The sequence below is a fragment of the Myotis myotis genome, unplaced genomic scaffold, assembly GCF_014108235.1.
Source record: "Myotis myotis isolate mMyoMyo1 unplaced genomic scaffold, mMyoMyo1.p scaffold_m19_p_1, whole genome shotgun sequence".
Classification (NCBI taxonomy): Eukaryota; Metazoa; Chordata; class Mammalia; order Chiroptera; family Vespertilionidae; genus Myotis; species Myotis myotis.
This window is the reverse complement of record NW_023416313.1, coordinates 31,989,829-32,278,186: the sequence shown is the minus strand read 5'-3', so window position 1 is coordinate 32,278,186 and position 288,358 is coordinate 31,989,829. Positions and strand designations below refer to the sequence as shown.

The following is a 288,358-nucleotide window of genomic DNA, read 5'->3' as shown; positions in this document are numbered from 1 at the left end:
TGAGGACAGATCGGGGAAAGCCTTGAAGGGTGTTTAAAGGACTTCTATTTCTATTTTAGGTGGGGAACCTCTGGAGAGTTTTGAGCATAGAAGTGCCAGATCTGATTTATGTTTTAAAAGGATCGGTCTGGCTGACCCATGTGTGAAAAGCGAGGGCAAAGCAGAGATTCTGGCTCGAAGGCTTTTGTAATAAGATGAACAAAAGATGGTGATAGATGAGACCAGAGTGCAAGTGGTGAAGATGGTGAGAGGTGGTCAGACTTGGGACAGATTTGATATTTAAAACTCATAAGACCTCCCCAAGTTCTGTTTCTCATTGAAGTGCACAAGGAATATGTTGCTCCCATACTCACAATGAGAAAAATCTGGATAATCTGTAAAATCATAACTTTTCTTAAGCCCATCAGAGACCTGAGGCCTCAAAGCAAACCAAGGACATGGAATTCAAAAAGTGACAAGATTCTCACGAGGTACACAGACGGTTTCACTTTTGGAGAGACGCGGGGAGAAGAGGTGGCTGCCATAGAAGCAAGAAGGAACAAGCTAAATTTCTAGCAAATTCCCAAAGCCCTGCTGTGGGCTGGTGGACCAGTGTGGTCTAACTGGGAGCTGTGGGCAGCAGGGGGCTTGTCATTCTCAACCTCTTCTCCATGGGCCTCTAACAGGTGCTCCTACAGGTTGAGGACCAGGCAGGAGACAAAGCGAGCATCCCTCCGTGGCCGGGTGTGTAGGAAAGGAGTAGATGCCACTGGAAAATGGGTACAACCCCTGCATGCTTCCTGCAACCTTTCTATCATACAAAGCAAAAGTCCCAGGCCACAAAACATCTCCCCTCCTGCTGCCCAATCAGGAGCCTCACACCATGTAACCAACAAGTACTGATAGTCTACTGCAGGGAGAGCAATAGCAGGGTCAGGCAACCTCCAGGTGCCTGCGGGCAGGGACTGCTAAAGTCAGAGGGTGAAACAGGAACACAGATGATATGATTCTAGCACCCAAGGCCTCCCACTAAGTAAAAGGTAAAGACAGTGTTACCACTGGAGGAATGTGAAGCCTGTGGCGCCTTGAAGGAAATGACAGCAACCTTAAAGCCCAAACCCAGCCCAGCTACTGAGTAGACTGACTCAGGTCCCCCTGCTAATAGCCCGAGAGAGGAAAGGCTGTGCCCATTTCTGAGAGTGCATATCATTTACCGCAGTTCCTAACACAATTCAATAAAAAATGATAAGAAAGACACAAAAAATCAAGGGTGAAAAGATCATTGTTCAGAGATAAATCAGTTTAACAGAGATGCTTAACCAGCTCGGAGATGCTTTTAATTATAACTTTGATTAATATGTTGAAGAAATGAGTGGAAACTTCATGAACAGATGGGGAAGTGGGGAGAAACCAAGATGGCGGCATAGGTTAACGCCGGAGATCGCTGCCTCAAACAACCACTTCAGAGATATAACTAAAGGACAGAACGGACATCACCCAGAACCACGGGAAGGCTGGCTGAGTGGAAATTCTACAACTAGGAGGAAAGAGAATATCATACCCAGACTCAGAGGAGGCGCTGTGCTGAAGTGAAATACTCAGGTGCGGAGTGTGCGCGCGGAGCGGGCTGGCGGCGGAGGGCGCGGTTGTTGTTTTCAATCGGGAGGGAGTTTCAGACTCTGAGCTCCAGATCCGGGCGAGTCTCTGGGGACCGAGACTCAAACGGGAGAAACGGGACTGTCTGGCTTCGGTCGGAACTCAAAGGCAGCTTTCTCTCCGAGGTTTGCAGCCATTGCTGGGGCTCTGAGAGGCAGAGCCCCTGGGGAAGGAACTGAGAGTCACCATAACTGCTTGTTCCGCCCGCCCTGTAGATCCCCGGGGACCCGCCCCGCCCCGCCCAAGCCCTGCTCAGAGCCATTTGCTGGATAGCCTCAGGCAAACGCTAGATTAGCACCGCCCTAGAGATCCAGCACAGAAGCCCTCCCACTACAGACACAGCAGACTCTCATAGCCAGTTAGCCTGGAGGTCAAATCACCCCTGGTATTGCCGACATCAATCAAGGCTTAAAGGCAACAAGACTGCGGACAAAGACCACTAGGGGGTGCACCAAAAAAGCATAAAAAATGCGGAGACAAAGAAACAGGACAAAACTGTCAATGGAGGATATTGAGTTCAGAACCACACTTTTAAGGTCTCTTAAGAACTGTCTAGAAGCTGCCGATAAACTTAGTAAGGCCCTCAAAAAGACTGGTGAGACGGCCGATAAATGTAGTGAGATCCTCAAGAAATCTAATGAGGCCAAAACCGGTTTGGCTCAGTGGATAGAGCGTCGGCCTGCGGACTGAGGGGTCCCAGGTTCGATTCCGGTCAAGGGCATGTACCTGGGTTGCGGGCACATCTCCAGTAGGAGATGTGCAGGAGGCGGCTGATCGATGTTTCTCTCCCATCGATGTTTCTAACTCTCTATCTCTCTCCCTTCCTCTCTGTAAAAAAATCAATAAAATATATTTAAAAAAAAAAAAAAAGAAATCTAATGAGACCCTCGATGTTGTGATAAAGAACCAACTAGAAATTAAGCATACACTGACTGAAATAAAGAATATTATACAGACACCCAGCAGCAGACCAGAGGAGCGCAAGAATCAAGTCAAAGATTCGAAATGCGAAGAAGCAAAAAACACCCAACTGGAAAAGCAAAATGAAAAAAGAATCCGAAAATATGAAGATAGTGTAAGGAGCCTCTGGGACAGCTTCAAGCGCACCAACATCAGAATTATAGGGGTGCCAGAGGATGAGAGAGAGCAAGATATTGAAAACCTATTTAAAGAAATAATGACAGAAAACTTCCCCCACCTGGTGAAAGAAATAGACCTACAGGTCCAGGAAGCGCAGAGAACCCCAAACAAAAGGAATCCAAAGAGGACCACACCAAGACACATCATAATTAAAATGCCAAGAGCAAAAGACAAAGAGAGAATCTTAAAAGCAGCAAGAGAAAGAAACCCAGTTACCTACAAGGGAATACCCATACGACTGTCAGCTGATTTCTCAACAGAAACTTTGCAGGCCAGAAGGGAATGGCAAGAAATATTCAAAGTGATGAATACCAAGAACCTACAACCAAGATTACTTTATCCAGCAAAGCTATCATTCAGAACGGAAGGTCAGATAAAGAGCTTCACAGATAAGGAAAAGCTAAAGGAGTTCATCACCACCAAACCAGTATTATATGAAATGCTGAAAGGTATCCTTTAAGAAGAGGAAGAAGAAAAAAAAAAGGTAAAGATACAAATTATGAACAACAAATATGCATCTATCAACAAGTGAATCTAAGAATCAAGTGAATTAATAATCTGGTGATCATAATAGAATCAGGGACATAGAAAGGGAATGGACTGACTATTCTTGGGGGGGAAAGGGGTGTGGGAGATGCGGGAAGAGACTGGACAAAAATCGTGCACCTATGGAAGAGGACAGTGGGTGGGGAGTGAGGTCGGAGGGTGGGGCGGGAACTGGGAGGAGGGGAGTTATGGGGGGAAAAAAAAGAGGAACAAATGTAATAATCTGAACAATAAAGATTTAATTAAAAAAAAAAAAAAAAAAAACTGTCAACCAAAAAAAAAAAAAAAAAAAAGATGGGGAAGTGAACATTCGCAGGCAGGGGTGAGTAGGAATAGGAAGATCCTTTGAACAGTTACAAGTCATGCCTGTGGCCGGTGGCAGGGTGGTATGGGGGGGTACCTTCATGCTGTAATCACGAACAGCCCTCCCTGTAAACTGGAAAATATCAGTTATCTGCTAGAAAGGGAGAGCAAGGGAATGACTGGTGTAGGCAGCCAGCAGCAAGACTGTGAGGGCACTTAGGAAACTCACTACACTTTACTGAATATTTTTCAGGCAAACTCTATGTTCTTATTTTCTCACAATCTTCTAGGGCAGTGATGGCGAACCTATGACACACGTTTCAGAGGTGACACGCGAACTCATTTTTTTGGTTGATTTTTCTTTGTTAAATGGCATTTAAATATATAAAATAAATATCGAAAAATATAAGTCTTTGTTTTACTATGGTTGCAAATATCAAAAAATTTCTATGTGTGACACGGCACCAGAGTTAAGTTAGGGTTTTTCAAAATGCTGACACGCCGAGCTCAAAAGGTTCGCCATCACTGTTCTAGGGTGTGTGTGTGTGTGTGTGTGTGTGTGTGTGTGTGTGTGTGTCAAGGTTAAGGTACTATAACAAGGGATGGCCATGATGACACCAAAGCCTTGTCACTGTTTTCCCTGAACAGAGTCAGAGCTTATCATACAATGAATGGGCAGGTCTCAACAGACTCCAGGAAGAAATAGAGGTGGTGTGTGTGTCGGGGGAGGTGTAAAAGAAGGGAAAAAGACTGCAGAGAATTAACACCAACTTCAGTGTCATTGTAAGTTGTATCAACTAGGATTACATCACTGTACATAAATAAAAACTTGACTACAGTGGCTTAAACAAGGAGACATATATATTATTTTTTTATATGACCTGAAATCTGGGGGCTGACAGTTGCTGACTTAGGTTCAGCAACTCCATGATGTTAGGGCTGACATCTTCACCACTGCAAGACAGTTGCCACAGCCCCAGCAATCACACCTAGTTTCAGGAGGAAGAAGGTGGGGTATTGCTAGCTATCACTGTGACACTTATCAGGAAGCAAATGCAGTTCCAGACCACCCCTCTGCCTCAGTATACTTCTACTTATGTTCATCGGCCAGCTGGTCACCTCTAGCAGCAAGGGAAGGTGGGAAAGCAAGTATTTATCTGGGTCCACTTCCTCTCAAGCAAAATCCAGATTCTGTTAGTAAGGAAAGAAGGAGTGTGTGATATTGGATAGGCAATATCAACAGAGTCTGCTCCCTGAATATTCAGTGAGCCAGTGTCTGGAAAAGAAACTTAATACAACATCTGGCACATATAATAAGTGCTCAATAACTATAGGTTTAATAAAAGCAGAAAAAAAGGAACTTCTCTGAGATGGAAGGATAGGAGATGGCCTTTGAATCACAGGTCAGGTTCCCACACTACAGAACTGACAAGCTAAACCTTTAAACTTGATTTTGTAAATCCTTAAAATACTCAGCAAAGACATCGCCATCCATTTTGAGAGCAGTATTAACTGTGGAGGGGAGGGTGTGCTTGTCCATATATCCTTAGCGGTGGGATGGTTATTATAAACTGAGAGGAAAGAAATGAGGCCAGGTGCAAAGAAACAGAAAATGTCACAGGAAATAAGCAAATGCAGAGGTAGCTTCAATTCTGAAGAGCCTTTTGAAAGGTGGAAGACAAATCGTATATGGAGTCTGCAAATGTATTGTATATACACACACATGCACTGTATAAATATTTCACAGGCCGCCAAGCCATTCTTCAGAATCATGATATAGGAGAAGTTTCCATAACCCCAAACAAATTATCTCAACATATCCCTTCCATCTACTTTGCAAAATCATTTCAAGAATATTAACTTTGTTGCTTTTAAGAAATTTTAAGGAATAATTTTTGAGTCTGTGTCCACACAGTCTAAGTGAAGAGATGCACTGACTTAAACTCTGAGTTCTTTAACAATGATGAACAACCAGTAGAATGAGTTTTAGCTCATCACAAAATCCTTCCTGTAATAATAAATTTTCCCCGATATTTCTGATGATAACAGTTGTAGATCTTAATTTTCATCTCTCTGCTCAATTTCTTAATTTTCATGAGCCTACAGATCAGAAATATCAAATCAGAATGTCCTTTTCCAGGGAGACATTCTGAATCCCCAGTGCCATCCCTTTCCATCTAATGAAAAATTGTGGATCGGGGTAGTTACAAAGAAGTACCAGACCATTCCTTTAGGGACAGCCATTTGGAGAGCATATATTTAGTGGAAATCATCTTGGTTCAAATAATTGTTTTCAATCAAAATACAGTTAGGAATCTTACAAAAGTTGCAAATCAAAAAAGGATATGTTTGAAAATGATTTTATTCACTACGGATAAATTATTAACTATACTAGTGGCCCGGTGCATGAAATTCATGCACTTGGGGGATGGGGGGGGGGGGAGTCCCTCAGCCCAGATTGTGAGAGGGCGCAATCCAGGCTGAGGGACCCTACCAGTGCATGATCGGGGCCAGGGAGAGATGCAGGAGATTGGCCAGCGGGGAGGGGCCACAGGAGGGCTCCAGGGCATGTCTGGCCCGTCTCACTCAGTCCTGATTGGCCGGACCCCAGCAGCAAGCTAACCTATCAGCAGGAGCGTCTGCCCCCTGGTGGTCAGTGCACATCATAGCGACTGGTCAACTGGTTGGCTGTCTTCCCCCTGGTGGTCAGTGCACGTCATAAAGAGTGGTTGAGCAGCCTTAGCATATCATTAGCATATTATGCTTTGATTGGTTGAACAGACGACCGGACAACCAGACACTTAGCATATTAGGCTTTTATTATATAGGATTACTGTACAGTTAAACATTATAACTTATTACAAACATGCAACACAGGAATGTTTCACTTTTGATCACCAATCCTTTTTTACCTGGGACGGTTGCTGTATTTATTTGTGTATAAGCTTTGATGCTTTAATAAAGACCCCAAATAATAGTGATTTCACAGAAGTTTGTGCTCTCTCATGTAGAAGCTCAGGAAGGTGAGCCAGGACTGGTATGGCAACTTCACAACCACCGTGAACCCAGGCTCCTTCAAATCTTACTGTCAGGTCATCCTCAACATGTGATTTTTACTCATGGCCTGTCTTAGTCTGCTCAGGCTGCCATAACAAAATACCACTGACTGGGTGGCTGAAACAACAGAAATTTATTTTCTCACAGTTCTAGAAGCTGGAAACCCAAGATCAGTGTGCCAGCAGGGTTGGTTTCTGGTGAGGCCTTTCTCCCTGACTTGCAGATAACCACCTTCTTGCTGTGTCCTCACAGAAACTTCTTTCTCTGTGTGCATGCTCCTGAGGTCTCTTGCTCTTCTTATAAGGGAACCAGCCCTATGGGATTAGGACTTCACCCTCCTTGACCCCATTTAACCTTTATTACCTCCTTAAAGGCCCTGTCTCTAAATACAGTCCCTTTAGAGGCTAGGGCTTCAACATATGTGTTTTGGGTGGATATAATTTAGTCTATAACATGGCTCAATGTAGCTGTTGTAGTTCCCACCATAATATTTACATTTCAACCAGAAAGCAGAGCAGAAAAAAGGGCATAGCAGGAAATTTACACACATCACTTCCACTCAAACACCATTGGCCAAATCCTAGTCTTATAGCCACACCTAATGGCAAAGCAGGCTGGTACATAGATTTCTTAGTGGACCTTCCATGTACCTGGTTTAAATTTCTATTTGGAAGGGGAGAAGAGATAATAGGAAATGACTAGCGGTGTCAGCCACAGTTGGAAATACTCTCGTGTCTGATATAACCATATCAGTATCTCCCTTTTGTCCCTTCTCTCTCCACTTTCCTTTTGTTCCCCTTCGTTTCCTCTCCAGAGAATTGGTCCCACTCAGTGCAATCTGGGAGGAGCACGGTGCATCCTTACAGCTGAAGGCTTCTTTATGGCATCCATGGGAGACTTGGATGTATTATTATACCAAAAGACCTCTTTCCCCCTGCTGATGAGGAGATAAAACATGCGAGGGGATGATGCAGCTAGACATGTGAGGGTAATTAAGGGAGAATGTAGAGCCAAGGAAGAGAACTAAAATGGAAACATTAGAGTCTGCTGGTAGGAATGATAACCCTTTGTCCTATTTTTAAATATCTCCAACAAGAGCAGACCTTTTGAAAGGAAGAGGACATTTAGAGCCAGCATTATTCCTGTATTATTTCACTGGGAGCAACAACTGCCTCTTGCCTCCTGCTTCATGTCTCTTGAAAGTGGAATGTCTCCTCCATTAGCATTTTTAATCTGGTCCCTACAAAATTGTGCAATTTCCTGTCGTTTCTCTCCTGTGGTAGCATAGCCAAGTTCTGCTGTGCAGGACTCTCCACTGTTGTTTTAAGTTCTCCCCAAAGCTTTGCATTCGTCTTTTACTCTTTCACGCCTTCGTGGGAACACTTTGTTCTGGCACTCACGGAACAGCTTCGGAAAAGAGCATCTTGTTACCTTGGCCCCATTTCAATCAACAAGTATTTATTGAGTGCCGTCTTTGTTCCAATGCTGTTGCAGGCTCTGTAGAATATTGAAATAAAAGACTATGAGATCTGGGAAGCACCTTCAAGATAACCACTGATTTTCCAAAGGAGGAAACTGAGGTCCAGAGAAAGAACAACTTGCCCCAGGGTCAAGAGTCTGTTTAGAAGAATAACCGGCTGAGTTTTCCCATTTCCTATTCTATTTAGGATTTACACTTTGATTAGGAAGATGAAAGAAAGTATATGGGATCATACAGAGCCTTCTCTGAACCAAGGGTCAAGTGTTCAGTCAGTTATGTAATTTGTATTATCCCCAAAGAACTTAGTAAGATTACTCTGTAAGAACCTATTTGAAGAAACAATGACTGAAGACTTCCCTAACCGGGTGAAGGAAAAAGACACATAAGTCCAGGAAGCAGAGAGAGTCCCAAACAAGATGAATCCAGAGAGGCCCACACAAATAAATAAAATAGCAAAGGTTAAAGACAAACAGCGCATCTTAAAAGCAGCAAGGGAAAGACGGTTAGGATCTACAAGGGAGTTTCCATAGGACTGTCAGCTCATTTCTCAACAGAAAAATTTCAGGCCAGAAAGTATTGTCATGAAATATTCAAAGTGATGAAAAGCGAGGACATACAACCAAGGCTACTTTACCCAGCAAGCCTATTAAAATTGAAGAAGAAATAAAGAGCTTTCTAAACAAGAAAAAGCTGAAGAAGTTTATTACCACCAAACCAGTATTACAAGAAATGTTAGAGGTCTTCTTCAAGAAAAAAAAAAAGGAACATAGTGAAAAGAATAAAATGGCAATAAATACATACCTATAATAATCACTTTAATATAAATGACTTAAATGTTCCAATCAAAAGACATAGGGTTGCTGAAAAGAAAACAAAAATGGATAAGAAAATAAGGAAACTCTATCTACAGGAAACCTTAAAAAACTGAAAAACACACAAATACATGGAGGCTAAATAACATTTTACTAAACAATAAATGGGTTAACAATTAGATTGAGGAAGAAATCAAAAGATATCTTGAAACAAATGAAAATGAGAACAAAAGATACACACACTAAAAGTAAAGGGATGAAAAGAGATATTTCATGCAAATGGAAAAGGAAAAAAACTGGGGTGGCAATATTTATATCTGACAAAATAGACTTTACAAAAAGGCAATAGTAAGAGACAGAGGACACTACATAATGATAAAAGGAACAATCCAACAAGAGTATTTAACACTTATAAACATTTATGCACTTAATATAGGAGCACCTAAATATATAAAGCAAATCCTGATGGACATAAAGGGAGAGATCAACAATAATATAGTCATCGTGGGGGATTTTAACAGCAAAGGATAGACCTTTGCTGTTATCCATTGACAGCAAAGGATAGACCTTCCAGACAGAAAATCAACACGGAAACAGAGGCCTTAAATGACACACTAGATCAGATTAATTTAATTGGCATCTTCAGAGAGTTTCACCCCAAAGCAGCAGAATTTATGTTCTTTTCAAGTACACATGGAACATTTTCTAGGATAGACCACGTGTTAGGACACAAAACAAGTCTGCATATATTCAAGAAGATTGAAGGCATATCAAGCATCTTCTCTTACCAAATGAAATAAAACTAAAAATCAGTCACAAAAAAAAACTAAAAGCACACAAATACATGGAGGCTAAATAACATTTTACTAAACAATAAATGGGTTAACAATTAGATTAAGGAAGAAATCAAAAGATATCTTGAAACAAATGAAAATGAGAACACAACAATCCAAAATCTATGGGACACAGCAAAAGCAGTATGGAGAGGGAAATTCATAGCTTTACAGGCTTATCTCAAGAAACAAGAAAAATCTCAAGTAAACAGTCTAATTTTATACTTAAAGGAACTTGAAAAAGAACAAAAAACAAAGCCCAACGTGAGTAAAAGGAAGAAAAAGTAAAGATCAGACTAGAAACAAATGACATAGAGGCTAAACAAACAAACAAACAATTAAGTACAAAATATCAATGAAACCAAAGAACGGGTTTTTTGAAAAGATAAACAAGATTGACAAATCTTTAACTAGATTCAGCAATTAAAAAAAGAGAGAGGACCCAAATAAATAAAATCAGAAATGAAAGAGAAGTAACAACTGATACCAAAGAAATACAAAAGATTGTAAGAAAATATTATGAACAACTATATGCCCACAAATTGGAAATCTGAAAAAAAAAAAGGATAAATTCCTAGAAAGATACAATCTTCCAAAACTGAGTCAGGAATAACCAGAGAATCTGAATGGATAGATTACAACTAGTGAAATTTAAGTAATAATAAGAAAAATTCCCAACAAACAAAAGTTCTGGACTGGAAGGCTTCACAAGTGAATTTTACCAAACATGCAAAGAAGAGGTAACATCTATCCTTCTCAAATTATTCCAAACAACTCAAGAGGTGGGAAGACTCCCAAGTTCTTTTTATGAGGCCAGCATTATCTTATTTCCAAAACCAGATAAAAACGCTACAAAGAAAGAAAATTAAAGGCCAATATCCTCATGAAATAGATGCTAAAATATTCAACAAAATATTAGCTAACTGGATTCAGCAATATTTAAAAAGGTCATACAACATGATCAAGTGGGATTTACTACAGGGATGCAAGGTTGGTACAATATTAGCAAATCAATAAACATAATACGTCACATAAACCAACTGAAGGATAAAAATCACATGATCATATCAATAGATGCAGAAAAAGCATTTGATAAAATCCAGCACCCATTCATGATTTAAAAAAATCGGCAAAATAGGAATAGAGGGATCATACCTCAACATAATAAAAGCCATATTTGACAAATCTACAGCCAACCTCATACTTAATGGGCAAAAACTACAAGCATTTCCCTTAAAATCAGGAACAAGACAGGGATGTCCACGTTCACCACTCTTATTCAACATGGTACTGGAAGTCCTAGCCACAGCAATCAGACAAGAAGAAATAAAAGGCATCCAAATTGGAAAGGAAGAAGTAAAACTCTCATTATTTGCAGATGACATAATACTGTATGTAAAGAACCCTAAAGATCCCACCAAAAAACTACTAGAACTGATAAATTAATTCAGTAAAGTACCAGGATACAAAACAAAATCCAGAAATCAGTTGCATTTCTATACAATAATAAACTGGCATTCAAGTTTTACTGAGACCTCTTCCTATCCCCAAAGTCCTAAAAGGAGTCACACTCTCCTCTTTGTCCAGCTTCCCAGTACAGAATGGGCCAAGTGTGTGGAGCAGAGGCACTTAGGTGGACAGGGGTTTGGCCATCAAGGTGAACTTGAGGTGGGTGTTGGCTCTTACAGCTGATCTCTCTGTACAGCACTGAGGCCCATGGTCCCTCCTGCACAAGAAAAAGAATTATTTTGGGATGAGGCAGGATAAGACCCTGAACCCCTAAAATAGAGCTGGGCCTTTGTAGATTGAACAGGGGCTAGAAAAAACTGTAGGGATTGTGTGGGGAGGGAGAAAGAGAAGGTTGACCAGGAAGGTGCTCTGGGCCAGTGCCCACCTGCAATGGCTCTGTTAGTCCTGAAATGGGATTCCAAAGGAAAGGCAATACTTGTAGCATCTTCCGGACCCATATGATTGCCTTCTTTATGGAAATGGGTCTTGCCTTCATATCCTTCCAGATGTTGCAGGCCTAGAAATGGAGTTATATGTTTGTGTATACTTGCAGAAAAAAATGTCTGAAATTATAGTCACACAAAAAAATGTTGTTACTTGTGATCTTTGAGTGAAAGGGTTTGATGATTTTTATTTTCTTCTTTATACTTTCTGTATTTTTCTTTAAATAATGAGTAAGAGCTTTTTTAGACAGAAAAAAAATGAGATTTCCCCCCATTTTTCATTGTCATTTTGGGGAAACAAAGGACACCCCCCCCCACACACACACACACATATCCACTAGCTTCAAATCTGATCTACAGGTGGGACAGGAGGGCCACAGGACAGAAGGAGAATAAAGAGGAACCTTCACTTGTTCTTTTATCCACTTCTGGGTTGTTGACACTTTTTCTCTGGTGAGGGTACTTTGATATTTTAATGTGAGAAAATTAATAGAGAGACCTAAAAAGAAAGAAGAAAGCAAATAAGCACATAGATCCAAAATTCTAGCCAACCTCATTTTTCTTCTCTAAGAACAAAGATTGTAAAGAATAATAAACAATGTTTGGGAAGGAATCTTGACCACTTTCACCTGCCATATGTCTGGCTGGGTCCAAAACAGCTGGTGTGGCATTGTTTACCCTCAGTGTTTGTGTGAATTTGGTTGGCTTGTGTCCTGGGTGCTGCAGTTCTAAAATTAGCACAACACCCAGCTGGGAACATTCATTCTCCTCCTTTACCCTCAGCACTGGGCGGACAGAGATATGAGTTCTTTGCTTTGCCAATGACCTTCCTTGCGGTCACGGACTAATTCTTGGTCTTAGTTAGGGGTCAAATTTACTGAGAGGCTGAGTTTGCTCTTTATCAATATGGTCAAATAGAAATTGAAATGTTCTACCCTGTAAAGTTTGGCTGACTCATTCTGCTGCCTACAAGTACTTAACACTAATGCCTAGCAATCTGCCAGAACATTTTACATTCTCTTGGTCAAGTTGCCCATTTTTGTTGTTGTTGTTGTTTAAAGGAGATCCATGGAGTTATTAAGCTAACAAGTGATATCTGAAATGTTTTCTCAACCATGTGTCAACTTCCATTTGCATTTGGCTTTTGATGAATTATAATAATTCATATCCACTAGCTGGGAAACTTTTAAACTTATTTACTATTAAAAAGACTTTGATGGTGGAACAAAGATGATCTATTATCTATCATCTATCTATCTATCTATCTATCTATCTATCTATCTATCTATCTATCTATCATCTATCTATCTATCTATCTTGCCTGTGGATAATAAAGGGGGAGGTTGCTGGAGAAGAAAGGGCCGTAGGTAGCACAAAAAAGTGGAAATCCTGGGAATGAAGAGCTGCATGGGAGGAGGCTTGGGTAGGAAGAGCTTCAGTCTGCAGCACAGCTTTGGAGAAAGTCTCTGTGAGGCCAATGGTGAGTCTTGAGCAAAGGCAGCCCATTGGACAGAAATAGCCCAGCTCTAGTTCCTCCCCACCCCCATATGCGCACTGCACTCAGTGGACCTGATGGTGGGGCAGCAGGAGGCTGTCAGCCAATGACACTCCTCACAGCAAGTTCTCTTGAGAGAGATCTGAGAGGGGCACTGTATTAGTTTTCTAGGGCTGCTATAACAAATACCACAGCCTGAGTTGTGCTTAATTTTCTCCCTGTTCTGGAGGCTAGAGGTCCAAGATCAAGGTGCCAGCAGGGTTGGTTTTCTCTGAGGGCCAGGAAGGAAGGACCTGTTAGAACTCTCCCCTGGGGTTCTAGATGGTCACCTTCTTCCTATGTTCTCACACCATCTTTCCTCTGTACACATTTGCACATGAATTTCCCCTTTTTATAAAGACACTAGTCATATTGGATTAGGGCCCACTTTGGATAATGACCTGATTTTAACTTGATTACCTTTATAAAGGCCCTATCTCCAAATATAGCCACATTCTGATATACTGGGAATTAGGAATTCAACATATGAATTTACAGGGACACAATGAACCCAGGACATGAACCTCTGTGTTCACCACCATTCATCCCTTACACCACATGGCTCCTGTCTCCACTCTGGTTCAAGGAAGAGCCCCCCACATCTCCCATGGTTTCCCCTCCCGAGGAGAAACCAGGAAGAGGGTAATTAGTAAAATAAGCCATGGCCCATATGGCTGTAGTGGGACTCAGAGCAGGTCTCCTCTCCCTTCACCACTGTCCAATCTAAACCCCCACCTCCCAACCGTCATCTCACAGGTGTTTGTGGCTACCCTGACAGTGGGGGGTTTGCCCATCCTAATTAGCCTCAGGGAGGTTACTACTTAGGGCAGTTTAATCTGAAACAAATACATATTTATTTTCTACAAAACTGCCTTCAGTATTTCTCCCCCTTAAAGTATGTCCTTGCTGAGAATATCCAAGAAGGAGGAATAGATGACCATTTCTGTGAGAAATAAAATTTGGAAAACTAGTCTTGGTAAAAGGTCGGAGCAGAATATATGTTTCCTGATTCATATTGGGGGACAGCACCAATTCCTAGTTTGGATTCTCCCCTATTTCAACAGTTAATACTAGGCATTTGCACAGCCAGTCAAGTTGGAGAGAAATTTTTAAATTAGGATTCCCTTCACTTAAAATAAGAATTATCTTTTTCTCCTTGTACTTCTCTTTTAGTAAGTAATTTTAAAATGAAGAAACTTGTCATTAATAACTTTCTATGTTTGTGGTTAAAAGAGTAGCATCAGCCTTGGCTGGTTTGGCTCAGTGGATAGAGCGTCGGCCTGTGGACTGAGGGGTCCCGGGTTCGATTCCGGTTGAGGGCATGTACCTTGGTTGCGGGCACATCCTCAGTGGGGAGTGTGCAGGAGGCAGCTGATTGATGTTTCTCTCATCGATGTTTCTAACTATCCCTCTCCCCTCCTCTCTGTAAAAAAAATCAATAAAAAAAAAGAGTAGCATTAAGCAGGTGTCTGATTATTATATATAGAATTTGTGCTCTGGATTCTTCTTTCAGGATTACTTAGTTTCATCTAAATATACAATTTGAAAATACCCAGGTTACAATTAATTAAATGTTCTGGGAGTCAGCATAACAATAGGAATGTTTTAGGTTGCTTTCAGCTACATGAACACCTCCATTAAAAGTGGGCTTCCCTAGCGTCAGGTGGGCAGAATGAAGGGTTGTGGGTTCAATTCTGGTCAAGGGCACATACCTCACCTCAGCTGCAGGCTCACTCCCTGGGACTGGGCTGCACGTGGGAGGCAACCAATGAGAGATGTTTCTCTCTGTGCGTCTCTCCCCCAACCTCTCACTCTCTCTACAATCAATGGAAAAAATATCCTCCCATGAGGATTAACAAACAAACAAGCAAACAAAAAAGTGGTCTTAAACAAAAAGGAAATTCATAGCCTCACAAAAAAAAAAACAACCAGAATTTGAGAAGTGAGCAGGCAAGGCCAGGGTCGGATCAGCAGACTGGCACATCATTAAGGATAGAGGTTCTTTCCACCTCTCCCCCAGCTAACTTCTCCCAAGGTCCCATTGGTCATGCTCTAGGTGCAAAGGCCTCTGGGAAGGAAACGCATCCCCGGCCTCTTCCGGGAAGAAAGAACAGTGGGACTAGGCAGCCAACAGGCCTGTCATACAGAAGTTGATGTGATCAGAGAGCAAACTATTAGAATGCTGGCCCTCCTGCTTCTCACATAACACTGTACATTTGAGCAAGTTCCTCATCCTTAGTCTCTTCCTCCACGGTGGGAACTGAATGCAGCATATATGTAATGCCACGTGGTGAGTGTTAACCATCATTATTGCTTGCACATTTAGAATCACAGGAGGTCTCCTGGGGCTCATCCACATGCTCTAGCTAAGAAAAAGGACTGACAGGTTAGATTTAAGTTGCCTTAATGTTAAGTTTTTATAGGACCATAATCACTATTGTTATCTTTTATACTTCAGACTTAAAACTTATTATTGTCATGATTTTTTTAAAAGCTCTTAGTTGGCAGCCTTGTGTATTAAACTTTTGCCAAAAAAGCTCTCAGAGAAAAGGTGTTTCTGGGTCCTACGGGAGGAGCCAGCCTCCTCCAGGACCCCATCTGCTCCTCTCTCACATCCTCACTCTTGGTGTCTTTACATCACGCTCCTCACTCTGTTCTCACTGCAGCCTAAGAGAAAGTTCCCTCAGTCCATGCCTCCTCTCAGCTCTGTTTCCCAATCCTCAGGCAAATGTAGGAAGAGGGCAGAAGCAGCTATGAAGATTTCCCTTTAAAACTTGATAAGTTTAGTGGGATGGAAATTGGCACAACCATTCTGTGCAATTTGAGACATCAAATTTTTAAATGCAAAATTCCCTTAACCCAGCAATGCCAATTCTGTGAGTGTGCTAGAGTAAAGCTTATAAAACATTGCTTGTATTAGCAAAAAAATTGTTAACACCTTGTGTCCATTCATAGTACATATATTAAGTAATTATGCCCTTTTCATATCATGAAATTTCCATATTGGAACATTTTAAAACACATAGAAGACCTGTAGATACTGACATGAGAAGATGCCCAAAATGTATTTTCACTCATTTTAAATTTGAGTTTAAAAACAAAATATGGACCGTTGCTTATCATATTGTATCAGTTTCATATTGCTGCATAGCATGCCACTCCAAAAACTTTAGTGCCTTCAAACAACAATCATTATTTATTCATGATTTTGTGGGTTGGCCATTTGGGTTGGGCTCCTGAAATGCTGTATGCAGCGCTGTCTGGGGTCACTCATATATTTGGGGCCTAAACAGGGGACAGGTCTCTCCACCTGGCCTCTCCTTTTACCTTGTCTCTTAGCCTCAAGAAGCCTCGTCCAGCAGCATTTTGAGAGGGTGACAGCAGAAAGGCTAGTCCTACAGCCTTGGCTTAGGATCCCACCATGTCATTTCTGCTCATTTCTATTAGTGAACACAAGTTGCAAGGCTAGAGCAGAATCTAGGAGTGGAATATAGATTCCACCGGGTCATAGAGGCTGCTGTCATCCAAAATGCCCCCCATCCTCCTCGCTCCCTGGGGTGCATGCCTTTGCATAGTCCCTCCCACACTGAACCCAGCAGACCTGGGTGACCAACAGAGGGTGGCAGCAGTGATGGTGTGTGACTCCCACCTTGCTCCCTTGGACCACCCTCTATGGCAGGGGTGGGCAAACTTTTTGACTCGAGGGCCACAATGGGTTCTTAAACTGAACCGGAGGGCCGGAACAAAAGCATGGATGGAGTGTTTGTGTGAACTAATATACATTCAAAGTAAACATCATTACATAAAAGGGTACGGTCTTTTTTTTTTTTAGTTTTATTCATTTCAAACGGGCCGGATCCGGCCCGCGGGCCGTAGTTTGCCCACGGCTGCTCTCTGGGGAAGTCGGGTGCCATTCCATGAGAAAATTCAAGCAGCCCAGGGAGAGGCTCTGCTGGAGAGGAACCGAGGCCTCCTGCCAGCAGTTGGCACCAACAGTCAGCAGTGGGAGTGAGCCACCATGGAGGCGAATCCTCCGGCCCCCGTCAAATCTTCAAATAACTGCAGGCCCAGCCAACATCTGACTGCAACCTCAAGGAGGCCCTAACCACGCCCCCCACCTCAGTCCCAGAACTACCCAGTCAGCTACTCCATGATTCCTGGCCCAGAGAAACTGGGACAGACAGTAAATGATTAGCGTTGTTTTAAGCCACTCAGTTTTAGAGTGATTTGCTCTGCAACATTAGATAATGAACGCAAGATGCAAATAATTTGTTACCTCTGTGTATGTGGGTATATATGCACACACACATGATAGATAGATAGATAGATAGATAGATAGATAGATAGATAGATGATAGATAGATGATAGATAGATAGATAGATAGATAGATAGATAGATAGATAGATAATAGATAGATGATAGATAGATAGATAGATAGATAGATAGATAGATAGATAGATAGATAGATAGATAGATAGATAGATAGATAGATAGATAGATAGATAGATGATAGATAGATAGATGATAGATAGATAGATAGATAGATAGATAGATAGATAGATAGATAGATAGATAGATAGATAGAAAAGATTATCCCTAGAGGCTAGGACCAGGGTGTCTATGTGTGCATGTCTATGTATGTATGTGTGCATGCTGAGTGTGTGTGCGTGCATGTATGATTGATGTCAGGCACTAAGGGGCAGGCAGGCTTTTTTTTACTTGAGGCTCTTTTTTCTTCACACGAGTTTTTTCACTGAGTGTGTTACTTATACAATTTTTAAAGCAAAACGTAACTTCTCTTGATATCTCAAAGCATTTGTATGTGCATTATGCTTGAGCAACTGGGCGGGGAAAGAGGCACCCATTTGAGAGTCCTTAGAGGCCACCTGCACGATGGCTGTGGACACTTAAGGTCTAGCAACTGTACAACACGCCCCAGAACATCAGCAAGGCTCGGCGGGTGGAGATGAAGGGTTTCGGACCAGTACAGCACTGGGGCCACAGCAATCAGCAACGACAATGAGACTTCAGCATCTGCATTTTACATGAGAATTCCCAGAAGAGACAACATCCAACCAGTCACTGAGCTACAATTAGCACAGCTGGATCTGGTTTAGAACACTAAGAATCTGTTTGAAAAAACAAACACAAAATGGGGCCCAGCTGTCCGAACCAGTTTAGAGAACTCCACATTTAAACACAAAATGCTCCTATATTTTCCAGTTGCTTTTTCACTGTGATGCGGTTTTAAAAATCAACTGACCCAGTCAATTAATCAGTGCAATTAAGGAGGCCTTTTCACAAGGAGGAATCTAAAGCATTTTGTCCTCTAAAAATAAAAATAGGTGTCACAGTATCTTGGGATTTTTTTTTTAAATCTGAGATAACTCCATAAATTTTTTTCCTGGATTGTAAGAAATATGGAGTGTCCTTCACATTGTTCTTTCCAGTCACATTTATTATTGCTCTTTTATTTACGTAGTAAGTGTTGACAGTACCCTCAGGGCTGGAAACAAAATCCTAGCGCATACTAGAGTCCTTGCCTATTAGATAACAGCTTGTTCTCATCTCCATGACTATCCCCAAATGTACAATACTTAGTCTCAGGGAACGTCACAGAGCCCTAGAGGAGGCAGTTTCCCCTCCAAGGGAAACAGCACTAATTATTTTAAAAGACATGAAATAAAGAAATTGTAAAGATGACATCTTCCTAACCCCGGGGCATACACACACTGCTCAGAATTTCTAATACTTGTGACCTAGCAGAAGATTTTTGATCTGTGTTCTTCCTACTTGGATTAAAAATGTAGAGATATTGCCGAAGCCGGTTTGGCTCAGTGGATAGAGCGTCGGCCTGCGGACTGAAGGGTCCCGGGTTCGATTCCGGTCAAGGGCATGTACCTGGGTTGCGGGCACATCCCCGGTGGGAGATGTGCAGGGGGCGGCTGATCGATGTTTCTCTCTCATCGATGTTTCTAACTCTCTCTATCTCTCTCCCTTCCTCTCTGTGAAAAATCAATAAAATATATATTTAAAAAAAAATGTAGAGATATTATAAGTAAAATGGGATTTTTCTTGATGTAACAATTCATTTTAATTGTCATTATTGATTTTGGAGCAACCTCTGCCCCCAAACTCTACTTCCATGTGGTAGTCTGGGGCATCTTAGGGGTAGGAATATATTTTTTAAAAACATAGAAGCATTCCCCTACCCGTAGTCGGCAAACTGCGGATCGCGAGCCACATGCAGCTCTTTGGCCCCTTGAGTGTGGCTCTTCCTAAGCCTTAGGAGTACCCTAATTAAGTTAATAACAATGTACCTACCTATATAGTTTAAATTTGGCTCTCAAAAGAAATTTCAATCGTTGTACTGTTGATATTTGGCTCTGTTAACTAATGAGTTTGCCAACCACTGCCCTAGACCCGTAGTCGGCAAACCGCGGCTCGCGAGCCACATGTGGCTCTTTGGCCCCTTGAGTGTGGCTCTTCCACAAAATACCATGTGCGGGCGCGCACGTACAGTGCAATTGAAACTTCGTGGCCCATGCATAGAAGTCGGTATTTTGTGGAAGAGCCGGTATTTTGTGGAAGAGCCACACTCAAGGGGCCAAAGAGCCGCATGTGACTCGTGAGCCGCAGTTTGCCGACCACTGCCCTAGACTTTGCCAGCTGAGCTTCCTGACAGCAGTAGGAGGAACAGCAGCCACTGCCCAGTAATTTGAACTGTATAGGGTGCAGGTTGAGGGCTGGATATCTGACGTGTGTGCCCAGATCCAAGACTCACTGTGGTTTTGAGCAAATGCCACCCTTCTAGGCATGTTAGGGTATTCATGACGGGACATTTATTTGTGAGCAACGCATTGCAAAACTAGTATCTGGATGACAGAAGCGTAGACCAGAAATCCTAGATATGGAGATAGAATGCATGCTGAGCATTTGATTGGGTTGACTCAAGAGTAAAATCATTTAATATGAAATTCCACAGGTAGTTTACCTAGGTTTTGTTGAAAAATCTAGGCTATAGAAATTTTTCATCATAACGCTGGTTCTGGAGACAAAATACCTAATTGACACACTTTCTAATTCCTGTGTGAAAGTTATTTTTACATGCATTTACACACAGGTATAAGAAAGCTGTTTATGAAAAAAAAATTAAAATATAACACAAATTACTGAAGTTAAGGGGGAGATGTGTCCTTCTAGTTGAAGAAAGAAATAAAGATTTTTTTAAAATCTTAATATAGCATCCACTTTAAGGAGCTGCTGCCTTCTCTGAGCCAGGAGATCCACAGTGAGTCCTCCAACCAGGGGGAGGGGAGAAAAGAGAGGCGAGGAGCAGAGACCTGCTCAGCTGGCCTGCTGGCCCTGTGGAGGCTGCCTTGAACGGGAACAGAGGCTGCACAGGCACGCCCTCCCACCAACTCGTCTGGGCACACAGAATCCAAGAGCAGAGGGAAAGAGGCCTTGCTTTTCTTTTTCTTTTTTTAAAAAAATATTTTTTTATTGATTTCAGAGAGGAAGGGAGAGGGAGAGAGAGAGAGATAGAAACATCAACGATGAGAATCATTGATCAGCTGCCTCCTGCATGCCCCCTACTGGGGATTGAGCCCACAACTCAGCAAGTGCCCTGACCAGGAATTGAACCATGACCTCCTGGTATATAGGTGGATACTCAACCCCTAAGCCACACTGGCCGGGCCAAGAGGCTCTTGCTCTTCAATGCAGCAGCCCAGTCCCTTGAAAAGGGGGCCCAAGGAAGGCCATGCTCTCTCTGTCTCACCAGTCAGATGGGTCCTTACTCCTCCTGTTGGGAGGGGCCCTAGGAGGAGGCTGAAAGCCAGTTCCATGTTGCTCTCTCATGGGGAATGCATCAGGAGTGGCTTCCGAAATATGGACAGAAAAATAAACATTTCCTGGCTCTGCCTCAACACAAATAAATGCAGCCCCCGGGTGAATTAAATTATCTCGTAGGCATGCCCAATTTGTCCTCACCAGGACCCAGATTAAGATGAGAGGTCAGGGAGGGTGTGGCTGGTGATGAGTCATCATATATTTGAAAATTCATATGAAACCCAAAACAGGCAACTCCTAATTAGAAAGAGTTTGTTCTAAGAGGTTTTTGGGGGGGGGGGGGGTAATATTGGTTGTTTGAATCTGGAACACATTTTCCCCCATAAACTAATGTTCTAAATCGAAATGGTATTTGGTTTCCCAAAGCTAGCTCACAAACATTTTTATAACAGTGCAGTGTCCACTCTGCTGTATTGTTTTCCCAGGGAACGAATTACAAAATCTAACGTGGAAAGCTAGACACACACTAGTCCTGGGTCCATGCCAGCCACCCCTTCGGTCCCCCATCACTGGTGCTGCCTTCAGAAGCCATAGAGAGTGGGACCTCAGGAAGGGGCTGTTTCGGGTCTCCAAGACTATGGTTATTTGCTAGTTCTCTGCATGGGCACAGGGGGAAACTGTGAATACGCACAAGTACCTCTCAACGCTAGTTAAGAAATTCTTCCTTAAGAGATGTGAACTGAGAGGGAAAAGTTTTCCACATTTCATTACTCAACCCTTCATTCAACTTTTTTAAAAATTTGGAACCTGTTATGTACCAGGCCTCAAACATCGTCCCTGCCTTCATGGAAGGAAACCTAGTTGTCGGCGGAGGGGTGGGGGTAGCAGGGTGAACTATACATTAAGCAAATAAGTAAATAAATAATAGCTTTACAAATTGGATCAAGTACTACAGAGGAAATGGGGAAAGGGGCTCTCTAGGAAATGACATTTGCGCTGAGACCTGAAAGATGAGTTAGGAATGGGGGGGGGGCGGGTGTTTGTGTGTTTTCTTATGGGGGAGGAAGAGCAAAGCTGTGAGATGGAGAAAAGCTTGTGTTCAAGAGACTGACAGCAAGCCGTGGGGCTGGAGTGTGCTGGGCAGGGGGGATGGGGGGGGACGGGGGGCGGGGGAGGGGCGGGGAGTGTCGCCGAGGTAGCTCTGGAGAGGTGAGTGGGACCAAATCATACCAAACCCTGGGGGCCAAGTCAGAAATTTTGTGTTTCTCCTTTAGTGCAGTGGAAAGCCTTGAGGCCTTAGGATAGGCTAATGGCATCCTTGGAATGACTTTTTTTTTTTTTTTTTTTTTTTTTAAGATCTGGAAGCAAGAAGCCCAGCTGGGAGCTTCCTGCAGTGACCCTGTGAGTGGTGGGCGCTGACGGGTCTGCAGTTGTGCAGGTGGAAGGTGAAGGTGCCCTGTGCTGAGGATGTAAACTTGGGGTGGAATTGACAGGGGGGGCCTCAGGAATTGCATGTGGAATGGGGGGTTGGGGGTGAGGGACTGGAGCCCTGGGTGGGTGAAAGGGCCATTTGCTGAGATGGAAGCGGGAAGAGGGTTGAGGAGAGATAGAGGGTTGGCTTTGGATGTGTGAACTTGGAGATGGCCGTGAGGCACAGAGAACACGGACGAAAACACAGAAAAGAGGTCTGAGCCAGAGATACAAATATGGGAATTGCTGGTTCAGAGATGGCACTAAAGCCTTGGGTGGGGCTCTGGGCTCCTCACTGCCTCTCCATTTGTAGGTACAGGTGGTCAGACTGTCACTGACATGCTTAGAAGAGGAAAAGTGCGGTAGTCAGTTTCAAAGAAGCCATTTCTGGCTCCTATGACGACAAATCCATTTCCACCCTGAGCATCTTGTAAGAATGAAAATGGGCCCAAGACAAAGCCAGCCCAGGTTCTGCAGAACACTAAACGGCTCCTCTATAATCTTACAGATTCAATACCCCTGCCTTGGGATGCACCAGAAACGAGGAGATGTTCTCTGCATATAACTGGGCACAGTACTTCTCAGGGGCACTCCAAAACACGGGCCATTTTTCCTGGTGTGGTGAAGCCGTGCCCACTTCCTCATAATATACGATCTGCTTGCATCTGGACATTTCTGCTGAGGTGGAGCCTGTCACTCACCTGGAACTTCCCACACCAAATGCAGAGGACACTCTCAAGCCACGGAGTTTGAGCCGACCCAGGCCTGCACCCCCAAGCTGCCAGGGACTGAGTAATTCTGGCTCTGCAGAGGGCACATTTGTAAAGCTAAATTAATCCGTCCTGGTTTTCATCCCTGACTTCTCTCTGTTTCCAGTTTTAAGCAGTCAGCAGCCTTGGTTACATGACCATGCAAAAAGTATTTTTGGAGTTGTGTGTGTTTATTGTCAGCCCTACAACGGATTCAGTTCTCGGCTCCCATTTAATCAGTACTGATCCAGATGCTCACGGGACAGGAAGGGGGAAGCAAGTCCATGTACTTTACCTTTCTGAGTGAAAATGCTCCGTGCTCCCACCAGCCCCCAGATCTGCTGTCTTTGTCTGCTGGTAGCAGAAAGCTGTGCGGCAGATGAACAAGAGAGCCTCCATGACATCAGCTCCTTCCCATGTGGTCTTCGGTTTCACATGATAAGGGTGAGAAGGCCCATTTGACTGTTATAAATCGCCTTTCCTCATCAAAGAAGCCAAGACCAGAGTCAATAAACATGTTTGGACACTGTGTTTCATTGTAAACCACGGGGAAAGAAAAATGAAACGATATCTACACTAAACGCCCAGCCCCTTTCTAATCTTCTTTATTGCCATCATTCCAATAAATCTGGAGTCTCTGTTAAGAACGAAAAGCTGACTGACCTCAACTTTAAAGGCTCATGTGGCCCCAGAGCAAAACACCCTAAAGCTGCCCAAATCCAAGGGTAACAAGGATGAGCAACTGCCCAGATGTTGCAACTTTGCTGTTTACAAAAACCGACAAGTGGACCCTGCTGGAAGGCATCTCCTTGTCTCCTAATTAGTGGTTTTATTTCCCTTTGTCCAGCGGCCGGCTGCCCTGGGTAACGGTCACGGCCCAGAGAGCTCATGGCTAACAACTGAGGTAAAGATGAGCGCCATAAGCAACAATAAAGTTTCACAATGACCTGAGGACTGGAAACACATGTGCTGAATTCTCCTCACCAAGCAGAAGTTCTCGGGCTGGGAACTGAGTGCCATTCGTTCCATGGATTATTGATGAAAAGAAGCTTGGAACTGATGGGCTCCCAAAGTCAAAAGGACAAACTCGCCATCGGGCCGTGACCAAAGCACACACAGAGGCCAGAGATTCACAGTGCAGTGCCTTTTGGTCAATCAGACTCAGAGTGGACAGCTGGGCCACAGCAGCCAGTGCCAGCCTGGATTAGAGAGGAGAGTGGGCCCCGGGCTAGGAGTGTTCTATGTGCAAGTGACATAAAGATAGCACTGATTCACAAGTCTGGGGAGAGACCGCCTAACTAACCAATGACCCATGTGCCCCTCTAGAGTGCTATTCCCAGATCTAAGAGTTTACTTTGACCATCGCCAGAGCTGTCAGCCCACAGAGGTGCTGAAGCTGAAGCTAGCCAGTAGGAAAAGCAAGATGCAGAAAAGCACACTTCCAGAAAGGCAGTCTTTACATTTTTTAGATTTAGCCGGGTCCCTTTGCAGGAGTGGCTTAATTGCTATAATCCTCAATTTCTGCATCTATAAAATGGGAATGAGAATTATAGGATTATGCTGAGAATTAAGTGAAATAATGCAGGTCAGGTCATTAGCACAGGCCCCAGCAGACAGTAAGCACAAATGTTAGCAAAGATGCTGCCGCTGCTGATGACGACGTTGAAGAGAAAGTAGAAGAAATCCTATTTAACCAACAATCCTGTCTCTGTAGAGATAATAGTCTTAACTAGCATCAGCCATAAACTTGCTCAGTCTCTTTGCCTACAAACGTTAGCCGACGTTCGATTACGAGAGGCACCGCCTACGGAAAATCTTTGAAAGTTTTGGCAAGGGCACTGGAACACGTCAGAATTGCTGGATTTGTCCGGAATGGATTTCAGGGCATGCTTCTTTGCATATTTAAAAATAAAAAGGTGCCCAGGATTCTGAGAACCATCCAGGTCCCAGCTTGATGATGTCCTAGGCCTCATGATGACCTGAAGGTATAGGGGCCCTGTGTTGATTTCCTTTCCCCAGCTCCTTTCCTTTCCTTTCCTCCAAGCTCGCTTCTTCATTGTCTGCAGGAAAACAATAGCAGGGATGTGGTAGGCCTGACTTGGCAGTCCCAAAGGTGAACAAAAGGATCCTGGCTTTTGGCAAGAGCAAAAGGAAGTTCAAAGCGGCCTCAGTCCCATCCAAGTCAGAATAGAGTTGTCACTGGTGCTAATGACAGCCTGCGGTGGGGAGGGCTGCCCTCCCTTCAGACTCCCTGGAAGCGGCGCTCAGGTTTGTGATCAGCTTTGTCTGTGACACTGGGAGCTCGTTTCGTGCAACCCACTCACATGCACTGGGATCAGGGCGCAGCCGTGCAGAGGAAATGGGCTGAGCTGATTAGCCCCCGAGGGTACAAAGTGGAGTGGTTTCCCTGCAAGTCTGCAAGGCAGGACAGAGGAAAGAGAAAGAACATTTTCCTGGGCTACTGCTGAGTCAGAGACGCTCAGCTCCCAGGTGGACTATCCCCCAAGGCCTCACACCCCTGGGAACTGACCCACAATGCAGCAAAGGTAAGGGCCTGGTTCCTGCACCAGGTGGCATCTCCTTCCGTTTGAGAAAACTTTGCTCCTTGACTATCCAGGCCCAGCCTCCCACCCCATTCCTAACACACACACACACACACACACACACACACACACAGCTGTTGAGAACCTAGAAAATAGAAATGTCTAGTTACATCTTTTTCACAACCCCTGGAACTCGGGGAAGGCCTCAGGACATTTGCTGTTCATATGTCTGGTTTTTTTCTGCACTGGTCTTCATGGAAACCTTTTTTTACTTTCAAAAATAAAAGCTGCTCCTTCCTGTAATTTTTTTAAATTGGCCAAACAGGTCAGTAAAATATAAGCAATCCCACTAATGGTGACTAGATTTATCTAACGGTATTCTTCATCAGTATTCAAACACAGTCACATATTGTGTTCATCTGACAGTAGGACTAGGCATTGCCATCGCCGTTTACTCACAGAGACAAGTCCAGAGAAATTGTGACTTGCCCAACGGCATACAGGCAGGGAAGTGACAGACAGCATATTTGTCTCTATTCTGCCTCTTTTCAGTGGAATGGTGAGTCTACTTTTTAAACCAAACCCTGGCTATATTCTCTGCCACATACTCTGGCAGGTGACCTGGTGAGAGAGTGAAATTTTAGAAGCTGGAACTCTCCTGGAAAATCTAGAAAGAAACCATCAGAGTCCAGTGCAATCTGATTACTTATCCCTGCTTATGTCCATCCCTGGGCATCAAATCCAGTTTAACAAACACTGATAAATGATGTCCCCTGCGCCCAACACTGGGTGACGTGTCAGGGTGTGGTGCAAGCTCGATGCTCCAGGAGTGCCGGCAGCGTGTGCAGGGGTCTGGGGAGGAAGTCATGTGTGAGAGCTCTCTCCACAGCAAGTGAGCTCCACACTTGGGCTTAGCAGCGGGTGAGGGCTTACCAGGGGTGGGCAAACTTTTTGACTCGAGGGCCACAATGGGTTCTTAAACTGGACCGGAGGGCCGGAACAAAAGCATGGATGGAGTGTTTGTGCGAACTAATATAAATTCAAAGTAAACATCATTACATAAAAGGGTACGGTCTTTTTTTTTTTTTAATTTTATTCATTTCAAATGGGCTGGATCCAGCCCACGGGCCATAGTTTGCCCACGGCTGGCTTAGACTCAGGGAGAGCTCCTCAGTTCCCCACCACACCCAATACAGCTCTGTGCTCAGAGCACAGACTGGGAACTAGACAATCTGGACTTGATTCCTGGTCTCACCACCTATTAGCCCTGGGGTAATTCAGTTAACATCCATGACCTCAGTGTTCTGACATGTAAAATGGGAATAATGGGAATACCTACTTCATAGAGTTGTCTTTTTAAAAAATTTTTATTTTATTGCTTAAAGTATCACAAAGAGTAGTACATATGTCTCCTTTTTATCCCCGTTGACCTTCCCCTGGCCTCCCCTCCCCCCAGTATCTTGCTTCCATTGGTTATTCTTATATGCATGCATATAAGTCCTTCGGTTGATCTCTTGCCCCACCCCCCCCCCAACAACCCTCCCCAGCCTTCCTGCTGTAGTTTGACAGCCTGTTCAATGCTGCTCTGCCTCTGTATCTATTTTTGTTCATCAGTTTATAATGATCTTTGTTATCCATAAATGAGTGAGATCATGTGGTATTTTCTTTCATTGACTGGCTTATTTCACTTAGCATAATGCTCTCCAGTTCCATCCATGCTGTTGCAAATAATAAGAATTCCGTCTTTTTCACAGCAGCGTAGTATTCCATCGTGTAGATGTACCACAGTTTTCTAATCCACTCATCTGCTGACGGGCACTTAGGCTGTTTCCAGATTTTCGCTATGGTAAATTGTGCTACTATGAACATAGGGGTGTGTATATCCTTTCTGATTGGTGTTTCTGGTTTCTTTGGATATATTCCCAGAAGTGGGATCACTGGATCAAATGGGAGTTCCATTTTTAACTTTTTGAGGAAATACCATACTGTCTTCCAGTGGCTGTACCAGTCTGCATTCCCACCAGCAGTGCAGGAGGGTTCCTTTTTCTCATGGAGTTGTCTTAAATGAGATAATACCTGTGAGGCCTTTGCTGCACATAATAAAGGCTCAGTAAATACTAACTATTGTAATGACCATGTGCCTGGTTCCAGGGGACATGCTGGGGATGCAGATAGAAGGAGCCCTACTCTCAGTCTGGTCAGGACACTGTGAGTTAGTTGTATCGGCTGATGACCTGCAGTGTGATAATGCTCTGGGATGACGGAGGAGGGATCTGCTAAGTCTGTGAGATTTGTGGGGAGGGTCCTGGGCAGCCTGTTGGGAGGGGTGGAAAGAGGTTTCACAGTAGACATGTGTGGAGGGAGGTGGCATAGGACAGCGAAAAGAGCTGCATAAATTTTTTTTTGAATCCCAACTCTATCCTCTGCCAGTTCCATAGCATAGCTATCTTAGTCGCTAGAGTTATCATAACAAAATACATATCCTGAGTCCTGACAATAGTAAATTTACTTTCTCTAAGTTCTAGAGGCTAGAAGACCCAAATCAAGAGATCAGCAGGTCGGTTTCTTCTAGGCCATTCTCCGGGGCCTGCAGACGGTGCCTTCCTGCTGTGTCCTCATGGGACCTCTCCTGCTCACACTGACCCGGGCAACTCCCTGTGTGTTTGAATTTCTTCTCATGAGGACACCAGTCAGATTGGATTAGGGCTCACCCTGATGACCTCAGTTCAACTTAGTCACTTCTGTAAAGGCTTATGTCCAAATCCAGTCACATTCTGAGATAGTGGACTTCAAAAAATGAACATTCTAAACCTTGCTGAGCTTTATTTCCTTCGCTATAGACTGGGACCCATATTTAATAAGGAGAACACTTATAATGACTTTAAAAGGAACACAAAATGCCTACCCCATTTTCTGGCCCACAGAAGGTGCCCGATGGCAGTGGTTATCATTGGCACTGTGGGCCAAGTCTCACATGAACATGGGGTCAGACCCCTGTGCAATTCACATTCCAGACCAACACTGAAGAACTGGCCCCTGGTTACTCCACAAACTTCCCGAGAGATCAAAGGAGCCCTCGGTGCTTCTACTGTTCAGTTCTGGCAGATGAGTCCATCATCAGATAAGTCATATCGAGGGCACACTCAGCCCTGCAGATACTGTGTTATCTCTTTCTAGTTATTCCAGGATCCGTTCATTCTTTACTAAACGAGAGGGGTGAGAAAGCCCATCTGCATCTCAGCAGAGAACCAACATGCAGCAGATAAACCCAAAGTATATTCTCTACCCAAAGTAGCCTCTGGGTGCCTGTGTCCTGGAAAATATGGAGAACATTATAATTTAAACCTGACTCATTACATGTATATGTAGACATAAAATATACTGAATGTGAGTTTGTGTGTGTGTGTGTGTGTGTGTGTGTGTGTGTGTGTGTAGTATATGTATATACAAGTATTGTTTTGAAAAAATCTCAAACTTATAGAGGAGATGCATGTGCAGTATGGTACAAAGAATTCTGTACTTTATTGTTCCCAACCCTTTGAGAGTAAGCTGCCAAAGCCATGTGTCACCTTACCTAACTATGATAGTGTGCCTTTCCAATGGACAAGGACATTCTCCTACACAACCACAAACTCCGGAAGTTAACATTGATACTTAGCACTATGCAATCCTCAGCCCCAGTGTGTTTTCAGTTGTTATTGAACCCTCAGACCAAGTCAAGTTTTAGCCAATTGTCCCAATAATATCCTTCACAGCAAGTGAGTATTTCAGAATTAGGCATTTAGTTGTGCGTTTAGTTGTCACGTCTCCTCGGTCTGCTCCAGGATGGCACCTTTCCTTGGTATTTCCTTCACTCTCATAACCTTGACACTCTAAAAATAGAGCCCAGGTATTCTGTGGAATGTTTCTCAATTAGGGTTTGTCTGAGTTTCCTCATGCTTAGATGCAAGTTACACAAGTTTGGCAAGAATAGCACAGAAATGATGCTGTGTTCTCCTCATTGCAACCTATGGCAAAAGATTTTAAATTTCACTGAGATCACTTGATTAAGATGGTGTCAGCCAGGGTGCTCCACTGTAAATTACTCTTCTTCCTTTTTTAATTAATAAGTGTTCTGCAGAGAAGTACATTGAAAGTACATAAATCTAATCACAATTTCAACGTGCCCTTTGGAAATGTTCCCCTCATCCTCTGAATACTTCTTATTACAACAAGATGTTACAGCCTTTGTATCAACTATTTCCCCTAAGGAGTTCTAGTTCCTTTTAGTGGAGATTATTTAGAATCCAAAATCTGACCCCAGGGTGTGCTCATTGCTAATTGGGGTATCACTGTTTTCTGCCTCAGTGGAAGAATTAGGGCTTGTGTGTGTGTCTACATCTATATATATTTAGTTCTAGATTGATCTATATGTATTTGAAAACATAAATCCACACATTCACACTGGTATTTCCAATTCCAATCCAACACCACTGGGTCTGTTCTAGCTTTCTCCCTTTCCATACCTGTAAGGCCTTCTCAATATGAATGGGGCCTGGCTCCCATTATCTATCTATATAAAAGGCTAATATGCAAAGTGTCCCCTTGGGAGTTCGACCAGGAGACCCAGAGTTCGATCACTCGCTATGACATGCGCTGACCACCAGGGGGCAGTGCAGAACGAAGGAAGGCCCCGACCGACCCTGATTGCCGGCCAGGCCTAGGGATTCTACCCGAGCACGAATTTCATGCACTGGGCCTCTAGTCCTTATAGATTTGCTTATTTGGTCCATCCTCTGAATGTAACCAACTGCAGGCATGACTGCCTCATCACAGAGATGACCTCCTCATCACGCCTGGATCCCAGCACTCCCGGCTGTCCCCCAGAGGAACCCCTTCCTCTGCCCACCCAGACCCTGGTCCCTGTGCTGGGCTGCCCTTTTCAGTGGCCAACCTACTCACTCTGTCTGGGCCACCATACCACCGCCAACACCCACTCACATCAGTGGCTGCCTTACTTGGCCCCACATAGTGGCTTTAAGGACTGAATTATTTAGGATCAGAAGAGAAGAGGAAGAAGATGTTTATTCAATCATGACATTTTCTTAAAACTCAAAAGTCACTGGGATCCATGATAACATTTGTGCACATTCATGTGTTGTCACTGTCTTTGATTTGTGGGGAGCGGACCAGGCTGCTCCGTTCAGTTAGGGCACAGGTTCCCAGCTCAGACCTCAGGGAGTGGGGTTCATACCACTGATTCTGTTCCATTCAGCACTGCTCTGATCTATACGGACTGGGCTGCTCACTGTCTGCTCAGGGTGCCAACAACATTTCCAGGTGAAACTACTATTTGGGCACTCCTTTTACTACTCTAAGTCCTAATCTAGGTGCCCCCTCATTTATGTTCTCAAAGCCACTTTCTATGTACTAGGTACTTGGCTATGTTGTGACATAGAGATTTAAAACCTTGTTCTCCACCCTCAAGGAACTCTCAGGCTGCTGTGGTAATCAGACAAGAGACAGATACAATTCCGTGCCGGAAAGTGCAAGAATCGCTGTCTCGACAGCCTGCCTTGGGAAGACACCTAATCCAGATGGCGCAGGCAGAGAGGAGGGAGATGCCCGAGGGGATCCCAGGTGGGTGGATGAACAAGGTCAGGAAGGGCTGGAAGGGAGGCAAAGGGAGTGGTGTACGTGAAGTGCCAAAGGTAAAGGGAGGGACTGGCAAGGCAGGTACAGGCTGGTTGAGGTGGGTCACTTGCATGCCAGGCCAATAGGGCTGGAACCTAGACTTTAGAACAAGGGTCTCTCGAGCCACATTTTTTGGGTTCAAATCCTGGCTCTGCTGTTCACTAGCTGTGTGATCTTAGGCAAGTTACTGACTATAAAAGGCAAGCTCTTGACTATAAAACTGGAGATTTATAATAGTACTTGCCTCATGGTATTGATATGATTAAATTTGTTCTTTTACATAGTACACAGAATGTGCATATAAAAAGCACATAATAAACATTAGGGGAGATTATTATTTCCCAATAGGTGGCTCAAAAGGGATTAAGGCACTGGCAAAGCAGAGACACTAAAAAAATCATTAATCAAAAGAGGGAAATTTAAAAGAATAGATTTGAGCAATTTAAATGTAACACTAGCTCATCACTAGAAAAAAAATGTGACTGTGTGAGATAATGGATGTTAATTAGACATCTTGTGGTGATCATTTTGCAATATATATGAATACCACATCAGTATGCTATACACCTGAAACTGATATAATGTTATATGTAAATTATGTCTCAATTTAGAAAAGACATTGAAGTCATTATTTTGAGAAAAACCAGAACTTTGCTGCATTTATGTATGCTTATTTTGTGGCTTACTGTTGTTTTTCTTTTGACGTACTTTGGGGGGTGGGAGGCCACCATAACCTTGTCACCGCGTTGGCCTTTAAAGGTCCCCATGTTACAGAAGAGACATGCTACAGAGACCTCCTCTCTTCTGCTGGTTTCCCATTCACTGAGATCCGTAGGAGCAGCTGTTGATTCACTCACTGAGTTCTAGGCCAATAGTAACTGTCATGATTGTTCTGACAGACCCAGCAGCAACCAAGGCTACCCCAAATCTTGAAGTCTATTATCGTGAAAGCAGTTCTGCACCCTGACTGTGGAGGTGAGGGGTGGAAGGGTAGGAAATGGGGTATCCCTGAGACCGTCCTAGAAGTCTATTTGAAACAGGAGTTGGCAGCCTTTCGGCAGTGGCCTCCCAGCCCTCTGTGGTTGGAGCTGTGAGGCAGTCCTCCTAACCCACACTCCATGTGCCCAGAGAGCCAAGGGCACCACAAATAGAAGCTCAGCAATGCCGATGGTGTATCAAACTAAAAAAGTCTGTGCACCAGAGGATACAGTCAACACAGTGAAAGTAGCCTGCAGAATGGAAAGTGATGTTTGCAAGCTATAATCTGCTAAGGTCTTAATATCCAGAATATCTAAAGAACTCTTGCAACTCAATGATTTAAAAAAAACACATTTAAAAATGAGCAAAATAAACATTTCTCCAAAGAAGATATACAAATGGCAATAAACACAGTAGAATATTATTCAGCCTTAAAAAAGGAATGAAATTCTGACATGCTACAATATGGAGGAGCCTTGAGGATAGGATGCCAAGTGAAACAAGCCAGTCACAAAGACAAATCCTGGATGATTCTACTTATATCAAAAGTCAAGTTCATAGAGACTGAAGACTGAAGGGAGAATGGAGGTTGCCAGGGACTGGAGGAGGAAGGAATGGGAAGTTTTGCTGAATGCTGCAGAGGCTCCGTTTTAGTAGATGAAGAGTTCTGGAGATGGATGATAGTGATAGTTGCACAACAATGTCAATGTACTTCATGCCATTGAACTGTACACTTAAAATGGTAAAATTTTGTCACATGTATTTTTACCACAATTAAAAATAATAACTAAAAAACATCACACTGGCCTGTGTGGCTCAGTTGGCTGGAGCATCATCCCATGCACCAAAAGGTTTTGGGTTTGATTTCCTGTCAGGGCACATACCCAGGTTGTAGGTTGAATTCCCCACCACCACCACCACCCCCTTTCAGGGCATGTGCAGGAGGCAGCTGATCAATGTTTCTCTCTCACATTGATGTTTCTCCCTCTCCCTCTCTCTCTCCCTTCCTCTCTCTAAAAAAATTCAATAAATTTTATTTTTTTAAATGCTGATAAAGCCTAGAGTTTTTGCTTAACAAGATGGACCACTGATTCTGGGGGAAATAGAAGAACTATAGAAGGTGAAACAATTCTACAGTTTATAGAGAAATTTTTCAGTTCTCAATGTTTTCTAGAAATGTTCGAGACCTAAATTTCAATACTTAAAATTTTATCGTAAAGCTTTTCTCTGGGAAAATTAACCTGTAAGAAACTAAGATTTGGTCAGAACTTGGTCATGTTTGCAAAGACTGGCTGAGATATTCTCTGCTAAATCACGAAAACCTGCAACTCTAACAGAGATGTAAAGAGACCTGCTCCTGAAACAGTAAGCTGGACATCATACTGAAGATACAGGCATGAAAGAGACACCATGCAGTATGTTTGCTTATTCTTCTGTGTGTGCTACCAGCACATGTTAAGCCTAAAGGTTTTGAACCAAAGGTGGCATGTGAGAGGATTGTAAGAGCCACCCCCACGGCCCCATCCCCTTCTGCATTAAAAGGTGGAGAAACAGAGCCAGCCTGAGGCTGAACCTGAATTCAAGGTCGCAGCCTGTGCCAGGTGAAGCATCCGCCTAACTTGGGCTCCGGGACAGGGAGAGGAAATGGAGCAAGAAGGGCTTTTCCTCCCTCTTTCCTGCGCCTGACCCGCGGCAGCTCCGACTGGAGGGGCGCGTCTGCCCTTCACGGCTTCCTCCACCCGCAGGTTCACTTCCTCTCCTCGGGGGCCTGAATTTACTCCTGTGTAAAATGGGACCCATAATAAAATACTGTTGGGCAGCGGTGCTTCGTAAACCATAAAGCAGACGTGGGATTTTACTTATGTGTATACTGCTTCATTCTGCAGAGACTGTGGTGGCTACAACAGGAGAATAGAAAGGACACTGGTCACACACTAACATGGCCTGGTTCTAGCCAAGACAGTGTTTTTATTTTTATTTTTATATTAGCCACCAACATCTAGAAATCAGGAGATTTCATATAGAAATCCAAATTTCAAGTTCTGTTAAAATACAGGAAAACCTGGCCACAACGGTCCCACACTCATCGCCAAGTCACTCGCTCAGTAGATGTGGACTGGTTGATAGTTCTATGCCAGACACAGTTCTGGCTACGGGGGACATAGCAGAGGTAAGACAGACTATCATCAAGTAAACAAGTAAATAAGATAATCACAGACAGTGACAAATGCTATGAATAAAGCAGGGTTAGGGGGAGATGGACAATGGGTTGAGGGGATGATGCTGTTTTAGTACAGTGGCCTGGGAAGACCTCTCTCAGTTTGCCACAGTCCACACCACACCCTATTACACCACTCACTTTAGTCATTTACTGCTACCTGGCAAATTGTGAGCTCTGCAATAAGGTGATGGGAAATAGGACCCAAACATTTAAATTAGGAACAGCAGAAATAGAAATCAGAACAGGATGACCAAGCGAGAGGAAATAAGACCAAATGTGGCTGCATAAGAGCCTTTGTGATCAGCACAGTTGGCATCAAATGAACTCCAAGCTTCCCGGCAACCAGAGCAAAGGGGGGATGTGTCCAATGGCATCGTTCTCATTTTCAGAAAGGGAGAAACGAAGCCGTTCCTATCGTGGTGCAAAGCTTCCCTCGCCTGCACTTGGAGAAGGAGTTGACCCTGCCAGGCTTCATAAAGGGAACTCTGAGGGGTACAGTGATCAGTATCCTCACCAACACATGCAGAGGAGGGTGGCATTCCCCACTGTCCCAGTCACTCATGCAAAATGCCTTTACCGAGACACTGACATAAGCACAGGAGATGCAAACATGCCTGTTGGTTTTTGTTGTTCTCGGGCGTCAGTCTACAGATAAAAGACGAGAGCATACCTCCCCTAAACTAAACTTGGAAAGGCTGTTACGTGACAGGTCAAGACAATGCAATGCAGACCCCCTTGCACCTGCTGCTCTCAATTCACAGAGAATTTAGAAGAATGGACAGAATGCCTGTCACTCAAACCATCTCCCTTCCATAAATCTATCTTCTCTCCCTCGGACAGAGAGAAAGTGGAGAGTAGAGTTAACAGTCCTTGGTCACATTCTTTACTACCAGCCTCTCCCTTCTCTTACCAAAAGGCAACTTCTGTGGCCCTTGAACTTTTTGATTTCAGTAGTTAAATCTCCTCCCTTTTCTGGAATAGCCCAGTGGGGAGACAGCCACGGTTATGCACCCCAACTCCTTAATGCTGAGAAGGGCCCACCTGAGGGAAGAAAATTCCTAAGCCTATTCATTCACACACCTCACTCCCCGCCCAAGAGGACTCTGCCACACTCCTGGGCCGGTGACAAAAGGCCAGGAAATCAAGCCTGTCTTCTAGAATGTTCCTTGGGAGCTCTTTCATGGCTCCAGTGTCCAAAGCCTCATGCGAATTCCCTTGCCAAAGGAGCCCAAGGGATTCTTCGTTTGTGTCGGCCCCATTGTGTATGCCCAGGTGCAGAGCATGTCTATGCCTTTAAATGTGTCCCCTGTCCCACAAGGAACCGCACAGGCAGAAATATACTTAAGCCACATTTCTGCTCTTACTTTTTGGCCAGGATGCTGCCTGGCTGAGCCCTTATCACCTGGATTATCTTTCGGCTCCCTGGCGGGGGGGGGGGGGGGGGGGGGGGGGGCGGGGGGGGGCTCACTCTCCTGCCGTTGGCAAGAGCCCAGACATTGTCTGAGGGCCAGGGCCCAAGCCTTGCTTCTCCCTCACTCTTTTGAAAATGGAGAAGAGCACTTTGCCTACGCTGGTTGTAACCCTTCCCCAGACTTCCTCCACTCCGTTACCACGCCCCTTTGTTACTCTGAATATCCCATTCGCGATCCTGACAGAACTGGTTCTCTGGGTTTACAACAATGACCTTCCAGCAACTCCCTGAGCTCCCCCAGGCACAGCCTCGCAGTCTCTGCTTGTTCATCTGGCAGGAAGATCTTTCTGGTGCTGGAGTTACCTCCCCCACCTGAGACGTCATCCCAGTCGCTTGACTGGAATCGCGCTCAGTGCTGGCATGGAAATCCTGAGGACTTGCTAGGAGAGTCACAGTTAGTGCTGCCTTTTCAGACAAACTTCATGGTGTAAGTTCCTTATCATGGACTGTAGACAAATTATAGGCATTTATCTCAACATGTGCACCAATACCTCAATATATGACATATTGTTTTAAGTTAAGTCACGTCTCATTCATAACTTTTATCGCTAAAAGTACAACACAGTGAGTTCAATATACCCATCAGTTTTATTTCTGAGGGGGGAGGGTTAACGTTAGTAATGTTTTCATAGACGAATAAAAATGTGTCAACAACTGGCACTCGGTGGCTAGGAAGCACCCCTGGCAAGGTGCTTTGTGTTCGCAGGTGCTCAATTCATGGAATAATAATGATGATGGTCACTACTGAGTTCTCATGTGCCAAAAATTGTCAAAGTCTTGTACTCCTAAGTATTTAGCCAAGAGAAATGGAATCTTCTATCCATACAAAGACTTGTGTACATATATTCGTGGCAGCTGGAAACAACCCAAATGCCCTTCAACAGGTGAATGAATAGACAGACTGGGATGTCCATACAGTGCAATATTATTTAGCAATAAAAAAGGAATGAACTGTTGATTCACACAATATGAATGAATCTCAGAATTATGCTGAGTGAAAAAAAGCCAGACCCCCCCCACACACACACAAAAAATACACGCTATCTGGTTTCGTTTATATAGAATTCTAGAAAATGCAAATAATCTATGCTTATAGAATGCAGATCAATGGTTGCCTGGGGGTGGGGGAGGGGTGGGGAGGTGGAGCAAGGAGTGAGAAAGGCATTGCAAGGGGCATAGGGAAACTTTGGGGGGTGATAAACATGTTCATCATCTGAATTGTAGTGAAGATTTCATGGGCGTGTGGGTATCGGATACCAGGACCGATGGGATTATACACATTAGAGATGTGCATTAGGATGGAGCCCTGGGTGCTGTAAGGGGACGGGGTCACAGTCATCAATTAATGAGATACACCTGGGCAAGCTCTCCATTTCCCTCTCCTGGGCTGAGCACAGAGGTGCAGCCCTCGCTCTTCAGAGCTACCTGGATAGTGTTGCTGAAGTGTGAGAAACCCATAAAAAATGCAGCAGCTTATGGGTGGGCGGCAGCCCTGCTGGGGCACCTTCTCATGCTACCTGAAGGCACCCTTTATCTGGGTAAATCCTCTTGGGGCCAGAAGAGATTATATCACAATACACTGGATATACCTGCATGGCTAAAAATCCCCCCTTCTTAGCAAGTAAAGGGGTGCCTCCTCTCCAGAAAGAAGCAAGTGGCCAAGCAGCTTGGATCCCTTCCAGCATATTCAGGCCAGAAAACTGCAGTGTCTCAGTGTTCATTGAGGAAATCAAATGTACACACACACACAGGCCCCGTGGCCCCGGAGGCTGGGAGCTGCAGGTGCAAGCTCCAATTAGAGCAGCCGGCCTTCCAATCCCTCTTCATCCTGAATAAGGGCTGGGCCTCAGCCCCCGCCAGGGATGGAGGAAGGCCCCGGAAGGACTGCCGACCAGACTGGGGAAACAAAGCCTGCCCAGAGAAAAGCAGCTCCTGTGAGTCCAACCCGAAACCCTAGCTTCATTTTCCAAGCCTCCTGTGAGAATTAGCCAGTGCACAGATCCGTGGGAAATCAGCCCCTGGCCACAAGGAACCAGCTCGCCGTCCAAGGCCCTCCGCTTCCTCCATAAATTATTCGTGGGGCGTTTCCTTTGGCAAACCAGTGAGGCACAGTATTTCTATAGCGGCGCGGTCCTGTTGGTTGTTTCCACCACTGACAACAGTTCCCCGTAAACCGATGCACTTTTCAGGGTGGTCCCTCCGTTACTGGTGGTTCTTTATCAGTCATATCACACGAAGATTTAAAACAAAAACGCCTCTGACTTTATTTTTAGCAAAGAGACGTGTGTTTGCTGTTCTTGCCTCTGCTCTGTGCCCAGCAGAAAAACACTAAGACCACCGACCCATTTCTCCACCCCTTCTCCTACTTTCTCCCTCCTCATGTTTCTTTTATTGACTTATATTTTGAAAGAGAAGGCTAGGAAGGTCCAGAAGCTTGTCCCACAGCCAAGAAAGCACCCAGGAGGAAAGGGCCCCGCTGCAGGTGGGTCCTGTCCAGGTGGGCTCTCTGGGCGGCTCTGCCACTAGCAACCCCTCTGTTACGGGCTGCTTCCTGCGCTGCCTGCTAATCTTTATAGTTTTTAATAACAAAACCTCTGAAGAAGGGCCAGCAATTAGAAATGTTAACAAAGGAATTTTAAAACCTATGTTTCCATGACTCCTATCCTACTATTTTCTGTGTTTCTCTCCAGATCTCGTCACTGGGCAGTGTGTGTGTGTGTGTGTGTGTGTGTGTGTGTGTGTGTGTGTGTGTCCTGATTACTCTTCTGACTTGACTTCTGCACTGTGTTGTCAGTCATGACATATGAATGGCTGGTAAGTTAGCAACAGAAGAAATAGTCCTTTTGACACTTAAATATCCAAAAACAGTCATTTCTCACTAGTGAACACCAACTGCTCCTGGGAGTAGGTTCCTGTGAGCCTCTGGTTACAACAGACTCACCAAGAGATCACAGCCTAGTTTCATGTGTGCTTCTGTTTATTGACACTTTATTTGAAAAATATTATTGATTCATTAATATTGAACTCCCAGACAACAGCACTATTGTTCGTGCCTGAACGAAGCTCATCTAACACAGAGTATTTTCTCTGTAGGGTGCCTCCCAGCCTTCTTGTGCTTACAAATACTGGTCAGTACTTCAGAACCACATTGGGGCCATTAATTTTTAAATTGACATATAACATTATATTAGTTTCAGGTGTACAACCCAATGATTCAATATTTGTATATATTGCACAGTGATCACCACAATAAGTCTAGTAACTTTTTTTCTTAGCAACTTTCAAATATGCAACACAGTGTTATTAACTACTAGAGGCCCAGTGCATAAAATTTGTGCGGGGGTGGGGGGTGCGGTTTCCTCAGCCCAGCCTGCACCCTCTCCAATCCAGGACCCCTCGGGGGACATCTCTCTCGCAATCCAGGACCACTGGCTCCTAACCACTTACCTGCCTGCCTGCCTGATCGTCCCTAACCACTCTGCCTGTCTGCCTGATTGTCTCTAACTGCTCTCCTCTGCCAGCCTGATTGTCCCTAACTGCTCTCCCCTGCCAGCCTGATTGCCCCTAACTTCTCTCCCCCTGCTGGCCTGATCACCCCTAACCGCCTCTGCCTCGGACCCCGCCACCATGGCTTTGTCTGGAAGGACATCTGGAAGGATGTCTGGTCTAATTAGCATATTGCCCTTTTATTAGTACAGATAGTCATCATGCTGTATTGGGCACCATTTAAAATAGTGAAAACTGAGTTGCTAAATCTCAAGCAACTAAAAGAACAAAAATGTGACAGTCAATAGGCCATGCAAAGAACACTTGCTAACAATGTGAAAGCAAATCAAGAAGCCATAGTGTCATCTTGTTTGACCTCGGCTGGGAATTTGCATGTCAGGTTACATAATTTTCACTGCTCTGCACGTGTCCATGAATAACTGTGAAAGTGTGTGATATTGATTTAGAGGTTATAAACAAATGTTAGTGAGTAGGCACATTTTCATTATGGAATCCATGAATAATGAGGATTGACTATACCTGTATTGTATGAATGCCTTATTTTGTGAAGATAAGAGTTGGGTAGCCATTCCTATTTCCCTTTGAAAACAACTTATTGTTTTTTTATTTTAAAAGAATGCTACCTGATGGCTGCCACCTATTGATGTAAATCATTTCCTTCAAAAGTGGTGATTTCAGGAATACCTGATGGGAGCCTTCCATTTTGCTTCCAAGGTCATCTCCACAATTGCTGGGTCGGCTGAGTAGAGTCCATTTGGGTTGAAGTCATAAGGTCTGTGTTTGGGTGGTGCTTCTGGCTTCAGTCTCTATCAACAGCCTGACTGTGAGCAAGGCAGACAGTTTCTCCTCTATAAAAGGGAAGGTCCGGAGTTCATCAGATGCTCGTTATTTCACATTTTAACATATCTGCAATTGCTTGGTCTTTTTAAAAAAAATTTCCAATTGATGATGTGTCCTGGTTTTATTGTCTACATTCTGTTTTCTTTTCAGGTGGTACATAAAATAAAGGTGCATATTCCACCCTTTGGTATCTCAGATATGATGAAATGTGGTGATAAGGATACCTACAGTGTGGGATTGTGAGCACTGAGCAATGCTACAGCTTCCCGGGGTTGTTGTGGAAAAGTAAATAACATGAGAAAGGATGTGTACGATACAAAGCACTTTCAAATGAAGGGATTGTTATCATGACTGGGAGTATTTTCTTGCTTCTGGGATAGAGCAATCTTTTACTTTGAAGTTCCTCAAGAAATTTCATAAAAGTTGCACCATGACCCTCAGCCACTGTAACTATATTGTCATGTGACGGTTGGCACAAACAAGATTAATTCGGTGGGTCATAAAATATTTTGTCGTTGGAAATAGATTCCAAAAGGAGTTTGAGAACTACTGCTTTGAGGAAAACAAAACACAAGTTTCTTGGGCGCCAGAGTCGTCCTTTCTTCTTGCCTATGATGTTGCAACCGTGAGGTTGCATGTGATCCGATTAGTGGCGTTCTCTTATTTGCATTGAGACTCGTGGCCAGTGCAAATTGAATTTCCTCTCATAAAAGTGCTTTTGCTTATGTTCTGTCCTCTCAGTAGTAAAAGGAAAATGAAACAATTGAGGCAACAGTTCTGTCCTAAATTATTAATATAACCCAAGATCCTTCTACGTCATCTAGTTCATCACCGCAATTGCTCTTTTTTGGGGGGAGAGAGGCTAGAGTCTGTGTACAAGAGAAAGCTTGTAGTACCTTCACTCCAAATAGATGCTTTACTCTACAGTCCTTGACGCTGTTTCCTTGTATATGTTTGCTTCTTGATGTGAAGGGGCACTATAAATGCAAGAAACTTCTCTCAAGTCTAAATATGGGCAGTGATGGGAGCAGCTAATTGGGTGTGTAGGGCTGAATGCCTCTAAGGGTTTGCTCCCTAGGAGCAAAATATGGAGGCTGCTTTATCTGCTGTCCTATTGCCAAATTACTATCAAAGTCAATGAATACGTGGAAGGTGGTAGAAAACCAGGACTCATCAGGCTGCTTCTATGTGCTATTTTGTTAGGTGCTTGTGTATAATTCTGTCAGCCTAACTGTGGGCTTTATCATGTCCACTTTACCATTGTCAAAACCTGACACTCAAAGATGAAATGATTTGTTTAAGGTTGTGGGAGTAAGAAACAGAATCACCCTAACACCCTAGTCCTGTCTCAAAGCCCTGCTCTTTCTATTCTAAGGGGAAACCAAAGCTAACTAGGTCCCAGAGGTGCTGCTATGATTCTTTGCCATCCACTTTCCTTCTTTGAGGGTATTTCGCACCTGGCTACTTGGTTCACATTGTTGCCTTCTTACACAGTGAGATTGCAACTCAGGTTTGCAGCCCCACCAGGACCAGGGAGTGATGTACATAAGCAGGTGCTAACTTGTCTGAGACAGCAGAGTTTTGGTTTTCCTCAAGCCAAGCAAGGATGCCTCCCTTTCACGCCACCACTCTTCTCCCCTAGACAAAGAAAGTAATAGCCCAGCTGGTGTGGCTCAGTGGTTGTGCATCAGCCTTTGAACCTGGAGGTCGTGGTTCGATTCCTGGTCAGGGCACATGCCGGGTTGCAAGCTCCATCCCCAGTGTGGGGTGTGCAGGAGGCAGCCTATCAATGATTCTCTCTCATCATTGAGGTTTCTATCTCTCTCTCCCTCTCCCTTCCTCTCTGAAATCAATAAAAATATACATTTTTTTAAAAAAGAAAGTAATAAATGTGAGGTCTCAATGAGATTCTGCATTGATTTCTGTTCAATAGCAGGTATTGTCCTCAAGAGTTATTACTTTTGGAATGCCGGTCAATAAAGATCGGTATCTCCTTTTCTTAAATGCAGCACTGGAACACAGAGATTTTAATTGGCCTGCCCAAGGTCACACAGGAATTAGCGAGCCAGGAGTGGGGCCCAGTGCTCTGATTCCCCCTTTGGCTGTATCAGCCCACACTGCTGTTTTATGTACACTTTGTAAATATTTACAGCTTTAAATATCTTCCCAGCTGCAGTTAGAACAAGAAGTACTTTTAAATATATGTATTTACATGTAAAACAGATGTGAGAAATATAAGCTTGAATTAAAGAGACATAAAACCCAATCCTAAAGTCCTAAACTAAATTTGGGAGACCCAAGATTTGGTCCTCCCCTGTCCTTTTCGTTATCTTGGTTGGTCTTTAATGCTCTGGGCAGAGAGTACAACCTGGACTAAGAGACGTGTAGTCTGTGGCCACTGAGCAGTGCACTAATGAAAAAGGTGAGGAAAATGTCCATTGTGTGGCAACTTTCCCAAGCTCGATGCTTTAAAACATCCTATTTTGGGAAAAGTAGCAAATGTCCACTATAAGATAGCTTGTTTCTAATGCATTGGATGGAATATTGATCAAATTATGCCCTATTTCCCAATAGACATGTTTTCTATTAAATCATATAAAACTTACACCAAGGTATTAGTACTATTTCTCTTTATCATAATAGTGAAATAATTGTAATATATTAACACTAAATGGATTCATTCTATTCTAATCACATGTATTCTTTAATATGGGATACTGGAGGAAGAACATCCATCTAAATGGGAAGATGGGTGGTGGGCCTCATCCTAACTTTTTGCTTTCAGAAAGACGGAGGGTGCTACCCTTCTCACTCCTCTTCCAAAATTCTGGGAAACGATTGACTTGATGAATCCACCACCTCTTGGACCAATCCCTGGGACCAGAGAGAAATGGACAATGGTTAGTGACCACCCTTCCTACAGGGGCAGGACACCCCGTGATTGCAGCCCCACCAGGACCAGGGAGTAGAGAAGGGGTGCCCCAAAAGAAAGGGAGTCCCAATGCCAGAGAAAGATAGAAAAATGAGCTGGGCAGCCTGTTCCACTGGGCTTACGATAATAAGAATTATTATAAAGATGCAGTTCAGCAGTTCCTATTGGGAGCTCCAGGCTAATGTGCGACTTTCAGATTTCCCACCACCGTCACTGTAGAATGTTACCAGGACAGACATGATTCACAGCTTCCTCCATGGCCTAGTGAGTTGATTTGCAATGGTTTCGTAGTGTTATTAACAAGGATATTAGTAACCAAAGACATTGTTCACAATCAGTTTCTGCACAGAGTTCCAGAACTTCCCCAATCATATTTTATGAATTCTAGGCAATCCCTTGTGAAGTCGCTGGCGCATATTTTGCTGTAGAGCCTTTCTGGTGATGGAGAAACTGGGCTCTAAGGAGGTTATGCAATCTCCCCAAAGTCCCACAGCCAGTTTGTGACCGAGCCAGTAAACTCTTGTCTTACGTCCTGACTGTGGGGATCAGCTCCCTTCTGCTCCACCATTTGGCCCAGATGAGAAAGATTGATGTTAATGAGGGTTCTTATGTCAAGCACTAGTGTGATTGGTTTTTAATGGCCTTTATTTTCATCTTACCAGGAAAATAGTATATCCTTCCCTGGCTAAACACTATTTCAGAAAAAGCCACAAACTAGGCCCCTGAGTCCTATTTACAAAACTGAAGCCAACATAACTCTGCTGAGCTGGCAAAAACCGATAACCTCACTCCAGCTTCCCTGGCCATGGCCCCCTGCACGAGGATCTGTATTTCTAGGTATTGGCATGCATTTTTCTTAGTTTGTCATGACTGGGGAAGTGGTAAACATTACAGCAAACAAGGTGCAGAAACCCTAGGAAAAGGAGATAGTAAAAGGAAGACATAAAAGGAGGAAGGAGAAAGAGAATGGGGAGAGACTAAGAAAATCACAGAGCATGTGGAACCAAGGAGAATAGTGGAGAACCAAGTTTAGAAGGAGGTGGTGTGAAGGTTTCAGGAGGTAAGGGACGCTGATATGACTGATTTCCTATGATGTGCCCTGAACTTACACATCCATTCTCCTGTTGCACTTACTGTCATCGTCGTGATGTGCTTGCAGGGGACGTGTGGCCACCCCATATTAGGTGGAGAAGGAAGCCGGATCATCGAGTCCAGGTAACTTGATGGAGTCAGGCAGCTAAGAAGTGATGATGTTGGGGCTTAACCAGATGTATGTACCTCTGACTCCCAAGTTCATATGCTTTCTGCCCTCCCCTCCCCATCACCCATGGACTATTTAATCAGTACTTGTTTTAGGGTGGGTTATCTAGAAGCAGAGTCTAAGACACCAGTTCTTGTATGAATGGATTTCTTGAGGAAGTGCTCTTGGGAGAAGGAGAATGAGGGGAGCAGGAAAGAGCAGGGGAAATTCTAAGCAAGGATATAGGCTCAGTTACTCTAGCTGTTTTCTGATCCAACAGTGAATATGAATTACCCTTCGGAATTCACCTCATTTTGAGGCAAGGGATCCGGCTTTGGCACCCCTGCCAGTCAGTCATTGTCTATGGGCAGTCCCTCTTGACCAGGGTGGACAGGGATGTGGGGGATGTGACACCGCAGGGGAGTGCCTGCTTAGCAGAAGGCAGGTCTCTGGAGAAGGAGGCGGCTATAAGCTGTTAGCAGCCACAGCAGCTGGGGGATGGGTGCGCCAGCCCAGGAAAGGTGATCTGTGCCAGGCAACAGCGTCTCCTCTGAAATCTGCTACCCTTCTCTTACAGTGCAAGGGAGGGGAGGAGGGGGGGCCAGGAGAAGGAACCACTGCCCCAGTGGCCACTGAACAGCCCATCTGACTACCAAGGTCAGTTCCAACGGCCTGGTCCCTACAGCAGCCAACCTCTCAGCCAATCAGCAGACCTCATACTGGGGCAGTTCCTGTGGTAATGTGACCCTAGCTATCCCCACTAAGCCACCCAACTCTCCTCCATGGCTCAACTGCCTCCCCTTCAGGTCAAGATTCAATGCATTCGCAGAATCAGAGGACCCAGGGTCATTGACCCCACCTTCACCACATTCATGTATTTATCACCGACTCTTTCTCTACTCTCTTCTCTTTGCTTTCCTCCAGCAAATTTTATTTTAAATTTTCAAACATGTCATCACTTTATACTCTCACTAAGCCAAGGATTCTCAAGGACTTAAAAAAATATATATCAGCGCCCAGGCTCTCTCCACCTCCAGAGAGACTCTGAACCAATTAACCTGGGATTTGTTTTAAGTCCCAGGGTAATTCTAATTGCAGCCAGGATTGAGAGTCACTATGCCAGGCTTTCCTTGGTCACTTTGGGCCTATATATTAGAATCACATAGGGCATTTAAAAATATCTATGCTCAGGCCCCATTCCCCAGAAATCCTGCTTTGATTGGTCTTACAGTGGGGTTTCAAAGCTGCCCTGGTGCTTTTAATGTGCAGCCAAGATGGAGAGAACCACTGGCTTGGGGACTTTTGAAATTGTGCCTTGGAGAAGCCTGCCAGGGTAGAGAGTTTTGGAACTGTGCTGGAATCAAGAGTCCTAGTGAGAGGAAAAGAGGCGTCCACGGACGGTAGCAGAGGAGGTGAAAGAAGAGACTCTATTAATTTGGCAATGAGCAGCCCGTTTGATCACCTTTCCTATCGAATGTAAAGCAGAACTGGATTGTTCAGGACTCTTTGTTGTTTCAGGTCTTCCTCAGGAGCTTTCTGTTGGAGGCCCACAATGAGGCTCCTCCCCAAAATGGTGGGTACAAAAGGGGATTACTGTAGCTGAGATATGACCCAGAATAATTTACCCAATCAAGACAGTTCAGGCAGGATTAAAAATGGTGGCCGAGTAAGTGGATGCTGCACGGACATGTTCCCAGGACCAAACTGGAATTACAACTAAAATACAGAAAAACTTTCTGAATAATCAACAGAAGACTCGCTGGAGAGAACCCTGATAACCGAAGACAATTCAGGCATTATCCCACCCCACTCCTGACCCTCACGTCTACCAGGTACGCAGGCTCCATGAAAACCAGCTATTGGGGACTGAAATTACTTCTCAGTAGCTACATTCCCCTCATTCATGGCCGCTGTCCTCTTTCCCCATCCATCACACACACATCATCATCATCATCATCATCATCATCATCATCATCATGCTCCATAGGACTGCACTTCTAGCCCAGTGGGCCTTCCTGCAGAGTTCTCACTAGTTCCCCTGGTAACTCACATGGATTGCCTTGCCCGAATGGCCTCTATAGCCAGGTAGGCCCTGACCACCTGGTGGATGGTTCTCATGCTCTATCCTGATTCGCCCTTCCAAATTCTAAAAGCTGTATCGTCGATTCTCAGAATTCTCTGTAGTTATATTCTATAAAGTCACCACAAATACTGAATTAGCAAATACTGAACCATTGCTCCTAGGAGATATAGGTTACTTCCTGTAAGCTTTTGGACACATTTTCAGCAACCAATCAATATGTAACTTGTTTCATGTATATTAAAAAAAAAAAAAAAGAAACTTTATTTAATATACGGGTGTCCCCAAAATATATATACACACTTTAAAAGCTAAGAGTTCAATTCTTAAAATGAAATGTATTTAATAAACAGTGCTTTTATCATTGTTCAAAGGGTGTGTATACACTTTTGGGGGCACCCTATATATCATTGATTCATTCACATTGAGCTCACTGACATCAGCACTGTACGTCGTGCCTTATCTAACTCACCTATGTTCTCTGTGAGCACAACACAGCGTTCTTGTACATTCGGAACACAGTCGGCACAGTGCCTGGGGGCTCTGTCAGTCAGTGAAATCACCAGTAGAAAACACAAAAATGCAAAAATTATGGTCTTAAATAAATAGACCATGAAAAGGACACAGAGCTGACAAGAAGACAGGTGTATCTGAGCATGTCCACGAATGACCATGAAAGCGCCACACTATTGATTTCAGGGTTGCAAATAAATGTCAGGGAGCAAGTACATGGACTCACAGCTGTGGGATCCACAAATAATGGGGATCGACTGTATAAGCATTCAGTTCTTCGTGACAAGATAATGAATGCCTCGCTATTAATTTAAAAGGCCTCTGTTTTAAGCAAGAGCTCCTAAAATACTACATAACTCAGACGAAGAAAACACTGATACAGTGTTGTTGCCCTTCTTTTCCTTTTTACCAAGAAATTATTTTTATGAGGAAATATTCATATTCCCAAAGATGATTGAAGACTTTTTGCTGTACCAATGAAACAATGGAAAAAATACTGTAGGTATATTGGGCTTTTCACTGAAACAGTGTTTTGGAGTAATGAGAAAACTAGACATATTTGTGGTCTTTATTGTAAATACACAGAGAAGATTTGTTTAAAATTTTTTTTCTTGACATGGTATCATCCATTTAAAAAAATCAAACCAAGGTTTGCCTGTCATGTAAAAACAAAACAAAGGGTTCTTTCTAAGCCAGGGATCTTGGCCTCAGTGTGTCCCACTGAGATCTGCTGGGCAGAGGCACAGACTAAGCACCACCACCCTGACTACAAAGACTGAGCAAACTCGCAGAGCGGTGTCTCCATCTCCCAGGTCTGAGCTTGTCCCTTCACCTCTGCTGCAGCCCTGTTGCTGCATCCGCTGGTTCGGAGCAGCCTCTGGCAGGGCTGCGGTCTGTGTGCGGACTGACCATTTGGAAGGCAGACTGTGTCCTTTACAACACATTCTCCTTCCAGGTCTTGGGATGAAGTCACGCTTTGGCGCTGCCTTGGATGTTTTTTAAAGGATGGGCCAGCACAAGGGCAGAAGGTATCAGAGTGAGTTCTTAGCACTGACACTGCCCCTTTGCTTAAGTCAGCATGAACTTGGTCTGTTGCAGGTGGCGAGGACCTTGCAACCATTATTCTGGTGTCTGTAGGGGCAGTTTCCAGGCCTGTTTCCATTTCTGGATGCACCAAGGGACAGCTGGAGGCAAGAAGAGGGGGCTTCCCACCCCACTCATCTCCCCTCACCCCCTAGTCAGCCCAAACAAACACCCTAAACCTGTGTGCTTGCATGTGGACACAGCTTCAGGAAAAGTCTACTTTGTCCCATCCTTCTCACTGAATGGCTGCCTCCAAGCTTTGCCTAACAGAAATCCTGGAGATGACTCTGTTTCTAGTGAATTTTCTTTCTATTCCCACTGGGAAACGTGAAGAGGCACTACAGAAAAATGCTTTCAAGGTTAAGTGTTGTAAACTGACACCCATGATTTTCTCCTTTGGTGGCTTCCTAAGAGACTTGTGAAGTCAGAATTATGTAAATCCCAGGTCCATTTGACACAGAGCTGAGCACTGCCACTGACCACCATCCTGAAAGCCCCCCGTGGGAGGTGCAGGAGGACTGGCTGGTAATGAGGATGCACTTCCAGATCCTTCAGAGGAGCAGCAACAGCAGTGGAGGCTCACTGGGTTCTGGTTCAGCTTAGAGCACTGAATGTGAACAGATTACAGCGTCCGTCTTCCGATGTGTGCTGACTCAAGACTGACCCAGCTATATTTAAAGAAGAGAAATAATATTACTTCACTTCTATTCATTCATTCAACAATTATGTCATCTTTAAAAAGACTTCAATTTTCTTTTCTTTAGGTTGGGAGAATTCAGTTGGGATTGTTTCATTTTATCAGAGCCAGGGGGCATCCATTTAAAGCAGAAAATCTTGTTTTGTTGATCTTTGGTTGAGTTACTTTCAGTGTAAGAGCTCACCATTAGGAGGAATTCTCATGGAAATAATGTGAATGAGTCAACACAACCCATGTTATTTGGAAGGAAGTTAAACTTTCAACAAGATTGCTCAACTTTGTTAGACTCCGTTTAACAACACTTGGTTGGTCTTTTCTTATACATGTTAACGAGCAGTCCACATGACAGCTATATCCTGAAGCTCACTCTGGACCTCAAGGACCATGATAAGAGCTAAGAGGATGGGAAAGCTCATAGGTAATCAAAAACTCTAAACTGCTTCCCTTCACAGCATCTTGGAGTGTCTTGTTAGAGTAGCTAAGCTTTCCTTCTTCCTGAAGACACCATTAGCCTGTGAGACAAAGGCTGGGTACAACATTCGAACTCTCCCATGCCACAGCCCCTTTAAAACCCAGTGAGTAGAACTGGGGCAGATAAGCCTGAGGGGGACAAGACCTTTTGGAGCATGCGGTGCTCCCACAGGCCACTCCTGTCCCACCAAGCTGGCCTGGGATCCTCAGACAATCTTTATAGAGAGCTTCTTGCCAAATACTGTAGGTATATTGGGCTTTTCACTGAAACAGTGTTTTGGAGTAATGAGAAAACTAGACATATTTGTGGTCTTTATTGTAAATACAGGTATTGTAAATGAGGAATGAAGGTTCCATATTCCTGACTACTTGCTAGGCTCCAAGCTTCACTTTCCATTTCAGACTCTTGGCAAAGGTCGATGCATGGTATGTTTTTTATTAGGTTTCAAAAGTAAAATTAATACTCAAGTCTTTGGTTTTTTATGATTATAAAGCTCTTTTCTGAAGCCCCTAAGAAACATCAGAGCTTTCTTTGGATCATAAAAGAGCTGAAGAAGAGCTTGTTTCCTTTCTTTGGTTTGCCCATTTATGGTGAAAAGAATGTAAAGAAATGACTTTTGACTAAGAGATACGATTCTCTGTATTGGCTAGCTCCCAATTTTGTCAACTGTCCATATGGCTCCTGGCACCCTTCCAATCTAGACGCCACACTGATCTTTTTAAAATCGCTGTTTATGCCCAGCACATAACACAGCCCCTGGCTCAAACCATTCTCCACAAAGATTTGGTAAATGAATGATTGAGAAAATGAATACTAGTTTGCAGGTAGCTAATGCCTACTTATTTTTTAAAAGCTTTATTGGGTTGTAACTTATATACCACATGAGTAATAATTCACATACCATAAAATTTATCCTTTTAAAGTGTACAGTTTGGTGGTTTTAGTATATTTATAAGGTTATATAACCATTACCACTATAAAATTTCAGGATATCTTCATCACCCCAAGAAAAAGCCCAGACCCAGTCACAGTCCCTCTCCACCCCCACCTCTGCTCAGCCTTTGAAAACTACTACTCTATTTTCTATCTCTATGGATTTGCTTAATCCAAACATTTCTTTTAAATGGAAGCATATGATATGAGAACTGTTGTGTCAGACATCTTTCACTTAGCACATGTTTTCAAGATTCATCCATGTGGTAGCATATATCAATATGGGTATACAAATATTTGTTTGGATCCCTGCTTTCAATTTGGTTTGACTATATACCCAAAAGTGGAATTGCTGGATTACATGGTAATCCAGTGTTTAATTTTTGAGGAATAAGCATACTGTATTGAGCAGTAGGTCCACCATTTTATATTCCCATTAGCAATGCACAAGGATTCTAATTTCTCCACATCCTGGCCAATACTTGTTATTTTTTCCTTTTTTTCTTTAATAATAACCATCCTAATAGGTGTGAAGTGATATCTCATTGTTAATCAACATTTGTATTATCTATCTTTTTTATCTTACCTATCCTAGTGGGTGGTATATTATGATTTTGATTTGCACTTTTCTAATAATTAATGATGTTGAGAATCTTTTCATGTGCTTATTGACCATTGGTATATCTCCTTTGAGAACCATCTATTCGAATTATTTGTTCAGTTTTTACTTGGCATGTTTGTCTTTTTATTGTTGAGTTGTAAGAGTATAGGTTCGTAATCGAAATCCCTTGTCTGATATATGATTTGCAAATATTTTCTCACATTTCATAGGTTCTATTTTAATTTTCTTGATGGTATCCTTTGAAACACAAAATATTTTAATAAAAATGATCTTTTGTTGTTTTTGCTTTGGTGTCAGAGCTGAGAAACCATTGTCTAATTCAAAGTCATGAAGATTGACTCATGTTTTCTTCTAAGAGTTTTATAGCTTTTGCTCTTGCATTTAGACCAATGATCCTTTTTTATATTGAGATATAATTAACATATAACATTGCATTAGTTTTAGGTGTACAACATAATAATTTGATATATGTATGTATTAGAAAATGATTACCAGAATAAGTTTTAAGGATATCCAATACTACACACAGTTACAAAAGTGTTTTTTCTTGTGATGAGAACTTTTAAAATATACTCTCTTAGCAACTTCCAGATATACTGGAACAATACAGTATTGTTAACTATAGTCACCATGCCAATGATCCATTTTGAGTCAACTTTAATATATGCTATACCAACATTTAAAAAAATTATTAACCTAAAATATATCAATCTTTAAAAAAAAACAATTGAATTGATTCCTTATTCTGCAAAAGAGGGCTGTTGTTACAATGTTGAGCAATATCCTTAACTAGAATCATTTTCTTATGAATTATTTAAAAATATATAAGTACGTTTATAGGTAAAATATTTTTCTGATGTTTAGCCATATATACATTGTTAAGAATTCAGAAAGTGTTTGAATATTTTATTTAACCAATCATTTAATAAATCTTTATATGTCTAATGTGCACATGCAGCTTACCAGGAAGTAGATGGTCTGCAGAACCAAATGCTGCAGAAGGTCAAGGTGAAGGGCAGCCCAGGAGAGGCTGTTAGAGCTCACTTGTGCCCTGTGAGAGCCTGACGTAAGCGGTGTGGGAGGATGGGCAGTGAGGGCTATGATATTGCAGCTAATGAGACTGTTGTGTAAAGGAAAGAAATAGAATTATTATTAAAAGCTACAAAAGAGTCAAGTAAAGAATTGTGCCATATGCATGTGTGCATTGAGAAGAGATAGCTAGTGAGAAGGAGAGCCTGAAGGAGCTCAAGAAAAGAAGGAATTAAAAGCCCAGTTGTCAGAGACCATCAGAAAAGAGCATAGGTTACACAAGTAACTTGCAAAGTAAAGAAAACACCTATATTCCTTTGAGAAATAACTACCTACACTAAGATCTTTTAGTTCACAGTTGTAATTTAAGCTAAAAGAAGTACAAAACCTATACCTTAACCTTAAGGTGCAGACAGACCTGGGTTTAAATTCTGGCTTTGCTACTTGTTAGCTGTGTATCCTTGGGCAAGCAATTTAACTCTACAGTTTTCTCTTCTATAAAATGGGGACAAAATTAGACCTACCTTTGTGTGAGGATTATATGAGGTCTACATATACAATTCTTGATAGTTACAAATTCTCAGTAGCTCTGCCCTAGCCAGGTGTTCAGTAGGTTGGAACATTGTCCCTGATCCGGGCACATATGTCCCTCTCCCTCTCCCTCTCCCTCTCCCTCTCTGTTTTTTCCTTCCACTCTATAAAATCAATAGAGAAAACATATTCTTTTTTAAAAAAAATATATTTTTATTGATTTTTTACAGAGAGGAAGGGATAGGGATAGAGAGAAACATCGATGAGAGAGAAACATCGATCAGCTGCCTCCTGCAAGTGTGCCCACAAGCAAGGTACATGCCCTTGACCAGAATCGAACCTGGGACCCTTGAGTCCGCAGGTCAATGTTAAATCCACTGAGCCAAACCAGTTAGGGCGAGAAAACATATTCTTGAGTGAGAATTAAGTAAATAAATTCTCAGTAGCTCTAACAAAAATTAAACACATCCATGTGACTTCAACTGAGAATTCAATCTGTTGAAATGATATTTTATTCCATCAAAACCCTCTTCCTACCACTTTGTCACAATATTTTTGACAAATATCTGAAAAGCATACACATCTTCATTCATGTTATATGGAGTCCAGTCTTTTCCCCTCCCATGCTCTGGTATAACTGAAGCTAGCTTACATTTTAGACAAGCAGCTCACATTGGCTAACTTGGATCTAGTCTGGCCACACAATGTATGAAGCACCAGGTGCACAGTGCATCCTGAGTGATGCCATTAGCACTCCATTTTGAAATCTCTTCCAGGCCCAAGCAAGGATAAGTTACTAAAGCTTTTTAAGATTGCATATTGCCATATGACATTTCCCCTAATCTCTGGGTAATGAAAAAATAAGCTGTTTCTACCTTTCTTGTGCAACTGTATTCACTCTGGGCAAAATTCATTAAAACTCCCCTCCCAAAGAATAATATTTTACTTCTCAGAGAAATAACAGTGGGAAGGGAAATGCTATTGGCTGTCAGTTACGTAAGTTAGATTGTAAAATCCCAGGACACAGAGCAATCTTTCTGGCAATATCTACGTCAGCCCCACTGCCATACTCTGGTCTCTCCAGCAATGCTGGGTTTTCCCAGTAAATACAAGTGACTGCACTGTGTTAGGGATATCTTGTTTTTCCTTTTCCACAATATTTTTTGTTTACTCTTTTAAGCCTTTTCCCTCTCATGAGCTCCCTTTTTTGTTTTCTTTACTGTATCCTGTTGTAATAAGAGGATTTTGTTTTTTTACTGATTTGGAAAACTTCCTTCCTGGCATTCAGATTCCCTCCTCAGATGTCAGAATGAGAGATAATGGCCCATTGCTAGCCCTTGGGCCGGGGAGTGACAGAGGAAACAAGGAGAGCTATAGTCTCTCCAGGCCGGTCAGGTCCACATACTTCATGTGTGAGAGGGTCCAGTGTGAGCCAACAGTAGTTTACTGTTCACTCCCACGACACCGTGGCATTAAAATTCAAGACTAGTGTTTTGAAATTCATCAGTACTTTCTAATCTGAGTACTCTTTGCAATGTGGGCAGGTTTTCTAAAGAACATAATCACTGAGAACAAAGTCGGATTTATTGCAAACGCCAACTCTCTTGATCAAAACCTGCGCTTCCTGGCTTAGGACGTACCTACAATCTTTCTGAGGCAGAGCCCGTTCAATAGTTTCCTTCTCATGAAAAAATAAACGTGCAATAAATAACGTTTTTAAAAGATATCTAGGGAGATAGGGAAACATATAACTTGGTGTGCCTTGCCTATAAAAGAGATTCTGGAAACGAATTATTATCCCCCAGAGGCCTGTTCAAATAAAACCTTAATTTCCAAAAGTCGCCTACATAACACAAATGTTAGAATTTTAAGGCTTAAAAGGTCTATGGTGGGATAGGAGGGGACCTCTGGGATTGCATACTCCAACTCCCTCATGTAGTAACGAGGAGACAGAGCCCATGGAGGTGAAATGAAAGGCCCAAAGCTAATAACCACTGATCGGCACTGTATTTAGAACCCAGCTCTCAACCCGGTGCTCATCCCAGTTCATGTCACTGGCTGTCTTTTGAGGTGGGATCTGGGAAATCAAAATATGATGGGAAATCACAATGTTAACTTTTCAAAAGTAGAAACTAGATTTTCTTTTTAACCCCTAGCACTTCCCAGCTTCCTCTTGCCCTAACTTTCTGTCTGACTCTCTTGACGCTACGAACGCAACAAGTGATTAGAATTATGTGACTAAGAAGAGTGGAATATAAATCCTCTGATAAAATTCATGTAGTATCTCATTGGGTATTTGCCACGTCTCATTCATCCACACATTATTTCATCAAATGAACATCGACTGAGCATCCATTATATGCAAGGCAGCAATCCCTGCAAATTACCGATAAAAATAAAACAGTCTCCTGCCCTTGAGAAGCTCCCGGTCTAGAACTGAAGATAAATAGGTAAACAAACAACCCGTAGTCAGCATGCTGTCATAAAGGGGTCATGACTCCAGGGGAGCGGAGGTGGGATTTAGAGAAGGCAAAGGAGGGAAGGGCATTCCAAGCAGAGACTGCTACACAGAATATAATTGGGCAGTTTTGGAGAATTGCTAGATCTTCAGAGTAGCGAGAGGTGTGTGTCTGAAACTTTAATGTGCACACAGATCACCCCCGGTTCTTGTTAAAATGCAGATTTTGTTTCTGTAGGTCAGGAGTAAGCTTAAAATTCTGCATTGCTAACCAGCTCAGAGGTGATGTCCATGTACCCTGTGACCCTCACTTTCAGAAGGAAGGAGCTACAGGGAAGATGAAGGTAGGCATTAAGCAAAAGCCAGTTAGTAAAGTGTCTGGAAGGTGATCTTGTAGAATTTGGATTCTCTCCTGAAAGTAATAGGAGTGACAAATATGCCTGAGTAACTTGAAATTGATGTTGGCTTTCTAAGTTTATTGGGAGCTCAAAAGTCACTTCCACTTCTCCCTTCCCTGATTCTTGCACTGAAAGGTACCAACAGTTTACCCATCAAATTCACTTGACTCTAAGCACTGAAAGGACAGTTATGCCTGTTTCAGTATTGAATCTTCAGATTGAATATACCCAACACCTTTCTGGCCCATAAGAGTTTTTCCATAAACTTTGGTCAAATGACATGTTTGCTCTAGATCAGTAATTTTCAAATGTTAGCATATATCAAAATCACCTGGGGGGCTTACAACAGTGGTTGCTGGATTCTGGCCCCAGAATTTAAGATTCAGTACATCTGGGGTAGAGCCTGAGAATTCGCATTTCTAACATGCTCACAGGTGATTTATACTTCACATCATAAAAAATGTTGGAGAAATTGGAATCCCCTACATTGCTGGTGGGAATGTAAAATGGTGCAACTACTTTGGAAAACAATCTGGTGGTTCCTCAAAAAGAGTTATGATATGATTCAGCAATTCTATTCCTAAGTATATACCCAATGGAATTGGCAACATATGTCTCATGAAAATGTTTACATGAATGTTCATCTCAGGATTGTTCATAGTAGCCAAAACCCAAAAGCCCATCAATCAATGAATAGCTAAACAAAATGTGGCATATCCATACAATGGAATAGCATCTATAATAATACAAGTGTAATATGCTAATTAGACCAGACATTCTTCTGGACGACCTTCCAGATGAAGCCAGAGCTGCAAGGGAAGCCTGGGTCCCAGGTTCCAGAGGGAAGCCGTTGCTGGTGGTGGCAGCTGGGGGAAAGAAGGCCTACTCTTGCATGAATTTCATGTATCAGGCCTCTACTCTTATATAATAAAGAGGTAATATGCAAATTAACCCTTACGCCCTCACGAGATGGCTGCCTATGACCAGGCCTGCAGGTGGGTTAGTGAGAGACAACCAAATGACTGAACAGCAGGCTGCATGGGGTGACCAGGCCAACAGGGGGGGCAGTTGGGGGTGACCAGGCCAGCAGGGAGGCAGTTGGAGCCACCAGGCTGGCAGATGGGGGCAGTTGGGGGCAACCAGGCCAGTGAGGGGGGGGGCAGTAAGAGGCGACCAGGTTGCTGGGGAGAGGGCAGTTAGGGGTGACCAGGCCGGCAGAGGGGGACAGTTGTGGGTAACCAGGCCGGCAGGGGGCAGCAGTAAGAGGCAACCAGGCCGGTGGGGGGCCAGTTAGGGGCAACCAGGCCGGCAGGGGTGCAGTTGGGGGCAATTAGGCTGGCAGGGGTGGCAGTGAGGGGTGACTAAGCTGGCGGGGGGGGGGGGCAGTTAGGGGTGATCAGGCAGGCAGGCAGGTGAGTGATCAGGAGCTAATGGTCCATGATTGTGAGAGAGATGTCGGGATCAGGCCTAAACCAGCAGTCAGACATCCCCCAAGGGGTCCCTGATAGGAGAGGGTACAGGCTGGGCTGAGGGGACTCACACACACACACACACACACACACACACACACACACACACACAAATTTCATGCACCAGGCATCTAGTTCAATTATAATAAGGAATGAAGCACTGATACATGCTACAACATGGTTGGAACTTGAAAACATTATGCTAAGTGAAAGAAGGCTGATACAAAAGGCCACATATTGCATGACTACATTTATAGAAAATGTCCAGAATGGGCAAATTCATAGAGACAGAAAGCAGATTAGTGGTTGGCAGGGCTAGAGAAAGAAGGCAATGGGGAGTGGGTGATAAGGGTATGGAATTGCTTTTTTTGAATGATAAAAATGTTCTGGAATTAGCAGTAATGATTGCACAATCTTGTGAATATGCTAAAAAAAAAAAAAAACCCACTGCATTGTATGCTTAAAGGTGTGAATTTCATAGTATGTGAATTATATCTCAAAGTAAAAGAATGTATGACTCTACTTGGTGAGAATAACATTTTCATCTTAGAGTCGCATGTCCAATAAGGTAGCCACCGTGAGCTTTTGAAGTGTGGCAAGTCCAGGGTGACTGGTGACGAGTGCTGTAAGTGTAAAATACACACTGGAATTCAAAGACTTCGTTTAAATTTAATAAGGGATGTACACATCTAAGTACATTTTTAAAATTGGAGTGATACTATTTTGGGTATATTTAGTTAAACAAAATATAATGTTAAAAGTAACGTAACCTACTTATTTTTACTTTTTAAAATGTGGCTACTTTAATGTAAAATTCTGTGTAGGCTCCCACTGTGGTTCACATTATCTTTCTATTGGCCAGCTCTGCCTTGGAGGTCCTCCCCAGTGGGTTCTGTCTTTGTGGCGACACATGAAAGTGTTTGCACCTGGGCTAGTGAATCGGAGGCTGGTCCTTTGCCTTGACATAAAGGGCTTTGTACCCGGGGCTTGATTAGCTCCGTGACATTAGCATGATTCAACACATGTAAACACGGCAACTCAATGGATGTTTCCAGTTTTTGTTCTTTGAGTAGAAAGCCACCTGCAAAAACAGAACCTTGTTATCTCAAAGAGCAAGGTTCTGGGCTATGATTATTTTAGAAACTACTTTTTGTGTCTCTTGCTAATGAGCTCCACAGCAAGTCATCTGAAAAAGAAATTTTTAAGGCATAATTCCTTTCCTTCTCAGAGTAACTTTTTTCCAAGACTCAAGTCAAAATATTCTTAGCCTTGACATGTATTTTTAGATATCAGTGATGATTGTAAGAATTCTCCTGGAAGACAAAATTGTTTTTAAATGCACTGAAGACAAGGATTTACTTAGTAGATAAAATAGTTAAGGGCAAATTATTAAAGACTATAGAAATTTCTATCAGTAAAGAAGTTAAGTAGTTTGATTATTTTTTTTAAAAGTCATATCTTTTAAGTGTGGTGACAATAAAAGCATTAATAAAAAGTTTTAAATGTTGAAAAAATCATATTATTTAATTCTAAAAAATAATGTTATTCTGAAAGTTTTCAAAATCACCAAAAAGCAAGGTGAAGTAAATAACCAACACTCCTAACCACTCTGCCAGGGATAATCATCGTTAATAGATAGATGCCTGACTTTCCAGGGGGAAAGGAGTCTTGATAAGTTAAAATTACTCTATGTAGAGAAAATTGTCCAAAATTCTATTGTTGACTAGACAATTGAGTGACATTTATTTTTCACTCAATCAAAAGCAGGCACTCTAAATTTGAGAGGATAAATTCAATTTTTATAGGTTTGGTTATATAACACCCCTGTGTTACAATTTAGTGGTTGGGCTAAATGTAATCTTTTAGCCTTTCCTTCAATAAAACAAAAGAGATATTTACATAACACACATAGAAGATGTGGGTGGGCATGTCTCTATAGGTTTTTCTTTTCTCTTCACCAACAAGGTTGTATAAAAATATTTACTGCTTTCCTATAGGCTCCTGTACGTGGTGTCGTGTCCACGTCACGAGGCAGGAGGATGGATTATTCAATGGAGTTTTTATGGACCCACATTTAAGTGTTTCCCCAGCTGTGTTTACAGCTTTGGGTTTCTAAGCCTCTTGAGAAGTAATCAGTTTTGATTATCTTAAATCCCAAAGTAAATGTTCTTTTCTGGAGATTATTCTAGTTGCCAACACAGGTTAGTGTGGCCTATCGAACCATCTTTTATCGCTGTGACATCCCAAAGGGAAAGCTGTAGTTTTGCTCTGAGAAGAAAGGGAGATTTGAAACATGACTCAGATTCTTCACTGCAAGAGGTGAGGTCTCAGAACTCCTTTGCTCTTTTTTTTTTTTTTTAATTGTATCTTGTCTTCCTCATTGGTCATTTCATTGTATAAGCCTGGTTTCTTCAAAATAGTGAAAGTTCCTTTAGAGCCAAGATTCTTATATGATGTTATTTTTCACATTGGCTTATATGTTTAATAACTTTTTCTGTACAAGCACAGACATATCTTATGTTCTCAGTAATACTTGTTTCTTGATTAATGAGAAGTACAGTGATATTTAAAAGTTTTGGAGATTGTAACTTACAGGCAACTTCTTGTTAGGTAACTTTTATAAATGACTATGTTTAATATTTCTTATTTTAAACCTTCCAGCTGTAACTATACAATGACTGTATTTAGAGCCATAGTATTAGCTAAGAGCTAAGGCTCTGCCATTTAACTTGGTTAGTTTGAGCAGATCAATTAACCCTGTGGTGCCTCAGTTTCTTTATGGAAATGATAAATAACTAAGTTAATTCACGTAAAATGCATAGCATAGTGGTTTTCATATTGATAAGTTAGCTGCTGCTCCTGCCACTGGCATTACTACAATCACCACACTATTGACCAATGAGCTCAGTCCTCCACCAACTGGAGAGATAGTCTCTTCTCCCAGGCCGAGATCTGGGAGCTATCTAAGATGAAAGGTGAGGCCACAAGGAAACATCTGCAGAGTTGGCCAGGTTAACCCAATCAACCAGACCGTTCATTTTGTGACACATGCAAACAGTAAGAAAATGAGATGAAAGTGGCAACAGGTGTCCCAGGAGATACTTACTTTGGTCAGCACATGCTGACCTCCCACTGGCTATGCGGTGCTATGCTTGCTGGGCGCAGGATACTCAAGAGTGGACGTAAGAGCCAGGGGCTGCTTCTGTCTCCCACGAACTTTTAAGTGTACAGTACCTAAGAGTTATTTGTGTTCATGCAGGGAATGTTTTCTATATTTCTAGGAGGAAAAGTAGGAAAGGAGCCTTATTATATACAAAACCCTAGAAAAAAAGAAAGACAAGATAAATATTGAATTAAAATGTCCAAGACTCTGTATTCATGAGAAACCACCTCAAAACTTAGTGACTCAACTAACAGCCACATATTATCTCCCACCATTCTGGCAGTGTCTGAGCTACTCCTCTGCAGGTTTTGGCTGCGATCACTTGTGAGGTTGCCTTCAGCTGGAAGGTCCAAGGTGGCCTCATTCAAACATCTGGGAGTTGGCCATTGACAAGAGCCTCAGTTTTCTTCCTAAGGCCTCTCATTCACCTGGCTTGGTGCCTGTTCTTCTCTTCCTCACATACCAATTCCCAATCCACCCATGTACCAGGTAATCCATGTTAATAATGTAGTATGTATCTTTCCTAGTTTTACCTATTGCTATATAATCATATACAGATGCGCGCATGTATACACACACACACACACACACACACACACACACACACACACACACATACCCCTAGCCTGAGCGTCTTCACAGCTTGGCCATCTCAAAGTCCCAAGAGGGCAGGAGTGGATGCTGCGAAGCTCCCAATGCCTCACCTCTGGACCTCCCAGTTGTCCATGGCCAGGCCAGGCCAGGCCAATTCATGGGGGTGGAGAAAAAGTTGCCTTGTCCTATTGAGAGAAGCATATCACACTGCAAAGGGGTTGGACACAGAATCCATTAACTACTGCTGCATACAAACCGCCCCAAAGTAAATGGCTTGAAACCACAATTTTTAATTTCTCCATGATTCACGGAAGGGCATCATTCTATTCATCGCTCACAGCCTATTTACTCATTCACTTGTGGCATTTTCTCTCTAGTGCATGTTTACCCTCCAGCTTCTTTCTGCAGTTAGTACATTTGAAGTGTCGTGACCCAACAAGGGTCAGTGATTTGGGGAAATAGGAAAACTCCATTTCTCTCTCGCTCTCAGTTCTAAAGCAGATGAATGAATTCAGGAATGGCTCCAAAAGTCCACTTGGGATAAGATGAAGAGAGTCCATGTTTTAGTAAAGAAAAGGAGCCAGATTCCGGGCCGGGCCACACCCCTGGAGTCCTCTCTGCACCTGGAGCTTCCTTTGAAGTGAAGGAAATGGCTCCGCCACAAGGAGGCTGAAGGCAGCAGACAGATGTGAGCATGGAATGTGAAACATGTAAACATTCTGTAAACACCAAGGGGAGACAGGCTCCTGGGCAGTAAACAGCGGAGCTGACCAAAGGCATCTCCAGTTCGTGTTCTTGCCTGCTTACATTTCACTTCAGATTTGATCCTGGTGAAGTTCACAATTTAGACAACTCTGAAATTCTCAAATGTGTGTCCTAAAGAGCAATTGGTCATTTCCCCAGGTACCCTTAGCAGAACCCTTCACCTTTGGCTTCTCTGTTGTGGAGAAAAGAGCCATGGCCTGACAGCCCTAGCGAATCTGCCTACAATGGCACCATTTGCTTTTTTTAGTAAGGTTAACCTGGGAGTCATTTCAAGAAAGGAGATCTGAACATGAAGAGATAAAGGTAGAAACCCCCAAGGAAACTATTTCCAGAAGAATTTCAGAGCCTTTCTGAGTGCTATTTCTGAGATGCAGCACAATGTCATGGGAGGGAAGTCTTAGAATGAGTAAGGGAATCCCAGAGTGAGAAATTCTTTCCAGGAGAATGTGTTGGTGCAGGGGGACAGATGAAAGAGAGTGAGTTATCTGAGAGACAGGCCTGGCCGGGTGAGTTCTTTATGTCTGAACAGCATGCATTCATACATTTTTACAAATGCACAGACATGATCAATTCAAGCATAGGTACATGTGTGTGGTCATGTGTGGGTGGCCTTTTTGTCTGTTTTTTGTTGGCTTGGTGCCTCCTCTTCTCTTCCACACATACCAATTCCCAATCTACCCATGTACTCAGATAATCCATGTTAATAATCTAGTATGTATCTTTCCTATTTTTACCCATGACTATATCATACACACACACACACACACACCTGGCTGTTTTATCATTGTCTGTTTTACAAAAATAGAACCATACCACACATCTTTTTTCTGCCTTGTGCTTTACTCAATCAATAATACATTCTGAATTTCTCTGTCAACCAGCGCAACTCTGATTCATTCTTCGTAAAGGCTGTCTTGTTCCATTATCTGGCTATGCCATCGTTTATTGGGCCATTCCCCCATTACTGGAAACACATTGTAGCTTTCACATTTGCAAATTCCCTCCCTCCAAAAAGAAAATAATAATAATACCTTCATATAAATCCTTACGTTTTGATGACTTATTTCCATTGGAGAGGTTTTCAGGAAAAGGATTGCTGGCCTGAAACATGTATGTATTTTTAAATTTTAATAGCTATTGCCATACTGCTTCCCCAAGAGGCTGTAGCATTTCCGATCCCACCATGCTACACAGAAGTACTCCCTTTCCTACAACCCTGCCAGCAATGTGTTAGGGATTGTTTAAATGTTAGGCAATCAGGTAGGTATAAAATATCTCATTAGTTTAATTTGCATTTCCCTCACTTCTAGTGAATTTGAGGATGCTTTCATGTATCTTGGTCATTTGGATTTGTTTTTCTGCATATTGTCCATTCATATCCTTTGCCCTCTTTCCTATTAGTTTGTTCTTACTCCCCTTGTTGAATTATAGTAAATCTCTGTATATTATAAAAACTAAATATATTATCTTTATTATATACTAGAGGCCTGGTGCATGAAATTTGTGCATGGGTAGGGTCCCTGGGCCTGGTCAGTGATCAGAGCCGATCTGTGAAGCTACCGGCGGGGCTATCAGGGGGGCTCCCACTAGCATCTGCCTTGGCTGGCCTGGCACTGCCTGCTCGCCAGCCCCACCCACCGCTGCCGCCACTAGTCACCTCCCTCTGCGGGGCGATCAGGGGGGCCCCCTTCTGGCACCCGCCTTGGCTGGCCTGGGGTCTGCGGGCTGGGGCAGCTCCTGCATTGAGCGTCTGCCCCCTGGTGGTCAGTGCAGGTCATAGTGACCAGTCGTTCCACCAGTTGTTTCGCCATTTGGTCGATTTGCATATTAGGTTTTTATTATATAGGATGTTTCTTAAAATCTACCATGGTCTATTGTCCTATATAATAAAAGCCTAGTATGCAAATCAACCAAACAGTGGAATGACCAGTGGAATGACTGGTCGCTATGATGTACACTGACCACCAGGGGGCAGATGCTCAATACAGGAGCTGCCCCCAGCCCGCAGGCCCCAGGCCAGCCAATGCAGGTGCCTCCCCCACCTCCGATCACCCCACTGGTTGCCCCACAGTTCTGCCCTGACCACTGGCCAGACCTAGGGGCCCTACCTGTACATGAATTTTGTGCACCAGGCTTCTAGTCTATAATAAAAGTGTAATATGCTAATTAGACCAGACGTCCTTCCAGATGACCTTCTGGATGAAGCCGGGCTGCGAGGGAAGCCCAGGTCCTGGGAGCTGAAGGGAAGCCCAGGTCCCGGGTGCCAGGGGGAAGCCAGTGCTGGCAGCTGGAGAAAGGAAGGCCTACTCTTGCAAGAATTTCATGCAGCAAGCCTCTAGTCCTATATAATAAAAGACTAATATGCTAAGTGTCCGGTCATCTGGTCGGCCATTCAACCAATCAAAGCGTAATACGCTAATGCTATGCTAAGGCTGCTCAACTGCTCACTATGATGTGCACTGACCACCAGGGGGCCAATGCTCCGACCGGTAGGTTGGCTTGCTGCTGGGGTCTGGCAGATCAGGACTGAGTGAGATGGGCTAGACACACCCTGGAACCCTCCTGCAGTCCCTCCCTGGCTGGCCAAACTCCCAACTCCCTCCCCAGCCCTGATTGTGCACTGGTTGGGTCCCTCCTCCTGGACTGTACTCTCTCTCAACCCGAGACCCCTTGGGGGATGTTGGAGAGCCAGTTTTGGCCCGATCCCGCAGACCAGGCCAAGGGACCCCACTGGTGCACAAATTTATGCACCAGGCCTATGGTACTTTTATAATACTTCTGTTTTAAAAGTTACAATTTTACCATTAAATATAACTGTCCTTTCTCTCAGAGATTTTGACTTCTCAGTTTTGATAAGAAAAATTTCCCTGCACCATATAGTATATATAATTCACTGGGTTTTCTTGCAAGAGTTTTACTATACTTTACCTTTTATATTTTTTGTGCATATATTTGTACTATATCCCTGGATGCACAATAACATTGGGATTCAACAGGATCCTGATTTGAATATATTAGCTTTAAAGAGGGTTCCAATAACTGGTGGGGAAGTCCCCTGCTCCCTCTCTATTTTTCCAAAATTAGTTACCTTTTCTTTGGTATTTATGTTTCTCTAGAAACTTTGAGATCACTTTATCCAAATGTCAAAAACAAACCAGAAATGTCCACCTTATGAGTGTTAGTAAAATGCACACAATTTGGGGGAATTTAATATTTTTATGGTATTAAGTCTTCTCATCCAAGAATATGATATGTCTTTCCATATCTTCATTTCTCCTTTTATATATTTTAGAAGGACTTAGTTGTTTATTCCCCCTCCCCCTTTTTTGCATTATATTTATTTCTAAGTCTTTCATAGGGGTTTCTTTTTCATTATTTTAAATGAATGTTTTTCATTCCTCCCCCCCCCCCTTTTTTTTCCCATTCCTATTCTTATTGGGAGGGTAGAAAAAAAGCTAATGATTTTTTGCTTTTTTGCATATTTTTTAATTGATTTACTGTACCAACTCTAGGAGATTTTTCTTAAATCTTGGAGATTTTTACTAAATTCCTTTAGGTTTTCTAGGTTTACAATCATATCATCTTAAGAAGCAGATCATTTTTCTTCCTCTTTATCAATGTTTTTTCCAGTTTTCAAATTTGTTGCCATAATGTTTCATATTATATCTCTTTTAATACCTTTAGTCATTTTAATGTCTGTTATTTCTGTTCCCTAAATTTTTTATAATTGTTTTCTACTTTTTATAATCAAACATGTTTATCAAATATATAGATTTTTAATGTAATAAGATGTTAAATCTACTTATATATTTTACTACTTGTTTTTCTTTCTACTTTATTAATTTAAGCTTTTAAAATTACCTCTACTAATCACTATTGTTCTTTTTATAATATTTTAGATAGTGGATTTAGTTTCTCATCATCTTCTCACAAGGAAGGCATTTTAGCTGTAAAATTTTTCTGACAATTTTCACAGTCATAGAATATATTATAAAGTTCTCCTTTTCATGGCCTTTGAGATGGTCAGTAATTTCCCTTTTGATTTCTTTTTGAGCCAAATATTTTCTCTAAGTATTGCTTAATTTTTAAGTAGTCACTTTTGAGGTCGTCTTTTAATAATTCTTTTTATTTATTAAATTAGGATCTAATCATATAACCTATAAAATCTTACCCTTTGAATTTGCTGAAATTTTCTTTGCAGCCAATAATATGATCAGTCTTCATAAATATTCTGTAGACCCATGAACTATAATAAAAATTCTTTATATCAGGAATGTAGGGTTTTCTTCATTATTGTGTTGGGGAGCAGCATGCCACAAAAGTTAAAAGCAAAGACTTCAGAGGAAACATGTCTGCCTTAAAATCTTAATGTACCATGTGAATATTAAATTATTTAATACTCATAAAGTATTTAAAATAGAAATTAGCATATATGAATGCTATGTAATTAATTGTTATATCAGTTTGAAAGAAATTAGTCACTTCATCTGTCCTGATTTCTGTCTTTCTACAGACTCGTCCAATATGTTCCAAAGAGATATATTGGATTAATATGTACCTTTTTTCATACTTTTGAGGCTGGCTTGTGGGTTAAAACATTATTCTGGTATGATTTTTAATTAGATTTTAAACTATTAAAGTGACAACATTTGAAATGACGTACTTCCTTAGCTTTTCTTTTCTTTAGATTTTCAATGCTCATCTTACTTCCTTGAATTTTTCTTATCTTCATTGCTTATTTTTTACACATGACCACACAAAATTAAAAGTTCTCTGCCCTTAATAAACTTGGTCCCAACCTCATTCTTCCTTCACTAACTTGCCTTCTACACCAGGTAGTATATAAATAACCATTCTTGCTATAAATGCTAGCTTCCTTCGGAGATGTTCAGGGAAGACAAGCTGGCCTGTGTAATCAGGTTGAACTAGAGGCATGCTCCCAAATGGTGTTAAGTGTACTGAGTGCAACAGGCCATTCATTTTTCCCATTTCCAGAGCTCTTCATTATTTTTTGTAGATCCAAGTTTCTGTCTCATATCAGACTCCTTCTGCCTGAAGAAATTCCTTTGAGATTTCTTGTTGTCCAGGTCTGTTGGTCAATAAATGCTCTGAGTCTTTTTTTCTTATCTGAAAAAGTCTTAATTCCCTTTATATTTAAGAGAACTTTTCTCTGGGTTTAGAATTCTGGGTTGGTGGCTTTTCTCCCTTTTAGTGCTTTAAAGACGTGCCTCCATCGTGGTTTGGCTATTATGGTTTCTTGTGAGAATTCTGCTGTCCTCTGCTATTGTTCCTCTGGTCATAACGTGCCTTCTTTCATCTGTCTTCCTTCATAATTTTCTTTTTAGTTTTTGACATTTTAAATATGATGTGTCTAAGAGGATATTTTTGTGTGTGTGTGAGATGGAGAGGGAGGAATTTATTCTGTCTGGTATTCTGTCAGCAGAAGGTTTGAGAACCATGAATGGATCTGTAGTTAGATGTCTTTTATTAATTTTGGAAAATCATAAAAAGTGTCTATTATGATAGAATGTTCTTTTTTATCCTGTTTAATCATTTTAAACTTAAATTCCATCTTTGCTGATGTTAATATTTTCCTTCAGACATTTTTAGTTTTATATCTGTCTCTTTTCCTTCTTTTATTTCATTACACTGGCATTTAGGTGAATTTTGTGTCTGGGAGTCCCTGCTATTTATATATTCAGCAAATATTGATTGAGCACCTACTCTGTCTGATACTCTGTTTTCAGCATCAGTGTATAGAATAAGATCCTAAACTCAAAAATTCTATAGGAGGAGCCAATAAATAATGCACATAACAAGTAAGCAATTAATAGTATGTTAGAAGTGCTAAATGCTGTGGGGGGGGGGTGTATAGTGAGATGTGTAGGATTGGGAGTGCAAGAGGGGGAGGTTGAGATTGTAAATAGGGTAGTCACGATAGGCCCCATTGGGAAGATGACATTTGAATTAAGATTAAAGAAGGGAGAGAGCTGGCCATGTGGACATCTGGAGGAAAAGTATTCCAGGCAAAAGGAACAGCCAATACCAAATCATATGGTGGAGGTATGCCTGGTGTGTGCAAGAAAAAGTAAGGCAGCCAGTGTGGCTGGAGTCTGGTGCTAAGGGGAAAGCAATAGATTAGGACTGAGAATCTTCATGGATTTGGCTACAGGGATGTCATTGTTAAATGAGCTGAGATACACAGTTTTGACCGAGTGGAAGTGCCATTTTCCTCACTTGGTATGACAGTGAATATACTTAATTCTCCTTTTTCTCTCTAATTTGTTTATCACTGGTTTGACTTTAGATTTTCCACTTCCTTTTTCCTCATTTTCACCAGTTTTATCATTCCTGAGGCAGGCTATCTTCAGGCTGAATTCCTTGAGTTTTCTGCTGTCCAGCCCGAATCTCATTTCCACCTTTGCCTGGCACACGAAGAGGCAGGTATTTTTAGCTCTTCTTTCCTGCAGGCCCTGGACGCCGAGGAAAGAAGAGAGCCCTGTGTGCTGTTTGCCAATGTGTCCGTCTGAACAGGAAACAGGTGCCGCTGTCCAATCAGGTCATTGGAAAGAGCTTACTAAAGAGGTTTTTCCCAAAAGTGAGCACAGGGATAGTACAATCCTTGGTTCTAGTGAGAGCGTGTGTTTGATGGGATGGATGGAGCCATTGTCGCGAGGAGAAGAGAAGCAATGATGAGAACTCTGAAAGAGCATGTGCCCTATGCCAGGGAATTAACCTCTTCATTAACATGGAAGGGAATTTAAATGTGCACAGCAGACCACGTCCCTCCCCCAGAATCCTGTGCTTCTCTAGAGCATCAGCTTGTCCAGTTCTGTGCGTTGCTGCCATTCTTTCCTTGAAAGAAGTGACCTGTGACCGGCCATCCCCACCCAAGGGGTTCAGCTCCATCCCAGACACGAGGAAAAACCCTTAATCTTAGAGAATTTACCTTCCAGTTTATTGTATAAAAGACAAATTAGTCTGTCTCTGACTTTGGACTGATGTTTATAATTCATTTTTGGTTGCAAGAAATAAACAAATCCAGCTCTGGCCCGTGTTCTCAGTATTGGAGTGTCGGCCTCACACGGAAGGGTCACAGGTTCAAGTCCCAGTCAAGGGCAGGTTTGCAGGTTTAATCCTGCCCTGGTTGGGGTACATGCAGGAGGCAACCAAACGATGTGTTTCTCTCACATCATTGTTTCTCTCTCTCTCTCTCTCTCTCTCTCTCTCTCTCTCTCTCTCTCCCTGCCTCCCTCCCTCCCTCCCTCCCTTCATCCCTCCCTTGCACTCTGTGTAAAAATCAATGGAGAAAATATCCTCTGGTGAGGATTAACAAAAATAAAGAAACAAACAAACAAATCTAGCTAGCCTAAGAACATCACAGATATATTACAGATATCAGGAATGCCCCCTTGCACACCCTTCGGAGATCTAGTTACACTTGGCCTGAAACCCCATACCCCTGCCCATGGGAATTCAGAGGCCTCAGTGCGACCTCTGGGAGTTGCTGGGTCACTTCCTCTGCTTCTCCTGCCTCCGCACTCCCACATCAGCATGGCCTCTGCCAGTTCCACTTCTTGTTCACTTGGCTTTTATGCGGAGACATGTCAGCAGTCTTCCCAAACATCCCTTTGACTTCAAGCATTTTGTGAGTGTAAGGACTTTGGCCAAAGGTCACTTTTCATTTGGCCTCAGCTCACTTTTTCTCATTCTTCAGTTTAAGGAGTACGTACTGTGCTCGGGATGAGAGAACAAGTAAGGAGTCCACCAGCGTTAGTTGCTAGTGTGTTTTCAGTGGAGCCAGGGAAAAAGAGTGATATGAATTCTTTTCTAGGATGGGTAAAACAAAACTCAGCAGCTCATCAGCAACTCCAAATGGACAAACCATCAATTTGGTAAACCTCCCTCCATCAAATTCACAGAATAACAAGTGGGTTTTGTCAGCTCCCCTGTTTCTTGCACACCACCAGAGATCCTTAAGAACTGTGAGTATGAATGGTGGCCCTATGTTTCAGTGCAGTGGCCATCAGAAATAAGTTGTTTTCTGTTTGTGAAACCATCATCAAAAATTCCAGGCAATATGACAATCTGTGTAATGGGGAGTGATTTTTTTTTTTAATATATTTTATTGATTTTTTACAGAGAGGAAGGGAGAGAGATAGAGAGTTAGAAACATCGATGAGAGAGAAACATCGATCAGCTGCCTCCTGCACACCTCCTACTGGGGATATGCCCGCAACCCAGGTACATGCCCTTGACCGGAATCGAACCTGGGACCCTTCAGTCCGCAGGCCGATGCTCTATCCACTGAGCCAAACCAGTTTTGGCGGGAGTGATTTTTAAAATATTTAATCATCATTACAGCACAGGCATCAACCAGTGAGAATAGACCTGACCAATCAGAACAGATATCAGGAGTAGAGACCTGGTACAGTCCCAGCATGGACACCAACTGAATAACTACCCTGCCTGTAACCCCATAGCAACTCTGCATTTGTACCCAAATTTGTCTCTTTCCCTTTCCAAACTGTACTTTGTTCACTCGTGCATTCATTCAACAAAGGCGTTATTGAGCTTCTTCACAGGTTCTCCCAATCCTTCTCATTTCCTTTCCCATTGTCACTCACATAGGTATTTTCTCTGATAAAAGTCCTTGCATGTTTAATACCATCTCAGCATCTGTTTCTGGTAGGATCCAGACTAACCCCTAGTGATGATGTCAAGATGACAGAAAGCACAGCTTGCTTGTTACATTTGGATCCATCCCTGTATCACTACAGAGAGTAACTTCGTTGCCGTTACTTTGGGCATGTGGATTGACAGACCCTGATTTCTGTTTCTTACTCTGTCCCTCTTTCCATCACACCAGTGGAATCCTAAGGTTTCCTGATGAGAATCCACTTTTTCTTTTTTCATGAAATCTCACATGATTATTCCAGGGGTGGACCGTGGTGCTAACAGAAGATAGCCATTTAAGCAGGAATAAAGAGGGCAGGTGGTATACTAGTATGGGTTCTGTAGAATGAAGAGATTTGTACGAGGGGGTTGAGGAACAGGGGGAAGTAATGGTAATCAGTGTGGAGAGTTTGCTTGGAGAGGACTTGCACTTGGGACTGGCCTGTTGTTGACCCCTGGCACCTGGTTCCTGGTTCCTTTATTCTAAAGAGATGCTACCTTGAGATGGGTTGAGGATAAACCAGGAACCTCACAGATCTTCCAACTTCAAGTTCAAAGGTGTGCGATGAGGAAGGAACATACCTAACACAACTGCTGTCCCCTCTGCCCAAACCCACAGCTACAGGACATTGAAGAGGAAACACGGTGCAGCTGGCTTGCTGCCAACTCACACCACAGTTGTAGCTGCGGGTTTATGGGGGCATGGATCCAGGTGCAGCCGAATCACTTAGAAGAACTGGCTTCCTGGGGAGACACTTTAGTGGGAGTGACCAACATGGCAGTGTGAGCGTGCCTGTGGCGGGACTTGACAAAGCTGCACTTCCAGTACACTTCCAGGGGCGACTCAGGGAAAGTGGGAGAGGACCTGAAGGGCAGCCTCTTCTCTGGCCACATGGACCGTGCCACTTTAGGGGTACAACCTGAACTGGAAGAACCAGCCCAGCCGCTCTGGGCTGATGGCTGGCACTGATATTGACAAAGCCCCATATTAAGACAAGACAAACAGGGAGCCTGGAGATCTGGGGCCTCTGTTCCCAGACCGGTAATAACACTGCTCTTAGCACTTCATAAAGGTTCATTGAATTGAGCTGACTAGATTGAAAATAAAATGCAGGCCTCTTCTCAGACCTGTTCCTATCCCGGGGGCATGAGTTCTTGCTGTCTCACCTGTCCCCAGGGCCCTTGGTTGCATTGAAATCAGCATGTCCAACTCAGGATTAGTCGAGCTACTCAGTGATGGGGACTCCAGGGAAGGCCATGATGATGGCAACCCCTTGGTCTCATAAAATTCACAAAGGGTAGCAGGAGGGGAAAGTATGTACTACTCTGTGATCCTCTAAACTGAACTGGAAGTACAACTCCCATGCTGAGCTTGGGAGGAGATGGCTGCTCCTGGGGTTGGAGTTATCAGACCTGGACAGGGAGAAGCCCTCCCTCCACATCATCTGACCCACGTCCACTGCTCCACCTCGCTGGCCTCATGACCACCAGGAATTCTACCCTTGTTCACTTCAGGCACCTCATCATGGGTTAGCGGCAGGTGCTCATGCGGAATTCACCTCCAAGAAGGGCTGAAAAGGAAAGCACCCAATCGGATTCATTGTCCAACTTGAAAAGGAGCATCTTCCTCTGCTCATGATGTGAGAAAAATGAAATGAGCTTTCTTTTTAAAAAATACATGTTTTTTTTTAATTGATTCCAGAGAGGAAAGGAGAAGGAGAGAGAGAGAGAGAGAGAGAGAGAGAGAGAGAGAGAGAGAGAGAGAGAGAGAGAGAAACATCAATGATGAGAGAGAATCATTGATTGGTTGCCTCTGGCACATCCCCACTGTGGGGATCGAGCCCGCAACCCAGGTATGTGCCCTGACTCAGAATCCGGGAATTGAACCGTGACCTTCTCTGGCTCACAGGTCGATGCTCACCCACTGAGCCATGCCGGCTGGGCAAATGAACTTTCTTTTGCTGAGACTCAGTTAGCCAGAATCTGACCAAGGGGCCGTCTCCCCATTAATGTGAGTGGTTTTCATGACATTCTTTCTTTAGTTCTTTTTGACTAAGGAGAACTAAAGGACGGCTCCTTGGCAGCATCCCTGTTGTTGAGGGCCTGCCCTTTCTTGGATGGAAGCGCAAGTTCCCCACCTAGAAAGTTGGCTTCTTTTGTGCTTCTCACACCGAGGAGGCCAGTAACATGATCCTCCTCTTGCTTTTGCCTTTTCCACTCTATCCCTTATTGGGGCATTTTTTTAGTCACTTTATGTTATTAGTTATTGTAAATTTTCAACTCTCTCAGGAAAAGTTTGAAGAAGTTGGGCTCTTAGGCCTGGACACAATACTCTGCTAAAAGCAAGTATGTGGAGGGTTGTTGTGAGGAAAATGGTAATTCATCCTTATTCACTGAGGACTGGAGACACAAAATATAAAATTAAATGGGATTTAGATCACATACCACTTAAAAAGCTTATGAGGTGTACTGACATTGCCAACTCCAATTTAAAAGAATTTCAATTCATCTAAATACATATGTTACTGTCACCTGAGAGCACAGATGTTTTTCAAGTTGCTCTGTCAAGGTGCCAGCCAGTCCTGGTGTGGGCACAAAACTCTGGAAAATAGTTTTTCTACCTGCTCGGAGAACCCGCCTCTACAATGTGAAAATTGTAGCACTGTAAGAGACCTCAGGTTCTCTGGGCTGACATGCACATAAGCTAGAGCAGGTTAGGTCCTTGTTCCCATGGGCCTCCTTCTCAGCTTGGCCCCCGTGGCTGAGGACCAAGAAGAGGCTGTGAGGGCCACTGGGAAGATTATAGGCTCTCAGTCAGGAACTTCACTCCAATGTTGGCTCCATCATTTACGAGCTGGCAAACCTGAGCAAGTACTGTTTTTTCTTTTTTTCCAGAAAGAGAAATGGAGAGGGAGAGAGAGCTAGAAACATCAATGATGAGAGAGAATCATTGATTGGCTGCCTCCTGCACACCCCACACTGGGGATGGAGCCTGCAACCTGGGCATGTGCCCTGACTGGAAATAGAACCGTAACCTCCTAATTCATAGGTTGACACTCAACCACTGGGCCATGCCAGCCTAGCAATCAAGTACTTTTTAACAAATTGGAACCTTTAAATGAGAAGGTACAAGCTCACTTCCTTCCTTCATGCAACTGCACTGCATCACTTCTTTTATGGGGATTTCCACCCTGTGCTTTAATCGTTGGTCTTGACCTCTGCCTCTCTATTGACTATGAATGTCTGAAAACAGATTCTTCTCACCTTTTTCACTGACTAGGATATTAATGGTGCTTAATAAAATTGTAGAATAAGTGAGTGAATGAATGAATGAATGAATTATGGATGTTTAGATAGTAGTATTATTGTGTTAACTGGGCCAGGTCCTGAGGATCTATGATAAGCCATGTTCCCTGGCTGTCTGCAGAGGAGACAGTCTTTAAAAAAAAAAAAAAATACAGTCAGTAAAGTAACTGCGAAGTACTGCGTGTGGAGAGCACAGGGCAGACACAGATACTTGTTTCAGAAAGTCAGGAAGGTTCTGTGAAGGAGATGGCATTTGAGCTGAGCCCTGAATATGGAGTAGGAGTTTCCAGGCTGCGGTAGTAATACCCGAGTCTCAGGTCTGGCTCTGACCAGCTGGTCATGTTGGACAAGTTACTTTACCCGTCAGTGATTCCGTTTCTTCATTTGTTAAGTAGAGTTTGCTCATGGGGTTTCTGCCAGGATTCTGTATGAGAACATAGACGAAATGCACAATACCAATCCAGGCAAAGGAAAATAATAAGTATTAGGGTGGTGTTGCATGGGGAAGAGCCAGAAGGGAGAGGCCCTGGTTGTTCTGGGAACCAAAAATAGTCAGGTTCTGGGGGTTACCCAAGGAGGGGTGCCAATAAACTGCACCTCTCTTTCCCACATGGGTTTGATTTTGAGAAAATTCAAAAGAATAATTCTGAAGGCCAAACTATCACTTTTAAATGGTAATGGCTAAGTTGGAGAACAAGGCCTAAAACAAGGAAAAGCAGAGCTTAAAGGCACAGACTGGGCAAATCTGGGCACAGCAGCTTCTCACACAGAAGCCTGCCCAGCAAAGATTCAGCCTGGAGCAGCTTAGGGAAAGGCTGGCTCACTCTCAAGGCAGAAAAGGGAGGAGCAACTGTGAGCTTGCCCAGTTGTACTTTCCCAGTTTTCATCAGGGACTCCTAGGGCAGAGTGAGTAAAGGGTGGGGCATGGTCAGACCTTGCTTTGGAAACCACTTTCCTGTGGAAGTGTGGGTGTGGAGAGTGCTCCCCTTTAACACAGCGTTACTAGGGCTTGGGGGCTGGGGGTGGTATTGTGTCAATAGAAAGGATAAGGAGATGTCCATGGGGTTGGACAGGCAGGCAGGAGCAATACAAATGAACTGAAGGTGGGATGCCCACTGAGAGTAAAGGAAGAGGCACTGGCTGGATTGCCAAGGAGGGTGGCAAGTGCAGCTGGCAATGCCGAGCAGCCCTAGTGACACTGGTTGTTGTGCCTATAGAAAGAGAGCGGGCCGGGCCATGGTTCCTCCAGGTCATTAGGAAGTTGAGGAAGCTGACAAAGAAGCGGGATCTGGGCCAGATAGGCCTGAAGTGACAAAAGTAGAGAATGGCTATTCTTGGGCCATCTCCAGGAGTCCAGGAGCCAGGGCTCACAATCAATTCGGAAAAGAAGGCAAAGTCTGAGTAAGGGAGTGAGAAACTTGAATAGCTGAGAGAATACAGTAGAGAGTAGCATTCTCAGATTCTTTTGAAATGGAAAATTTTTGGATGATAAAAAGATCCAAGAGGTGGCCCTGAGAATGGTCAGCTCAAGAGGAGTAGAGGTAAATGTTCTTGTAGTTGAGGAGGTGAAGGTTGCTGGATGGGTCATCTAGAAGGACATGGAAGCCCTCAAGATGGGGCCAGAGTTAACAAGGAGGATGGTATTAGGTCAATTATAATGGAGAGAGATAGAGATAGAGATAGAGATAGAGATAGAGATAGAGATAGAGATAGAGATAGAGATAGAGATAGAGATAGAGATAGATATATAGGAACCAATAAAGAAACAAAGATATGACAACCTCCAAAATAGCTACAACCATCACCAAAATATTGACTAACCTACCTGGTTTATATAAGAATGGAATTGTAGAAACATAAATATATTTACAGTTGTGGAATATAGACAATGATAGAGACAGCAACAATGAAGTCTTTTTTATTGCTATGATAGATAAGTGTGCTGGCCAAAAATGCATGTAGTAAACCTTCACATACTGTGAGCCATCTCTAATAACTGAGGTACTCCCTCTACCCACAAAAGTACACAAACCAGAGGAATATCTGCTCCTAAATCACACACCCAAAGACTATCCTAGAAGCTCACCTGCAAATCAGGCAACACACAGGCTGTGAGTTTGTGGGGGAAATGCAATCTCTTCCCCATACATAGAACCAGATGGCATCTATCACATCAGCTGATATTTGTGATTATTACTATTTTCCATAATTGCCCTTCAGGGATCTGCTTCTTTGCATCATGTTAAATACTTGTAATTAGCCAATGAAAGATTTGGAGCTAAGCTAGTTTTAAAAATAACAACACTGAGAAACTGAGGCCAATGTAATGGAATGTATACCATAATTCTATTCTCATAATGCTAAATACTTTCAGCCAAAGATACTTCTAGAGATGCCTTTTATTAAAAGCATATGGCATATGTTCACTTTTGTTGTGGCTTTCAGTCTTCTTAGGCAACTCTGCAAATAAGGCATAGGAGGAGAGCGAACGGGGCTTCCAAAAAATGATTCTGATAAATCATGAGGCATGGGCTTAGCAATGTGTTCATTGCCAGGGGGAATCCTTGAGACCGCCAACCTTCATTGTGGTGATTTAGAAGGAAAGAGCTTTGAAAACAGACCTCCTTTCCCCCGTTAGATTTCCCTGTCAAGACACATAAAAGAATTAAAACTAATCAAAAAAGTCCAAGTGAGCTAGCTGGTTAACTAGGACAGGCCCAACCTTGAGTTCAGAGAGCTTTCTAATGCATTCCACCTGTCCCTCCAAGAAACAACGTTTACAGGGTACAGCGACTGCAAAGGAGGCTTGCTTCTAAAGAGAAGACGCTTATATGGTAGCCGAAATGGCATATCATGGAATTTTAGCTTGACATTGAGAGCTTTGTCACTCTTAATAAATCACCCCATGCCCAAGATACTGAATTTCTTTTCTTCTTACATGTTTTAAAATCTGTTTAATCATCATGAGAGAAGCAGCCGTCAGTACTATAAAGACCTAAGGCAGTCAGTCCTTGAGCCTCCTTATAATCTGGTCCCACCTTACCAACCAAATTTAGCATGCAATGGATCCTCTTCACCCCAGCAGGATGGACACTTCATTGTCTGGTCTCTCCCCTCTCCCCACACCACACAACTTCCTCCCTTACACACAAAGGCTATGATCACCCCTGCCTCCACCTATAGTGCTGCCCTGCCTGGACTGTTTCCCTTGTCACCACCTCTCCAAATCCCTCCGCTTCCCATTCATGTTCCATGCTCTGGGAAGTCTTCTCTAATGGCACCAGCCAGTACCAATCTTTTCCTTTCCTGATTATCACTCCCACTTCCTGTCAAACTAAGGATAGAAATTGCACTGTGCTTGGACTTACATCTTGAGGTTACTTCAAGGGCACCATGCCCTTTAAGCAATAACAGTGAGAATGGTAGGGGAGGTGGGAATGGAGTAGTGTGTGTTTTTATTATTTGCCAACCACCTTGGCAGTGGTTCATATTGGAACTTAAGGTTATGTTGCCTCATGTCATCCAGTTGTATAGAGTTCCATGTTCTATAAAAGATGTCAGAGAGAATTACAACTGATCATTCTGGAAGGGCCCCTCAGGCTGGCCCTCCCTTCCTGGGTTGGCTTGGTAGGCTTTAAAAAGATGATTTCAAATATGCTTCAGGGGTGATGGATTTCCTGGTGTTTTTTCTCATATATATATATATATATATATATATATATATATATATATATATAAATGTACCCATATGTCTATATGTTCTATACATATATACTCAATGCATAAACCAGATTACTAATTCCAATGGAGACATTTGGACAAGGAGTAGAGTTCCTTGGAGACATTTCTTCCCAGAAATTACACTCCCCAGGGCCACTTCTTCAAGGCACTTCCTTCTGAACAGAGGATAGGTAAGAAGCTTCAGAGTGTCCAGGAAGTTGCCCAAGGAGCATGACGTCAGAGCCTTCCTTCCCTTTCTTTCCAGAGGCTGAAACTGCTCTGGCCCTGCCACTCGCTGGTTGTGCTGTCACTAAGCACATTGTCAGCCTCTCTGTGCCTTGGTTTCCCCAGCTGTAAATGCAACTAGTAATAATACCTAACCTACAGGGTTGTTGTTAAGAGTGCTTAGAAAAGTCAGAAACACCTGCTAAGCACGTATTCAATGTTAGTTCTTTAGGATTTTTATTTATATCTTTTCACCAATACTTCAGAAAGTCCCTTTCCATAAGAATGCAACAGCCCTAAGAGAATAATGAAGCCCTTATTGATTTGTTTTTAAATCGTTGAAGAGTATTCTAAATCCAGGAGTACCAAGACCCATCTCACTTGGGATGGCTGATGTGTGAAAAACTTTTTTTCCCCCTCTTCTTTATACACAGTACCTGGGAGTGAACTCTACTCCTGGTTCAATTCTTGTTCTGAATTTTTATTCATAGACCATATGTGCAGATGTCTGTGTGGATGTGAATATAGGAGGTGAAGCCCCACAGCTCTGAGGCCCTTGGATGAGCATTATGCACTATCACTTCCAACACATTCTTTTCCTCTCCAATCCTCCCCGCTTCCAAAACAAAAAGCCTGTCTGTGATTCTCCTCTCTCAAGCAGGACCCGGGGCCCTTGGGAAGAGGTGAGGCATGACTGACACACAGGGAAGGCAGGCTGTGGCCCAGGCTGCTGGAGGGTAATCTTCTAGATGATTCATCAGGTTGGCAGACTCCCCCACCCCTCCTCTGGTCCCTGGAAAAACCCTGCCAGAGAAGGAGGAGGCTTTGTTTTGCTGATGTTTCTTAATCCAATATCAAACTGGAGGAATGGTACCTTTTCCTGAAAGACCTGCGTATAAAAGGTTTTGCTGCCTTCATCTTTGCTGTCATTGTTTTTAAAAATAAAGGAGTAGCCCCACCTAACTTTCCACTGGATAAGACATGAATGGGGGATTTTTATTTTAAGCTTCCGACTCTCTGCAAAGCGCACCCAGCGCCCAGGCGGGGAAGGGAGCTTGCGCCGTCTGCAGAGGCTACATGGCTCGGAGAGGAGCCAGCTCTCCTGCAGGTGAGGCACCGGAGCCTGCCCCGCACCCCGCGACCTTGACTAGAATTTCCCTCTTTGCTCCCTGCTTGTTTTACAAGGTATCGAATGACTGCCCGAATGACTGCCCGCGTCTAGTCAATGTCAAGGCCAAGGGAACGAATCAAGACCTTTCGTCCTCCCCTCCCCTCCCCGCTCTTCTCCCCCTCCCCCTTCCCATTCACCCTCCCTCCAGCCCGACTCCAAACCACAACACCGATCAACCAGCCCACTGGTCTGAAACCCTCTGAAGTAGTACAATATTAGAAGCTGTGGAAACAACGCATTTCCAATATCAGTAGGAGAGGGAAAAGGGACAGAAGGAGACAGAATTGGGGGGAAATGGGAATTCAACCTTTTTTTCTTTACGGGTGGCGGGGTGGGGGGCGGCGAGAGAGAAGAATAAATATCTCTGGGCAAGCAGGCCTTCCTCGGGGGAAGGGGAACCCACCATTTCCCCAGGTAACACATTCCAGAGAGGGAACAAATTGTCCGGAGATGCTGGACGGGGGCCACGGGAATACACAACGTTTAAATCCAACCATGGGAGTTGTTTACAATCCTCTAGAGAAGATGCCAAAGGGTTTACCAGGCGGGGTAATGGCTCGCAGCTGCGGTGCTGGCTGGGCGGTACCTCCCCGCCTTCCCTGCAGGAGAAGCTGAAGCAACACCGTGACTGGCCCAGGGTCACACTCCAAGCTCCAGACAGAAATAGTTCTGACTCCTCCCTCCTGGCTCGAAGCAGCAGACAACGCTGCCTTATTACTGTGCTATCATTCGAATCTGAATCATGTAAATGGCTCCTAATTGCAGGCCTATAGTGAACTGTAGCCCTGTGACTCTAACTGCCACGGAGCTGAGGTGGGGATGACAGACTCCTGAATATGGAATTAAAATGCTGGAAGGGGTGGGGGCTGGGAGAAGTGTTTGCAAACTCGACTTTGAAACTGCTGACTAGTACCATGTTTAGGCGTTGTTTTTTAATGGATTTGAAATGTCACCTCCAATTTGTTACTAAGTTGAAACAGAGAAGCACTTGGGGTTCAAATGAATGCCATTCAAAAGGGCATATGGGGGTGAATCTCAGCTGTTTCCCAAGCACTCCATCTTCACACTCTTCCTTTTTAACGCCCACTAAATTACCGCCTCATTTTGGTGTTTAAACTTCCCCTTTAACTCTTCTGTAGGCAGCTATGGGGGAGGGATTGGTAGGAAGGGGCCAGGGGAGCAACCAGGTGTATAAATTCAGATCTGTCCACGGGGCTGGTCACGTGCTGTGCTCAGGAAAGAAAGTACATTCCATGCAGCAAATTGCTCTAACTGATTCATTTGTCCAGGCAGAGACGCCACCTACCTGCTTGCAGGTATTCAGGTAAATGACAGGTGGGCGGGACCTACTGACTGTTTCAATAGCTAAGATCCCAGCAATGTTTTATCTGTCGAGGCTCCCTGTGATGTCACACATTTCCTGCTCTCCACCGACCAATGCCCTCCTCCTTCCTCTAGGCACCTGTACACGGAGGCTCAGGCCGGTCACAGCTCGGGCTGGGCTGCCCGGGGAGCTGCTGGATTCACCTGCACAGCGTGAGAGCTGCGGGGCTGCTGCTTTGAGAGGCCGGGCAGACACTTACAAAGGTGAGCTGAAACCCTCCATTTTCCTCTCTCAGCATTTAGACCCTGGCCCCAAGGGATCTGAATGAGGAATTGGAATGAAAACTACAAGCCTCCGGTGTTTGTCCCAGAGGGAGAAGCCCTCTTGAGAGAGAAGCGCAGAGGGATGCCTTTGCCATTTTGGTTGCACAGGCAAGTCCTCCCAGACCAGATATTTAATCCCTTTTGCTTCTCTTAATCATTAATCCAGCCTCTGCTTGTCTGGGAAGTTGATCTGATTTTTTTTTTTTTTTAACCCTGGAATGGAATAGAGACTTTTGAAATTTAACTCACAGGTACAGACCAATTCAGCCGGTCTATTGGGGGTGGGGAGGCCAGCGCCAGCTGAATTCAGAATGGCTGTATTTGCTTTATTTTGCCGTGCTTTCTGCATTCATCACACCAGAGGCAATTTCAACCGAAAGCTGCTCAACGTCCTTAATTGCTCCCCACCTCGCTGAAATTTTTTCTCAAACAGGTAAATTCTGTTCCCCACTCAGACGCCCTCTACTCCAGTTTCCCTCCCTCTACAGTACTTCTCTTTTGAAAAGTCTACTGTTTTCTTTGTTTTTTGCTAAACACCCTTTTAAAAACCACTTTGCTATCTGGTTGGAATTGTTTACATTCACCTCTGGACTGGCTGCCCGTTGACCCTTCACTTAGGTTAAAGTAAAGACTATTTCCTCTTTGCTTACAAGAAGGTAACTTCAGGTCTGCCATTTAATTTTCTGGCACTCGTCCACTTTTTCTCTTTCTCTCTTTTAGTAGCAAATATACTGGGGAGATTGTTCTGCGGGGAACTGACATTTTTACTAGTAATTTTACCTCTAGGATCCATTTTGGTTTTCCTAGTCCTGAGCACGCAGCTGTTACTACTTCTGTTCTTGACAGTCCACTGGCCACACTCGACAGTGGTTAGAGCAGGAGAGCAACCGTCTCCCAACACAGTTCCCTCCGGGGATGAGCTGGGAACTTGGGAGAGAAGTCCACCTGCTAGGGAGGCATTTCATTCATTGGTTGTTTTTCTGAGATTTCAGTTAGCAAATATATTTGCAAAAGAATAACCAGTGAGGAATTATGCTCCTCTTTACTCACCCAGGAACTCAAAGTGCATGTCAGTTCTTCAAAAGTATAAATTGAAACAAGATGAGAAGTTTCTTTGTTTCGTTTTTGTCTCAGTTGCTGGTTGCCAATTTCCCTCTTGCTCCTTGGAGGCGTGTATTGTTCTTTCCCACCTTTGTGTCTGTTCTTTCCCCTGAGCCAGTGTGTTGGGTGGTGGCCTCTGCTTGTCCCTCCCTGGTGTTCTCACTTGCTCCAGAGTTTTGACAGTAGAGGAGAGAAAAAAATCTCTTGGGTCCTGAATCTTCTGGATAAAACATGTCTTTAAAGTCATAAACTTCTCCCACAAGATTACCATGGTTCTCAGTTCTATGCACAGTAATTAATTTATGATTGAACAAATCATTTCATCACTACATGTCAGTTTCTACAGCTACTAAAGGAACAGAACTATAAAAAGAAACAATGACAGAGACTAGGGTTAGGCAGGGTCAGGTTACCTAGAATGCAGTAGATCTCTTGGAGAATTGGCACATAAGTATTGCCCAGAGGGGTGGGAAGAGCCACCGTGGTTCCCTGCCTGTAGTGACTCCATCCCTTGGTTCAAGTAGCAATAGGGCCTGACTGAAAAAATGTACAGTCTCTTCCGTTCATGTCCTTGAGCAAGTTACTTAACTTCTCTGACCTTCAGTTTCTTCTTCAGTAAAACAGGGATAATAATCCCCGTGATGATGATGTAGTCCTCAGAAGTAAATGAGACAACATGGAGCGCTGAGAGGCAAGGTCTGTGCTAGGTGGGGGCCAGATGAAGGCAGGCCCCTCCTCCTTGAAGGCACCTTCCGGGGTTGTTCGAAGGGGATTGTCTGACCCTATGGAGATAAAAGATCTCTTGTGTTTACAATTGTTAGGAACCCTGATTGTTCTTGTTATGGTTATTAATTGTAAGTAATTAACATCAATGTTAACAGATCAGAAAAAGAAAAACAGGGTTATGATTATTAATTGTAAGTAATTAACATCGATGTTAACAGATCAGAGAAAGAAAGCAGGCAGGAGAATGCTTAAACTGTGTCATTAAACAGCCAGGCAGATTGGTCTCTGCCAGCCTCGCAGGCCACTGCTGTCCCCCCACCTTCCCCAGGTCAGGGCTCTCATCCCACGACAGACCTATAAAATGTGGTCTCACACAGGTCTTCAGGGGATGTATCCTCTTGTGTTGGCTGTAGTGGGACTTGCAGGCTGCCCTTTCTGCTTTCAGCTGTGCTATTTCCAGGGCAGATGGGGTGGGTGCTTACTCTCCTCCAGACCTGTAGGCAAACACCCGTTGCTGCAGTCTGGGTGAGCTGCCTGCCGAGTCACTGGGAGAGGAGGCAGCTGGTTTGGAGCCTGCACTGTCCTGTGAAAGGGGAATTTGTGAATTCTTTGGACAGGATTGCCCCCCTCATGGAATATCCTCTGCCTTTCGATGGCCTTGAGTCATTGCATAAAAACAGGTGTGTTCCCAGGTCCCTGGGACCTTCTGTAAGTCTCACCCTATCCTGAAAAGATAAGGCAAGCTTTCATCATTCAAGAGCAAGGGAACAGCCTAGTTGATTGACGACAGGGTTTTAAAACCCTGAGCCTGCTACTAGCTTGCTTAGGGGACCCTGGAGAAGAACCTCAACCTCCCTGCCCATCAGTTTCCTTGTCTACCTTTTCCTAAAAGAGGGATGCTGAAATGGTATACTTCACAAACCACCACTGTCCTCTCACAGAAGCTACATGGCTGCACACCTAGGGAGGGGAAGGGTAGTTCAGACTGACAGCTGAGGGGTGGGCAATGCCTCACTAGGGCATAATAATCTTATTTATTCCTTTCTGGGTGGAATAGTGCCACTGCTTTAGAATAGTGGTCTGGTCTCTGGCAACAGTCTGCCTGGGTTCAAAACCCAGCTCTATCACATACTAGCTATGTGACCTGGGATAGGTTATTGACCCTTCTTTATGCCAGCTATTAAACAGTTACTGTGAAGATGAAATGAGCTGAAATATGTGAAGTTTTGGAGTAGGACCTGGCATACTGATATAGCTATTACTAGAATAAATTTATTGAAAGGAAAGCGTAGTAGGTAGAATCAGACAAATCTGGATTTGAGGCTGGTTCTGCCATGTAAATTACTAAGCTACATGAGTTAGCATCTCTTTGTCTCAGGTAAAATGGAATAGTTACCAAACCCAGTGCTGTTGTGAGGAATAATTGAAACGATTTTATGTAAATGTCAAGTATATAGTAAGTGCTCAATACATCTTAACTATTATTATATATTATAGAAAACATTTGTTCTATTGGTCAGAGTTAGGCATCCGAGGTCATGCCTAGTCTGGATATAATAATGATAGAAACAGTAGTACATTGAGGGCCAAAGACTCTGAGCAAAACAGATTTCCCGAAAGGCCCCCAAAGGCCCAGAAGGAAAACCTGTTAATAAAGATTATCTTGTTTATGCTGGAGTTCCAGGGCAGGGGAGCTGCCAGTGCCATGCCTGGTCTGTGCAGAACTGAGGGCAGGAGGACTCTGCGATATAAACAAACAGTGGATTCTTCTGGGGTAGTGATTCCTGGCTTCCTGGCCCCTTTTTAGATTTGAATTCCTCTCCTAGAGTAGAGAAAATCAGGTCTGCAAAGATCCTGACCACTTACAAGGCCATTCTGTAAGATGTGGCCAAGAGAGGACTATGAGAGAGGCTCCTCACTGCCATAGTATCACAGACTTCCGGTGGTTACAACTATTCCTGATATTTATGTGCCCACATCACAGTCTCACTCTCATGTGGGTGGCAAGTTGATTGTCCTCTGACAGTGTGTCCAAAGTATTGAGGGCTTCTGAAAACTATTTGGTAGGAAGACTATGTCACTCTTCTAGGTCAATGGGATTTAACTATTTACTATCCCCAAAGAGTAAGAGTTAACTTGGAAGCCATACAAGTTTCTAAGAACAAACACTTCACTGAACTGAAATCAGAAACAGCGAATGTTGGCTGCTTCCTGTAAACCTCTTACATTCACCATTTCCTCGTATCTCATTTTGAACCAGTGACTTATTGTTCAGTTACCCAGAGACACAGTTCAGATTAACAATAAGGAAGGATTTTCTAAGAATTAGAGTTGTCCCCAAATCCGTAGGTTGCCTTTGAGGAACTGCGTTCCCTGTCACTGAAGATGAGTGTTTTTGGTATATTTAATGCCTGGTATCTGTTTGCTGAATGAGTGAATGAATGAATGGATTTGTGTTTCTTTAGCAGCACATACACTCATCTGTAAATAAAGATTCTATCACTGATCTCATAGGATCATTTTACAAATTAAATGAGAAAATACATGTAAAATACCTATCACAGTATCTGGTTCCTAGTGAACTACTTATTAAATAGTAATGATTATTATTTTATTTTACATTATATTCTAAAAAGAAGGGGGGAGAATAGACTCCAGCTTCAAGTAAAGGGTTGACAAGAAATTTGCCGTTTTTATTAGAGTCTCTTTATTCCAATTCTCTTCACCCCTGCCCTTCATCCTCTGCTTTTCTAGAAAACCCACGCCCCCTGCTCTAGGGAGTCACCTGTCTTGACACGGTAGACTGCCTAGTACTCTTCTACCAGTGGCAGGAATTCTGTCCCAATTAACCAGGGCCATTTTTCGTATATCGCTCATTTGTGACTTGGAATGCATGGACTTAAATTCCATCATTATTTTCCAGTGACTCTTATTTGCTTCTTGTGTTTGATGCATTTGTCACAGGGACACCAAAGAGTCCACCAACAGCAGAGTGGAAGCTCTCCAGGAATTCTCTTTAATGGCCACTTGGCACCGTGCATGGCAACAGCACATGCATGATGGTGCAGTCCAAAAATGCCATTGCTATCTGTGGAGATGATTTGCATAACTTGCTGATGATGCTGGGTCAGTCACGTGGCCTTTTTTGAATAGAACGCTGCATGTTTAGGCTCCTGCACACTCCCATAATACATGAGTCACTCAGTGTTTTCATAGTCCTCATTAAGTACTATTGTTATGCTTGTAATATGTCTTCAACAACACACCCCCTCAGCCATTCTACCTGTGGCCTCTTTTCCGCTTGGGGCCCTTGCAAAAGTGGCTTAACAGTTATCCTTGAAGATATCTGTATTCTAACTTAGTAATGGATTCAAAGGAAATGACTACATTTTATACTAGGCCACAACTGCTATCCCTAAGTATGTAGCAGCCTAAGTAGCTGCCACCCCCAACATCTTCTGGATTCCTGAGCCGTGTGGAGAAGTGCTGGGGTGCCTCACTGGGAGTGTTCACCCCACTTCTGGGGGATTCCCCTGGAAATACATAGCCCCTGTATTATTTTCCTAGGGATGCTGCAACAAATTACCATGAGCTCGGTGGCCTAAATCAACACAAATTTATCCTCACACAGTCCTGGAGGCCAGAAATCAAGGTGTTGACAGGGCCTTGCTTCCTCTGAAGTCTCCAGAAGAAAATCCTTCCTCGCCTCTTCCAGCTTCTGGTGCCTCCAGGTGCTCCCTCGCTGTGGCTGTATAACTCCAACCTGCCTTCACATCACCTTCTCCTCTTGCCTGTGTCTTTTCTTCTGTCTTAGAAAGACACTGGTCATTGGATTTAGGGTAAAACAGATAATCCAGGATGATCTCATCTCAAGATCCTTAATTACCTCTTCAAAGACTATTTTTCTAATAAGGTCACATTCACAGGTTCTGGGGTTTAGGACATGGATATAACTTTGGGGAGGGGAGGGCCATCATTCTACATCCTACATACCTGGACTGACATGCATACACACAGCCCCCTCCCACTACTTATAGAGAGATTCCTTGTTCACTTGGACACTGAAATATTGGAGAAAATATAGGCAGCCCTTGCTGTAAAAAGGAAGGAACTTCTACCATTTGCAACAGCATGGATGGACCTGGAGAGCATTATGCTAGGTGAAATAAGTCAGTTGGAAAAAGATAAATATCACATGATCTCACTCATTTGTGGCATATAATGAACATAAACTGATGAACAAAAACAGAGACAGAGATCAAACCTCAAAGGGAAGGCAGGGGAGGGTGGGGGGAAAGGGGAGAGATCAACCAAAGGACTTGTATGCATGCATATAAGCATAACCAGTGGACACAGACACCAGGGGGGTGAGGGCATGAGTGGGGAACTGGAAGGGGCAATATGGGGATAAGGACACATATGTAATACCTTAATCAATAAATAAAATAAAAAATATAGGCAGCCTTTGCCACTACCATTTTTTATTTCTATGTTCAAGGCACAGTTGTGCTTTATGTTTTAATGACCTACTGAGTATTGTGGCCAACAGTGTGAGGCAGGGGTCCTCAAACTTTTTAAACAGGGGGGCAGTTCACTGTCCCTCAGACCATTGGAGGGCCGGACTATAGTTTGAAAAAAAACTATGAACAAATTCCTATGCACACCGCACATATCTTATTTTGAAGTAAAAAAACAAAACGGGAACAAATACAATATTTGTATTTGCATGTGGCCCACGGGCCGTAGTTTGAGGACCCCTGGTGTGAGGTATCTACAAAAGCAAATCAGTAAAGGCCACCTTAGGTTGCTTTAATACACAGTCCTGGTTAAGAACGTGATTAGTAATTATTCCACAGAATCTTGAGCCCATTAATCCACCACTAGATAAGTGTTCACCTCCAGGTGCCCTGTTTTAAAAGGACCATTTACTACCACCTGGAATACCCAGGAAGACAGGCAACTGGAACAACCAGAGACAAAAAGAAAAAACGAGAGAAACCACCACCAATGGTGTCTTTAATTTGGGGGAGGGGAGGCTGTCGTGTTTTGAGAAAGCAAATGTGATCTTTGTTACACTGAAAGGCAGGACAAGGGCCAAAGGTCATAGCTGTTGGCAAACTGATGAGCTCCCCATCACTGGAGGTATTTCAAGCAGAAGCTGCTAGGTCGTCCCTCAGGGATGCCACAAAGAGGATTCCTGCACTTGGTGAGAATCTAAGATCCTTACCCAATTGAAACTCTTGTGACTTCTAAATAAATCATTTTAAAATTTCAATTACAGACTATCATGTGGGAACAACAAACACCACTGTGTGTGTTCCTCTTCCTTGATTGAGAAATTTGCTCAGGCTCTTTCCCCAAACCTGGATTTCTTCCCACGTGTCCAAATCCCATTTATCTTTCTCGATCTTTTCAGACAACCATGTCCATGAACTTTCCTTGACTGTTCTGGGCCATACTCCACTGCTCTCTCGTCCCTGTCCCTCCAACCTTGTCTTTGGCTCTTATTTTAGAAGACCATACTCATTCCAGACTTACTTTGTATTCTCTTGCAATATTTTAACGTGTGTTTTTTCAATATGTATGCTCTATTTTCCTAATTAGACTTAAATTCATTGAAGATGAATTGAATTCATCACAGAATTTAAGACCAGTGCCGCCATGTAATAGGTGATCAATGGATACCTGTAGAATTGAAACACAGACGAAGACTGTTGACAGTGCAAATATCTTCCTTCATCTTGTTCTTCTCTCCATAAAAGATTATCTGTTTAAAAACAAACAAACACCATAAGCACTGCCTGAGATCGTTCTTTTAGCTTTGGGTGGAAGAACGCCCTGCTTCTCCTCTGACATTAGCCTTCCCAGGTTCCTATGACAGCTGTGTGCTAGGTCAGTGCAAAGCACTAGGCCTTCATTTCAGTTGTCAGTAGAGGGCCAGCTCTATTTCACCATGTCGATAGACCAGGAAATGGGAGGACATCTTTTCTGGGACAGAGTTCTTACAAGCAAACCCAGGTATGAAAGGTGTGCCATCACGCCCCAGGGGAAAGTCAATAAAACCTGTCAGGAAAGGCAAAGCTCCTCTCTAACCAGCTGGTGAAGACCTGCCCTGGCTCCTTCAACTTGCATCTAATTGACCAGCTACTTGGGACTCTTCTCACTTAACTACTTCCCTTGTTTTTCCCCACTTTCTGAATATTTATGCTTTCAGTTATTGACTTCAGATGTATTACCTTGTCTTCTTTTAGTTCAGTTCGCCTCTAATTTCCTGACCATATTTTGACCTCTTTAAAGGCTGTTTATATGTTTCTTTCTGTCCTTTCTAGTGTTGGCAATGCTATTCACAGTCATTCACAGATTGCATGAATGAATTGCCTACTCCCTCTTGGAGACCATAGATTTAGATCTTAATTAGGAGTAGCACTAATCCTGACCTTTGTAACAGCCCATAAGCACCTGCCCTCCCTCTGCTCCCTCTCCTTTTCCTCTGCAAGGTATATGGCACCACCCCCATGTCACCCTACCCCCCGAACCCCTGCTTCCTACTCAGGCTCTTGGTTCAAGAACATTGTTTATCCCATGTATGACTGTTTTTTTAAAAATATTTTATTGATTTTTCACAGAGAGGAAGGGAGAGGGACAGAGAGTTAGAAACATCGATGAGAGAGAAACATCGATCAGCTGCCTCCTGCACACCTCCTACTGGGGATGTGCCTGCAACCAAGGTACATGCCCTTGACTGGAATCGAACCCGGGACCTTTCAGTCCAAAGGCCGATGCTCTATCCACCGAGCCAAACCAGTTAGGGCTGTATGACTGTTTTTATTCAGATCACTAAAGCCCCTAAGTCCTTCCTATTACAGATGTGTCTCTAAGCTAAGGAATAGTCCATTTGTCCAGCCTCTTATGTACATTAGCTCACAACTGATACTTATTTTAAAAATTGATTGTACCAAGTTGATATTGACACGTTTATCCATAATCTAAAATGTAATTTATTTTGTTTAATAGAAGGTAGAGTTTGCCCTAATTTCGGCAGTTACTTTCCTCCCCATAATCCAACTTAGGAGTTCCAGCCAGGGCCAGGGCAGTGGTTAGGCAGCCATGCCTGCTGGGTACTTACTTTAGAGAGGCAAGGCCACCCAAGTAGTGGAACTGGTCCACTCTGTTCCTCCTTGGTGTGCTTCTGGTTTTCAGGATGGTGCTTCTGCCTGTGATTGTGATCTCTGCCCCGAGGGGTGGCCCCGTGACCAGCTTGAAACCAAACTGCAGCTATTCCACCCCACATGGCTTCATTCACGTTTTAAAGCAGGGGTCCTCAAACTTTTTAAACAGGGGCCAGTTCACTGTCCCTCAGACCGTTGGAGGGCTGGACTATAGTTTTAAAAAAAACCTATGAACAAATTCCTATGCCCACTGCACATATCTTATTTTGAAGTAAAAAAACAAATGTTTTCAGCGGGCCGCATGTGGCCCGCGGGCCGTAGTTTGAGGACCCCTGTTTTAAAGCATCGTCATCAACAACAAAAAACATCAAGTTCAGTTTCTTGCAGCAAATAGTTCCCTCGGAGATCGTCTGGTACAGGGGTTCTTAGACTTTCTGTGTTTGAGACACGCTGTAAAACATTAGGTTTGGTTGAAGGGAGTAAAAGATTTCGAACAGCATCAAATAAGCTAGCAAAAACTGTGAAGCAAACACAAATACTGTAGGGTGGAGACCTACCCGCTGCTAAAATGTCACAGTCCACACAGTGTCCTTCCAGAGAGAACGTTCCCATCGCTTGACTGGGCTTCTTTATATACTCACAAAACAGAGCTCTTCCAGGATCCAATCATTTGTGAACTTTGGGGGACCTGTCTTTAGATTACACTTCTCATTTGAGGCAAGTTCCTTCTTTCTTCCTCTTGCCTCATGAATCCTTAAGCAAACTGCTTACCTGGCGTCTCTAATAAATATAATAACCAGCTGGAGCAACAATCAGACAAGACCTTGGTTAAAATTCAGTGGCACACCTGTGACAAGGTTGTATCTCTCCGGTTTTGCATTGTGTGGCTGGGAACCAGGTTAGGTTTGAGGGAAATATTGAGGCCCAGAGAGGTTGTTGGTAGCAGAGTCGCATTCAAACCACAGTCTTGACAACCCCACTCTCTCTACTTGGGTTCCAAAAATAAAAGCAGCAGGGTCATGATCAAGGTGAGGCCAATGAGGAACTCACCTTCCTGCGCAAAACTGAACGGCACCAAAAATCTCAGTAATCACAATAAGTAATATTTTAATGATTATTTTAAAAAATCAAAATTAGTGCAAAAAATCCATGATGAACAAAAGATCAAAATGTATTGAAATAAAAGACAGGATCAGTAAGCTAAAGTTATTTAAAAATTATTTAAGATTATCAGTCAGGAGAAATTGTCAAGTATGGCAATGTCCTCAATTCAAAATAAGGTAAGAAAAGAGGTAGTTTTTGAAAATATAGTTGAGATGACTTCCTTTAAAGCCAGGAGAGTGAAACCATTTCTTAAAATTCTGCTTTTGGTGTACATAAAATATTTAAACTTAAAATGATGTGATTATTTAATATAGTTACATTTCACTTTTCCAAATTTTTTCCACTCCCTTAATGATACCATGAAAAAATACACAAAAACCTATGTATCAGGAGACACACTTTTCCTTGTGCCTCAGGCCGCAACATGAATCAGCACAGCCCTAGTGGGGAAAATGTATCTGTTATTTAGAAATGTCTTCAGTGGATTTTTGTGAACATGTTTGTCGTAGGCCAAGTAGGAGTGGTCCAAAGGCATGGCTTTTGGGTAGATGCTTCTCCCCTGGATGAGAGGAGAAGCCCAAGGTGACTAGTCCCCTGGAGCACTTTGCTTCTCAGGCACTTGAGCATCTTCTTGAGGAGGGCAAGGGTGGGGCAGTGGGGGGGGGGGGGGGCAGGCTGGGGAAGGGAGGGAAAAGGAGCATCTGGAGCTGCAGGGCTTCCAGTTCATTCCATGGCCCCTTCATCAGCTGCCCTTGGCCTGCCACTAGTTTAACGTTTTCATGCATTTGTGAATTTCAGTGAACATTAATCAGTGTTTGTGCTCTGGGGAGGAGGAAGTATCTCTGACTTGCCATTTGTTTAAATGGTTTCCATGTCTCTTGTGTTATTTATTGTGTTGGTAAATTTGAGGACAACACGATTTATCAAAATAAAGGAGTGCTCACAAACAAATGGAAAGCCCCAGATTCCCCAAATACCATTTGTTCTGGGATCAGGTTGTTCACTAGGGATTCTAACATGGAACTGTTCAGCCAATGAGGATTTTCTTCTGTTTACGTAAATCTACCCGAGGCCACTAAATATCTTTGCATTTTCTGAATGGTGTTCATAGCCCTTGGTTTTGCTTGTAAGAGCCCTAGTGTTCTACTTCCTTAACCTTGATTTTTTTCTATCCTCTCTGCAGCCAAGAATTGCTGATAGCTTTCCCTCAGGTCAGAGTTTCCTGCTCAGTCTGCCACCTCCCCCAAGAAAACAGATACAGTCTTAGGCTCTGGAGTGGTTAGTCCCACTTTACTCTGTCCTGGAGTTTTGGGGTTCATTCTCCCCACACATTGTAGGAGGGACACTGATAGATCAGGGAGCTTGCAGAGGAGAGTGGACGGGCTTCTAGAGGCTTGAAACCTGAAGGAATGCCAGGTGAACCTAAGGCTGCTGAACCTGGGAGAGAACGTGGGGCCTGTCTTCAAATAATTAGGGGGCTTAATGAGCGATGCACATTCTGAATAGCTCCTAGGATAATGCTGGCACCATGGAGAGGTGGTTGAGTTCTAGAGAGACAAATTTTTTGCTCAATGTATGGACTCACCCTCCCTAATAGTTAATGCTTTCCAAAGGCAGAATGTTCTGTTTTATAAAGTAATAAAGGCCTGTTGCATTTAAGGACCATCTCTCAAGGCCTCCATTCAACCTGTAGGCCAATGGCTGCAAAGTTCTATCAAGGTTAAAGCAGCAATGCAGGACATGCTGCCCTTTGACAATAAGGTTGGATTCTTTTTTTCCCCTTTTTTAAGTTTTTCAATCACAGTTTACTTTTAATATTATTTTGTATTGCTTTCAGGTACAGAGCATAGTGGTTAGACAAGCACATACTTTACAAAGTGACCCTCCGGATAGTGCCAGTACCCTCCTGGCACCACACACAGTTACCGTAATATTGTTGACTACATTCCCGATGCTGCCCTTTCCATCCCCAGGACTCTATGACAACGACCAGCCTTACTTGTCAGCCCCTTCATCTCTCTCTGCCAGCCCCCAACCCCCTCCCCTCAGACCATCAGTCTGTTTTCTGTGTTTATGAGTCTGTTTCTTATCGGTTTATTCATTTATTTTGTTCTTTAGATTCCATATGTAAGTAAAATAATATGGTATTTGTCTTTCTCTGTCTGACTTATTTTGCTTCGCCTCATACATACTAGGTCCATCCATACTGTCACAAAGGGTAAGATTTCATTCTTTTTTGTTTCCAAAGTAATATTCCTTTGTATATACATACCACAGCTTTTTATCCACTTGTCCATTGATGGGTACTTGGGTTGTTTAGGATGGATTCTTTTTCATAAAATGATATCCCATCAGTATTGTTGGGAAACCATGACTCATGCCGCTATTGAAAGGATGCTGTAGAGTTAAGTCTTATCCTTTTAGTGGGAGGAAATGTGGAATTGTCAGGGCAGCATGCCAAATGGTAAGTTTCTCCATAACCTTCCTAGTGGGTATATGATTTACTCTGGTGGCTTCATCAGATAGCCATTGTCTGTAATGCTAGGGTGCATTTAAAGGAGAGCTAGTGAGACCATAGCACACAGGGACTCCATTGTTCTGGGAATTCATCTCATGAAAAAGTATTTCTACCTCCAAACAGGCTGTACTCCAAAGGCTATTTTATTTTTCCAACTGATGTTTAAAAATGTTTTTTTTATTTATTTCAAAGAGGAAGAGAGAGGGAGAGAAAGATAGAAACATCAATGATGACAGAGTATCACTGATCAGCTGCCTCCTGAACGCCCCCTACTGGGGATGGAGCCTGCAAGCCAGGCATGTGCCCTGATCAGGAATCAAACCCTAACCTCCTGGTTCAACCACTGAGCCACACCTCTCTAAAAACCTCAGGCTTCTAGTCTACCCCAAATCAGAGGTGGAGGAGAAAAAAATGGTTCCTAAGCCACAGTAGGGTTGTACCTCTCCCAACCCCCATATGCACACCCAAGGAGGGAATCCACTTCTGTGCTCTTTCTCCAACTGTAAAAAAAAAAATATAAAAAAATCCCTAACTGGTTTGGCTCAGTGGATAGAGCATCGGCCTGCGGACTGAAAGGTCCCAGGTTCGATTCCAGTCAAGGGCATGTACCTTGGTTGCAGGCACATCCCCAGTAGGAGGTGTGCAGGAGGCAGCTGATCGATGTTTCTCTCTCATCGATGTTTCTAACTCTCTATCCCTCTCCCTTCCTCTCTGTAAAAAAAAAAAAAATCAATAAAATATTTTTATTTTATTTTTTTTAAAAAGGCCATATCACAGCTTTCTCTCCTTCTGCCAGGGCCAGAAGTGCTGATGGCTGACACATAAAGGAGCCCAAAGCTGACAGGTCTTCTCGTTCATTTTGGGGGAAGAAAATAGTTTACTGTTTAAGCCTTAATGATTTTTGATCATTTCTTCTCAGTCCAGCAGCGAGGCACATCTCTGTCTAAAAGCATTATAGATTATACATGTTTATAACACGTAAACCGGAAATAAGAAATGTCAGGTAAATGTTCTTAATCATATTTTTTTAAAGTCTCACTAGTTCTTTCTTTAGAGCCAAAACTGCTTGTTCAGTCAGTTCTCTCATAATCTGTGTTTATTCTTATAGGCTTTATTTAGTCTAAAGCAAAGTTAGAAAATATATACAGCAGTGTTTACATTAATATTATATGAAGAATCTGGTTTATCTACATGCTTAAGTGCCAGGGAATTCAAATTGCTCTCAGAGGGAGAGTGAGAGGGAGAGAAAGAGGGAAAGAGAGAGGGAGGGCGGGCAGGAGGGGAAGGAAGGAAGGAAGGAAGGAAGGAAGGAAGGAAGGAAGGAAGGAAGGAAGGAAGGAAGGAAGGAAGGAAGGAAGGGAAGAAGGAAGGAAGATTGGAGTTGGATCTAAAACCTTCCATTTTTGCTTGCCCCACACCATTAATTCTATCTTAGGCATTTTAGCCCTCAATAAAGTCAAGTAAACTTTTGGTTCAGAGAGCTTGTAGAAACCTACTTGCCATGGGACATAATGAGATGTTAAAACTTCTCATTTCCCATGGCTCTTGTATTTGGTTAGTTATGTTATTGGGATTCTGACTAGTCATAATCAGGAAAGACGCTGGGAGACAAGCAGCAGAATTGATGCAGAAACTGAAGTCAACCGTCCCTTCTGGGTTTTGTTTCTCTTTCTGTGTGGCTAGCAAGTTACTTACACGTTACACTTCAGTTTCCTTATCTATTAAATGAAAAGCAAACAAAAGACCCTGGGGATTTGTGAGGATTACATAGCATAATATGTAAGGCCCCTAGCACAGTGCCTGGCACATTGTCAATGCTCAAAAAACTGCTAGAAAGCAAAGAAAAAAAAGGATTTTCCCAAAGAGCTAATCACTTAAAACAAAATAAAACACCTCCAATTTATCGGCACAGACTCATAGAACTCTACTTCTGGAAGGGACTTTTAGTACCTAGTCTGGTGGCTGTATGTTTGTTTGTTTGTTTTGAAGCCAGTGTTCTTCAAATAGAATATTATAAGGAAGCTGATGAGTCAAAGCAACAAAGTGGAGCTGAGACTGGGCGGGGTGAGGTGGCCACAGCTCCGTCTCTGTCCTTCCTCCACTGGAAGACGCTGATGCGTCTGACACCTCCCAGAGCATAGAGTGAATCCAAAAGCCTGGCCTGCGGCCTGCTCCACCATCTCACCGAAGAGGGAATGGCCTGGAATGTGAGGTTGTCTTTTCAGTGGTACAACCAGAGCGACATTCCTCTCGTTTTCTGGTACAGCCCATGAAAGAGAATAGATGGGCCAAAACATGTGAGAGAGTATTTGACCAAATTCTTACAGAGAAACTTTTAAAAGATCTAGAGCAAGCATGTCAAACTCTCGAGCTTTAGTTCAAAATATGTGAACCTTATTTTTTCTGTGGTAGAGGATAATCTTTTGGGTGGCCCGTTTCCATTTTTATGTTTATCTTTCAACTGTTTCTCATGCCATTTAAGTTTTTCCCTGTGTGGTTCTAGAACCTTCTAGCAGCCTTGATGACAAATGGCAGTTGGGTAGATTTCCGTAAAATTTGAGTAGAAACAACTTCATTTTCTCCTGTACCTTAGCCTTCTGTAGTCCTTCTGATGCTAAAGAAAATCCTATGGTTCCTAAATGTTTTCACATTCTGGGGTATTTTACTTCAACCTAACTAGAGTGTTCTTCCTGGCATATTAGCACAGCACAGGAATATAAACACGAAGCTGACCCAATGGAAGTTTGAAGTCAGTGTATTTTCTTTTTGAGATAAGGCGATGTTTGTACAAACAGCCTTGGACTTTATTTGGATAAGAAAAAAGATATAACACAATTTATGACTGCATGCTATTTCCAAATGTGGCTAATTTCCTGTTGGGTTATTCGTGTGTCTTGCTGTTCTTGTGAAACGCTTTCAGTCTTTTCATTTACTTTCAGAAAAGAACAAAGTTGAGTTGGGGGACAGTGTGGGTTTGGGATTCCTAATCGTCTTGAGAGCTGACCCAGATTCTCCGGCGCATACCTCTGTTTGCACTGCTTACCTGGGCTGCTAACAAGCTGTGCTCATGTCCACTCCCCTGGACTGGAGACTCCATGAGAGCAGGGGCATAGCCTTTAAAGACCTCTGCAAGGTCTCTATACCCAACTCACTCCCTAGGTCAGAGCTGGTGCCAGAAATATTATTGATTGCCCTGGCTGGGTAGTTCCCTTGGTTAGAGCATCGTCCTGATATGCCACCATTGTAGGTTCCATCCCCTGTCAGGGACATACAAGAATCAACCCATGAATGCATAAATAAGTGGAACAACAAATCAATGCTTCTCTCTCTCTCTCTCTCTCTCTCTCTCTCTCTCTCTCTCTCCCTCTCTCAATCTCTAAAATCAATAAATAAAAATAAAAAATAAATATTTATTGACTGATTTTCCAAGAGACTTCATAGATTTTAATAGGTACGTTGATAAACTCCATTATTTTGGATTCCTATACCAAAGGAAAATACATAACATGATAGTATTCTATTGGTTTGAAATATATATATATACACACACACGTGTGTGTGTGTGTGTGTGTGTGTGTGTGTGTGTGTATGAATAAAAGAGTACTATTAGAACAAAGCCAAAAGTCCCTTGTAGGAGTGATAGATTTCAGTTTCTAGGTCAACTGAGCTAGACTGTAGACAAAATGAATTCAATAGCAATACATACAAGAATCCTAACAAATATTTATTGAGCACTTTCTTCGTACCATGCAGTAATGCCTCTTCTAGGCATTTCTCAGATAGTACCCAAATGATTTTTACCACACCACCATGAGAAGGCTAAAGGTAAGCATTATTCCCTCTGAAAAGATGGTTAAACTGAGGCATAATGAGGCAAAGTGGTTTCCCCCCGGTCCTGTCACTCAACACTGGCCTTCTGCATCAGAGACCGGGTCCCTGTCTACAGGCAGCATTGTCTCATGTCTGTAACACAGGGTCTTCCGTTTTCTGTGAAAACAAAGATGTCCTCTTGCTCTCTTTTAGGTTTGTGGATGGCTCCTAGAAGATCTTGATTGGCTCCCGAGGAAATATCGTTTTGCTAGATTGGTTTCCTATCATCCTGTCCCCCCAGTCAACCATGAGCCAGTCAGACCCTGCCGATGACCCGGATCCCAGCCCTGAGCCCCTGTGTGTGGTGTGTGGCCAAGCCCACTCCCCCGAGGAAAACCACTTCTACACCTACACAGAAGATGTGGACGACGACCTCATATGCCACATCTGCCTGCAAGCCTTGCTGGACCCTCTGGACACTCCCTGTGGACACACCTACTGCACTGTCTGCCTCACCAACTTCCTGGTGAGTAAGGACTTCTGCCCCCTGGACCGCCAGCCCCTGGTCCTCCAGCACTGCAAGAAGTCCAGCATCCTGGTCCACAAGCTCCTCAACAAGCTCACGGTGACCTGCCCGTTCGCCGAGCACTGCGCCGAGGTGCTGCAGCGCTGTGATCTGGAGCATCACTTCCAAACCAGGTAGGGCCTCTTCCTCGCAGATCCTGAGCAGCCCCGCCCTCCAGGGGCAGCTGGGACTCACCTGTTCCTGAGGGCGGGGCTGTCTCCCAGGCCCTGGTCGCTCTGTGCGAAGCTTTGTTTGTCTTCTTTTTTGCAACCAATCAGAGGACTCATTCAAAATAAGTAACATGTTAAGTGTTATGGTCAGGGTTCAGTGTAAGAAAATGGCACATGGTCGAGTTATGTTATGTATGTGTTTACAGGGCTTTTCTTTTTCTTTTTTTTTGGTGGTAAAATAGACATAAGATGTAAGTTATCATTTTAATGATGTTTAAGTGCACAGTTCAGTGCATTCACATTGTTGTGCATCATCCCTCACCATCACCCATCCTCAGAACATTTTCATCTTCCAGAACTGAAACTTTGTTCCCGTTCAACAAACACCCCCTCTCCCTTCCCTCCAGAATTGGTATCGTGATTCGACTTTCTGTCTCTGTGAACTTGACTATTCTAGGAAACTAGAAAAGAGGGATCATTAGGGGTTTGCCTTCTTGTGGCTGGCTACCTTCATATACGTGCATTTTGAAATGTAAAAGATACCGGAAAGATCTGGGAGCAGCTTTCTCTGAGGTTCACGGTCCCCAGTAAGATTTCCAGGTGGGCATTGCTTGTCTTTTCCTGTAAGAAAAAAAAAGAGTCTCCTAACGTGACCCACAATTATTAGAACTTCCTCTGTACGGGAATTGGCAAAGCTCGGCTGTTCTTTGAAGAGATATAAGATCTTTACAACTAAGGATGAAAATGAGAAATTTAGAGAACTTTTGTCCTTTAAGCGAATTGTCCTATGAACTTTTCAGCCAAGGTGCACACACTGGCAGCAGGCCAATGGTGTGGCCGGCCCTGCTGGTGGGCTCTGTCCCCTGCGCCACCTGCCCGCCTCTGATTTTGCCCACCTGCATTCTCATGTTCTGGGCATTCCTCAGGGCGGCCCTGGGTCTTGTTCCACATGAGGTCCTCTCTTAGGACAGTTAAGGTGTTTAGCAAAGTGTAGGCAGTAAGCCACAATTCTTTTGTAAGAGGAAATTTGGGAGCCGGTGTTTATCTTGGTTTCTGTCATGACCAGAAGCAGGTGCAGATATTTTATCTAAAGGTCACATTCCTTAGGACATGAATCTGTCTTTGTCTTTGGGGACATGCTGATTCTCTAACATGAAGTTTGCCTCCAAAGCAATGGCCTGGGTGTAATGCTTCCCACATGGTTCCACACCAGTTATGTCAGTGAACTCGTTTTTCTCCCCACGATGGAGAACCAAATGCATCAAACTCCGGTGCCTGGGTTGCCTCTGACCCTCTGTTCTTGTTGGTATTTAAGCTAGGATTCTCCTCTTCTCTGATTGACTGGAAGGAGGTATGGCTGGAGGAGAAGGAGATAGGAAATCTATCTGTGACCTTTGCTAAAAGTTTTACCTAGGTAGGGGAGGTATTGTCTGGAGGGAAGCAGGCCTGGGGCCAGAGGTGAGGTAGGAGCTGCAGATGCTGGTACAGAACCCGGGCCAAGACTAGAGCTGAGAAGGCCCTGGTATTCCTATGTTCCTGGGTTGTTGCAATTTATACATTTGTGTTTGGGTTTCCATTTATTGCTGTAACAATTGATCACAAACTTAATGGCTTTAAAGCACAAAAATGTGTTATCTTACAGTTCTGAGGGTTCTAGGTCCAATCTGGGTCTCAAGGTGTTGAGAGGGCTGGTTTGTTTTGGCTGTTCAGGGAGAATTGCTTGACCTGCCTTTTCCAGGTTCTGGAGGCCATCTTCCTTCCTTGACTTGTGGCCCCTTTCTCTATCTTCAGGGCCAGCAGCATAGAATCTCTCTCTCTCTCTCTCTCTCTCTCTCTCTCTCTCTCTCTCTCTCTCTCTCTCTCCCTCTCTCTCCCTCTCTCCCTCTCTCCCTCTCTCCCTCTCTCCCTCTCTCTTTCTTTCTCTCTCTCATCGCATTTCCTTCTGTGACTCTGGCCCTCCTGCCTCCCTCTCATGAGGGCACGCATTACATCCACCTTCCTCACCTCAAGGGCCTTACCTTAGCCACCCCTGCAAATCCCTTTGGCCCTGTAAGATAGCAGATTCACAGGTTCTGAGGATTAGCAGTTGGACATCTTGGGGTGCTCATTATTCTGCCCACCGCAGGAGTTTTTCAGGAAAAGGGGAAAAAAGAGAGAGAAGGAAATACATGGAGGTGCTCTCTGGAGAGAAAGTGAAAACCCAACAGGTCCCCCACACCCCCTCACCTAGAGCTGATTTGGGGCCCAGAATATTCTTTTAAAAAAATCGAGATAAGATGGCACATGGACCTAAGGGCAAGGCCATAGCAGAAGTGGGGCAGGGGAAGGGCTGGGAAGAGGATATTGAGGACTTGTGGGGTTTCCAGGAGGGAGATGCCACAAGCCCACCTAGCTGTCCCAAGTGGGAATTTCATTCACTGCCCATGCAGGTTGTGTGGCCCACACACCTCAAGGAACCCTGGGATAAAGGCTTGATGAACCCTCAGCTGAGAACGGCATGCACATTGGAAAAACAACAGTGAGGGGGAAAAATGCAAAACTAATTAAAATCACCTCTATGAGCTGTGGCCTTGGAGCCCTTCACAGGTGCCCGTCAGCAGCTCTCTGGAGGGAACACTCCCACGGGAGGAGGCGCGGTGTCTCAGCACGCGCTCTGGATCCTCTCCACACTTCAGCTTCCTAAGTAGGTTGAAACCAACATTTCCAAAAATATGGTGCATGTTAGTCATCAAATGCTTAATATACACTTCCTTTCCTCCCAGCCCCTGGGCATTTTGTTGGCAAGGATGAAGAATTTGGAGCTAATCCAGAACCTGAGTCCAGAGCCCTCTTGGGCCTTAGGCCTGGGCCTGAGCCAGTAGACCGCCTCTTCCTCCCCTGAGAAGGGACATTAAGATTAAATAGTTATCCTCGGACTGGGAAAACTGAGAGGCAAGTGTTTCCTTACGTTTCTGTGTGAGGCCTCCAGGTTGGTGGCTGCCTGCAGGGGGGTGTTGTCATAGGTTTGCAGTAGAAGATTGCTTTGTTTATCAATTTTGCATCTTGGTTTTAGGATTTAGATGTAATGAGTTTAAAAAAATGTTCTTTGGCCTCTGGCACTATATGAATGTAAACTTTGCAGGCAGAATCTACCTACTATGGAGAACTCAGCATTAATTCTGGTTGAAAACCACTGTGCGACTCAGTGGAGCCCACACACTCCCTCCCAGTGTGTCCAGGAGAGCTCAGTCCTGAGCATCATGGGAAACTCCGTACTTCGGTGTATCTACCTGTAAAACGAGAATTGGCTCCTTAATTACAAGATCTGGCAGAAATAACCACATCAGCAATGTTTTCATTCTCTAGAAAGGACCATCAGGTAGAGAGAAATGTTTTCCCCGTCAGCCAAGGTCTCAGTTTATGGGCTGTCCATAGGATCGTGCTAATAATAGCAGTCCACTTGAGTCAGGGATGCAGGCAGATGGCATCTCATCTGTAAACAAATGCTGCCTGTCCTCCCCAGAATTTGTGTCATTTCTAAACATTGTTATCTAAGCACTCCAGATCCTTCGTTGAATATAAACCCTTAAGGAAAACATTTAGGATGGACTGTGGGTGTGCATGACTGGCTGGGCCAGCAACTCCTTGGACCACTGTTTTTGACTTCAGACTAGAGAGCTCTTCTATGGGAGTGAATCTGGGCGTGTAAACTAATGTTTGAAATCCTCTGGCTAATTCTGTTGGCTTCTGCCTTCTTCGATGCTTGCAGACGCCCTCACATCGATCTTCTGCAAAGAATTCCCATGAGGCTGATGGGCTTGTCAAATCAAATGGCAGCCTTCCTGACCAAGGGGCATTGCCAGCAGACATAGCCAGGGCACCACAGAGGGCCAGTTCAATGCATCCCTCTTGACCCAGACCATCAGGGGGTGTATGGAGGAGGCAAAGCTTTCACTTCCTTGATTCTGAGTGGGAGTGATCTTAGGCTCAAGACTACATCTTTATTCTGTAATATCATCATCTGTGACTGTAATATTTATTAAGATCCATAATAGGCCAGGCCCTGAAAGAAGAAAGAAAAATCTATATGAGCCATGATATCTGCCTCTGAGGAAATGACATTTTAAAGGTAAAAGAGAGAAGTTGAACGCACATCCACACTGAATTGTTTCATAGGACAAGTCACTTTGCCCTTTAGTTTCTCTCTTATGGAAGACTAGAGGCCTGGTGCACAAATTTGTGCATGTGTGGGGTCCCTCGAAGTGGCCTGCGGGAATTGGGCCCCAGCTCACTCCCCCAGCCTCACAGCCCTGCAGCGCCACAGCCCCGCCTGGCACCACGCCGTGGCCTGGTGCTGCCCCCTCACCTGCTCCACCATTCCACCTACAGGGTGATTGGTCAGAGCCGGGGCCTCCTGCCCAGCTCCCTCAGAGCCTGGAAGCCAGGTGGCAGCCCCACCCTCTGCCACCAATGCTGGTCCCCATCTGTATGGCAATCGGGCCCCGCTCACACCTGCCTTGGCCTGGTGCCGCCCACTCACTTGCTCCATCATCCCTCTCTCATCGAGGCCCATCTGGGCCTGCAGCACCTCCACTGTCGCCCACTGCCAGTGCCACACTGCCGACACCCGCCATGTTCCGCACCACCCCCTGCTGGTCAGCGTACATCATAGCAAGCAGTCAAACTCCTAATCTCCCGGTCAAACTCCCAACCGAACGACATCCCAAGGGGACAATTTGCATATTAGGCTTTTATTAAATAGGATAATAGAAATGAGAGATAATAAAGCTGTCCCTTCTTAAGTATTTACTAGCATGAATAAAGAGATCTTTGTTCACTGTTTTGAATTCAGCCCTGAATGAAAATCCGATACAATTGGCACAGCTAACTGAAGGCTCTCTGGTGTTAACTTGTTGATTGACTTTGCACCCAGTGTCCTGGAAGTTTCTTCTCCAAAGACCTACCCTGGAACCTCTCTTGACCTTTACTTCTACCAGAGGCCCTTTTCTGGAGTGCGTTCAGTCCCACACAAGCTCAGCTAGCTGTGTACAGTGCAGGGAAGATTTTACTGCTGGACTGAAGGTCTGGGGGAGTGTTACCCTAGGGGAGGTAGGTAAGTTACAAGTCTGGTTGGCCATTACTGCCTGGCTCAACATCTCCCTATAACCTTGACATTTATCCTTCATGTAACTTTTCTGCCCTGAACCCAGTTTTCCTGGCTTTACCTAGCCGAGAGCCACTAATTTGACTTTCCTGGGCCTGGAAGAAATGAGGCAATGTTTCTGCATTACCTTTGACAGAACCATTGAATCTCTATCAGACTGTGCTCCAAGCAATTCTTTAAAGAAATAACATTCTCTTGGGTACTCATTCCCAGAAATCTTCCTTACCTTTTTTTCTTTTTTCCTGGTCATTTATTATCCATCTATATAATGCTTCATGCCTGTCATGGCTCTTATAAGTTTGAAGTCCTGTTTTGTTAACTTGTCTCTAATCAAGAAAGCTAGTCCAAAAAATTGACTCTTTGAGCCAAATTCTTTTTGGTTCTACAAATATTTATTATCTACTGCGTTCCAGGGACTATGGTGAGGATATGATGAAGAACATGACCAGTAGAACTCCTTCTTCAAGGAGTTCCCTGTTTAATGAAGATAAAAGAGACCAAAAAATAGGAGATGGTAGGTGATACCTGAGATGACATTTAAAGGATAAATAGGATGTAGACAGTCAAGGATTAGGGTTAGAACTATTTACTGACAAGTAAGCCACAGAGAAATTCATGACCATTTAAAGGTGGAATTTTTATTCCCAAGGGATTGTATTAGTTAGGATTACATCTGATGGCAAGTTAGGATTACATCTGATGGCAGGTAATGAAAATTCAAGTTATATTGGTTTAACTATTAAAAGTTTTCTTTTTCTGACCTAACACAAATTCTGGGGGTAGGAAGTCTATGATGGTGGCATGGTGCCACCAGAAATCTAGTATCCTGCTGCTTTCCAGATTAGCTTTCATTCTTGAGTTTGTTACCTCATGTTCTCAATATGGCTGCTCAGACTTGAGCATCACATCCAAGTTCCAGGTAGGAATAACCAGGCAGGAAGAACAAAACAGGAAGGGCAAAATACAACGTGCAGACTGAGACTCCATTCCATAAAGAGCATTCTTAGATGCTTCACCCAGTAATTAATTTCTGCTTATACCTCATTGGCCAATATTGTATTACATGGCTACCCATCTGTGAGAGAGGTTAAGTGCATTGTCACCATGAACAAAACTTGGGTTCTGTTAAAAGGAAGAAGAGATTAGATATTGGATAGGCAAATGGCAGTTTTTGCCACAGTGACATAAGAACAACAAAAACCAATACCTTCACTTTTATATTGCATTCATATCCATTAGTGAATTTTATCCTCTTGAAATGCAAAGAATGAAAGGACAGACATTCTTATTTTTTTCACAGAGACTTTGAGAGGCAACCTGACATGTCCAAGTTGATCAAAAATGCAATCCAGTACCCTCTGAAACCCACACGCTTTCTTCTATACAATGCTGCTTATGGGTTCTGAGCTATACAGTAGAGCATGTCTCAGGACACTGTGAAACTCCACAGTCAGGAAAACACTGTAACATGTCCTGTTGCTCATGTCCAGGAGGAAAGAAAGGACAGATGAGAATAACAAAGTCTTTTGGAAATAGGTGCTGAGCTGCCAGCTCAGCTCATTCACTATCATTAGTAATTATTATTAACAATCTTTATAACAATAGCTAACACTCATTGAGCCCTTTGTTCTTCATAGGCACGATCTCATTCTACCTTCATAACAATACTATGAGGAAGCCCTATTATTGTTGTCTTTCTTTCACTGAGGAGGAAATGGAGGTTCGGAGAGGTTCAACAACATGCTCAGGGTCACACAGCTAGTATGTGGTGGGGTTCAGGTTCAAACTCAAGCCTGTTTGGCTCCAGCATCTGAATGCCAAACCTTACTTCCTTTTTGCTGCTCTTCACCAGCTCTGACTCACTCTTGCATACCAGACTTAAAGGAAATGGAATTCAAATTAGGGCCTCAACAACATTCATTCATGTCATGCTTTATCAAGGCTGCTTACCTTGGATTTAAACTGTAGAAATTAAATCTGCACATTCTAAGAGTCTACTGTATTTGATCTATTTTAGGCCCGCCTCAGGAAAATGCAGATCGCTGATGCCAAATTCCTACTTCCGACACCGTTTATTGCAGTTGGTCTCATCCTGTAGATTTTTCTCTGGTCCTCCCAGCAAGTAGAGTTTGCTGTGATTGCTTGGTTGTTATTAATGAAATTATCTCTTTAAGCCATTTCTATTAAGATTCAGGCCCGGAGTTGGCAAAATGGATTTTGATCTTCTTGAATATGGAGAAGGAGAGGACTCCTGGGGCTTCTGTGGCATTCTGGAGCGTAGGCCGGCTTAGATGTCCTACTGCCAAGTTGATAGAATAGTCTGGAAACACAGATCTGAAAGCTAGAAGAGATGCTGTGGCCCAAGCTGGACCAAGCAAGTGAGGCATTATTAGTTCCATTTCAAAGATGAGATGACTGAGGCTCAGGGGCTTAACTGAAGTGCCTGGGTCCTACCGCTAGTGCCAGAGCTTATGATCACTCCGCAGAGAGGGAGGAACGGAGGGCCGTCTTCCTCACAGAACAGCAGCCTGAACATTGTTTGGACAGAACTTCCTATCTATCAAGGCTCTTTGTTTTCCTCAAAGAGAATAATTTTCAAAAATTAGCAAGGAAGCCACCCCTTCTCTCATGTCTTTCAGAGCAGTCAGGGCAGTAGGCGGTAACACACCTTCAATGCATGTTCTAAACATACATTTAGAGGCGGAGTCGGTTCGCATATCGTCCTTCTGTGTCGCAGTATCTGCAGGCTGACTGTGAGCTCAGATCTCCAGCCTGTGTTCCCAAGCTGCTGACTCCTCAGTGTCTTCCTCTGCAAGCTGGAGGACAGCCTTGGTTGCCATGCTCCTGCCCTCTCCCAGCACAGTTCAGCTTCCAGCCCATCTGCTCCCGGCCAGTGATGTAAATGTACCAGCTGCTCCTCAAGAGCCAGTCGGCATCCTGCAGGAGGGGCAGGTCCCTTTCCCGGGCACCAGCCTGCTCACTCTCAGCCTAAGCCCTCTCGCCAACCATGGTGGGACCCTCCGTTCTCCTATTTCCCTGTCTGAGAATCAGAAGGTGCAATCCTCTTACAGGCCCAGGATTTATTTATCAGCGGGGCTCGATTGAAGAGCTCTAAGACTCCTTATGGTCTACTGATTGTGAGGACATGGCAAGGTTTGTGTAAAGGGGCTGGGCTGGGCCGGGCCCCGGCAGCTGCCAGAGAAGGTGGCCAGGAAGAAAGCAGCACACTGCTCGGAAAATGAAGGCGCTTCTGTTGCTGGTCCTGCCTTGGCTCAGCCCTGCCAACTACATTGACAATGTGGGCAACCTGCACTTCCTGTACTCAGAACTGTGAGTCCCCCGGTAACTGTGCCTGCCCGGGTTGGTGTGTCGGGGATGTTGGGGATGGGACCTGAGTCAGTTCCCGGCTGGTATGTTTGTTTAGAGGAATAAATTCCACATGCACTGGATGCACTTGGACAAATCACCCTGCCAGCCGGGTAAAGCAATGCTCAGCTGTCTGTGACTTCACAGAAAAACACGTCTTTCTGATGCGGTGCTTTCCCAACGAGGCATTTCTTTCCTGCTTCTATGCCAACGCTGCTCTCTTTTGTACTCCGCTTTCTCTCAAGAGATGTGTCTTCTGTTCCTTCCATAAATAGAACCTAAGAGCAGAGCTCGCACGCACAGATCTGCAGCCTCTCTCGGGCACTTCTCATTGAAACAGATAGCACCCCTTTCTGAGACTGTTGGTCTCCATACCCGCGACACACATAGTGTCAGCACCGGGGAAAGGTAGCCCTATATGTAGAAAATACTTATCCATTCTGTTTTTATTTGGGGTAATCTTTAAACATATGGGAAAGCAGAAAGAACTGTGTAGGGAGCACCCATATTCCTCTCACCTAGATTTAATGATTAACATGTTGCCACCTTTACCTCATTTATTTATTCTTTACTGAAGTGGTTTGGAGTACTTTGCAATCATCATAACATTTCACCTCTAAATTCTTCACTGTGCGTCTCTAAGGAAGGAAGACATTCTTCTATGGCCCATGTCTGTTTTATAAGAGGAAGTGACTCATATCCCCAACCTCTACAATGATATTTTTCTGGCTCCTCCTCTTAATAAGCTTGGAAAGAGGGCTGCAGAAGGATGTGAACAGCTTCTAGCAATCATATAAAAAGTGCTGCCGGGTGTGCCTCTGTGTTTGGAGCATTTGCAAAAATGTATTTCTTACTAATCAGACTGGTAAAAAATAGGAAGGGTTGGCTTATGTGTAAATTAGAGTCAGTGGGCAAATGAACAGAGGGACTCTGACAAGGGTTCCTAGAGCCCAGGCTAGAAAGGCATGGCTGATTATATTTAGATAGAGATGCCTCCATCCCCCTGAATCTGTGGTGATCACCAGGCCTCTTTTGTAATTAGCCAGACTCGCCAATTTGTTTAGCACAGTAGATGCTCAATAAATGCTTGCTAAGTGGAGGAAGGAGCAAATGACCTAGGACCTTGGAGAAAGGCCATCCATTCTGAGGGCTCTCCATTTCAGGATTATCTGGTCCTTCCTCATGGGAATGTAACTCCACTCCACCTTAGATAAGAAGGTTCAAAGAGAAAGTACCTGGCGGAAGCCTGAATAGTGAGCACCTCTGGGGAAATAAGGACCTCGTGGAAGCTTTTCTAGAAAAATAGACAATGGCAGAACTCACTGGGGCTGTGAAAATCCCCTTCCTCTCTCTTGCTGAATGCTGAAGTTGGTGTCTCTGACAGCTAGGGTCAAAGCCTCCTCTCCCCCAACCCATTGCCCCTTCCCCACCTACGTCCTTGTTGGCTGCTGTAACAAAATACCCCACAGTTGGCGGCCTAAAACCACAGAAATCTGTTTCCTCACAGTTCAGGAGGCCAGAAGCTTGAAATTAAGATGTCAACAGGGCTCCTATGAAGGCTCCAGGGTGGGTCCCTTCCCTGCCTCTTCACTTTCTGTGGTTCCGGTCGCTCCTCCGTTTGTGGCCACATAATTCCAATCTCTGCCTCCACATCATCTTCTTCTCCTATGTCTTCATCACCTATGTCTTCTCCAGTTCTGTCTATGCCTCCTCCTCTTCTTCTGAGGACACTTGTCATTGGGTTTAAGGCCCACCTGGATAATCCAGGATGATCTCGAGCTCTTTAGCTTAATTGTAGGAACCTTTTTCCAAATAAGATCACATCACAGGTTCCGGGTGGGTAGACCTATCTTTTTCAGTTTTCAGTGGGGGTGACCATTCGACCCACTGCAGGTGCTACTGAGGAGCCTGTCCAATGAGGTCCTTTCAGTTTTATAGCCTCTTCTACAGGTTCGTGGGTCAAAGGCAGCGTTTCTGTTGAATAGTTGAGTGGACGCAAGCAGGCCGTTCTTTCCAAAATGTGAAGGGACCCAGGAAGCACAGTGCCAGAAAATCACCAGGACACTGTTCCCAAACTAATTTGATAGAACTTTCTGGGAGACTTCTAGTTGCTGGGGATGCTTTATGAGAGAAGCATGTGGCGTTTTTACCTGATGCCACTGGTGACAGTGAACTAACTGGTGAATTAAGGACGCGTTTCAGGTACTGTGGCAAGTGCACAGCAGTAAGAAATTAGGCACAGTATTCACCCGCAAGGAGCTGACAGTCTAATTGAGGAGATAAAATGTATACACACAAGTTATATACACAAAGTCTTTTAAAAAGAAGGGTAGGTAATAGGTTGAGAAGAGGTGGAGATGGTCCACTTCAGTGAAATTAGTCATGGAATGCTTCTAGAGAAGTTGGGGGTTTGAGCTGGATCTTGATGTAAATAGGAAGTAGGCAAAATCAGGGATGGAAAGAGAGAGCATTTCAGGCGAGGGAAATAGCGCAGGCAAACAGGCTGTGAGGAGGTGGCTGGGGTTGGTACCAACGCTTTGGGAAATGGCAGTGGAGAGCAGTGAGTGGGGCTGCTGGGCCCGTTTGGCAGTCTCGGGAGAAGGCTACTGGGTGGGGGCTGCAGGGCCCTGAAATGGAGACCCTCTCTCACCATCGTGGATGCTGGGATCTCGGAGGCAGGGGACTGGGTGGAGGCTCTGGGAGGCTCTGGGAAGCTTGCCTTCCTCCTGCCACCGTCATCTGAGTGGGATTCTCTTGGTCTGTCCTGTTCCCTCAAGACCCAGCTGAAAATCTGGAGCTAATCCATTTAAGCATGTGGCCATGTGTGTGTGTGTGGGGGGGGGGGGGGGAGCGGGGGGTTGTTAAACTCAAATGCCTACAGCAAGCATGTCAAACTCAAAGGCTAACATGGGCCAAATAAAGGTTTAAGTTTATGGGGGCCGCAAAAAACACACACAAAAGCTTCAATTTTCATAGAAACGTAGGTTTATTTCAATAGAGACATGCTGAATACAAAGGGCTGAAATAAATGAGTAACCATTAACAAAATCATAGAACATTTTAACAAAAATTGATATTTTTTCTTGAACATGAACTCACCAGACACTGAATAACTGCACATTTAATAAGCATAATGCAAATAAACCTATTTTTCTTGTTCTCCAAAAGCAAAATATTTCCTGTTGCACACACCAAACATGTCAGTCCAAGACTAATGACATGGCAATCGGCTGCTAAAATATTTGCTGCTCATATTAGTGGAGAGAAATGGTGCACCTGCACGTAAGGGAAATGAATGCAACACGATTATAGTAATCAGTCATTAGCAAACATTGTAGTTAGTTATTAATAATTATGTAAAACAGGATATTGTAAAAATTAAGTTATGAAATTTTTATTAAAATGTTTCTTACTTACCATTATATTGGCGGGGCCACAAAAATATTCGTTGTGGGCTGCATGCGGCCCTCGGGCCACGAATTTGACACCCTTGCTCTACAGCAGTAGTTCTCAACCTGTGGGTCGAGACCCCTTTCGGGGTCGAACGATCCTTTCACAGGGATCGCCTAAGACCATCGGAAAACACATATATAATTACATATTGTTTTGGTGATTAATCACTATGCTTTAATTATGTTCAATTTGTAACAATGAAAATACATCCTGCATATCAGATATTTACATTATGATTCATACCAGTAGCAAAATTACAGTTATGAAGTAGCAACGAAAATAATTTTATGGTTGGGGGTCACCACAACATGAGGAACTGTATTAAAGGGTCGCAGCATTAGGAAGATTGAGAACCACTGCTCTACAGGAACCAGGCAGGAACTATTTAAACATGTGCATCATTTGAGTATAAAACACAAGGAAGTGGTGGCCTCTCTGGTCAACTGCAGAGGACATAGTTGATACAGGGGTGGGCAAAAATAGTTAATAATAATAAATAATACAATAATACATAAATAAACAATAATATAAGAATAAACTGTGTTTTGAGTACTCATAACTGTAAACCTACTTTTGTCCATGCCTGTATATATAGAGTGTCCCAAAAACATGTATAAACATGTACACACGCTTTAACAGCTGATAGCTGTTAAATGAAAAGGAAATGTATTTTAATAAGCACTGTCTTTATAGTTATATTCAAAATGTATACATTTTTGGGGACATCCTGTTTATAGTGTCTTAAGACATTCAAATTCAATTTAACACAGAATAAAAGAAAAACACCTTGTCCAATCCAACTTTGGCCTTGCGTGTATAACCCCAGGCAGCTCCTTCTCTAAACATGCCATTGCCACCTGTTGCCATGACCCAGAGAAGAGTGACTTCCACAGGACTAGCCAAAAACAAGAATATTAGGTGTGCAGTCCAACCCACAGGTCAGGGAGCAGGAGTCTGGGGCTGCTCTCGGGAGCTGCAAAGAGCATGCCATGGGATAAAGGGCAGTGCTATCTTCCCTACAAACCCTCAAAGTCTTCCTCAATTTTCTGGACCCCAAAGCAAATTCAATAAATAGGTTTTCACTCGTATGGGCACGAGCACAGATATCGCCTTCTCATCTTTCTGGGCCTATTTACAGCTGCACATATGATAAAACTTTTGGGTGAAGTCATTTGAGCAGCTTGGGTTCTGAGGAGAACCCAGATAAAAACTGAGGGCCAGGTTTGGTTTTTATTTTTTTGAATATATATTTTTATCTCTCTATATAAAAGGCTAATGTGCTAAATGTCCCACCGTCCGGGTAATGACATCGCATAGCAACACTCAGCTTCCTCTCCCTAGCGACTAGCTTCCTTGCAGTTTCTTCAGCCAGGAACACCCAAGTAGAAACATTCTACACTTTAACCAAATGTCTGTGAAGCGTTTTCCTGTGCCTCATCTCATTTGATCCTCGCTGAAGTACTGGAGTAGGTAGATAGGAGACTCAATGGAATCCTATTTTCTTTTCATTAACCGGAAAACAGAGATTTAGAAAGCTTAGAAACTTGACCCAACTGAAAAGAAGTAAGAAATGGTGGACCTTGAAAATTATTTCAGGTTTTCTTACTGCAAAGAATATAGTCAAACACTACTGCAGTTAAATATTTTACCCTTTGTTCTCCCTGCATGATCTACAATAATAATCTGCTTTGTGTTGATATTTACTGCTGTGTTGCTGACAATTACCTGAAAGAGAAGTTGGGGTGCTTCACTGGGCTGGAAAAAATTTAGCTAAATCAGAAAGCAGTTCGAATTAAGCAAGTTTATTCTATATCTATAAAAGGCTAAGTTGACTCGCACATGCGCAATACATATAACACTCTCACTGGCCAATTGCATGCATGTGTTTCCATCTGTCATTGTCGATCTTGAATTTGGTTGACACTTCTATTATAAAGGGCAAATAGTGATATTAAAATATTTTTTCTAATTAATTTCCTTTCAATGTGCACAAATTCATGCACCGGGCCACTAGTATTATATAGATTGATTTGAATATAGATTTCAGAGAGGAAGGGAAAGGGAGAGAAAATAGAAACATCAATGATGAGAGAGAATCATTGATTGACTGCCTCCTGCACATCCCCTACCAGGGATCAAGCCTGCAACCCAGGCATGTGACCTGGAATCAAACCCTAACCTCCTGGTTTATAGGTCAATGTTCAATCAGCTGGATTTGGTTTTTAACTTGTAGGTGCTTGATCTCTAAATCAAAACAAAACAAAAACTTTGGTGGCGGGATCCATGTCTCTTCTTAAGTTCCCCAGGTGATCCTTATGGGGCCCATCCCATCTTCTTTCTTAACAAGTGATCCCAGGTGATCCTCATGGGCACTGCAGCTTAAGAACCCTTAGCTGCAGCAGCTCGGCCGCCACTCACCCTGCCGTCCCCTGTGGAGCAGCCACGCTCACTCTCTGCGCCTCCTCTGCTTTGTCATCAGCAGCCTTCCTGCTTGTCTCTCCACCAGGTCAGTCCTTACGGGGAGAGCTTGGGAATGTTAACATCTGTACACCCGGCTCTGCACCGTTCAAACTTAAGTTGAACTGAGTGAAATGAATTTGCCTCATATCCTGGCCACTTCCTAAACGTTGCAAGCTTCAGTCAAGAGCACCCTGGTTGGGATTCTGTGGAAGGGATTGTTTTCTTGGGGATAATGTGCAAGCCAGCCTCCTCTCAGGTGCTGGGGGAAAGCAGCACCGTGTTCAAGTACCTGAGATGGTTTCTCTGGCCAATGAGCTCTTTCAATCTTTTGTTTAGTAAGAATTCCGGAGAAAACCTTACATTTTGGTGGGCGTTGCACTGCATTTTATGGAACACACTCAACTCTCAAAAGGCATAAAGGCTTTTCCTCTTTCCCCCACCTTTGAGGTTGCTAGCTCTGGCACCCTTGGAAATATTTCTTACTTTTGGGTCATATTCTGGTGGATACTGTGTTTATGCCCACAGCATAAAGTCTGACTGAGTTTTGAGTGGGTGCATAGTAAGTGGGAGCCCTACCTTTCAAAGTAGATACCTGTCTTTTGTTTTAGGGACCCAGTTATCAACAAGACAGCCAGGCAGGGTCGCTGAAGGATGACGGGTCCCTGAAGCCAGTGCTGCTGCCATAGCTGTGCGGCTTCTCAGAAAGTCAGGAAATGCTGGCTGTCTTTCTAGCTTACAGGCAAATAGTTTTGGTCAGTAAATGTCATCAGCATGAGCAGTATTCATGCCAGTATCTGGAGAGAAAAATGACACTAGTTCCCGACCCCTGTAGAGAGAGAAGTTTTAATCAGGGAAGGTTTATTTCCACTGGAGTTCTGTGCTGGGAAAATGAAGATGAGTGACTCTGATTTTGCAACTTGAATCAGTTAGGCCTGTGGAAGAACAAGGTCTCCTGGAGAAACTGCCGAGAGCACAGGAGATAGGAGGCCACCCTGTGTGCTCCTTCCTGGGTAGTGGCGGGGGAGAGGGGAGAGGGCGGGGCGGGGCGCAGAAGTCAAAGACGCAGCCTTAGGCCCCCGAGTCCAACCACCCACCTCCCTGGCAGGACTCTCTCAGACCAACCTGCACAGCACCCCTCTGACACACTGCACTGTCATGACACAGCAGGAACATTCACTCTGGGGCCCCCAGGTCAGAGAGCGCCTCACCTCACCTCACACCGCAGGGCGTTCCAGACTTCAAGTGAGAGGACTGCTTGCCTTACTTTTATAGCTCACTCTTTAGGCCCTGGTCCGACGGCTCCATTTCCCTCCCCTAGGTCAAGGCCTAGCCTAAGAAACTTGGTTTTCCCCCTGCTGACTTCAGGCAGAGTTGGGCCAGGTGTTGGTCTAAAACAGGGGTCCTCAAACTTTTTAAACAGGGGGCCAGTTCACTGTCCCTCAGACCGTTGGAGGGCTGGACTATAGTTAAAAAAAAAAAACCTATGAACAAATTCCTATGCACACTGCGCATATCTTATTTTGAAGTAAAAAAACAAAACGGGAACAAATACAATATTTGTATTTGCATGTGGCCCGCGGGCCGTAGTTTGAGGACTCCTGGTCTAGAAACTGCTTAAGCTGGGAAGCATCGTTTTAAACAGCTTTGTGCTAATAGGAGACCCACACAGGCACATCCAGATTGTTGCTGTTGAATTCTTTCTCGCACGATGAGGAGGGAGGGGGGATGAGTGAGAGGACAGTGGGGCTACCTCCACATCAGTTTTCCTCCTCACTTCATTTTCACTGTGTTAACTACTCCCATTACTTTTGCGGACATAAGAAGTGTCCAAACCTGTAGAGAATTTTTATGAGTTTATTTGAGCCAAACAGATGACCATTGCCGGGAAGCAAAATTCAACAGATTGAGAAAATGCTCTGGAGAATGGCAGTTTTGCAACATATTTTATAGATTAGAATCAAAAGATGAGACATAGGGAGGGTTACAGGAAATCCATTGGCAGTAGATTAAGATAGAAAGCAAGGAGGGGAAATCTCTGAGATTGGGTAAGAAATAAAATGGAGAAACACATACTTCTTTTACACTAGTGGGTGCATCGAGATGGTCTTCGGGGAACAAGATAACAATGCGGGGTTCTGTGGCTCCTGCTCTGGTGGGTGGGTGTGCCCTAAGGGGTCTGGAAAAGATCACGCTGAGATTCCCAGGGTATGTTATCTTAGATGCAAAAAGACAATAGACTCAATTAAGGCAAAGATTAACCTTTGTTAAGGAAGCCATAGGCCGAGGATGTAACTACCCCTATGACTCGCTTTTAGTTTAGGAATTATGTTCTGACGGTCCTATGTGGTTACTTTTGGTCTCTGAGTTTGTAAGGCCGGCCATGCAGGCCTCCATTGAGCTTGACAGGTTTAGTATGTGGCTCCTTCCTTTTTCATCCCTACTTTCCAAGTTTAAACCAACAGGGTTTATGGATTTGCCAGTAAGTGCTTTCTAAGTTGAGTCTCGAAGAATTTGTTTCTTTCTCATCAAAATTAAAAAGAAAACAAATGTTGCTGATCTCTGGACATTTTTTTAGTCGTATGTTTTGAGGACTTGAAGTAGAGTTTGGATTAGGCCCTGGAAGGAAGGAGGTAGAGTTTGCAGAGGAAATGGAGTGAGGTGGTAAAATCATATTCCAAAGGTCCAGTCTCAGGAGCAAAGCCAGGGCCCATTCGGGTTCAGTGATTCTCTTCCCGTCTTTCAAAGGATTGCAGTTCAGCACATGTTTAATCGGGCATTTTCCCTTAAATCGACAAATGTGTGTATTTGGAAGGAAATTGAAGCCGCATGTTCCTGATTCATTTATATTTAACTCATCACAATGTAGCTTTGTAATGATTCTTTGATGTTCAAAGAGCATAGTGGTCCTATTTAATGATCTTATTTTTTTTCTCCTTTGGAATCAGCAAGTACTCTTTTACCTGACAGTAAAGCAACTTCAGTCCCAGACAGTTTGCTTTCCGGTCTAAAATGCAAAACCCAGGAGTTTCAAGATACCACTCCAGTGCTTGGCAAATTGTGTTGGCCTTTCTTTGGGTCACATGCCAGAAGAAATGTTGGTAGATGAAAGGCAAAATGGGGATTTCTTTAAGATATCACTGATTGCTTTTTTATTTTATCTTTTTATAATGAAAATCTCAATTCAGAAGTAGAAGACTATAATGAATCTCCATGCACCTTATTACCCATCTTTAATAATTAACAATTCATGGATATCTTATTTCATCTATATCTTCCTTGAATTGTTTTGAAGCAAATCTCAAGCATCATATTTCACCTGCCATTTTTTCAGTATTTACCTGTAAAGGATAAAGATTGTTTAAGAAATATAATCAGAACACTAATATCACACCAAAAATAAGTAAGCATAATTCCTTATTATCAAATATGAGGTCAGTTCATATTTTCCCTGTTTTCTCATAACTTTTCTATTAACAGTTTGAATTGTGAACTAAATAAGGTCTATACCAGTGGTTCTCAACCTTGGCTGCACATTAGAATCACCTGGGAGTCTTTTTAAAATCCTGATTTCTGGGCCTCATCCTCCGGAAATTCTGTTTCTTTGTTATGGGGTGGGGCCACAACATTAGTAACAAAGAAACAGAATTTCCGGAGGATGAGGCCCAGAAATCAGGATTTTAAAAAGATTCCCAGGTGATTCTAATGTGCAGCCAAGGTTGAGAACCACTGGTCTATATCTTGCTATTGGTTGCCATATCTCTTAAGTCCCCATTCACACTCCATTGATACCAAGACATTCTTGAGGTAAATTTTGAAGAATATAGCTTAGGCAAACTCAAAATGCTGAGCTAGTAGCTGGAAAAGAGAAAAATAAAGCAATTATTTTGACTGACTGTGAAGGCAAGGGAAATGTAAAGGAGGCAAGATTCAAAGCATTCAACCAAGTTTAACCAAGGTGAGTGTGTTTGATGGCCTCGTCACCCAGAAGCTTTAAGAAGGGAACTTTAAGGCAATAAAGGAATATCTTCTCCCCAGGGCAGTAATCTCCCAACTTTTTTGATACAGACCTATATTAATAAAGAAATTTATCCATATGCCTATTATATGTATGGTTATCTATTTATGCATTATACACATGTATCATGTCCATTATAAAACACAATGTTCTTAAAGGGGAAGAGGAAATTGTACATAAGAGTTTTATTAGAGTCTCCCCACCTTCCTTGTGGGTGTCGTCACTTTGGGGACCACCATGGAGAAACGGGCTCTCAGTACTCATTGGCATTAGAGCACAACCCCTTCAAAGTCAACAGAGGAGACTTCCCACTGCCAGTCCGGGACTGGCCTTGGAAGGAATACCCTGACCCATTCCTGCAGGCCAACGAAAGCTCTCAGGCTGAAGAACAACACATCTTTTCTCATAGAACCAGACATCTTTTCTCATAGTCATGTTTCCTTTTTTTTTTTTTTATCACCACCCCTCCCTTCGTGTGGCCCATGTGGACCCCACTCTCTTCCAGCTTCCTCCACCTTCAACCACACCTGCCTTCATAAACACAAGAGTGGTGCTAGGGAGGGTCCAGGGTTGTGAAACTGGAAGTATTTCAAATTTGAGGAGTCCTTTAAAAAAAAAAAGAAAAAAAAAGACAGTCATAAATTCCTACTTGCTAGGTCCCTGGTCAGGCTCTTGGAAGGGCTCGTGCATGCCTTAAGGTACAGTCATCAGTCTTACGGTAACCCCCTTCCTGTGTGAGCATCTGGTACCACTGTGTGTCTGTGTCCCTTCCTTCCCTTACTTCTCTTCCTTTCCTTCCTTCCCTTCCACTCTCCCTTCATCCTTCCACGGAGAGCCAGGTTAGTGACTTACCTGAGCTGAAAAAGGTGCAACGAGCAGCTTGGAGTGAAGTCTGAGTCCTTTGTTAGTGGACAGGACCACGCCTCCCATGCAGCTCCACTTCCAGCAGTGGGCGCTTCTCTACCACATTCCCCTTCTCTCTCGACTCTCCATCTCCCATTCTTCATTCTTCAGCCACTTCCTTTCGTTCCTTGTTACCGTGGCACTGCAGCTCCTACTCCTTTCTCTGCCCTACTCCTCGTCTCCCTTCCCCAATCTGAAGAGGAAGGCTGGGTCTGGCGTGGCATTTGGCTAGTGGAGTCTGTGACCCAGAACCATAGATTTTAGAGCCAAAGGAGGCCATAGAGATGATCTAGCCCAATCTTTCCATTTTATAGAAGAAGAAACTTAGGCATAGTAATTTACCCAAATGATTACCCTGACCGTAATAAGCTCTGTGACCCTGAATAAGATCATGACATTTTGGGGGGAAACGATGATAATGCATTCATTATTTTAATGTGTCCTCAGGAAATAATAAAACTGGAGTCAGTTGTTAAAATTTTAAACTAACAGCTTTGGGCAAAGCAATAGCATAGATGGGATACAATAATGCATGTGACCGTGCCTGTCACACATTAGGAACTTCATGTCCTCTCAGAGTGTCTGACCGTCTGGGCATGCTCAAAGAATGCTATCACGGGACATCCTTGCCCAATTTTGTACACATGCAACCTGGGGCCATTTGACAGTAATGAAGCTTTACATTTGAATATGTCATTCCAGGGATTTGCATATAATTCTAAGGGTTTCATGTATAAAGGATGGCAGGAGAAAGGCAGGGCAGAGCCCAATCATGAATTAGCTTCTGATTAAAAATCTGGCCTCTGAGGTCCTTTGGGTCTGAGTTCAAATGCTGCTGCATTACTTACCAGCTGTGTAACCTCAGCTAGATTAATTACTTAACTTCAGCTGGGCCTCGAGTTTCTCATCTTAATGATAGGACCTAACTCATGGGGTAAGAATTAAATGTAATGCACATGAAGCACTTCGTGATGCCTGGAGCATGGCGAGAGCACTGTAAACAGATGTGGTGATGATACATGGCCTCATGTGCACTCACAGCAAATGCAGTGAGTCCCCATCCTGTTGATGACAAACCAAGGTTCACTGAGTTTAAGGAAACTCCCTTAATGGTCCAGCCAACCTGGAGCACAGGCATCCTCATTCTAGAACCAGGGCTTTCCCCTCTGCAACTCCCTTTGCTGCCGTGGAGATGGCATTGCTGGGTGGGGGCTGGGGGCTGTCCGGTTGCTCCAGGCCTTTACAGTTCACTAGGGCCAGTTTGGGGACAGAGATGGATTCAGAAAAGTAAATTGCTGTATAGATGAAACTTTTCTTGGTGAAATATTTGGGTAGTTTCTCTGGCCAGTTAAAATTATGCTGAAGACGGAGCTTTCTAGCATGTACAATTATTTTTTCCACTGAAGTAGGCATAAGGGGACCAACTACAAGTGGTCCCAAAAACGTCTTTCAAGTGGTCAGCCAAAAATGTTCTTGGCCTCATGAGCTAATTGATGATAGATTAAAGAGGATCAAAGGGATCTGTTGTAAAGGCATCTGGAACAACCCTTTCTGTCAATTTTGCTGCTGTTTTTATAGAACAACACCTGGGCACCATCAAAAAAGAAGCCCCCTGCCACCGCTGCCCGCATGATAGAAACCCTGTGAAGGTCTGAGTATCATCAGGGATGTGTGGGCCATGGAGCATTACATGTCACTGGCTCTGCCACGTACTACTGTGTGTCTCCAGGCAGCTGCCTGCACTTCTCTGAGGTCAGTCTTGTGGGGTTAGGACTAAATGAGGTCATGCATATGCAGCCCCAGTACTGTGCCTGGCACATGGGCGTCAGTGACCAACTTTAGCTATTTTAATGTTTTCGTCTTTGCTACTCCACCAGCCAGCTCCCCCTCTCACTTCCTGCGTGTTTTTTTCTCTCTAGGAAAGATAGCCATAAGCATTGGGCAGCAGTGTTGGTGTCTAGTGACTGAAGGCTTCCCCTCTTTCAGCCTCCTTGAGTTCTATCCACCCTCATCAGGGAACTATAATTCCTTTAACATCGCAAAGGACTGATTTAACACCTGAGAGGTGCTGATTCTCCATTAAAACCCCCAAACATTTAGTCTGCTTCAGAGAGGGTAAGTCCAAATGGCAACTAGACAGGAAGTATGTCTAGGGCTCACCTATAGGACTGGGGAGGATGAAGGAGACTGAGAAAAACAGTGTTCCCTGTAACGGAGGCTTTGTTTCTTCAATTACAAAATAACCAGGGAGCTTAGGTTATTCTGTGGGAAATGTGGTCAATGTGTGTGTGTGTTTTTAAGCTCCCCATTCACTTGCTCAGTATCACTAAGGAAAGCATCGGAATGATTGACTTTTCGCTTTTCAGTTGTTTTCCATGTGCGTACCTTCATCTCCTATTTTCTTGGTGTGGTTAACGGGGTTGGGTGGAGGCATTTGAACCCCAAAGAAGTCCGGTGACTTGGTTCTCCTTCACATTCTTTATTTGTTTCACATTTAACAAAGGCAGGGAATTTCTATTGATAAAAACAGTACTTTACATTTTTGGATTGATGCTTTGTCCAATAAAGTAAAGTAATGTTCTAACAATATATAGCAAGATATTTCCTACTTCTTAGAAGTTCTTATTCTCTGTTCAGTGTTTTGTCTTATAAGTCTGATTTTCCAAACTAGGCAACCTGCTGGTGGATGAATTGTGTTTACAACACTTGGTGAAAAGGAAGCATATAATTTAATAACAACAAATATTAATCGAGTACCTATGACATACCAGGCATGGTCTACTCTAGGCCACGCATGTCAAACTCGTGGCCCACAGGCCGCATGCTTGTGTTATTTGGCCTGTGTTAGCCTTTGAGTTTGACATGTTTGGTCTAGGCCAGTGATGGTGAACCTTTTGAGCTCGGCGTGTCAGCATTTTGAAAAACCCTAACTTAACTCTGGTGCCATGTCACATATAGAAATTTTTTGATATTTGCAACCATAGTAAAACAAAGACTTATATTTTTGATATTTATTTTATATATTTAAATGCCATTTAACAAAGAAAAATCAACCAAAAAAATGAGTTCGCGTGTCACCTCTGACACGCGTGTCATAGGTTCGCTATCACTGGTCTAGGCTCTAAGAATTCTGCAATATACTATACTCCAGTAAGAGAGCAATAAGCAAACATGTCAGTCAGAAATAAGTGGTATGAAGTGAAAGTGTTTCCTTATCCTGGTTTATTTTTATAAGAAGGCCTCTCTGAGAAAGTGACATTGGAGCGGAAGCCAAAAGGAAGTGAGGGATGGAGCTGTGAGGGCATTTGAGATTGTGACTTTGGAGTCCGGCTGTTCTGTTTGTAAGTCCTAGACCTGACACTTACTAACTCTGTGTGTCCTTACGTGGGGTTGACCTCTCTAGGTCTCAGTGTGGCATCTGTAAAATGGGAATGGTGATCCCACAGCCCAGGATTCCTGTGAGCCGTCAGTGGGGCCCGTGGAAAAGGACCTGGCACCTGGGCTGGCTGGGTGGATGGGAGATTCTGCTACTTCTGCTTTTACCTTTGCTGGATTATTCCTGAAGGTTTTTACCTGGTTAAACATCACGCTGGGTCACATGCTCTGAATATAATTTTGCATGGAATCTCAAATACAAATGGCCTCCCTCTCCATACCACCCCCATTCTTGCTCAGTGTGAATTCATGTTTCATTTTCTCAGCCCTAAATTGTGTGGCTTTCTAAATTTTTCCAGCTTATTCATATCTATGCTTTGGTGGATTCTTTTTAATTGCAGCTGTGTCTAACATAGTTTTTTGTTGTTCTTCTTCTTCTTCCTCCTGAATCGCATCTCCTGTGGCACATCCCAACTGAGCATCATCCATACGTTTTGTGACACCCTGTCCCAGGTGTTGAGTCAGGCTGATGTGATGGTGGAGTGTTTAGATGCACTCTGAAACACCTCCCACCACTGAGCTTACTACCACACTTATTTGTGATTTCTGTCCATTTTCAGCCCCCTTTTGAATCTTTGGACTAATCATGAAAACTAGAGGCCTGATGCATGAAAATTCATGCAAGAGTAGGCCTTCCTTCCCCCGGCTGCCAGTATCAGCTTCCCTCTGGCACCCAGGACCCAGGCTTCTCTCCTCCTGCCGCTGGCAGGCACCCAGGACCCGGGCTGCTTCCCTCCGACCCCAGCTTCATCAGGAAGGACGTCTGGTCTAATTAGCATATTACCCTTTTATTATTATAGATAATGTTGATGTCTCATTTGTTTATTTTCTCCTTAGTCTCCATTGTCCTAGGAGCTATATCGATAAAGATATTGCTATAACATATGTCTGCTGTTGTGCTGCCGGTGGATTCTTCTAAGATTTTTATGGTTTCCCATCTTACGTTTAAGTCCTTTATCCATTTTGAGTTTATTTTTATGTATGGTGTGAGTTGGTGGTCTAGTTTCATTTTTTTTGCATGTATCTGTCCAATTTTCTCAACACCATTTATTGAAGAGACTGTTTTGACTTCATTGTATGCTCTTGCCTTCTTTGTCAAATATTAATTAAGCACAATGGCTTGGGTCAATTTCTGGGTTCTTTGCTCTGTTCCATTGGTCTATATGTCCTTGTGCCAGTACCAGGCAGTTTTGAATACAGTGGCCTTTTAGTATAGCTTGATATCTGGTATTGTGATCCCTCCAACTTTGTTCTTCTTTCTCAAGATTGCTGCAACTATTCTGGGTCTATCTTTCTGAAGACACTGCATGTTCAGCTCAATGCCCCCCCTCTCTATCCGTTTACATTCTTAACTATAACACAAACTGTATTAAAGTCTTTACATAATCTCATAAACTCTTCTGTGGTCATTTAAATGCAGGTTGTTCTTTGTTTATTGATCCTAAAGAAACCTTCCCTGATATTTTGCTCCCCTGATATTTATTCCACAATTTGTTAAACCAACAATTTCATGTGTCCTACACTAATTTTTCACTACTCTTTTCTTCTGCTTTCTTGCTGCATCACTATCACATGTGGTTGGTCTCTTTCCAATCTCCTGACATCCCCTGTGTGCAAGGTAATTTTTCAGAACTAATTATTCATCTTTACTGCACCAGTGTTCAGTAAGCATATTAGTCAAAATCTTTCACTCCCCAAGGACGTGTGTCATCTGGAGCAGCTGATTTATGTGTTTGTCTTTGCCAAGTATTCCTGGACCTTTTTTTTTTTTTTTTTTTTTTTTTTGGTCAAACTTATCTGTGTTTCTGAGTCTCCAAATTTCACTTATTTGTACTTATAAAGAGATTTTTAAAGGAGTTTAGCATGTCATGCTTTAACATTTTTATTTCAGTGTTTGCCTCTTTTAAAAACTTAGTAGATCTGTGTGTTTTCAAGCTTCTTGGCCTACTTTTTTATGACTCAGGGTGAGCTTACAGATGTTAATGCTGTTGCTAAGTGTAAAGTTCTGATTCAACTCGTGTACCTAGTATTTTTCTCTGTTGAACTTAATTCATACATTCCATTGTCTGGGCATCTTATTGTTCTTGTATCCAGAATTCATACTCAGAACTATTCAGTGATCCTGAGTTTCTGGTACACAACTAAAGAGGTGTCTACTTTTCCTATTTGATATAAATTATTAGAAACTGGAATTTAAAAAATCACAAATTTTAAATTTCTTTCAGGAAAAACATAGCAATGGAACATGCTGATCAGCTTCTTGAGAACCTCTCTCATCTTCCCAAAATGTAGAACTTTCCACTACTCGAATAGTTTGGCACTAATTATTCACTCTTTTCCTTAGAGAAATCATTGTATTCAACCTAACCTCTTTCTTTAACATGACCTTGCCAAGTCAACATGATTTTAGAGAGCATTTTGCCGAAGTTGATCCAATTGCTATCTGTATCCTGACTCAGTGGAGGCCTCCACCCACCCACTGGAGAATCCTGAAGTCATAGAACACATTTCTGGCATTTATTTTTAGAAAGGAGTCCAGTGCCTTTATTTTACCGTAGACAAATGTTTGACCCCAATAAGCAAGGACACTTACATCTGTACCCACTACATGCCAATGGCTACTCCAACAGAAGACTCTGCAGTGCTTTAACCCTTGTTCTTAACAGGCTTTACAAGCCAGAGTGGCCCTTGGCTCAGAGGTTGGGGTTGGAGTACATTCAAGTGAAGCCCCATTGTCCTTTTGGGCTGTTAGCAGGAAGAGTGCAGTTGCTGTGCCTTTTTTAATTTTATTTATTTAAATGGCATTTGACACTCATTAGAGTAGCCTGAGAGAAAAAAAAAATACTAGAACAACCGAAAATACTACTTCCATGTTTAACCACGTTGCCAAGGCAACCTTTGTCACAGATGCCCCATGGAAGGATCTCGGGTATTAACACTCTCTGCAGCTGGTGGCTAAGTGGGAGGAGCCTCACTGCAGTGGGCTCTTACGAGCAGCTGTTGTCACTGTCCTCTGAAAGCATACTTTTACTCTTAAAACGTGTAGTGAGCAACGTCTCTGATGGTGTGGGTTTAGGTAACAGCAGTCCCGGTATTGGGAGGCCTCTGTACACATACACTTTGAAGACATCAGAGCAGAGGTTAAACCAGACAAGTTGGAGCTGAATCATTTTCTGCAAACAAAAGAATGTTTGTAAGAATCATAATGCTTACGCTACAAGGGGAGAAATTTCAAAGTTCTAAAATTTTATAGTACATACTTAAAAATGAGTCACTGGAGCCTAGCCAATATGGCTCAGTGGTCAAGCAGCAACGTATGATCAGGAGGTCATGGTTCGATTCCCCATCAGGGCACATGCCTAGGTTGCAGGCTCGCTCCCCAGTGGGGGACATGTAGGAGACAACCAATCAGTGGTTCTCTCTCATCATTGATGTTTCTCTCTCTCTCTTCCTTTCCCTTCCTCTCTGAAATCAATAAAAATATTTTTTTAAATAAATGAATAATTGGAAAAGGAGGACGTAGGGAACATCTGAATATTGTACCATCCCAGACCTAACTCAGTAAGGAAATACTGTATGCTCTTTGTGGACTGTGAGCAGTATGATTTCCCTACTGCTTGAGACTCCGTACCACTCAAGGACCAGAAGAGCAGAAAGCATTGCTGGGGACCTTCTGGGAAACGGACAACAGCCATTTCTCTAGTCCCTGGCCTGGGGCACCTGGTACCTCCAGCATCTGGTAGTTCCCCTTGTGGCCCTGTTTGTGGCACAGGGAGCCCTTGACCCGTGTGGTTTCCATAGAGAGTGCCTTTGATGTGGTGGGATGGTTACACAGCCAATCTGATTTTAGTGAGGAAATCTACCTTATTTAAAGTTTAAGAAAACACACAACTCAAAGCAGATAGCCCTTGGAACTGACTCCACTTTCAGTGGGACCTGTTTCTGGATCCCCTTCAACCAGTCGAATCCCCGGATGTGGCCAGTTAAGTCTGTGCATGAATGTTAATCTCTCTTTGGCTTGCTCCCTCTGATTACTTCCAGAAGTTGCAGAACATGTCGTCCCTATTGAGGGTCTTCAGTTACCTTCTCTTTTCTCTCTGCCCCAAAGGGCCCTTGTTCCCATGTGCTGGTGTTTGGCCTTGCCTGGAGCCTGGACACTCGTGGCTGTTGTGCTTTGAATGTTTGTGTGGTGTCCCCGGTGAGCTGCACACCTGCGAGTTTGAAGGCTCTTTCCATCACAGCCTTGGAATCACAGACAAATCAAGCGAGACTTGGGCTACATGGGCTCTTATCCAAACACATACCATGATGCTAGGCTTAAGCCATCTGGCAGAGCAAGTGGATAGACTCTGACATCTCTATGAATAGTTGGGCCTAATTGCAATTTCGTGGTTTTCCAGAGAGGAACCCAGTCCATTCAGAGAAGCAGCACAGTCTGATCTCATGCCTCACCTCCAGTTACATGTGCGCCTCTTCCCTGCATTGCCCCTGGGTTAGTAGGAGCCCCCCAGTGCAACCAAACCATACGAGAAGCTGGTCTAGGTAGCAAAAGACAGTGTTGCAGGGGAGGGTTGGAAGCGGGGGTGGGGGAGAGGGGGGTAAGAGATCAACTGAAACACTTGTATGCATGCATATAAGTATAACCAATGGACACAAGACACTGGGGGAGGAGGGAGGGGAGGCCAGGGGAAGGTCAATGGGGGAAAAAGGAGATATATGTACTACTCTTTGCAATACTGTAAGCAATAAAATAAAATTTAAAAAAAAAGACAGTGCTGCCAGGAGTGTTTTTCTGTCCCTGCTTCTCTTGACTCAGGCTTGAAGAAAGGTCTCATTCACACAGTGAGGTATGTGGCCAGGCTAGAGAGAGGGGTGCAGGTAAAACTCAGACCCGTGGTGTCCCCCCCAAGGAGCGATCCAGACACCCAACCAGCCGGCCCTGTGTGTTCTGGGTGCCAGACTTGGGGGTGGGTGTTTGCAACTGGTTTTAGTGGGGGTTTGGGGTTTTTTTTTTGAGACACTTATATTTAACCAATAGCTGATTGAAACCAATTGCTATGCAAATTTTTTCACATGCTTTGTGTCCCCTGCAACGTGCCACATGCAATGTGTAATAGTTCACATTCTGAATGAGAATAATTGGAGAAGCAGTACTGACAGTAGCCAAGCCCCATCAGGCCTTAGGACAGCCTGTCCCAGCTCACCCTGGTCACAGACTTCCCCACACCATCACCTGAAAAGAAGAAACTGGATGGACCAGGTTGTGTATTTTATGAGGAGGGAGGAATGCTGTTTATTTGAAATTTCTTCTCTTTGTTTTCAGTAACAAAGTTGTTCTCTTCCTTGGCTCTGTGAGAGGGTATGGTTTGGCTAGACTCCTGTCAGGTGAGAATAGTGCAAAGGAAAGTACCCAGGGCTGCCCACCTATGAGGGGCTCCATGATGTTGATGGCAGAGCCTCGTGCTTGGTGCAAAGTTGGCCAAGAATCAATGGAGGGATGGAGGGCGTAAGAGAATACTAAGGAACCTTAACAGTGACCATATCGCAATGTTTTCTAACTGCTCATTCTGTGTGTGTGTGTGTGTTACTATAAAAGGAAAAAAACTAAACTAATCAGTGCTTTGGAAAGAACCAGTATCTGGCTACCTGTTGATAGAAACACCAGTTTCTCTTCCTTCTCCACCCAGGAAGAAGGCTGGACATAAAAAGAACTAGAACTCAGCCCTTAGACAGAAGACTAGTCAGTTAAGAAAGGGTGGACCTCAGGCTATTGTACATAGAAGAATTGAAGGGTGTTTACCATTTCAAAGCATTTACAGGCATTCTCATAATTCCTTTATAATTTGCTGGGTGTTTGATGCCATAAAAAGTGCCAGGTGTTCATGCAAGTTGGCAACCTTGATAAAATTATACAGATGTATCTTTTTCATGTGTTTTAAGACCAAAAAAAAACAAAAAAAAAAAACACAGTATTTCCCCCACTACTGCCCTGAAATGCAAAGAAAAAGACCTAGAGGTAAGACTTTTTACCTAATGTCATGCCAGGGTAATGACTGGTATAAGCTATAAATAAAGCAATAACCAAAAAGGTAGGTTTTCCTAAGTAATTAGGAAATGATCACTGTGAAAGCCATATTAGAGATACATTTTTGTTACCAACAGAGAAAGTAATGATTCTGAAGCTGGAGCAGAAATTTCACATTGACGCTGATATGTATATCATAGGGTAATGAGTGTAGTCTCTACTTACGTTGTTGTTTAGCCAAGTCAGTGCATCATCAGGTGTAGAATCAAGAAGAGGAAGAAAACCAGCTAATTATAGGAAGACAAAGGAGCGATTTCTCATGAACATTTTGTGCTTCCTCAGGGTAATCAAAGGCTCTCGGGAGGCATTTAGAGCATTCTTTCCAGGAGGCTGTGTCACACTGGTGTGTATAAAATTCTTTGCAAAGAAGTGATGGTGCAAAACAGAAACAGACTCATAGATACAGAGAACAGACTCATGGTTGCCAGATGGGAGGGTTGGAGGACTGGATGACAAAGGTGAAGGGATTAAAAAGTACAAATTGGTAGTCACAAAATAGTCATGGGGGACGTAAGCACAGCATAGGGAATATAGTCAATAATATTGTGGTAACTCTCGCCCTAACAGGTTTGGCTCAGTGGATAGAGCATCGGCCTGTGGACTCAAGGGTCCCAGGTTCGATTCCGGTCAGGGGCATGTACCTTGGTTGTGGGCACATCCCCAGTAGGAGGTGTGCAGGAGGCAGCTGATCGATGTTTCTCTCTCATCGATGTTTCTAACTCTCTATCCCTCTCCCTTCCTCTCTGTAAAAAATCAATAAAATATATTTTAAAAAAATATTATGGTAACTCTATATGGTGCTAGGTGGGTATTAGACCTATCAGGAATATCACTTTGTAAATCATATAAAAGTCTGACCACTATGCTGTCCACCTGAAACTAATATAAAATAATATTGAATGTCAACTGTAAATGACATTTGTTTTAAATATTGGAAGAAAATGTGACATGGGAATAGAAGCACTAGACTAGAAGCATGGTGGCTCTGAGCTCTAATCCAGAGTTGGCTCAGCAGGACTGCTGAACACATTCCTAAAAGGTACATTTATAGAACATTCTGTGTTCTAGGACAGAGGTGGAGGAGAAAGGGGAAACCTTTTAAAACCATGAGTTGTTCGTAGTCTAGGCCACATTCTACCTGGTAACATTTCTAGATACTTTACTATGACTCTCTTTGTGCTCCTCTTCATGGTCAGTGTGCCTCAGAGGACTCTTTTGATGGCTGTGCCCTTAGTGAGAATCTCCTCATCTTTGCTGGGTGATGGGTGGCTTCAGTTGCCAGAGGATATCCTGTAGGTATTTCCCATGACATTGCCATGAGCTTTTGTTGGACTTGAACCTGAGCCTATAGAAGTAGTTCATAGAGCACATCTCATTTATGTAGAAACAGCCTTAGTCATTCACTACCTATTTCTTTGTGGTTAAATAAGAAAAAGCACGCTACTGGGTAAGGTGGAATAACTGATAAAACAATGCGAAGACAATTACAAGGTGTTCTAAAATGCTTAGTAAAAGTAGGTGGAAAGGTTGGGTTAGAGTCAAGTGATTAACCCACAAGGCTTACATTGGTTTATTCCCTAAAAACCTCTGAGAGGTACTTACCTTCACTAAGTCTAATAGTTTGGTACTTGAGTTTTCCCATCTGTAAAATGAGAGATATGGTGCCTTTGTCTACAGTTATCAGGCAGTATACCAAACATAAAAGTAGAGATAATCCCATGTGCACATGAACTGAGCCAATAGATGAATGAGAAATAATAGAGGAAATGGCAGGGTGCAAGGGGGAGGGAGGTGGTGCCAAGAGATGGGAATTGACTGGGTGTACATACAGTGTTAGGAGTGGGGAGCTGATTGAAGCATCTGGGACTGACCATTGAGTTAACCCATATTTCCTGGCTTTTCTCATCCCACATCTCATTACAATCCATATCAAGAGATTGCCTTGTTTTTGTTGTTGTTTGGTGTGTTTTTTATTTGTTTCCATAATAGTAACGTTTTTATCTGAGAACATTAGCATGGTGTCTTTAACATACTTGAATAGAATGCTAAAAATGGTCATAAAAATAGTGTTCAGTTTCATGAGTCAATTAATGTTATTGCCCTTGTAGGTAAACAGAGTAAAATAAAGTTTGTTATTTTGGATGAACAGGGAAATAGTTCACTTATGGCCAAGATGCAGGTTTTATGTCATGGAAATAATAACATTTCAGGAGAAAGACAATGATTGCAGTAGAATTGGCAAAGAGGCACGCCTTAAGTAACCAAAACAACAAAGCCAGGTCTCAAGTTGTTTATGGGGTCTACATGACCTAATTAAACAGCCTTAGTTTGTAATGGAAACAGCAATATTGGTAGGTCCCATATGACTTTGATTATATCCTTTGTGTTCCTTTAAGAAAATTCTAAACCTTTAAATTACGGGACAAGGAAAAAAAAAGTCTACTTCGGTTTCTCTTCTGATTCTTCGCCGCCATGAGGATTCATAATTATCCCAAGAAAATGACAGATACCTTCCATCAACTCCATGACTTAATAGAAAAACATTTTCATTCATATCAGGTTAATATTACTGGTTTCTTTCCTTTCACCTACAAGCACAATCATTTCTTCCCATTGAAACTTTTTACAAGGCCCTTTCTCGGCCATTCTCCTGGCGATCCTTACAGAAATGCAGGGAGTTAGGCTGCATCATCATGGGCAAGGACACTGAAGCCCCCAGAGAGCAGCTTAACCAAAGTATATGGCTGCTGAATAGAGAGAGAAAAAGTAGAGCACAAGTCATTTGACTGTCCATATGGTACTGTCTTGAGCACAAGAAGATAGTTAAGATGTTTCTTAATTTTTTCACATCTTTCCCCAAAGACGGATAGATTCTCTTAGCCTCCTGTTGCACACCAAATGACCAAGATACAAGATACAGGTTAATAGATTTAACTTCTGTTCTTTCCATTATCAGCTTACAACACTTTAGGTTGAAGATAGGGCCCTACCCAGCAACATAGTGCACTTGGGAGAGGGCTTGCCAACACTCTTACAGAATTAAATCTGTAAAGGTAATGATGGAAAATTGGCAGTGAGGTTGATATTTCGAAGGCACAGCTGCTCAATAAACCCTTGCCTTTCTGCCTCTGGACCTGCACTTACTCATGTCTACAGTCCCATATAAAACCTATTATTAAAGTCTTCCAAGGGTCTGTCTAGAGTAAATTTGTGAAGTAGGCAATTATTGTCTTCATTGATCCTGATTTGGGCATATTCACTGTATTTGCATTCCTGTCTCTATCCACCCTCACTGCCCTGGCAACCTGATGTTGTCAACTGATTGCCAAGGCATGGGCAGGGGCTCAAACCTCAATGTGCACTGGAATCACCTAGAGAGCTTATTAAAAACAGAGTCAAGACAGTCTCTTCAATAAATGGTGTTGGGAAAATTGGACAGATGCATGCAAAAAAATGAAACTAGACCACCAACTTACACCATACACAAAAATAAACTCAAAATGGATAAGGACTTAAACGTAAGACGGGAAACCATAAAAATCTTAGAGGAACCCACAGGCAGCAAAATCTCAGACATATGCCAAAGCAATATCTTCACCGATACAGCTCCTAGGGCAATGGAAACTAAAGAGAAAATAAACAAATGGGACTACATCAAAATAAAAAGCTTCTGCATAGCAAAAGAAACCATCAACAAAACAACAAGAAAGCCCACTGCATGGGAGAACATATTTGCCAATGTTATTTCTGATAAGGGTTTAATCTCCAACATTTACAGGGAACTCATACAACTCAACAAAAGGAAGATAAACAATCCAATCAAAAAAAATGGGCAAAGGACCTAAATACATACTTTTCGAAAGAGGACGTAAGGAAGGCCAAGAGACATATGAAAACATGCTCAAAGTCACTAATCATTTAAGAGATGCAAATCAAAATGACAGTGAGGTACTATATCACACCTGTCAGAATGGCTCCCATCAATAAATCAGTAAATGACAAGTGCTAGCGAGGATGCAGAGAAAAAGGAACCCTCATGCACTGCTGGTGGGAATGCAGATTGGTGTGGCCACTGTGGAAAACAGTATGGAGTTTCCTCAAAAAACTAAAATTGGAACTCCCATTTGACCCAGTAATCCCACTTCTAGGAATATAGCCCAAAAAACTAGAAACACTAATCATATGTTCATAGCAGCACAATGTATCATAGCTAAGATTTGAAAACAGCCTAAATGCCCATCAGCAGATGAGTGGATTAAAAGCTGTGGAATACTACACTGCTGCAAAAAGGAAGGGACTCCTACCATTTACAACAGCATGGATGGAACTGGAGAGCATTTTACAAAGCGAAATAAGCCAGTCAGAGAAAGGTAAATATCACATGATCTCACTCATTTGTGGAATATAATGAACAACATAAAGTGATGAACAAAAACAGACCCAGAGACAGAGAAGCATCGATCAGATCAGATGGTCAAACCACAGAGGGAAGGCGGGGCGGGGGGGGGGGGGTAAAAAAGGGGGAGAGATCAACTAAAGGACTTGTATGCATGCATATAAGCCTAACCAATGGACACAGACAACAGGGAGGTGAGGGCACAAGCCGGGTTAGGGGTGGGGGGTGGGGTAATGGGGGGAATAAGGACACATATGTAATACTTTAATCAATAAAGAAAATGAATAAATTGAAAACACAGGTGCTTGGCACCCCCTCTAACCCATAGATCCGAGTTTCCTAATGTTAGCACTATTGACAATGGGATCGGTCATTCTTTGTTGGGGGGGGGGGGGGGTTCCTGTGCGTTGTAGGATTCTCAAGTATTCTTGGCCCCTACCCACTAGTTGCCAGTAACAACCTCCCCAATTGTGACAATCACAAATGTCTTCAGCCATTGTCTAATGTCTCTTGGAGGACAAAATTGCTCCTGGTTGAGAACTGATATCTTAGCTCTAATGAGAGGGTGGGGCCCAGGATTCGATTTTTAACAAGCAGCTCAGGCAAATCTAGTTCCTGTGTGTGCCCTATTGGGCCTCTTCTTCCCTTTCAGCACCTTGTGTCCTTCAGCCCCTGCTTCCAGCACCCCCTAGAGGCTTACAGAAGTGTTACGGATAAAGCTCATCTGTCTTCTTCCCAGGCCAGGCCCACTGTGTTGTCCAGAAGGCAATTAACTAAATAAACAAAAGTCGTGCTCAGTGCTTGTGAGGGCCTCTCTGCATCTAGGGAGCATATGTGCTTAATAGCAGTCCTTTTGGAGGGAATGTTCCTATTGTTGTTTAACCCAGGAGAACAATAAAGAAGCTCCCCTGATGAGATCCTTAGACCCAAAAGGGAGAAGAGAGAGTCTGTGTAGAGACTCCCAGAGTGGGGATGTCTGAAGCAGAGAATGCCTGGCAGCCACTTCCGGCAGCCTGGAGCTTTCCTGAGGGGAGGCCGGCCCTGATCGGCCCGGAAGGGAGGCAGCCTCAGCAGAGACCCATCAGCCCACAGTCCAGCACACACTGGGCACCAGCAAAGCCAAATCAGACGCCTGTTTTCTAGCATGAATGATGTGGATGCTTTCAGGAATTCGTTTAGTCTGTCTCCTGTGGTTGGAACTTCCTCCCTTAACGGTCAAACTGGGGATGTTATTTTCCAACTGGAATGAGCAGTTTCCTTTGGGGACTAAGTGCTGTGGAAAGGGGAAAGGCCTTCTGTGGGATCTGTATGGAAAGCAGACATTTTATTTAAAAACAAGACTATTATGGACTGGCAGCACCAGTGGTCCCTTTGGGTTTTCAGCTTTTGTAGCTGATGCCTTATGTCAACAGGTGCCTTCTTGAAGGACACTGAATATATTGCTGATAATTGTATCCTCGGTCCATCTCTTTCTCAAGGATGTACACCATTGCACAGTTATATTTAGAGATGATATTGCCTTTGTTTTTCATTGGAAGACATGAATAGATGTTTGGGGTGTCAGCTGTGGCTTATATATGTCTATAGCAGCCCCAACAATAAATAGCAAAAAGAGCAACTGAGGCAGAAAGTGGTTTCCAGTCCTCAAAGAAGCCCCACTGAGTCTGTCCCCTAAACATTGGTGAAGAGACAGAAATAAGTGCATCGCCAGGATGTTGCTGAGATAGAACAAAGCGCAATAACACCCTCATCTGAAGGACTTGTTCCAAGATCCCTCTTAGAACTCCGAGCATTCATTATGGTCCAACGTCAAGAAAAATGAAGTGCAGAAACTGTGGCTTACCCGCAGCTTGGCTCAAACGTATCACAAATGTGGGGCATTTCAGTCACATGTTAACCCTCATTCACGGTTTACACAAGGGTTCTGAGTTCATTCACCTCCCTTTACAGTCCCCCCAAGCTTATATGTTTACATGGCGGGAAAGCATCAGAGTAGGCAAACCCAAACAACTAGCTTCAAGCTAAAATAATTTATACTAAAAAACATTTTAAAAACTAAATATTGTCCTAAGCACTGCCTGTTTCTGTGAGCCTCATCCAGGGAGCTGTGGGTGTAGAATTCGAGATGGACCCTGTGTCTGAGCCGGGCCAAGCCACAGAATTTTAAGATTATGAGAGGCATTTAAAATCATCTAATTCAAGCCTCTCACTTTACGAATGAGAAGATGTCCCAAAAACGTAAGTGGTTTGCTTCAAAATACAATGAGTTGGTGTAGAAAAAGGACAGGTGGCACCTCCTAATTTCTGACCCAGTTTTCTGCAATTCTGTTGCCCATAAAGTGTTCTTTCCCTACCTCATGTCTACAGCACGTCCTTGTTAGAGGAAAGTAGAGAAAGTTCTCAGCCAGTGCCAGCTGAGTTCAGCTCACTGGAAGAAAAGTAAGAAGGCTGAAGCAGTGTGTATTAATCTGCTAGGGCTGCCATAACAAAGTACCAAAGGCTGTGCAGCTTCAATAACAGGAACTTACTTCCTCACCGTTCTAGAGGCTGGAGGTCCATGCGTGATCAAGGTGTTGGCAGGGTCAGTTCCTCTGAGGGCCGCGAGGAAAGATTGTTCCAGGCCTTTCTCCTTGGCTTGTAGATGGCCGTCTCCTTCCTGTGACTTCCCATGATCTTCTCTCTATTTCTCTCTGAGTCCTAATTTTCTCTTTTTATAAGGACTAGCAGTCACAGTGGATTAGGGCCACCCTAGTGACGTAAACTTTACCTCTTTAAAGATCCTATCTCCAAAGAGAGTCATATTCTTAAGTACTGTGGCTAGAATTTTAACATGTGAATGGAGGGAGGCACAATTCAGTCCATACAGTATATGTGCATGCACACTTTTGTGCAAAAGAAGAGAGAGGGCAACAAAGAGAGAAAGAGGGCGGAAAAATGTGAACCCGAACAAGAGGTCGCTCAGAGGCCTGACAGGGAAGCATAATCATGTCAGGACCTTGGCAGGAGATGGGTAGAGAAAGAGAAGAAAAATGAAAGGAAGAGAAGCTGAGTCTTCTATCTGATTGACTACCTGGACCCTTAGGACTTCATATTGTTATCTGGCAGGACCTGGTATATTTGAACTTGATGTTGTCAGTATTCAGCAGAGCAGGCTAGGGAGTAGAGCATCATGGTCCTAGCTTGCTTATTTGGCTTGCAACTGGACTACCAGGAGCCCAGTATGAGAGAAGGGTTTAAAAGAGCTAGCTCTGTACTGTTTGTCCATTATAGTGGTCATTCTGACATGAAGAATGGTTTGTTGGTTTTCCCACCTAGTGCCAGGGGTTAGTGGGTAATTCAGACATGAGAATTCAGAATCATGGAAATAGTTCAGAAGTAGCTATTGTCTCTCACTTACATAATAACCAGTACTCATGATTTTACATGTACATAAAATACATGTAAAATACATGTAAAATACATGTAAAATATTAGTAAATCCCCCAAATTGAATTTCTGATATAAACATGGGGCTGGACAATTAAGAATGTGCCCAGTGATTGGGGGTTATTTTGTTATTCGTATCACCATTGATTCGGAGAGATTTCTTGTGGAATCTTTAATATATTCTTTTCTAAAAAGTCCCCAAATATGTTGTAATCCTTTTCCTTTAGACAGCTTCCAGACAAATGGCCTGTATTTTTAAGAATGGAATTCCAATAACCAAGTGATTATTTTGATTAAACAATAATTAGATAGATACTGGCAATTTGCAAAGTCCAATTTGCAAATTACCCCTTCGCCCATTTTATTAAATGACGGGGTGCATGCTATTACTGACCAGGTGGTATTTCCTAAAAATGTGACCCAGCTAACAAAGAACCTTATTATTTTAATCATCAGCCCAGCTTGCCAGTGCCTTCCCCCCAGACACGCCCCCTTTCCTGGCCTTCAGAGAACTGTTCCTGAAAAGGAAGGGCTGTTTCAGCCACGGGATAATCACATTGCCTGCTGTGGTTTTGATCCAAGAACGTTCAGTGGCTGAGCCCACCTTGAGGAAGTGCTGAAGGCTTGAGCTATTTCCATTCGCCATCCTAAGTGACCACTCTCTCCCCATGACAGGGTTGGCGAGTGAACTTTTTGTCTAAGGGACAGAAATATTTTTTAGATTTGCTGAGCTGGGGTTGCCGGCAGGCAGCCAAGCATCTCTGTGTGTGGTTAGCTAGATAAGCGAGGTTAGACCGAAAGCATAGATCTGCAAAAATAGAAGTAAGGGGCCGGGAGAGACTTATGCTTGAAACTTCTTGGTTTACCAGCTGTATGACTTTGGGCAAGTGGCTGAGCTTTTAATTAGTTTTTAAATCTGTAATGAGGGGGAATCATAGTTCACATGGAGTGACTTTGGGGGGTTCTAAATGAGACTGAGAAGAGTCGGGGTATGTGAGAGCCCTGTGGCTGCAAAGGGCTATAAAATGTAGGTTACTACTATTTGGGCAATGCATGAGAGTTTTCTAGAAGCTTTCCTCCTGTACACTCTAAGATTCCCTCCACATGAGGCCTTCTTCAAATCAGTGTAAATTAGAAGAAAGCACCCCCTTGGCAAGTGGACAGAGCTGTTTTTTGCAAAGAAAGAACCCCTTTCTCTTAGCAGATGCATCCTCTGCGGCAACTTGGTTTGGAAAGAGGTGCACTAGCTGTGTGTCAGCCCTCTCAAGCCCTCAGTTGCACACCTTTACGCAGGCCCAAACTGCCCATCTATGTTTATTTCCCCTAAACCTTACGTGTACTCTCTTCAGAAACCCAATGAACTTCCCAGGAATTGGATTAGTCCTGGAGGTAACATTTACTGGGTAGAAAGATACAGTCTTCACATCTTATAGACCCATTTTCCATTTCTTATTCTGCCATTTACTAGTTGTGTTAGATTTGAATGACTTCAAGGAAAGTCATCTTGGCCTTCTGCTGTGGCCTTGGATGGGTGACTTAGCATCTCTGAGTCTGTTTCCTTGACTGTGCAATGGAGAAAACCAACATGTTTGTCCCACAGTTGGTGGTTACTATTAAGGGTGAAAGACACCATATATGAAAGGGTAGCATAGGGCTCAATTAATGTTCACTCCCCTAAATGCTACTCCCTCTGCCACCTCCAAACCTGGCTCTTGGGTTGTACCCGGGACAGGAAACCTCCACTCTCCAGGACTAAATCATCAAGTCACAGTTTCAATGAGATAATGATCATTCTGCTACCAAGGTCCAATGAAAGCCTTGTTGACTGTAATTTTAAAATGGGGTGGTGGGGCGGGAGGGGGGAACACACTTTGATTTAAACCATAGTACTGTTTCTTATCTATCCATATTTTCCCCAAACACATTAATACTATTACCATTAAGAGAGAAGATATAATGAGCCAAATCTCCTGGCTTTCTGGAAGAACAAAGACCCTTATACAAAACCGTCAGTTTTATATAATCCAAGTGATGGTCAATTTAAGAGTAGGCTGACCATCCAGACTACAATTAAGTTAATAGAAAAAGTTGTCTTCGGAAGATCAGTTCCCATGTCATGATTAACAAAAGCCTCTACTATAATTAACCAAATCCTCGTCACTGCCAGGCAGGCAGGAGGAGGGGAACAGTGGGGAACAGAGCATATTTTGGCAAAGTAAGAGAGCTACTCATTGTTTCAAGTGTCTGAAACTACCTGAATCCAGAGTGATTTCTGCAAGGTATCTGGGTCTGTCCTCACTTGAAAAGGCCGAAACTAAACTTTCAAGTTCACCTATGAAGCAGAAAACCTAGGGTTTCCTTCTAGCAGACCACTGTCTGATTTTATGTGAGAGGTGCATATTTATATTTGAAAACTCATTATACAGCTTGAGATAATCATTTTCAAAGTTCAAAATATAACCTTTGTCTATAAAAATCCTTTATGTACTTTTGTCCAGGAACATAAACCCATGCCTAGGTTGGTCTTTCCTTGGAAGATTCCTGTTGTTTAATCTAGTTGGAGGTCTATGCAATTATTCATCTGTATTTATATTATTATAAACAACTAATAATCAATAAAGTGCCTAACATATTAACAAAAATTTCATGTATCTAAGAGTTCAGATCCAAAGGAAGTTAGCACCAGATTCCATCATATAGAGACATGAATTATTGCTGTTTATGATAATACTCTGCAGCTTTACTTCCTTCTTTCCCATCATCCATTGCTGGCAGGTGGGTAAAAGCTTGGTTTGAACAACTTGAAAGTCCACTTTGCCCTAATAAATCTTGGGACTCTGTTCATTCCCAGTGGAATAATTGGACAGATTGAAATGTTTGACCCCATTGATTTCAGTGTAGTTCTCTGATGATAGAATTTAGTCATGAACAGGTTGAGTGATAAATTGGATGGTTGGCAAGTGGCCAAAGTTTAGGTTTTGCTTATGTTTTTTTTTTTCTATTTCCTTTTCTTTGCTCTTCCTTCCCTAGGGATTATAGAATTTCTAAAGAAGTAAACGGGGAAAAAATCAAATAAATTGAAACCCAAAAGGCAATGTCAGCTCACAGGCGACAGAAAGTAGGAGCTAAAGCCATGCTTAGGATTCAGTTGGTAACAACAGTCAAAACTAGACACTGAAGTGTCGAAGGGTCAATAGTAGAGACAGAGCCTTGAACATGTAGGCAAATCCTAAACTCTGTTTACTGAAAATCATTCACTAAGAACATATAGTGGGCAAGTAGTGACTTAAGATATTTACTGGTACTCACCTCAAGGATGTTAAAGCTTAGTGTGTGTGTGTGTGTGTGTGTGTGTGTGTGTTTGGAGACGTGGGTGTAGAAATAAATGGGGTGTGAGAAAGTAGGGGGTGGTATTAAAGGTATTTTGATTCTTATATGAGGATATTGAACCAGGAATAGAAAGACATTTTTAGATAGTTGGAATCAAGAATCTATTATTGAAATATTCCTGTGGAGAGCAGCTACAGTGTTTGGACAGGTTCAAGCCTTGGACTAATGAGAGGGCACAGTCCTCTCATTGCCACATGCAAGTCCCAGCTTGGAAGGAAAAGCCCTCCCAGTACAATTATAGCCAACAGCTATAGTTGTAAGCTTGAACCTATGGTCTGAACACATGGCCCCACGTGTCTGAGTGATGTGGGCTTGATAGAGTTCAGGTGCATGTAATTGAGCAGGATCTAAACCAGCCGTGGGCAAACTACGGCCCTCGGGCCGGATCTGGCCCGTTTGAAATGAATAAAACTAAAAAAAAAAAAAAAAAGACCGTACCCTTTTATGTAATGTTTACTTTGAATTTATATTAGTTCACACAAACACTCCGTCCATGCTTTTGTTCCGGCCCTCTGGTCTAGTTTAAGAACCCATTGTGGCCCTGGAGTCAAAAAGTTTGCCCACCCCTGACCTAAACTCACGAGAATGTTGTAAACATCTTGACCACGCCCTTACTTTGCCTCGTGGAATATATATATATATACACACACACACACACACACACATATATATATATATTGCTAAGTGTTCGACCAGCCATAAAAAAACCCAATAGGGTTTTATCATTTTAGGCTTATAGTTAGAGCTGAAAGAGAATTCAATAAATTCTATTTAAAGGTTTTAATCATTTAAGATAATGGGGAAAACTTCAATATGGCTCATTTTAAGCCATAGGAATCCAGCAAAATGGCCTTTCAATTTACCTTTTAAACTATGTTTTCTGATCATATTGGCCATCCTTGGTGAGTGTTTACCTGATTATATATTAAATATACTATGCAAAAAATAAAACTTTAGGAATTCAGCTCCCAGTGTTAGATGAAATACTGATTTGTGTTTTTACATTGTGGTACCCCCCACATACACACACACACACATGTGGAAGGTCAGGGTAAGTGGACACTCTTTAGGATGGCAGTGAAACTTAATTCTCTCTTTTCTCAAGTCTAAATGTAACAGCAAAAGAAACCCTATTCTCCATCTTTCCCTGAGGGACCTAGACCACTGAGTCCCACTACCCCAGACCTTAGCCAGAGACGGTTCCCAGCATAGCCTTCAGGGAGGGAAATAACTGAATAGCTACCCTAGAAGCAAGGACACCTGGTCACCCAGACGTCAACAACGAGATGCAAGATTTCAAGAATTCAGGCAGTAATAATTGGTCAGTGGGCTGTCAGTTCTAAGCAGATTGGGTAATTCATTCAATTAAAATAATCAGTGAGATGGAAAGGATTGGGGTAGTACAGTGGTTCTCAACCTTGGCTGTACATTAGAATCACCTGGGAATCTTTTTAAAATCCTAATTTCTAGGCCTCATCCTCTGGAAATTCTGTTTCTTTGTTACTAATGTTGTGGCCCCACCCCATAACAAAGAAACAGAATTTCGGGAGGATGAGGCCCAGAAATCAGGATTTTAAAAAGATTCACAGGTGATTCTAATGTGCAGCCAAAGTTGAGAACCACTGGGGTAGTGGTTCTTGACCATGGATACACATTAGGATCATCTGGGAGCCTTACAAAAACACAGTTATTACTAGACCCACCCCAGAGATTCTGATTTAATTGGTCTGAAGTACCTGAAAGACTGAATTTTTTAAATCTTCCCAGGTGATTCTATTGTTTAGCCAAGGTTAAGATGGGAGAACAGGCATGTTGATACAGTGATGATTGAGTTACTTGGCAGTATATTTTAGAAGCTATAAAAATGTGCATGTTACTTGGTCTAGTTATGGAAAAACAACACAAAAAAATAAGCATGTATCTGTGTGTCTATGCATTGAAAAAGGAGATTTGGAGAATATATACTAACAGATTAGCAGGCATTTTCTGTGGGGGTAGAGTTATGAGTTATTTCCTTTTTCTTTTTCTGTATTTTAAAAAACCATAGGTATCTGTCATGTTCTGAACCATGTATGAAAGGTGGAGAATACAAAAGACACGGTCTCAGGGAGTTCGCACTCTAGTTGAAGAGACCCATCCAATGTCCGTCAGCACTCCATGCCATTATGTAATGAAACTGAGTCCTGGGTAAAGCAAGCATGGTTCACACTGTGCTTCTTGTCTTCTGTCTTCTGTGCTGGATTGCTCGCTCCAGGAGGGCCAAGTCTTAGAAGCACCTAGCCTTGTGCCTTACATTTGGTAGACTTTACTAGTCATTCAAGTATTTATGGAACAACTGGATGGAAGAGCTCAGAGAGAAGAAAGATTACTATGAACTTCAATAGAGATGATGAGATCAGAGGCAGGCCTTGGATAAAATGAGCTGGATCTGTTGGAACAGCAGCCACTCCAGGTGAGAGGCCAGCTTGGACGAGAACTGTGGTAGAGGTGGATTTGATGAGTTTGTAGATGTGCTTGACTGCAAAATGCCTTGTCTAGTGTAGTGACTAGTTGTTGCCAAGCCAAAGAAATTGAGCAGAGCAATAGCCAAAAGGTAGCTCACAGAAGAGAGGGAGGAAAAATAGGTTTTGGATTTTTTTTTAAATATATATACTTTTATTGATTTCAGAGAGGAAGGGAGAGAGAGATAGAAACATCAATGATGAGAGAATCATTGACCAGCTGCCTCCTGCACACCCCCGACTGGGGATGGAGCCCACAACCCCCTCAGGGAATTGAACCGTGACCTCCTGGTTCATAGGTCAACACTCAACCACTGAGTCATGCAGGCTGGGTGAAAGGAGAGGTTTTTAATTATCCAATAAGTGAATAGCAGTCAGCATTTCCTGCAAATAGAGGAATCCACTCCCTCCCCTATTTGCATGACAGAGTTCTGGGGGAATTAAATAGTCACAGAAGGAGTAAGGTTAAATGAGGAAGCTCATTCACAAATAGAAACTGGCTGGGAATTTTGAATTTCTGTTTGTTTCATGCACAAAGACTTGGCAAAAAAAAAAAAAAAAGAGTCAAGTATCTCCACATGACCCATTCCCAAACTGAGTGAGGGAGAACACACTTTCTCAGTATCTGAGTGTCCAGTAGTGGACCCAGGAGGGCTCCTGATACCCAGCTCAGAAAGGGCCTGGAGAAAATGCATGCATTTCATAGTTCTCAGTAGAGTGGAATGCGCTTTGAGGAATGAAGGAATTGCTTCACAGCGCCGTCTGGGAATGATTTCCACTCAAATGCCATACCACCTTCTCCCGCCCCCCACCCTCCATTGCCACACTGAGCTGTGAGAACCGGGGCAGCCCGTGGGGTGTGCAGACTTCACAAAAACTCAAGGTGCTCAAGTAAGACGCATCCCAGGCGGTGGGAAAGCTAGGCTGCTGCTTTCAAAGCCATTCAGAAAACCTCCCTGGGCAGCCAGTTCCGATATTTAGAAACCCTGGCCGCCATGCAGCCCACCCTTTCCCATTTGTCCTAAAAACATTTCCTAGTCGGTCCTGAAATAGAAAGAACAGTTGATCCATAGCCTGACTTCTCAGAAATGAAAAGCTAGACTTTGGTTATTTCTGAGTGCTTTAAAAAGCAAAGAGGATAATTCTGAATGGAAGCCAAGAATTGCAGGGACCAAATGTTAACCAACAAGAAGATGCTCCCCCTCCTCCAACCACCGCCATTGCCATGACCACCACACCCCCCCTAATTCATGGGTAGCTGAAGAAAAACTCAAATCATCTGTAGTAGGAAGATTGTCTGCTCTTCCTCCCCCAAGTGCCCAGGGAAAAGTCTTCGTGATTCCAAAGATGCTGGAGACTCAAAGTGGGTAAACCATCCTGACGTCTCTGTGAAGAATTGACCTGGCATGTGGACTGGGCCGGAGCCCCCAGCCATCCCTCATGAACTGCTGTCAATTTCACATCTGTTTCGGGGCTGGAATCCTTAGGTGTCACCCCAGGGAGCAGTGCTGGTATTTATCAGGCCCTCCTGCCTATCAGCTGGGCTCTTCCTAGCTAAACAGTGGAGTGGATTCCTCTAGTTCTGGGAGCCCTGGGATTTCATGCAGTTTGGACCTGCAAGGGCTGCTGGGAGAGATGTGCTGATGCTGCAGTTTGGGGTGGCCCTCTGGAAGCCCTTCTAAAAAGCTGTCATGTGAGCACACACTGGGTGGACCTGAAACCGCAAACGCCCCCACCCAACTTGCTTCTGTTTCTATTAAATCTTTGGGCAAAACATAGAAAAAGGGGAAAAAAACGTGGCAGAACACCATGGTGAAGTGCATATTATTTAGAGTTGCAACTCTGACCTTAAGCTCAGTCTCTGCCACTTAAGGGGTGACCAGCTCGTCCTGGTTTGACTGGGACTGGCCCCATTTTGAAACTGAAAAGTTCACATCCCAAGACCCCAGTCAGCCCTAGGCAAACGGGGTTGGTTGGTCACCCTAGATTCTGTGTGCCTCGGGCAAATGAAGCTTTGTGTTACATTTCCACATCTGCAAAATGGGGATAATCACATCTACCTCATTAGGCTCTTGTCAAGACTAAATGAATAAAGTGCTTAGAACCACCGGACCCATGTTAAGAACCACGTGTGTTAGCTATTCATATTATCATAAGATACCTTGACAGTGATACACAGGGTTTAAATCAACAACAAAATCCCAGACAGGTATGATCGACTTCCAGCTCCTTTGCTTTAGTGCAGTGTCATCTTGGACAGATTACTTAATATCTCTGAGCACCATTTTCCCCATCTGTAAAATGGGGGTAATCTCAGCTGAGGCATAGATTAACAGGATAAATTCCATTGCCCTGCCTAGTGATAAAGACCAAGCACAGAACAAAGGACAGCCAGGTGGTTTCCCCTATGACTTCTGACTAACAGGAGAGAAGGTGTGCTCCTAGCCAGCCTGGGATGACAGCTAAACCTCTTTTCTCCTGATAAATCCTGCTTTGCCCCAAATGCTGTGTATTTATACTGAGTGCTTGAACTTGAATGCCTGGACTGAAGGGCTCCCTCTAGAGGAGGAATAAATAAATCCCCTAGAGGGGCCCACACGCCCAGACAGGATCATTTTAAGCTTCTGCCACCTAGGATGCTTGGGGTCACACCCATTCTGAGAGAGAATCGGGCTATTTTCAGGGAGGAAGAATGGCCGGAACATAGCAAGCCCAAGGGCACGTGAGGACCACTGCAGCTGCCTCCCCGCCCACGGACCCACCAAGCAAGCAGCATCACAATGGCCCTGTTGTCAGAGCAGATGCGACAGCACAGGCAGCTGGAAGCTCACAGCTCATGCTGATCCACTGCAGCCTGAAGATGCCGCCGATTCGATCAGAACAGGCCACACTCGCCAGCCCATGCTGTATGCAGTCCACAGAGCAGCCACTAAGCTGGCCGTGAAAAAATATTTATAGTAAAGAGAATTTAATTTCTCTTGCTTTTTCTCTGCCTCTCACATTGCAGTCACCTCGGAATCACCAGCACTAGGGTGCATCGCATCCTAAGGTTCATGCCTCAACTAAAAGTCTATCTGCCTTAGGTTCAAATCCCAGCCCCTCCAATTACCAGCTGTGTGACCTTGGGAGCGTTACTTAGTCTCTCTGTGCCTTAATTTCTCATTAGCAAAATGGTGATGGGGGTCTTCCTCATTGGGATGATGTGAGGACCGCATGGGTTCATAGGGACAAAGCACATAGAATAGTGTCTGGTCGAGAGTAATTGTAAGTTATTAATTAGTGTTGAGAAGGACAAAAGGATGTAGCTACAGATCGTCTTACAGGATTACATCTGTAAATAGAAAAAATAGAAAAGGAGAGCCATTAACGTTAGGTAAAAGAATAGCCACTTCTGCCCTGCCGTCCCCAGAATAAAAATGGACACTGTGCAGATGGGCCAAACATTTCTCAATCCTGCACAGCACGGTGGATCTACTCCATGGGAACATGTCGGCATATTTGGTAAACTGAGTCAAATGTGCTTATTTAGGTTGGCATTGGACCGTTTGTTTCCTGAGCTGATTCTACTTTAAGAGCATCCTGCACCTACCTCTCTCTGCCCCACCCAAGTCAAGAGCCTGGGGTTCTGGCTGCCTAACGCTTGGCCTGCATTTTCATGTCGTTTTCCAGTTTGTTTTGAATTTTCTCTTTCTGGTCTTCATTAACGAGTGAGGCAGGGGTGGTTGGAATGGCTGGGGACATTTTCCCCAGCGGTTTGGAAGCAGAAGATGGGAGCTAATGAGAGCAAGGAGTGTGTGGCTGATGGTGATGTAAGAAGTCCTTGGATGCTCCAGGGTGAGGACCTTTAGGGTTCAAGTTCATACTCAAGAGCCTCAACTGACTCCCAGAAGGGGGGCTTGCCCAAGCTCTGACCTCTTTTACTTACTAACTGATGTTTACTTCACCCATGACTACACAAAAGTGCTAATGATTTTTTTCACATATGGTTTCTGCTAGCTAAGTGAGCGGCCATGTAATATGATCTCAGGGAATAAGGGTTTAAACTTGGGAAGAAAAAGTAATCCAAGTAAGGAATAATGACCTTACCTAATGTTCTTAGACTGAAGAGATATTATTTAAGAAGCTGCAGGTAAAGCAAGTGAAATATAGAAAATAATGAACCAATCAGAACTCGGAAAGTTTCTGAAATGGGCCCCGTGCTCAGGACCAAGCTGTGAAAAGCGGAGGAGTGGTATTACTAGATGTTGTGTTGCTGTTACTTGAGTCTTTTCCAAGTAACATGATCAAGACTTAATTAGCAAGGCTGGGTGGGCTCAGGAAGCTCAAATGGGACTGTTTTGGAAGAGGATGACTGATGCATTTATTTTTATCTTATACACAATAAAGAATTCTAGTGCTTTCATTAAAAGAGTCATGAAATATTAGTGATGCATTTAAAAGATACACCCTACATTCTTCCAAAAGAAGAATCAAGGATGCCTGCAATGATTAGAACCTATCTGGGCCAGCTAAAGTAAAGTATAAACAGAAAACATCCAATAAAAGGGCAAGAAAAACATAGAGGCTCCCAGCATCTCCCAGGCTGCTCTGATACACATGGCTAACTCCGCCCATGAGTGCTGTCTGCACAGTGGTGAGCAAGACAAGTATGAACATTTACTCTTACAGAAGCTATATGCTTTGGGGTGGGGGTGCGGGCAGAGACAGTTATTTAAAAGAAAAGCAAATAAACATACAAAGTAACTTCCAAACATTTACATGCTAAGGAAGTGACAGTGTGACTGGTAGGCTGGGAGTGGTGGTCCACTTTAGACTGATGGTCATGGAATCTATGTTAGGAGGTGACTTTGATCCCTACATTGTCAACTTCAACCTTCCTGCTCCTGCTGACCCTCTTCTGTGTTGGCATCAGACTTCTCAGTGCCTGCCAAGACCTGCACAGCTAGGGTTCAGGATCTGAAGGAGGGGCCAATGCACAAATGAAAATGCTATACAAGAAATATGAATTTAGAAGTCATTGGGAGCCAGGTGGAACCTCTTTCTTGAAAAGACACACCGACTTCTGGCCTGGTCCACTATTTATTTACTTGAATACACATTTCCCCTTTAGCAATGCATACAGGCAGGTCAAAGGTAAAGTTTGGTAAATTGTATAAAGATTATCAGGTTAGGAAATTGCCTTGAGGCACTGAGCCCCCAGCAGGGCAGTATTATGCTGATTTTCAGCCCTGCTGAATATCAAAGTCCATTGGCCTTCCAATGTTTTCTTTTTGTATTAATATGCAAACTGCAGTTTGCTTTAGCCTCCTGCAAATGCCCACTTGTCTCTGGCCCCCAGGCCATGGCTTAGCCCTACTGAACCCCAGAAGTGGGTAACGGACTAGAAGTCAGGTGTCTCCGGGTTTTATCCCCACCCAGCACCTTCTGCTCAACCCTATCTCCCTCCCACCCCCCAGCATTTCTCTTTTCTCTTCCTCTTTGGTCTCACTTTAGCTCTGTTCTTTACCTGTCAGTGTCACTTGGGAGAAAGTCTGCACTGAACCCAATATTTCTGGCAACTACCATGCACTTGCATCCTTGGGGCCTTTGAATGTGGCCTTCACTACTAGTCTGATAGGCCAGTGTCGCTCATTTTCCTAGATTTAGCTCAGATTTCACCTCTTCTGAGAAGCCTTCCCTGATTAGTCCAGGCAGAGTAACGAGGGGCCCCTCCCTCAAGCTCTCCCAACACTTGGCTCATACCTCTAACTCTCTCTGATAATGTGGCGGTGGTTTTACTATTTTCGCATTAGTCTCCTTAAGTGCAAACACTGTGTAGTATTTTTCTTTGAACTCAGTGTCTAACATTATGCCTGATATATAATAATTATGCTAGTCACTGCTTATTGAGTTACTACTATATTTCAGATAGTTAGGCACTTTGCATGACTCTTTAAACCCCAGTAAATAAACATTATTTGCCCATCTTACATGTGGGAAATGAGGGTTAGAGGAAGTAAGAAACTTGTTCAGAGTCACAGAGCTCAAGGTGGCAGACCTAGGAGTCATCCCAGGTGTTTTAAACTTGAAAGTCTGTGCCTTTTCTACTTTTCTGCTTCCTCTTTCTCAGGAGGTCCCCCCTTAAGTGGTTATTGATGGGAATTGTATTTCAAATCACTCTTAAAAAAACTCTGCTGGATCAGCACAAAATAGCAAAAGAATGTATATGGCAATCATTACTCTTAGTCTTACCATGTGCATAATCGTTTTAAAACACAGATCAAATAAAATCCTATTAAGTTATTAGGGAAGTATGTGACAAACAAGAGAAATTGAAAAAAAAAGTCTTCTTTTCCCTCATCTTGAGTTGGGGTGTAGGGAAATGAAAAGGAAAATTCTGAGCTTGCTGAGGGAGAAGCCACACAATAAGCCATAACAATTACACGGTATCAGTAATGTGGGCGAGTCCATCAATTCCCAGTTTGTTAATTTGAACAAACAGAACACCAAGAAGGCAGCTGCTGGTTAGTTCAACTTAGTACCTGTTTGCTGAGTGCCTGCCCTAGGGGATCTGTGATATGCAGACCCCGTGATTGCAAAGCTTTGCCCCTTCCCTCCAGTCCTTTATACCCCACAGAGCAAGACAGCTACCCAGTCAGCTGAGGCAGAGCCGATGTGCCTTGATCATTGGCCAGGAGTGACACCCATGAGCTAGCTCTTTTCCAGGCACCAATGTGAGAAAGCCGTCTTGACTCCAGAGGGATAAATGTTCTACACTTTGGATCTATTGCCTTCATTATGGAACTAGACCAGGAGGGCATCTGGAGAAAGAGTATCCTAGACAACAGCAGGATGCAGAGCCCCAGAATCAGGCACCTGCTGGGCCAGTGTGAAGACCAGCAGGGGCTGACTGATGAGGGGTGGGGATGAGAGCAGAAGTAACGGGACAGAAAGTACGGGCCCTTGTAAGGATCGTATGGTTTAGTAAGATGGTGGCCTATTGTAAAAGGGTCCTTTGGCTGCTCTGTTGAGAATAGACGGGGAAGGGGAGTGAATGTAGGAAGAGGAAAACCTCTCAGGAGGCTGTTGCAGTAATCTGGGCATTGATGATGGTGGCTTGGGCCAGGGTGGTGGGAGTGGGAGTGACGAGAAGTAGCTGGATCCTGGAGAGATCTTGCTGGATTATATTTGGGGTGTTGAAAGAAGAAAAGGAAGCAGGGATAACTCTGAGGTTTGGGGCCTGCATGACAGAACAGATATAAGGTGCTATTTAATAAAATGGAGAAGATGCGGGGTGAGCTGGTTTGGCAGGGAAAGTTAGGGTGTCTGGATGCATGAAGCTCCAGATGCCTGTGAGATATGTAAGTGAAGACATGGGGTAAGGAGTTTGATAATGAGCCTGGAGTGCAGGGGAGGCTCCAGGCCAGAGACCAGGCCATGGCGGGGAGAAAGCATGGGAACCCCCAGCTTGGATTCCAACCCCAGCTCCCCTCTGGGAACCTGGACCAGGCTTTCTTCCCTTCTAGCTTTCATATCCTCATCTGTGAAGTGGAGGGGGTATAACTAATAGCACAGGCTGGTTAGGAGGGTAAAAAAAGACCACATAAGTACAGCGTGACACACAGCACATAGATCAATAGACATTAGCTGTCCTCTTCCCAACCCCTTCTGGATTGCCAGACTATAGTAATGTAGACATGTATTGCACGCCTGTAGTAAGGTCATGATCTACACAGTTCAAGAAAGTACTGAAACTTCAGTAAAAAGAAGGTGTTGGAGTGGTCAGGATGGTTTGGGATGGGGAATGGGGAGGGAGACTGGAGCAGGGAGATAGGCTAGGTAGGACATATTGCAAAGCCATGGAGGTGTGGTGTCAGGAGGGCAGGGTGGTGGCCCTGGAGCTGGAGTTGGGAGCTGAGCATGCATGACTAAGGCCCACCTGAGCCTCTGGGGTCGCTAGCATGGTGACAAAGACTTTCTGTGTGTTGGAGCACAATAGTTCCTGAGGCTCCCAGGGTCCTGTCTCCCAGCTGCCTTGCTCAAGAACACAAAGGAGAGCCTGTTGCTCTCTCACCGTGACCATCTCTCCTGCATCCGTCTCTCAGCCTGGCCCCTGGGTACCCACTTTGAGCAAAATCTGAGTCTCTCGTTCTGTTCAGCAGAACAGCTGAAGCCATCGGCAGGGAAACTTGCTTCCTCCAGATCCTCTAATCTTGGTTCTCTGCCTGACAGCGAATACCCCCATTAGGGTTGGATGTCTCCCTCTCCCATTATATAATAGCTTTGGGCAAGCGATTAGCTCTCCCAGGAGTGAAAGAGAAACAGTTGAGAATTCAATCCTATTCTCTGACTTGGATCAGAAATGGGGCTGGGACAAATAATGAAAGAGAACCCCCTTTCGGGCCATTTCCCCTCTGCATGCACGCACACACAAGTGGGGAGGGAGGGTGCGGGTCGGGGGAAGAGCAAGACAATGCTAGTGTTGCTTCCTGGAGGACTGAAAAGAGAGAAATCAGCCTGACTCACCCACATTGGCAGTTTTACTTTATTCCCAGAAGTTGCAATTTGTCATCCCTTGAGATAGATCTGGCCTACAGATGTGTTTTGTTTGGCCAACATGATGTTCTTAAAAATTTTGAACTTGTTGCCAACTTTTAAAATCAAGAGATTTCATGTTAAAAACTGGATTTCAGCTTCCAAATCGCTTGCTTCAGCAACACTGGGCTGATCTTTTTAAATTTTTTTTTAATTTTTTAGGGGTTTTTTTGCATAAATCCTTTACCTTTTTCACCCAGCCCCTCAACCCCCATCCCCTCTGGCAGTTGTCAGTCTGTTCTCTATAAGTCTGTTTCCATTTTAGTTGTTAGTTTTTATTTTGTTAATTAGATTCCACATATAAGTGAAATTGTGCTGTACTTGTCTTTCTCTGACAGGCTTATTTCACTTAGCATAATGCTCTCCAGGCCCATCCATGCTGTCACAAAGGGTAACATTTCCTTCTTTTTTACAGTAAAGTAGTATTCCAGTGTGTAAATATACCACAGCTTTTTTATTCACTCCTCTATTGATGGGCACTTGGGCTGCTTCCAAATCTTGGCTATCGTAAATAACACTACAATGAACATAGGGGTGCATGTATTCTTTCAAATTAGTGTTTTGGGTTTCTTTGGATATATCCCCAGATGTAGAATTGCTGGGTCATGAGGCAGTTCCATTTTTCAATTTTTTGAGGTAACACCATACTGCTTTCCACAGTGGTTGTACCAATCTGCAGTGTACTAGGGTTACCTTTTCTTCACATCTCACCAATCATTAATTAATTTATTAATGATAGCCATTCTGACAGGTGTGAGGTGCTATCTCATTGTGGTTTTAATTTTCATCTCTCTGATGATTAGTGACATTACGTATCTTTTCATATGTCTGTTAGCCATCTGAATGTCCCCTTTGGAGAAGTGTCCATTCAGATCCTTTGCCTATTTTTAAACTGGGTTGTTTTCTTGGTGTTGAGTGTATAAGTTCTTTATAAATTTTAGATATTAACCCATTATCAGATGTATCATTGGCAAATATGTTCTCCCATTCAGTGGTTTGTCTTTTCATTTTGTTGATGGTTTCCTTTGCTATGCAAAAAACTCTTTAACTTGATGTAGACCCATTATTTTTTCTTTTGTATCCCTTAGCCAAGGAGATATATCAAAAATTATTGCTACAAGAAATGACTGAGTTTTTACTGCCTATGTTTTCTTCAAAGTATTTCTATGGTTTCCAGTCTAACATTTAAGTCTCTGATCCACTTTGAGTTTATTTTGGTGTGTGGTGTAAGAAGGTGGTCTACTTTTCTTTTCTCTTTTTTTCTTTTTTGTATGTATCTGTCCAATTTTCCCAACACCACTTACTAAATAGACTGTCTTTACCCCATTGTATGTTCTTGCCTTCCTTGTCAAATATTAATTGACCATAAAGGAATGGGTTTATTTCTAGGCTCTCTATTCCATTCCATTTATCTATATGTCTATGTTTATGCCAATACGATGCTATTTGATTACTATGGCCTTGTAATATAGTTTGATATCACATAGTGTGATTCCTTCAACTTTGTTCTTCTTTCTCAAGATTGCTGTGGCTATTCGGGGTCTTTTGTGGTTCCACACAAATTTTGGGGATATTTGTTTTAGTTCTGTGAATTATGCAATTGGTCTCTTGATAGGAATTGCATTGAATCTATAGATTGCTTTGGGTATTATAGACATTTTAATGGTGTTAATTCTTCCTACCCATGAACACAGTATGTGCTTCTACTTATTTTATCTTCTTTAGTTTCTTTCTTCAGTGTCTTTATAATTTTCTGAGTACAGGTCTTTTATATCTTTGGTTAAGTTTACTCCTAGGTATTTTATTATTTTTGATGCAATTATAAATGCGGTTGTTTTCTTAGTTTCCTTTTCTGATAGTCAATTATTGGTGTATAGAAATGCACTGATTTCTGGATATTTACTTTATATCCAGCTACTTTGCTGAATGCATTTATCAGTCTAGTCAGGGTTTCCATATTATCTGCAAATAATGACAGTTTTACTTCTTCATTTTCAATTTGGATGTCTTATTTCTTCTCTTGTCTCACTGTTTTGGCTAGGACTTCAGAACTATGTTGAGTGGTGGAAGCAGACGTCCCTGTCTTGTTCCCAATCTTAAGGGAAACGCTGTAGTTTATGTTCATTGAGTATGATGTTGGCTGTAGGTTTGCATATATGGCCTTTATTACATTGAGGTATGTTCCCCCTATTCCCGCTTTGCTGAGATTTTTAAATCATAAATGGCTGTTGGATTTATTGATGTGATCATGTGATTTTTATCTTTTATTTTGTTTATGTGGTGTATCACTATCTTTTTTAAATGGAAGTATAATTAACATATAGCATATTAGTTTCAGGTGTACAACATAACGATTCATGTACATATATTGAAAATTATCACAGTAAATCTAGTTAACAACATTGTCATACATAATTATAAAACTTTGCAATGAGTAATTTTAAGATTCACTCTCAGCAACTTTCAAAAATGCAATACAGTATTATATGGTGCTATCAACTGTAGTCGCCATTTTGTACATTACATGTCCATGACTTGTTTATTTTATAAATGGAAGTTTGTGCCATTTGACCCCTTCACCCATTTCACCAATACCCCTCCCCACTGCTGGTAACCACCAATCTGTTCTGTTTCTATGAGCTTGGTTTTTATTTGTTTATTTTTTAAGATTTTACATATGAGGTTATATGGTACTTGCCTTTCTCTGTCTGGCTTATTTCACTTAGCATAATGACCTCAAGGTCCATCCATATTGTCATAAATGGCAATATTTCATTACATTTTTATGATTGAATAAGATTTCATTGTGTGTGTGATTTATCCTATATAATAAAAGGGTAATATGCAAATAGGCCTAATGGCAGAACAACCAAACAACCAATCAAAGCACAATATGCTAATGATATGCTAAGGATGCTCAACCGCTTGCTATAATGTGCACTGACCACCAGGGGGCAGATGCTCCAACCGGTAGGTTAGCTTGCTGCTGGGGTCCGGCTGATCGGGACTGAGCAAGATGGGCTGGACATGCCCTGGAGCCCTCCCATGGTCCCTCTCCGGCCCGATCATGCACTGGTGGGGTCCCTTATCCTGGCCTGTGCCCTTTTACAATCTAGGACCCTTCAGGGGATGTCGGAGAACTAGTTTCAGCCTGATCCCGCAGGCCACTCCCCTTAGGAGGGCACCAGACGCAGGGCTCATGGCTGGTGAACGCTGCTGTGGCAGCATAAGCCTCTCCCGATCAGGACTGATTGAGTGCAAGCCCACAGCAGGCATAGTGGGGCCAGGATGAGCTGGAGCAGCAGGTAGGAGCTGCAGGCGGCATTGGACTGCGGGTTTCGGCCCAATTCCTGCAGGCCACCCAGAGGGACCCCACCCGTGCACGAATTCGTGCACCAGGCCTCTAGTTTTGTGTGTGTGTGTGTGTGTGTGTGTGTGTGTGCGCATCACCTTCATCCATTCATCTATTGATAGACACTTAGGTTGCTCCCATATTTTAGCTACTATAGAAGTGCTACAATGGGAGTGTAGATATCTTTCAAATTAGTGTTTTCTATGTCCTTGGATAAATACCCAAAAGTGGATTGCTGGATCGATCCTATGATAGTTCTATTTTTAATATATTCAGGAACCTCCATACTGTTTTCCATATGGTTTCACCATTTTACTTTCCTACCAGTAGTGTACAAGGATTCCCTTTTCTATACTCTTTTTCTGACAGATAATTATTAGTGTATAGAAATGCAACATATTTTTGTATATTGATTTGGTATCCTCCAACTTTACTGAATTTGTTAGTTCTACCAGTTTTTTGGTGGAGGGTTTTCTATATATAATATGTCACCTACAAATCATGGCAGTTTTACTTCTTGCTTTCTAATTTAGATGTCCTTTTTTTTTTTTTTTTGAGTAATTACTCTTGAGCTGGTCTTCTTGAGGCAATGCTCAGCAAAGTCTGTAGGACATATAGGCTGCTGCACTTTCAAAACACGGCTCACCGTGGTCCTCCCCTCCCAGACCGACCTCCCCCATTTCCTCACCTGACTAGCATGTGAGTTTGCAAGCCTCGCTTCAAGTAGGACCAGACCGGGCAATTAATGAACTCAACATGAGGAGCAGCCCCAATGTTTACCTAATTCAGAAGTGAACCAAGAGAGAAAGAATGTAAGGAAAGTTAGATCAAAGGGAGGTTGTAGAGTTACCCAGACTGTTGTGATGAAGGTATTGAGACTCGCTTTCTTGTGGACAGCTTTTATTCTTTTGTCATAGTGGATAGCTCACTCTCAGAAGCTAGCCCTCCCCTGCAAGCCAGCTTGTGTTGCCTGGTGTGCTGCTCTCAGCGGAGGACACCCCATCAGAGCCTCTGTGAATTATGCGTGGGTCCATCCTGCTTCATGTCAACTGCTGTTAATAGTGAAACCATGGGCTCAGGAATTTTTACAAGAAGGGGGTTCATTTTCTATTCTTGCTCCCCACCCTTGCTAAAAGGACAGTATTCCACAGTACACCCGTGTCAGCATTCGTATGTTAAGACTAACTTGCAGCTAGCTCACTTTAATATAGGAGCTCAAGATCCCAACTCCATTATTAACAACAGCAAAAAATAAATGACTTTCAGAGTTGCTGTGCTGAACAGAGAGCATATCAGAAGTGCATGGTTTGTTTGAAAAATGGTTTTCCATGTTCCTTATGTTCATCCTTCAAGTTCATGGCCATTGCCCATCACCACCTGAGAGTACTTAGTGCTCAGGATAACTTAAAGGGAGAATAAACCCTGCTTGCTTTGAACACAACCCAGGGTTCACCGTATGTTCTTGTGCTGGCCAGTGCTAATCAGCTCTTCCTCTGTCCTCCCCTCTTTTGTGCTTGTAAATCAAGTGGCCCCAGTGTTAGTCAACACAAAAGAGATAATTACTAAGTACAAGCTGCTACCTTCATAGATCACTCTGTGCCTCATATTCAAGCTAAGCCAACAAACTGGAGTAGGCAACACTACACAAGTATGAGTTGCTTTAGCAGAACCTTTTCACGAAGGCTTATGAGCCAGAATGGTAAATTAAGTCTAGATTCTGTACCCTCTCCAGCCATCATAAGGATAGCCGTGATATGAGGCCATGGGGAAGGCTTACATGCCTAGACTCAAATGTGTCTTTGGACTCCAAGGGTGGGAAACAGCAATGGCTTCTTAATGCTATGGCCTTGGAATACTTTTAAAACCTTTAACCTCCTCACAAATGAGGCAGCAGAATAGGATGCCACCATTTTTCCACCGGGATGTGCTATGCCCTCCTTCCCCCCAACCCCCCAAAAACCGTGGCTTATCCCTTTGCCGCCATTTGTCCAATAGGAAAATTCATTTCCTGCTCTGGCAGAGCACATGGCTAAGTGCAAGAGCATTGCTGCCCAAGAAAAGAGACTCTTCCCAGTCCAACTAAATAGTCTAGGAACTTCTTTCCCATCCATTGCTAACCAAACACTGCTGGCTTGCATAGAAGTGTTCCACCCGCATATTTATGACTTTGGAGTTGCTCAAATGCATGCTGGCTTTTATTTTTTCCATCACACAGTGTTTCTTCCAATTTTTTAGTTTCCCATATCAGCCGCTTTGCTATTTTTAAGCAGAACAATTCCAAGCCAGAGTAGCTCATCAGAACAGTAAAACCTCATCAATTCAAACAGGGAGCCTGAATGCTTTCAGTGGGGGGAAAGACTAACATTAGAAGCTGAAGGCCTGTTTCTTCTTCAATAAGATAAGGGTGTGGGGTTATATAATCAAAGTCCCTTTCTACCAATAGCAAAACCACATTCATCCAATCTAAGATGCCACTGATTATAAGAAACATTATATTTAATGTAGCAACAAGAAAAGAAAATGTAAAAATCTGCCACTGGTTGAATTATCTCAAAACACCTTCAAAGATATCCCTGTGATGTGTGGATTGGTCACATCAGACACTTGGGGCTTTGAAATCCATGGAGATGAATTGGTGACTTCTCCTGCCCTCTGGTTGTGTTGTTTGGCATAAAATAGGCCAATCCTTTTGCATGATCTCAGTAACAAAATGCAACACCACTTTTCATCTCCTTGGGGGGTATCTTTCTAAGCAAATAAAGCATTTGCTTGTCTCCTGGCAAGAAAATGTGGAATTTCTGTCCTCCTTCTAACAAGGAATATTTGCTTTACCAATACCAAATGTACATGCCACTGCTGTTTTTGAGACTTTCTAAATATACTGTAGCTTTTCATTTCAATCCTGAATCATAATGTAACTTCTTCTAAGACATTTAATGACAATTAAGCTCAATGTTGTAGTACTGAGAGTGGATGTGACTCAGTAGGGGTGACAAGAGGGACAGCTGTGCCGTGTCTGCCATGGTGGGGCAGTGGCATCTGCATCATGGCTTCGGCTTGCAACAGAAGCTGTATGAGCCATCAGCCCCCATGCATCCTCAGAGATGTGAAAGTGTGAAAAAAAAATGAGCATCTTAGAATGGATAAATTGTGTAAGCAGCTACAATCTATTGGAAACCATCTGTCTGTCTGGTCAGGTACTAAACTCTTGACAAGACTTAATGTCAGCCAGACCTCACAGCAACCCAAGGTGCATGTGCAGATTAGAAAGTTTAACGAGGTTAACAAAATTGCCCCAGATCACACAGCTTGGTAAACTTTAAAGCAGGGGTCCTCAAACTTTTTAAATGGGGTGGGGGGGGGGAGGAGCAGTTCACTGTCCCTCAGACCGTTGGAGGGCCGAACTATAGTTTAAAAAAAAAAACTATGAACAAATTCCCATGCACACTGTACATATCTTATTTTGAAGTAATAAAACAAAACAGGAACAAATACAATATTTGTATTTGTATGTGGCCCGCGGGCCGTAGTTTGAGGACCCCTGCAAAGCAAAAATTCTGACCGGGACAATAGGCTCTTCTCTTCACCCGCTATGTGGCTCTATGGGCCCTATAAATCCTGTCTGCATGTGGACTGTAGACTGCCATTTGGTTCTGTTTACTTCCAAGCATCTTACATGAGGCATCGCTCCAAGTAGGCTCTCCGCTGGGTTATTTAAAATAGCTCATCGCTTCTTGCTCTTTGGGCTGAGATTTAGTGTGTAAAATGGCTCAACGGCCCTAGCCGGCTTGGCTCAGTGGATAAAGAGTCAGCCTGCAGACTGAAGGGTCTCAGTTTCGATTCCAGTCAAGGCCACATGCCTGGGTTGCGGGCTCATTCCCCAGTAGGAGATGTGCAGGAGGCAGCCAATCAATCATTCTTTCTCATCATTGATGTTTCTGTCTCTCTCTCCTTCTCCCTTCCTTTCTGAAATCAATAAAGAAATATATTTAAAATGGCTCAACCATATAAGGTTTTGTGTAATGAGTTGATTTTTTAAAAAATACTAATTACACGTCCATTATATACAAATGGCCACTTCTTAAAAGGGCTCACCAATATAATTTCTGCCCTCACAACAACTGTAGAAATTGGTGCGGCTATCTGTGGCTACGTCCTCACCACCGTGCAATGAGATAGTTCAATCATCACCATTTTCTGACCAAAACCCCACCTGAGAGATGAAACGACTTGCCCAGTGGCACAGAGAAGTACATTCATAGCAAAATATGGACCTAGATCAACTCAAACCCTGGTCCCCTAGCCCGTGGGCCTGCTCTTTAACATGGATGGTAAATGGGTATAGGCCATTTCATTTTATGTCCTTTTTTTTTTTAAGATTATGGATGTTGTTTTACTCTCCCAGTGTTAGAAGACATGACAATGAATGAAATTTCTCAGTGCGTGGGAGCCTCACTGAGACCAGCCCAGATGTAGAGAAGGAAAGCTAGCAAGCCCGCCTCTCAAGAATAGCAATGCAGAGTGAATTCCTGTGGCCTGGTGGTGGTGGCGACTCTGTTTCTATGGACAGTTAAATATGGAATCTGGGAGGAACTTGGTATTTATGTTCAGAGCTCTGGGAGCTAAACCCAAAAGACAGGACTGAGAATGTGACTAAGCACTTTGGTGTCAAAATAAACACCAGCAAGAAGGAATTACCATCCAGATAGCTGAAGATCGCCAGCCTCAAGCCCTAGTCTCGAAGACGCCTTGACAACTTTCATACATGTGCATTCCAGAGGCCAGTATAGAAATTGCTTTAAGTAAGAGAATGTGATGAGCATCTTTCAAAATGTATCTCAAATTATCAGTTCATTTTGTTGGCGAGGGTCTGCTGAGTACGGATGTGTGAGAAGGGAGGTAGATCTAAGGGTGAGCAAATCAAGCTCGGAGAGTAGCAAGCATGCTCCTCTCCAGTAGAGGCTGGTGGGTAAGGAGCAAAGCTGAGCCATTTCTCCTGGTTTTCCTGCAGCTGTAAAGGCGCCTCCCACTATGGCCTGACCAAGGACAGGAAGAGGCGCTCCCAGGATGGCTGTGTGGACAGCTGTGCGAGCCTCACGGCCACGACACTCTTCCCGGAGGTCTCTGCAGCTGCCACCGTCGCCTTAATGACAGACGAGCCTGGCCTGGACAACCCTGCCTACGTGTCCGCGGCAGAGGATGGGCAGCCAGCAGACAGCCCATCGGACTTTGGCCGGAGCAACCGAACGAGGGGTGAGTCAAAGGGGTGGTTGTCCGGGAATGGGCTCCTTCCCTTGGGGTGGCCCTCCATGGAGCAGTCACTGTGGAAAGTTCTCGAAATGTTTCTTTTCTTTCTTTTTTTTTTTTTTTTTTTTTTTTAAAGAGAAGTCATTCTGGTAGTTTTGGCAGCGATGCAATGTCCAATTCTCCAAAGTGAAATAGAACCACGAGTCCCTCAGATCATTAAAAATGTGTGTAATCTGAGTTGGTGGAAGGGTTGAAGCCAGGCCTACTGATTCATCACTCCCGCCTGTCCGTTCCTTCCCATTCATGCTGCTCAAGAAAGGTGCTGGTCTGTTCAGTCCAGTCCAGGAAAAAAGAAAAGCAGATTTTAAACAAGCCGTGCAATTTCATTGTAGAAAAATTTAGAAAACGTTCCTAAGTGAATTCTATCGCCCTGCCACCCAGCAGCGATCACCGTGTGTGTTTTTCTGCGCACGTCTTACCGGACGCGCATAAGGGAGGGTTTCTGTGACCGTGTGGCCACTGTTCCTTCTCTCCTTTCCTCAGCACGGCCCTTTGAGCGATCCTCTATTAGAAGCAGATCGTTTAAAAAAATAAACCGAGCTTTGAGTGTTCTGCGAAGGACAAAGAGTGGAAGTGCGGAGGCCAATCAAGCCGACGAGGGCGGGGAAAACTCTGAAAGCACCACTCCCCCTGAAGGTAAATGAACTCCCCGCAGGCTGGGAATGGGCTGGGAATGGTCTGGCCTTCCAAAATCATGTCTGCGTGATGACAACCTGACCACCACTCGCTTTCTGTGGCAACTCTCTTCCCAAGGGTATAAAATATTTCTTACCTCGCTTAGCCTGGTTCTCACGTAAGTAACTGCAAGCAGAAATTGTTGTTCTCCTTTTCCATAGGCTGAGGGAAAAGCGGTGAGAACCCTTACGTTCAGGTACTAGCTTAACACATACCAAGAATAATCAGAGTTGGTAAGTGAAAAGCAGTTAGAACAGTGCCTGGTAAAGGCTGTGTAGCTACTGGTGGTCCTTATCACAACTAGGTATGATGGTATGGTTCTGAGTGTTTTCCATGCATTCGCTCACGTAATCCACACAACAACCCTAGAAAGTAGCTGTTTGACAGACGAGGAAACTGAGGCATAGGGAGGTTCCTTAGCTTGCCCAAAGTACCTTACCAAATGTTGAACTCCGGTAATGTGGCTCTAGAATCCACGCGAAGTTGTTATTGGGTCTTAGATCCTACGTGTTTTCTCAAATATAAATGGAGCTGAGGAAATACTGCCTGTTTCCTTCTTTTCATTTTATATTAGAATTTAGGGTAGTAATAATATTAGCTTAAAAATTAGCTTTTTCTGTGTGCTAGGTAGTGTTCTAAGTCATTCCGATATCACAAAACTAGGGGATTATCATGTTCATATTACAGATGAGGAAACAGGCCCAGAGACATTAAGTTACTAGCCCAAAGTCACCCAGCTAGAAAATGGCACACTTAGGATTTTAAACCAGGTCTCCGGCTTCAGAACCCACTCTCTTAACTACTGGTTAAGTGCCCTTCTCTCTGGGGGGTTGGTTGGTAGACCCCAAACCACTGCCTTTAGAGAATTTCTAAGCAGTGTTATAACACCCCTTCTTGCTCACTTATCACCTCTCACCCTGTACGCACATGCTCATTCATATACACATGCACGCACATGCTCACACACACACTGCTTGCATTAACTATCCTGAACTTACTATCCCAGTCCTGTAAATACTCTTTTGCTCACCTCCACGCTGTTGTCCAGCCTGCACTTCCACTCACCTTCATCTGGCATTCTAATGCCTCCTTCCAGCCTAGGCTTTGCCTCCTCCTGGAAGCCCTCCCTGATTCCCTCAGTCCCCCTTCTTTTGTATTCTTCAAGCACCTGGTTCTCTATTATCGCAATGACCACCATTCATTATAACTGTACCTATAAGGGTAGAGGTTCTTCTTCTGAGCTTTTGTACTCTCAAAGCCAAACACAGGATCTGGTGCATAATGGTGTTTGCTGAACGTGTGTGCAATGAATACGTGACATGATTAGAACTTCCTTTATGCCAGTCTTCCTTTCTTAGTAAAGGCTCCTTAATGACACTCTATATAAAGTTTTCTCCTGCATGAATAAGATTTATTTGCATGTTTATTGCAGAAACATTTTTAATAAGAGGTTTCTATGTATAAGGCACTAGCCGAGGCTCTGCAATTTTTTATGAAGCATATAAAATCCAATTCCTGGCTTCAAGAGGTTCGTTCAAGACTAAAAGAAAATAGAATGCCATAGAGTGAGGTGCGCATGAATGACAATGGCAGCCACAGGGAGAGCAGCGTCAGTTCCGAGAGGGCAGTGTTGTCCATGTTTAAGGAATGGTTTCAGATCTGGGTGGACATTGAGATCTTGACTGTGTTGGAAAGTAGTGGGAGATTCATTAGGTCAGATCAGAGAGGGTGCTAGATGCCATTAAGAGTCTGGACTTGTATCCACCTGAAAACTTGGGTGGAATTGTTGAGGACTGGAGCCATGTTTCAAAAAGATGAGGGTGGCAGCCGTGTTGTGTGTGCAGGAGGCCTAGAGTGGGAGAGAATAGATTGCCTGAGATGCTCTGGGAAGCTGTTGCCCTGGAATAGGGTGAGGGCTGAGGACCCAGTGGGGCTGGTAGTGATACTGGTGAACTCCCGTGGTGTGGGTTAGCCATACCTTTATATCCGTAAAGAGACTGTCTCCACTACTTATCGGCTGCATGACCCTGGCCAGGTTACTGAACTTCTCTAAGCTTCGGTGTTTCACCATCTAAAAAAACAGGGATAATAATTATCTACTTCATAAGATTGTTAGGACAAAAAACAAAACAAAACAAAAAACTGTGCATGCCAATCACTTAGCTCAGTGCTCAGCCTATATTAAACTCTTAGTAAGTAACATTATATTCCTTAGTCCATGAGGGAAGACAGAATATTGAACAAGTTGTTTTGTCCTAGACCCATGGTCGGCAAACTGGCTCGCAAGCCACATGCGGCTCTTTGGCCCCTGGAGTGTGGCTCTTCCTAAGCCTTAGGAGTACCCTAATTAAGTTAATAACAATGTTCCTACCTATATAGTTTAAGTTTAAAAAATTTGGCTCTCAAAAGAAATTTCAATCATTGTACTGTTGATACTTGGCTGTTGACTAATGAGTTTGCCGACCACTGTCCTAGACCAACACGAGTTTGGCAGTTTAAAACTTACTTTAACTCTTCAGGGGCACTGGGGTCTCACTGGGGTGGCCCTAATTAGCATCATTTACAAGCGTTATTGGGTGTGTCCTCTCGGATTATCAAATCAACTAGGTTTGGATGTATGGTTTTAGTAAATCTGTTGGGAGAGAGGGGGAGGAGAGGGGAAAAATTGGCAGCTTTGACTCTTTCTAAATCTTTCTTTGCTCGAAATGATTTTTTAAAATTTCCATTCCCTTGTCACCAAACCTGTTCCAACAAATGCTTGCAGTATATCTACTTAATGTAACTGGAGTAGCTTAAACATTAATTGACCTCAGTCACCCTCGTGCTGTTAGCACCAGGAACTGGCAGATTAAGACGGCTGCCCACAGCCTCACAGCAAAGCCAATCACTCACTTGAAATGAAATCCCAGTGGAGGTGAAGGACCCGAATTTACAATGTCTCTGGCTCTCTCTGGCCGCTAAATTGCTTTGTTTCTCATGTTCTACAAAATGTAGAAATAACTTGAATTCTTTCTGTATTGTTCCTAGAGAGTTGAGGGCTCATTAGTGAACTGAGTTCATTAGGAAAAATGGACGAGGGTCATGGGTTTTGATAATAGTCACAAAGAGTGGACTGTGCGGAACCAGGCGTGCGGCCTTGATCTTCCCAGATGACTTAATTAAGGGAGAACTGGGGGCAGAGGCAGCTGTCAGCAGCTACAGGAGACAGAAGCTTCTCCGCCCTCCTCATCCGAACTCAGCCTCAAGCAATTCGGGAGGCGTGCTTCCTCCTCCCACTCGGTGTAGCCTGGCCGGCACTTACGGCATCGCCTCTGGTCACTTCTCTCCAAACCCAGGTGGAGAGCAGTGCCGGGGGTGCTGCCGGCTTACAGACCTACAGGGAAAGCCCCTGTGGGATGTCACCGGGCTGGGAACCCCTGGCTCCAGGCACACCTGAGGCAGGTGATGGGAAGGGTGGTCATCAGGAGCCCTGGGTTCTGACCTGGCTCTGAGGGCCACCTAACTAAGTGACATGACCTCCAAGCAGTCACATCACTTCCCCCCTCTGAACTCAAATGTCCTCACCTGAAAAATAAAGGCTCGACTTGCTATCCAGCTGCACACCGACTACAGCAGATCTGCGTGTGGGCACAGTGGGGTGGGGGTGGGCGCATGACGTATTTCACGGGAAAGAAGAGTCCTCAGTTAAAAAATCAAGTTTGCAAACACCACCCATGATGATCTCCGAGTCTCCCAGCTCTGAATTAGTGATGATGGCAGATCGGTGGCCAAACCTCTTAAAGCCACCGACTGAGGCTGCGGCTCTTTTCTTGATCATGAATCAGGCTGTTGGACTTCCTTTGTTGACAAACATGTCTGGTAGAGAGGACCGGTGAGTCCCTAAGCTGGAAAGTGGGGACTTTCAGGAAGAAATCTTCAAAATGATCTGAGAGAGCCGAAGCGCAGATTTATTCTGTTTTGTTCCTTGATAAGTAAGTGAGGAAACTGCAGTCCATTCCATAAGGGCGGGTCGTTCATTCATTCATTCCTGTTCACCCAAACATTGGCTGCAGTCTCCGTGTGCAGGGATCTGTGCACAGAACTCCGGAGGAGCCAGAAATTGTCCTCGAGTATCTTAGAGTTCAACGGGAGATATAAGAAATTGGCATGAGCCAGGCCAGTGTGGTTCAGTGGTCAGAGCACAGGCCCAGGTTTCGGGCTCAATCCCCAGTAGGGGGCATACAGAAGACAGCCAATCAATGTTTCTCTCTCATCATTTCTCTCTCTCTCCCTCTCCTTTCCCATCTCTCTAAAAAAAAAAAAAATCAATAAAACATTTTTTTAAAGAAATGGGCAGGAAAAATAACAGAAGGTTGAATGCTATGAAAAATGAAGAGAGTTTAATGGGAAATGGGATGTTTAGAGAGAACAGGGGATGGGGGATCAGGGCAGAGTTTAATTGGAAAGGATCATTTTATGCAGGCCTTGAAGGAAGACTTGGGTTCAGGCCTAGAATAAAAGACATTCCAGGCAAAGAAACTTATGCTGGCACGCAGGAAGGAAAATGGAAAACATGTATGCATAGTTTAGTTTGGCTGAAACCGAAGTTTGGCAAGAAGAAGAGTGGTTGGAAATGTCCATTGGGTGGGCGTCTTAAAGTAAATACTGTCTTTGTCCATTTTAGTCTTTCCAAGGTTGTATCACCTGATTCCAGACGGTGAAATTACCAGCATCAAGATTAATAGAGTGGATCCCAACGAGAGCCTCTCCATTAGGCTTGTGGGAGGCAGTGAAACCCCGCTGGTCCATATCATTATCCAGCACATCTACCGTGATGGGGTGATTGCCAGAGACGGCCGGCTACTGCCAGGAGACATCATACTAAAGGTAGAGACCATGGCTGTGAGGCCATGAAAAGGGCTTAATAAACATCACCTCAGAGCAACTAACTGGGTGGGTGGATGGATGGATGCATGGATGAAATACTAAAATAAATATGGAGCAATTACTTTTCATAGTTACTATGTTGATATGTTCTTAATATGAGATTTACAGTTTAATTGAGATCGTCTTTGTTCCTCTCTGTCTTTCTCATCCTTTCACTCTTCTTTAGGCTCTCTTTATATAAATATTTCTTTCAATCTCTATTATTTTGTCTGGCTTCCCCTCCTTCTTTCTTTACCCTCTAGCTTCTTCCATCCTCTCTCTTCCCTTCCTCTACCTCCCCTCTCTTCCTTCTCCTCTTCCTCTCTCTCTCCTTCTTTCTACCCCTCCCTCCTACTTTATGTAATATAATATAAAATAATACAAAACTGGAGCATATGTCTTCTGAAATTGTTTTTAAAGTAGACTAATGGAACACTTTGTATTTTATCTAATCATTTGCATTCACACACGACTCTAAAGTAAATTTCCTGTTGCTTAATGGCCCTCCATGAAAAAAAAAATGTCACCCCTAAATTATTCCTGCCAACCCACAGACATTCCAGGGAGACAGGTGGGGGGCAGAAAGCTTTGGGCAGGCCCGTCCTGTGAGGCTTGGTTGAGGGGAAGGACATCAGGGAGTAATTTTCAGAAGAAGAGAAAGGATAAAGGAAGAGCTGTTTATCAGACACAAGCCGAGCATGTGCCAAAAGGGACAAGGGATTTCTCCCTGGTCATATATTTCCTGTCTGATACTCAGATGACAGTTTCATCCCACCCCTTCTAGGTTACTGAGGGGCCAGCTCCTGACACCTCCTGAGCAGTTTCTTTGGCCAGTTCTCACTCTTTGGAATAAGAGAAAATTGAAAGCACGTATCGTAGAAAAAAACTGAAATTCCGATTGGCTTTCAAGGGTGGAGTACAAGGCAGGGTCCATCAACCCCAAGGGACAGTCAGCGTGTGCGATCTGCGATGCTCCGCATGGCGTCCTCCCAGTTCTGGTGGAAACGATGCTGCCTGGGACGGTTGCATAATAAAACATTTTGATTCCTACACGGCCTTCAACTGGCACTTGCAGGCAGAAGAGCTGCCAGGACTGTTTAGCGGGCAGCCCTGACCTTCTCTTGGCCTGGACGTGATGGGGGAAACCAGACAGAGGATAAGGCAGCCAAGCAGAGCCGGGTCCTGAAGCTCACCTGGGCTTGCGCAGAGGTGGCGAGCCTTGTCTGTGCAGGGGGAGCCTCCCTCCTTCCCTGGAGACGCAGCAGAGAACTGGCGACTGTCCGCTGCAGGAAGGCCTTTTACAATCTCACTGCGAAGCTCCTCTAGCAGTTGGCTGCAAGCCCCAGGTTTCTTACCAAACCATAGAAATTCAAGAAGATTGTTTCTCTTCTGTGGGGCCTCGCTCCTTAAGCACAGAGCGCTGTGTGACTCTCCTCTTCCAGGGCAGCGCCCACCACTAGGGGCTGCGCCTGCTTAGCTGGGTAATCAAAACCAGAAAGCGCCACCAGGCATCCAGAGGCAGATCTTTAAAGAGGCACAAATGAGAGGGCTGAGCTTGAGGATCTTTAAGTGGCATCATAAAGTGACCCAGCCTTTCAATAAAAGAGCCTAGAAACTTCCATTCACGTCAGTTTGTTTGAAACTGCAGAGATTTTTTTTTCTTTTGTTGAGAACATAGGCAAAAGACCTTGCAGACCTGACTCTTTCTCCCTCTCTCTCTCTCTCTCTCTCTCTCTCACACACACACACACACACACACACTCACATTCACACACTTGCCAATAAACAAGCACATTCATGCACACTCTCACACACATCCTCTCTCTCTCTCTCTCTCTCTCTCTCTCTCTCTCTCTCTCTCTCTCTCTCTCTCTCTCTCACACACATCCTCTCTCTCTCTCACACACACACACACACACAGTAGTGGGGACTGACACTCAGTATGGGTGACCCAGGGAGAAAAATTCATCTGGGGGCTTTGGAAAAGAAAATGTCACCTCAGTTTGAATTGAACAGCAGTTTACTATTATCATTGAGCTCAACGGAATGTTTTCTATTCTCATTTGCCTTTTCCTACTTTTTATTTCTTTTCCCCCCCAACTCCAAATGAAAACATGAGTCTGATTGCATAAACAAATGTGGGGCTTGTGTCAGGGTGAGGGAGCAGAAAGATGGTCTCCACTGAGACCTGTGACGGTGGTGCAGGTGACCTCCCGGCAAGTCATGTGGAGAAATGTGGGCAGATGGGGATATTTGGACAGAGCAGAGCGGCTCCGAGGCCCGGCCCTGGTGGTTCTGTGGGCCTAGGCCTCTTGGGAAGGGGCGTGGCAGGCGGAACTGACAGCTGAGTCCCCTCCCCCAGGTCAACGGGATGGACATCAGCAATGTCCGTCACAACTACGCGCTGCGCCTGCTGCGGCAGCCCTGCCGGGTGCTGTGGCTGACTGTGCTGCGGGAGCAGAAGCTCCGGAGCAGGAGCAACGGGCAGGCGCTGGACAGCGGCGGGCCCCGCGATGACAGCTTCCACGTGATTCTCAACAAAAGCAGCCCTGAGGAGCAGCTGGGGATAAAACTGGTGCGCAAGGTGGATGAGCCCGGGGTGTTCATTTTCAACGTGTTGGATGGCGGTGTGGCGGACCGACACGGTCAGCTGGAGGAGAACGACCGCGTGTTAGCCATCAATGGACATGACCTCAGATACGGCAGCCCAGAGAGCGCAGCTCATCTGATCCAGGTGGGTCACAGGTCTTTCCTAGATCCGGGTCAAAAACTCCATCACCCTGACCATCTGTCCTGTTACTACCAATGTGACATACAGTGCCTCCCATTCGAGGAGTCAAGATCCAAGGGCCAGGTAAGAACATTACTCAAGCAAATAACGTGGTTTGGGGTCGTGGACATTCCTTAGGCTTGGCCAGCCAGCCATCAGTCTAACGCAGGTAAACACGTTGGGCTGTGTGCTGTACGCTCACCCGGTTAAGATCACTCGAGGTCAGCAGGGTTGTGTCATCCCTGTACCCAGTATGTTAGGTGCAGACCCAGGGGTCATTCAGATACATGCTGGACACATTCAAGTCATCGAATTGTACTAACTGCCATAGAAGTGGGGCTGTGCCCCCTCCAGCAATCCTGTGGACAGAGCCACTATAGGATTGGCTAAGGCTAAGCCTCTTCTCTGTGGCTACGCCCTGGCTCCCCTGGAAAGCCCACAGAAACTGAAGTATGAACTTTGGAGGAAGTCCCCTACTAAAAGAGAGAGAGAAATTATTGATCATTCAGGCAAATAAGAGTTCCCAACAGCGCAACATTGGTTCAGAATAATTCACTTTCCAACCAGTGTGATGTCATCAACCCCCAGCATGCATCTTGTTGACTTGAGCTGAGTCATCATTAGTTTTTCCAAAGCTCACTGAGCTTCCAGCTTTTTCTTAGAAGAACAGGCTTTGTTCTGGGATTGTGTGTGTGTTTTTAATTCTAACCCATTCATTCATTTAACTCAATATGTATTACGTTTCTGCTGCTTGACTAGTCCTGGGTGAGGTGCAGAGAACAGAGAGCTGATGACACTCTGGCTGTCTTCCCAAAGGAGCCCACAGTCCAATAGGGGAGGTGGGCTTTCTCTAAATGACTGCCACATGGTGTGACAGTCCTGGAACGGAGACACTAAGCACTGTGCCACACAGGTCATCAACCCCCAGCCAGGACGTAGCCACAGAGACGAGGCTTAGCCTTAGCCAATCCTATAGTGGCTCTGTCCACAGGATCGCTGGAGGGTGCACAGCCCCACTTCTATGGCAGATTTTTGCTTAGATGGGCCTAGGAATTTTTCAGAGGAGGAAGATCTTGAACCCGGGCTTTGAGAAATTAGAAGTTCTCTGGGTGGGCGAGGCAGGGAGACTCGTTCTAAGGAGATACAACACAAAAGAACATGTTGCTAAAGCCTGTAGGGAAGTGGTTAATGCCTGGAGCATGGTGTCTTACGAATATCTGCCATTCCCCAGCCCATCATGTCAGCTTCCACTTAGCGACTGAAGTGACTTCAACAGTGAGTTCGCATCAGTAGTTGACTGAATCTTATACCTAGATCCATGGAAAGTGACATAGCAGAGCCTGCCCTAAGGACTTGATTATCTACGTCCTAATAAATCTTCCCACCTTCGGGTTCCAGCCATGGAGTTCCCGATGTTGGCAACACTTTTCAATATCATGCGTGTGTTATCCCTGTTCTTTGAGGAGAACCACATGGTGGAGGAGACTGTCATGTTAAATGTGGACAACTTGAGCAGAGGGGACAAGGGGCCTTGCCCTGCTTGCTCCATCCACCAGAATAGGAAGGACACGTTGTGCCTTGGCTCCTGAACTGTGACTCTCAGTGATGTCCTAATTCCAAGGTGATTCTCCGCCTCATGGATCTTCCCAACAGGATGTGAGGTTATGCAGGCAGTAAATAAAAGCAGAGTCACAAGAGGCATTTCCCTTCCGGAGTTTATGCCAGCTATTCCCAAGTGCACAGGCCCAGCCTCAACTCCTCTAAAGACCACAGCTCATACTCAACTGCCTGCTTCGTTTCTCCATGTGCATGTCTAAAAGGCATTTCAAATTTAATGTCCAAAACTGAACCCTTGGCTTCCTTCCACTCCACCCGTTGTCATACCTGCTCTTCCCTTAGTCTTTCCCAGTCTCTAAAAATGACAACAACATTTACCCAGTTACTTGGGCCAAAAAGAATCTTTACTCCTTTTACATCCCCCTCCCACAATCCATTTGTCACCACCTTCCTTCAGCCAGGCCATCAGCTTTGGTCTGGCCACCGCAAGATCCTTTTACCTAGTCCCCTTGCTTCCACACTCAGTCCTCTGCCTCTGCTCTTCACACAGCAGTGAGAACAACCACTTTACAAAGTCAAGGCCATCATCTCCCTCTCTTGTGCTCAGCTCTCTGATGCTCCCCAAGATACTTATATTAAAAACTCCAAACCTAACACTGGCCTGTAGAGCCATACATAATCTGTCTGACCTTTACTTATGTCTCCAACTTCACTTCCTAAACAAAGGGAAGAATTTTTAGTATTCTCCCCTTTCCTTACCCAGCTCAGTCACGGGACCTTCTTATGACTCCTCAGACATTTCAAAAACTTCTTCACTTCCGGGCTGACGTTCTTGCTGTCCTTCTGGCTGGAAGACTCTTCCAAGTACCTGTAAACTCACTCCCATGCTTTAGGTCTCTTCTCAAACACCACTCTGACAATCCCATTGAAAATAGCACTGACTATTCACAATTCTGTATCCTCTAATCTGCGTTATGTTGTTTTTCTGTCAACTAGTTATTACCTTCCAATTTAGTAGAGAATATTAGAGTATCATATCTCAAGCACTTAGAGAAATGCCTGGAAATAGTAAATAATACATATTTGTTGAATGAATAAATTGAATCAAATTATAAAAATGTAAATAAATATAAAATATAATTTACACATTTTATCTCTAGGGATTTTTTTGTCAACCCATTTACCAAAGAACAAGCACCAAATCTTTGTTCCCAAGATAGAATCTCTATTATTTAAAATATATTTTCATTGATTTTAGAGAGAGTGGAAGGGAGGGGGAGAGGAAAAGAGAGAGAGAAACATCCATCAGTTGCCTCCCATATGCACTGGGACCAAACCCACAACGTAGGCATGTGCCCTGAATGGAATCAAACCAGCAACCTTTTGGTGCACATGACGATGCTCAACCAACTGAACCATGCTGGCCTGGGCTAGAATCTTTGTTTTTGTCCACTTTAATTTGTTCAGTTGTTATTGGTTGAGCACCTCCTGTGTGCCAAGAGGTGGGTGGTACAATGGGGAGGAAGACTGACACAGTTCGTGACCTTGTAGAGCTTGGAATATATTCCTATCTCAGATCTCAAATACAGTCAGGCCATTATTAAGTTGAGGATTCCTATCTGTTTGTGAGGAAAAATGCGACAGAAAATAGACAATGTTTATGAAGACATTAACCAATGAAAAAGAAAGAGTCCTTGTTGGTTTTCTTCATAAAGAAACTGCACTCTAAGCATTATTTTTTTTTTCTCTGTAAAAACTAGACTTTTTGTGTTCCACTTGTTAGCGCCCTCTGCAGGTCAACCAGTGCAACTTGCTTTCATTCTGGAGAAGGTCTGCCAACTTATACTTCGCAATAAGCAAAACAAAAACTCCCCTACTTGTGTCATTTGGAAAAATTTGGCATCCTACATATGATTACATATGGCAGGCTACTTTTGTAGATTAGTAACAGAAGAGGAAAAACATTTTTTCCCCTGAGAACGTTAATTTATGAAATCTTGCCTAATAGTGGGACTTCCTAAAAGATTCTTCTGCTTACTAAACAAAGTCAATGTGCTTTATAAGCAGGGGAGGAGAAATTTTTTTAAAAAACTGGGCAAAGCTAGTTGGAAAAGAAATGGAAAAAATAGAATGTTGGGGAAACCCAGTTAAGCAATCACAAGAGTGGAATTTATTTATGTGATACTTGTAACACACACCAACCTGCGGGCCTTCAACTAAATACCCTTCAAAGGTTAAAACTCAGATTTCCAACCAGCCCGTGGCAGCACTGGCCCATGACTCATATTTGCCTGACAAAGAAGTTCCCAGGCAACACGTCCTCTGGTCATGTTTTCTCCCACAGTACCACGCTTCTGCCTCTCTCCACATTATTTCAGGGAAAAGTTATTACAGGGAAACCACAACTGTTTTAAATTTGACCAACTTTACATATGTGGAGTCCTAACCTCAGCTTACTCAGCAGCAGCCCTGGGTGCCAGGCCCCAGAGTTAGAGACAGAGAGAGTCAGGCTCCTGATGAGGGGAGATCTAAGGAGACAGAAGCTTGAACTACGGGCAGTGGACTGATTTAGAACTTAGTATTTTTGTCTGTGTTGACTTAAGATTTTTGAGCACTCTTGCTAGAATAACTCTGTGAAAGAGACAGCTTTGTGGAACTGTCTGGTGTCATAACCTAAAATGAGAGAACAAAGAAATATGGACCAAAGATTTGAGAGCCTAAAGGCAAAAAAACATCTGAACATTCAATACCTTGGTGATTCAGCTTTTACATCTATCCAGTGTTCCACATGAGAATGACTTATTCTGAGAGTTGTGCCTATTTTGAGGTGTTCTCATCTATCTGTAATTCTGGATCAGTGGGTTCCTACTTCCTTAGGAGTTCAAATATATGCATTTAATAAATAAAGAAAATAATCATGAATTTCAGATTTTAGTATCCTCCTTGTGCTTTTTTTTACCTCAGGCAACTTACAGACTCAATGCAGAAGCTTAAAAAAAATGCAAAGCTAGTTGTAGAGATGGTGATAAGATGGGTTTTCATTAATACTGACATATGTGTGATCCCCCCTCCTTTGCATGAATTACTATTTAAATGAAAAGTTATTTCTTCAAAGAACAACTGGCAACCAGGCTCTTCAAATTTTTAAAAAGAAGGTGTTTGGCCTTTAGACAGAGCCAGAAAGTGAATAACAAACTACACACGTTACCTACTTGGTCTAAATATGCGATTCCAGCTCATGAGTTCCACTACTTAATTGGGAAAAGGCAACACTTTTGTTCCCTGGAGCCAGTGAAATGAGACCTGCTAGATCTGTGTGCTCTTTACAGATGAGCACAGCAAATATAGCATCAAATGCCCATTTAAACAAATGTCCTTAGCATGGCATTGCGGTAAACGTAATGCTCACAGGTTACTACATAGATTTAAAACATTCTTCTGAACTGAATTCTTAACAGCCCGAATAATTTTTACATAAAGCCCTAAATTTCATACATTCATGACAAAGCATGACGTGGTAAACTGCACAGCTTAGAATTTTAGGAGTGACCCTCATCACAGCTACACATTGCAAATATTACAGGATCTTGAAACTTCACTACTTTTCTCCAACCTACCTCACGTGCATGTTTTTCTAGATACCATTTAAAAAAAAATAAAAAGTTGCTGTAGGCAAAGGAGTGGGGTCATTCTATTGACTCGGTGATCAGATTCAGGGACTCAAAAATAAATTCTTATTTTGACCTTGTCACTGACATCTGTATGACCCTGTATCTGTCATACCACCATCATCATTAATTTCTTAGTCCCTAAAAGATATGTGCTGCTTCGAACGTAAGGGTGAATATGGAGCTAGAATCTAGTGGGGAAGATACACCAAATTGCTGTGTCAAATCTTGTTTTCCATCCTGGTCAGATCCTAAGGCTCCTCGTCACCTTTTCCTCACAGCCTCCGTCGATTTCCTTTCTCCTTGGCCAGACTTTGGTTGCTCTGAGCTCACTAAAGCGGCTGCAGCCTCTCAGCAGAAGGTATTTGCCAATTCTTTTTAAAATGTACCAGGCACTATGCTAGGTGCTAACATTTCAATGGTGAACAACTTGACACACACCAGATTTGCTTTCATGGAGCTCATAGGGGGAATAGCAGCTTACAGTGCCCCATTAGCTCATCTGAATGTATGTTTCTGGAGCCCCCTAGCTTTTGCTCAGTGAGAGGTACTTTTGTTTCTCAGAAGTTCTCTTGCTCACTGGAGGGAGGGTTAGGATAAGGACTTTGTTTCTGAACCTTGTTGTGTAGGACGTTGCCATATCACTAGGAATAACTGACGGCTTTGGTATTTTTCTAGCATAGCAATCAGCAGCCCTGTTCTGATGCCTCCTGCTGTCTGCGTTGCCATGAAGGGTCTGTGTGCCATGCATGACCTCAGAGCCAGGCTGGAAGGCTGTCATGTGTTCCATAGCCGGGTTCTGGAACCTCACTGGCATTTTTCAATTCATCAGTAATGATGAAGGCAGACATCCATGGAATTCTTGGCTTCAAAAAGCATGAGACAGTCCCCTATGCATGTATGAAATGGCAAAATGGGAACTCCATCAATGAGGTTCTGGGTATAACTGGTCCACCAGCAATAAATAAATAAATAAATCACACACACACACACACACACACACACACACACACACACACACATCCTACTCTGTGATGGCTAGACTAAAACTCATTTTCTAGCTCCAGATCTGTTGTGTGTACACAGACACGCAAACACACACACACACACACACACACACACACACTTATTAGAATGAGTCCAGAGTTCACGTTTTTGAGATGACTTGAAAATATATTAAATATTGAAGAAACTAGCAATACTTGACCTGGAAAGGAGAAGAGCTAAGCCAGGGCAGTGAGAGTTATCTTCAGAGAGGGTTGTCACATGGAAATTGACTCTGGGTTACCCTGGAGGACGTGGCCAGAACCAATGGGCAAACAAGAGAATGGCAAATGTAAGCTCAGCCTGAGGACAACTTGCTCATTAGTGCGTCTAAAAACAGCCTGGCTGCCTTGGGACACAGCGAGTCCACTGTCGTGGGAGGCACTGAAGCATGAGCCGGTGACCGCATGGCAAGGATTTTGCAGGGGAATTGAAGCATGGGCTACGGAGAACAAGCTGGCTTAGATGATGTCTGACATCTCTTCCATGTCTGTGGCTTTCCAACTGTATGGAGCCAGTTCTCATAGTCCCCAGGGCTGTAGGAGCACAGGATGGATGAACAGAGAACAACACATGAGCAGTTGCTGGAAGGGAAGCAGAAGTGGGGCAAACTCCAGAAAGCTTAGAAAGAGCCATCCTCACAAGTACACACTGAAAATCAGTGAAAGCTAGACTGTCTCACTCTGGGTTCCTTGGAAAAGAAACCTGAGGGGTATGTAGATGCAGAATGAGGTTGTTTTTAAAGAAATTGTCATTAAGACCTTTGATGTTAATGGATGAAATGCTAAGTGGAGAAAAACTCTGTAAACAGCTTATATTATTATAAATCCAACTATACCTCTTACTCATCTCTGTAACAAGAGAGCCACCCAGTCAAACAGGAATCTCCTGTGAGCCTATACTGGGTTGTCGAGGGTGCTGTGTATATGGTTACCTGCTCTGAGCAGCTAATCCTCCATGCCCAACAGTCAGTTTAGAGTTTTCCTCTTTCAGGTGTTTCTATTGAATAAAACCCTGGGGCATTGGGGGTTGGCATTGGAGTGTTGAATGTGGTGACCCTTAACTTGAAACTTCATAAAGCTAATGCAATAAACACAATCAATGAACCCACATAAATTGCATAGTTTACCAAACATTTTAATTAAGCAAATTAATTGGTTTAACTCCAATCCTCCTTTCCAGATGAATAGGTGAAGCCTTTTGGTGGGTGAGAAATGCACACCTTGAGTACAAGTGCTCTGCCTTTATTTGTGGCTGACTTTCTCTCTCTCAGGAACCTCATGGACCCATGTAATGCCAGGACGGTAGAAAGACCCCTCTCCTCCAATAACTGGCTCTGCAAAATGCCCCTCCTGGCTCCTTGTGCTGTAGCATCTTTGATTTTCATCGTTCTGTTCTGCGAAGTTTCTGGTCCATGTTGCATCCTGACAATACGAGCAGTTTTTCAGTCATAGTAAATTTTATAGGGGAAGGAGCCATTTCCAGGCTGAACATGATGGAACTCCCAGACTCCTTCTAACTACTAGAGATGAAATTTTATTATTTTTACATGGCTACCTATACATGAGGCTGCTGGACTATGGTTCCCTCCTATGGCCTCTGCTTACTCCCATCATATAAATATTATTGGCAGTTTTTAGTCAAATTTCAAATGCTTAGAGAAAAGCAGCCATTAAACCTACCAACCAAAAGCAAGCTTTTCCATGAGAAATGATACTCAGTTTTAACCCTCTGGCTTTCTCTAAATGTTAGGATTTTCCTATCTTTTCCCATAGACGTAATTGGCTCTGCCTCTGAAACTCTGTGTGTTACCCACATCTCTTTCATGGCACCTGCTTCTGACTGTCCCTGAAGCAGAACAAGGGCCCTGAGGGCAGGAGCATGTCCCCAAGGCTCTTAGTGACGTGCCTGGCCCAGAGCTGGCGTATGCCAGCTGTGGGGACAGATGGCTGCCAACAAGCTGAGGTGCACAGTGGAGAATGTGGACGTCATCAGAATCCCTTTCCTCTAACCCGAAAGGAGAGAGGGAGTTTAATGCGTGCATCTTTCTTGGAAGAGGAAGGAGTATATGGCGCAGCAATTGGGCTGTGCAACTTGTGACCACTGTGCCCAGAGTTTATCTAGAGCAGGGATGGCGAACCTATGACACGCGTGTCAGAGGTGACACGTGAACTCATTTTTGGGGTTGATTTTTCTTTGTTAAATGGCATTTAAATATATAAAATAAATATCAAAAATATAAACCTTTGTTTTACTATGGTTGCAAACATCAAAAAATTTCTCTGTGTGACACGGCACCAGAGTTAAGTTAGGGTTTTTCAAAATGCTGACACGGAGCTCAAAAGGTTCGCCATCACTGGTCTAGAGCAACACTGAGAATGCTTAGGGAGAGAGGAGAGGAAACTTCAAGTGAGAGGACCTAGCTCTCGCCTTGCCTACTACTTGAGCCAGCCCGTTGTTAAACAGTCCTTTCATCCAAATGCAACACCCAAGTGATGTGAGAGAGAAGCTGCCCCACCTCCAACCTGTAGCATGTTCTTCCTCCGTTTACTTAAATGGCGGTCTGCTGCACCCCTCTCCCGGGCACATGTTTGTGTCTGTATGAAATGAACAAGTTGCTGCCATTCTCTCCTTCATTCAGTCCCTGTGTCTCCCCCTCGCCCACCTTCTCACCCTCACTCCACATTCACACCAGATTCATCTCTGTGGAAAGAAAGACAGATGCTAAGGCCTGTTTCTCGACACTGAATCCAGCTGTTCCTGGGAATAGGAGCCAGGACAAACACATGAGCCCATTTTCCACCTTCGACTTCAAAAGCTAGGAAAGAACGTGCATCAGATAGAGCCTTGCTGAGAGCAATTTATAAGGTGGCTGGTGAGAGCCACAGATCCAGCCTTGCAGGGAATTTATTTCCACGTAAATCGATACCAGGGTTACTTATTGGAGTGTTCTTCCTGCCAACAAGTTAATAAAAGTCAGCATTTGAAAATCCAGTGAGAAATTCGTGCTCGCAATGTGAATTAAATAGCTCTTGAAGGCTGCTCCTTGCCATTTTGGATTTTGCCTGGCAAGCTGATTCGATGTGTAAGTCTTGGATTTTCTCAGCTTTGATGAGGTGGTCAGGTCACATTCCTGGTCCAGAGTGAGCGCAGCACAGTGTGATGGCCTAGAGCAGCCGTGGCCAAACTACGGCCCGCGGGCCGGATCCGGCCCGTTTGAAATGAATAAAACTAAAAAAAAAAAAAAGACCGTACCCTTTTATGTAATGATGTTTACTTTGAATTTATATTAGTTCACACAAACACTCCATCCATGCTTTTGTTCCGGCCCTCCGGTCCAGTTTAAGAACCCATTGTGGCCCTCAAGTCAAAAAGTTTGCCCACCCCTGGCCTAGAGACAAACCTGCTGCCCAGAGCCTTTGAAACATCGGAGTTTCCCTGAAGATAAGCAAATTTGGGTTCAGCCATTGACGTTTTGATTTGAATGTTTGCCACTTCTTATCTCTTAATAATTTTTGCTTCAGAAAGCTCACAAAGATAACCTCATTGAGATAAGTGAGGCTCACAGTATTAAGAAAGAGACAGTGATTACAAAATACTCTTCCAAGAATTGAATTTAGTTCTTCAGGTCAGCTTGCTCATTGTTGTTTCCTGGGCTGGTTATTTTTGTTCTGTTCCGACACAGGCTTCAGATGTGATGAAAAACACCCGGGGAGTGGAAATAGGTGAAGGAACAGAGAAAGGGCAAGTACCGGGTAGACCCGCAGAAGTGAAAGTGAGCGAAGGACTTGAACTTTCCTTCTGAGTCCTTTTTGATGGAATTTGCTAAATTTATGTGAAATGAATCTATTTGACTGGCCCACCGTCTACCATGATGTTTACAATAGACACCCTTATGGTGTTTCAGCAGTTGTTCTTAAAAGTTCATCTAATGTACTGCCACCCAATTGACCCCTAGTTTTTCAGAAAGCCCTGAGGAGAGATGTTTATTAATATAAGGATGCAGAGTTGGGAAGGTTTGGCTGATCCGTGCTGGACCACAGTGGGGATCTGATGTCATTGGTGGGTTCTTACTGCTTAAGGTTTCACAAACTAAGTCCTAGTTCCTGAGAGTGGGAGTGAGTTATGTTCTGTGGGAAGGACGATGCAGAAGAGAGTCAGGAAGCAAATAGCTCGGTTCCCACTTTCTGAGCTCATTTGAATTCCTATCTGAATGGAATTCAAATTCAGAAATGAAGCAAGACTTTTGTGGCTCCTTTCGTGGCCTCTCTTGTGGTCTGATGGCCATGCCTGAGATGGAAGAAGGCAAGCAGGCCAATGTCAGGTCTGCTGTGGTTGTGAATGGTCAGGGGGTGGGACGAAGTTGGGAACCCCTAGAACGTACTCCTCTCTTCTCTACCCCCCTTGTCCCCAAATCTAGTATTTTGAAGGGGACTTTTCTAATCAAATCTAGCCCTGCCTCAGGCACTGTTAGCTTTTACTATAGTGATGGGTAAGCTCATGGGGCTACTTCACCAGGCCGTCGGGAGGCCCTGTTCATGTATGTTTCACGGGAGGCCCTGTTCATGTATGTTTCACAGGCCCAAGGTCTCATCTCACTGCCCCGCAGACCTGGAGCCTCAGCAACCAGTTCTCATGCTCTCAGGCACACATGAAACTCCTCGGTGGCAGAAAGCCAGCCTGTGCATTTATGGTGTGGAATGGACCTTAACCAACAAGGAATGTATTTGCTATTTGGAACACTCTGTCCAAGTATCAGCACACATGGCAGAGAGGACTGCAGAGAGTCGTCAGAATTAATGTAGTCAGATGGAAAGCAAAGGGTTGAGGCAAAGGGCTTTGATCGGGCTGTGTTAGGGCCACTGGGTCACCCCTGTAGTTCTGAAGTGCTCATCGTTTCCAGTACCCAGATGTTTGAAACCGTCAGACACAGAATTTGTCTTCCTGCGGTGATAACATTCCTGCCAATAACTCTACTGCTTTTTCTTCACTGCTGACCCTTGGTTTTAGACCTTCAGCCTGGAGTTTGACAGGGCTGCTACTTTACACTGTACACCCTATTCTATTGGAAAGTTTCTCAAACAACATCTCAGGCTGTGAACCGTAGAGCCATTCATTGGATAAGGGGTAAAGGAAATGACTCTTGTGTTCTTGTCAAATTACCAAGTGGGCACTGCCATGAAAAATACTAGAAACCACTTTTTTCCATAGAAAAGGTAAAACTCACACATTTTGGTAACGCTGGTGCCTGGATGCTTGGGAAGGAAGCTCTGAGTGCTAACGCCTGTGTCTTATCACCCAGGCCAGCGAAAGGCGCATCCACCTCGTCGTGTCCCGCCAGACCCGTCAGCAGAGTCCTGACATCTTTCAGGAAGCCGGCTGGAGCAGCAACGGCAGCCGGTCCTCGGGGCCAGGGGCCAGGAGCCACAACCCCAAGGTGAGACCCAGTAGGGTATGTCCACCGCTTCTGCAGTGAGTTATTTCTCGGGAAGGCTGCACACATTAACATTTCTAAGTGTCATCTCTGGATTTCATCACTTAAACACTGTGTGACTTATCTTGTAACAATAAAAGCCCAGAGTCCCATCTTCAAGGCCTGGTGGGATAGCAGGTGTCTCCCATCCAAGCAGAAGAGAGGAAGATGCAGGAGGGTTTTGAAACCTGATCTTGCAGACCTCATAATTTCTGGTCTAAGCCAAATAGATGTCATGTCATTTCAACTCATTTTGTTTCAGGACTGTTTTTCATTCACTTTGAAATGAAGCAAGAGGTTTGCTTGGCTTCTGGATGAAGTTCCCAGTCTGCCTGAAACGGAGCAACTCCCCTGCTATTTTAGGGTGTATGTTTTTGCAGAAGGACCCAGAGAAATAATATAAACACTTGAAGTTCGTGTAACACTAGCAAGTGGTGGGGATGGGGCAAACCAGAGAGCACATGCCCTATCTTATGGAATTCAAATCCCGAAACATTTTTAAAAGCGGGGGGTGAAGCAGCATGTATCTGCCATGTGCAGCTCCTCTTTAAATGAGGTGGCTCAGCCCACTTTCTCCTTCTGTCTATGGCCAATGTTAGAGGCAGCGCCATAACTTCTCCATTTGGTTGGGTGTCTAAGCAACGCACACCTTGCTTAGACCAAGTTGAGTCCAATAGCCTCCATTTGGCATCCTATTGTGATGGTGATGAGTTTCTGGCCGCCATTTCTTCTGGGATCTGGTTTCATTAAATTACTTGTAACTAAAAAATCTGATAGAGAGCCCGTTCTTCCTGCATCAGATTAGGGAATGCCTACATACCACATCAGGCTAGATTTCCGTTTGGAATAATTCACAAGTTTGAATTTTTGAGCAATGTATGTAGAAACTATACTCAAAATTTTGATTTTGCAACATCTCTGCTTTGTATGCTGTTAATTACACAGCCTACAAGGATACTCCCTCTCCCCTTTCTCCAGCCTACCAGCCAGCTATGCCCCATAAATCCATAAATTCCAGGTTTATTTACAATAAGCAATCTCAACAGACCAAGTACCTCCTTGCTAAAACATTTTATGGATAAGCACTCCCTGGTGTCTTTTCACTAGTAAATACCATTAGTGTGTTTAAATAAATTTAATGCTATTAATGGAAAACTAGTTTATTCTCTTAATTAAAGTTTTAACCTAATTAGCTAATTATAATTGAGTTAGCAAGACCATATTATATTCTAGCTCACTAAACCCCTAAGAATGAAGCTTCCACCAGCCCTGTGGTTTTATAACCCCTTCTACCTAACCATAATGAATCATGGAAAGAGCCAGGAGGGTCTGATCAAATTTTTGCTGAAACCCTCCCTCTCTCATATGTTCAATTCCTGGAAAACATGCATAACAAACTGGCCCAGTAGAGATTGTAATTATTTTCATTTTAATTTATAGTTCTCTCTGCCTTCTGAAATGCTCCTACACACATTAAAAGTGGCATATTTAAAAATGAAATGAAGACATAGATGTATTTTGTTTAGGAAACAACATGGCTTTTTGAAAGCAGGAAGTAAAATTACTCAAAGAAATACCAAAGAAGACAAACCAAGATTTGTGAGACAGAAAAGTTTTCAGTGAATTCAAAAGTTAAAGAACAATAGGCATCACGATTAGAAGTGTGGCTGCCTCTGAGAGAGGAAAGGGAATGTGATCCAGAGAAGTCAGAGAGGCACCTTAGCTGTACATGGGACATGCATGTCTGACACTGGTTGCCAGGTATCTGGGTAGGTTATGTTCATCTTTATTCGTTTTTTAATATGTCTAAAATGCTTTTTAAAAACCCAAAGCAAATATTCTATTATGTAATTTTATAGTTGAGAGTACACTGGTGGCCCTGACATGTTTTAATCAGCTTAAACTATTTTATCATGAATCATGTGTTAAACATTAGGGAGCACCTTCAAGTCTCCAAAGTAGGGAAGGGGTGTGGGGAAGAAAACGGGGGGAAAAGATCCCTGTTGTATTTAACTCTCTTCTCTCCAACCAAAGTTAGGCAAGTCCATGTACGGAGGGGTCAGGGAGCACTGGGGCTTTTCCATTCCTAACACAGGTGTGTCTCTCCTGTGGGTAAAGCAAGTATGTGGGAGACACAGGACACAGGGACACATTTCTTATCTGGGGTAGTCCAGTCATGTCTGTTTGCAGAAAGGCTGTTTGGGAAGCACCACACCGAAGAAGTGAAAGGAGGTTCTGATCTCCAGGAATTTGCATGTAAAAACATCAATGAACACACCTCTGCAGCGGGGAGGACGTAGCTTTCCGCAACCAAAACATGTGTCATGTGATTTATTTGACACAATTTGATTTGGGTTGAGTTCTGTAGTCAATGAACTAGTTAAACTCCCTCTGGAAAAATTGGGTGATTAGTTCTTTCATGTGTTTTTCTGACAGATGCCTGAACATTGGTAAGTTAATTTAGATCACGCGTTTCAGTATTACCTCTAAAAGCAAAACGGGATAGTGAGGAGCATGGATTTAGAATCAGACAGCCTGGATTGCAGGTCCCAATTTTCCTCCTGACACCCGTTTCACTTACCTGGTTTTTTAAAATGTTAAGCCTTAGTTTGCCTGCCTGGACCTGCCTAAGTAGAAAACAAATATATATTTCCTTCCTTTTCCCAAAGGTGTAGCTGGCCAATCTATACATTATTTCAGCGATATTTATTCACAACAAATATTAAAGCCTCACGAATTCCTATTAACTGGAGTGGCAGGAGAAAAGCCAATGTAACTTCTGGGATATATTTCTTAAGATATGGAATTTTGCTACTTTCAAATGAATTTTATAACACCTTTTAAAAAAAAAAAAAAAAAGTCCTATTTTCCACTTGGTTATATTACTTTTAGCCACAGGTTTGCTGTTACATGGGCATTCTTACCCATTTCATAGATGAAGCTAGAAGGAGCTTGAGTGATCACAGTATCACAAATCTCCTAAGCTAATTACTGTTAGAAACCCAAATATCAATAAGAGATGTTAAAACTTACTACAAAGAAAGGTAATTAAGTTATTGGAATCTTTGTTTTCACCTGGGAAAATATTGGTAAATATGGATAAAACAGTATCGGCAGAATTGTGAAAAATCAGTATTTTCACAATGTCTTGGCGAGATAATAAATGACAGAAACCATTGCAAAGGTAATTTATCAACGTCTATTGAAATGTAAAATGCCAGGCTCTTTGATTTCTCCATTGTAATACTAGGACATTAGCCTTAAGAAATAGTTACATGAGTGCACAAGATATGTGAGTCTAAGATGTTTGCAGTGTCCCTGTTTAATTCTGCAGAAGACTGCAAACAAACTGTCATCAGTGGGGAATAGAACACATCCACACAAAGTATTAGGCAGCTGTTCAAGAATGAGATAGTGTGTGAGTTATGTGTGTGAGTTATCCTTGTTTTTCAGAATATTCCAGACTGTGTTTTAGACAGCACCTCAGGAGATTGATCAACTACCCTTACGATGTCCCTGTCCCGCATGTGGAAATAATGAAATGAAGCCCTTCTTTGAGAGCATCAGGAGTAAATGCTTTACAAATATCCCCAGGAATGAGCTGAAGCAGCAGGGCAGCCAGTGGGAGTCTCTGGGTTTAGAATTCTTGCCACATTGGGGGCATTTCAGAACTGCCTGCATCTCCAAGTGGGGCTCTTCTGAGAGATGCTCGTGATTAAAGGAAGAGACATCCTGCATCTAATTGCTTTTCAGAAGGGAAAGGTCATGTGCTGAGAATGGATCTTGAGAGCCCCTCTAAGTCTACTCCTTGGCCTTAGCCGGAGTGCTAGGACTATTACTAGTCTTATTTTGAAACTTTACTCTGAAGAAAGTCTTATTTCAGTTTTATAACCCTCATCTGATAACCATTATCTTCAAGGTTCTGGGGTTTATATAAACACAATCCAGACCTTACAAGTACTAATTATAATATATACCTTGCCATAATTATTCATAATTTCTGACTTATTATTCTATTACTACCAAAAACAATTTGTGGCAATTTGCAATGTATTCATCCATTTATTCGGCAAACATGTATTTAAAACTATCTTCAGTGTGCTAAATGCTATATTCAATGCTAGGGGTACAGTAACAGGCCATTAGTGCGTACAATGAAGCCATTAAGAGAGACATGGCTAACTTAAAACCGCAGGAAATCATAGATAATAAATGCACACAAAGCCTAGGCTTATCTTGCTTCCTAATGAGGCATTTAGAATTGACCCTGTGCTTGCAGGTAAAATAGTTCTATATGATGTCATCCATCCAGTTTGTAGACATTTGTTTAATTAGAATTCATTTGATTTGTTGAATAGATAATATATATCCTATATAATAAAAGGCTAATATGCAAATTGACCAAACGGTGGATTGGTCGTTATGATGTGCCCTGACCACTAGGGGGCGGATGCTCAAAGCAGGAGCTTCCCCCTGGTGGTCAGTGTGCTCCCACAGGGGGAGCGTCGCTCAGCCAGAAGCCCTGAGCTGGGTTCACAACTGATGAGCACAGCGGTGGTGGCAGGAGCCTCTCCCGCCTGTGTGGCAGTCGGACATCCCCCAAGGGCTCCCGGACAGGGAGAGGGCACAGGCTGGGCTGAGGATTCCTCCCCCCAAGTGCACAAAATTCAGGCCTCTAGTATGTGTGTGTGTGTGTGTGTGTGTGTGTATATATATATATGGAGAGAGAGAGAGAGAGAGAGAGAGAGTGGGGGGGGGGGGGGGGTTCAAATGGAAAGGATATGTTAAGAAGTCCCTGTTCCACCTACCCCCAGGAAACCAATTTTTCTCCCAGTTTCTTTATAGAAATGCAAATAGTAATACAAATCATTTTTCTTCTTTTTTTAAAAAGAGCTAGTACACTTACACTTAATTTGTACCTTGATTTTTTTTTAGTCAGATGTGCTTTTAAATGTTCCTTCCGTAGGTACAACTATAGCTATGCTTTGAGCCAGATACTTCTTTGAGGTTTGACCAAGTGTTTTATTTGCAGTGCACATGCCCACAGTCTTAGTCCCCTAGAATTCAGCAGTCACCAACCTTTCGGACCTCGCGGACCACCAGTGATCCGCGGACCACCGGTTGGCGACCGCTGCCTAGATCACTGCACCAGCAGGGAGAATACATTTTTGGAAAAGTATACATTGATATGTATTCATTGATAAGCAGTGCTCTTAACCTTCTCTACATTATTGCTTCAAGATAATGCTGCATATAGCTTTGCATGGTTTTCATCTAGTGCTATTAAATCAAATTTGCTTTTCAAAAGTTGACCCACAGTGTATACTATACAATTGCGTATACTATATCTTTATATTCTATATATTTTATGTAACAAAATGAAAAAGTACAACTGACTGCATATTATTTAGAAATACTAAAGCGTAAAGATGCTAATTGGGAGAAACCTAGATATTGGTGAATTTTTAAGAGTCATATATATGAAATCCATTATATTGAGAATTTCTATAATTGATACCTGCATAAAGTTAACTGGCACTATTATTTAAAATTTGGTTACTTTTGTAACTGAGGAAAAAATCCTGATATTCATGAATGAAATGGGTGTTATTTCCAAAATGTTGACTCAGCTATCAGGAATGAATCACTTGAAAAATCTGGGGTACAGTTCTTTCCATTTTCACTGAAATGTGAACTTCCTCTGAGTCAGCCTATAGAATTTGGGATAATATAACTCTGCCCTAGAGGGTGGGGGGAATGGCAAAGCAAGGGTTCTCTCTATGTGTGTCTTTCTCTGTGAGACCAAATACCACTATCATATATTTGTGCCATTTTGTATGTAGGAAATGCAAACCCATGTTTGTTTTTCTGTCTGTGCCTTTAGCACCTCCCTCTTGCAGTCACTTGTCTTGAGAAGGTGGTTAGTGTCCGAAAAGACCCCAGCGAATCCCTCGGGATGACTGTTTCAGGGGGAGCATCTCACAGTGAGTGGGATTTGCCTATCTACGTCATCAGTGTTGAACCCGGAGGAGTCATAAGCAGAGATGGAAGAATAAAAACAGGTAAAAAGAAAAGAAATTTAAGGTTCTGGGGCAGCAGTGTTAAGAGGAATTAGCAGCTTGCTAGGTGAGGTAACTGTTTCCAGATTTAACAAGCAAATGTGAGGGTGATCTGGCCGGGACATCTGTTACCCATTGACCATGAGTAGTTTGAGTGTAGTTGCCAGACTGGGTTTCAACCCTCCTTAGTTCAAGTGGATTGATGTGGGCGCCACCTTGCTTGCTAGTAAAGCAAGTACTGAAAACTATGCCAAGAATTAATAGGAAAATGCTAGTTACGAGCAAGTTGCCTTGGTTAAATGGCACAATTTTGTTCCATTTATTCTAAGTGATTCTTTGCTGGATTTATCCAGTGATGAAACTATTCATGAATTATTCAATTTTATGAGCTGTATAGGGGAAATAATTGGATAGACTTTGACTGAATATTAAGTGAAAGTACCATGCCATAGGTACTTTTCCACTGGTGAAAAGTGTTTTGTTACTTTAATCTTGTGTGTCCTGGACTTCTGAAATGAAAATGTCAAATGTGTATCCTTAATAATATCATCAATGCACATGAAGGGGTAACTCAGATGGTTGGGCAGTTATGTTATTTAAGGATTCAGAGTCAAGAGATAAAATGTAAAGTTTCTGAAGTACAGTTACTCAGTCTGTGGAGCCAGGGGGGATGGCATGTTAAGGGATTCAGTCAGCCAACCTAACGATGTTCCTTTGGGGTCAGGAAGGACTCAGGGCCTTTCCCATCTTTCCCCTATTTTTTACTCTTGCTGTGGTTATTCTATATAAAAAAGCTATTCAAAGGAGGCAGAAAATCAGGAGATAAAAGAACAGAAAATGGAGGCAGGGGAAATATGTATTTTAGTTTCTCTTGCTTTTCTTTTTCATCCAAGCACCTGGGTGCAGAATAATGAGGTCAACCAGGAAGTGACTTGAGAGAGAACATGAGCAGATTATAGGATATGTATGGAAATGGTCCAGCACATAGTAGGTGCTTATCCAATGCTGGTTCTTAGCACCTGTACAATCAATAGAAATGTTAACTCTTCTTTCCACCTCTTTGAGAACACAGTTCCAGGGCCCATTTTTCTTAACTGCTGTTGACTCCATGCCAGATACTCTCAGGAGTAGTTCCTTATTTATTCATTCAAATCATGTGTAATTAGGTACCTATCATACGCTAGGCTCTGTGCAGGTGCTGAAAGCTTTTGCCAAGTGCTCTCCCTTTGTGCTAAAAACATAAAACAAAAAAAGGAGTGAAAATAAAGATTTTCTTTGATTAAATGAGGCTATTCCTCCTCCCTCCCTTTTTTTGTTTTTTTAATGACAAGAGCCAAACACCAATGGGTATGCTTTAGAAACCTCTAAACACGACTTACCAACACCTTGGAGAATGCACACAATTCACCATTTGCTATATGAGAATCCAGCCTCATGTCAATGCAAGAGGATGACATGCACCCCACCCTCATTATTCACTGCATCCGTCAGTCAGTCCCTGCCCCTTTGTACTATAAGCAGAAGGTCCTATTGCACTAAGGATGGCTTCTGCTTCTCTGATCACTAGGTGACATTTTGTTGAATGTGAATGGGGTTGAACTAACAGAGGTCAGCCGGAACAAGGCCGTGGCATTATTGAAAAGCACATCCTCCTCAATGGTTCTTAAAGCTTTGGAAGTCAAACAATGTGAGTCCCAGGAAGAAGGCAACAGCCCAGCAGCTCTGGACTCCAACCACAACATGGCCCCACCCGGTGACTGGTCCCCCTCCTGGGTCATGTGGCTGGAATTACCACGGTGAGTCCCAATGTGACATCCTTGGGGAGGTATGGGAGGGAACAACTATATATATAAGAATGGTAAAATTATATATATATATACCATTCTTTCACTTTCTTGAGCTCACGGCACTAGCATCTTAATGAATCCCTGGCTTGGTTATGGGGCTATTTGAAATAATTGTAACTGGAAATGCAGGCAGAAACCATAGGGCAGGGACAAAAGCCTGGATGTGGAAACATTATTAGGCATGCATTATGAGGCGCTCACAGGTCTGCCATGAAGAGTCGTTTCCGTTTTTTTGCAACACGGAGCTCAGCTGATAGGGAGAGGATGCTGAAATCCAAGGTGTTCACTCAAGTAGGGGCAGGTTCACCTTTCCCGAATTGCTAGCGGTACAGCACTAGGATCTTGCATGGAGGGTGACTCCCATCCATGGTTTTACCTCTAGCTCAGGTGCCCCCTGGCTAAACCTAAAGCAACACAGAACACTTGGCCTTCACCTATGCTTATGCGTGTGTTGAGAACGCATCTATCATCTTCTCTCCCTAGTACCTACTCTTATGAGTTCTTGCACATAACTTCAGGAAGCAGCTGGCTTGTCACTTTAATAAACTAGAATCTTACAGTATAGCTGTTTGTCTCATAGACACTTCAGGAAAGGATTTGGGGGTAGCCTTGCTAAGTGACTGTAAACAAATTAAATACTCAGAGGGCAGATAAATTGGGTTTTGTTCATCTGCATCACAAACATTAACTCGGGGCCTTCAGAAGATTCTTACGAATTCCAAATGCATGATTTAAATGTTAAATATTGGAGTCACTGAAGGTGATATGCTGGCTAGAATTAAATGAATGAGAGCAGGATGTTTGGTTTTAGTACATTTTTCTTGAGGGTGGAGATAAGTCTTTTTTTTTTTAATTTTAAAATGAGGTTTATAAAACATCCCTGACTCAAATACAAACTGTCCTAGATTCATTTCTGAGCCTTCAGTAATTGATAAATTTAAATGAGTACATTTTTAAACAGCTGAAAACTGGGCATTGAGGCAGTTTAAAAACTTTAAACATTTAGAACTGAGCCTAGGTCAAAGAGGTTATTACTTCTATTGTTTAAAAAAAAATCTTTTTGAAACTGCATTCTAATATAGATCACTTTTTTTTTATAGATCACTTTTTGTGCTTAAAGCTATTCTGTTAAGTAATCAAGGTTCATGTAAGATGGGACAAATGTGAGAAACTTTTTACTCCAAATACGACCAAGTGAATGGCTTTCTTCTCCCCTTTTACTTGGCCGTGGGCGGGCACCTGGGATTTTGTTCATTTCCTTTAAGAGAAGGGCATTGTGAAAATAGTGCCAGTAGACACCACTGGTTTTCAGCCACCCTGGCAATGCTTATCTTCCTCCATCTCCTTCTCACCTAGTAGTAATTTAATAAGCACAGTACAAAATTCAGAGGGCACCAATGAGTATAGTGTGAAAGGTCGAGTCTCCCATCCCAGTCCTCTCACATCATAATCTCTGTCACCAATTCCTTGTGTATTTGTCCAGGGAGTATGTGTGTCAGGGGATGGCAAACTTTTTCTGAAAAGGGTCAGAGTTTAGGCTTTGTGGGTTATACTGTCTCTGCTGCAACTATTCAGTCCTGTATTAGCATGAAAGTAGCCATGGACAAAATGTAAATGAATGGGCATGGTTATTTGCAAAAGCAGATATATCTGTACACACACATAGTATTATCATACACACTATTATGTACTGTTTTTTTTTAAAATCTAATATACCCTAGGTATCATATCAGTAGATATAAAAAATACTACAATAAAAATTCAGACTGTACAGTGACAGCACCTACTATAGGAACTGGTTCCATTAAGGTGCGTTTGTACAACCAGATGGCAGTTTGCCTGGATATACTAGTATTATCGATCACACTCTGACTTCGGAGGCACCGCATCACTGTTAAGTAGCATGGAACTGTCAGGTAGAGAATTGTGATCTCATTTCTTCCCACCTGTGTATGGCTTGGTCTTTTCACCTAATGTTCGAAATAACTTCTGTTATTTGGATTCTTCTTCTCAGGGAATCCAGATATGTATTTGAAGTCTCGTGTTTCATTTTCTCTTGAATTCCTTTCAACTGTTTATTTCCATTGTTTTCTTTGCTTATTTTAATCTGTCCTTCATATCCCTTGTGTTTTTCAATAGTATATCTTTGTTTTTATATTGTTTCACTTCTTCTGTCAGTTTAATCTCTCATATCTGCCTTGATCTCTTATTTATAACTAGAGGCCCGGTGCACAAAAAATTGTGCACTCGGGGGGGGGGGGGGGGGGGAAGGGGTCCCTCAGCCCAGCCTGTGCCCTCTTGCAGTCTGGGACCCCTCGGGAGATAACGACCTGCTGTCTTAGGCCTGCTCCTGGGTGGCAGAGGGCAGGCCCAATCCCTAGGTGCAGCCCCTGGTCGGACTCAGGGCAGGGCCGATTGGGGAGTTGGGGCGCCGCCCCCTGTCATGCACAGAGCAGGGTGGATCGGGAGGTTGCAATGCCACCCCTAGTCACGCTCAGGGTAGGGCCGATTGGGGGGTTGCGGCACCACCCTGTCACACACAGAGCAGGGCCGATCAGGGGGTTGAGGAGCTCCCCCTTGTCACTCACAGAGCAGGGCCGATAGGGGAGTTGGGGCACCGCCCCCTGTCACACACACAGCAGGGCGGATCAGGGGGTTGGGGTGCCGCCACTGTCACACTCAGAGCTGCAGGGCGATCAGGGGGTTGGGGAGCTCTCCCTCCCGGCCCCTCATGAACAGAGCAGGGCGGATAGGGAGGTTGTGGCCCCACCCCGTCACACATAGAGCCGCAGGGCAATCAGGGGGTTGGGGAGCTCCCCCCGCCACACACAGAGCAGGGCCGATCAGGGGGCTGGGGCGCCGCACCCTGTCACACACAGAGCCACAGGGCAATCAGGGGGTTTGGTCGCTGCCCCCTGTCACGCTGATCCCGGTGCTGGGAGGCATATTACCCTTTTACTATACAGGATAGAAGCCTGGTGCATGGGTGGGGGCCGGCTGGTTTGCCCTTCAGGGTGTCCTGGATCAGGGTGGGGATCCTGCTTGGGTGCCTGGCCAGCCTGGGTGAGGGGATGATGGTTGTTTGCATCTGGTCACACCCCCTTCAGGGTGGGGGTCCCACTTGGGTGCCTGGCCAGCCTGGATGAAGGGATGATGGTTGTTTGCAGCTGGTCACACCCCCTTTAGGGTGGGGGTCCCCACTGGGGTGCCTGGCCAGCCTGGGTGAGGGGTTGAGGGCTGTTTTCAGGCTGGGGGGTGACTGAAGCTCCCAACCTGTCCTTTTTTCCTTTTTTTATTATTCTGGGCCAGCTTTAGCTCTGAGGCTCGGCTCCAGCTATGAGACCTCCACTGCTGAAAGCAGGTTTCTGGCCTTTGTTTACCCTCTGTATTTGAAACAATGTTGTGATCCTGCTGGCTGAAGCCTGGGGTTTTGTTTAGCTTCTATATTTGTTACAATGTTGCTTAGAGTGCAGCTGAGAGGCTGGCAAGGCAGGTGGGGAAGCTTGGCTTCCTCCGTCACTGAAGCAAGCAAGCCTCCCTGTTCTCGTCAGCTGCCTGGCTGCCGGCCGCCATCCTGGCTGGCAGTTAATTTGCATATCGCCCTTATTAGCCAATGGGAAGGGTAGCGGTCGTATGCTAATTACCATGTTTCTCTTTTATTAGATAGGATTATTTCAATAGTTTAAATTCACATTAATATGGCTGTTAAAACTTCATTTTTCTACAGCATTTTTCTGGTGAGTGGGTTTTGTCTGTTACTGTTATTACTGTTACCTTCCCACTTTTGTAGTGTGTCTCCACTGATTCTTTACCCTACCACACTGGCAGGCTACTTCCTGTCCACATGGGTTGTCTGTCTGGGTTATTACCTCACTTATGCCTTTCTTCTCTGCCACACTGGGCCCAGGGAATGCCTGCTAACAGTCAGCCTGCCTACTTCGGTGTTCCCAGTGGATGCATGTTTTGCCTATCAGTAGACCACTCACTATGCCCCCCCCCTCACTCACTAGGGCTCTACCAGCTCGGACTGCACTCTCCAGCTATGGGCACTCCCTCTTCTAACATCCTTCTTTGACTCTCACTGCCTTTGGAAGTTCTCTTTCATATATAGTGACTGAGTTTTAAGATGGAATTTGCATTTATACTTTTAAGTTTCCTAATTGCTTCTTTAGTAACTTTTTAAAAGCAGAAGGGCTACAACTAAAATAGGAGTAGGCATATCAATTATGTATTTTCACAATCATGCTGCAAAACCTCAGTTAACAAGTAACCATATTTATTTAATATTTAATTCACAAGTCTGTGGGGGCTCAGCTGATTCAGGCTAGGCTTGATTGATCTTGGCTGGCCATACTTATGTATCTAAGATTTGGCTGGTGGTGGCAAAAATCCCACTGTTGCTCTTATGGCTGAGTCCAGAATCAGAATAGGAAGACACCACAGTTATATAACTGGGCACACGAGGGTAGGGTAGCCACTTGGGGACATCAATGCAGTTATTTTATCACAGTAAGGAAGAATGAGGAAATATTGTTTCCAACATTTTGAGTCTGAGATACCAGTGGGACTTCCAAGTTTGATAAACACATCTAGAGCAGTAATTCCCAAAGTTTTTGTCTTAAGACCCCATACAGATTTATAAAGTATTGATGATCCCAAAGAACTTTTGTTTATATAAGTTATATCTAATGATATTTACCTTATGAATATAAATAATTTACTTATTTAAAATAATACACCCCATTATGTTAACATATATTTTAAAAAGTTATTGAGAAGATTGGCATTGTGTATTTTTTTGCAAACCTCTAACATTTGGCTTAATAGAAGATAAGTGGACTCATATCTAATTCTGCATTCTATCTGCTGCCAGATCACCTGTCATGTGTTCTCTGGAAAAAATGCCACTGTATACTCATAAGAAAATGAGTGAAAAGGCAAAGATCATACTATTATGACAAAAATATGTTTTACCTCTAGACCCTGAAAGGCACATAATTTGAGAACCACACTTCAGTAATATAGGGGTTCAGTGAAATATTGAGGTCCACTGAAAAGTGGAGTCCTTGAAGAACAGCTAGTGAAAGAACAAAAAATAGTAGCAACCGACTTCACCATATTTATCAACTCCTTTTAACAGTCTGTTACTTGAGGTAACCATAATTTTCTTATTTAGAAAAATTACCAAACTCCTTGCTATTCTTTATACTTTGCAAACTCTTCAATTAAGCCTTGAAATGAGTTCAAAATAGGAAAAAAGCTCATATTCAAAATGAAAATTAGAGTTTAACAAATGTTACTGACCAATGTCATCACTTAAAACATTTCACGAGACTTTTTATTGATTTTTCAAAAAGCAGTTAATATTTTAAGGTACAGCTTATAAACAAACCAATATCTTGTTTTTTTTCTTTTTGGTCAACATGAAAATGTTTATTTTCTTTCAAACCAGTTTCTGGACTCAGGGATTTTTAGAGTCAAATTCAGCTCCTGACATAGACCTTCTATCCTAACTGTAATACAGTTTGCACTTTAGCCTGCACTTATGTTAACAATCATCCAACTACCACAGAATAGTAAAAGAAATCATTTCTTCAATCTATATTTCTAATTTAGCTGAAAAATTCTACTCATTAATAGAAGACCTCTGGTCTGTCCTTCCCTTTTCCCATTCCTTTTATTACTTGCTATTCCATTTACTGCCAGTTTTCTATCCTCCATTATGAATCATTCTTATAATCTTTAAATATACAATTTCCATTCATTTTGTGCCTTCTTAAAATGTCTCTAATCTTTATTAAACATGTAGAACTACATACATATAAACTAGTATTTTTCAAAAGTCCAAATTTCAACAAATGCATTAATTAGGGTAAGTTTGAATTTTTTTAATTGAGAATAATTTATTCAAAGACTTTTGCCTTGTGGCTCAGTTCGTTGGAGCATTGTCCTGTACACCAGAAGGTGGTGGGGTTGGATTCCCAGTCAGGTACATACCCAGGTTGTGGGTTCAATTCCCAGTGAGGAAGCGTGCAGCTGGAAACTGACTGATGTTTCTCCCTCTCTCTCTGAGATCAATTAAAAAAAAACTTTTTTTTTTTAATCTACAAGTATGCTTGAATTTGGTTCACCAATAAGGATTTATGCATATCCAACTTTTTAATTAAGGCATTAAATCAATTATCTTTCCCAGTAGACATATAAACAAAACATAAATAGATGGTGTCATTTTTTAAAGTGTGTTTAACGATGGAAGAAAAAGCAAGCAAACAGCACAAAGGTCAATTTTAGAATGAATAGTGCTATTGATTCTAAAAAATAAAGTCAAAAAAGAAAATGGAAGATAAATCACAGTAATTATTAACTGAGTTCAACTTAACTGCTTATATATTAATTACATTCTATTGCAGGTACCTGTACAACTGCAAAGATGTTGTATTACGAAGAAGCACAGCTGGAAGTCTGGGCTTCTGCATTGTAGGAGGTTATGAAGAATACAATGGGAACAAACCTTTTTTTATCAAATCCATTGTTGAAGGAACACCAGCATATAATGATGGAAGAATTAGGTAACAATAACAACTATTTTAACAAAAAATTTATATTCAAATATTTTGTTTTATGCATTTTTATGCATAAAAAAGCATGGCCCTTCTTGAAAAAAAGGCATTTATTTATTATACCTTTCATATTGGTGAGAAATTAAACACATTTATGTAGCATGCAATTTCTAAGAAATCCAAAATGATTAGTTACTTGGTCCCGTATAGCAACTTGCTTATGAATCCCTTCTAACGTAAGCTGATTTTAGAGTTTGCAGAAGTGAGGAAGGGAGAAGTAATATAATTAAAATTGACAGATATAGCAAAAATTAGGACCTCCAATTAAACTTGAATTAACTTCAGCTATGGATCAAAATATTAATCATATACCTTGTTTTATTTTTTTAGATGTGGTGACATTCTTCTTGCTGTCAATGGTAGAAGTACTTCAGGAATGATACATGCTTGCTTGGCAAGGATGCTAAAAGAACTTAAAGGGAAAATCACTCTCACTATTGTTTCTTGGCCTGGCACTTTTTTATAGAATTGATGGGTCACAGAAAATCGCAAAGTTGAAACATTATATTTATCTTGTCAATTTTTGTATTTAATGGATACATTATAAAAATGTGAACTTCAGTATCAGCAAAATTATGATCTAATGAAAGCCAATTACACCTCAGAAAATATAATTCTCAAAACAAACATTACTAATAGTTTTTATTCAGTGTGGAGGATTTTGCATCACTCTACGTTTACGTTTATATTTTTCTATTTAATAAAAAGCTCTTAAACAGTTGAAATGGTTTGTATGCCCTCAAATGACTTCGAACCATAAAATTAAATTAAAAATTTGAGTATTTTAAAAATAACTTACAGCCAAATGATTTTAAAAGTGCATTACTGAAAAATGTTCCTTTCATCAAATAAGAAATAAATATTTTTTAAAATATTATAGTTGTCTTTAAGTTTGTGATACTAAATTCATTTCTATTATGACTATTTACTCAGAATTATAAACTTGTTTTTTTCTTAGATTTAATAGGAAATAACTAAAGCTCTTGTCACTTATTTTTTTATTCACAATCTAAAAAAATCTGCATGCTGTTCAACCAATGAGCCTTGGGAAAATCAAGAAAAGCCAAACCAGCCTCAGATAGATGGCCATGAGGGAATTCAAAATTGTAATGAGTGTCCAGTGCCTGCTAGAAACTACAATTATGTTACTTCAGAGACCTCCCAAATACCATTAGATTCATTCTTTTACATATAAAAGTTCCCCATTCAATTTCACCATGAACCCAATTTAGAACACTGAAAATCTGCTATCAAAAAGTTGTATCAAAACTGTATGAGTTCTTTAATATGCTAAGCAACAGTGCCACAGCAGTATTGATAAAAGACTACTCTCAAGATTCAGGGGTGCCCTTTGATGCCTTTTGCAGAGAAACATCTTGAGAGACTAATATTTGATTAACTCAAGGAAATGTTAGCCAAGGTGGAACCCTGACCTTTATCAGATACTGGTATGTACACAGCTAAACGCAGTTCTTTAAATTCCCTGATGAGTGACTCATTTACATACTTTCTTGGATATAAAATCATTGCAATCTTATTTTTTAAATATTACAAAACAAAGATTTTTAACTTAACATGAAAAATTCGCTTTTATTTTGGGAAAAAAGCTTTTATACTAACAGAAGATTAAAGGTAAATTTCTTAAACATTATCCAGAAAAATAAACAAGATTTGTGGTATCTATTTCTGGGACTAATATACACAAAAGGTTATACCAGGCCTATTCTGCAGGTGCAGCCTCGGTGCTCTCCTGTTCAGGGGCAGGCTCACTGCCAGCTTCTTTTCCTTCTTTGCTTCTTTTTGATTTTTTGTGCTTGTGTCTCCTGTGACTGTCTCCTTCTTCACTTTCATGGCGACGTCTACTATTACTAAAAAAAAAAAAAAAGTGTGTTCTTAAAAATGTTTAAATATACAAGTGATGACAAAAATCAATCCACTTTGCCTAAATTCTGGGTGTTAAAAGATTTAATCCATTAGCCAGTTTTGGGTGGGTTTTTTTGGTGACTTTTATGCTGAGATTATATTTACACTAGAGGCCCAGTGCACAAATTTTGTGCGGGGGAGGGGGGTGGTGGTGGGGAGGGGGGCACGGGCTCCTCAGCCTGGCCTACACCCTCTTGCAATCCGGGAGCCCTCAGGGGAGCAGGCCTAAGCTGTCAGTCGGACATCCTTAATGTTGCCACGAAGGCGGGAGAGGTTCCCGCCACCACCTCTGCGCTCACCAGCTGTGAGCCCAGCTCAGGGCTTCTGGCTGAGCAGCGCTTCCCCTGTGGGAGCAAACTGACCACCAGGTGGAAGCTCCTGAGTTGAGCATCTGCCCCGCTGGTGATCAGTGCGCATCATAGTGACTGGTCATTTTGGTGTTCGGTCAATTTGCATATTAGCCTTTTATTATATAGGATTACAGGCTCATCTTCACCAATATCATCCCAGATTTCTAGGGCCCATATACTTTATTCTGAAAACCAAATTATAAATGAGAAACTGAAGGACTAAATCAGAAATACTTTCTAGGGTTGGTTTTAGGTAAATAATAGGCATTGAAATTTAACATCTATGTGTGCGTGCTATTGTTGTTTTTGAGACTACAAGGCCCTGAATTTTCTTTGATTAAACTTCTTTAATAATATTTACTATTAAAGACTGGTTCATATGCCAAATTCCCCCCTCCTAACAAGATAATGTAATAAGCTGAATTCTCTCATATTCCATGATAATTTTGGTTTACGTGTATTAAATACAGTCTTGTCAGATTTAAAAATCTTTGTTGAAGCATAAAAGGAACCAACTATTTCAACAGATTATTCTTAATCTTCCAATTAGGAATACATATGCTCTACTGGTTACTGGGAAATATTTGCTCTTTCTGAAGTCAAATCAATTTCTCAACTTCAAAGTGATTCACTATTTTATTAAAGAACAGACCTTCGAGATGACTTGTGTCTGGTTTCCTCTTTCTCTCTGTGTCGTCTTTCTCTATGTCGTTCTTCTTTCTCTCGACTTGCTCTATGACGCTCGTAGCCTCTTTCTGCATACTCCCTATATCTGTATCGTTCTTCGTCACTGAAATTGGAATAGAAACAACTTTTATTAACTGGACTGTTCATACGATTCTAAGAGATGTGACTTGAGTGCAAAACAGAAGCCCCCACGTTAGCATCTTAGAGAGAATAGATGCAAAATGTTTGAGCTGAGAGGGAAATAATGCCATTCCCAAATTAGAACTACAACAAATACAAGAACACAAAATATAAAATTACATATCATATTAAGGAACCAGTTTTGTTCTGTGGTATCATAATTGTCATAAGGTAGAAATTTTATAAAACAATGCTGTTTTTCTTCAAAAAATTGGGAGCTGTAACTCATTTACATTTTAATCAGTTTTCTTTTCCTCCTCTTAGAATTAAAAGCATGTTTGTCTATTTCAGATCTCAAACCAAAATTCTTTTTTAAATATATTTTATTGATTTTTTATAGAGAGGAAGGGAGAGAGATAGAGAGCCAGAAACATCGATGAGAGAGAAACATCGATCAGCTGCCTCCCGCACATCCCCCACTGGGGATGTGTCCGCAACCCAGGTACATGCCCTTGACCGGAATCGAACCTGGGACCCCTCAGTCCACAGGCCGACGCTCTATCCACTGAGCCAAACCGGCCCCAGCAAACCAAAATTCTTATATTACTTATAAAATCTTGGGCACACAGGATTCTAAAAACGTATTTAAAATATTTGGCTCACAATGACTACAGAGTAGAAAGTAGATAAAGGTTCTTCAACCACATAAAGAGTATATTCATCTAATAAAGCGGTATACAAATGAACAGCCCTAGCCAGTGGCTCAGCTGGCTGGAGACTCGTCCCATACAGGCTGAAAGGTCACAGGTTCGATTCCCAGGCAGGGCACATACCCAGGTTGTGGGCTTGATCCCGTCAGGGTGCATACAGGAAGCAACTTCTACAATATCCACACAAAATGCACGCAGAAAGCTGCTTGTAAACTTACTTGCATTCTGACATCCCAAATACTTAATACTATGTATGTATGTGGTGAGAAGAAGAGATTCAACATGGTTAACAACTTCAAATGCCAAAACTTAAAGCTGCACCTCCATTTTCTGACTCTTGAAACAATGAACTGGTAAAACTGAGAGTGATGACTAGTCTTTCTTTACCCCCCTAGCCCAGTCTTCTTTTCATGTCCTTTCACTTACATCCCTCTCTCCTTCTTTCTCCTAATCCTTTAAGTCTTTTTTTCTTGATTTTTTTTCAGCATAGAAGTCAATACTTTCCACAACCTAATATCAGTAAACTCACGTAGAAGGAATAAAAATGTCTTCTAGAGCTCTGTGTGCTGAAGAGCCTTGGTTTCTAGAAATATATACAAATTATTAAATTAATGGTTAAAGCATCAAGGAGGAGAGAAACCAAGATGGTGGCATAGGTAAACACCGGAGTTTGCTGCCTCGAACAACCACTTCAAAAATACAACTAAAAGATGGAACGGACATCACCCAGAACCACAGGAAGGCTGGCTGAGTGGAAATTCTACAACTAGAAGGAAAGAGAAAAGCATACCGAGACTCAGAGAAGGCGCAGTGCGGAACTAAAATACTAAGGTACAGAGGCGCATACGGAGTGGGCTGGCGGCTGAGGGCGCGGTTGTCGTTTTCATTCGGGAGGGAGTCTCAGGCTCTGAGCTCCAGTTCCGGGCGAGTCTCTGGGGACCCAGACTCATACGGGAGAAGCGGGACTGTCTGGCATTGGTCAGAACTTGAGGGCAGCTTTCTCTCGGAGGGGCTTGCAGCGATTGCCGAGACACGCCATAACTGCTAGCCCCACCCTGTTGATCCCGTGGGACCCGCCCTGCCCAAGCCCTGCACAGAGGCTTTTGCTGGATAGCCTAAGGCAGAGGCTAGATTAGCACCTCCCTAGAGATCCAGGAGCCAGTGTACCCAGAGATCAGAGTGGGACAATCAGGTTTGCAGCTCCGTGGAACCATAAAGGACACACTCAGGGGGCAGACTCAGTGAGTACCAAAGCCCCATTGAAGCAAGTCTTGCCCCAGAGGGGTGGCTCCAGCACAGAAGTTCTCCCACTGCAGACACAGCTGATTCTCACAGCCAATTGGCCTGGAGGTCAATTCCTCCCAGTGATACCAAAAACAATCAAGGCTTAACTACAACAAGACTGTGCACAAAGACCACAAGGGGGTGCACCAAGAGTGTCTTCCTCGGGTAATTGGGGAGGCTGAACCACTGGGCCCTAGAGGACACTTAGCACAGAAAACCACTGTATCAACACAGGGAAGCATAAAAAATGCGGAGACAAAGAAAAAGGACACAAATGACAGAAATGGAGGAAAGAAAACTACTGGATATAGAGTTCAAAACCACACGTTTAAGGTTTTTCAAGAATTTTCTAGAAACTGCTGATACACTTAATGAGACCTACAAGAAATCTAATGAGACCCTCAAGGTTGTGATAAAGGACCAACTAGAAATTAAGCATACACTGACTGAAATAAAGAATATTATACAGACTCCCAACAGCAGACTAGAGGATCGCAAGAATCAAGTCAACGATTTGAAATACGAAAAAGCAAAAAACACCCAACCGGAAAAGCAAAATGAAAAAAGAATCCAAAAATACAAAGATAGTGTAAGGAGCCTCTGGGACAGCTTCAAGCGCACCAACATCCGAATTATAGGGGTGCCAGAAAAAGACAGAGAGCAAGATATTGAAAATCTATTTGAAGAAATAATGACAGAAAACTTCCCCTACCTGGTGAAAGAAATAGACTTACAAGTCCAGGAAGCACAGAGAACCCCAAACAAAAGGAATCCAAAGAGGACCACACCAAGACACATCATAATTAAAATGCCAAGAGCAAAAGACAAAGAGAGAATCTTAAAAGCAGCAAGAGAAAGAAACTCAGTTACCTACAAGGGAGTACCCATACGACTGTCAGCTGATTTCTCAACAGAAACTTTGCAGGCCAGAAGGGAGTGGCAAGAAATATTCAAAGTGATGAATGCCAAAAACCTACAATCAAGATTACTTTATCCAGCAAAGCTATCATTCAGAATTGAAGGTCAGATGAAGAGCTTCACAGCCAAGAAAAAGCTAAAGGAGTTCATCATCACCAAACCAGGATTATATGAAATGCTGAAAGGTATCCTTTAAGAAGAGGAAGAAAAGAAAAAGGTAAAGATACAAATTATGAACAATAAATACACATCTATCAACAAGTGAATCTGAAAATCAAGTGAATAATCTGATGAACAGAATGAACTGGTGATTATAATAGAATCAGGGGCATAGAAAGGGAGTGGACTGACTATTCTTGGGGGGGGAAGGGGTGAGGGGAATGCGGGAAGAGACTGGACAAAAATCGTGCACCTATGGATGAGGACAGTGGTTGGGGAGTGAGGGGGGGGTGGTGGGAGCTGGGTGGAGGGGAATTATGGGGGGAAAAAAGAGGAACAAATGTAATAATCTGAACAATAAAGATTTAATTAATCAAAAAAAAAAGCATCAAGGAGTTGAGTGATCTGAGTAGGAGCAATAGGAGACAGAATAAGGTGAACATATACGCCATATAAAAGAACAAATCAGTCTGTGGTTTCTTAGCAAAAGTAATGAGTCTGTAGTGCTGTGCCTAATGCAAGAGATATTGCTGACCAGGTTGTTATTACTTCCATACATTACATTTTTAAACCATTTTTTTTAATCTTTATTGTTGAAAGTATTACATATGTCCTCCTTTCCCCCCATTAACCCTCTCCAGGGTGCCCCTGCCCTGGAGAACAAGAAAATATTAATATACATCCTATATAATAAAAGGGTAATATGGAAATAGACCAAACTGCAGAACAACCAACCAACCACTGAAAGCATAATATATTAATGATATGCTAAGGCTGCTCAACCACTTGCTATGACATGCACTGAGCACTAGGTGGCAGACAGTCAACTGGTTGACCACTTGCTATGACGTGCACTGACCACCAGGGAGCAGACGCTCTGACTGGTAGGTTAGCTTGCTGCTGGGGTCTGGCTGATCAGGACTGAGCGAGATGGGCCGGTCACACCCTGGAGCCCTCCTGCGGTCCCTCCCCAGCCCGATCATGCACCTGTGGGGTCCCTGGGCCTGGCCTGTGCCCTCTCGCAATCCAGGACCTCTCGGGGGATGTTGGAGAGCCAGTTTCATCCCGATCCCACAGGCCACTCCCTTTGGGAGGGCGCCAGATGCAGGGCTCATGGCTGGTGAGCAGTGCTGTGGCAGCGTGAGCCTCTCCCGATTGGGACTGATTGGGCATGAGCCCACGGCAGGCACAGTGGGGCCTGGATGAGCAGGAGCGGCAGGTAGGAGCTGCAGATGGCATTGGACTGTGGGTTTCAGCCTGATCCCTGCAGGACACCCAGAGGGACCCCACCCGTGCACAAATTTGTGCACTGGGCCTCTAGTATATATATATATTTGTGTGTACATACACACTTTTTCCCTAACCATAAATATGCACTTTGTATTTGGAAAGTGGAAGCATGTCACCTAAAAGGCAATGTGCCATGACAGACAGTGTAGAGTAGTGGGAGGAGTACAGGCAGAGCAGGCCCAGGATCACATCTTGATTCTACTACTTACTAAATGTGTGACCTAGGGTAAGTTAACCAACCTTGCTAGGCATCCATCTGTTCTCTCACCTGTAAAATTGGCAACAATCTCTTTCAGGGTTGTTGTAAAACTGGCAATAGCATTTGTAAGTGCTTGGTAGAAGAGAAGGCCCTCAATAAATGGCAGCTGATATACAGGATCACCATCTTCAGTAAATTTAATGTTAAATTTTTCAGAAGTAGAACCTTTTTTTTGTAAAGGTGACCGATCCTGTAATAATTAATTTTTCTGAAGCAGAATAATTAGCCCACACCAGGACAAATGAATATGGTAGTAAATATTATCCTCTTTAAAAACGAGGCTGTCTTTGTAATGATTCCAACTAGATTTACATTAAAACAGTCAATTATCTCATAATTTGTCATCTGTAACCTTCTTACCCTGGCACCAATTCTTCACAGCTTTGAGGCCTTTTAAGATACTGAAGGCAGCCATATGATGGGAAACTTTCCACGGATGATAAAAGATTTGGTCTCATACATGAAATATAAAGATCCCTCCTTCTAGCCCCTTCTTTGATAAGCAGCTGCTGCACAAGTTTCTCTGGGTCTGGAAATCATTAGAGTTCATTCAAATACCCTTGAATGAACAGACTTCATTCTAGCCCACAATTAAGTGGCCTCAAGACCAGATGTTAAAATTGGTCTGTAATTTTCAAAACAATGACCCTGTAATTTGTGACACAACACATACTACATGCCATATCGCTAAAATGTCAGTCTTCAAAAAAAAAAAAAAAGGTCTTTACTTATACTTCACTTGAATTTTCCAGAGAACACTTTAGTCCTGGGATAATTCAAAACAACACAAAATTCCTCCACCTCTTGCCTTAAACTTTTAGTCAGATTTAGGTAAACACTGACTTCTGATGCTCTACAGCATAGCAACCTGAAAATTAAATGTGGTTTAACCATTAACACTTTAGTTTCAATAAAAATTAAAGCAACACCTGTGTTTAAAATTTAATCAGATAACTTAGCCTCAAATATTCTATAAACTGTATTATTTATGTTTACGCAAAGAAAATTTATGAGCTCTAGGAAAGCCATCAAAGCCATTTCTTTTAGTCTTCTTTCCTATCAAGTTTTGCATTAAGCTCCTTAACTTGTGAGTATGGACATTCTAGAGTTAACAGTGCTATCTCAAGTATTTTAACTACATTAGAAACTATTCAACTTTCTGGAAAGTAATGCTCTTGAACTTAACAGAATCATGCTGACCTACGTGGCTCAAGTTAACAGTACATGTCCCACCACAGAAACACAAAACATACACTCACACACACACAAATATGTATCATACCTTTACTTATTTAAAATTTTATCAGGTGCCTACAAAGCGTAAGTCATATTATTAGGAACTACAGAAAGGAAAAAGATTAATAAATCCTGTCCAGTTTCTTATTGTACACTGCTTTAGGTAAAGTTTCAAACAACTAAACAGTCTTTGTCACCTTGACAATATTATATGGTTAAATCAAAAAGGGCAGTGTATGAATAATTCTGAATCCTCAGCACAAAGCTCTGTGCCTGGTACATAAGAGGGAATCAGAAAATGTCAATTACATAAATGAAAGAATGAATCGCTACTCCCTTCAGCCCCCGCCCCCTAAAAATGGGGAGAAAATCAAGTGCATAGGGAATAATAAGGAAAATGAGAAAGATTTTAAACTACCTAATTTCAAGACTAGAGAGGATTTTAAGATCTCGATCACATTTTGAGATTATGGCTCGACTATTGTCTTATGCTTCTTTATGCTTCCATTTCCTCACCTGATAAGTAGAAATTTAGACTAGATAAATCCCCAAGTACCTTTTGGATTAAGAAGTATATAATTAGATGACCACAACTAACAAAACAAATGCTGCTTGAATCAAGCATATCCTCACACCCTGAACTGATATTCTGCTTCATCTCATCGAGCAAAATCAGAAAATTGTCTATGTATCTTACATTTATCTTATCCCTAAAAATAGTTGGTATAAAAAAGTTATCTTCATTCTACATTGTGATGGTACCTAGACTGATATGTTATAAGATGCCCAAATTAATGATTTGATTGTGATAAACAGCTTCTACCTAAGAGTTTCACCAACAGTTTTTCAAAATTATTCTTTCTCTATTGTAGTCACCTTCCTCTCCTTAAATATGTCATTTTATTCACTGACATACTGTGTGCCAGACATTACTGTACAAAGTACTGAGGATACAGAAAGGAAAAATGGTGGTCAATGCCCTTAAAGAGACTTACTAAGAAACAAAGTGGCCCTACCCGGTTTGGTTCAGTGGATAGAGCATCGGGATGTGGACCAAAGGGTTCCAGGTTCTATTCCGGTCAAGGGCACGTACCTCAGTTGCAGGCTCCTCCCCGGACTGGGCTTTGGGACAGGGCACATGCAGGAGGCAACCAATGAATGTGCTTCTCTCTCATCGATGTTTCTCTTTGTCTTTCCCTCCCTCTTCCACTCTCCCTAAAAATCAATGGAAAAATATCCTCGGGTGAGGAATTAAAAAAAAAGAAACAAAGTGTTTAGGGAACATGTGAACAAAATTAATTCCTTCAGGTTCAGAGAAGCTCACAGAGGACCTTGAAGAGTTAATATAAGTTTGTGAGGCAGAGAGGTAAGGAACAACATGAACAAAGTATAAAACTCTGAGGGATTCCCAGAACAGCAATCAGTCATGCTGTGCACTGGCTTGCGAGAGAACTAGGGCTAAAGTCTAGAAAAGTACATGACTATGACTGTGGATTATAAGAAGAATTAGGAATTTATTCTTTAGGTCAGCAGTACATGCCAACCCCACAGCAATATATGAATTCTTTCCAATAGCACAGATGTTTTAGGGAGTCAATTTCCAGATCCTCAACATCCGTATTTACTCTTTCCTAAATCTGAACTGCCTAATGTAAAACATCATGCCACTTCTCCAGCTAACCTCTTCTCTCAAAATCACCCTCCTGCCCTTTACAAAAGAAAGGCATTCCTTTCACCAATTTTACTATGGTACATTGGCTCAGGGTATAAAAATCATCATGGCATCAAGCCGATCTAATCCTATCTAATAATAGAGAAACATGGTAATTAGCCGTACGACCGCTAGCCTTCCCATTGGCTAATCAGGGCGATATGCAAATTAACTGCCAGCCAAGATGGCGGTTAACCACCAACCAAGATGGCGGTTAATTTGCATATACTGGCTCTGAGCGAAGACTGAAGACAACATGGAAGCCAAGGGCTATAGAAGGGAGCAAAGTAGAAGCCGCGGACACAGTAAAGGAGCCAAGGCTGCAGAGGCAGGAGGCGGGAGGGGAAACCCAGCCACAGCCGCTGGGAGTGGGAGGGGAAACCAGGCAGCAGCGGCTGGGGGCGGGTTGGGCAAACCCACCCAGACAGAGCGGCTGGGGACGGGTTGGGCAAACCCACCCAGACAGATCGGCTGGGGGCGCGTTGGGAAAACCCACCCAGACTGAGCGGCTGGGGGCGGGTTGGGAAAACCCACCAAGCCAAAGCGGCTGGGAGCGAGTTGGGCAAACCCAGCAGCAGTGGCTGTGGGCAATTTGGGCAAACCCACCAAGCTGCAGCGGCTGGGGGCGGGTTGGGAAAACCCAGCAGCATTGGCTGGGGGCGGGCTGGGAAAACCCACCCAGCTGCAGCGGCTGGGGGCGGGAGCGAAGCCCACCTCAGCAGGTTTTGCTCCCTTCTCTGCTTTGCTCCAGCCATAGTAAGCCCTATTCTTGCATGAATCTTCCTGCAACGGGCCTCTAGTTTATAATATTAGTGCCAGTGAGAATTATTTTATTCAAGGAACCATAAAGCATCTATAGGAATTTAGGTTTTCCTATCTTATACACTGTTCATTTAAGAACAAAGTATCGAGTAAGAAATGGGAGTTCTAACTTCATATATATCATAGTGTGGTGGGAGTCATAAGAATTTTCCCTGAACCAGTAAAAACTTAAAAAAAAAAGAAAGAAACCCCTTTTAAGAAAAGCAAAGTGTTGAAAGGCAGCATCTTATTGTAAGCTGTGTGGCTAATCTGCTAATTAGACTTGGATATGGAATACAGATGAATTCATTTGACTGAATAGCAAATGAGGCCAGACTTTTTACAACTAGAACTCAATGTGATTTGGCTGTATGACTTGACAATGAGAGCTATCTTTTACCAATTAAGTTATATGGTAGCTATTTTCCATAAATGGAATATAGCAAATTTGCTAGAAATAAATACTTAACACACATAAAGGTGTTTAATTTTTTTAAAGACTGTTTTGGCCAAGATGTAATAATAGCATTTTAATTTCCCCAAACCTCTGAGCATATTAAGATAAATAATTGGTAGTCTTTTGACAAGTCTTGGTAAAACCCTTTTCCAAGAAAATGAGAAAACTGAAACTTTAATTTCTAAATGAATTGGATTGAATTCTGTTGCCCCCTTCCCCCCAAAAATCTGTTCAACTATGTATTTAAAATTTTAAAATGAAAAACATTTTAGATGGCAAGATATGTGACGGGGTACAAAGTTTTCAAAATTCTCTTAAGAGAGAAGTAAACAAATTTGAAGACTATTGCTTTAGGTAATGAGAATCCCTAAGAATTAAATAGCCTTGATGCTTTTAAAATGGTTATCCTAAATACTCTTTGAGCAATGCTATCCCAACTAAATCGAATTTTCCATCCTATAATCAAATACAAATTCTAAAGTACACATTAAATATATGTATACAAACTACAGCACACTCAACAAACCTGTTGAAAACACTTGGTGTGGGACTGTGATCACGCTCTCGCTCCCGCTCTCTGGTGCGCTCTCTCTCTCTGTCTCGATCACGATCTCGGTCTCGGTCCCTGTCTCGGTCTCGGTCTCTGTCTCGGTCCTTCTCTCTCCTTGAATAATAGTCCCATTGCTTGCTGGTGTCCACAAGACTAGGCCATGAAGGAGTAGAACCAGGAAGGTGGGGAAAGGCAACTAAAGAAAAAACATACACAAAACAAAACATAAGTTTTGGTACTTAAAAAACAAGAGAAAAAACAAAAAGTACTAGAAAATAAAAACAAAATTCCCACCAAAAGTGCTTCATTAGATTATAATGCAAAGTTAATTTATAACTAGAAAAGATAAATGTCATAGTGTGAATACCCAGATTGGGGGAATATGAAGAAACAAACCTTAAAGACTTAACATAATCATTTTGCAAGGTGAACAGTAACCAGAAATAGATACACCACAAAATTCCCCTTATCAAAAATGTAAACCAGAATAAATTAGGACATCTTCAAAGTATTGAGAGAAAATGATAGTCAACCTAGGAACATGTATTCAACAAATTATATTTTAAAAATAAGAAAAAAGCAAAGACATCCATAGATAAACAAAAAGAACAAACGTTATAATCAACAGAGTTCACCGAAAGATAGATGTACAATGCATTTTAAGAGTAACACAAACACAAACACACACACGAATGTATAATTTCAAAACAATATAGGGAAAAACAGAATTTTTTAAAAATTGCCAATTCAAAAAAGACTTGGATAATATGGGCGTTGGGTAGACAAGTTTATTAGCTCAACAATCAGCACAATATAAAAGGGACTGAATTCATCAGTTACATAACAGAGATTTTTGATTTGTACTTTGAATAATTCCTATTATATTCTGATTATAAGACATAAAAACACAGAATGGTTAATAGCAAAGGATGTAAGAAAAAAATATTAATACCCCTAAATCTACTTATGAATAGCTATACTAATGACAAAGCAGAAGCATATAGTAAGGACTAGAGGCCTGGTGCACAACATTCATGCACTTGGGGAGGCGGTCCCTCAACCCAACCTGCACCCTCTCCCAGTCCAGGAGCTGTCAGTCGGACATCCTTGGAGCTGCTGCGGAGGTGGAAGAGGCTCCCGCCACCGCCACTGCACTCACCAGCTCAGGGCTTCTGTGAAAGCGCACTGACCACCAGGGTCAGCTCCTGTGGTGAGCGTCTGCCCCCTGGTGGTCAGTGCACGTCATTGCAACCGGTCGTTCCGTCGTTCGGTTAATTTGCATATTGGCCTTTTATTATATAGGATTAGTGGCCCGGTACACGAAATTCGCTCACGGGTTTGGGGGGGGGGGGGGTTGTCCCAGCCTGCACCCTCTCCAATCTGGGATCCCTCTAGGGATGTCCTACTGCTGGATTGGGCCCAAACCAGCAGTCGAATATCCCCCTCACAATTCGGGACTGCTGGCTCCTAACTGCTCACCTGTCTGCCTGCCTGATCATCCTTAACCACTCTACCTGCAGGCCTTCTCGCCCTCAACTGCCCCCACCGCCCCCCACTGGCCTGCTCACCTCCAACTGCCCCCCACCCCACCGGCCTAATCGCCAACTGCCCTCCTCTCCTGGCCTGATTGCCCCAACCACCTTTGCCTCGGCCCCGCCACCATGGCTTTGTCCGGAAGGATGTCCAGAACGTCTCCTGGTCTAATTAGCATATTACCCTTTTATTAGTATAGATTACCTGGGAAAGAAAGGATAACAACATGAAGATGAAAATGTAACTCACCAAGAAGACAGAACAAATATAACTTCCAGATATCTAACATAGCCTTAATATTTAGAGAGTAAGAGATAATAGAAATTCAAGTAGAAATAGAAAAATCCAAAATGATTATGGGAGAATACCATACTTCTCTCAATTATTGATACCTTAAGCAAAAATTGCTATACATATGTAAGATTTGAGCAAAACATTGTTAACAAGGTTGATAATAAACAACAGAATACTCATTCTTCTCAAGCACATATGGAACATTAATAAAAATATACTATGGACTTTCAGAGGATCAGTAAAATAAACAAGTTTTCTGACCACCATGCAAATTAAATTAGTAAAACAAAATTTATGGGAAATTAGTCTCCATACATTTCAAATTAAAAACACATTTCTGATAACTAAGGTGTCAAAAAAAAATTTTTAAACATTTAGGAATTGACTTCAGAGATAAGATTCCTCTCTCTAAAGTCAATTTTAAAAAATGAAAACAGCTGTAACCGGTTTGGCTCAGTGGATAGAGCATCGGCCTGTGGACTAAAGGGTCCCAGGTTCGATTCCAGTCAAGGGCATGTACCTTGGTTGCGGGCACATCCCCAGTAGGAGATGTGCAGGAGGCAGCTGAATCGATGTTTCTCTCTCATTGATGTTTCTAACTCTCTATCTCTCTCTCCTCCTCTCTGTAAAAAATCAATAAAATATATTTTTTTTAAAAAATGACGACAGCCAACAGCCAATACAACAGTAGCTGCCTGGTGTGAGTGAATCAAAAATTTTTAAAAATTAAAAATAGCTCAGCTGGCATGGCTCAGTGATTGAGCATCAACCTATGAACTAGGAGGTCAAGGTTCAATTCCCAGTCGGGCACATGCACGAACTGTGGGCTCGGTCCCCAGAGTGGGGAGTGCAGGAGGCAGCCGATCAATGATTCTCTGTCATCATTGATGTTTCTATCTCTCTCTCCCTCACCATTCCCAAAATCAATAAAAATGTTTGGGGTTTCTTTTTGTTTTGTTTTTTAAAAAAAGAGATGCAAACTGTCCTGGAGGGAAATTTAATCTTTAAGAAACTACATTAGAAAAGATGGTGCATAACCCATGGTCACAGACAATAGTGTGCTAAAGGTAGGCAGGGAACAGGTTGGGCAAAGAAAGGGGAAAATGAGAGACATTTGTATATAGTACTGTCAATAATAAAAGTAAACAAACAAAAAAAGAAAATATGGAAAATTAATGTAAGAACTTAGAAAAGCACAGAATAATCTAACAGAAGGGAAATACTAAAGATAGTAGCAATCAAATAAACAGAAAACTACCACACAATTAAAAAAGCAGAAGGTTGGTTTTTGAAGACTAGACAAATAAAAAACGACAATCTCTAACAAGATTACAAAAAAGATGTCACATAAACAATATTAGAACCAAAAAGGGACCACAACTACAGATCTTGCAGAGATTAAACAATACATAAACTATTATACACTTGATACCAACACATTTATAAACTTAGCTCAGTCTCCTTCTTAAAAATAAATTACCAAAGGAAAGTGACAAGAATTAAAAAAAATCTTAATCATCCTATAACTATTAAAGATATTAAATCAGTAATTAAAAACCTTCCCACAAAACCTGATTGTTTTACAGCTGAGTTTTATGAGCTTACTAGAGGCCTGGTGCACGAAAATCTGTGCACTCGGGGAGGGGGGGAAGAGGGTCCCTCAGCCCGGTCTGCACCCTCTCACAATCAAGGACTCCTCAGGTAGGGTCCCTAGGCCTGGCCTGAGATCAGGGCCTATCAGGGCTTTCCTTCCCCCAGCTGCTAACACTGTCTGGCATCTGTGCAGCACTGTCCTCACCTCCCCTGCCACTGTTGGCCTCCCTCTGCAGGCAACAGGCGTGGGGTGCAATGGCTTGGCTGGCCTGGGCCTCCCTCTGCGGGGAGATCGCTGGCCGGCCACACACCTGCCAGAGAGTCGCTGCTGGTGGCCTGGGCCTCCCTCTTTCTTTGCTGGGGGGCGAGACCAGCCCTGCAAGGGGCCATCTGCCTACCTGATCGCCCCTGCCTACCTGATCACCCCTAACCAGTCTGTCTGCCTGCCTGATCACCCCTAACTGCTTGCAGGGGGGCAGGGCCAGCCCGGCAAGGGGCCGTCTTCCTACCTGATTGCCCCTAACCACTGGCCGGCCTGCCTACCTGATCACCACTAACCACTCTGCCTGCCTGCCTGATGCTTGGGGGCGGGGCCAGCCTTGCAAGGGGCCTTGGTGGTTCTAGTCTCTGGTCATTCCGGTCGTTACGCTTATGGTGGCTGGCATTTTATTATATAGGATACAGTATAGACCATTCCAATATTACACAAACTTCCAGAGAATAGGCAAAAAAGACCATTCTCTAACTTATCCCATGTGGCTTGTATAACCTCAATACCAAAATCAGTTAAGGATAGTACAAATAAAGGAAAATCACAGACCAATCTTACATATAAACTTAGATGTCAAAATCCTAGACAAATCAGTATTTTTTAAAGTAATTAATCATGACGAAGTTAGATGTCAGCAAATAAATAGTGCCTAATATTAGAAAAATATTATAAATAATAGACTAAAGAACAGTATAATCATCTCAGAAAGCAGCTGATAAAAATCAATATTCATATAGTTCAAAAGCACTTGGAAAATTAGAAGGAATTTTCTTTAATCTGATGTAGGGTTCTATAAAAAACCTAACATTAAAGTAGTAAAAATTATAAAAGTGTAAAAAAAAAAAAAAAAGATGTAAGACAAGAACTCCACTTTCAATACTTCGTTATATGGAGGTCTTAGAACATAAGATAAAGGGGAGGGGAGCACAAAATTATTACCTGCTGATATTATTGTCTGAAGAGACTTGACAAATTATAGTGAAAGTTCAACAGGTAAATGGCTACATGATCAATATATGTATATTTTTTATTTATGTATATATCTGTATTTACATAGAAATATACATAAATAAAACAAAAACCAATTCTATTTCTAAATATAGGCAAACAGAACACACAGTTCAAATGAATATATCATTTACAACAACAAAAGCTTAGGTGCCTATGACTAAATCTAATTGAAGAAATGCAAGTGTATAGAGATAATTATATAACTGAAACACATTAAAAAACATCTCTTTAAATGAAGAGTGAGGCCTTGTTCATAGGTGAAATCATGATGTAAGGCATGAATTCCACACAAACTGATCTAGGGCATCAACTGAATTCCAATACTATGGTATAAGAGCAAGGACTCCAGAGCCAGGCTGCATGGCTTCAAATCGTGACTCCGCCACTTACTGTGGAAAGTGGGAAAATGACTTAATCTGGCTGTTCTTCAACTTCCACCTTCATAAAGTGAAAATAATAACAGTATGCCTACTTTGTAAGGCTGTTAGTATTACATTAGTTAACAGTGTTTGTCATATAATAAGCATAATATATTTGCCAGTTATTAATCAAAATTTCAACAGCTTTTCATGAAACTTGTAAAACTGATTCTAAAATGAATATGCAAGAGCAATGGCTCAAGAATACTTCTGAAGCTGAATAAGCTACATTCTGCTAAATGAGATAGCAGAGCTACTATAAAATTTATATGTAAGATAGTGTAGCATTATTAGCACAAGATAGGAGTTAAATAAACCAAATGAATAGTCTAGAGAGCAAATAAACAGATTCAAGCATACATGGAAACTGGATACATGAATGGAGATGACACTGTAGATCCCTCAGGAAGGATAGACTTATTCAACAAATAGCAATCGGACAATTATACCTTTACTCTATAACATAAGCAAAAAAATAATTTTCTAGATGGGTTAAGGATGTACACATAAAAAACAAAATTTGAAAACTTTTAAGGGAGCCTTAGCTGGTATTGCTTAGTGGGTAAAGCATCAGCCTGCAAAGAGTCTTGGGTTCAATTTCTGGTCAAGAGCATGGTACCTCAGTTGCAGGTTCAATCCCCAGCCCCAGTCAGGAGCATGTATGGGAGGCAACCAATCAGAGTGTTTCTCTCAAGGTGATGTTTCTCTATCTCCCTCCCCGGCCCACCTCTAAAAAAAACACAGAAAAATATACCCAGGTAAGGATTAAAAAAAAACAAAAAACTTTGGGGGGAAACTATGCATAGGAGAATATTTTTTTTTAATATACTCAAGGTTGAGAAAGTCAAGATCCAAATATGAACCCACAATTAAAATGTATGACTTTACACAGTTGATGAAGTATATGACAATTTTAATTTATTTGCCATTGGAATGTTCTCTTTTGAGTGGCTTATTATAATTATCTCTACAATACACACTGTTCACATAGTCATAATAATGTAAATAAGGTTATTGTTTAGTTTTTAGAATAAAAAACTTGCCAGGGCACAGATAATTTTGGTTGCAGGACAGAATATAAATGTTGTAAGTAGGAGTACAGCTGGCCAAAGTTGGAAAGCAGGGAGGGAGGAAGACGTAAAGGCTTAGAAAGATGAACAGTTGTGATTGATGGTATAAGAAAAAGAGGGTAGGTATACAAATAAAAAAAGGAAGAAAAATAATGTTAAAATATCCCTGGTGGGGAAAAGGAGATAGTAAGTAAACAAGATACATGTTTATCATAGTAGAAACATAACACATGACATCTGAAGTTATATAAATAAGAAATAGGTAATAATATTATGTAGAAATGCCATGCAGACTATAAGAACTAAAACCATTAAAAGTGCTTATGTTCTTCCATATTCCTTCAAAAAAATTAAACTAGGTCTTATTTTATAAGCACAATCTCCATTCCAAAGCTTTGTTTGACAAGATAAAGAAAACTCCTAACTTTCTTGTATTTAATTTTTACAATGTTTATCATTATTATTACTTTAAAAATCCTTTATTTTAAAAAAATGTCTCAGAGAAGAGCTGGGGGTGGTAAACAGTGGGCAGAAAATGCCTGCTTCGGGGATTAAAATTCTGCATATATTACTTTGAGGAAAAGTAAAATCCTATATAATAAAAGCGTAGTATGCAAGTTTTCCCCTCGACTGTGATTTCATCTGGAGTTTGACCAGGAGTCGGGGCCAGCCAGGGGAAGGGAGGGAGGCCCCAGCCAGCAGCTGGCAGCTGCTAGGGATCCTATCAAGCACGAATTTCATGCACTGGGCCTCTAATGTTTAATAAGCAATTTTTAAAATGAAATCTTCCATAAAGAAACTATGCATGTAATCTCAAGAGTAAAGTCTTCTTCTTTCTGATATGAGCTATTCCTCATGTTCACTTACATTGCAAAACATACACAAGGAATTTAGTCACAAATAACAAAATGACAAGCACTATAAGAGATAAAAATTTTAATTAATTTAATCGGTAATGCTTATCAAGTACTAACATATTACAGGTACTGTGCTCAGCACTTTATGTTCAAACTTCATTTTGCAGATGAGGAAAACGATCTATGTTATTGAACTTATCCAAAGTTACTAAGATAAGGTGGACTCAGGACTCAAACCTAGGCTAACTGCAGGGCCTATTTTTAACAATTATGCTAACACTCCCTAACAGTGTAGAAAAGGGAAGGAACTTGGAGCTTGTTGGAGATGGTAGGGATAATCAAATAAAACAGCTAATATTTGAGTGTTTATTAAATGGCAGGACAAAGGTGCTTTAATGTATTCTCAGTGAATTTTATCTTATGGGAAAATTTTGCTCTCCATTTAATGGTTGAATACCTACAAAAGACATATAAACAAAGATTTCAACCCAATGAGTATGACTTCCTGGGAACTCATTTAAAAAGAAAAAAAGGTGGTATAATCAGTGAAACAAGTCAGTCAACAGAAAGACTACCTTTTTGTTGTTGTTACTCCTCACCAGTAGATATTTTTTTCCACTGATTTTCAGAGAGAGTGGAAGGGAGGGGGAGAGACAGAGATAGAGAAACATCGATTGGTTACCTCCCTCATGCACCCAAACTGGGTCCAGGGATGGAGCCTACAACCCAGGTATGCGTCCTTGACCGGAATGGAACCCAAGACCCTTTGGTCAGCAAATCGACACTGTATACACTGAGCCAAACCAGCCAGGGCAACAGAAAGACTACTTTTTGATATGAATGAATGGCATATGTGGCTTTGAACAAGGTGGGTCTGAAGGACAGTACAACCCTCTGATACAGATATCTAAAAGGTAACTGTAAGTATATGATACTTACAGCAAACCCATCACCAAGACTTATAAATTCTACTGTATAAGACTTTCAACTATTCCATTTCCTCCATTCCCCAATGGTACTACCTAAAAAAAGGACACCATAACTTCTTCCCAAGGATACAGTTGTGTACCACTTAATGACAGAGATACGTTCTACAAAATACATTATTAGGCAATTTCCTTGTACAAACATCAGAGTGTACTTACACAAATTTAGATGGTACAGCCTACTGTACACCTATGCTATCTGGTATAGCCTACTGATCCTATGCTACAAACCTGTACAGCAAGCATGTCAAACTCGCAGGCCACAGGCCATATGCAGCCCACAACGAGTATTTTTGCGACCCAGCCAATATAACGGTATGTAAGAAATGTCTTAATAAAAATTTCGTAACTTAATTTTTATACTATACTACTATACATAATTATTAATAACGAACTACAATGTTTGCTAATGACTGATTACTATAATCATGTTGCATTCATTTCCCTTACACGCAGGCGCACCATTTCTCTCCACTAATACCAACAGCAAATATTTTAGCAGCTGATTGCCACATCATTAGTCTTCTACTGACTTGTTTGGTCTGCACAACAGGAAATATTTTGCTTTTGGAAAACAAGAAAAATAGGTTTATTTGCGTTACACTTATTAATTTGTGCAATTATTCGGTGTCTGGTAAGTTAATGTTCAAGAAAAAATATTAATTTTTATTAAAATGTTCTATTATTTTAACAGTTACTCATTTATATTTCAGCCCTTTGTATTCATCTTGTCTCTACTGAAATAAACCTAAGTTTCTATGAAAAAGGAAGCTTTTGTTTTCTTGCAGCCTACATAAACTTAAACCTTGTTTGTATGGCTCAGGTTAGCCTTTGAGTATCACATGCTTACTGTACAGCATGTTACTGTACAAAACAATACAAGATTACATCAAGCACAAGAGAAAATTAAGCAATCAAGTGATGCAGTAAACATGAGGTGTATGAGGCTGGCATAACATGGCATACTGTATTATAGCCAACTTTTTTTATAAGTAGAAAGAGCAAACTGTAAAAATAATAAAAAAAAAGTATAGTATATTAAATACATTAACTAGTAACATAATGTTTTATCAGCAAATATCATGTACTGTACCTAACTGTATGTGCTATACTTTTATATGACTGGCAACACAGTAGGTGCACTTACAATAGCATCATCAGAAACATGTAATGCATTACAACAGCTATGATGTGACTAGGTGATGGGAATTTTTTAGCTCCATTATAATCTTACTAGAGGCCGATGCACAAAATTCATGCAAGGGCCTTGGCTCCGGTCCCTGCCACCTCTGCCGTGACCCCCACCCGCTGCGGCTTATGTCCAGAAGGAAGGACATCTAGAAGGATGTCCGGAAGGACCTCTGGCCTAATTAGCATATTATGCTTTTATTATTATAGACTAGAGGCCCAGTGCACAAAATTTGTGCACGGGAGGGGGTGGTCTCTCAGCCCAGCCTGCACCCTTTCCAATCTGGGAACCCTTGGGGGATGTCCAACTGACGGTTTAGGCCTGATCCCGCAACCGGCAGTTGGACAACCTTCTCACAATCTGGGACTGCTGGCTCCTAACCACTTGCCTGCCTGATCACCCCTAACTGCCTCTGCCTGTCTGCCTGATCGCCCCCCAACCGCTCTCCTGCCGGCCCGATCGCCCCCCCCCCCAACTGCCTTCCCCTGTCTGATCGCCCCCAACTGCCCTCCCCTGCTGGCCTGATCATCCCCTAACTGCTTGCTCCCTCATACCAACCTGATTTCACCCCTAACTGCTTGCTCCCCCGCGCCGGCCTGATCTCACCCCTAACTGATTGCTCCTCTGCTGGCCTGATCGCCCCTAACTGCCGGGAGCTGGTCCATCCTTGCTGTTTCAAGGGACCTGGCATATATGGCATACTGTTCTTAATATTTTTGCTCACCTTCTTGGCACTATGTGTTTTAACCAAGGTCTCCTCTCTGAGAAAGGTTGTTTCTCCAGGTAGGGATTTTCCCCTGAAGTTAGGGAGGGAATAAAACCCCTCAACTAAGTGCCAGGCGGGTAATTAATCACTTTAACTACGAACAATCATGCTTAAGCTACATAATCTTTACTCCCTGGAACAGAGATAAGAAACGCCCTAACCTTTGTAATAGAGATTGATAGGATTGAATCAACTGGTATAAATACAGATGTAACAAGACAGCAAGAGACAGAACTTAGCAGACAGAACCGAGAAGACAGAACCTACACACAGAACTTAGAAGACAGAACCTGCAGACAGAAGAACTTCCCTGGAGAGAACATGGCAAAAGATCCTGGACTGAACCTGACTACAGAAATTAGCAAGAGAACCTGACTAGAACCTGGTGACTGAACCTGGCTGGAGAACCTAGCGAGGGAACATGGCTACAGAACCTGGCTGGAGAACCTGGAGAACCTAGCAAGAGAACATGGACACAGAACCTGGCTGGAGATCCGAAGCAGAACCTCTCTGGAGATCCGAACCAGAACTTGGCTGGAGATCCTGGCTAGAGATCCTGGCTAGGCTGCTGATCAACTGAACGCTGCCTCCGTGTCATTCCTTCTTCGCCGACTCCGTCCACACCTTTGGGGACCCCTGGACCTGCTGGGGCTGGACCCCGGCACCTAACTGCCTCTGCCTTGGCCCCCACCACCATGGCTTTGTCCAGAAGGTCTAATTAGCATATTAACCTTTTCTTAGTATAGATGGGATACAGTCATATATATAGTCTGGTCCATCATTGACAGAAGTGTCCCTATGCAGCACATGACTGTACTTGAACAGCTTCTTGTTCTCCCAATCAAGCAAGCATCTCAGCAGTTCTACCACCCATAATTTCCTCATAATAGGTGGCCAAAATGGACCTTTTCCAATGTAAATCTAGCCATTTCACAGCTCACCATAATACTAAACTGCTCCTCACAGCTCTCTGAATCAGGCTGAAACCATGCAGCAGGACTACAAGGCCCTGCATGTTCTTTTCTCATCTTCAGGCATTCACCATGCATTCTTTACACTCTAGCCACACCACACTTCTTTCAGTTCATAAAAGAAGCCCACCAGCACGGCTGGTGTGGCTCAGCAGTTGAGTGTCGACCCATGAACCAGGTCACTGTTTGACTGCTGGTCAGGGTGCATGCCCGGGTTTCGGGCTTGATCCCCAGTGGGGGGTGAAGGAGGTATGCAGGAGGCAGCCGATCAATGGTTTTCTCTCATCATTGATGTTTCTAGCTCACTCTCCCTCTCCCTTCCTCTCTCTGAAATCAATAAAAACATTTTTTAAAAAGCCTACTACATTCTCACCACCACGTCGTTGAACATGCTTTGAATCCAAGTTACATCATCTATAGCTCCACCCCTCTAGAGTGGGAGACCCCTTGCACTATGTTCCCATGACACCCGCTTCTATCACCTGGTATTTCCTCACTAGCCTATAAATTCGATAAGGGCAAACTATGTCTATGTCTAGTTTACTGTATCTCTAAAACCTAGTACAATGCACAGCACTTTTAAAAGTGGAATCAGCTCTTGGAATGAATAAAGTTGTTAAAAGTGAACATGATTGAGGACCTAGCCAGATAATATAGAAGAAAAGATGAACCACTGATGGGGAAATATCAGAACAAGGCTCGTGGGATACTACGAGTCAAAAACCAGAAAAATATTGGACAATGAAGACAGACAATTTGGTAAAAAACCCTAAATCCTTTTAGGAAAAGACATGGTATAAATATCCCAGTTGTGTCACCATTAATTAATTTTAAAAAGTATAGTCAATAAAGAAAAATTATTCTGTTAAGAAACCATAAGTATATATAAGACTTACTTACTCCTTTAGTTAATATTTTTTAATTGTTCTGTAAAGTAGTATTTTAAACCATGGAAGAATGGTTTTATTGCTATAAAAATATTTTAAGTCCTTCACTGATTCAAATTGAATGTGGTAACTATAAACACTTACCATTGCCATAAGGAAAAGCACGTGCAGAACGACTATCATAACCAGAGGAATGTCCACTGTTGAAGAAAAAATGTATTTTTATGTGTTCAAATAAGTTCTAAATTTTAATAGTTTGGTACAAAACATAAAGGCAGAATATGACTTCTTTAACAACAATAAGCTTTAATTCTTACAATTTAAATTTTAATAGCAAAAACACAGGATTTTTAACCTCCAAATATCTTAAACCTAATACCCAGTTGTAAAGAAAAATATAGCTTACCAGTATAACATGAATAATCCAATGAATTCATCTTAACTCACAAGATAACAGAAACTTTGAGGCTAACATTATTTAAAATTTAATTAAAATTTAGTCTTAAGCCCTAGCTGGTTTGGCTCAGTGGATAGAGTGTGAGCCTGTGGACTGAAAAGTCCTGAGTTTGATTCCAGTCAAGGGCACATGCTTGGGTTGTGGGCTTGATCCCCAGGGGGCATGCAGAAGGCAGCCAATCAGTTATTCTCTCTCATCATTGATGTTTCTATTTCTCTCTCCCTCTCCCCTCTCCGAAATCAATAAAAATATATACTCCCTCTGTCCCATAATAATAGTAGCAAGTGAATATTTAAACGGAAATTACTGGCGAATGCAGCTGTAAGTTATGTTGTAGCACAAAATTGCGAAGCCTTCAATCAAAATCAGTGTTTCATGACATCTGTCATTTGTTTTGACACATCTTTCAATTTTCAGTTTAATCTAATTATTACACATTATAACTATTTTTCTAATTTCATCCGCTGATCGAAATCAATTGTTTTATTTCAGTTGAATATCAACTCATTGTAAAAGTAAGATGAAAAAAAGAGCGTTTTCAAGCAAAGATCAAGTTGCGATTGTCCAGTTCTCGATGCATCAAAAGAAAAAGGAAAAGTTGCAGAAAGGTGCAATTACATTAGCTGCAAAACAATTTAAGTGCAACAGAATGACCATATCAAGAATTTGGAAACATGCTTTCGAAAATAATTGTCAAGGAGAATCTTATGCTAATGTTGACTCTTTGAAAAAACAAAACAGTGGACGTAAATGCAAAGATTATGGAGAAAAACTTGAAAAACTTAGACATATTCCTCTTAGCAGAAGAGGCATCATATTAGCCTTTGATAATATTTCTCCCGAAATACTGGATAATACGTTTCTGTCACTTCAACAAGTTATGATGGAAGCAATGAAGAACGATGGCTCCAATAACTTTAAGCTCACGCATATAGGGAAAGCAAAGCTTTGCAGCCAAGGATCCTACCTACAAGTTTAAAATGCAGTAACGAAATTATTGAAAAATCCAGAAACTATCTGAACACTCAAAATAAAAACTAGGAGTACTATTTTTAATTTATTGTTTAATTTAATCTAGTTTTTTGATAATAAATGTTGCGTTCTATATTTATTTTCTTTTGCTACTATTATTATGGGACAAATTACATTCATCAACTGGTACTATTATCATGGAACAGAGGAAGTACTTTTTAAAAATTTAGTCTTAAAAAAGTTGGTCTAATTGTTGTTAGAAATTCAGCTCCACTGACAGGATCAACAAATAATACTTAACATTTTGATTGAGAAAACAAATATATATTTAAGAAGGACTTACTAATAAAATTAAGTCTCTATGTTCTCACAAGTCACACTTCACTGAGTTTTATCATTTTCTTTGAAAATCATATGCATGGTTTTGATGCTATTGATATAATATGGTTCTCACAATTTTTGTCTTCTTATATCATTTAAATCACTTTTTCAGAAATACACTGATTTTGTAGAGTTTATTTGCCAAGTAAGCAGAAATAATTATAGCCACCATTAGTGATTTCTATCTATCAAGAATTACGTTGATGCTTTAAATTCACCAGCTGTTTTAATCTTCACAATTCTATCAATCCCACTTGGTAAAAGAAGAAACTAAGTCTCAAAGAGTAGTCATAAACTTTGCCTAGCAACACAAAGCTGATAAATTATGAAGGCAAAATGTGAACCAGTTCTTTTTTATTCCAAAGCCTCTGTTGTTAAACACCATATTGCCATCCATGAGGTAAATATTATTTAGTACAGCATTCTAACTAACAAAAATCATAAATGCAGAGTATAAAAATAAGGCTTTCCCTATGCAGAATAGATCAAATTTTCCATTGTGGAAGCTGAGTTGCAGCAGGGTAGCAAGGAATAAGGCAGCTTTTCTTTATTATGGTTCCTGATAATAGTTGTCCTTACCTAATCCTAAAACAGACATGCTTTATTCATGATTACCAGTCATCTTTTTGTATTTTCCACAAAATTGACTATACTAAATTTTTAAAAATCAATTTCAGAGTTTCTTTAATCAGTGTGTTATAAATCAAGGGAAGGTATTTCAAAATACTATCATTTAGTTTTCTTTGTGTTTTGTTATTGGTCCAAAGTCTTATATCAAAGTAGCTAACATAGATCTAGACTTACTCACTAAAAAGCAGGTACTACTATTTATAAAATTAAATCTTTGAAAATATTACCAAAATATGTATGATTCTTCTGTCAAAAGCCTATCAATGATAAAAATTTTACAGTATACACAATTATTTACCTTTCTATTGTTGGTATAAGAGATGGAGGTGGAGCACCTGGTGGAGGAGGAAAACCTGAAACATTCAATCATAAGAAAAAAAAGTTAAGAGAATATATATTTAATTGCAAGAGAGAAACAAAGTTGCTACATATCACTAAATTTTTCTGGGGACATAACATGCTTCTCTATGTTATAATGGACAGAAAAAAAATGGAGCTTAAACTTATAAACAAGTATTAGAGTAATAAAACTTTAAATGAAGAGTCTTGTCTAATACATAGAGCACAAATTGGGAGTCAGGACACTCGGTCTTATTTTCAGCACCACACACAGCCCATTTTGTGAGTATGAGAAAGTTAATTTCAATGCCTTACCTTTTCCATATATAAAACAGTAGTGTTGCCACCAGATCTATTATACTTGAAATATTTTAGTAGAAAAGCAAATAAAATAACATTTACCTCTTTTTAAATTTTTTTTTGAGTTTTAGATGTGTAGAAATTTTCTTAAAATGTATAATATATAAATAAAATCTTACCAGTAAATATAATAACTGCTTAAGGCTGAGAATATCCATCATAAAATATGTTTTAATAGCACAACCCTAAAAACTATTTTACAAAGAAAGGCACATAATTATAGTTTTGCATTAGTCTGGAAAGAAAATAATTTGCACCTTGATATTATGAGGTCTGCATTCTCAATAATTCACAATACCTAAATGTAATACCATGGAATGTGGCTAAATGGGACCTTAAACAGTTAATCTATTCTACACTTTCCAATTCAAATAGGCAAAAAGTATCCCAACAAAGAGTTTAAGATTCTACAACTTATGATACCAATTGCTCCCTAGTTTTAATAACAACTGTCACTACTGGGAAATGCATTAAAGTATATTATTTAAATTTCTCACACTGCAATACATATGCTATCTTGAATGAGGACAAGAAACAATCTATTGCCATATTCTCTAAAACCTTCTATATATTAAAAACATTTCCACTAGACCTCCTTTTTAATATTCTAAGTAAAAATGAATCCCAGTTCTCTTAACCCTTCTCAAAAGTCCAATTAAATCAGTTTTGGCCCTTTTACAAGCTGTTTCAAATTCACCATGCTCATCTTCCCTGTATCCAGTTTTGGGATTTATAAATCCTCTACTGAACATCTTAGAAGTATACAGTTTAGGAATTACCACATTAGTACTCAAGAGTCCACAATCCTGCTTTATACAGTTTTAAAATCACATTTCTTTTTAAACTAAAAAGACACACCAATGATTCCTTTATAACGTTTCCTGGTAAGTCTTTTTCAGCCACATTCATAGACTATCAATGACTATCTCACATCTAAATATGTAAACTCACCTACGCTATCTAAACTCCACTGTTTCTGTTTATCAAGGTCATTTTGATTTTAGACCCACCCTTCCAAGAACTGTCACTTCTCATTCTCTTTATGCTCCTTGGCTTTTAATGCTGAACTAAGTTAACACACTTGCTGCCACATTTGTATCACGCTACCAAAAAACCCTAAATTTTTTTTTTTAAATAACACTGGGCCACATATAACTATTGATCATACCATTATAACAATGAACAATTTAACCACTCAGAGAACAACCTTCTGTCCAGTTATCAATCTACCTAATAGTGTGGGTCAGAACATATATTCTCATAATATTGAGTTATGCCAGCAGGGTGAAAAAAAAATCAGAAACCATAATTAAGTCAAGATAAATGATCTTTCTTGTCTCTTGCACTTTATCATATAAAGAATTCCTTGGTATTTTAATTCAAAAAAAAATTTTTTTTTTCCTATACTCAGTTTTCTTCAACCAATTGACATGGTGAGAATTTTCTCAGAATCTCTATTTCTACAGAGATGGGTAAGACAGGTATAAGAAAACTATCTTAATCAAAACTGGAATGAAGCAAAGGCAGAGCTGAAAATAGGACCTTGAAATCCCAATAGCCTATTCCATATTCTAATCGTATCAACACTGTCCCTCCTGTAACTATAGGCTTGAAATTTCATGTTTATTAACAATGATGGAGAAAACATGGAAAAAGTTTTACCTGGAGGTGGTACAGTTATTGGAATACCTAAAAAACAAGTGATGAAATTTAATATAGTAATTGGATTTTATAATCTGTAATGTATTTATGCCATCACCAAAAAACACCTTTGAAATAAAACCCCTCGCCTCATTATCCTGGCTTATTCACTCAAGAGAAGCATTCTGTTTTCTTGCAGAGGACCAACAATTCGAGTACAACATCTGACTTCCTGATGAAAAACCCAGTCTAACAACTTGATAACAGGTTTCCCCACAAGTTGTAATCACAAAGTTAGACACCAGTTAAAAAAGAGCACACTTGTGCATACACAAATATCCAACTCTATTGAAAATAACACTAAGTTTGATCATCAACATCTGATCTTGTTATTTTAACATTTTAATAGGGAACTTGATCAATGGGCTCTTTAATGCTGTATATACTGCAAGGTAACTCTGAAGTTGATGATTATTCACTTAGTAAAGCTTTGTGGGACATTCAAGTGATGATCTGTATTGTTTTCACTGTTGTTGAAAGGAGTGGGGAAGGTTATTTCCCTTGATTTGTGGGAGTAGAGAAAGGGGGATAGCCAATTCATATATATATATACACCCACAGAGCATGTTAATGTAGACAATTTACTTCTGCAGGAGTCAGAAAATATTAGAGTGACTCTCATTCATTTGCATACATTACTGTATTAACTTTAAGAAATTTTCAATTATGTACAGACATTCTAAGTTTATCCTAGTCAAATGTGCCCTTAAATTCTAACGTGAAACTTATGCGGCATGCACACTGTAACTACTTTTTGTTTGAAGAAAAATAGCATTGCTAAGTAGGAAAATAGAAAAAAATTATTTTATACTATAAGTAACTTCAGCAGAGCCAAAACGGTTTACTAAATCCTATCTTAACTGTATCAAAATTAGTCCAAAGAGGGAAAATAATTATTTCATTAACTGAATGCATGGGGAAAAATAATGAAAACAGAATCACTTTCAAATGTTTTCTTGTCAATGGAAAATCTGCTAATAATTTATTTTAAAATTTTCTCTAAGTTTTACCAGAATAGGTTTATATAAAAAGATCTTAAGGCAGCAAGTAGCCTTAAAATGGAGAATGACCACCTGATTTAACCACCATGAAATAAAGGGTATGATAAACTTATAAAACCAACAGGACTGAAAAAGGTATGTAAAGCAGCTATCATCTTTCAAAAATCATTATGCCTCCATAAGTCTACATAAACTGATCTACACTTAATGGCGATTCTCATCCATCCCTATGGTTATCTTGCTGCTTTCTAAATTACTAAGCTAAAAGAATCCAGCAAACAATACAAGCCAGCAGAATCCCAAACACCTAACTGAATGGAAAAAGTAAGAAAGGCAGAGCATATTCAATATTCTTAATATCCACTATTATCTGATTTTTAGAACAGTAGATGTTTTTGTCTAGCACTACTGAACTTCACTATGTAACCTAATTTTTACATTTAAACACCTGACTATATTCTTGGATGTATAAGACAAAGAACTATATCAAATTCAGCAATCCACTCTGTAATCTTAACAACTTTACCTAAATGAACACATGAGCAGAATGTATCATTTCAGCTAATGCTCACATTCACTACAGCTAACTAAAATGTGAATTCATGCAAAATAACCAAGAAATTACTAATCAGCCCTCTCAAAATTTAGTCCTCAAAGATATTTAAGTTGTCAAACTTTCACAAAACAGTGATAAAAGACATATAATCAAATTGTTAAGTATAGTCTGCTTTTAATTTGAATCTTACTACAATAGTATCATAGCACATACTTTAAAAAAAAAAAACTGGAAGGAATCAAGAACACAAAGAAAAATCATGCTGTCTATATAGATGCCTTTCCAATCAGTATTTACACCTCAAAAAGTTGGCATGACAGCTAGAAGGGACCTTTTTACGAGGCCTCTACTCTACCTAAGATATTTCAATGCAGCTCTTTATTGGTAAATATTCACTGAAACATAACTATAAAGTTGAGTAAACACTATACAAACAATTCTTTGACAATTATCAAATGTATTTTCAATGCAACTAAGAAAGTTTAACATGTGATATTATGTTAAGCCAACATAATCCTCATCTACAAATCGCTCTTTAGCATTTGACTTTTGTTAACAAAAGAGAAATAGTGTAAGGAGAGAAAAATTTAATCTCAGAATCCCATGCTCTCCCTCAACACTCCAACCTTATTGACAAACACATGTGCTGCCTAGCCAACAGAATTGAAAAACACAAGGCAAGCACTGTGTTTCTTTTCTGTATTCTTTATCTGTAAAATGAGTAGGAGAAAATGTTTATTTTCCTGGAAATAAATGTTTTATAACCGTTTTATAACGGTAATAAAAGATTTCTAGTACTGGCCAAAAGCTTTTAAAAAAGTAGTATCCAAATTCTAAGAACCTGAACAGATTAGTAGTTTTGGAACTTTAGCAACCATAAGAACCTCCTGGAGTTTGTTAAAACAACAGCTTGCTGAATCTCTCCCCAAAATTCAGAAGTCTGGAGTGGAGCCAGAGAATTTGCATTCCTAACAAAGGGGAGATGATGATGTCGCTGACCAAAAACCATACTGTGAGAAACACTGGATTAGATTCTAAACTTCTCATTTGCACTACTCCGTACTTCAATATTCAATACAGGCAAAATAAATTCCATTCCAAATTTTTATGAAATGAACAAAGTGTATGACACTTTGAAGTAAAACAGTACAGCTGTATGACAGCCTATACTATCGGCAACCTCAAAAGAAAAAGGAGAGAATTTAATTTTTCTGGTATGTAACACACACTCTTAAATGTAAAGTGTGCGTGTAGGGGGACCTGAAATCCTACTTGGCTGACTGAAAAACTAAAGCAAAGAAATACAAAGACAGCATACCTGCAAAACATACTAAAATAATTTTTTAAATTCTCACAAAATTAAGAGGCTTCACATTCAACAATAGCAGAAAAAAACTAATAAAAAATATCTATGAACTCATTCTCAATGTTGCTCATGATTATTTTGTACTATAGGCCCGGTGCATGAATTCGTGCATGGGTGGGATCCCTAGGCCTGACTGGAGATCAGAGCCAATCAGGGTCAATCTGATCGGGGACTGCCAGCCAGGGGGGAGGGACAGGGTGAGGGAGGTCAGCTGGCCCTCGGCCTCCCTAGGAAAGGGGCCATGTCCATTGCCACCCACCATCGGTTCCCCGTCCCAGCCCAGGGCCCAAAGGCCCAGGCAGGGTCAGGAGAGGAGGCGAGGTTGCCAGGCCAGGCGCAGAAGGAATAGTCGCCAAGTGCCACCCACGGAGGTTGGCTATGGGAGCGCACTGACCACCAAGGGGCAGCTCCTGCGTTGAGCGTCTGCCCCCTGGTGGTCAGTGCGCATCATAGCAACTGGTCAAATGGTCGTTCCAGTCGTTTGGTCATAATGGTCATTTAGGCTTTTATATATATATAGATTTGGTCATAATGGTCTCTTAGGCTATATATATATATATATATATATATATATATATATATATATATATATATATATGTATATAGCTAAGGCAAGAGTTACAGGACATGGCTTCCAATGATCCCTGAGCCTCCTGATATTTATGTCTTTTTATACCTGTGGTGTTTATATCCTCCCCTTGAGTCCTGGTTGGATACAATAACTTGTTTCTAACAAAATACAGCAAAAATAAGGGGATGTCACTTCCATGATTACATTTCAAAAGACAGTGACTTCCATTTTACTGGTATCCTCTAATGACTTCTGGGCATTCATGCTTTGATGAAACAAGCTGCCACATTGGAGAGAAAATAAATCTTTTCAACAAAGAGGTTAGTGAGCTTGGAGATGAATCCTTTCTCAATCAAGCCTAGCAAATGACCATCTCAAAGTCCGTAAGAGACCTTGAAGAGAGGACCCAGCTAAGCTGTCCCTGGATTCCTAACACCAAAAAGGCTGTTCAATAATAAATATATCGTTATTTTAAGCCACTACGTTCTGAAGTAATTTATTATGCAGCAAAAGCTAACCAATAAATATAATAACTACCTCTCATTTCTCTATTAAGCTCAAATTAAAAAAAAAACAAAAACGGCATGGCTGCATTATGTGATAGATTCTCACTGGTAACTTCAAATTTCTAGTTCCTATTTCTCAGATAATTTCCAAATTTCAACAGCACTATTATGTTATGAATAAAAAACCTGATTACTTCCCTTAAGTCTCAAATGATTTCTACTTCAAATTCATCAAGCTCATACATAAATCTCTACATAGAAATTGAGTACAAAGTCAAGATTTATAAAATCATTAAATATCACCTTCCATACATGCTTTTTTCTATGTACCAGTATTCTTAAAATTATATACACACATATATCATCTGTCATTTACTCTTTTTAAAACAAGTATAGGATATAGAATACTGTAAAACTATTTTTTAATAATTAAGGTGAAACAATTGTAAGATACAAACAATGGAAATAATTTTAAAGAAAAAAATGTGTTAAAAGGTGCTATGGTTATAAAACTTAAAGTAACAAAGTTACCAGAATACTTTACACCTAAGAGGTAAATAAGGTGATTTATGCTAACTATAAATGAAATGAACTGTTTAATCCTTAAGATCTCTTAATCCCCCAGTTTATAAAATAATCTACAGGCTACAAAAAATTAAAATTCTGTTAAACAAAAACATCTCTGATAGAAACTTCAATATTTTTACAAAAAATCTTGTAAAGGAACTGATCTCTATTAGCTCATATATAATCACAAAATGATTGGAAGAATCAAACAAATAAGAGGCAAATATTAAATTAAATTATATAAAATGCAGCATCTATGTTATTAAAATAAAACAATTATAAAGGCAGTATCCATGGACAAAGAAGACATTTTTAGAAGACATCCTAAAAATCACCATTAAGAAGAAGCTTTTAATTCTATTAAACTTACATTTAAGTTAATTTTTAATTGTGCCAGAATATACTATTTATTATAGGTAATTAGCATTAGTCCCTATTTTCAGTATATTAAAAACACAACAGACTGTTAAGTTTCTTAACATAGAAAAACAACACATAGGAGAAAAGTATAGCTCTCAAAAACTTCAAAGAATTCTTTTTGCAAAGTACTTCTATAAAAGACATTGTTGAAATGCTTACATTTTGGGCAAATAGCATCAATTAATAAGCAGATTTGCTGTGTAAAACCAAAAACCTTCATGGAACTATAACAGCTTAATTAATGTTATATCCATGAAATAGCTTATTAATTAAAGGGACAAAAATGTACTTCCTCTAAGGTGCTAATAATAGTCATCCAATAAAGGCCAATCTTCTGCCAAAGCAGCAGTTCTCAAAGCATAACCTGGAGATTCCTGGGGGTCGCTAAGTCCCTTCAAGGAATTTGCAAGGCCAAAACTACTTTCATAAAAATACTAAGATAACATTTGCCATTTTCACCCTCATTCTCTTACAGGTGTACAGTGACATTTTCCAGAGACTATGTGACATGTGAAATCACAATAGATTCAATGCAGGAACAAACAGGAGAATCCAGTTTTCTATTAAGCCACACAGTAAAGAGACTGCAAAAGTATAAAACAATGCCACTATTTGCACTAAATATTTTTTGTTGTTCTGGAAAAATAATTATTTTTCAAGAAAATATATTCTTAATATTAATACATAATAGGTGTATTCTATTTTTAAAAATAAATATTTTAAGTATAATATTTTAATTCCTCAGTTAATATCTAATACAAAAAATTAGATGTTAACACAAATAAAAGCTCTTTGGGGTCTGCAGTAATTTTTAAACATGTAAAAGAGTCTGTGACCACAAGGACTGAGAGTCACTGTGCTACATACTGCTAACAGAAAAATAATCTAAAGACCTGGTAGGCCTTGGTGGAAATGCAGAAGACTCCAGATGTAAGCTGCTTTTCTTCCAAACCCCATGTGTCATCACTAACCCCAGATTAAGATATTTAAGGAATAAACAAGATTTTCAAGTTCATATCAATTGAAGTACTAGACAAGTAATAAAAGACACTGAATACTTAATTCCTTTTAAAATGCAGAAGCTTACACATACTGAAATCTAGGTAACTAGCTAAACCTTTTATCTGGCTTTAAGAGCAGGGATGACTTGTCTGGGGTCCAGACTATTGGGCTACATTTCAGTTAAACAAATAGCCTTCTTCGATGTAGAATTGTACTCCTGAGCTAGATTTCAACTGTTCCCAAGACATACAAAACCACAGTCACATGAGCCTTAATAATGACTGATGTAACAAGAAATAAATTATACCATATATGCCTTGTGTCAATAAACTCCATTATTAAAAAATGACACTAAAATAAGTTAACATTTAAAGGCCTACATTAAAAATCTACCATTTAAAAACAAGTAAGCCAAACAAATATTGAATGATTCCACTTATATGAGGTACCTAGAATAGGCAAATTCATAAGAAAGAAAGAAAAAAAAAGAGGCAACCAGGGGCTGGTTGGGGTAAGCAGGAAGGGGTTTTTGTTTAATGAGTACATAGTTTTTGTTATAGATGATGAAAAAGTTTTAAGTGCAGATCCTAGTGATGGTTACACAATGTTGTGAATGTATTTAATGTCACTGAATTATACATTTACAAAATGGTTAAAATCATAAATATTTTGTTATATATATTTTACCACAATCAAAAAAATAAAAATCAACTACTCGGTAACATCAAGCCTTCCAATTTTACAAATTTTCTTGTAATAAACGAGTATTTCAGAACTAGTTTATTCAGTAAACAGACTTCTTAACACAAATCAGACAAATAGGAATACCTCAGTGTACTGGAATTTAAAAAAAAATTCTGACTCCTATTCTTCACAACCTTCCTTACCCACAGATATGTATATATGCATGTACTTCAACATCAAGGAAATACTTAAAAAGAAAGAAAAGGCTTTTAAGACATTTTATTGGGATGAGTACACATAATTCAATAATATAGTCTTCTTGACACAGGTAATGATTCACTTCAACATTGTTAATAAAATAGGCTTTCAAGCTAAACTGCCTGGATTAGAATTCTGGTTCTGCTACTTTTATAGCTATTACTTAAACAACTTGAGCTCCAGAGTTTCCTTATCTATAAAATTAGAATATTTATTTCAGATGCTATCAAAAATAAAATTGAGTTAATACAAGAAGTATGCTCAGAACAATGTTTTCAATAGTAAGCATTCAATAAGTATTAGCTATTATTTGTATTATTACTCAACCAATGCATGAAATCACACTAACACAATAGATCTGGTTCACTAGAAAATGAAAATAGATTTTCTGAAAATTAAGGAAGATCCTGAATAATCATTTTGTTTTCAAGCTGTTAGTATGGCAACAAGAAACCAGATTAAATATTTTCCCTTTTAAAAATTCCAAAAGTCTCAACATTAATTTAGGAACACATGTCCCTTAAATGTTTATTCTGCTCTCTAATACAAAGTTTCCTCTACTTTTCATACTAATCTATTGTGGCCAGAAATACTTTGTTCTCTCTGTTTCTAAGGTTTCATGTATGTTTGAAGATGTGTGTTTGAGGAGAAGAGGAGGCAACATACCTCTCTCCTCTCCTGTTAACTATCTGACAGTAAATGTTCCTTGAATAAACACTGTCTACCACTTCTCTTCATTGCTAAGGAGTACTATCTACTTATGCTATGAAACAACTATAGAGTTGACTACAAATTTTATCCTCCAAAATAGGGCACTTGTGAGTGAATAATAATCATTCAAGGATAAAAGGTATAAAGTAGGATTATCCTAGGCAAATCTATTTATGAAAGAACTGGTTAACACCCAAAACTATGGGCTGAATATATCATTACTTATTTGTCCCATCATATATAGGACTATAGTTTTAAAAACTTATGCATTTGAAAGCTAACAAAGGCAAAATTAAAATGTTTAAATTCTCAAAAGAATTTTTTTTCCTTTTAGTATTTCTCAGCAAAGCACAAAGAAAACCTAGGGTTTCTACCAGAAAAATAGAGCTTACCTATAAAGACAGCGGTTCTCAACCTGTGGGTCGCGACCCCTTTGGGGGTCGAGCGACCCTTTCACAGGGGTCGCCTAAGACCATCGGAAAACACATATATAATTACATATTGTTTTTGTGATTAATCAGAACGCTTTAATTATGTTCAATTTGTAACAATGAAATTGGGGGTCACCACAACATGAGGAATTGTGTTAAAGGGTAGCGGCATTAGGAAGATTGAGAACAACTGTATTAAGGCAATGCTTACAAAGGACTCCTGAGCCACAGAGCTTTCTTTCATTAGCTGCATATGATTATGATTGTTTTTTGTTTTGCTTTGTTTTTAGAGAAACACTGATGACAGAGAAACATTAACTGGCTGTACATCCTCTACTGGGGATCCAGCCCACAACCTGGACATGTGTCCTAACCAGTAATTTAATTGGTTACTTCTTGGTATATGGGGCGATGTTCAACCACTGAGCCATACCTGTCAGGCTAGTTGCATATGGTTCTTAAGGTGATATAAATAGCGGCAAAGTCAATAGAACATACTGTAATCATGTGGTTCTTTGGTAAATGATGTCAAAATGTGTCTTTAATCAAAACCTACATTCAGCTGATATGTATCTATGCAGCTATAGTGTTATTTAAAGCCAGTGGCCATTCTGATTGGTGACTATGTGACTGTACCAACTATAAATCTGAAAATCCCCATGTTACAGTTGCATAAATAAGTTTCTAACTCAATTAGCTAATATATTTGGAAAATTTCAAATACACTGAAGACATCTGTGATTAGCACTGTGGGGAAACATACTCTCTTCAACAGCTCACAAAAATGAGAGGTATTTCAGTTAGCCTCCACTTACAAATATTTGGTTTTTTGTATGAATTGGTATCTTCTCCCACATCAATCTAGCCAATATACCACGGTTAGGTATTGCTTAAACCAGTATCAGAATTTATCCATATTTGTATTTCTTAAATGTGATAGGACATTATGGAAGTATAATCTAAAAATAAACATCAAAGGACATCTGGACAGGTATTTAAAATATGAAAAGCATGTACTTGAAAATTAACATGAAATACATAGTTTATGTAACAAAAATAATCTATTACAGAATTCCACAGATAATGTGAACATTAAAAGATTTATCCTTTAAAAAGATTATATTGCAAAAAATGGGGGTAAGGTATCATTTTGAAAAAGCCTACTTTCAGATAATGCCAGTGCCTTTCAGCCATATCTCCCAGAGCTACTAAATATTCTTATACCAATGAAATATTTATTTTTTCATCATTAATACATATCACCACTCTCTCACCTTAACAGCTAGTATTGAACTATATAAAATGGGATATACTATTTAGCTAGTAAATAAGAAAATCCTTCTAAAGTTAGTACCTGGTAAAGTTTAAATACAATTATAAAGCAATCTAGCATAAGGACTATTATATATATTAATCATCTTTTAAAAAGTCTCATTAAATCAAATGTTCAATATTAACTATTTGTACATTTTATCTTTTTCAGAGGACAAAGAAATCATTTATGAATCATTAAGTCATTACCTTTTTATTTAGTTCTCACCATATTAAAGACACAAGAATCGTAGGTCCAATCACAATTTCTGGCTTATGTTTCAGAACAAAAATTCTTGTTGGAACAAGAATTAACTGAACTTTAGAAATAATGTTGCTTGGAGTAAGGACCTCTATCCTTATCCAGTTTTCTCCTTTATTTTAAGAAAACAAGATTCTCTATAGCTGGAGTAATTTTCCATAATTTTTACTCCTTTTGAAAGTAGAGATGACAAGGAAACCAAAAGTGTTCTGGCTTTAGGGCTGACGTGATAACTAACATTTAAAGGCCTAGGATTACCTTATTCTGATCATAACTGGCACCTTAAAACAAAAACAGCTCTCTTGTAAATGTGAAGTAAGTGAGTGGTTGTGGCTCTTAAATATAAACTGACATATACTATAATCTTAACCTGTATTTTACATTCTGATTAGGATCAATAGCTAATATTTACCATTTATTATGGACATTCTCCCTAGGAAAAAACTATTATCTAAATCTATTTTGTTAGTTTCATTAAAAATTGGTTAAGGGGGGTAAATATTAGAAGTTTATTGGGAATAAAATAAAGGCCACTGGATAAAGGCCACTGGATGAATGGTTAAAAGTATTAAAATTTGGGGATTATTTATAATATTTTCTATTGACACTAATCTAGTTTTTAATAATCAAAAGTGACTACAAGTATAATAAAAATTTACATTAATTTTCTGTCTCATTTAAAAGAAGTAAATACCAGGTACCTGGCATCCAGAAGTAGTCTCCTAAAAGGAAACCAGTATAAAGACAATAACCAGACAGATTTTCATTTCAAAAATCTCTTCATGGGATAGAATTTTTTTAACCTATTCTAATTCTAAAAGCATCTTTAAAAAAATTTTAAAAACAAGTTAACATTGTTTATAATTCAATATGGGCTTATACATATATAATTAGCAACTTTAGTTTGGGAAATATGATATTTTTGGATCATTTTAGCATCTGTACATTCTCAATTTTTGTATACTGTCTCTGCTATGCTGAATTAGCAAGACACATATGTATCTGTTTCAGTATAAATCTACTGAAGATGATATAATTTCATAATCTATTACCTTTAATGTAATGCAATCAATGGAGATGTTATCCTATATAATAGAATGGTAATATGCTAATTGAATGTCACACCCTCACAAGATGGCAACGCCCAGTACTCTCAGCCCTGCGGGGGGGGGGGTCAGGGGGTGGTGAGGGCATCTGCTGCTGGAGTCCCCCAGTCCCCTCAGCCACGCCAGCAGTAAATTTTCATGCGACCATTACCTTTTTAAAAAATCCCTACCCAAGGATATGATTATTTTTGTTAGATCACCTGTTCTCGGGGAGCAGGCCTAAGCCAGCAAATGGGCAAACCCCAAGGGTCCCAGACTGTGAGAGGACGCAGGCTGGGCTGTGGGACCCCTCCCACCCCTGTGTGCATGAATTTTCATGCACCGGGCCTCTAGTTTTCAAATATATACATACTAGAGGCCTGTTGCACAAAAAGATTCATGCAATAGGCCTTCCCTCCCCCTGGCTGTCAGCACCGGTTTTCCTCCGGCACCCAGGACCCAGGCCTTTGCTTCGGCTGGAGCCGCCTTCAAGCCTTCGCTCCACCGTTTCGCACCTACGTATGCAAATTAACCGCCATCTTTGTTGGCAGTTAATCTGCATATCTCGCTGATTAGCCCATGGGAGTTGTAGCGAAGGTACAGTCAATTACCATGTTTGCTATTATTAGATAGGATTTTAATTGTTAAATTAAAAAAAAAAAACATTCATGGGTTATGTACTTGTTATTTTTTTTCAAAACCAAATGTCTTATGTACTATTTACCTGGTGGTGGAATCAGAGGTGGAGCAGTGCTGACAGTTGGAGGAGGTGGAAGAAATGGAGGAGGTGGAAGATGGGTGGGAGGAGCTCCTGGAGGGAAAAATGGAGGTGGTTTGCTAAAATTGTTGTCTACTTCAGTAGCAGATCTTTCAGAAAGGACCTAAAATTAGAGCATAGTTTATTTTTTTAAATAAATAAACATTCTCATCTGCAATTAAACTCAAGTTAATTTCATTTAATATAAGAATCAAAGTAAAAAGCTTTATTCATATACACATATTTTGAGGAGGAGAGACTAATTTTCTGTGTAATGTGTGTGTATATACACAGATGTCAGGTCAGTATACACTCACACACACGTACTTAAAACCCAGGAAAAACAACTGAATCATTACAAAAAGACTTCTGAATATAACATAATTGATAAAATATTCTAAACAAGAAACAATTAAGCACTTTATAAATATAATGTAATAAAGATTATCCTTGTTACCCAACCAAAGTTAAAGTATTCAAATTAAGGGCCTTAGCCAGTTTGGCTCAGTGGATAGAGCATCTGCCTGCGAACTGAAGGGTCCCAGGTTCGATTCTGGCCAAGAGCACATGCCTGGGTTGCAGGCTTTATCCCCAGTAGGGGAGGTGTAGGAGGCAGCCGATCAGTGAATCTCTCTCATCACTGATGTTTCTATCTCTCTATCCCTCTCCCTTCTTTGATCAATAAAGATGTACAAAAAAAAAAAAATTAAGGCAACGTAAAAAGGAAGGAACTCCTACCATTTGCAACAGCATGGATGGAGCTGCAGAGCATTATGCTAAGTGAAATAAGTCAGTCAGAGAAAGACAAATATCACATGCTTTCACTCATTTGTGGATTATAATGAACAACATAAACCAATGAACAAAAACAGATGTAGAGACAGAGAAGCATCGATGAGATGCTCAAAACTCAGAGGGAAGGTAGGGGAGGGTGGGGGTGAGGGGGAGAGATCAACCAAAGGACTTATATGCATGTATGCATATAAGCATAAGCGATGGATGTGGACAACAGGGGGTGAGGGTGAGGGCAGGATTGGGGGTGTGAGAGGACACTGGTGGGATAAGGATACATTTGTAATATCTTAATCAATAAAGGGAAATTATAAATAAAATAAAATAGACAAAAAAAAAAAGAAAGAAAGTAACGTGGCATGAGGAATTTGGGGGGTAGGGGGGGAGAATGTGTATGGAAGAGATTAACCAAAGAACTTATATGCATAACCCATGGACACAGACAATATTTCGGTAGGTGGCGAAGGGGGTAAGGAGAGGAAGGGGGATGAAATAGGTCAGTGGGGGAGAAAAGGGGACATCTGTAATACTTTCAACAATGAAGATTAAAAAAAAAAAAATAAAGACAGTCACATGGCAGCAGAACCAGATATTCATTGTAACAGGTCCTGTCATCACCAGGTTGCAAAGTAAGAGACTGTAAAGTATGCATCAACAAGATGCAAGAGGCAGCCAAATATATAAATAACTTATTGATATGACCCTTTTAACTTTAAGAACAAGGGTTAATACTTGAAAAGTAAAAGTGATAACAAAATACTGATCTGTGTGAACAGGTAAGGGACAGGCAGGAAATCTACAGGAGATTTACACCAAGAAATTTGGATTTTTGACAAGCTCCCGAGGAAATTGTAACACACAAACACGTTTAGGAAACAGCAGAAACAGGCAGCATAATGTTGTATATTTAGCTTATTCTTCTAAAATCCTTACTAGCTAAAGCATATCGCTTAAACATATAATCCTTCCTTTCGTTAACATTTTCTCCATTTATGCACAGTAATTTTTGTAAGGCATATACTGATGTTATTTTTTTAATGAAGAGAAGAGATTTATTTTAGGAAATTATAGCATTTTGATGATGGGGGAAAGCGAGGACTATCTTCATTTTAGAAATCTCTTTATGCCCCTTTAAAGATGCTAAAAAGAACATTTTACATGATTAATTTATGAAAGATAATAAAAATCAAAACACTTGGTACATTTTTAAAGTACACACAAAAAAATAACTAAAACAAATAGAAACAGACTCATAGATAGAGAACAGACTGACAGCAGTCAGAGGGAGGAGGTTGAAGGGGCTGGGTGAAAAAGGTGAAGGGATTAAGAAAAAAACACCTTATAAACACAGACAACAGTATGGTGATTACCAGAGAGGAAGGGGTGGGGAGAGGAAGAAGAGGATAAAGGGGCGACATAAAGGGTGATGAAAGGAGACTTGACATGGGGTGGTGAACACACAATACAATATACAGTGGGGCCTTGACTTACGAGTGTCCCAACTAACGAATTTTTTGAGATACCAGCTGTCTCTCGGCCGATTTTTTGCATTGAGTTAATAGAGTAATTTGAGTTAACAAGCTCCTTAACGAGCTCCTTAACAAGCTCGGTCTCGGAACGAATTCAACCAGTAAGTCAAGGCCCCACTGTACAGGTGATAAATTATAGAATTGTACACCTGAAATCGATATAATTTTATTAACTAATGTCACCCCAATATATTCCATTTAGGAAAAGGAAATAAATAATAAAACAAAAAGTGTGGTCAAGCTAATAGCTGAAAGTTTTAGTTGCTAAAGTTCTAACTTGAATTATCCCAGTTACTCTTCCCCTTTCATTCTTTCATTTGAAAACAAAGGGCTTGGAAACCAAGATGGCGGCATAGGTAAACACCAGAAATTGCTGCCTCCCACAACCACTTCAAAAATACAACTAAAAGACAAAACTGACATCATCCAGAACCACAGGAAGGCTGGCTGAGTGGAAATTCTACAACTAGAAGGAAAGAGAAAAGCACACCGAGACTCAGAGGAGGTGCGGAAGTGGAGTGCAGAGGTACGGGGGCACATGCGGAAAGGGCTGGCAACTGAGGACACGGTTGTCTTTTTCAATCGGGAGGGAGACACAAGCTCCCGACGGCCCTGACTCCAGTTCCAGGCCAGTCTCTGGGGACCCAGACTCATACGGGAAGAAACTGGACTGTCTGGCAGCAGGCGGAACTCGATGGGTGACTTTCTCTCCGAGGTGCTTGCAGCAATTACCGGGACACTGAGACCCGGGGCCTCTTAGGGCAGGACTGAGGATCAGCCATAGCTGTTTGCTCCACCCTGTTGATTCCCTGAGACCCCGTCCCACCCAAGCTCTATCAACAAGTGATTCTAAAAATCAAGTGAATAAATAATCTGATGAACAGAATAAACTGGTGAATAGAATAGAATCAGAGGCATAGAAAGGGAGCGGACTGACAATTCTCGGGGGGAAAGGGGTGCAGGAAGAGACTGGACAAAAATCGTACACCTATGGATGAGGACAGTGGGCGGGGGGGAGGGGGGAGCTAAGGGCAGAGGGTGGGATGGGAACCGGATGGAGGGGAGCTATGGGCGGAAAACAGAGGAACAACTGTAATAATCTGAACTATAACGATTTAATTTTTAAAAAAAATTTTTTTCAGGTGCAAAAGACAAAAAAAAAAAAAAGGATTCATTAGATCCCTTTCAGTTCGCCAAAAAAAAACAAAAACAAAGGGCTTACAAATTTGTTTTCCCTGAGAAAAACCATATTAAATAAATTATGATATATCCACATAATAAAGTTATCATGAAGAGATTTTAAGTTATATCTTTAAGAATATAAGAAAATGAAAATGATACTTTCAAAAGAAAAAAAAAGGATACACAAAAATAGTATCTCAAATCTTGCTTTGTGACAAGGGAAGAGATGTACCAGAATGTTAAGATTGATTTACATGGTAGAATTATTAGTGATTTTATTTTCTTCTTTAGACTTTCCCCAAATTTTCCTCTTTTGGTCCAATGAAGCCATATACTATGTTTGTAACAAATATTTCTTACTAAAATATTTCTTATAAAAAAAACAACCCCAAAGGTTATAAAGAGGAGCTTTTGTAATAAAAGGGTGATTGACTCCATATTTTAAACCTCTTTGTGCACCCAACACATAGCAAAGCACTATGAATATATATTGAATAAATTAAATTAGAACATGCATATAATTTTTCAGCTAAAAATATAATAAAGTACTAAACCTGTATGTTGCTGTTTTCATTTGCCCGTCGCCTTCCTTCAACTCGGCTGATGGTTATTGTCTGACCAATAACATCAATTGATCCAGGTAACCTCCTGTAACATAAAAATTCAATCAATTCACTTTCACCTAATTAAATGGTTAAAAATAACCAAATATCAAGTGAGAAATAAATCTAAAACCCTTTGCAATATACTTTAAAATAAAATCAGCTTACAATACACACTGTAATTCACTTCAGTGAATTAGATTTCCCTAATTTGCTTTGTCATAAACACAAAATCTTATTAATAAACTTATGTCAACACATCCAATGATGATGTCAGACTTAAGTATTTTTATAGGTTTTCTTCTAAATGTACTATTTTTTAATAGTATCCAACTGAATTTATCCTTGTGGAACTGAACCAGGTAGCAAATGCTAAATAAACAAATGGAAATAAAAATTTTGTGCCACTATAATTATAACACGTAACACAGTTCTATTACAAAAACTTTTAGAAATTCCCCAAAAGGGCCTAAAAAGAAATACTTATTTTGATACACAAAGGATATTTTCCTCAGTGACTTATTCCGAGCATTAGAAAGCACAAAAAGGGAAGCAGTTTTACATTTCTGATAACTTGCCTTTAGATAGAAAAACTCATGTCTGCCACACCTCCAATTGTATTTACAATCCATTAAAGTATATGAGTAGACGGAAAATAGTCTACCACAAAATGCTGCAAATTCAACGGGTAAATCTAGTAAGTTAAATTTTTTTAAAAAATGTTAAAAGCCATTTAGTATATTTAAGGACTTCATAGAAGTATATATGCTTCAGATACAGAAGTAACTTGTAGGAATAGGTAATGAAAATTAATACAAATTAGATGAATTTCTCTTCATCTATATTTGTTATAAACAATTCTATCTTTAAAACTTTATAAAAGTAGGCCTTGCTGGTGTGGCTCGGTGGGTAGAACACTGGCCTGCAAACTAAAGGGTTCCGGGTTTGGTGCCAGTCAAGGACACATACCTTAGTTGCAGGCTCCAGCCCCCGGCCCTGGGCTGGGTGCATGCGGAGGCAACCAATGCCCAGGCATTGTTATACATAAACTAGTGGCCCGGTGCACAAAATTCATGCATGGGAGGGTGTCCCTCAGTCCGGCCTGCATCCTCTCCAATCTGGGACCCCTCTAGGTCCCACAAGAATTGGGCCTAAACCAGCAGTCGGACATCCCTCTCGCAATCCGGGACCGCTGGCTCCTAACCACTCGCCTGCCTGCCTGCCTGATCGCTCCTAACCACTCTGCCTGCCGGCCTGATCAACACCAATTCTCTTGCCTTCTGGCCTGATCACCCCTAATGGCTCCCCGCCGGCCTAATCGCCCCCAAATGACCCCCCCCACCACAGGCCTGATCGCCCACAACTGCCCCTCTTGCTGGCCTAATCTCCCCCAACTAACCCCCCCACCGGCCTGATCGCCCCCAACTGCCCTTCCCTGCCGGCATGCTTGCCCCCAACTGACCCCCCTGGGGCCTGCTTGCCCCCAACTGCCCACCCCCGCCAGCCAGCTCACACCCAACTGCCCCCCGCCAGCCTGATCGCCCCCAACTGCCCCCCCTGCTGGCCTGCTTGCCCCAACTGCTCCCCCCACCACTGCCCTGCTCTCCCCCAACTGCCACCCCCCTGCTCTCCTCCAACTGGCCCCCCTTATCAGCCTGCTCGCCCCCAACTACCCTCCCCTGCTGGCCTGATCACCCCTAACCGCCTATGCCTCGGCCCCACCACCATGGCTTTGTCCGAAAGGATGTCTGGAAGGTCTCCTGGCCTAATTAGCATATTACCCTTTTATTAGTATAGAAGATTAATGTACCTTAATCAGAAATGTGAAGGTTACCATTTTGTTTAGAAACATTTTATGAAAGATACATAAGCATGTACTAAAGCAGGGGTCTTCAAACTACGGCCCGCGGGCCACATACAAATACAAATATTCTATTTGTTCCCATTTTGGTTTTTTACTTCAAAATAAGATATGTGCAGTGTGCATAGGAATTTGTTCATAGTTTTCTTTTAAACTATAGTCCGGCCCTCCAACAGTCTGAGGGACAGTGAACTGACCCCCTGTTTAAAAAGTTTGAGGACCCCTGTACTAAAGAAACAGAGTACATAGTAATACAGATGAGTAATTAATTCAATGTTATTCTGATGCTATTGGAAACAAGTATTCAACTGTATTATTCCATAAGTTTTTGATGTAGGACTTTTTATTTCAATACATAAAAGATGTAGTATAGCTTCATAATGAGGATCTTTTATAACTTGGATTTCCACACAGCACAACTTGAACTGAGCTTAAAAATTTGATCAGTAGGGCAGACAGCTAATGTAGCTAACAAGATTATCTTCCTTATACTGAACTCAATCATAGAGTACACAAAGCTGAAAGAGACAAACTAATTACATGATATGTAGTTTCATTAATCTACAGTGTAATATAGGCAGTGAATGTTCTCAAGAGGATCTACCTTTCCTTCTGGCACAGGTGAAAGTGAAAACACCTCTGAAGCTATAATATAATTAAATTAAAATGTCATCCTACATAATAAAGCCTAATATGCACATCGACCAAATGCTGAAAACGACTGAACAACCAGTCACTATGTTGCCCACTGACCACCAGGGGGCAGACACTCAGCGCAGGAGCTGCCCCCAGCCTGCAGGCCCCAGGCAAGCCAAGGCAGGTACCAGCGCCCCCCCACACCCCGATCGCCCCACAGAAGGAGGCAACCATGGCTGGCGAGCGGGCCTGCGCTGCCCCCCAAGTGCCCCACCCTCCAATCACCCCACCAGTCTCGCATTCCACAGAGGCAGGTGCCAGCAGTGGCCCCCCCCACTGAATCACCCCGCCAGTTGCCCCACAGATTGTCCCTTATCGCCAGCCAGGCCTAGGGACTCTACCCATGCATGAATTTAGTGCATCGGGCCTCTAGTATTTTGATAATTCTGATGTACCAGAAAGGGTATTAGAGCTGCTTACAGAGATAAAACAGAAATTTTAAGTGACAAAAATCAGAGCCCAGGGAAGATAACATGTACAGTATATAAGAAAGATTACACAGGGAATCATTTAGGGGTCTGGGATTAATTCACTTTACATTATTTTCAATGGGAAAAAATGATTCAGTTTTTGAACAAATCACTTCTCAAACAGCATTCCAGAACTAGTTAAGTTCAAGAACCAAGTTTTTACTTTATTTAATTCACAAGTAGGTTGCAAGTAAGGTATGCACCCAATTAGTTTCATTTTTACAGATATGGAAAAAGGCTCTTTTGTGCAGTAAAGTACCAGCACCAGGATTCAGGCTCAGATAAGAACAACTCCAAAACTTTTCCCTTCTTCGACAAGAATTATTTTCTATGCTAATTTTCTGGGGCCTGAATTTTTTAAATGTTTACTTTTTAAGCTATATCAAAACAAACAAAAAAACCGTAAAATGTGCTCATTAGGTAGTCAAGTGTGCTCATTTTTGTGCAGAGCATGGAATAAAGCCTTATCTACCATATTTATACTTAACTTCATTTTTAAATGTATCAATGATAGGAAATGATATTGTGCAGTGAAATGTTTAAAAATCAAGGCCTTCCTTTGTCTAATCACATAAAATCTTATAAGCTGCACAATATAGTAAAATGCAGAGTGACCAATCAAATGCTATAAAGGTACAGGTGCATCTCTTCGGTGCATTATTTCATCAAGACATAATAGTAATTGGTGTAAGAACAGATGTAAAGGTCTCTCTTCAATATAATGTTCTTTTAACATCTAGTTTTATCACTACAAGTTTTGTTTGTCTATTATAAGAATGCAAGCACATTTGAGTGGTTCTACATCAAAAAACAATTTTACTATTCCTCTTTCAAGAAGTCGATCAGTTAAAAAGCACTGACATTGATAAACATGCTTAACAAAACAATGTTGAATCTGTAACTAATTACCTAAGAGGATCAGAATTTGATATTATAAAATGAAAACAAAGAAATAAACTGTACATTATGATAAGTGTAGTAATCATCCATATTGCCAATTTCATACTGTGTTCACTAAAATGGCTTCATTCTTACTAATTGGCTTAAGTCACAAATCTGAATTTATAACACAAAGTTGCACCAATAAAATGCTATTGTTACATACACATAGTTAGCTTGCAAAGCACCAATAAACAAAGTTTGAAAAATACTGTTTTATATAAGAACAAGAACGACATAAGCCTGAGTCACCAAGCACAGTAAACCCGTGATTTTGCAGACCTCAATTTAATGAACTTCGGATTTAACAAAATTTCCAGTCCATGTTATATGTGAAAATTAACACCCTATTAATTTTAAAATGCTTTTAAGCAAGATTTGCTTATAATTAAATTAACAGGTTATTTTTTTGTTATTAATTCATTATTATTTTTATTATTATTATTGTTAGTTAAGGTATTACAAATGTGTCCTCATCCCCCCCCCCCCATTAACCCCCAACCTCCCCCCACACACACACACTCATACTCCCATCCCCCTGTTGTCCATGTCCATTGGTTTGGCTTATATACATGTATACAAGTCCTTCGGTTGATCTCTTCCCCTTACCCCCGCCCTCCCCTACTTTCCTTCTGGGGATTGATAGCCTGATCGCTGTTTCTCAGTCTTTGGGTCTGTCCCTTTTCATCATAATTCATTATTTTTAACAAATTTTAGCAAATAGGCCATATGTTAGAAAAAACACTGTAGCAATTTTGCTGACACAAATATTACATGTTTACAACCAGTCTACATATTTAAATCCAAGAGTAACTGCTCGGAAACAATGTTGGAGAATGATTAGCACATGATCACACCTTATCTTGGTGGGTAATGGTTCTGTTGTCACGTGGCATGACTTTCTGCAGTAGTTTTGCGCTAAGCCATGCCTCAGCTGTGTGCATTTGTTTACTCACGGTGACTGGTGAAGGCACGCATTTACTAGACCTATTCAGTATAAATTTAAAATTACAGTAATACATAATAGAAAACTTTTCTATAAAACTAAACTTTAAATACATACTTAATTTCAATGACACAAACATGTCTACGTAAGTAAATAGGTAAACTAATTTGTCCATTTGTTAACATACATGTTTGGAAAACCTACTTTATGACTACACCTTTAACAACACCCCTCTCACCCAAATTAGTCCACTATATCGAGGTTTTACTGTATAGTAACTTATGAAAAGGATCTCAACCATTATTTAATTGCTCTTTACAAAGAGACTTAAGCAATACTTCAAAAAATACTCCACATTCATTAAGAGCTGGAATCTCATTTTCTACCTTATAAGTATGTGTGTGTGTATGTTTATACCATTTAAAAAAAGAAAATTACCTTTTATCTAAAGGCTTTATTTTTAATTTTCAATAACATAAAATGTGAAAAGTACAGCCTCAAATTTATTACTACCTACATTGCCTGAGACTAATGAGAAAATCAGAATGAATAGTTTTGTTTCCAAAATATCATTTTTATGGGGGGTGGGAGGTGGATTATGTAGTATAAGTACTACAATGTATCACTTTCAGATTCGAGAATATTTCCTCTGTAAACTATCTTATTTGAAGAAAAAACTACTGTACCAAAAGCAACTATTCTAAGTAAAAATTTCTAAGTCAAATAATTGATATAAAAGGATTTCCAGATGTTAAAATAATACTAGCAAAAGAAACAAATGTAAAGTTTAAAATTACATTAAAAATAATGGATTTTTAAAGTATTTCTATGTCTCTACTTATGAGTCAACTTGCCTGAACTGCAGATATTAAAGCCTGAAAACATAAGACTCTAGCCCTGACTTTGCCTCTTAATTAGCCAGGAATTTGGCTAAATTCCCTAATCTCTCAGATCCCATTTTCCATGTAAACCAGGTACTAGCCAGAAAATAAAATTTCAGGATCAATAAAGCCTTCCAGATAACACAGCCTAGAGCCCCACCATTCTACAAATGTAGAAACAGAGGCCTAGAGATTTTAGAGAACTGTCCTTAATTCACACGTGCACCAAACTAAATCTAATATACAAATCTAGTACTTATGCCATGAAACAGATATAAGTTTAAGGAAATAGTTATTCTTTATATAAAAAAATAGCTGATTCATTACCAATAGTAGCATGATGAAAATGAAAGCTCTTATTGTCTGCCCCTTTTCCGATCAGTAAATTGCTTGTTCATATCATTGAACAAATTAAATATGAATCCAGTGTTTCATTATGTACTATGTGCTATAATAATGTAGTTAGTTATTATATACTAGAGGCCCAGTGCACAAAATTAATGCATGGGGAGTGGGCGGGGGGGGGGGGGGCGCATGGGATGGTCATTCAATCCTGCATGCACCCTATAACAATCCAGGACCGCTGGCTCCTTACCACTTGCCTGCCAGCCTGCTTGATTGCCCCTAACCACTCTGCTTGTCTGCCTCATCGCCCCTTAACAGCTCGCCTGCCTGCCTAATCACCCCTAACCACCTCTGCCTGCCTGCCTCATCGCCCCTAAACACTCTGCCTGCCTGATCACGCCTAACTGCCTCTGCCTGCCTACCTGATGGCCCCTAACTGCCTCTGCCTGCCTGCCTCACTGCACCTCACATTACACTTTTATTATTATAGATACGTGCCTTGCTCCAAGTTGTAAGGAAGTGCTTGTCATAAAGATAAAAAAGTTTTAATTTTTACTCTTGATTATGGCAATTAACTAACACAGATGGCCACCAAAAAGGTGACTTACCAGTGTACAGCAAATGGTGCTGTTAAGTCCTCTTCCGTGGAAACGTGCATGTCGTGCATTGTATCTGCCTGAGTACACGAAAGAGTTAAGCTTCTGTCTGTCTTTGCAATCATATGAGCGAATTGTGTGAGACCCCAGCCCAGTCTGGTTTGGTGCTCACAGAATAATACAGCTTTTTTTTTTCTTTGCTCCATTGGTAGAGATTTCCTAGAAATTACAGGATATCTTCCTTTTAATTTTCCCTCGACACTGACTTAAGTCTCTCACCTTTGCTTTCCCTCCATCTCCTACCTGCAACAGTAACTTGCTCCAGGCTCAATTCACTTGAGTGTCTAGGACAGTGGTTCTCAACCTTCCTAATGCTGCAACCCTTTAATACAGTTCCTCATGTTGTGGTGACCCCCAACCATAAAATTATTTTCGTTGCTACTTCATAACTGTAATTTTGCTACTGTTATAAATCGTAATGTAAATATCTGATATTCAGGATGTATTTTCATTGTTACACATTGAACATAATTAAAGCATACTGATTAATCACAAAAACAATATGTAATTATATATGTGTTTTCCAATGGTCTTAGGTGACCCCTGTGAAAGGGTCGTTCGACCCCCAAAGGGGTTACAACCCACAGGTTGAGAACTGCTTGTCTAGGAGATCGCGAAACGTGTCCACCACCAGAACCACGATTCCCAGCATTCCTGGTGCTCCCCGCGCTCTTGGCTTCCGCTTCCAGTCCAGGGGCCACCATCAGAATTATGATTCCCAGCATTCCTGGTGCTCCCTGCACTCTCAGCTTCCACTTATGGCCTGAGGTCCCTCGCCTCCCGCCACGCAGCCAGAGCCCCTCCCCTCCTCCGTGTGGCCAACGTCCCTCGCTCGGGCCCGAGGCTGCTCTGGCCAGAAGCCCCTCCCCTCCTGCCGCGTGGCCAGGGTGCAGCCGCTGGACTCACGTTACCAGGGCAACACCGCCAGCGTCCTGCCCCTGCCACTATGGGTGCCGCCATCTTTGTCACGGAGTGATGGTTAATTTACATATTACTCTTTTATTAGATAGTACTAGTAGCCCTGCGCACAAATCCGTGCACCAGTAGCTCGCAGCCTTCCTCCAGTAGCTCTCCGCTCGCTGCCCCGCCTTCCTATAGTTCCCTCCGCCCCCCCATGTCCCCCTCATAGCTTGCTGCCCTGCTCTCTCCTGTAGCTCTCTGCCACCCACTTATAGCTTGCTGCCCCACCCTCCTGCTAATCCGTGATCCAGTTGTTACGTGGTCAGTCATTACACTTCATGGCGTAACCAACACTTGCATATTACATCTTTATTATATAGATAGAAATTATACTATACGCACTGCTATTAAACTTTGGGGTTCCACAGAAATACTAAAGGTGGAAAGATTCATAGACTATAGACTCCACTCCACACTCATCAGATCTAACTTTTCTTTAAAATAACTCTTGAAATTTCCATTGGTTCTTCAAGCAGAATTTTAGTTTTAAAAACTAAGATGAAGGTTCTGTCCAGCTAACTCAGTTGGTTAGACAATCATCCTGATACACTAAGATTGTGGGTTAGACCCCTGTTCAGGGCACATACAAGAAACATCCAATGAATGCATAAATAAGTGGAACAATGAAGCAATGTTTTGTTTTTTCTCTCTCTCTCCCCCTCTAAAAATCAATCAATAAAAAAAATATAAAATATAAAACATAAAAACCAAGATAATTCAATACTGTATATATCTGAACAAATGTCAATTGGTACTTTTAAAATAATAGTAATATATACAAGTTTTCATTCTATAACCTGTTAAAGCAACACATGCAATTGACACTATTCTAAGAATATAGATAATACAGAGTGGGACAAAAGTAGGTTTATAGCTGCTTGTATGAAAACAATATAATAATTAATAAATAAGAATATAAGAATAAGTTGTGAGTTTTGCACACTCACAACTGTAAACCTTCTCCCCTACCCTGTGTATTTCTATCTGCATAAACTACTATACTTATAGTTTAGATAGCCTTTAAAAGGTTGAAAATATTTTTGACCTTGACACAAATACCCACTTTTGAGAATGTCTAAGCTTATTTTCTCCTAACAAGAAATCCAATCAAAGCAAGTTGACTAGAAATTCCTATTACTCATGAGGAATACATAATAAAGCCCCCCTCCCCACAAAAATAAAATTTTGATGTTTCTTTCCTCTTCCTACTTTTCTTTTACATGTTATAATCAAAGATATCTAATCATAATTTACGTTTTTTAAAGTCTGTAAGTGAAAATAATTAAAAGCATCTAACATCAAGCTGCCCGGGAAGAAAGCTTAAAATTCTGTAACGAGAACATAATACTTTCCATCCCCCAATATACCATCATTGTTTAAGACTTAAAATAGCAAATTAGAAAAGTATTTTAGTCTGTATTTCTAAGCCAAGTTAAGTATAATTGCTCAGACTTATTACTGCTGGCATTGCACTTTCATATTTACTTCTCACTACATCCCTTAGAATAAAAATAATTATTCCCATTTTACAGGCTCAGAGAGTTTACAATACCATCCAAGGCTGTAGACTCTGTAAATGTAAGATTTAGAACACAAACCAAAATTTTATGATGGGTGGATCATGAGTGAAAGCATAGCAACAATAAGGGAAATAGCATTTCCTAGGATAGCTGGTAGATCCACTTACTATTAGCATATTTATGCACTGCAGTTGGGATATAAAGGTTGGAAAGAATCAGTGGAGTCCAATTTTATAGCTCCTAAATACTGACTCAGAAGGTAAATTTCTCCAACAAACAGTGAAAAGCACCCAGGGATTTTTAAATAGGGTGCATTATGAGAAAGAAGAATTAAACTTGCAGCAAGGGGGAGAAAGACATTTACTGAGGACCCATTAGCACAGTTCCATGTGGGATGAGGGTAGGGAGAGATTAAGCCAAGGATTTATATGTATATATGCGTAACCCATGGACAGAGACAATAGTGTGATGAAGGCCTAGGTGGAGGGGTGCAGGGGGCAGATGTGGGGAGGAGGGGGGTCAATGAAGGGAAAAAGGGAGACATAGTATTTTCAACAATAAAGATAATTTTTTTTTAAGGCTGGAGAGATGAGAAGCATTACATGAGGTGGTAAGGCCTTATTTATAAAGCAACTTGAGCCCTCAATACTATACTAAAATATCATAACTTATGGAGTAAAAATATGGCACAGTCTAATAGAAATTTATCATCTTACCAATAAGACAAAACAACACTGATGAGCTAAACATCAAAGAGTATCCAATGTTTATAAAGAGCCTTACCTTAGATCAGGTGATTCGGCCCTCCCATATCGATCCTGCCACTTCCCAACGCTTGAATTGGCTTTTCTGGAGGCAGAACTTGTCTGAGACTGAGAAGAGGTGCTGTTTCTGGTGAGATAAATTTTCTATGTTTTTTTCTTATATATTGTTGCCTCTGACCTCCCCTCTTTCTGTCTCCCCGCCTTAACATGATTTTTCTAATATCCTTAATTATGTTCCTATAGTATCATTCTCTTCAAGTCACACAAAATATTTGCTGTGGTACTAAGACAACTAACAGTGTTTAAATATAGACATGTCATCAACATTTTATTAACTCCTGAATATTTTTAGAAATATTTCACATAGACGGTAGCATGTAAAAATGCAGAAAAGAACCAATACATTCTTCAGGTTGTAATATGTAGCCGAGAAATAAATTTCTGAGCTTTTATGAATTAACTAGAGGCCTGATGCATGAAATTCGTGCACGGGGGAGGGGAGTGTTCCCCCTCAGCCCGGCCTGCACCCTCTTGCAATCCGGGACCCCTCAGGGGATGTCTGAATGGCGATCCAAGGGATCGGGCCTAAACCGGCAGTTGAACATCCCTCTCGCAATCCTGGACCACTGGCCCCTAACCACTCTGCCTGCCTGCCTGATCATCCCTAACTGCTTGCCTGCCTGCCTGATTGCCCCTAACTGCCTCTACCTCGGCCCCACCGCGCGGCTTCGTCCAGAAGGATGTCTGGAATGACATCCAGAAGGTCATTCGGCTGTCCAATCTAATTAGCATATTATGCTTTTATTATTATAGGTAACATTAATTCAGTTTCACAAAATCTTATTCAAAATTTTGGTATTTCTTTCCCCATATTCTTCCCCTGCTCCTATATTCTTTAATAAGGTATAAGTATTATAATTAGGGTAACCAGTTAATAGTAACACTGATATGTTTCATAAAAACCTACACTAGTAAGTATTTCATAAAAATTCAAAGTATTAACTCTTTAAAAGATTCGAAAATATACATATATTTATGTATCTGTTTATGTATAAAAACACCAACACAAATAAACCAGAAACTAAATGAAATGAAACTGATTATTGACAAAAGTGAAAGAAATAGAAGAAAGAGTGACAAATCTGAGTATACTTTGAATAGCCTTGCTTTGGAACTATGTTAAATGTTTTATGTATGTAAAAAGCAAACATGTCAATAAGCATGAAGAAAAAGAAATGCAAATACTGAATACAAACAGAAGCAATGGAGCAAATTATATTTTTAAATGATTAATATAATCACTCTGAAGGAAACTTTTGAACACAGTATTTTGACTATCTAACCTCAATATAAAAAAAAAGAATTGCAAAGATATCTTGAACTCTTAGTTTTGTAATGGTAGGTGTTGATGTTGTAATGTATTTTGTACGTATTATAAAATGAAGCAAATGAGAAATATTGAAGTTGTTGGAAACTAGGTTTTCACTGCAGGAAAAGGGAAATGCACTAGGAAAAGAAAAGTAGGACCTTGTAGTGTCAAATTTTGAAAAAGAAACATGATGATTGTATAATTAAAATTTATAAATAGAATATACACATGGCAAATTTCATATTGAAATTGCTTGGGTTTTTTTCTAGCCCTGGGTGCTGAAAAGATCTGGAAATAACAACACCCCAGTGGAATGAGCATAAACAATGGCAAGATGTTGTTTTCTAATGACCATTTCCCACTAAATGGCATCAGAGTGCCTTTAAGAAATGGCTACTTCCAGGGAAGGGGTAGGGAAGGTACAAGATAAGCCTGGAACATCTGGTTATGCCAAAATATAAAAATAAAAAAATTCAAAAAAGAGGAAGGGACATATCAACAGGTAACAGGAGCTAGTTTGAAGAGGCCCCCATGGACCAAATCTGAAACAATTTGAGTATCAATTACAGTATGTATGAATCATACATGTAGTTTATATACCACACATACAAAAAAGCCACATACATGCTCTCTCATACATAAAATAAAAATACGTTTGACTGATAAATATAAGTGTGGGAGATAAGAGCTCATTGTTAAAATAGAATGCCAATTAATAAATATAAGAGAAATAACAGAGTTAGATAATCACTATTTTGAGCCATTACATTAATAATTTAGAAAGCAAAAATGATCAATGGATAGTAAAATTCTTGGAAACTTCAAAGAGAAACAGGATATATTTACGTGATCTCCTCAGATTACTTATTAAATACACAGAGAAAACTAAGGGTGCAGAAATTCAAAGGACACCACCACAAATAAGTTATTAAAGTTATCATCCTATATAAAAAAGTGGTAATATGCAAATTAACTCTCACGCCCTCACAAGATGGCTGCCTACGACCAGGCCAGCAGGGGGGATAGTGAGGGACAACCAAATGACTGAACAGCAGGCTGTGTGGGGCGACCAGGCCGGCAGGGGGGATAGTGAGGGACGACCAAATGACTGAACAGCAGGCTGTGTGGGGCGACCAGGCCAGCAGGGGGGATAGTGAGGGACGACCAAATGACTGAACAGCAGGCTGTGTGGGGCGACCAGGCCAGCAGGAGGGTTAGTGAGGGACGACCAAATGACTGAACAGCAGGCTGTGTGGGGCGACCAGGCCAGCAGGGGGGATAGTGAGGGACGACCAAATGACTGAACAGCAGGCTGCGTGGGGCGACCAGGCCAGCAGGAGGGTTAGTGAGGGACGACCAAATGACTGAACAGCAGGCTGCGTGGGGCGACCAGGCCGGCAGGGGGGATAGTGAGGGACGACCAAATGACTGAACAGCAGGCTGTGTGGGGCGACCAGGCCAGCAGGGGGGATAGTGAGGGACAACCAATGACTGAACAGCAGGCTGTGTGGGGCGACCAGGCCAGCAGGGGGGATAGTGAGGGACAACAAATGACTGAACAGCAGGTTGCGTGGGGCGACCAGGCCGGCAGGGGGGATAGTGAGGGACGACCAAATGACTGAACAGCAGGCTGCGTGGGCGACCAGGCCGGCAGGAGGGTTAGTGAGGGACGACCAAATGACTGAACAGCAGGCTGCGTGGGGCGACCAGGCCGGCAGGAGGGTTAGTGAGGGACGACCAAATGACTGAACAGCAGGCTGTGTGGGGCGACCAGGCCGGCAGGAGGGTTAGTGAGGGACAACAAATGACTGAACAGCAGGCTGCGTGGGGCGACCAGGCCGGCAGGAGGGTTAGTGAGGGACAACAAATGACTGAACAGCAGGCTGCGTGGAGCGACCAGGCCAGCAGGGGGTATAGTGAGGGACGACCAAATGACTGAACAGCAGGCTGCATGGGGCGACCAGGCCAGCAGGGGGGCCATGAGGGGCAACCAGGCTGGCGGGGGGGCAGTTGGGGGAAACCAGGCCAGCGGGGGGTTGGCAGTTGGGGGTGACCAGGCCTGTGGCGGGGGGGGCAGATAGGGGTGACCAGACCGGCAGAGGGGGGTGGGGAGGACAGTTGGGGGCAATTAGGTTGGCGGGGGTTAGGGGGGGCAATGAGGGGCAACTAGGTTGGCAGGGGGGCAGTTGGGGGTGACCAGGCCAGTGGGAGGGACAGTTAGAGGCGACCAGGATGGCACAGGGGCGGGGGGCAGTTAGGAGCGAACAGGCCAGCAGGGAGGGGGCAGTTAGGGCGACCAGGCAGGCAGGCGAGCGAATAGGAGTCAGTGGTCCAGGATTGTGAGAGGGATGTCCGACTGCTGGTTTAGGCCCGATCCCCCAAGGGATCCCAGATTGGAGAGGGTGCAGGCTGGGCTGCAGGGACCTCTCCCTGCCCTCGTGCACGGATTTTGTGCATCAGGCCTCTAGTCACTATTAATGGGACAAAGTGACATCAGGTACCTTCAGGATGATGTGGTGAGGACAAAACATCACTTACATAATATTCCTGCCCAAAACCAAAACCTGAATCTAGTAACAAGGAAACATCAAAACAATTGGAATGCACTCTTCACAATCAATGTTAACAAATACAAAGAATGTCTGAGATGCTGCCCCAGATTAAAGAAGAAAAAAGAGATAAAAAAGCTAGTAAGTGATCCTAGACTAAATCCTAAATCAAAAAGGAAAGAACTTCCATAGAGATAATTACCAAAATTTATGGTTGCATTATGTATTAAATGACATTACTGTCTTCTCCCTACAGTCAATAAAATTTTATTACTTCAAAGATGTCTAATTTCCCTAAAAATAAAAAATAGAAATAAAAAAACAAATATTTTTATTTAGGGGAATACTTCACAATCACTGAAAAGTACCCTTTTGAGCAGAAGAATCCAGAAAACAAACTTTCCTAATTAAAAATGGGTACTATTCTTTACATCCAAAAGTAACATGTTAGGTATGTTTCTATAGATTGTGTTGGTAATTATCCATTCTTTTTAGTAAAAATGCTAATTTTTCTATCATTTCTTCATTTTCTTTATACCGTCCCTTACCCACCACTGTCTCCCATCTCGCCTTAGATCCATGGTCCATCAAGACACTCCCTCCCTCAAGTACACTCTCACCTTCCTTGTCCCTGCCTATCCCCTGATATAATCTCAACCTCTGTAAAATCCAACAGTAGCTACTCTTCATAAACACATGAATACCTAACAAGGGCAAAAGAAACACAGCAGAGCAAAATGACTTATTTTAAACCCATGGTCATTAACCTCAAGAAAAGCTGGGAATGTTATCTCTTCCCCCCATGTCATCAATTTTTCACTTTACTAACTCATTCCTATCAGCATATATAATGCTGTAATTTCTCCCATCTTGAAATAAAAGTACTCTCTTGACTCCACATTTCCCTATAGATATTGCCTAGAAATCCTACTCCTTTCCCTAGTTTATTCACCTCCAAATGACTACTTCAGACTTCCTCCTCTCTTCTCCAACATTGAACACTCCTTCCACAAATCCTCATTTTTACCAGATAAGCCTGTATCTCTGCTGCTGACAAAACACTGAAGCAATAACAAGAGAATTTTCCGTTGTTCCCATCACCATTATCTACACAGTGCCTTCATCATATCCTACTATCCCTTCTGTTATTGTAAGTGAATTGTCCATGCTCCTTCTTAAGGATAATCTCTCCACTTGCATACTACATCCCATCCTCTCTGACCTTAAGGTCACTGCTCTAACAACTGTCCATTCTCTAGTAACTCATTCTTCTAAGTGTACAAACATGTTGTAATTTCTTTCATTAGAAAAAAAGCTTTCTGCTGACGCCACATTGCCCTCCAGATAATGCCCTCCTCGCAAAAAAAAAAAAAAAATCCTTAAAAAATTATCCCTATTTTCTCACTCTAATTCCTCTCTTCCCATTCTCTCTTGAATCCAAAAAAATCTTTTTCTTTTTCTTCCCCAAATCTTCACCTTATACTACTGAAAATGATTCTGGGAAGGATCAGTAATGACCACTACATTTTAAAATCCAAAAGTCATCTCAGTATTCTTCTTCTTAGTCAATAAGTATTATTTGATGTAATCACTCCTCCTACTTTGAAATGGACCCTTTTCAAGATATACACTGGGTTTGCTTCCAACTTCAGTAATCATTCTTCTCTGTTGGTCTCCCTCTTTCTGGCTCATCCTTATTTTTCTGACGTCAGAGTGCCTCAAAGCCCTACCCTCTTACCACTTTTCTATCAATATTTACCTCTTCTGAAATCTGATTCAGTTTCATCTCGTATTATTTAAACACTGCTCACTTCCAAATTTGTATCTCCAGCCAATACCTTTCATCTCTACTCCAGATCCATATTATGTATTTGCTACATAAATTCTCCACTTACACATCTAATAGGCATCTCAATTTTACTATGTCCTAAACCAGTGGTCGGCAAACTGCGGCTCGCGAGCCACATGCGGCTCTTTGACCCCTTGAGTGTGGCTCTTCTTAAGCCTTAGGAGTACCCTAATTAAGTTAATAACAATGTACCTACCTATATAGTTTAAGTTTAAAAAATTTGGCTCTCAAAAGAAATTTCAGTTGTTGTACTATTGATATTTGGCTCTGTTGACTAATGAGTTTGCTGACCACTGTCCTAAACTGAACTTTCAGTCTTCTCCCTGCAAAATGACCCCTCCTGTAGTCATTTCGATCTCAATATAAAAGATGTACATGATCTTTTACTGGTATACCTCTAGAAATGTATCCAATATCTGGCTATTTCTCATCATCTGCATCATTATTACATTGGTCCAAGTTCCATTATCCCTTGCTTACATAATCATTTTAACTGTCTAACCAGCCTCCCAGTTTCTGCCCTTAATATATCTGTAGTCTGATCTTAATATAGCAGTTGAGACTTTAAAAACCTAAAGGAGATTATTCCATTCCTCTGCTCAAAATCTGCTGGCAACACCCCATTCATTTCACTTATAGGAAAACCAAAGCCCTTATAATGCTCTACATAATCTAGCCCAAGTTTAAAAAAAAAGGGGGGGGGGGGGAGGAAGAGGTAGGCAAAGTACAGAAAACTGCTATTGATTTTTAAATAGTTTAGTTTAATTATAATAATAGCGTATTTACATCCATAGAGTATTTATTTACTATGTATGGATGTACCACTGTTCTAAAACACTTTACAAAAATTAATCCATTTAATATACATAACTATCCTGTAAAAGAAGTATTATTACTATGTTTTATGGATCAGAAAATGAAAGAACAAGATTAGGAGATCTGCCCAAGGACACACAGCTAGTAAATCAACAAAGCCAGAATTTAAAGTTTGGGCTCTAGAGTCTAAGCTCTTAACATCACTCTACACTGTAGAATACCATAAATTCAATGAATGAAAACTGATTTCTTTTAAAATATGAAAAACAAAAGCAAAAGAATACCACATATTAAAAGAATCAATATTTCTCTGGATCATAAGTTCTTAGCCAAACACTTTATGAAACTGCATTTAGTTTAAATAATCATATTTGGAAATGCCTATCACCAGTAATTAAGATGAGAAGAGATAGTCAAATTCCAATGGCTTTGTGACATTTAATTTTAGCTAAAAGTTTCAAGAAACTATTTCAGGGCTAAACTACATAAGGTCTCTTCCTACATTTGTATATTATAAAATATAATCTCACAGCAATTCATAATTGCAGAATAACAAAACAGAGAACTGTATACAATAAATATAAACAAGTAACACAAAAGGTAAATGATCTGGCTAAGAACTAGTAATAGTAGGGTTATTAACTAATTTTCAGGCTCAAAGAAATGACTGATTTAAGTCAAGTTTTTTAATGTGTTAAATCTAACACATTAAACTGCTAACATCGAACTTCCTTAGTCTTATCTAATCTTTCACTATTTTCCTGCTAATAGGCTAGCTATTTATCATGTTTAAATTAAAAGGACATCTTCCAGCATATTTACCTCTTACAATTGATATCTTGAGGAACTTAAAAATTAGATATTATCACAACAAACCAAGGAAAGAAAAGAACATGTTTTTAATATGAAACATCTCCCAGACTGAAATTTCTAAAATCTGTTACTAAAAATCAGTAAAATGCCTTTAGGAGAATAGATCTGGATTTAAGGTAGTCCAATAATCCTATATAATAAAGTGGTAACATGCAAATTAACCATCACACCATAACGCCGTCACAAGATGGCGGCGTGCACAGTGCGAGCGGGCAGCATGGGGCAGGGCTGGAGGCTGCTCCGTCCAGGTTCCGCCGGGGTTTCCACGGCTCTTCACACGCATGCCGTGGGGTCCCAGCAGCCACTTTACGTGACTTCTGCCAGTGTTTCCACAGCCTCGCATGCGCACCGCAAGAGTGGGGCCCAGCAGCTGCTGCGCGCGGCCTGGAGGCGGGGCATCAGGGCGGCACTCCAGGACTCGGAGTGATCCCATGGTGTGGGGGGGGAGAGGTCCCAGTTCTTGTGTAATTTCACGCAACTGGAATTCGTGCACGGGGGTTTGGGGGTCCCTCAGCCCAGCCTGCACCCTCTCCAATCTGGGAACCTTGGGGGATGTCCAACTGCCAGTTTAGGCCGGGACCACTGACTCCTAACTACTTGCCAGCCTGCCGGCCGGCCTAATCACCTCCAACTACCTCTGCCTGCCGGCCTGATTGCACCTAACCACCTCTGCCTGCTGGCTTGATCGCCCCCTAACTGCTCCCCTGCCGGCCTGATTGCCCCTAACCATCTCTGCCTGCCAGCATGATCGCCACCTAACTGCTGCCCTGCCGGCATGATCGTCCCCTAACTGCTCTCCCCTGCTGGCCTGATCGCCCCTAACGACCTCTGCCTCGGCCCCCACCACTGTGGCTTTGTCCGGAAGGATGTCTGGAAGATGTCCGTCTAATTAGCATATTACCCTTTTATTAGTATAGATAGCATAATACAAGGAGAAGATACCAATGCCTTCAATAAACTGAGTTATAATAATCTCACTAACCTGCTTGGTGGGAGTCCACTCTTGAACAAAGAAGGAGGAGAAGTAAACTCAGCTTTTGTAGATGGAAGTGCTGCTTCCTTTTCTGAATTTCCAGTTCTTCCCTGCTGTACCTTAAAAACAAAAAAAGTTATTAGCTTGTTTAATGAAATGAAATAGTCAAAAATAATACAATGAAGGTGTCCAAATAAATTTGTGACATATGATTTGAAATTAAATAAAAATAATGTTTTATTGCTGGATATTTAATAAAATTTACCTATTTTATAATAATATTAGGTGAAAGACACCAAAGATAGATTATGGGAATAAAGTGTTCCCAACAATTAAAAATTTCACATTAATGCCACTTAAAAGTCCAATAAAATATAGCTCTTTAGGACTTTCATTAATTCCCTTAAATTACCACTTTTAAGTCCATGGTTACCACTCCATGTTTCAGAGTTCAAGAAAGGGTCTGAACAACATTTCCCTTCTATATTCACTACCACTTAGCTAAGAAAGCCACCAGTGGCCATTTTAGCCATTCTGATCATTTTTTATTCAGACTGTGATTTGCTATAATACAACTATTAATGATCTACTCCTGCAGTTCTAACCACTCCTCACATTTTCCCACCATTATCAATATCCTGCCAGATCTATACACTGGCAAGCTGGAAGTCAGTCATCTGTCTCCTTATTACATCTTTTCAATCTACTTATTCCGTAACTTCTCCCAGATTTGTCCATCTTTTCTGTTCCTATCAGATCCTTTAAGTATGAACCAGTTGTTCTCCTTTACAATAGTAAAATGAATCTCCTTTATGCACTGTTTTTATACTCACCTTCCTATCTTAAAACGGTAATTAATTTATATTTAAACAAAATAAGTTCAAGCTGCCCTACACTTGAATATCATCACACCATAATTTGTGCCTATTTGTATTCTAGTGCCCTTGTTCAGACTAAATTTAGCATCTCTCTTCTTTCCCCATGAGGCAAAGGCCAAGAGAATCTCAGAAACCTAGCCTGAGTCAGTCAAACCACTGATTCAAATCCAGAAAACATCTAACTCTCAACTAATCATTGTGAGAAAAAGAAACCTTTACTTCTATATTTGAGCCATTACAGTTGGATCTCTTATTAATACTTCTGAACCCAATCCCTAATTGGTGCCCCCATATAATTAGGGTTTTACATTGGCATTTTATTTGAAAAAAAGAGTTCCACTGCTTAAAAGAAAAACATCCATTTAAAAGGCACTGACCCTAATGAGGAATGATGAGGATCAGAAAAAAATGGATTTGATAGATGTTTGACAGGTAAAATTGACAGAATGTAGTGATGGGAACTAAATATGACTCATTCATCAAACATTTACTAAATAACTATTTGTACCCGAAGCTGAGACCATGTGGAGAAATACAACAAAACTCCAGAATGTGGGAAAAAATAGACATAAAAACAATGACAGCAATGCAATAAATGCTATAAAAAAACGATGAGATAAAAGATGCTATGAGAACATAGAAAAAGAAGTGCATTACTCTTCCACGGAATATCAGACACATGGTCTCAACTGTTCCCCTGAGCTCCAGTAATTTATATCCAACTTCTTCCATGTCTGATGAATATCTCAAAACTTAACATGATCAAAACAAAACTACTGATTTCCCACTATCCTCCAATCTGATCCTAAGTCTTTATCACTCAAGTAAATGGCACCATCATCTACTGAGTTGCTCAAGACAAAAAAACAAAACAAAACAAAAAAAACTCGCAATTATCCAATACATATGAACATCCAATGTTAACTTTACCTTTATAATATACTAGTAGCCCGGTGCATGAAATTCGTGCATTGGGGTGGGGGTAAGGGCCCCTCAGTCTGGCCTTCACCCTCTCCAATCTGAGACCCCTCAGGGAATGGCCAACTACCTGTTTGTGCCCACACTTTTAACAGATAACAGCTCCACTGTTGTTTCTTTCTTATGCTTAAAACCATTGGAATTAGTAGGTATTCAAAGTGTGTATACATTTTGGGGGGACACCCTGTATATCTCTAGTCAGCGGTGAAAGAAACCAACAGCAGATTTGGAACCCCCAAACAGGGAACCTCGCTCACTCCCCACATGTCTCTCCACTTCACTTTCCACCTTCGTGGGCAGCAGGAGAAGCAACGTTTTCTCTCATTAATTTGGAAAAGCACGTCCTGTCACCCGCTGCCCGGCAGGAGTGCGCTAGGCCCCAAGCAAGCGAGGCTCAGTCAGGGCAGCCTTCACTCATAGGTGCCGGCACCCAAAGTGCACATTCCTCCTCTACAGTCACCCCGAATATCCCACTGTTTCACTGAGAGGACGGAATTCCTCTCCACCTCTGGGTTCTTGATCTTGAACGCTGACCGAAGGCACCTCAGCGAGGGCCGCCCGTGCCCACCAGATGTGTCCGTCTGCACCTGCTCCTGCCTCAGCACCTGCATTAACCCCCCAGAGGTGATCTCATAGTTGCACTGGCCTCCGTGGGAACAGGGCATCACCACTCCGCCCTCTGTCATCTCACAGGCACCCACCCTCAGCACCCAGAACATCCAGACACTCTCCAAAGGACATGAGCCCATCAGAGAGGATGTGTGCACATCCTGTGGGGGTGTTAGGCATGCTGGGTTGATGGAAGTGCGGTGGAGAGGTGGGGGGAACTTGTGCACGCCTTGGTTTGCAACTGTTGCAGGTGTGGGAGGGTGACAGTGTGCTGGGGGATGTTCGCACACCGGAGGCCTCTGGCTTTGCAGATCCGCAAACCCCCGTGGTGCAGCCAGGAGGACGTCAGTCTGGCCCACCACGGTGGCTGTCCCTGCAATCCTGTACTTTCTGGGCCAGGAGGCGGATCTTATGCAGCCACTCCTGGGAGCTGATGGCCTGCAGGTGCTACTTCAGCTCAGCCTGCAGGCTCCGCTTGACACGCTCACAGCTGTCACCACTGCCATGTGGGGAGTACAGGCCGCCCTCCGCCGGCCTGCCTCCCCTGTCCAGAGGCTCTCTGTGCTGCTCACCTGCCCAGAGTGACTGGGGCTGGGCGGAAGCCAGGAGTCCTGCCCTGCCCAACCCCAGCTGATCTGCCCCTGTGCGAGCTGCCGCCCCGTCGGGAAGGGTCACAGATCCGGGTCCCGGGACCAGGGACAGTCTCAAGCGCTGCCCCCCACCTGGCAGGGTCACAGATCCAGGTCCCGGGACAGCCGACAGACTCCTGCACTGCCCCACGTCCGACAGGGTCACGGATCCGGGTCCCAGACCGCGGACAGCCTTGCCCACTGCTGCCCGCCTTCAGTATGCAAATTAGCCGCCATCTTGTTGCTTCAGGGTGGGGGTCCCCACTGGGGTGCCTGGCTAGTCTGGGTGAGGGGCTGAAGGCCGTTTTCAGGCTGGCGGGCTACTGAAGCTCCCAACCTCTTCTTTTTTTCATTCTGGGATTTATTTACCTTCTATGGCTGTCACTGGAACTGAGAGCCGGCTTTAGCTCTGAGGCTCGGCTCCAGCTCTGAGACCTCAGCTGCTGAAAGCAGGGATCTGGGTTTGTTTGGATTCTATAATTGAAACACTGTTGCGGTCCTGCTGGCTGAAACCCGGCTGGCTGAAAGCAGGTTTCTGGAGATTGTTTCGCTTCTATAATTGCAACACTGTTTCTAAAGAGTGCAAGCTCAGAGGCCAGCAGCAGCAGGCGGGGAACCTTGGCTTCCTCCTTCACTGGAGAAAGCAAGCCTCCAGTTCGCTTCAGCTGCCTGGCTGCCGGCTGCCATCTTGGTTGGCAGTTAATATGCATATCGCCCTGATTAGCCAATGGGAAGCATGTCGGAGGTACGGTTAATTACGATGTCTATTATTAGATAGGATATCAAACTCAAGCATTTATCATTATGTCCACTCCTAAAAGCCAGGTCAAACCCACTGACACATCTCAACCATTCTACTAAATTAACTTGTATTTCTGCTTTGGTCTCACCTGTCTAAATTCCACCCTCTATATACAGTCAAAGCAATCTTATTAAAGTATAAATGAATTCATGTCTCTCCCTGTTCAAAATTTTCTAACAGTTTTCCAATGCAAAAAAAGTAAAAGCTAAACTTCTTATAATGGCCTGCAAGGATTTACATGGTGCAGGTTTGCAAACCTCTCCGACCTTATTTTCCTCTATTCCTCCCCAACTTATCTTTATTATGCCTACTCATAATGGCCTTTAACACAATGTATGCGGGAAGCGTATTTATACGTTTTACGTATTTATATGTTCTACCAGTGTAGTAGAGCGCGGGACACGTATTAATACGTTTTTTACAGACTAGCGGTAGAATGCGGGTAACGTATAAATATGTAAACTGAAGTTACTGTAATTTTACTGAATGTTGCCATTTGCGAAAAAATTAGCAAAAATGGCCTGCGCCACCTGTTAGCGCGCGATAAAAACTACCCGCAAACAATGTGTTAAAATTTTTTTTACCTTATTCCTCTTTGTAACAACTTTAGCACTAGATATTCCTTTTACTTGGAATATTCTCTCCCCAGTTTGTCTCATGGATATCTCTAATCATTCAACTATCGTTCAAATGTCTTCTTGTTGTGGCCTTCTCTAATCATTCCTAAATAATGTCTATCCTATTATCATTTTGTATTTTCTTTAGAGAATTTCTCATTAGTATCATTATCTGAAGTTGAATTATTTACTATTGTATGGTTATAGTCTATTTGCTGACACTTCAACATACAATCTTTGAAAACATGGACGACATTCACTTCAAATCTATATCCCAAGTACCGAAAAACAGTGCCTGTCATGCAATAAGTGCTTAATATATTATATGTCATTTGACTGACTTTGGGATTCTGCTGAAATGTCAGTTCTCCCAAGTTTGTAATAGGACACAGAGGTTATAACTAAATAATTTTTGGCATTACCTATTTAACACCTAAATTATCCATGAAGTCAGATAAACTCTAAGATACAGAATCTAAGTATGTCTAAAATGTTCACCTCCCCTCAGCACCCAACCTGAGAGACTTCCTGGCACAGTCAATGCTCAATTAAAAATTGGGATGGGGGAGGAGGAAGGGTTGGAAAAGCAGAAGAGGAAAGGAAAAAAAAGGAAAAGAGCATAAGTAAAAGAGCAGTAAGAAAATGTAGCAGCAAGACAGATACATTTTTAAACATGTAAAAATTGCTTGTGTTTCTTCAGTTTTCTTTTCTTTTTAATTTCTTCATAGTATATTCCTTATATTAAACAATTCTGAAAACCACCATTTTGGCAACCTTCCTAATCTACTTGCATTATCATTATCTGCTTGTTTATCTTTAGGATTGCACTCAGGATTATGCTCACTAAAAATTTGTTTAATCAGGAGAACCAAGATGGCGGCATAGGTTAACGCCGGAGTTTGCTGCCTTGAACAACTACTTCAAAAGTGAAACCAAAAAACGGAAGGGACATCACCCAGAACCACAGGAACGCTGGCTGAGTGGAAGACCTACAACTAGGAGGAAAGAGAAACGCATACGGACACTCAGAGGAGGCGCAGTGCTGAAGTCAAATTCTGAGGTGCGGAGTGCGAGGAGCGGGCTGGCAGCGGAGGGCGCGGTTGGCGTTTTCAATCTGGAGGGAGTCGCAGACTCTGAGCTCCAGATCCCGGCGAGTCTTTAGGGACCCAGACTCAAATGGGAGAAGCGGGACTGTCTGGCTTCGGTCAGAGCGAGTGCAGCTTTCTCTCCGAGCTTTGCAGCCGGGGCTGGGACTCAGAGAGGCAGAGCCCCTGGGGACAGGACTGAGAGCTGCCATAACTGCTCTCTCCGGCCCACCCTGTTGATCCTGTGCGACCCACCCCGCCCAAGCCCTGCACACAGGCATTTGCCGGATAGCCTCAGGCAAAGGCTAGATTAGCACCTCCCTAGAGGACAGAAGTTCTCTCACTGCTGACACAGCTGATTCTCATAGCCACCTGGCCTGGAGGTCAAACCCTCCCTGGAATTAGCTACAACAATCAAGATTTAACTATAAGACTTCGAACAAAGACCACTAGGGGGTGCACCAAGGAAGCATAACAAAATGTGGAGACAAAGAAACAGGACAAAATTGTCAATGGAAGATATAGAGTTCAGAACCACACTTTTAAGGTCTCTCAAGAACTGTTTAGAAGCCGCCGATAAACTTAATGAGATCTACAAGAAAACTAATGAGACCCTCGATGTTATATTGGGGAACCAACTAGAAATTAAGCATACACGGACTGAAATAACGAATATTATACAGACTCCCGACAGCAGACCAAAGGAGCGCAAGAATCAAGTCAATGATTTGAAATGCGAGGAAGCAAAAAACACCCAACCGGAAAAGCAAAATGAAAAAAGAATCCAAAAATGCGAGGATAGTGTAAGGAGCCTCTGGGACAGCTTCAAGCGTACCAAAATCAGAATTATAGGGGTGCCAGAAGATGAGAGAGAGCAAGATATTGAAAACCTATTTGAAGAAATAATGACAGAAAACTTCCCCCACCTGGTCAAAGAAATGGACTTACAGGTCCAAGAAGCGCGGAGAACCCCAAACAAAAGGAATCCAAAGAGGACCACACCAAGACACATCATCATTAAAATGCCAAGAGCAAAAGATAAAGAGAGAATCTTAAAAACAGCAAGAGAAAGAAACTCAGTTACCTACAAGGGAATACCCATATGACTGTCAGCTGATTTCTCAACAGAAACTTTGCAGGCCAGAGGGAGTGGCAAGAAATACTCAAAGTGATGAATACCAAGAACCTACAACCAAGATTACTTTATCCAGCAAAGCTATCATTCAGAACTGAAGGCCAGATAAAGAGCTTCACAGATAAGAAAAAGCTAAAGGAGTTCATCACCACCAAACCAGGATTATATGAAATGCTGAAAGGTATCCTTTAAGAAGAGGAAGAGGAAGAAAAAGGTAAAGATACAAATTATGAACAACAAATATGCATCTATCAACAAGTGAATCTAAGAATCAAGTGAATAAATAATCTGATGAACAGAATGAACTGTTGATTATAATAGAATTAGGGACATAGAAAGGGAATGGACTGACTATTCCTGGGGGGGAAAGGGGTGTGGGAGATGCGGGAAGAGACTGGACAAAAATCGTGCACCTATGGATGAGGACAGTGGGTGGGGCGTGAGGGCGGAGGGTGGGGCGGGAACTGGGAGGAGGGGAGTTATGGGGGGAAAAAAAGAGGAACAAATGTAATAATCTGAACAATAAAGACTTAATTAAAAAAAAAAAGAATGGGAAGGAAAAGGAAAAAAAAAAAATTTGTTTAATCAGAACCTACTATTTTTTCACATGATCTAATTTTTTACTAAATGACTGTAAGACACCATGGCTGATTTTCTAAAAACAAATTCATGTCAGAGCTTACATGTACAAACAAAAGTTGACTGAAGTCTGTAACCCTGAGAAGCTGAATATTTACCTAAATTATGCTACCACTGTTCCAAAATTTAAATTATTTTGTGACATTTCCTTCACCTGCCCTACGTAGCATTTTTTATAAAAGTTTGACATTATAAACAAAACTAGAGGCCCGGTGCACGAAATCCGTACATGGTGGGGGGGGGCCCTCAGCCCAGTGTGCACCCTCTCACAATCCGGGACCCCTTGTGGGATGTCCTAAACTGGCAGTTGGACATCCCTCTCACAATGTGGGACCACTGGCCTGCCTGCCTGACCGCCCCTAACCACCTCTGCCTGCCTGCCTGCCTGATTGCCCCTAACCGCCATTGCCTGCCTCATCACCCCTAACTACCTCTGCCTTGGTCCCCACCACTGCGGCTTTTTCCAGAAGGATGTCTGGAATGACGCGGGAAGGTGATTCGGCTGTCTGGTCTAATTAGCACATTATGCTTTTATTATTATAGATAGTATCAAAATCCCAAAATAATGGATTATGAAACTATGTAAAGTATTATTTATATAAAAACTTTACTAACCTAGGCAAATATTGACCATATAATGTTAAGGTGAAAAAAAGAAAAGTAGAAAACCACATAGTACAGTGATGGCAAACCTTTTGAGCTCAGCATGTCAGCATTTTGAAAAACCCTAACTTAACTCTGCTGCCGTGTGACATATAAAAATTTTTTGATATTTGCAACCATAATAAAACAAATATTTATATTTTTGATATTTATTTTATATATTTAAGTGCCATTTAACAAAGAAAAATCAACCAAAAACATGAGTTCACATGTCACCTCTGACACGCGTGTCATAGATTCACCATCACTGACATAGAAAGTTTCAAGATGGCAACAGAGTAGGTGGATCTCAATCACACCTCCACTCAGAACCAAACTGGAAATAAAACTAATCAGGGAAGCAATCATCTTGAATTACCAACTAAAGACTATCTGAAGAGGAGACTTATAATGAAAGACGGGCAGAAGAAACCACCAAGAAACTACAACTGTACAGCAGTTTGCATGCTGTGGCTGGGGTTCAGCCTCATAGTCAGGCAGCCTGAGGAAAGATCCCAACAATGAATGGGCCAACAGCAATCAAAACCCAATAACAAAAGCAGGGCCCACATAACACACACAAGGGACATTCCTAGAGCACACAGCTCAGGAGATCAAGGAGACTGCACCACTGGGTCCCAAAGGACACCTACTACGTAAGGCCACATCATGAAGATGGGGAGTCACAGTGGTTCTATCTAGTACATAGGAACAAACACAAAAAGAGAGTCAAATGGGGAGACAAAGAAACAGGCCCCAACTGAAAGAACAGGAGGAATCTCAAAAAAAAAAAAAAAGGTAAATTAAATGGAGCAAGTAATTTATCAGATAGAGAGCTTAAAGTAATGGTAATAAGTATGCTCAAAAAACTTAGTGAAAACCACAACACATGAAAAAGAACATACAAACCATAAAAAATAACCAGTCGGAAATGAAGAATGACATCAAGAATACACTGCAAGGGCCCAGCTGGAATGGTTGAGCATCATCCTCTGCCCAAAAAGATTCCCGATCATGGAACATACCTGGATTGCAGGTTGGATCCCCAGTCGGGGTATGTATGGAAGGTAACTGATGTCCTCTCTTTCTCTCCACCCCTCTTCTACTCTCTAAGCATGTCCTCAGGTGAGGATTTTAAAAAATATGATTAAAAACTGGGCAAAAGAACTAAGTATTTTCCCAAAATGACACCCAAATGGCCAAAAAAAAAAAAAAGACTACACTGAAAGGAATAAAGTAGGTTGGATGAAGCAGAGGATTGAATCAGCAATTTAGAAGACAAGGTAGAAAACAAACACTCAAAACAGCAGAAAAAAGAAAAATAATTAATCACAATGAGGATAGTTTAAGGGCACTTTAGGACAACATGAAATGTAAAAACATCAGCATCATAAGGGAGCCAGAAAGAGAAGAAAGTGAGCAAGGGATAGAGAACATGTTTGAAGAAATAATGACAATAAACTTCCCTACCTTGGTGAGGCCAAAAGTCACACAAGTTCAGGAAACACACAGAATCCTAATCAAGATGAACCCAAAGAGACCCACACCAAGACATATCATAATTAAAATGGCAAAGATTAAAGACAAAGAGAGAATCTTAAAGGCAATAAGAGTGATAGTTAATTATCTACAAGCGAGTTCCCATAAGGCTGGCAGCTGATTTCTCAACAGAAACACATCAGGCCAAACGAGATTAGCATGAAGTATTCAAAGTAATGAAAAAAAAAGGACCTGCATCCAAGACCACTCTATCCAAAAAGCTATCATTTAAAATTTAAAATAAAGAGCTTCCCAGACATAAAAAGACTAATAAATAACTTTATGACCACCAAACCAGCATTGCAAGAAATGTGAAAGGGTCTGCTTTAAGAAAAAGATAGGAGAGAACCAAGATGGCGGCATAAGTTAACGCCGGAGTTTGCTGCCTTGAACAACTACTTCAAAAGGGAAACTAAAAAATGGAACGGACATCACCCAGAACCACAGGAACGCTGGCTGAGTGGAAGTCCTACAACTAGGAGGAAAGAGAAACGCATACGGACACTCAGAGGAGGCGCAGTGCTGAAGTCAAATTCTGAGGTGCGGAGTGCGCGGAGCGGGCTGGCGGCAGAAGGCGCGGTTGGCGTTTTCAATCGAGAGGGAGTCGCAGACTCTGAGCTCCAGATCCCGGCGAGTCTTTAGGGACCCAGACTCAAATGGGAGAAGCGGGACTGTCTGGCTTCGGTCAGAGCGAGTGCAGCTTTCTCTCCGAGGTTTGCAGCGGGTGCTGGGACTCAGAGAGGCAGAGCCCCTGGGGACAGGAATGAGAACCGCCATAACTGCTCTCTCCGGCCCATCCTGTTGATCCTGTGCGACCCGCCCCGCCCAAGCCCTGCACACAGGCATTTGCCAGATAGCCTCAGGCAAAGGCTAGATTAGCACCTCCCTAGAGGACAGAAGTTCTCTCACTGCTGACACAGCTGATTCTCATAGCCACCTGGCCTGGAGGTCAAACCCTCCCTGGTATTAGCTACAACAATCAAGGTTTAACTATAAGACTGCGAACAAAGACCACTAGGGGGTGCACCAAGGAAGCATAACAAAATGTGGAGACAAAGAAACAGGACAAAATTGTCAATGGAAGATATAGAGTTCAGAACCACACTTTTAAGGTCTCTCAAGAACTGTTTAGAAGCCGCCGATAAACTTAATGAGATCTACAAGAAAACTAATGAGACCCTCGATGTTATATTGGGGAACCAACTAGAAATTAAGCATACACGGACTGAAATAACGAATATTATACAGACTCCCGACAGCAGACCAAAGGAGCGCAAGAATCAAGTCAATGATTTGAAATGCGAGGAAGCAAAAAACACCCAACCGGAAAAGCAAAATGAAAAAAGAATCCAAAAATGCGAGGATAGTGTAAGGAGCCTCTGGGACAGCTTCAAGCGTACCAACATCAGAATTATAGGGGTGCCAGAAGATGAGAGAGAGCAAGATATTGAAAACCTATTTGAAGAAATAATGACAGAAAACTTCCCCCACCTGGTCAAAGAAATGGACTTACAGGTCCAAGAAGCGCGGAGAACCCCAAACAAAAGGAATCCAAAGAGGACCACACCAAGACACATCATCATTAAAATGCCAAGAGCAAAAGATAAAGAGAGAATCTTAAAAACAGCAAGAGAAAGAAACTCAGTTACCTACAAGGGAATACCCATATGACTGTCAGCTGATTTCTCAACAGAAACTTTGCAGGCCAGAGGGAGTGGCAAGAAATACTCAAAGTGATGAATACCAAGAACCTACAACCAAGATTACTTTATCCAGCAAAGCTATCATTCAGAACTGAAGGTCAGATAAAGAGCTTCACAGATAAGGAAAAGCTAAAGGAGTTCATCACCACCAAACCAGGATTATATGAAATGCTGAAAGGTATCCTTTAAGAAGAGGAAGAGGAAGAAAAAGGTAAAGATACAAATTATGAACAACAAATATGCATCTATCAACAAGTGAATCTAAGAATCAAGTGAATAAATAATCTGATGAACAGAATGAACTGTTGATTATAATAGAATCAGGGACATAGAAAGGGAATGGACTGACGATTCTTGGGGGGGAAAGGGGTGTGGGAGATGCGGGAAGAGACTGGACAAAAATCGTGCACCTATGGATGAGGACAGTGGATGGGGAGTGAGGGCGGAGGGTGGGGCGGGAACTGGGAGGAGGGGAGTTATGGGGGGGGAAAAAGAGGAACAAATGTAATAATTTGAAAAATAAAGATTTAATTTAAAAAAAAAAAAGAAAAAGATAGAGGAACACTGGTATAAAGAATAAAACGGCAATGCAACATCTGATTAGGGGTTAATTTCTAAAATATTCAAAGAACTTAAAAAACTCAACACCGGGAAGATAAACAATCCAATTAAAAATAGGCAAAGGACCTGAATAGATACTTCTCCATACAGATGGAAATAAGTATATAAAAGAACTGTTCAATGTCACTAATTATCAGAAAAATGCAAATTGAAACCACAATAACCTATCACCTCATACATGTCAAAATGGCTACCATCATAAATCAATAAACAACAACTGCTGTCAAGAATGGAGAGAAAAGGGAACCCTCATACATTGTCGGTAGGAAGGCAGACTGGTGCAGCCACTGTAGAAAACAGTATAGAGTTTCCTTAAAAAATTAAAAATGAAACTACCTTTTGACCCAGTGATACCACTTCTGGGAATATATCCTAAGAATACTGAAATACCAGTTAGAAAGAATATATGCATCTCTATGTTCATAGCAGCATTATTTAAAATAGTCAAGTTCTGGAAAGTGCCCAAATGCCCATCAACAGGGGAATGGATTAAAAAAGTTGTGGTAAATTTACACAGTAGAATACTACATGGCTGCAAAAAGAAGGAAGTCTTACCTTTTTCAATGGCACGGATGGACCTGGAGATTATTATACTAAGCAAAATAAGCCAACAGAAAGACAAATACCATCTGTGTATTTGTGGAATCTAATAAACCGATGAACAAGATAGAGTCAGAGGCATGGATACATGAAACAGACTGACAGCAATCAGAGGGGAGGGGAGCAGAGGGAAGGAGAATGGAGGGGACTGGATAAACGAGGTTAAGAGATTAGCCAAAGAACATATATGCATAGCACAGTGATGGCGAACCTATGACACGCGTGTCAGAGGTGACACGCGAACTCGTTTTTTGGTTGATTTTTCTTTGTTAAATGGCATTTAAATATATAAAATAAATATAAAAAATATAAATCTTTGTTTTACTATGGTTGAAAATATCAAAAAATTTCTATATGTGACACAGCACCAGAGTTAAGTTAGGGTTTTTCAAAATGCTGACCCGCCAAGCTCAAAAGGTTCACCATAGCTGGCATAGCACATGCACACAAACAACAGTATGGCAATAGCCAGGAGGGAAGGGAGGAGCAGAGGTTGGATGAAGGTGGGTAAAGGGAGGAAAAATGAGAGACACCTATAATAATGTCAAAAAAGGAAGGAAGGAAGGAAAGAAGGGAGGGAAAGGATGGGGAAGGAAGTAACCCATAACTTAATTATCATAATTTTGTTACAACAAAAAGATTGGGAGAGCAATAAAATTTAGGACTTTGAAAGCAGATGAAAAAATAGTAACTGATTTAGCAGACCAAAGAAAACTGAATCCTAAATCAGTGAAAAAGCAATGATAATTTTCATGGCAGGATCCCAAAGGTTCAGGAACTGACAACATTCCAATCACCCAAGTGTAAATCCTCTAATTAGAATACTGGAATTTTTTCTCTGAAAAAAACAGTTACCACAAAAAAGGAAATAAAAAAAAAAGGAAAACAACCTAAAGACATCAGGGGCTCTGAGAAAAGCTTAGCCCTACTGCAGGGGTAGGGAACCTTTTTTTCTGGCAAGGGCCTTTTGGATCTTTATAACATCACTGAGGCCCGGTGCATGAAATTCGTGCACTCGGGGGCAGAGGGTGTCCCTCAGACTGTCCTGAGCCCTCGCACAGTCTGGGAACCCTCGGGAGATGTCCAACTGACGGCTTAGGCCCGCTCCCCATCAGTCAGACATCCTTAGTGCAGCCGCAGAGGAGGGAGAGGATCCCACCACTGACACTGCACTTGACAGCCCGGCTTCTGGGCTTCTGGCTGAGCGGTACTCCCCCTATGGGAGCACACTGACCACCAGGGAGCAGTTCCTGTGTTGAGCATCTGCCCCCGGTGGTCAGTGCACATCATAGCGGCTAGTCATTCTGCCGTTCGATCAATTTGCATATTATCCTTTTATTATATAGGATTCTCGGGCCATACAAAATTATCAACTAAAAATTAGGCTGCTATATTTGGTTAAACATTTTATTAACTCACCCCTAATGTCTTGACAGGACTAAACCAAATGATTTCTCAGGCCTTATATGCCCTGAGGGCTGGACAGTCCCCACCCCTGCCCTACAGTAAGGCCTACATTCAGCATGTTATATTCATTTGCACAGAGCTTCCAATCACCTTTTTGGTGGTCAACTCTCTCATGGCTGAATGGCCAAGGCACAATAAACATTTGAGAAAAGTCAAAGTAGAAGCCAAATATAATAAACTTAAAACATCAACTTGAAGCCCTGTCCAGGTTGGGGGTTTCATTCCCAGTCAGGGCATATACTCAGGTTGCAGATTCCATCCCCTATCAGGATGCATATGGGAGGTAACCAATCAATGTTTCTGAGATCAGTGCTTTTCCCTCTCTCTCCCTTCTCTTTCTAAAATCGATAAAATCATATCCTCGGGTGAGGAATAAAAAAAAAAAATCCACTTTAAGAAAACAGACTATGCACGGGAAAAAAACCCATCATTAACATTAATATATTGTGAGAGACAAAGGGGGCAAAAATATTGCATCACTACATGCATGAACAAAAACAGGATGCTACAGTTAAATATTGAAGACAAATCTTCTTGGCTATCTATAATAATAAAGGCATAATATGCTAATTAGACTGGATGTCCTTCCGGATAAAGTTGCAGTGGGCGGGCTGAGGCAGACACGGCCACCATGGGGGCCAAGGCCCTTGCCCAAATTTTGTGCATTGGGCCTCTAGTTAACAGTATAACAGCAGAAATGAAAAAAGTACATAATAGAATTGTAAGGTTGAAGATATCTCCCAAAAAATATGGAAGACAGATATAAGAGGAAAGATACAAAAATGAAAAGGCCAACATAAGAAGTCTAATATTTAAACAGGGGGTCCAGAAGGCAGAAGCAAGTAGAAAGAAACTTAAAAAATAATAGAAGAAAATATTCCAGAAGTGAAGGGTATGTGCTTCCAGATTAAGAGGGTATAAATGAATGCCTGGAACAATGGATGATAATAAGCCAAGACACATAGTTATGCAAATTGAGAATACTGGTGACAATGCCCTTAAATACTTTCATAGAGAAAAATTATGTATGTGCACTCATGGACATAAAATATTTTAAGAGAAGGATGTGGTCAATTTTTTCTTACACATACATGTTACCCATACCCACCAGTAACTCCTCTCTTGCCCCTTGCTCCAAATTACATAATTACACAATTGTTTTTGTAGCCAATTGAGTGACTATTTTTATACTTATTGAACTTGACCTTCTTTCATTTCACTAAAAAAACCAACACAACAATAAAACCTATTTGTGAAGTATATAACAGACTTTAAGAATATCAAATGTGTATCATCACGAAGCACTATAATAAACACATGGAGGGGTTATTTGTACTATTTCTCTCATCTTGTTAGTATGTTTGAAAATTTACTTAATGAAAAGTAAAAAAAGTTAAGGAGGCCAACAGGTTGCTTATCTCCAAGGATAAAAAAAAAATCTTTGCAGCAGATGTAGATATTAAAATAACTTACAATTCCTCAATCTGTTGTTTTGTCTATTTAGCAGAATAAGTTCGGATCCTAGTTCATTTCATTCCCACAGTACTATAACAGCTTCCTACCTGGTTTCTGACTCCCTTCTCTCCCCCTACAGTATACAACTTACTCTGGTGCCAGTTTTTTGTTTTGTTTTGTTTTGTTTTTTCTATAAACCAGATTTGCCCATGCTATTCTACTCAAGAATTTTCAAATGGCTTCCTATCGCTTACACAAATGTCTGGTAGGCTAGTTTAAGATTAAGGTCTTTCTCATCATGGCCAGGCTTCTCTCCTATAGTTTCTCTCATCCACCTCCATTCTCCTTTCATGCGCTATCTGGTTTTGTTCATGTTGCTCTCTCTGAGAACAATGCTCTATATTCCCTTTTCTCCTAATAAAAGCTCTCTCATCTTTCAATTATGACCTCTCTTATCTTGCTTGACTACACAATATAGGATAACTCACTCTTCTCCTTTGAACTCCCTACTGTACTTTGTCAAAGCCATCAACTTAACAGTTGTCACAATATATCGTGGCTTCTTCATAGGGACACTTCACTCAGATCATGAGCCCCTTATGTGCATGGCATTCATCATAAGCTCCTTGAACACAGAAACCGTCTTTCTGTAACATCTAACACAATGCTAGGCACACTGGAAGTGCTCAGACATAACAAGAAAGTTGGCGAAGGTATTTTTCTTCTTTTTCTCACCAATCCTAATAATTCCAGTTCAAATGGTGTATAAATGCGTAAGAGCTTAGACTTTCTTTACCCAACCACAACACAAAATGCAGTCAGAATAGTGTTAACTTATTAAATCACTCTCCTGTTCACAATAGGCTGTAACTCCTCTAACTCATACTCTTTGTTTCTAGGCTTTCTAGAATTCAACCACATTCCACAAAGCCATCTCTCTTCTCCTTTCCAAAAAGAATTCTCTGATCCAATAAGATTAATATTTAAATAATTCTCTCATTTACTTCTACTTAATTAAGACACGTTTCTTTGTCCAAGCCATTTCCTCAATCTCCAATATGTTTTCTTCTCTTCTCCACACTCTCAAGGCTCTGATTATAATGGAATATATTTCTCTACCATTGAAGCCAACTTTAAACTTAATACACATACACACACACACACACACACGCACGCACGCACGCACCACACAAAACACACACCAGAAATAGAATGAACCAATGCAATTTCTAATACAAAGTACTTCCTAACTCTCATTTCTCCAATTTCTATAGCATTTTGTCTATAAAATATACATTTTAATGCTACAAAATTTGCCCCCGCATATTTGAAATACCAATTACATCTTAATTTTTTTGTACTCTATTGCAGAATAGATAAGAAAGAATCCCACAGAAATCTGAACAAGGATATTTCTTAAATTTAAGGTGACAAACTTTTCTGAAATTCAATGTAAATCAAATTGTAGCCTAAAAATGCCAAACACTCTCACACACCATTATTTGCAGATTTTGAGCATTATCAATAAAACATATCCTACAAACCACAATATACATAGAGAAAAAAATGTGAGCCACACATATTAAAATACATACCCTATTTATTTTTAATAGGTAAGTAATATTTAACCACATTATTGAGACAGGAAAAGTCCTTAGACTACACCGATCAATTCATGCTCTTATTCATTCAGAATCTAATAAATCAGAATGAAACAATGACTTTCTCTCATATAACCTAAAGAAACTTCAAAAATAATTTTTCAATAGACAGTATGTATATTAAAAAACTCATTCACAATGGCTACCTTCAATATGAGACCAGTCCCTAGGAGTTCCTTTTTTGCATTTTAGTTATGCAGTTCACTGCAAAAAGACAAAGTATATAGAAGTTGGCAGTTTACAAAGGAAGTTCCCAATTCTGTTAGAAGAAAATACAAAGCACCACTGCAAATGAACTATTTCATCATCAAAACAACTTTTCTATCTATTCATTGTAATCACATATAACCACTAGAGGCCCGATGCACGAAATTCATGCAAGAGTAGGCCTTCCTTCCCCCGGCTGCCAGCACTGCCTTCCCTTTGGCACCCGGCAGGCACCAGGGACCCGGGCTTCCCTCACTGCCCCGGCTTTGTCCAGAAGGACATCCGGTCTAATTAGCATATTACGCTTTTATTATTATAGATCAGTATCTAAATAAGCAGATATCACCGAAAAGAACCTGAAGACCACTTAAAATATGAAAAACAGCATCACACACTTTCAAAATAGTTACAGCAGAACAAGCAGCAAATACCCAGAGTAGAACATATATTACAAGTTAAATTCTGTGCACAGAACTGTGTCCAGCAGAGTAACTATATCTGTGGCTACAGCACATGCATAAGGCACTATTTCAGTGGACAGAGCTGCAGTCCCAAAAGAGGCACAAAAAGTTCCTGTCCAAAAATTTCCCTAAGTATACAAACCAGTCTAAAAGCCACTCCCAGTCTTAATCCTAGTGTCATTCAATACAAGTATCAAGAATTAAGAATTAAGGTCAAGAAAGCAATACACAAATAGGTTTTAAGAAGAGTAGGTTGCTATGTATTGCAGTAGTATGAAAATATATTATTCTTTGGATTGGGTCTGTGATTATATGAAATGAAGAAGTCAGAAGTCAAGACTTGACACGCATGTGGTAATAGTATCAACATGCAAGTCCCTCACTAAACCCTACTCCTCTTTTAAGTATTAATTTAAAAGTCAATGGTTTTATCCTATTTAATCCTATTTTATCTCTTATGAGAGACTCAAAGAATGAGGAAGATTCTTGATCTATCTTAAAGTACACCAATAATTTCAGTGTCAAGCTGATAATAAGCCATCTTCCTTACCATTTTTTAAAATAAAATTAGGTAAAATAGCCCTAGCTGGTTTGGCTCAGTGGACAGAGCTTCGGACTGCAAACTGAAGAGTCCCATCAGGTTTGATTCCAGTCAAGGGCACATGCCTGGGTTGTGGGCTCAATCCCCAGTTGGGGGTGTGCAGGAGGCAGCCAATCAATGATTCTCTCTCATCATTGATGTTTCTCTCTTCTCTCCCTATCCCTTCCTCTCTGAAATCAATAAAAATATTTTTTAAAAATATTAGGAAAAATAAATCCCTAAATCTGATAAAGATTATAGCGTGATCTACAATGAGCTTAACCTGCTGGCGTGAACTATTATCTCCTACAAACATATGACTCAAAATAAAATTACAACATATAGCAAGAATAGTTTTATTTGGCAATTGTTAGTATAATAGGCTATAAATTCACATGCTTACAAAAGTGGAGATAAAACAACAATCAGCAACTTTGTAAGTCACCAGGAAGCTGAAGGTTTGGAAAAAAGGAGCTATTCCACTTTATTATTGTTCTTGAGTAGTGGATGGAAGCAGACTCAAGAACAAAAAAATGAGAGCAACCAAGGATAATTTACTAAAATTCACCTTAAAAAGATTGAATCTGCCATCTTGGATCTCTGCACCTGGTGCAACTTCCATAGTACAGTCTTCGGCCTAAGTTAAATAACATATTCCCCATTAAGATACCACATAATTTTTAATTGATAGGCCATATAAAGACAAACTCGCTGTGGCTAGTCTGAGACTTGAAACAAAGAACATCAGAAAATCATTAACATAAAACTGAAAGGGAAGAAAGGGGAAAAACCCAACATGGTAACAAGAACAGAATTTTTAAACTCATATAGCTTTTAACCACCTTTGCAGAAAAAAGTGACTTATTTAGAAGTAAAATTGGTACAGTAGAAAGTGCGGGGGTATTTTGGAACATTTTATTAATTACCGTAATTTTATTTGTAGTAGAGGTAACTGGTATAACTTCAAGTCCCATTCGTATCCTCTTTTGTTTTTCACAGTAAGCTTTCCAGGTATCTTCATTAAACCCGTAATTAAAATAATCAGAAAGATCAGCACCTAAAGATAAAACACACTTTTAGTAAACAAATATTTCAATTCTATTGTTTTGCAGCATATAAAATGTAATAAACTGTAAAATATAAATTTAGAGTTCTATTAGTCTAGTCTTATCACCCTTTCTAATTTTACCAGCTCTCTCAATTACCATAAAGCAACAGAACTATAAGAACTTTTTATCAGAACTATTTCCTTTAGAAATGCATTGTAATAAAACAATATGCAAGTCTACTTTAATATAATGCTAGGCTATCAGCAAGATTTAATAAATTCATTATTATTAATGATTAGTTTATTACAGTAATTCATTATTAAATTCATTATTACTCTCCTGAGCTTAAGACTTCAAAAATGACATTAAAACAATAATATTCTAAATTGATACTGAAAAATACTTTCTAATGACTGTTTATTCTACAAATCTTTTGAAACCGATATAATCCATCATTAATCTTACCAGGTTTACGCCACGGCTTATCTTCAAAAGAATCCAAATCTACCTCCGAGAGTGGAACTCCATTAATGCTTCCAGGTGCATCAAGGTCTACTCCTTTGACTTTTGTTCCTGTTTTATAAAATTACAAAATGGTGAAGGAGCTACATTAGCAAGAGGCTGAGAGATACTCTGACACCTTTTTACTGTTGCTAGCACTCAATATGGCTAAGGTTCCAAACAAAGCATTAGAGTAATGCTTACCATAAATAAAAGTTAAGGTCAAACTTCATGGTAGAGCTATAACATAAAATGGATAGAGACTAGCGACTTGTTATTTACAATAAGGGATTCCTGTCCCACTAGGAAATTGCTAACTTCCATGTTTTATATCAGCTTTTGTACAGTCTGTGAGATAAGAAATGCTTTTACCTTTTTAAACGGTTGTATGACAAACAAGTTAAAGAAACAAGCAAAACACCATGGCAGGAATCCTATGTGGCCCATATAGACTAAAATATTTATTATCTAGCCCTGTGATATATGGTCAAACTGTTATTTTTAATTGACCTATTACAACCTATCACCTACTCAGATATATACCTTATTTTTCTATTGATGCAGCTGCAAATAAAAATTTTACCTGTAGTTCCATAAACTCTACCTCCTGTCTTGATGTTAAGATTTACAGGTGCTGTACCATAACTCCTAAAAACAAAATAAAAATTATCCTGAGAAACTTAAACAGAAACAGCAATACATTTAATTATACAATCACATAGTAACTGAATAAACTGACAATGACACAATTTAGAAAATGTTTTAAACTAATTTAAGTCTGTCACTTGCTCAATAAAAGATAAAAATATTGTTTAAAAGTGTGACTTGTTTTCCATCTCAAAAACCCACCTGCCACTAACTCAATATCCCACTACAGCACACTTCACAGAAAATTTGGCTGGGAAGAAAATAAGAGTTTACATGCTTTGTCTTCATTTCCTCATCTAGTTGATGCAACATACACAGCAATCCTGCAAGAATGAAATTTCTCTACCTTATTCCCAAATACAGTGTCCTCCCTTTAATCCTTCCTGCACTTGATACTGTTGATAAATCCTCTTTCAAATACCCATGGAGTACATCTGTCCATAAAATGAATTTTCATGAAATTCAAAAATAAGTCTAGAATAAAAGCAGAGCAGTGCTTGGTGGTGGTCTGTTGTTAATGACTACAGAAAACAAGAGGGAAGTTTCTAGAATACTAGTGATGTTCCATATCTTAATTTGGATGGTGGTTACATGAATCTATACACTCTAAAAAATTACTGAGCTGCATCTTTTTTAATGTAGTATAGCATACATGTGATCGAGGGAAAAAATTCAGAGTTACACAGACTCAAGTTCAAATACAAGTTTATTAATTGTATAATCTTAGCCAAGTCACTTAACACCCCACAGACCTTGTATACATTTTCTTTAATGAGCTTATATATACTTCCCTGCTTTTCCATATAATGCATTCTTATGTAAGAGTAGGAAAATCAAATATACTGACCAAAATAGGCTTATACATTATTGGGGAGGTTAGGGAAAAGGGGACAAAAGAGAGTAGGTAAGGAAGAAGGCTCCATTCCCACAGAGCAAATAGGTGTTAGTAAGACCTCAAGTTATAGACAATGTTTTCAATGACATATTCTCACATTATATCCATGTTTTTTAACTTGGTTCTTTACCCTAACAAGTTTAGCTAACTGAACTTTCCTAATAATTTCCACCTTTTGGTCTCCAATGTACTAAATTTGAGACCTAGGTTATTCACTTATATAGTACTGCTATGTACTCAATAAACTGCTCTAGAAACCTGTAAGTCATTGAGTCCTTTTTCTCACTCTCCATCCACAACTAATCAGTTACCAATTTATTTCTAATTAATACTCAAATATACCTTATTTTCCCATTCATCCCTATACTACTGCTGTTGGCTTAGTTTGGATTATCTCATGTGGACAATCACTTTGACAACTAATATCTAACTAGTTTATTGCTACTATTTATCTTTGCAAATAAGCTGACTTGCCTAAAAAAACCTTCAAAGGTTCCATGATAACATAGCAAAAACAGTCTAACTCCCTTCTCAAATAGTTTCGACCATCCTCTCTCATTTACCTTTATCCTTCAGGCATGTGGTTCCTTAAACCACGCTTACATTACATCTAAACAGTATCCTCTACCTAAATCATTTTAACTGAAGAATTATCCAAACAAGTTAAAATAGCCCTCTAACATCTTCCAACACCTGTAGGCTTATAGCAACTCTCCTCCCAAAGCTTTCAAATCATTTTGTATATGTTCCTATTCTTGCACTTACACTCGCTAAAAGTATTGCTCTGTCTTCCTCACTAATTCTGATAAAAAAGGACTATTATTTTTTACTAGAGGCCTGATGCATGAAATTCGTGCAAAAATAGGCCTTCCTTTCTCTGGCTGCCAGCAGGCACCCGTGACCCAGGCTTCCCTCCCAGCCCGGCTTTGTCCAGAAGGATGTCCAGTCTAATTAGCATATTACGCTTTTACTATTATAGATAACCCCATCATCAATTAGTAAAATGCTAAACTGTCTTTGAAAAGTGCTTAATGAAAGAATGGATGAATCTCAAAGACATAGCTAAGAAACTACTTCTCTATACAAGATATTGTTCCTAACAGCTTTTCTTCCTACTGTATAGATAAAATGAACTTTGTAACAAAAGTATGTTGTCAAAAAATTCTATTTTGTACTTTCTAAGAGCTAACAATAAACCAATTTAGTATTGTTTCTCAAACATAATTTGTTCTTTAAACAAGCTTGTGAAGTGTACACAAAGTAAATAGCCACTAAATTTAATTTTCTCACTGGTTTTCTTTCAGTTTTCAAGGAATATATCTTGAATTATCAAAGTTAAATAAGTTTTATACCCTTCAGAAAGATCTGTAGCTTACTTTGAAATGCATTAAAAATACATTTTAAAAATAAGATTAAGGGTTCAATACAAGGTCAGGGCGCATACCAGAAGTAACCAATCAACATTTTTTCTCACATCAGTATTTCTCTCTCCCCCTCCTTTCATCTCTCTAAATTCAATAAAAAACAAATCCTCAAAAAATTTAAAAAAACACATTAAAAAACAAAAAACATTAAATGCATGGGTGGATGTGTGTGTATATATCTATATATCTCCATCTAGCCAGGTATATATGTGTGTATATATGTATGTGTGTGTGTGTATATGTATAGTATATTATAAAGCAAACATAGAAAAATGTAAATTGTATAACCTAGGTAATGAGTAAATAAATGTTCACACTTCAATTCTTTCAACTTTTCTGAATATTTGAAAATTTTCATAATCTAATGTTGAGGAAAAAATGTTATCCATATGGGCAAAAAATGTTGGTAAATTTCTTTGTTAAATGGCATTTAAATATACAAAATAAATATCAAAAATATAAATCTTTGTTTTACTATGGTTGCAAATATCAAAAAATCTCTATATGTGACACAGCACCAGAGTTAAGTGTCACTTGTTTTAACATGTAATCTACCAGGTCAATAAAGATTTATTGAATACTTACTAGATGTAAGGCAATATAAGGAATAGAAAAATTCATAAACCAAGATTTCTACTCTTAGGGAATTTAGAGTTCAAACATGTATAAACATAAGTAGAATTTATGAACTGGAAATTGCCGTAAGAAATAAAGTTCAGAGAAAGTACTATGGGAGTCTGTGCATTTAATATCTGCATGTGATTCCTACCAAAAATTGGTCATATTAATAAAAGAAATCACCATTTGCTTTAATTGTTCTATACTTGCAAATACAAATTTTATATAAAAGTATTTGCTAAATACGCCATGAGTGGTATATCATATTAAAGTGTTTCTTTTGCATAATGCAGATGGTAAATGTCTACTAGCCTAGAGGCCTGCTAACATATTATAAGCCCAACACTATTTATTTTAAAAGTGGGGAAAAAGAGAACTTCAAAAGTTATCTACCTCATCATAGCCAGTGTGGCTCAGTGGACAGAGCATTGACCTGCGACTGAAGGATCCCAGGTCTGATTCCAGTCAAGCGCACATGCCAGGGTTGTGGGCTTGATCCCGAGTAGGGGGCCTACAGGAGGCAGCCGATCAATGATTCTCTCTCATTCTTGATGTTTCTATCTCTCTCCCCCTCTCCCTTCCTCTCTGAAATCAATAAAAATATATTTTAAAAAATAGTTATCTACCTCTAACATAAGTTATTTAGTCTCTTCTCAACCCTGCTCCCAAAAAAGTTGCTAGGGTTTTAAAATTACACAGGCAATCATTATTATATTGTAAAATTGAGCTCCTGAAATAAAAAACTTTTGAAAACAAAGGCTCTACTGAAGAGATAAAATGCAGGGGTGGGAAAAAGTAGGTTTACAGTGTGAATATTGCAAACAATTTATTCTTGTATTATTTATTACTTATTATATTATCATCAGTATCATTATTATTAACCTACTTTTGCCCACCCCTCTTCAAATGTACTGATGTGTACTGTATATATATGTATTGGTTGATTCCAGATAAGGCTGCTTAATAAACTATATAGTACAATTAATGAAAAGTTTATTTTATGTGTCCAATGCACAACTACATTACACATTCAAACTAAAAACACATATAACCTTGATTCTTATGCTACCACCAAAACAAAATCACAACCTGTACTTTAATATATTCCCTTCCAATATTTCCGTAAGATTTTATACATACTTAATGAGTCACTCGCTTGATTCAGAATTTTACTGAAAAAAGTCTACAGGATAATTGATAATTTAAAAAAAAACACTATGAAGATCAAAAAGCAATACTTTTGATATTGTTTTTATTGGACAAAAAAATTAAAAACCTAAACTCAGCTTTGGATAAGTAATAAAATCGCAAAACAATACAGATACAAACTTCAATTTAAGGTTTTCTAATTCTACCTAAAGAATTTGTTGTATTCAATTCATTTATAAAAATTTTAATTTCAGAAATCAAAAATACTGCTGCTCCCATGTAATTTTACCTAATTATCTTTAGAAAAGGAATACTGTCATGGTGAAATTCCTTTTATCATGAGCTGCAATTAAAATATAACATATATTGCCCTAGCCAGTTTGGCTCCGTGAGTAGAGTGTCAGCCTTCGGACTGAAGGGTCCCAGGGTCGATTCCAGACAAGGTCACATGCCTGGGTTGCGGGGCTTGATCCCCAGTAGGGGGTGTGCATGAGGCAGCCAATCAATGATTCTCATCACCAGCGTTTCTCTCTCTCCCTTTCCCTCTCTGAAATCAGTAAAAATAGATTTTAAATAATAATAACATTAATTTTAGGTGTACAGCCTGATGCAATATGTTTAAATTGCAAAGTTTAGTTAACATACATCACCACACTTAGTTACAAATATTTTTCCTTATGCTGAGAATTTTTAAACTCTATTCTCTTATCAACTCATGGTAAGATGCAAAAATGTAAAAAACAATTAAATCAACCACTGATGGCTTGATACAGGCATACTACCTTTGCTTTAGTCACACAATTGTTACTTAAAAATAACTTACCCATACTGTGGTGCTCCGGTTTTAATGTCTCCTATAGTGACATGAACATCATCCTCATCATCATCACTGTCACTATCACTATCATCTTCAGTCTCAGTCACTTTCTATACCAACATAAACAATTATAAAATACATTCAATAATCCATTTCAGTACCTGATATGAATGAAAAAGTAACCGTTTTGCAATTAAGCTATAGATTTACAGAAAAAAGTTACAAGCTCACAGAACTGATCCTTATTTCAACTCATTTATAACTTCAATACTTTACATGATAAAAAGGATAAGAATGCGAAAACCTTTTTTCACCATCATCTTTTTGTAAATAATGTATTTTTTTTCTAACATTTATAACTGCTCCTCTTGCAAAAAGGATCTAAGGCAATTTACTAATATATAAAGAAGATAAAATTATTAAAAAGTATTTGAGAAATTCTTGGTGAAAAGAATATATAAAGTTAAGAGGAAAACAATTTTAAGAGTCACAGTGTCAAGGTTAATATCCACCAAATAGCCCTGGCCAGTGGTAGAGCATTGACCAGAGAACCTAAAGGTTGTGCATTTGATTCCCAGTCAAGGGCGCATACCTGGGTAGTAGGGTCCTTACTGGCCTAGTAGGGGGTGTGTGAGAAGCAACCAAATGTTTCTCTTCCCACCCACTTGCTCTAAAAAAAATCAATGACGGCCCCTGTGAGGTTGAAACAGCCCCTGTAAGGCTGAGACGGCCCCTGAGAGGCTGCGCCGGCCCCTGGGAAGCCGAGAAAAATACCACATGATCTCACTCATTTATAGATAATAAAGACCATTATAGATTGATGAACAAAAATAGACAGAGGCAGAGCAGCATTGAACAGACTGTCAAACTACAGTGGGAAGCCTGGGGAGGGATGGGGGGGGCGGGGGTAAGAGATCACCAAAAGACTTGTATGCATGCATATAAGAATAACCAATGGACACAAGACACTGGGGGGTAGGGGAGGCCAGGGGAATGTCAAGGGGAGGTGGGGGAGGAGACATATATAATACTCTTTGTAATACTTTAAGAAATAAAACAAAACTTAAAAAAAAATCAATGGGAAAAATATCCTTGGGTAAGGGTTAACAAAAAATTTTAAAAGCCCCAAATAGTTAGGGAGCACCTCACTTATTCCTGGAATTCATTTACACCTACAAGAGGCCCTGCATGCAAATGGTTGAGGGAATAGTTTGTTTCTATGAGTAAAAGAAAGGCCATTTACAAGCTTTTGTTTTGGCTCTAAAAGGCCATTTTGTGCTTTGTCACATAATTGTAAATTTTAAAAGTAGAAAAACTAGGCGAAATAATTTTTGATACAAACTGGTAGAGTAACTAAACTATGGGGGGGGGGGGGAGTAAAATGTTAAAAATAGTCATAGGACCCATAATATGTTCACACAACTCCAAAAAACATCACTTTCAACAGGGACGAGGGCAAATACTGTCACTTATACAAGAAAACTTTTTGCTAAAAAACATGGCAATCAAACTTAGGTTTTAAGACTCAAATGTTCGCTTTGAAAATCAGGGTATGAGCTAATTAGATGATCTATGATCATTCAGTTCCTTGAAATAAACATCAAGCCTATGCACATGCCCTATTTCATCTGAAATCTTCCCACTACTTCTCTTCGTTATGCTTTTGATGGCACCAGATGAGGTAAGTGATGTAAGAGGGGGCCAGATCAAGCAGGATAATGAAAGTCATATTGAATTTTGGCTTTATTCCTAAGTGAAGGCAAAACTATTGATAAAGATTTTAAACAGAGAAGTAACTAGATTTTCAAATCCTTATATTACCGGTTTAGGTAATCCATTCTCAGCAGTTTCATCTTCATTTCCAGATGGAGGATTATTGGCACTACAAACAACAAAAAAAAGTACATATGCCTAGTATTACTTCTGAGAAGTACAGATAAGGTGTCCTAGTATTTTTAAGCTATGCCTGATAGTTTTCTAAAATTGTCTCCACTAGATGGTAAGAAAATGAATAGTAAAAACTACCGACTCTGTATTTCTCATGCCTTCCTCTACATTAGAAATAGAATGGAATTGCCTACAAATTTGTTAATGGTGTCAAATTTGCAATTTAATGGTGGAATATAATTTGAGGGTTTTTTTTTTACATTTTATAAATATGCGTAACACTTATACTTACCCTAAATCTTTATTGAACATCTTCTGTATGCCAAAACTAATGTAATTGTCAAGGACTATGTAAGTTTCCTATTTTCAGATTTGTAATATGATCACATTAACTCTTTTGTTATTGAGTTAACATACATGCTTCTTTCCTGGCTTTCTGTTTCATCACTTTGGATGTATGTTCCTTGTCGTATAGAAAATAAATTTTAAGATAAAAAAGTTTACCTTCATTTAAGACTGCTTTCCAATTTGATACTAATGATAGCTGCAGACTATTTTTGATGCATTAAAAAACTAATTATACTGACACAATAGTAAGACACTCTTATTCTCTTATATCTTCTTCGCAAGTGTCTCATCACAAACACTTGGCCATTAACAATCAAATACAACTTCTAGTACTATAGTGTTAATTGGTTTCTGTATTTTTAATAATTATAATTTTCATAATGGGAATTAACCACTAACCTCATTTATAGATATAAGGAAATGCAAGTACAGAGCAACTAACAATTACTCAGCTCAAAGACCTCATTAGACTTCTGCTATCTTCTAAACTTCATTCTGTGTCAAGCAGTTTCTACATAAATCAATTTAATCTCTCTACCTTGGCATTTTATAATACTATCTCCAAATAAAGTAAAATGAAGAATAAAAACTATAGTTTATCTTACATTTTCAATGTTCTACTGCTTGACTCAAGAAAACAAACGTGCACCTATATTTCTTTGGTACATTTACTCCTGCTTAAATAAGCTTCCAGGTAGCCAGGAAGAAGTTCAACTCGTTTATGTCACAAAACAATATGGTTAGCCAAAACATGGATAGATAAAACATGAGAGAATTGGAGATAGTATAATGCAATGGTTAAGAAGAGCAGCGGGCCGAAACTGGTTTGGCTCAGTGGACAGAGCGTCGGCCTGCGGACTGAAGGGTCCCAGGTTCGATTCCGGCCAGGGGCATGTACCTGGGTTGCGGGCATATCCCCAGTAGGAGATGTGCAGGAGGCAGCTGATTGATGTTTCTCTCTCATCGATGTTTCTAACTCTCTGTCTCTCTCCCTTCCTCTCTGTAAAAAATCAATAAAATATATATTTAAAAAAAAAAAAAAAGAAGAAGAAGAAGAGCAGCGGTTTTAATAATGAACCAGTCACAAAGAAGCTGGGGAAAATTCTAACAAGGACTCAGCTCACTTGGGGAAATGCAATGATGTACCAAGCTAGACACTAGAACTCTGGGTTGTTGCTCTCTTCCCCAATAAACTTTTAAAAGTTTTAATTCTCTATCACCATTAAAATGCTAAAAACATGGTAAAATTATAAGCATTTTCTAGAAAAATAAAATCTGAAGGGTAGAACTTCCCATAAGATTAAATTTAATAGCTCACCAAATAAAGTTTTATTAAGAAATATAAAGACATATTTGGCAGTGCTCAGGCAAGGCAAAAGGCACCTCTCCAATAAATTTAATCAAGCTGTGTATTGTGGAATTAAAATTAAAGAATGTTCAATCAGAAAATAAGCTTCAAGAATTATAGCCAAAAACTGATATTAACAAAAATGAATGAAATAAAAATTAGCTCACAAAAAGGTGTATTTAGTTGTGATTCTGGACCTCGTTATCAATTAATTTCTTAACTAACTGAAAAACAGGGTATAAAGAAATATGTAATTACTTTCCAAATTATAAATTACACAAATCCTTAATTTGCGGTTAAGATTAGCATTAGAAACTGGGTTGAATACACACATTTAAAAGCCAGATGATAAAATTTCAAATATAGCAATGAGTGTTTTTTTTTAATATCTTCCGATATAAGGGATAGTTTTAAGTGAGGAAGAACAGACTAATTTCAGCACCCCCAAAGCTATTTCTATTTATACTCCTCATTTTGTCTCTCCACTCACGTGTATTCAAAGTAACAGCTTTGAGATATAATGCATACACCACGCTATCCACTCATTTCAAATGTGCAACTCAATGGTTTTTAGTATGTTTACACAACATTGCAACAATAACAACTATCTAATCCCAGAACATTTTCATCACGCCCCTCCCCCAAAAAAATCTTGTATATATTAGTCACTCCCATTTTGCCCTGTACTCAATCTGAGCAACACTAACTACTTGGTATCCCTATGAATTTACATATTCTGTCCATTTAATATAAATAAAAGTATACAATATGCAGTCCTTTGTGACTGGCTTCTTTCACTTAGCATGTTTTCAAGATTCACCAACGCTGTAACACACGAATACTTCATTTCCTTTTACTGTCAAATAGTATTCCACTGTATAAATATACCACGTTTATCTATCCATTATTTGATGGACACTGGTTACTTCCATTTTTTGGCTACTATGAGTAACGCTATGAATACTATGAATACTCATGTACAGAAGGTGCCCGAATAACATCCTTTCACTGAAGGTCGTTTTGTTGTAACGTTGATGAGATGCTTAGGAACATAACTTTGCTTATACCAATTAGCGCATGGCAGAATTGGTCTCGTTAAAGGTAGTTTCACTTAAATCTGCAGAACCTATCGACATGTTAAGTGAGAATCTATAGTACAAGTTTTCACGTAGATGTATGTTTTCATTTCTCTTAAGGTACAGAACAAAGATTGGTAATCCTAAATCATATCGTGACTCTGTGTTTAATCTTTTAAAAAACTGCCAGTCTGTTTCCCAAAGTAGCTGCACCATTTTACAATCCCATCAGTGTATGAGGGTTCCAATTTCTCCATATCCTCACCAACACCTGTTGCTGTCTTCATTACAGCCATCCTGGTGGGTGTGAAGTACTATTCCCCCACTTATTAAAACCAAATATTCTCTAAAAGCCTTTGTTTTTAACCACCCCTTCCCATTGTAGAACTCTAAGGCCTCTGGTCAGAGTGATGTCAGCATAGCCATTAACTTGTATGCATAAGCTGCTTTGAAATTCAGATTTCAGTTTCTGGCTCCCTGGACATGTTCTATAAAGGATACTCATACTTTTCTAGTCACCTAAAATAGGGAACTAATCTTGTGACAAGGTCATTAATTCTACTTTGCATTTAAATACAAAATGCTAAAATTATAACCAAAGTGCATTACACCATCATAAATATTCACTGTAATTTAAGATTATGTATTTAAAAAAATTTTTTTAAAGTTTTTTCTTAATAGTCTTAATGGATATACTGTATACTCCACTTACGAATAAAAAGTTACTTAACACTGAAAAGTATTTAAACCCTTACTTCAAAATCTTTGTCCCTTCAGCTACTAGCAAATAAACAGGCTGGTATAAATAAGATTAGGTCCTGAAATAGGAATAAACTCCCAAAGATTCGATGTCTTCCAACCTTTAGTCAGAGTGTAATCAAACCCACGATTATAATGAAATAATTTTAACAATTTGTTGATAGAACCACTGTATCACAGGATCTGTGTTAAGTATCAACAAGAAATCTCACTAACCTGGTATTTTCTTCTTCTGGTCTTTCAACTTCATTTTCATCTACCAAAAAAAAAAATACATAAATAAATAAAACTAACACACAAACTACTCTTAAAGAAACTAGTAGTATGAAAATCTGAAGTGATCATCACAAGCACTAACCTAGGTCCTTTGCCAAATCACTGTGCACATGCACGTCCCATGGGCCTATAAGCACATCCAAAGTTAGATCACCTTGTAATGACTTAACAAGATATGTCTTTTTATGAAAAAATAAAATCAGACTTTACTCCCATAAAAATAAACTTAAAATGGTACTAAAGACTTCTAGGTCTTCGTAAAAAATAAACCTTACACATTTACATATCAAAGAATATTACTACTGCTAAATCTTGCCACCAAAGACAAATTATTTTATTTTACAAGTTTATCAAAATCCAAGTTTGTCCAAGTCACATCATCATGGTGCCGAAGCCTATACTTTCACTGTATTATTCTAAAGGCAATCAAGGATATACATTGCTGGCAAGGAGCAAATGTTAATTTTCAAATCTAGTATCTGTAACCCACGAGAAGGGACTGCGACTTAATAAAAGTTAAAAACCAAATATCCAAACAAGTCCCCTTCAAAACGGAAGTGCAAGATGTATTAAATTTATTTCGTGAGAAATGAATACATGAGATGAGGCTGAAAACCGTAAGCCGAAGGGGCATGTTGCTGCCATGATGGGGGCTGAAGAGCAGCCTCTTAACGAAGAAAACTTCACCTTAATGCATCAGGAGACATTCGGGGTTTCCTTTACGGGCCATAATGTACTCCATCTCTTTCTTTCTCTCTGAATTATTTTTAAAGCACGACTTTCAGACAAGGTGCATTCCACACCAACTGACCATCAAGAAACAAGACGTTAGTTTCACAGCATCGACTTTATTGAGCTTCTGCAGAGTAACTGCTGCTTAAAGGGACAGGAAGGGGCTGGAAGAGACGCACCAGCACTGCTCAGATCGACTTTAAACAGTAAACAATAAAAAGCGCGGAGGCGAGGTGGCCGAGCCGTCCCGGCCAGGCGGAGGGCGAGGGTCTGGGGCCCGGACCCGCCGCCGCCACCACCGCCACCGCCGCCGCGGGGTGCGAGCGTGTTGGGGGATGTGGGCTGGGCGAGAGGAGGCCGAGGCGGTGGGGAGCACGCACACCGCGCCCGGCCTGACTTAGGCCTGACCAGGTTCCGGACCACAGGCCCCCTGCGCGGCCGTGGGGGGCCAGAGAGGACGACCGTTTGCGCGACGGGAGGGGAGGCCCGAGAGAATCCGGGAGAGGGAGCAAGGACAGGAAGTTCCGTACCGCCATAGAGCCACTCTTCCTCCTCATCCCCTCCGGTCCCGCCGCTCAGCTCCGACACTAGACGCTCGACCTCGCCGGCCGACATGGCCGCGCCGAGCACACCTTAAAGGCAGCGGTCAACAGCCCCCTCCAACCCCTTCCCCAGCCTCGCTGCCGGAGGACGTGGAAGAGGCGCGAACCCGCCAGCGAGCGAAGGAAGAAAGCACGAGACTCAAATCCACGGGATGCGGCCGCGGCGCCGGAGGCCGCAAAGGAGACTCGGCCCGGCCCGCCTGCGCATGCGCAGCAGCAGCAGCCCAGCGGCGCGGCGTCCGTAGGTGGCTTCCGCGGCGGCGGCCCACCTGGGCCGAGTTGCGCGTGCGCACCACTTAGCCCCGCCCCCTGTGGAATCCCACTTTGCCTTTTTGACTCTGGTTTCTAACGTGGCTTCCTGCGTAGACCAGGATTCCCCCTCCTCCAGCCCTTCCTCTGATAACCCACATTGCTTTGCCTGCAGGTAATCCATTGTCCCATTCTGCCCTTGAGGCTCTCTCTTCTCAACCTTACAATCTGTTTTTTTAATCTTCCCAAAGCCCGTATTTTATTCATATGTTGTAGCAGCCTTTATACAGAATAATTACCTCTCAGCCCTGTTTCTTATTAAATAAGAAATCATAATTCATGTCTAATTTCTTGAAAAATTTTTAACAGCAAACAAAAGCAAAACTAATATATATGTGAATAATGCATTCTCCTTGTTAAAACAAAACATTACAGTTGAGGTCGAAAACCCCTCATCCAGTAGTCCTTTCCAAAGGACTTGTTTGCTGTGAATCATCCTGAAATTTTTCACACATTTACTTCAGCTGAATTGTATTGTTTTATTGGGAGAACCCAAGGCTTAAAGGGTACAGCACAGAATGTATCTCTCTGTGAATTGCTTTAAAAAAACAAAACAAAAATAA

The 288,358-nt window shown here is 41.7% G+C and overlaps 2 protein-coding genes across 32 annotated transcripts; one reads left to right on the top strand and one right to left on the bottom strand.

Annotated features, from left to right (window-relative positions):
* Positions 1-79,998: 79,998 nt before the first annotated feature.
* On the top strand, positions 79,999-192,724 carry LNX1 (ligand of numb-protein X 1). 7 transcript variants are annotated; one of them, XM_036333859.1, is made up of 12 exons: positions 79,999-80,200; positions 80,427-80,693; positions 96,902-97,387; positions 156,934-157,175; positions 157,713-157,865; positions 162,568-162,770; positions 165,172-165,663; positions 177,151-177,285; positions 183,206-183,383; positions 184,948-185,176; positions 191,638-191,796; positions 192,178-192,724. In XM_036333859.1, exons 3-12 carry the CDS (start codon positions 96,996-96,998, stop codon positions 192,311-192,313), a joined length of 2,319 nt encoding a protein of 772 aa, XP_036189752.1. In that variant the 5' UTR covers positions 79,999-80,200; positions 80,427-80,693; positions 96,902-96,995; the 3' UTR covers positions 192,314-192,724. The 7 variants fall into 7 exon arrangements, with proteins under 7 accessions (XP_036189752.1, XP_036189746.1, XP_036189755.1 ...); XM_036333853.1 differs by lacking the exon at positions 80,427-80,693; XM_036333861.1 differs by lacking the exon at positions 80,427-80,693 and having other exon boundaries at positions 80,000-80,200; positions 165,172-165,543.
* Positions 190,540-287,704, bottom strand: FIP1L1 (factor interacting with PAPOLA and CPSF1). 25 transcript variants are annotated; one of them, XM_036333867.1, is made up of 20 exons: positions 287,415-287,703; positions 286,235-286,279; positions 286,093-286,132; positions 282,280-282,340; positions 280,465-280,568; positions 275,491-275,555; positions 274,872-274,979; positions 274,284-274,414; positions 273,926-273,994; positions 255,059-255,168; positions 246,640-246,747; positions 236,535-236,628; positions 232,445-232,601; positions 220,951-220,977; positions 218,888-218,942; positions 216,294-216,349; positions 204,279-204,498; positions 194,773-194,910; positions 193,563-193,715; positions 190,540-192,259 (listed from the first exon to the last, which is right to left on the bottom strand). In XM_036333867.1, the coding sequence occupies exons 1-19, from the start codon at positions 287,497-287,499 to the stop codon at positions 193,568-193,570; spliced, it is 1,821 nt and encodes a 606-aa protein (XP_036189760.1). In that variant the 5' UTR covers positions 287,500-287,703; the 3' UTR covers positions 190,540-192,259; positions 193,563-193,567. The 25 variants fall into 25 exon arrangements, with proteins under 25 accessions (XP_036189760.1, XP_036189759.1, XP_036189813.1 ...); XM_036333866.1 differs by having other exon boundaries at positions 190,540-193,715; XM_036333920.1 differs by lacking the exon at positions 246,640-246,747 and having other exon boundaries at positions 190,540-193,715; positions 287,415-287,704.
* Positions 287,705-288,358: the final 654 nt, after the last annotated feature.

Coding starts and splice junctions, on each gene's coding strand:
- LNX1 (XM_036333853.1), top strand. CDS start 96,996: ATGAGCCAGTCAGACCCTGCCGATGACCCGGATCCCAGCCCTGAGCCC. Junction 97,388..156,933: donor GAGCATCACTTCCAAACCAG/GTAGGGCCTCTT, acceptor GTTTTCCTGCAG/CTGTAAAGGCGCCTCCCACT. Junction 162,771..165,171: donor CAGGAGACATCATACTAAAG/GTAGAGACCATG, acceptor CCCCTCCCCCAG/GTCAACGGGATGGACATCAG.
- FIP1L1 (XM_036333866.1), bottom strand. CDS start 287,499: ATGTCGGCCGGCGAGGTCGAGCGTCTAGTGTCGGAGCTGAGCGGCGGG. Junction 280,569..282,279: donor AGAATGGATTACCTAAACCG/GTAATATAAGGA, acceptor ATGTTGGTATAG/AAAGTGACTGAGACTGAAGA. Junction 273,995..274,283: donor CTACTACAAATAAAATTACG/GTAATTAATAAA, acceptor TATTTAACTTAG/GCCGAAGACTGTACTATGGA.